At 36.9% G+C, this 243,793-nt stretch overlaps 6 protein-coding genes and 1 long non-coding RNA gene across 22 annotated transcripts; 4 read left to right on the plus strand and 3 right to left on the minus strand.

The window, feature by feature from the left end:
- Positions 1-47,495: 47,495 nt before the first annotated feature.
- FGF20 (fibroblast growth factor 20) lies at positions 47,496-54,754 on the minus strand. Its single transcript, XM_026666979.2, has 3 exons — positions 54,322-54,754; positions 51,687-51,790; positions 47,496-48,652 (listed from the first exon to the last, which is right to left on the minus strand). The coding sequence occupies exons 1-3, from the start codon at positions 54,611-54,613 to the stop codon at positions 48,407-48,409; spliced, it is 642 nt and encodes a 213-aa protein (XP_026522764.1). The 5' UTR covers positions 54,614-54,754; the 3' UTR covers positions 47,496-48,406.
- A 518-nt stretch (positions 54,755-55,272) lies between these two features.
- MICU3 (mitochondrial calcium uptake 3) lies at positions 55,273-125,221 on the plus strand. 6 transcript variants are annotated; one of them, XM_087963198.1, is made up of 15 exons: positions 55,273-55,458; positions 86,518-86,671; positions 88,430-88,461; positions 89,535-89,613; positions 90,332-90,379; positions 91,910-91,992; positions 99,315-99,386; positions 100,757-100,792; positions 103,682-103,777; positions 106,225-106,325; positions 106,916-107,087; positions 110,770-110,878; positions 117,541-117,698; positions 120,254-120,324; positions 121,271-125,221. In XM_087963198.1, coding segments are annotated over exons 1-15 (1,311 nt in total). In that variant the 5' UTR covers positions 55,273-55,359; the 3' UTR covers positions 121,272-125,221. The 6 variants fall into 6 exon arrangements, with proteins under 6 accessions (XP_087819324.1, XP_087819325.1, XP_026522877.1 ...); XM_087963199.1 differs by lacking the exon at positions 55,273-55,458 and adding an exon at positions 56,371-56,757; XM_026667092.2 differs by lacking the exon at positions 55,273-55,458 and adding an exon at positions 68,140-68,528.
- LOC148130713 (uncharacterized) lies at positions 56,764-59,311 on the plus strand. Its single transcript, XR_015749244.1, has 2 exons — positions 56,764-57,017; positions 57,316-59,311. It is a non-coding gene; the product is annotated as an uncharacterized LOC148130713 (long non-coding RNA).
- A 1,307-nt stretch (positions 125,222-126,528) lies between the features above and the next one.
- Positions 126,529-148,712, plus strand: ZDHHC2 (zDHHC palmitoyltransferase 2). Of its 2 annotated transcripts, none has more exons than XM_026667093.2 (13): positions 126,529-127,233; positions 130,230-130,256; positions 131,453-131,547; positions 133,611-133,731; positions 135,442-135,511; positions 135,988-136,020; positions 136,499-136,619; positions 140,536-140,668; positions 141,650-141,776; positions 141,919-142,008; positions 143,523-143,635; positions 146,006-146,081; positions 146,314-148,712. In XM_026667093.2, the coding sequence occupies exons 1-12, from the start codon at positions 127,059-127,061 to the stop codon at positions 146,044-146,046; spliced, it is 1,146 nt and encodes a 381-aa protein (XP_026522878.1). In that variant the 5' UTR covers positions 126,529-127,058; the 3' UTR covers positions 146,047-146,081; positions 146,314-148,712. The 2 variants fall into 2 exon arrangements, with proteins under 2 accessions (XP_026522878.1, XP_087819330.1); XM_087963204.1 differs by lacking the exon at positions 126,529-127,233 and adding an exon at positions 127,757-127,842 and having other exon boundaries at positions 146,314-146,454.
- A 4,028-nt stretch (positions 148,713-152,740) lies between these two features.
- On the minus strand, positions 152,741-176,571 carry CNOT7 (CCR4-NOT transcription complex subunit 7). Of its 5 annotated transcripts, XM_087963205.1 has the most exons (8): positions 176,434-176,571; positions 172,673-172,872; positions 172,441-172,536; positions 171,794-171,987; positions 168,479-168,640; positions 162,598-162,742; positions 159,562-159,672; positions 152,741-155,407 (listed from the first exon to the last, which is right to left on the minus strand). In XM_087963205.1, the coding sequence occupies exons 2-8, from the start codon at positions 172,787-172,789 to the stop codon at positions 155,279-155,281; spliced, it is 954 nt and encodes a 317-aa protein (XP_087819331.1). In that variant the 5' UTR covers positions 172,790-172,872; positions 176,434-176,571; the 3' UTR covers positions 152,741-155,278. The 5 variants fall into 5 exon arrangements, with proteins under 5 accessions (XP_087819331.1, XP_026522881.1, XP_026522879.1 ...); XM_026667096.2 differs by lacking the exon at positions 172,441-172,536 and having other exon boundaries at positions 171,849-171,987; XM_026667094.2 differs by lacking the exon at positions 172,441-172,536.
- Positions 176,572-176,586: 15 nt separating this feature from the next.
- On the plus strand, positions 176,587-188,048 carry VPS37A (VPS37A subunit of ESCRT-I). 3 transcript variants are annotated; one of them, XM_087963203.1, is made up of 12 exons: positions 176,587-177,127; positions 178,053-178,127; positions 179,630-179,744; positions 180,399-180,496; positions 181,356-181,569; positions 181,829-181,899; positions 183,922-184,049; positions 184,137-184,195; positions 184,276-184,344; positions 184,682-184,825; positions 185,778-185,858; positions 186,207-188,048. In XM_087963203.1, exons 1-11 carry the CDS (start codon positions 176,961-176,963, stop codon positions 185,856-185,858), a joined length of 1,221 nt encoding a protein of 406 aa, XP_087819329.1. In that variant the 5' UTR covers positions 176,587-176,960; the 3' UTR covers positions 186,207-188,048. The 3 variants fall into 3 exon arrangements, with proteins under 3 accessions (XP_087819329.1, XP_026522882.1, XP_026522884.1); XM_026667097.2 differs by having other exon boundaries at positions 186,558-188,048; XM_026667099.2 differs by having other exon boundaries at positions 176,778-177,127; positions 178,058-178,127; positions 186,558-188,048.
- A 3,257-nt stretch (positions 188,049-191,305) lies between these two features.
- On the minus strand, positions 191,306-242,646 carry MTMR7 (myotubularin related protein 7). Of its 4 annotated transcripts, XM_087963209.1 has the most exons (15): positions 242,292-242,646; positions 223,783-223,905; positions 220,837-220,999; positions 219,340-219,497; positions 215,900-216,028; positions 215,279-215,413; positions 211,263-211,395; positions 208,362-208,471; positions 207,448-207,573; positions 202,444-202,493; positions 200,446-200,646; positions 199,075-199,206; positions 194,124-194,250; positions 193,353-193,459; positions 192,574-192,654 (listed from the first exon to the last, which is right to left on the minus strand). In XM_087963209.1, exons 1-14 carry the CDS (start codon positions 242,313-242,315, stop codon positions 193,391-193,393), a joined length of 1,680 nt encoding a protein of 559 aa, XP_087819335.1. In that variant the 5' UTR covers positions 242,316-242,646; the 3' UTR covers positions 192,574-192,654; positions 193,353-193,390. The 4 variants fall into 4 exon arrangements, with proteins under 4 accessions (XP_087819334.1, XP_026522885.1, XP_087819333.1 ...); XM_087963208.1 differs by lacking the exon at positions 193,353-193,459 and having other exon boundaries at positions 191,306-192,654; positions 242,480-242,640; XM_026667100.2 differs by lacking the exon at positions 193,353-193,459 and having other exon boundaries at positions 191,306-192,654; positions 242,292-242,640.
- Positions 242,647-243,793: the final 1,147 nt, after the last annotated feature.

Genomic DNA, 243,793 nt, shown 5'->3' on the forward strand with positions numbered 1-243,793 from the left:
GCTTATGGCCATGCCCACCCCAGCTCCGCAAAGGGAAAAAATTCACAAAATGTCACATGATGGCAACATGACGCCATGAGTTTGACACCTGTGTTCTAGGATATGAAGAACTGTCTTATTGTGTAGTATACTGACACTTGGTCATTGTGCCACAAGTGAAAAATCTGGGTTAATTTGTTTGTTTTTGTGGCTAATGTACATTGTTAGCCTCCTGTAACCCATGGCAAAATTCAAAGTGTGTCTTATGCTGATGTCAACAGGATTTTGAAAACAATATCCATCATCTGAAACCTTCCCAGAAGCCTGGAAAAGGACCACTTATGCAATGCTTTGCCTGAAAAAAAACGTAATTAACTTTATCTGGAAGAGTGATGCAAACTGATCCCTAATGGTCACAGAGATTTGTCTTTGCTCCCATAAAGTAATAGTTTAGGTACAGATAGTCCTCGGTTTATAACAGTTCATTTAGTAACCATTCACAGTTACAATGGCACTGAAAATAGTGACCTGTGGCCATTTTTGATCCTTACAACCTTTGCAAAATTCACATGTTTGGCAACTGGTTCATACTTATGACCATTGCTGTATCCGAAGGTCATATGATCACCTTTTGTTAAGCAAAATCAATGGGGAAGCCAGATTCACTTAAGAACCATGGTACTAATTTATTCACTGCAGTGATTCACTTAACAATTGTAGCAAGGAATGTTGTAAAATGGGGCAAAACTCACTTAACAAATGTCTCACTTAACAACAACATTTTGGGGGTCAACTGTGGTCGTAAGTCAAGAACTATCTATATTAGTACTGGACTGGGGAGGGCCAGAATCAAGTCTTCACTCAATCACAGGCACTTCAGGTCTGTCAATCTTTCTAAACTCAACTTATCTCAGGAGGTTAGTGTATATAAAAACTTAAGAGAGATTTACATATAGATCACCTTGCACTCTCCAAACAAAGGCAATAAATAAAATAATGAGATATAAAATACTCTTGTCTATTCTAAATAGTTTTGCCACCTCTATCAAAAATGTACTTTTCTTCTATTATTGCTCTAGTTGGCTCCAACCAGTTTTGTTACCAGAAAGAATCTTAAAAACCTGACAGGATCCTTAACGGCAGGGGTCCCCAACCACCGGGCCGTGGACCGGTCCCGGTCCGTGGAGCACTCTGTACCGGGCCGCAAAGAAAAAAAAAATAAAAAAAACGGCGGCTTTCTTCTCCTTCGGTGAATGCTGCTGGGATCAGGGATCAAGGACACAAATGAAAGAATGGGAGGGAGGAAGCAACCAAAGCCTGTCCTGCTCTCCGGCTCAGCGGCTTCGGTTTCCTCCTGCCTCGTTCCTCTCTCAGTCGCTCTCTCGCTCCTCCACCAGCCCAGGAAGAAACTGCTTCAAAGAAGCCAGCAGGGTGGCTTTTCCTGTCGCCGCAGCTCCTCCGAAGCACCCGTTCACCCCCACCCCGCCCGCCCACCCGCGGTTCAATCCAGTGCTCCGTTCTGCCTGCCTGCCTGCCTTTGTTTCTGGTTGATTCGGAGCAGCTTCGGCTGAGAATAATAACTATTCGCCTCTTTTTATCAGCCGAAGCTGCTTAACGGTATAGCCAGAGAAAGAAAATTCAGGAGCTTTTAGGTTATCATGCAATCAGTTCACGCAAGCAGAAGCAGCTGATTAAGTTTCAATTTCCAGTTTAATGTCAGCCTGACTAATCAAAGGCTGATATCATGCCTGGAACAGTAACAGTTACTTAATAGAGCACATAGTGGAGCTTAAAATGGGTGTTGTTCTAATAGAGTCAAGACAAACCTGTTAATACCAAGATATTTTGTTCCCTCTGCACTATCCTGAGCCTTTCATCTTTACTTAAATCCTTCTGAATTTGCTTTAATCTGTTGTCATTTTAAAATGTTGTGGTGATACATACAAACTAGCTTACAGCACATTTTATACATAAAGGTCATATTAAAAACAATACATTCGTTGCCAAAAAATATTCTGCACTCTTTTGGAATCTAAAGCATTGTATAACAGAAAAAGAGATGGATTTACTTTTTGCCTCTTTTATAGAAGTTACCTGTTAGATCTTTTAAAAAGTATAATAATGTGTCAAACAGCATTTTGGTCAGCAGAGGGAACCATGCATACATGGTGAATAAATTCTTACTTTGTGATATCCAACTGATGTGACAGAAACGTGAAAGCCAAGATACTCTCAGGACAAATATTCTCTCTCCAAGGATCTAAAAATTTCTTACAATTAAATGTGAGATGTTTTCCCTGAGAGAGAAGAAATATGTTAATCCCGCTCCCCTTTAACCTTTAGCCATAAGATAGAAAAGAATTGGTTGAAGAAAACAAGATTCTTCCTCATTTCTGCCGGATTGGGATCTCCTATGGTATGGCTTGAGATAATGGCTTTCTATTCCTACACACCATTCTCCTCCTCCCCCCCACACTCCACCCCGTTGCTTTTGTTGAATCTTCCGTGGATCACTGCAGCAAGTCCTGAGGGAACTATCGTTCACTGAAAAGAAATATAAAAGAATGGCAATCATAAGTTTCAGATTTCTCCATTAGCTTTCTCTGAGGACTTTTTATTGCTATGATTATCAATGCATAGGAAGCCTATGAAAAGAAATGTATATACTGCAAAAAAAAAAAAAAAGGAAAATAAATAAAAGAAGAGAAGAATGTCACAACACCAAAAAGAACTGGGAGGAGGCTACAGAACACCTTGACCTACCAGAAGGCAAAACAATAGCCATGGTTCAAGCCTTTCCTTTCAAAGCTGTGGTGAATGAGAGGTCCTGTTACTCGTAAGGTTTGTTGTTTTGTTCTGACTGAAACCCTCTAAATTTCTAATTTGAATTCAGGATAGGAAAAAGCCACAAAGCAAAAGAAAAGCAAAATCCATTCATGTTAGTTCAAAGTGAAATATATGAGCCCACCCACCCAGATAAAGGCTTCAATAACAGAAAATACTTTCCAAGACATCCTTGACTTTGTCATTGATCATGGCAATCTAGCAACCTTTCAGCAAGTTCCATTGAAATTTCATGTTAAAGCCAGCAGTCAGCTTAAGGCTATACCAATGTAGCTATATAATGTGTAAGCCCAGTAGATGGACATGGAAGAATCAATTTTCCAAATGCTAATATCTTTACAAAATTATAAGTGAACAATTCACCCATAATTTTATAAAGATTTTAGCACGTGGGAAATTTGATTCTTCCATGTCCATCTAATGATCTATATCCAAATGGATTTTGCCTGTGGCTTTACAGCTCTTCCAACTAGTAAAGTCCACATACTATTTTATAATATGGTAAAAGAGAGGGATTGTTATTTAATCAGAGTATATATTTAATTTGATTTAAATAAATAAATTTTAGAGTTAGTTCTAGACCTCAGACACTTTAGAGTAAAGTCTACAACATTTCAGCTTGGAAGATATTTCATGCCCTTCACAGTGAAATGAATAAATAATAATAATAATAATAATAATAATAATAATAATAATAATAATAATAATAATAATAATAATAATAATAATAATAACAACTTCATTATCCCCATGTTATAGCACAGGGCTGTCAAATTCCTGGCCCGCGGGCTGGATGCATCACAAACTGGCCACACCCATGCCCAGTTTAGCGAAGGGGGGGAAAGTCCTGATATATCATGTGACGCCACCGTGATGACATGAGTTTGACACCCCTGCTTTAGCAAGACAGGCATTGTAATCCAAAGAATGATGAGTCTATGGATTGCCTTCAAGAAACCTAGAGAAAAATGGATGGATCATCCCCTTTCTAATTAACATTACCATTATACAGTATGTGTTTATTCATAAGACCATTTTACATTTTTTAGGCTTGACCCAAACAAGGATTTCTGTATGTGCATCAGAGACTGGTTCAATGGAGAGAGGTTTTTCCAGAGACTGGAGGGGATGTGCTTTCCTGTGCTGCAAGCACCCGGTGGATGGGGCTTTGCTTGTTTGTGTGGCCCAGTTGTTCTGAACAGAATCACGAAATAGACTCCTTGTGTCGAAAAAAAACCTTTTTTATTTGGTTACTGTGAATTCCTGGCATTCGCACCCAGAAAAGTCCTGACAATAATCCTTCCCAGGTTTAAGTGCGAGAACAGACCTTATCAGTCTTTGGATAGTTGCCAGGTCGAGAGTATCCAGTCTCAACCCTGTAAAAGGAAACACTTGGCAAGGAGTCTCTGTGAGACACAAACTCAGATAAGCAAATCTTCACAATAATAAGCAAACTAATGGTCTTCTGCAAACACCCCTCCCCTTTTGCTCCTATTTATTCCCTATGGGAGGGGCCATTCAGCATCCACTTGTGCCTTTTCTTCCAAATTGACCCCTGTTCCTTAGTTGTTCCCTTCTCCTGACAGCTCTGCAGCTCCAGCTGTTATTCTTCCCCACTTATCTCCGACTCCAAAGCCATCTGATAAATGTCTGACGGCCCTGGCCCCATCTCTGCCTCCAATGCAGAGCACCCATCAGAGCCTTCCCCAGACTCCAGGACTGGCCCAAGTTCCTCCCCAACCTCCTCATTGTCTGAGTCTTCCGCCAGTGGGCCACAACACCAGTTTCTGGTATGCCGCAGCCCTGTGCCAGTCTATAGATCGGGGGTTGGGGACCCCTGTTCTAATACATTTCCTGATTCTATGTCAGTCAATGTATGCCTCCTAGTTTGTGGACTTTATTGGCTTATAAGGATATCTCTAGAATAGGAAACCCAACATGCATAGTACTCAGGGTTCAGATATGACTATGGCATAATGATCAGAATGCATCCAAACTATTATTAGAACTGATACATCTAAGGCTGATAACCTTTTGTGTGTGACAATATGATATTAGGCCACACCTCGTAGAATCTAGCACAAGCAAATTCACATGCTAGAATGCGAGTAAATTCCTGGTGGAACCTGCTTATCAGCAAAACCAGATACCTCATCAGAAATGTACATCTATCTGCAATCCTCTGAAATAGCTCTTTTGAATTCTGCTGTATAGTGCAGTGTTGGTGTGGTGTCAGGGGTTTCCGGTTCAATGTGTGAAGGGTGAAGCATGTGTGTTTGTGTTTATTTTCATGGTCATGATGTGCACTGAAGATGGTGTTTGGTTTCGTTGTACGAGGTGCAATGACAATAAAGTAAACTAAATATCCATTTTCTTCTCTTTCATTTTTGCTAATGCTTTGAAGTAAATACAAGGCAGCAACTTGTGTGAAGACTGAAATATTTTTGACATACCTTGACCACTGAGTACGGCAAAGAGCTTTCTTTTGTTTACCCCCTCATCAGGCGGGAGCTTTGTGCACAAATGACAAAAGTGTTGAAAGATGATTGGACAGTCCAAGTTCCCTATGGAAGGTATGGAGAAAAACAACACCGGTGGGGGGCGGGGTTTACTTGCTTTTCGGGTCAAATAAATTTAACTAGTCTCTTGCTGAAGATAAGAAAAGTAAGAGTTGATTTTGTGTTTAGTTTTTTCACAAGCGGTCTTTAGCAAGAGGTTTGATTAATAAAATATCTGATCCATTTCCAACTGAATTCGTTCAACCGTACTTGACCCAACACAAAAGCTTTACAGATCCTCAGCTTACAATGGGAACAACCAACTCAATCTATATGTTTACTACAAAAAGTGGGTAAAAGTAAGTAAGCAAAAAGTCTGTAGAGATTCTCAGTCCTGCAGGTCATGGTTGTCCCAAAGGTGATTTTTCAGGAGGCAACTGGATTTTCTTGTTTTTTCTTTGAAGATGTTTCACTTCTCATCCAAGAAGCTTCTTCAGCTTGCTGGATGGTGGGGAATAGAAGGGTTTATATTTCTTGCAGACAGCTGGTCATTTGCATTCTTTTTAGAAAGTCATTGAGGCCATTTGGAGGTTTATCTGCGTCCTCAGGATCACCTGAGTATTGCTAATAGTTACCATAGTCAGCAATTTTTCTGGAAATCCAGTCATACTCCCACACCATTTGAAAGGTGTTCATCCCAAATTGCATAAGTAAAAGTCTGTAGATTCTCAGTCATCCAGGTCATGGTTGTCCCAAAGGTGATTTTTCAGGAGGCAACTGGACTTTCTTGTTTTTTCTTTGCAGACAAGAGGATCCTAAAAGGAGGAAGATGACCAGCTGTCTGCAAGGAATATAAATCTTTCTATTCCCCACCATCCAGTCAGAGCTGAAGAAGCTTCTTGGATGAGAAGCAAAACGTCCTTAAAGAAAAAACAAGAAAGTTTGGCTAAAGGATTCTCTAGGCTATTACTGGTATGATAGCATAGCCCTCTATTTAAAAAAAAATGTATGAGTAGAAAGATTTTTAAAACTAGCCTAACAAGAGCCATAATGACAACTTTGCACCAGAGATTTAGCACCAATCTTACATTTACCCATTAAGAAATAATCCTTAATGCATCCCATGAGACCAATTTCTATTGCAGTTTCTGTTCTGAGTCAATTTGGTCTGGTAGTTAATATGCTAGCCAAGAATCTAGGGAACTGTGAGTTCTAGTCCTGCCTTAGCATGAAAACCTGGGTGACTTAGAGCCAGTCACTCTTCCTCAGCCCAACTGTCCTCAAATGTTCTTATGGGGGAAAATAGGAGAAGGAAGGAGTAATATGTACAGTATATTCACTGCTTTGGATTACTTATAAAGTAATAAAGGTAATACAAATCAAATAAATAAATAATTCTTATTCAGTAGTTCTAATTCAGATTGCATCAGTAGTTTCCACTGGTCTGTTTTTGCATAGAATCTAAGTTGAAGTTCATATAAAACTGAGAATTTGATCAACAGATTGATCTACATTACAGATTTATATACACTTTCTTAAGTTTAGTTACAAGAACTTGATTCTCCCTCCCAATACAGCAGTGTCAGTGTGATTCTATCTTCTTCTGTCCTCCCACAGCCACAGCTGACCTTTGACTTGAAGTCCTTTGTTGTCTATCTAAAAACGTTTTTGAAAAACACAAGATGGAGTGAGCACATTTACTCAAGAGATTATTCAGAGCCTAAATGGACATTTGAGAAATTCAAGGACTTATCATGACTTTACCTTTAGAGACTTGTAGAATGATCAAAGATGAGGACTCTATTTTGCCCTTCAAAAACAATGGAAGCATACTGTTAAGCTTAGCTGGCAGCTGTTTTAGAGGAATAAAATTCAACTGTAGGTGGGAACAAATTACCAAACTGATGAAATTACAAAGTCCTCAACATGAAAATCTACCATGACAGTTCTAAGTCTTCCACAAATCCATATCTACCCTTCATACAGGACAAGTTGCTTATAAGGTGGTCCAAAAGTTAAAAGTTACATTGTAGCTTTGGGAATTCCTTTGCATGAAAATAGACTTTTGTTGTCCATTTAATAAAAAAAAATAAGAAATGATATCAACAATTTGCCAACTTTCTATTCTTTGGGTTGATTACATTCCCAAGGACACCTGTACATCTGGATGTCTTTTGTATCTCATAGTCCTGTGCAAAAATCAGACATACATCATTATGTGGATAGTGCAACTTTGACAAATAAATCCATGTCCACAATGTTTAAGAATATACAAATGGATTTGAAACAAATGTTTGTATGTTGAAATGCTGAAGAATTCAAGGTTCCAGACCCATATTCTCTGCCATATATTATATTCCATTTTGCTGACCTTCTAGTTTACACCTGTATCAATCTTTTATAATTGGGTAATTTGAGATTTCTTACCATCTCTAGGATTTTATCTTCTCTAAATATTGTTTGTATGTGTGTAATGTAAAAACAAACGGTGTTCCTCAAATCTGCTGACATCTTCTCTTTTAGTGCTTAGGGACACAAAAAGATCCAGACTTACATTAAACTTTGGAAATAAGGAGGATTATGCTGGCCAACCAGGATTCTCAGTTGATACCATCCAGTGTCAACCAACCTGAGCCAAATTTATAATACATCAAAGAGATATGAAGATTTGGCAACTAAATTCATGATATCTAGACAGCATCATATTTGATAATATCCTGTTCAAAGATTTATGACTGGTGGAATTAACAAAACTAGTGAACTGATGATTTAACTGCAGCATATAATAAGTCCAGAAACAAATCTAGGAACTACTATACACACACAGCAGATGAAATGAGGAGCTAAAGGAAATTTAAGAAGTGAATTCAATTCAAAAAAATTAAAAAGGTCATATACTGGGGCAAACACTACTGCAGAGGGAAATTCAAAGGCATAGTCAAGAGAGCAATTCAAACTTCTTACAGCCAAATGGCTTCCCTCTATTTCCAAGTTTGCATATGCTCAATTATCTCATCCTACCTTTGAAAGGGCTGAAGCAAAACAGGGCAGACCAGAATAAATTGGAGCGAGTTTAATTGAAAATAAAGTTCCTCAAATCAGACAAGATTCTCTAGAAAGTTAATAATTCTGTGACCAGAAATCAGGTTATTGTATGCCTCATATTGTCAGCCCCGAAACGGCCAGCCACGAGCAAGCCATCCCAGGGCTGCCATTCGGAGAGGAGAAGATCCACCATCATTGCATGAGGTGTCAGGAGCGGAACAGCCAAGCACTGGGTGAATACTCCGTTGGGCTGTGAGCTGCCGGGAATGCCTCTGGATATGCCATCAGCAGAGAAGTGGAGGCCGGACCCAGGCAAAACAGCTGAGCCTCAGCAATAGGAAGCCCGGGGGGCAGACGTGCATGCGACAATCCTGCTGGACTAAATGTGGGGGGACGCCAGGGGGTGGAGTAGATAACACAAACTTAAGGGTGAAGGGATAAACCACAGTTTGTGCTGACTTTGTTTTGCTTCTTTGCTTGTTGGTCTCTTTGTGCTGGGTTTCACGCTTTCAAGGATAAACGCTTCAAACTGAACTGTGTTCTCTGAGGTTTCTTGATGCTGAACTACAGAACATGACACATATATTTTGTCCTAGGCACCTGAATGGTAAACAATATGCTGCTTATCAGTGGAACAAAACATGAATTCATTGGACAAAGGCTGGGGAAGTAACAGCTGCAAAGTCAATCTGTATATGGAAAAGCAGCTTGCTAGAAACAATGTGGAGGCTAAAATTATTGTCTAATTACCTAATTCAAACATGTAGGATTAACTTCTCCTGAAAATAGGTATAGGTCTATTGGAAATCCTATAATATTATGTTTATTAATATTCAAATATGGTCTATATATCAATTAATTCTCTTTTTAATTAATTCTCAACTTTCTCCAATTGTTACAGAACGTAAATCTAGGAAAAAATAATCTACATTCAAAGTGACCACCATTTTCTTATTTTCACATGGAAATATTTTGACATAATTTGCTCACTAATAAGGTTTATACATTATATTAAAATGTGGTTTATTAAGTAATAAGAATAGCACAATGGCTGAGTTCATTCAATAACTAAATCAGAACTGAACAAACATGAATCAGTATGTAAACTCAGATTTTGAATATTTGCTGATTTGTTGCCTTAGAAAACTAGAAAAGGGAGCATATTATTTACAGGAAAGATAAGTATCCATGCTAAATATGAAGAGTTCACTATTTTAACATTAGAATAGTTGACAAACTATTATCAAAAATAATAATTAGATTGTCCATATATTGGCTAGTTTAACACAATATTGGATAAACTGTGAAGTATTATTGGTACATCTTGAATCTCTCTTATACAATCAGTGTATAATTGGATTAAAGATAATATTGCCTAATGCTGTTCAATTGGGTTTTAATATGATTGGTTGACATTTTTTAAGATCAAGAGGGGTTTCTGCAAAGTCAACTGCAGAAGTAACTCTTGTTTATTTTTATTATACAATATTCTGAGATTATCTTGAAGAAGTGCCTTTCCTTGCTTGACTTTTAATACAAGATCTCACTCATTTCTCCTGAAGGCTCTAGGACAGGAAGGAACTTGGGCAGGAAGGAAAGTAGGTGGCTGGACAGAGTACAGAGGGGTGGCAGCTGGGGGCTTCCCACCAGAAGAAGAGTCAGGCAGGCAGGTGAGCAGGTGGGCAGAGGACAGAGTGGCGATGGTTTGGCATGTCCCATTTTTACACTCCCACTGCCACTGCCAGCTCCAGGAGTTCCATGCAGTGGCAACAGGGTAGTGAATTGGCAGAGGTGACTTGGAGTAACAAGTTGGTGGTGGTGAATTAGCCATGCCTCCCCCACCACCCACCCTGCTCACAATTTCCACCATATATGGTGCTGCAAGCTGCAACAATGGGGAAGTTGTGAAAATGGGAAGGGCATAGCCACCACTGTCACCACTTTGCACTCTACCCCACCCTCTCACTCTCCTGCCTGCCCTCCCACTCAATTCTCCATCCAGTTGCCTGCAGCAAGTTGTCCCTGCCACAAATTGGCCATGTTGAGTTGTCCTGAGACAACTTGGTAGCAGTGAGCTGGCAGAGGCAAGCTGGCCACGGTGAGCTGCCCATTCCAAGCTCGCCACTCCAAGTTGTCCCATTCCATCTCCTGAAGGCCTGGTTCCTTTATCAACTGAGTTACCACCAAGAACCCAAAGAAAGCCATACTGCTATTTTGTATTCATAACAGGTGTCAAAAAGCATAAGAAGGGACTTTTTTTAGAAGCAAATCAAATATCCTTAACCAAACACTTTAGTCATTTTACATTTGGTTTACCTTTGGTTCCTAAATTTGGATTTCTCAAAGGCTTTGGAGGAAATGCCACATGAAGCCACATAGTAATGTTATTATGCATCAACAACCAGTAAAAGAATTGGATTAGAGGCTAAGAATAAACAAAGAGAATGTTTTTTAATTCATTCATTAATTATCTAGATGAAATGATTAATTTGTGAATGATATTAATTACTTGCTATGATGAAAATCCCAGCACAGTCAAAAATATTTATCTTTGATACAGCAGAACAACAATCACATTCTTTTAAAGGATATCATAGACTTGAAAAAGTTCAGTTAACACATCATTCTAAATCAATGTTAACTAAACACTCTCTTCTTACATTATGCCCAAGCGCATAAATTACATTGGCTTAATATGATAGCTGGGTTTAGACAATATGCTTGGTTCATATATCATGCTGAACTCCAAATTATCCTACCACATTTTAACTGATAATGTCTGCCGGCATTTACCAGCCTTTAAAAATCAAATTTGTGACCTTTACATATAAATGAATTATTATTACAGTATGACCTTTAAATATAAGAAGATAAGGCCTGAGAAGAAAGCTGTCTTCTTAAAGAATCAGCAGCAAAAATGTAAAAATATGGAAACAGACAATTATCATAGCACAAAAAATGAATTTTAAAATCACTGATCCATATGAATTTTTATCTTACTACAGGAACTTCTCATTTAGCATCATGCTGGACTTATGATCTTGCTTCCCATTTGGTCATTAAACAAGACATCATGTGACTGTGACTTGTGATTTTACTAGCAGCTTGTCCATTGACTCTGCTTATAGGAAGCCAGTTGTGAAGTCATAACACACAGCATTTGCAAAATGCCTACATTTTGACCATATGATGGTGTAGGCATGCAACAGTCATAAGATTACGTTTTCTTTGCTGTTGAAACTTTGAATGGTCTCAAAACAGAGAAGTCATTAACCAAAATCAGTATCTGCCTGTATTTTACTGGTTCAGTTTATGTTTTGAAACCAAGTCCATATTTTGTTGAAAAATCCCAACAGAATGGGTAAATTTCTGTGTCCATGGGAGAATACAAGTAGAATTGATTTTATTTGTATTCTTGCTATGAAACTATGCCATAAATCAATGAACTATTCTGTAATCATTTTAGCTAGCTGCTTAAAGGATGGGATGTGAATGTTTAGATTCTCCCTATTGTGATGGATGGTAAACTCTAAATTTAATTAGCATTACAGAATTTTGATACCAGATATCAGAAATGTCACAGAGCTGTTATTTTACAAACATTAAAATTCCACATTACTAGTTGAATCTTCAGGGAATTCAAGCTCATCTTCTTGGGATTCTTAGATTTAAGAATAACTATTAGAAGGCCTCTGTTCTCAACAAAGATAACAGTGTTCTTAACTTCTAGGACCAAATATAATTTTAATTAAAGTTCACATATGATGACTTTGTGGATATTTCTGTGCATTGATTTGCACACTATGATTTTCCTAAATCATTTTTATTCCCCAGTCTACCACTCAACCTTGAACTTCCTAAATTGATCCTCATCTAAGTACTAACCTGGACTGTTCTGCTTACCTTTCAAGATGGCTCACTGTCAATTACCTACTGTCAAAAGATTCAGCAATGATGAATGAAAAATGAATTCATTTAAGGTGAAATAGACAAGCTGGACACCCTCTAGCAAATGAATAAAAATTGAGAGTTTGCTATTACCCTACAGCAAGATATCTGAATGCTAAATTTAGACAGAATACTCTCCCAAGTAGAAAACAAAAATAATAGTTGCTTTTCTAGATTAGTATACTTTGTATATCATTTATATTTTGAAAACTGTTCCAAAATAACAAATGGAAATCTATTATATATGTTGTTCATATAAAATAGAATAGCTTCAATAAATCTCAATTTGTTTTGTTCACATTTTGTTCACAATCGCTATGAAGTGTATTCCCTGCATTTTTAAATCTGTACTGGGTCCTTATTATTTCAGCACTATTAGCAAACAAGAAATTGATATTTTAAAATATAAAAATAATGTCATCCTTTTCTTTACATTCTTGACCATACTTTACTGACTTGGTAAACAACTGGTTTCCCAGGTTAGAAGAAATTAATAAATTAAAGGGTTTTTTATTATTAAAAATAATATCCTGGTGACTTTAACAGCCAGAATATCATTTTGTTACAAATAAAGTCATATTTCTCTCTTCACTGTTTAAAGTTTTTAAATGATCTAGTATCTTCAACCAACTTGAATAAATTTGGCTTTCACTTTAGATGCATACACAAGTATATAGGTGACAAATAATTGTTAAGAGGATTCCACAGATGTTTCAAGGACAATATTTCAATTAGGCCATAAAAGCCTTAACAAGACTCTTGGGAGCAATAAGTTAAGTAAACCCAATTTATAGCCACACTTAGCCTTTAAAAGGAGGTTTTCATCTTGAGATCTTTTGCCTTTGCTCTGATTTTGTGTGCTTAATCTATGCTAACCAATCTATGCTGATGTTGAGAGTTTAGGAGGCTATTACATATATTCCATTTCTAGGTGTAAATTTTCACACATTTTGGGTCAAAAATAAGCTGAATGCAAAAAATGAAGAATCAGTTAGATGTTTTTTTGAAACTTGCATATCAAAAATATTATTGCATGGTTTTTAATATATATTTTGCATTCTGAAATGTTCAAAGGTGGAAGACAATGCTTTTCTTTCCCAGAAAAATCTAAATATTTTTCGACACTCAGATTTACTGAAATAGAAGAAAACACCATAAGATGAGTTTACTGAGAAAATCAATATCCAACAGAGGAATGGGGCAAAGATGCCTTGGTAGGAAAGGTTCCCCTAGGTTTTTCAAACTTTTTTCAGCATGGAAACTTCCCTGATAAGTTATATATACAGTTATATTATCACAGTTATATTATCAGAATGCATACACTGACAGGCCTGGTATTCATCCTATCTGTCATTCTAAAAAGACAAGATTCATATCATTAAATAATACATTGTACCACCACTGTCTCTCTCTAAATGTCCTTATACAGGTGTGATCTATCCATAATGAAACTTAAGAACTAATTTTTACATAACTGATTGTGAATTTGATTGACTTTTTGGAAAGCAATTCACACTGGAAGAAAAGAAGAACAATTTAAAAGCAGCTACAAAGGACACGCAAGGCAGTGTGGATAGCCAAGTTACTTGCAAAGGCTTGACATTGTTATATAAGACACTTGTCAGCGTAAACCCCATTGGTACAAAACACAATTGTGCTTCTCTTTTGCTAATGCTATCTGACAAGTTAAATTAAACTGCATTTTATTATTCAGCAAGAGATATTGAAAGAAGAAAAATTGCCTTTATCACTTTAAGCACAGCTGGCTTCAGTTCATTTCTTTTTGGTACTCCATCATTTATCATGTAACCAGTCAATGTAACTTTATTTTTTTCCAACACTTTTTGATTCTGTATGCTTTGATATGGACTCTAAAGACCTGGATGGAATCTGTGTCCAGTCTTCCTAAACGGAGATGGGTAAGTGAGTCTATATCCCTTTTATATGGCATTCATTGACTTTTCTGAATCACTCTCTTTAAAAAAAAACTGCACGAAATTCTGAATTTAAATGAGTACATCCAAATATATTGTCTTAAGTATTTCATTTTGAAATCTGTTTTCAAATTTGGGATAGATTTGGGGTAGTAAAAAAATGGAAAGCCAACCAAGTATGGGGAGTAAAAGGGGAAACAAAGGTTATGCATTGGACAACATCATATCATTGCAAAGTCAAGGACCGGTTTTTACCTGTTGTGCAAGGTAAGCAGTGATGGACCAAGGCAGGATTTTCCATGATAGCAAATTCCAGAATGGCTTGGGAAAATTTTGCCTTAATAGCAACCCTTAAGCTGAATAGACTCTGCCCACTGTTAGCCATCAGCCTATCTTCATTTTTTTCTCTTGAAATTGATCCAGCTGATTTAGCAACAAGGTGGTAACCATGTAGCAAAATTGTAGTGGCATATATATTTTTTAAATCCTTAAAATAACACAATGTACCAAATTCAGAAAGTAGCAATGTAAACAGTTTTTTTTTTAATTTCATTAGAATCTTTCTACATTGAAACTAAGTAATCCCTACAAATAACATAGATTTGAAGTAGAAAATTACAAATTTGCTTCTTTTATGTCTTCTCAGTTTTCTAAAATGGCATCACCAAAATTCAGGAATATAGCTCCTAATTTCACAACATCCCAATTTCATAATTATATTCAGCTGGCAATCAAGAAAACCTATGGTAAGATTCAGTGGTGGGATGCTAATGGTTCTGCCCAGTTCTAAAGTACCGGTAGCTCTGAAGAGCAGCAAACAGCGAACTGGTTCTGTGTTTGCTGCTATTTGGCCCACCCAGCCGCCTGGGCTCTTACCTGTCCTTTATTTCCTGCTTTTTCAACCTCAGCTGCACAGCTGAGGTTGAAAAAGCAGGAAAAAAGAGGCTTTTCAAATGCTATGCACCTGTGTGCAGCACTTTGCAGCTGTCCGGGAGGCACAGCTTACGGCTTTCCTACATGTGCATGCGCTAAACATAATCACCAAACCGGTAGTAACACCGGTTGAATCCCACCCCTGGTAAGATTAACAGCTATGAGAACTGAGAAGAAAGAGAACTTAGATTGAAGCCCCATGACTGCAATAATAGTATTATGCCACTGTCTTATATATGCAGCCCTAAAAAGCATTAATTAAATAAATGAAGGAATATTCAGCCAACCATTTCTAGGTTCATTAAACCATCACTGCCCATAAGAGAGACTTGCAACTTACAACCACAATTGAGCCCAAAATATATGTTGTTAAGTGAGAAATTTGTTAAGTGAATTTTGCTCTATTTTACAACTTTCCTTGCCACATTTGTTAAGTGAATCACTGCAGCTGTTATATTAGTAACACAGTTGTTAATTGAATCTGGTTTCCTCATTGACTTTGCTTGTCAGAGGGTCACAAAAGGTAACCACATGATTCCAGGACACTGCAACTGTCATAAATGTGAGTTAATTGCCAAGCATCTGAATGTAAATCAATGACCATGGGGAGCTACAACGGTCATAAGTGTGAAAAATTGCCATAAGTCACTTTTTTCAGTGCCACTGTAATTTTGAACAGTCAATGTTTTAAGTTGAGGACTACCTGTAATTGGCTGATAGGGCAAGCAGAATGATTATTTGTGTCCCTACCTACATGTTCTGTATTATTTTGCTCTTTCTAAATAAAGCATATTTTCCTGCCTGTCTCAGAATAGGGTTCTACTTGTTCTGCTGAGAAGCCTTTAAGATAAGCCCCCAAATTTTCACCTCGTGTATATAAGGCAGACGTCCCCAAACTTGGCAATTTTAAGACTTGTGGACTTCAACTCCCAGAATTCTCCAGCCAACTATGCTGATATAAGGCATTGTCATGTTCTCTGCTCATAATAGATCCATCTGGGCCTGGAAGATGATATATTATAATATCATAATTATAACATGGCAGTCACAGGCTCAGCACACAATTGAATTAGAAGATTACATCTTCATCTCTGTCAGATATAGGCTTAATTGCACTGTTAACCATATGCCACATTTTAGCCTATATATTTATCTTCAGAACAGGGTAGGAATACCTTGACTTAGACCAGCTGAAAGCATCTTTACATAATTCAGTTTCATTATTAAACTAGGTGAGCAACTAGCTATTTTGTAGAGCAAAATAATTAAAATAATATATTACTAAAAGGAAAGTCATATCTTCAGCCTGATGGATCAATTAATTAACATTGGGAATATAGCAGTAATATTTTAATCTGCCATCTTGGTCATCAGGAAAAATAGACAATTTAGGAAGGAACTTTTCAAAACAAGAATATGTGCTTAAGCACCTCTTAAAGAAATTCCATTTAATGAAACACAGGAGTTTACTGTTGTGAGAAAATGAAGTTTGGGGCAGAAATCAAAGAGAAGCTGAAAGGAATTGTGAAGTCCTTTTATAGTCTAGGATCAAGGAGGCTTCATCTTTAAGAGCAAAGAGGCCAAATAATGACCTGCTAATCTACATGGAACATTTATATGGTTTCTTTTTCATTTTTAGGAATCCAATAAAACTTGCAAATTTCAGCCTGAAGTTTTGGTGGATTTCCAGAGACAATCTGGACTGCTGTGGAATTCTTATGTGGGAGAAGAATGTAAATGCTTTTAGGGCTACCAAAAGATTAAAGACTTTAACTGCTGCTACTCACTCACTTAAATCATGTTTTAGAAACTGAGAACACATTGAGGTCAGATCAGAATTCCTTATTGAGAAATATGCTTACCATTTCTAAGACATAGCCTTCGATTACTATTCCATTACACCTTGATTATTCTTCACAGATATACTTTGTCAACAAACAACAGGGAAAGCATGCTTCTAAACAGCCCTTCTAACATTTTGCTTAACTTATGTAAAACAGGTGCATTTTCTTTGTATCCATAACTGGAAGGATCACAAAATTCCAAGCATATGATGGTAGACCACCTTGACTCCTTCATGCTCAGTGTGTCCTGGATCTTGTATCCCATTTCAACTATATCAGAAAACTCACATGCCATGGCAATTCCCACTATCTAAATTTATACCTGTAGAACTCAGTTAAGCCCATGAACCATATTCAGTTCTGCTCAGCAAACTATCTGACACATGGGAAAGGGAAGAGATTGGAAAGGGAAATACCAATCCTCTACATAGCCTATCTTTGATACTAGTTACTTCCACCTATAGCAGAAGCAATATTTATTTTATTTATTTTTATTTTATTTGGTTTGTCAATTGCTTACAAGATAATAGGTATAAGTAAAAACATAGTTATGAATACATGGATACATATAAGAAAAATAAAAGAAACAATAGGACAGGGACGGTAGGCACGTTGGTGCGCTTATATAAAGCTTTCTTCCATGCAGGACAAAACAGAGTGATAGTATAAAAATGCCATCCATGCGGGGTTAAAGCAGACATGGTCAAATGAAGACAACGAATGAGATCATCAGACTTCCTCTTGTAAAGGAAATTTCTGAAGTGGCCTTAAAAAGTTTGTGCTACTGAGTGGATTTGAAAAGCAAATCTACTCAGTAACACAAACTGTACACAAAATTCAATTTTGCAGCTAATTTCTTCCTATTCCTGTTACTCCATGAGCCATGATAAAGAGAACAAACAGAAGCAGAATGCATTCTTAATCAATATATGGACTACTAGTTTAGGACAAATATTAAAGGAAAACGTAGCTCCAAACACCCTGGGTGCAGCTGAACCAACATGAGCAGGTGTTTTATATCCTTAGGTGACAGAGTCTGCAGTCCAATTTTGAATGATAAATACATCTGCAATCTTGATGTTCAAAGAAACTATGAGTCAACTTTTCAGTCTCACAGAAAAATATCTGACAGAAACAAACTTGATAGATTTCTTTTTTCAGAATGCCTGGACTACATAATACTTTAATTCATAGAACCTGTTTCAGTGAACAGCTGGATCCCACTGACAAAACCTTTTTAATCCTCCATTTTTGTATCTCTCTTTCATTTCTTCATTACAACCTCACTAGTATTATAATAGTGTAACTTCACTTTCTTGAAAATATAAACTGAAATAGAGGGCTGGATTATATTATAAAGCTAGTCAGAGGAAAAAGACCATTTCAATTAGTAGATTATTTTCAAACATGGATAATTATTGGAATAATTGTTGATTCTCCATCCAATTTTTGCAAAAAAAACCACCCTATGTTTTTTAGTTAGAATGTTAAAAATGATTTTAAAGAATTGCGGCATACCATGTGCAATGATACACATCTCTGCTATTCATTAAAGAATGTGCAAATTTATTTAACTCTTCTATAATGCATCCATTTTTCTAGGCTGTCATAACACTCTGGTGAGGAAAAAAGATGCTTAATAAATAGAGTTTAATAAATAATGGAAAAGTACTAAGTGTACATAGAGACTGAAGCTCTATTTCCAAGTCATTTTAAAAGCATGTAGAGCCATAGAAGCTGGCCCTGGATTTACTACCCAACAGAAATATACCAATACACTAAAGTACATTAAATATTATTGAGTAAATTGTGATTATTCAGAAACAGGCATAATGTTCTACTTTGAAAGGTAAGAGCAAAATATGGCATGGATTCTGCATCTTCAATAACTTCAAAGAAGTATTTATATGACAGGTGTCAAGTGCCAGAATAGAATGTGACTCTAAAGCAGAACCAGATGCAATATAGTTTGCATATTAAAATGAGTAAATATTGAAAGAAAGAGAAATGAGCTCATGTTATTCACAGGAAAGTGTAGTACCATCAAAAGAAGAAGATGCATGTTATTAATCATTGCATAATATACTACATTATGTTCAGATCACAATTGTTACACATAGTACACATGTTGTTGCAATGTCATGTCTTTCATATTTTGGCCCCTCATAATGTAGAAATAAATGTCTCTTGCTATCCCTCCTATAACTATAGCCCTGCATAAAGTTTAATATATGAAGATTGATATATCAGTATAAAAACCAAGTTCATCCAGATTTATCAAATTCCATAAGTTTGGCAGCATTGCCAACTTTAACAATATTTAAAGGATAACATTGGCTCCATTGTTTTCATGAGCAATTCATGTCATTCTTATCATTTAGCTGACTGATTGATTCATTTTGTAGCATAATTAAGTGATCATTTAGGCATTATTATTCTATTTGAATTGTTTAAGCTGACAAGCTAGACACTTGTCTAACTGCATTCTGTACCAGCTGAAGCTTCCAAATACTTTTCAATGGCAGTCCCTTGTGGACGGTGCTTTCACTCCTATTTTCCCACAATAACATTTCTGTGAAGTAGGCTGTGGTAAGAGAGAATCACTGAGCCATTTCCACTCCTAGTGAGGCTAAAACTTATTTCTGCTGGTTTCTAGACCAGTGTCCACTACACCAAACTGGCTCATATTTAGTGTAGATGTATGTAAATTCAGGATATATGTAACCTCTATCTTTAGAATGACTAAATTCACCCTTAAGTGTAAAAAGAATCAAAATGTTAAGCATTTGTTAACTTCCTAATGCAAGCCCTCTCTCCTTGTTTAGAAATGCACACATGCAGTTCAGAGAATTACCTCAGTCCAATCTGTGTTTTGATGGGCCTGACCCAGAAACAGGTTATATCTTAAGCTATTCCAGAATGAATGGGGGGGGGGGAGGAAAGGCTTGCCAAGATGCTTAAATAACTTAACCCTTTTAGGGACTCACCTAACCTTGACTTGAACTTTGCAGCAGTTAAATTTTCACTTGGTCCCTATAAACAGAGCTAAAAAGTGCTGACATGTGCAAGGATAAAGGTTTGAAAATGTTAATAGGTTTTAGTGTCTGATACTTTTGATAATCTGGCCCCAAGTGTCTTGGGTCTTTAAGGGTAGATCCCATCTGTCCCATAAAGTTATGTATAGAAACATAATTCATCCCTTTGATCCTCTGCTCTATGTAGATGTCCTTTATTTAAAAAAGGACACAGCACATGTTCTGTTGAAGAAAGAAACCCCATGGGTTTGACTGGTACTTATCATTCGGGATGTGCTACACTTAATATGAAGTTCTTTATGTTATGATCCCATGAAATTACCATATAGTCAGCAATATTGGTATAGATTGTTCAGGTATATGGGTAACAAAAATCTAGACAATAGCAAAGAGGAACAGAATATTCTTATTCAGAGACATGTGATGCCATCTTGATATAATAGCCCTAAGACAATGTATTATTGAACCCAATGATAAATATCAAATCATGCTGCCTGGGAAATTTTGGGAATTGAAGTCCACAAGTCTTAAAGTTGCCAAGGTTAGACATTCCTGATTTAAATAAATAAAACTTCCCTTCCCTCCCTTCAAATGCTTTCTCTCTATTTTGCCATACAGTTTTTGTAATCCAATGCCTATTTTTCATCCTCAAAGCCTCCTTTGAATTGTGTTCAATATCCCCAGGTTCTTTTCTTGGTGACAATACAAAAGTACAAAAGTGTTTTATTTTTCTATGATTTTTCAACTTCACAGTTTAAACTAGACTACAGCCCTGGGATTTCCAATGGTCTCACATCCAAAAATTAATCTAGTTTATTTTGGCTTAGCTTTTTGGAATCAACCGAGTCAGGTAGGAGCTGCGCTAAGTCAGGAGTAATTTTTTCTAAGTTTAACAATAGCTTTTGTTGATGGAGCAGAATAGAGCAGCATGTATGAATTGCTGCCAATCAAGTGATAATTTTCATTAAGGACAGAATTACATTTCTTATATCTCCATCCTGCAGAGCATTCACTTTTCTGCCCTGGACTTTGTATTATTTTTATTTCTGGTCTATCTAATGTAATTTATATTTACATCCTTAGATGGCAGTGTAATCTTCAAAGACAATTCTATTGGTAATGTATATTTTTTAAAAGACTGAATTTATGCCAGTTGCTGCTATTTTCCTATTCCACTTCATTGTCTTACCTTTCATTGATTCCAGAATGAACCTGCCTCACCTAGAAATAGAATAGGAGTAAGTCATCACCCCAAAATAGTCCTTTATCATAATTCAACTCCAAAGTGGGAAAGGGGAAAGAGCAGGTGACTTCATTTTGCTGATCCTATCATGTATATAGTGGGAATGTATGATGGAAAATTCTGATAATAAAAACATGAAACAGGCACTTTGTTTCAGACTGAAAGTCAGATAGTTGCTCACATTTCTTTAACTAGTTGCCATAACTGGTAATTAATAGTTGGCTGGTAACAATGTATAAAGAGCTACATGACATGAGCCCAGTTATTTGAAGGTCTGCCTTTCCCTAATAACCTGTCTGATCAGGTCTGCTGAAGAGAATTTATTGCAGGACAGATGTACAAAAGCATCTGTCAGCCTTACTAGGTAGACTAGATAGGAAGCATGACCACATGCATTAATTTTACTTTATTGTGAAGCTACATTGACCGAATTTTGCAAGGCAGCAAACACAGTACAATTTTCTCATTGTCACCTTTATGACCAGAAAACCTAAGGAAAGTCACTCCTGAGCCACTTGTTTCACTCTCCATGCAACTGTTGTCTACTCTCTCTTTCTTATCTGATTGTCCCTAGGCAGCATTTCTTCGTGTGGTCTCCCAAGGTCTTTCCCATATGTCATTACATGGATACAAGGATGATGAAAGGTTCTGAATGTGGATCAAGAGGAAACCATGGAAAAATGGATATTAAAAAATATAAGAACTAGAAAAGGAAAAAAAGGTATAAGAACTGGAATAGAACTTCACTAAGAAAAAAAAAGTCCTCTACAAACAAATATTAGAGCACAGATAAACCCCATGGAATAAATATAAAATAAACATATAAAAAGAAGAAATCTGCTTGGGACAGAGTGAAAAAAATAATAATATAATGTGCCACAGAACTATGTGGAATTATACTAATGGACAGTATTAAAAAAGGTGCAATGATGAAATGAAAGCAGCTGGAGATATAAGAGAGATGAACAAAGAACTTCCAACAGAGAGAGTAAAAGTTGTTGTTGCTGTTTTAAAAAGGGATGAAATGATGTTGGGTTAAAACAAAGCAAAGAGAAGGCTGGAAAGGGGAACATATAGATGTGTGTATAGGAATGATACTGATACTTTGAAAGAGTGGCATTGAAATAAATGTTATCAATGTCAATAACCAAGACAAAAAGTCACAAAAGTTATGAGAATGTTGAAAAATGCTGAAGCTCCCTGTGTATCTGGTAAAAAATAAGAAATATTAAAATATGGATATATTTGCTGAGGCTTAGCACGTTCACTGGTTTATAGCCAATCAACAGATTGATGGACCCTTTCTTCTGTTGTGGCATATTTGAATGTTTCTCAGAGACAGGCTTACAAGGAATCATAAATAGAACTAATACTAAGGATATATGCAAGATAGGAACAGGTTTTGTTTTGTTTCAAGCTTACACAAAAATAGAGCCAGTGAAAAAATTTCATCTGAAGCATTGGGTATCTGCTGTTCCATCAAAACAAGGTTACATTTTGACAGCATAGAAAACAAAATTCTCCAAACATACGGGTTTTGTAAACTGTATAAATCCTCAAAAGGCAAAACCTTTCAAGTCTGTCAAAGCATGAAGCAATGAAAGAGTTCAAAAAAAAATAATAACCACATGAGATTTTTTTTTCCTGGGCTCAAAACTCTTGGAAAATTTGGCCTGTTATAAGGGAGTCAGCTGATCAAAGAGCCTGTCCCTGAGTTTGAACTATTAAGGGGATGCTACATACTCAACACCCTAAGAATGATAAATGTATTATATCAGTCCCATCATTATTTTTGTTTTGTTTGTGTTCCAAAAATTCCAACAACAAGAGCTTGAAACAAGGGTAAGAGAAACTAGGTAACTGTTATTACCACCATACTGTCATAATGATAGGAACATTTTTTACTGTTTATTAACTTTTTATAATTTCTGAATGATCATCAATATCCTATGTATACTCATTCAGAAATTCCAAAAAGAATTATCAAAACACAGTGTAATTGTATCCTTACTGTTTCTAACGTTATTGGTCTGGGAGACTGCCCTGCCTTTGGTAAAAGAGTTGCTATACTTCTATGTTGATTCACTGATTGAAATGTTTACTTAATGCTCTTTTGCTGTAAAGATAAGCTATGTAAGAAAATGATTTAAAGGGCTGAAACTTTCATTCCATCACCTACCTTTGTGCAAACAGTAGCAGTGAAAACTTCACAGATTTATAATACAATTTCGGAAATACGTTTTAGAATGGGACTTCAGTCCATGGAGGGGGGGAGTTGCAGAGAAGCCAGAAAAAGGTAATCAAGAACAAAATATGTAATCTGGAAATCACCTTCGTCGAATGAATTAACAGTGCTCTAAATGCAGGGAGGTTGGATTTTCCCCTTTTAACTGCCACCAAAACAGCATAGCTTTATATCTCCAGGTGTATGCTGTACACAACTTGTGGGTTTTGCCAGAGGCAGGCAGTTGGGAGGGTGTCACACATTTGACTCTCACGGTTGCTAATTCTGGTGGCTCAGTCTTGGCTCTTTTTATTAATTTCAGTTAGAGAGAGATGTTTCCAGGAAAAATCCAGGTAACTATATCTGTGCTACAGGGTGTAAATAAATATTTATGCCATGTATAATGTCAACCTCCAGCCAATCTCCTTCCAGAACAGAACTCTGCAAAATTCTAGTTACATCAGGCCAGAGGTGTTGGGCAGCATACACAATACACATTTAATAACTGTAATACACTACACTAAAAACCATTTAGTGCTCTCAGTTATACTGGAATGTTAAGTATTCAATACAAGCCATGATGATATCATGACCAGTGATATCCCTTGCATCCTTACAAATACATATGGCTAGGACTGCAGTTCCTAGATTATATCCATTCAGTTAATATATATTTATCATGATTTATTATATTCATTTCTTTCACCCATTAATTCATGCCCAAATTTCCTCGTGTCAGCTTTCAGTTTTCCTACTTTACCTGAAAAAAGCTTAGTGAGTTTTCATCCTGGATTATTTTCAGTCCCCTTCTGTGACCAGTATGAAGGCTTACTGTATCTACTGTTGAATTACCTTCAAAAATACTTTGGCTGTACAGGTAGATTTGTCCGTGTATAAAATGCAGAAACAGGTTCCACAACTCTGTTAATGCAGATTTTAACAGTTTTCTACAAAGAAATTAATTTGTGGAAGGGTGTTTGAGGCAGTATTCCAGGTCACTAAATAAAGGATAACTGTCTCAATTCCAACTATTAATTAATTATTCTATTAATTTTATGCACAGTTTTGGATTAGCACATGCAATGGCTAACAAAAATTTTGTTCAGCTTAGTGGTTTTAGATGCAGAATTCTATATATTTAGCAAAAAATAAAAGGCTTACTTGCAGTTTCTTTAGATAAGTATAAACGTTTGTTTATAGACCTACTTCAAAAGACTCAGAACAAGTTGCAATGATAAAATAAATGTATATCATTTCAAAGTATGTTTGTGAGAAGGACTATAAGCTGCCATTCATAATTTTCCTGTCTCCTGGGCCTTTAAGCCTTAAGAGGTCCCCAATTTGCTTAGTTACAAAGATTGGATTTGTTGATGATCAGTTCTAGAAGAACCGTGGTGGCACAGTGGTTAGAATGCAGTATTGCAGACTAATTTTGCTGACTGGTGGCTGCCAACTGTTTGGCAGTTCAATTTTCACTAGCTCAAGGTTGATTCAGCCTTCCATCCTTCCAAGGTAGGTAAAATGAGGGCCCAGATTGTTGAGGGCAATAGGCTGAGTCTGTAAACAGCTTAGAGGGGACTGTAAAGCATTGTAAAATGATATATAAGTGCTATTGCTATTGCTATTGCTATTTTAATGAAAATAGTACATTATTTTATGTGATCAGGTTATGCTTTCCTATCAAGGAACTTCACATTAACAAATGGCACTGAAATTATTGGTTTGGATGCAGTAGCAATGGTTCAATGGCCACAAGTGTGCCACCGCCTGGCTAACAAATAAGAAACTTCTCAATGTTTGTTTGCCTTTTTGTAAAGAGTTTAATGTCGTCTTTCCATGTTTAACTGTTCATTGACATTATCACACAATGTTTTATGAAGCTATTAATATATATCTTCAGTTGCATATTGCACTCCCAATATGCCTGGGGCATCAGTTAATGGCCTTTTGAAACATGTTGGCTCCTGTTTTCATGATGAAAGATCACCTGTAAGGATCTGAAAGCTGCTATTTAACAGTGCATTATATCAGCAGAAAAACACATAAGTTAACCATATAGATGTTATCTTTAAAAAAAACTTACATATTTTTAAACATAAACAAGACATTCTTCCGTACCGTTTCCTATTGTATACTTCAATATAAAAAGTGGATTTTTTTTTTTACTGATAGACAAAACTCAAAATTAGTCATATCTTCTATGTTCCATCAAAACTGAACTCAATGCTTTCAAGTGTTCCAGCCATAGGAAACCATGGGAACTTGGAATAAACCCGTTGTTAACTTCTTTTGTGCTTCTAGAACTTCAAGAGTATGGGGAATGACAAAGTAAACTATCAGACAATAAACTTGCAGAAATATTAGCAAAAGGGAGGATTTTTAAGATATTCTGGAAAACATAAAAGTCTTCATGTCATTTTATCGTACCTGGATTTCAGTTCTTTAAAAGCACTTTTTGCATCATCCTATGCATGAATACAAGAAAGAACACAGTAGTGTTGTCTACATTCATTCGGTTAATAAAACTCACAGCCTTAATCTTAAAGAACCAATTGTAGTCAGGCAAACGTCACTAAAGCAGTGCAGTGGAGTTTCCTAGTTTTAGAAAACTAAAAATAACTGTCTTCCTCAGTCTTTCTATTGTCTGGTGACAGCAGGGATTGGTAATATTTAGCAAGCTCATGCAACAGAATGTTTGCCTTTTTCCACCCCCTTCTTTCCAATGGTAGTGGCTGTAAAATAAAATAGTCAGTACTCAACTGCTAAATGTTAGGTGTCTTCAAGGAATTTTTGATTCCTAACAACTACCCACTATCTAATAACTACAGTGTTATTGGCAGGATTTTCCGAAGCAGTTTGTCATTTCTTTTTTCCTGGGGGAGAGAGAGAGGGGGGGGAGGGAGGGAGGGAGAGGGAGAGAGAGAGAGAGAGAGAGACAGAGACAGAGACAGAGACAGAGACTAAGGTCTAAGGTCAACCAGCTGGTTTTATATCTAAAGCAGGACCAGAAATCATGGTCTCCCAGTTTCTAGCCTGATGTCTTAACCACTACACCAAACTGCTCCAAATAATTCTTGCATAAATAAATAGACAAGCTATAGCACCTACAACACAAAATGTAATGCCTCCTTCATTTTCAACCATGAAACAAGTCCCTGTTTGCATTTGTTCTCTAAAATAAAAAACCCATGCACATACAAATCAATAAAATGATCATAGATGTCCATATACTGTTGCAGTCAAAATGCTTAGTATAATCAAGTAAGCAAAAATAAGACGCCTTTTATTTTCAGTGTGAACTTGGGTGCCTGCCTCTTTCTGAAACCAGCTTGTACAGTTTACAGTTGTTAGCAACTGTTTCTAGCTATTCTGGGAGAAAAAAAACCTTCACCATCATAACTGAGTGATAAATTGCTGAACTGATGTTCATTAAAAAGATTTCAGGCTATCTCAGACTGAATCCAAAACACAATGAGTTTTAACATGTTACAGTACAATCATTAATTAATAAAGTACTTGTACTTGTCTCATATGTAAACCACATTTGCATAACATATTCCACACAACTCAGCCCAGTTTCATTTCCTACATTTATATAGTCATTCTATGTATTGGATGAAGTGCTCTTGTAATTTTGAAAAGATATTAAATTTCTGAATTTTATCTTTAATAACAACACTGATCTTAGTCAAAATATACTTAAGCATTGTTTTTATTAAATCTACATCTGTTCTTTACCTGAAAAGCACACTAATATGAAATATTGTTAATATATTTTGTTGGTTTCATTATTTTATGTGGGATTGTTTTGACTTAAGTTGGAATTTTCCAAGACATTCATGATCTGAACCATAGTCAGAATGGAAAGCATCAACTAGTTATGGTTATTATTGTTGCAGGAACTGATTTCACTAGTTTTTCAATCCCTAAAAGTAATATGCATGAATATAATTGCTGATCTCTCAGATTACTAAACTGCAACAAACTTTGTGCTATGCTATAGAATATGTATTGATGGACAATGCTATTACAATAATCTATGGAAAAGCAATGCTTTATTGTAAATGTTGGGAGATTTAACTATTGAGTTGTTCATATAATTTTGCAGAAAGTGATTTATTGATTTTTCAGTCCCTAATATTGGTTCTATTGAGTTACATGTGTTGATCACTCAGACTAATAGAATTCTTCACCACAGAATGTGTTGATCCACAATGCTGGGACCAACTGGATTACTTGTGGACAAACAACCTTTCTTCACTACTAATTTATAACCTCATCAGCATGGTCCAGTCCCAATTTTATCTTGGTTTTATTTTGTTCCCAAGCTATATTTCAAGCAGCCTTATTCTCTTTTCAGTATCACAAAAGAACTAGTAGAAAAATGTCAGGGGTGGGATTCTACCAGTTCACACCTATTCACTAGAACCGGTTGTTAACATTCTAAGCAGTTCGGAGAACAGGTTGTTAGAATAAATTACTGGCCTAATCCTGTAAGGAAGGCAGAAAGGAAACATTCTGGTGTTGCTTACAGAAACTGCCTCTCCGTTAACCCTTTTTACATTCTTGGCAGGACTAGACTTCCTGTCTCAGGAATTTCTCTGGAGTTTTTTTTCCCTTCCTTTGCTGGTACTTTGCTTGTGTGGAGTGGCCATTCAAAGTTACAATGGCACTGAAAAAAGTGACTGATGACCATTTTTCACACTTATGACTGTTGCAGCATCCCCACAGTCATGAGAGACCAGGCGAGGAGATACGTGCCTCGATGTGAGTGATAATGAGTTGGCCACACCCAGCCAATAACATGATCACCAAGCCATGTCCACCCAGTCACATGACCACCAAGCCACGCCCATCAAGTAAGCCATGCCCACAGAATCAGTTGTTAAAAAATTTGAATCCCACCCCGGTCAAGAAAACAGAATTTGTTGTTGCAGCTTTTTTGGAGGGGAGGGGGAACTATGTAAGGGCTGGGTCAGTAATAAAGACAACATGGTTTATCTAAACACTTTGCTTTTGAATGGCTATCATTTTTTCTCTTTTTAACTTTTAAAAGTCCATTTATATTCCTCCTGTCCTCTAATCATGCTTAAGAACTAATATCAAATAGTAGTCTGCAGCAATCTTGTTTTATTTTTTAAATCTATATATATGCCATCCATATTATATAAAATAACCTCAGACAGCTTTATATTAAATAGCACTAGACAGCTAACAAACATACAAATAACTGAATATACTGCTAAAATGTTAAAACGCTACCAAGCAATAGTCCAACCTCCAGAACACAAATGCCCCAATTTCTTAGGGAAAATTAGGTCTTCTGAACAGCAAGGAATATATAGTAGGGGCCTTTGTATCTAAGGGGAAGACTGTTCCACAGAGTAGCAGAAGCTACTGAAAAAGCTTCATTTCCATAGGTCATAGTATTTAATAGAAGGATCTGGAGCAAACTCACCCCCATCCAATCTAGTCAAATGGGTAGAGGTTTTCAGGGACATGCTATCTGTCAAGTAATATAATGCCATGCCTTATGGGGGTTTAAGGGTGATTACCAGCAGCTTGAATTGTAGCTGGAAAGAAACTGGAAGCCCACAACAATATGGCACAGATAAATTATTAAGTGACCAGAATTCCATGTGTCACTGCATTCTGGGTCAATTGAAGTTTGTGAGTGATCTTTAAGAACATCCCCTTATACAGGGGTCCCCAACCACCAGTCCGTGGATCATTTTTTACCGGGCCGCAAAGCTTGAGCGCCGCCATCTTGTTTCGACGGCGCTTCCGGGTTTTTGGTTGCTTCCGGGTTTTCGGTTGGAAAGTGCTTCCGGGTTTTCAGTTGGAAAGCGGCATTTGGGTGCTCGCGCCTTAGTTTCATCGAAGGGGGGGCGGCTTCAAGCGAAGAGCTGTCCCGATGGCGGTGGAGTCTTGCGTTACTCAGGTACCAGTCCGTGGAAGAATAAATAATCGTGAAACCGGTCCCTGGTTCAAAAAAGGTTGGGGGCCACTGCCCTTATAGATCACATTGTAGTAATTCAAATAGGAAGGAATTGGGGCATGGCAGGGCTCCTGGTCAGAAATGGATGTCATTGGCACACAATTTTTGACATGATTGCCACCTGTTCCTTCAGTAGAAACCATAAATCCAGGAGGAACTCCAAGTTGCATAGCAAACCTATTCAGAGGAATGCTACCCCTCTGAGGGTTAAACATGGCATTATTATGGTGGGTCACAAAATCAGCTGATGTTTAGAGTGGATTTAGCATTTTAATTCACCTATCAAATCCTTCTTAAGGACCTGGGATGGGCAAAAGTTGTTCAGTAGTGTTAAAGATATGGTATCCTCATAGGATGTAAGCTATACCAAGTAAAGCTGCATTTTGCAATTGACTGATAGTGATTTTGTCAATGCTGATGTTGTTCAAGTAGTGCTCCAGATGTTTTGGAATTGCTCCCAATACACCTTTTACATTGGTACTAGGTTTGCTTTCTTTTGCCACAGTCATTTTACACCTATTTGCAAGTCTTCGAATTTTGTCATTTTTCTCCCGTTCTTTTTATGATTACAATCATACAATCACTATTGCATGCTGTTAACCTGCCTGGAGAAATCCCAGATCAATGTGATGATTGGACAGTAGAACTGTCAGTCAAAACATAGTCACCACAACCATAATAATCTCTTTTAAAACTTCCCCATATTCAACCTAGTCATATAGATCTTATCTATTTAAAGAAATAGAGGAAGAAAAAATAAAGAATTTCCAAATCAGCAAAGTTCAGGTGAGTCAGGAAGTCTGGCAACCACCAAGTAAATATGTTTTGCCTAGAACCATCACATTGCCATCACTGATTTTGTAAACTATAAGCAGAAACACAAACCATTGCATCATTGGTTTGTTCTGCTTATGATCCAATAAAACTGATAAGAGTTTACTATAAAATCTATGCAAAACTATTACATTAGATTATTTTCATGTGACCCTTTTCTCCAGATATTGTAAACAGTTTGGGAAATCTGCATCCAGGGGTGGGATGCTACCAGTTCAGCCCAGTTCTATAGAACCGGTAGCTACAAAGAGCAGCTGACACCGAACCGGTTCAGTGGATTTCTTGCTTTCTAGCTAATCTAACAGCAGAGCCAAACCTTCCTTAGGACTGATGTTTTTCAGTACAGACTCAGGTAGCTGATTGCAGATAGATAGATCTCTAAGTGAATCTGTGATTCTGTGAGAAACTCAATCTGCCTGCCTGCTTTGCTGGTTTTTGGGTAAAAATTGCTCTTTTTTATAATAAAAATCAATATTTACATACATGGTGTGTTGTGAGTTAATTTTGTGAGTTTGCTTGCAAGCAAATTTTATGTGACAGACTCAGGTAGCCAATTGCAGATAAATAGATCTCTAAGTGAATCTGTAATTCTGTGAGCAACTCAATCTAACTGCCTGCTTTGCCTGCTTTTGGGTAAAAGTTGCTCTTTTTTTATAAAAAAAAGCAATATTTACATAAATATTTATAATATTTACATACAAGCCATGCCCACCCAGTCACATGCCCACCAAGCCATGCCCAGTCAGCAAGCCATGTCCAGCCAGTCACATGACCACCAAACCACACCCACAAATTAGGCCATACCCACAGAACCGGTTGTTAAGAAATTTGAATCCCACCCCTGTCTGCATCCAATGTAGCCTTTCTCCAGGCATCTTGGCTAATATTATTCACAGATTCTTCTCATGACTGCACTCCTGTCTTGTAAGAGTTTAGCCTATCCATGTCTTTTTCTGCATTGCATACAGTAATTTTCTGTGTAACTTGATCCTTCTATACTATTGTGTCAGTTCAACCAACAGTTGGCAGGAACTCCATTTTCACTGCCATAATCAATATCACTACAACTACCATAAAATCATATAGACTTCCGGTGGTGACGTTGTGGTGCTATGGAGCAAGGAGAGCGATCTCCGCTCCCTTGTGTCTGAATTTTCACGCTTGGGAGCTCTTCAGGGCATTGTGGATCCTGGAGAGAAGCATGAATTAGAGGGGAAGCCTTAAGGGTAATGAGGAGGAAGGCAACCTTCTGCTACGACAAGAGGAAACCTCTTGAAACTGGTGTGCAAGAAACCCAGCATTGATATTGGTGCAGGATAAAAAGTTCAAAATAGCATAGAAAAGGCGAGGGTATTTTCTTATTTTTATGTAATATCAGAAGAAGATCAAGCCAATAAAGAAGAAGTTAAGAGTAGAAGCCAGGAAGAACAACAGTTGGAGGAAAGAGAAGTAGAACAAGAGGAAAAGAAACAGCAAGAAACTAAATGACCAAAAAGAGGGGGCATAAGAACAAGGCAACAAAGAGAAGCAAGAGTGAACAGACACCAATAAATAACACACCCAAAGTAGGATGGAAGAAGAAATTAAGTTAATCTCCATTAATGTCAATGGCTTAAATTCACCAATAAAAAGGGGAAAAATGTAACCAAATTACAGAAACAAAATATAGATATTATATGCCTTCAGAAAACACATATACAAAGACACTATAGTAAATTACTGGAATCAACAAAACTGGGGAAGTTACAAAAAAAAGGGGAGTGGAATAACAGTATATGTTAGAAAACAGCTACAATCAAAACAGATCTATGCAGACAAGGAGGATAGAATCCTAATGCTCAAACTATTTGTAAACCATAAGAAAAGTGTTACTAGCAGTTATATATTTGCCAAACGAGAAACAGAAGGGATTTTATCATAAATTATATAGGAAATTGATAGAGATGGAGTTTAAAAATATGTGTCTGGTAGGCAATTTTAATGCAACAGTGAACCCCCCAAAAAGATTATGTGAGTAATAGTGCAGACAAGAAAAAAAGGAAAACATTACCGAAAATATTCTATGAGATGACAAATGAACTGGGACTAAGAGATATATGGAGGGAAATGAACCCAAATAAAAAACGATATACTTTCTATTTGACACTACAAAAATCATGGTCATGATTAGATATGATATGGACGAATGTGCAAATAAAGCAAAATATAAAGGAAGTAGAAATTGAAATAAATACATGGGCAGACCACAATCCCATTAAAATAAGTTGGAAAGGATTAAAAAAGAAAAAAAGATGGATGTTGAATCAGGAAATCCTAAAAGAAAAAGAATATGTTAAGATGATAGAAAGGGAATTAGAGATTTTTTAAAGAGAACATAAAAAACAGCAAACGTCAGTTCAGAACCTATGGGACACTACAAAGGCATACCTAAGAGGTTTGACAATTCCATACACAGCACAAAGATATAAAGAAAAGAAAGAAAAACAAACTAGACTGCAAAATACACTCACGGAACTAGAAAAAATGCTACAAAAAGAACCACACAACAGAGTAATAAATGAAGAAAGAGTTATGATTAGACATAAATTGAATATGCTGATACAGGAAGAATGCATACAAAATATGAGAAGGATGAAACAAAATCACTTTGAATGTTGACTATAAGATACTTATGACCATAATGGCAGAAATACTTAAAGGAATATTAAATGAAGTTATACATACTGATGAGAATGGATTTCTGCCAAATAGACAAATTAAAAACAATACTAGAATGGTAATAAATGTACTAGAATATTTGAGATGCAGCCTGGAAAGTTAGTGGCACTGGTGTTCCTGGATGCACAAAAAGTGTTTGATAATGTTAATTGGCAGTTTATTATAAAACAACTAAAAGACATGGATTTTGGTAACAAATTTACTAGGATGATTTCAGCAATCTATTCGACTCAGATCACTAGTGTGTTATTAATTGGAGACAGAACAGAAATATTTAAGATAAATAAAGGAGTAAGACAGCGATGTCCATTGTCGATTCTACTCTTTATCCTCACCTTAGAAAATGTATTGATGAACATTAGAAGAAATAAAGAAATTAAAGGGATTACAATTAGAGGAAAGTTACATAAAGTTCAAGCATTCGCTGATGATATAGTATTTTTTTAGAAGAACCAGAGGAAACAGGAATGACCTTAATAAGAGAAATTGAAGAATTCGGTAATGTTGCGGGACTTAAAATAAATAAAAATAAAACAAAGGTATTAATTAAGAATATGGCGGATAAGCAAAAAAAAGGAATTAGAAGGAAAATTGGGAATGCAAATTGTTAAAAAAGTAAAATACCTTGGCATTTGTCTAACATCAAAGTGTTCATCAATTAAAGAAAATAACTATAATAAATTAATGACACAAATAAAAAAGGAATTGGAAATATGGGGGAAGCTTCAAATTTCATTAATGGGAAGAATTGCAGCAGTCAAAATGTCTATATTACCAAAAATACTATATCTATTCCAAACCATACTGGTAAAATTAGATATATATATTTTTTTTGGGGGGGGGGGGATTGGATAAAACAATAACTAAATTTGTCTGGGCTGAGAAAAAAGCTAGAATTAAAATGAAACTGTTGCAGGATAGGAGAGAAAGGGGTGACTTTGGACTCCCAGATTGGGAAATGTACTACCAGGCAGCAGCCATGATATGGATAAAAGATTGGATTAATTTAAAAAAATAAAAGAATATTATTAATAGAAGGACATGATTTTCAAAGAGGGCGGCATAGTTTTCTATGGGATGGAAAAAATAAACAATATGCCTACTTCCAGGGGTACCAAATTAGAGATGCATTAATTCAAATATGGAGTAAAATCAAGAAGAATCACCATATTAAAATACCATCTGGCTGTCAACAAAGGAGGCATTAATTTATCCAAATGTAATGGAATTGGCAAAAATGAGGAACTACAAAGAACTGCTAGATGAACAAGGAAGATTAAAAACTATACAGGAGTTACAACAACAAAATATAGATATAGACTGGTGGCCATATATGCAAGTACAGGCAAGCTATAAAAAAGATAAAGAAGAATATGAATTCTATTTAGATAAGTACAATTAGACAAAATCCTACAAGGAACATAAAAAAAGATGATATCTAAATTATACAACTTTCTTTTAAATTTTAAGATAAAAGAGGAGGTAGTTAAGGAAACTATGGTAGCATGGGTGAAAAATGTGGGGCATAATATAGAATTGGAACACTGGGAGAGAATGTGGGGGATAAATTATAAATTTTCCACAGTGTATAGAGAAAACATGTACAAAATGTTTTACAGGTGGCAAAAAAGGTTAGCAAAAATGTTCGCAAATCAAAACCCAGAATGCTGGAAGTGTAAGAAAGAAAGGGGCACATACTTTCATATGGGGTGCACCTGCCCAGAAGTTAAAAAAAATATTGGAATACAATTCGACTATGGCTAGAAGAAATAATAAAACAAAAGACTGAATTTCAACCAGAATTATTTTTATTAGGTATAATAAAAGGGAAATATAGTAAAAATGAGAGATATATAATGCTGCATAATAACTGCTGCTAGGATCTCATATGCACAATCTTGGAAACAGGGAAATATACCATTAGAGGGAGCAGTCATAAGAAAATACCAGACTGTGCAGAAATGGACAGGCTGACTCTAAAATTAAAAGATAAAGAGGAATCAACATACTATATAGTCTGGGATGGCTGGTATACATAACTTAAGAATAGGACAGAAAAAAATGTTGTAATTAAGTAAAGAATAGGAATATATATATATATATATATATATATATATATATATATATATATATATATATATATATATATATATATATATGTTTTCTGAGGTTCTCGGGGTATTTGTATGTGGATCTTTGGTTATTCGGGTTTTCTCCGCGTAAGATTCAAAGTATCTAGGCAACGTTTCGGCGAGGTCCCACTCGCCATCTTCAGGCTGGTGCTTTCGGCTTAGTGCCAGTGCAAGCAGTGTGTGACCGGAGCTGCCATCTCTATTATCAAGTGGTGGGGGTGGTGTGCTGGGCTGGTTGGCTGTGCTGCAGCCTCTTGATCCCTTTTGTTGTAGAGATATATCTTGTGCTGTCATCTCCTGGGTCGTTAGCCTCTTGTGTTTTAACGGCTTGGGTAATGGGTTGTGTGATGGGCTGAGTTCTTTTGTTGTGTATCCTGGGTCTTGCTGTAATCTCCTGGGTGTTTGTTTTGATCTCTTTTGATTAGCCTCCTGTTAGTAACAGCTTGGGTAATGGGTTGTGTGAATTGTAGAATATCCTTGGTCTTGTGCTGTGATATCCTGGGTCATTTGCTGTGTTTGACTTCTTGAGTTCTTGAGGTGTAATTTCTTGAGTTTTCTGATGTGATATATGGCTTTGAGTTTGGGGTCTGGGTCTGTGTTCGTTTGGCTTTGAGTTGTGTGTCCATCTTCATGTGGGTCAGTTGCCATCTCGGGAGAAACCGAATAACAAGATCCATATATATATATATATATATATATATATATATATATATATATATATATATATATATATATATATATATATATTGAATGTAGAATAAATGGAATATATGATGAAAATATGTGATATAAATATAGAATATGAATAAGAATATGTAATTGTAATGTAATAAGATATTATGTATAGAAATAAGATTAGGAAATGTAAATGATGTCTTGATGTTGATATAATTGTGTGTATAATTTTATTTTATGTTTTTTAAAAATTTTGAAAATTGAATAAAGTTTATTTTTTAAAAATCATATAAAGTTATCCACATTACCAGTTGGTACAAGCTCATTAATCAATTCCGAAATGCCCTTATATAAATAGAGTTATCCTTATAGCAATTAAAACCAGAACAAAATAATAATACTGGACTTCAGAGGGTGCCTTGTCAACTACACATATTATGGCATTCACAGAAGCTTCTTCCAGCTACTAGAAGTCTGATGCTATGGGAGCAATGAGGGGTCCTTAATGCTCTTGGAGTTTGGTTGTTTTCATGCAGACATTTCATTATCTAATGATAATTGGGTAATGAAATGTCTGCAAGAAAACAATCAAGCTCAGAGAGCGTCAAAGGCCCCCTATTTTCAACCCCGAGCTATAAATGTATTACTCCCATACCAATAAAGGAGAATAAGTCTTCTCAATGTAGTGACCAATGTCATTCCTTTATTGAGGCAAATAACATTGCGTATGCAATTTCACTGAGATGAAGTATGACTGTCTTGTATAGGCATGGAAATGCATACATCTATTACAGTGGTGGGATTCAAAAAAATTTACTACTGATTCTGTGGGTGTGGCTTGGTGGACGTGGAGGGGAAGGATACTGTAAAATTTCCAGTCAGAAGTGGTATTTGCCGGTTCTCCAGACTACCCAAAATTTCCGCTACCAGTTCTCTAGAACTGGTCAGAACCTGCTGAATACCACCTCTGATCTATTATTTATATAACAAAAAATTAGAATGATATATCAACTGAGGGGTACTTTAAAGAATTCTCATTTTGAGCATCTCCTCTTCCATGAGCATATTCTACTGCTTCAGGCATGTTCAATCTCTTAAGTTAGACCTGGACTCCTGCAACATGCAATGCACTATTTCTGAAGCAATGTATAGTTCAGGAATACCAGCCTATAACCACAGGATTGGATACTACCCTCAAATCTTCATATTGGGATGCTCAGAACTCCCTCCAATTATAATTACTAAGTAATGATATCACATGACAAAATAATGAGAAAACCATGATAAAGTCCCGGGATCTCACTGTTTAAAAAAGCAAACAATACCCTCAAACCACTTGTTATCTTGGTCTGCTTCCCATCCATTTTGAAAAGTTATTCATCCCTGAGAAAAATCCTATTTTTAAATAGTATTATTTTATTTAAATGTCAAAACAAAGCTATACATATGAAACATAAAAAATATGAAAATGTAAGTAAATATAAAGAAATGGATTGAATAAATTAAAAACTGGTTTAACTCATCACGGTTTATTCACTCTCGCCAATATCTTCCTTAAATTTAAACTTTTGTAGTTTAATCCTTTAACTCTTTTCTTCATCAGTAAATCCATTTTGCAAATCTATTTGGTTGATTTTTATAGGTTATCTTGTGTAATCTGATGTCTAAACTTACATATCTTCAGATCTCTGATAGGAAATCCCCTTTATGCTAATAAATATTGTGTCTGTGGCAGGGAATTGGCAAGCTGTCTTAATCAAGATAGTCCCTGGCTGATAATCACACAAAATGTAGAACAAGAAGTGAAGAGAACGTTTCAGCCTTCAGATTTTCCTGCTGCTTCCTTTCAAGTCCTTATGAACAACTTATGTAGGATCAAAACATGCTAATTTCATCACTGCTAGCCAAGAATACAGAAGAATTCTGTTTAAACCTCTGTACTTGTTAGGGTTTGGGGATTAACCCCTAGAAGAGTATTGCAGCAGTAGTCAAACCAGGAAGAGCCCCAGAGTATACACACACTGAACACAAACACTGTTTGTAGTTTAAATAGTTTTTAATCCAGTTAGAGTTTAAGCATTGTCATTCAGTCCATTAAGTCATTCACAATATTTCCATCCAGTAAGACTCACTAGTATAGTCCAAGTTAAGAGTCTTGCAATATCTTTATCAGCCGATAAAGATATCTTCTCCTCCTCCGGTTTCACTCTCCAGAGAAACAAACGCTGGATATTCAGTAGAATTACGCAGTAAATCAGCAAACAGTAGCAAACAATAACAGTTCAGTCACAGGCACTCACAGTTAGTCGCAGCAGCACACAGTAACAGTAAGCTTTCCAGCTTCTAATGCTTCCTTATATTGTAACTTCTAACCGCACCCTTAATCGGCTAATTGCCTGCTGCATTGTGCTTAAAGTGATAAGCACTTAAACCATGATATCTAAGTTTTATATATTTATTCACCCAAACCATATTTGGTATCAATGTTATACCTAACATACTCCCCTTTGGGTGAAATAAATATATAATACCTTTACAATCTAATCCCATATTTTTCACAACTCTCCTGGTGCTTACTGGCACCTTGGGCTTTAGTAAAATTATCAGCTAAATTGTCCTCCGACATACAGTACTCTAGCTGAATCATCTTACTTCTTACAGATTGTCTCACGTTTAGGTATCTTAGATCTGTATGCTTGCTCCTTGTTTTTACTCCAATATTTGTGGCCATTTGAATTGCTGCCTGATTATCTTCATGTATAATTATAGGATAATCTACAGTTAAACCTATATCAATTAACATTTGTTTATACATTATTAATTCTGTACATAACAATGATAAACAGGAGAATTCTGCCTCCATAGTAGACAAACTTATATGCTGTTGTCTTATTGACTTCCAGCCTATTAATGTCTTACCCAGCATTATGGCTGTTCCTGAAGTCGACTTTCTAGTGTCTCTTTCTGATGCAAAGCTAGCATCTGCATAAGCACTCAGAATTAAATCACCCTTTGGTTCTAAATACAATGAATAATTCATTGTCTTTTTAAGATATCTTAATATCCTCTTAGCTGCAATCCAGTGTCTTTCACATGGTGCAGAATTGAATCTAGCCAACTGATTCACGCAGTACGAAATATCTGGTCTAGACCAATTACTAATATAACTCAAACTACCAATTAATGATTGATAAATCACCTTATCAAACTCAGGGCTTTGTACATCAGTGTTGCTAAACTCCTGACTCATTGGAGTCTTAGCCGGCTTACAAAGCTCCATCTTGTAATCTTTTAGCAATTTGCTTATCTTATCTTCCTGAGATATCTTAAAACCTTTCCGTGTTTTCTTTATATTCAAACCGAGATACTTCTTTATCTCCCTAATTGCTTGATCTTTATTCTCTTTCCTAATGATGCTATTATTTTATTTGCTTCATCATTAGTTTCAGTTATCAATGCAATGTCATCTGTGAATAGTAATAATAATGATACTTTCCCATTTGTCTCCCTCTTAAACAGACATGGATCGGCTAAACCAGCTTTAAATCCTATATTGTCTAGTTCCTTTACAATATACTGGTTCCATTCATAGCCTGATTGTTTAAGACCATAGATACTTTTCTTTAACAACCAACAATCATTATTATCCTTATTTTCACTTTTAATACCAACAGGTTTTTTCATATAAATAATATGTTTTAATGGGGCGTGCAAGTAAGCAGTTTCCACATCTAAATGGTTAACTATATAGTTTTTACTAGCTGCCCACACTAAAGCTGCCCTCAAGGTTGCTGCCTTAAGACTAGGTGCAAACACCTCATCATAGTCATTAGCATTCTGCCTAAAACCTTGGGCTACTAACCTTGCCTTATGGATTAAATTACCATCCTTATCTGTTTTTACCTTAAATATCCATTTGCAGCCAATGGATTTCTTTCCTACAGGTAATTTGGCATTTTCATACACCTTCATATCACTTAATGAATTCAGTTCCTTATTCATTGCTGCATACCATTTTTCTTTTTCCTTAGTAGGATACTTTTTAATTTCTTCAACAGAATTAGGAACTTGATTAATCTGACACACTGTGTTAGCCTGGTACCTATCAGGCGGTCTAGATATACGTGTAGTTCTTCTGGGAATTACAGGGCTTACAGGAGGACTTTGTTGAACTACTACCTGTTCATCTTCCTCATCCTGTTCAGCTATTGAATCTGTTTCTTCCTTTATGGGCACTATTTCATCCTGTATTTGTCTCTTTACTTTATTTTTAAAATTACAGGGATAACTAATGGGATTTCTATAGGATTCAATAATTACATCTTTATTGGCATCCTGTTCTAATTTCTCCCATCCTTCATGTTCTAGAAATTGGGCACTAGCACTACATAACACTTTAGATGTGCCTTTCTCCCAAAATCTATATGCCCTATGGTTTGCCTGATAACCAACGAAGAAAAATCTTTTAGCTCTATGTTGCCCTTTTTTCTGAGTTGTGCAGGAATATGCACCCATGCTGGTGCACCAAATGTGTGCAGGTAACTTAGATCAGGTTTCCTGCCATGCCACCTGGTAAATGGAATTTCACCTGTTGTTGTATTAACAACGTTGTTCAATATGTTATTAGCACACATTGTAGCCTCCCCACAAAGAATCAGGTAACCCAGAATCATTTAACATTGTTCTAACCATTGCCTGTAGTGTTTGGCCTCTTCTTTCAATAAAAGCGTTATGTTCTGGCCTGTATGGAGCAGACTTCTTATGCTCTATTCCAGCTATCTTAAGTCTGTTCTGGAATTTGTTATTAACAAATTCCGTACCATTATCTGTCACCAGGGTTATCAGTTGACGTTTAGACTTTCTTTCAGCAAACTTAAGCCAATTGAAAAATGTTGATATGTTTCAGTTTTGCTTTTCATTAAATAGCAAAACCCATATCTAGAATAATGGTCCATAATGCTCAGTATATATCTAGCACCCCCATACTGGGTTTCTTTGGACCTATTATGTCTGCAAATACTACTTCTAAAGGTTCTTTTGTTTTGAAACCATTTAGCCTATTTGCAGGCAATACTTTGCTCTTATCTTCACAGCAAACATTACAACGCAAATATTTATCACAAGGTTTTAACCTTATTCCTTCAGATAACTCAACTGTACGTTTTAGCATTTTAAAATTTACATGCCCCAAACGCCTATGCAATAAATGGATACATTCATCATGAGGCTTTATATTATTAAATACAGTATGTGCCTCCCCTTTCTTACTATTATCTAAGACATATAATGTTCCATTTAAAGCTGCAGTTACCCTTTTGTTATCTTTTTCAATTATGCAATTATTATCTTTAAAAGTAATTACATAACCTAATTTATCTAATACCCTTACTGAAAGCAAATTAAACTTTAGTTGCGGTACATACAACATTTTATATCCTGGTTTATGTACGGACAACGTGCAAAACCTTGACCTTTCGCTTTCAGGTTCCAGCCATTGGCAAGAGATATATGTTGAGAACTTGTAGACATTTTTATAAATTTTGTCTTATCTCTTGTGATGCAGTGGGATGCGCCACTGTCAACCACCCATAGATTATTCTTCACATCAGAGTTGCTAAACGTGGCTAGTTCAAATGCTTTCTTTGGCTTTTTACATTCTGGCTTTTTCTCTTTTTGTAGAACCTTGCCAAATGTCCTCTGCCTCCACAATTAAAACACCTTTTAATTGTGTATGCCGTTGAAGATAAATTCTCTTCTTCCAGGTGCTTTACTTTGCTTTGCTGGTTTCTTTCAAGCTTTGAAGATAATTTCTCTTCTTTCTTATCTTCTCTCAGCTCGTCACGCTCACGCCTTCTTCTGGCTTCTTCTAGTAGCCTGCCTGTAATCTCGGTTAATGAGAGGCTTTCTTTGGCAATACCTCTAACGAAGTCACATAGTCATCATAGCTTTGATCTAATGAAGATAATATTATGTAGACTTGTTGCAGTTCATTAAATATAAGCTCTTTTTCTTGCAATTCTTGAAAAATGCTCTTCATACAGTTTAAATGAACTAACATATCTCCATTCCTCTGAAGATGCGTTCGAAAAAGCTTCCGTGTAAGATTTATATGTGCTCCTACACTGTCCCGAACATAAATCTTCCTGAGGTTCTCCCAGCAGTTTGCAGCATTTTCTTCTCCACGAATATGGACAAGCTGCTGATCACAGAGAGTCAGTCCTATGATGCATAAAGCCTGCTCATTCTTCAGTTTAAAGTCTTGTAACTTTTCGTTATCATCATCATTATCAGGATCCCAGCTACTCACATTTGGTGGGTTTGCTATAATGTCCCACAAACCTTCTCTGCGTAGAAGTAAACTACATTTCATTGACCATGAAACATAGTTTGTTCCATCCAGCCTGGATATCATGGACAGTTGTGACAAATTTACTTGTGCCATTACTCTTCAGATATTTTGACTATTTTAAACTAATTAAAACAGTTTGTTTTTACAGTAATGTGCAACTCACACCAACTCTCTCTGCTATATCCTGGTTAGTTAGACTATGCTGCTGGGCCCATAACCAATGTTAGGGTTTGGGGATTAACCCCTAGAAGAGTATTGCAGCAGTAGTCAAACCAGGAAGAGCCCCAGAGTATACACACACTGAACACAAACACTGTTTGTAGTTTAAATAGTTTTTAATCCAGTTAGAGTTTAAGCATTGTCATTCAGTCCATTAAGTCATTCACAATATTTCCATCCAGTAAGACTCACTAGTATAGTCACAGCAAGACACAGTTAGTCGCAGCAGCACACAGTAACAGTAAGCTTTCCAGCTTCTAATGCTTCCTTATATTGTAACTTCTAACCGCACCCTTAATCGGCTAATTGCCTGCTGCATTGTGCTTAAAGTGATAAGCACTTAAACCATGATATCTAAGTTTTATATATTTATTCACCCAAACCATATTTGGTATCAATGTTATACCTAACAGTACTGAGCACAGTCAGTGATGTTTCAGAGGAGACAATTCCATTAAAGAGATTCGTGGACTGAAACTGTCCTGTTTCACATGAATTTATATTTGTTACTATTTTGAGTTCACAACCAGGGATAGAATCATTTGCCCAAGGTATATGAACTTGGGCATCTGAATGGGGAATAGCAGGAATAATATGATTGCTTCCCAAACAGTCAGTGACAGATAGTATGAGAGAAATAAATCTGGAGGTGTTTCGTTTTTGTTTTCTATCTGGTATAAGCTCAAGGTAATTTTTCCTTATTTCTATTGTATTCTCCCTACCTCCTTCCCTCCTTGGCTTCCAATGAAGACCATGTAAAATAAAATAAAAAGTTCTGGAACATACAGATAAAACTTTGCAATATAATTGCAGTCATGCGGATTATTCTTTTTTTTTTCTTCAGGTTTGGTGACTGCTCAAAATGTGGTATATTGTTGCATCTTCCTGTTGTTCAGACAATACTGTGTTGCATAAGTTACTTTGCATTTGTAGGGAGTCACTTACTCAATGTCATATTGTCAATCATTTCTAAGATGGTTATTGATTTTTTTTCCCCTGAGGGTTGTTTGCAAAGGCATCTGTAGGAGAACCAGAAAAGTTAGAAATGGTGGTCACAAGTTCATGACAACAGAATCCTGTTCATGAGAAAGAGATTTAATTTGATGGGCATAGCCACCATATTGAATGTCTTTATACTAGAAAAATCCTGCTTGTTTATCTACATTGATTTGTCCATAAATCAAATTATCTATTTCAAGGTTTAAAAGAAGAAAAGAACTAATCCTATTGCATAATACTAAACTGTTTGGAAGTCCTGGATATTCAAACATGACTTTAATTATACCAAACAAGCATTGCTAACTCAGTGGTATAAAACAGATTCTGCACAGGGCAGACTCAGGTAACATGGCTGGAAAAGTATGTTGGCCCGCTGGCCTCTTATGCAGATTAATTTGAGGCCATGCTTGAGTGAAGATACTTGGTCCATATTATGAAAAATAGTCCAATTCTTCTGTAGTGTGAGTGAGGAAGATTTTTTAAAAAGTGCTTTTATTTATTTTTATTAGGAAGTTTAATATGGAACATTGAGAGCAAAATAATTTAGACATCACATCTTATTAGAGTCATCCAAGGCATTTGCTTATTGGTATGTGATAAAGATATGTGTGCATTAGGCTGGATATTTCAGGAGAGCAATGTTGATCTCCAATGGTAAAAAATCAGGAATCCAGAAGGTCTTTTCAAACTAGCAAATTTGATTAAAAGGCTTCTGATATTGCAGATTTCCAAAGTTATATCTTTTAATGAAATTTTAGACAGAAAAGGCATTTCTGTACCCAACCAATGACCTTTTCCCCCAAGAGAGTAATGTTTCTCCTCCTAAAGTGGCTATTCCTGGTTGTGACTCAGTGTGATTCTAAACGCACTTCACAAATTAAAGGTTTATGAAATCATTCTAATGTAATCTTCTTGAATTTTGCCAAATAATGGTACTTCTATAAAACTATGATTCTTTCCAGTTGACTTTGGGGCATAAGCCCGTCATTTGAAGGCTTTCCAGGATGTTCAAAATGGATGTGCTGTAAGAAAAATTAATTCAGAATTTGTCTATTCCTCCTTTCTTTTTTAAAGGCAAATAATTTATTTACAACATATTTCACATACCTATCTTGCTCCAATTACTTGTTAGCTACTAATATAAATGATTTCCATAATTATTTCCATTTCTCCAGGAGTATATTCTGTTAGATTCAGTACTTTTTAATATGCATACATAGGGCTTGATAACAGCAGAAACAAAAGCTGTTTCTAGAATGTTTTGCTAGAAAGAAAATTATAAATTACAGAAATCAATTTAAGATTTTGAATTTTGTAATATATAAAATACTGCAAAATATGTAGGGTATATGTCTATAAATAGTCAAATTTTGATGTTAAATATTCATAAAAATAGAATTCTTTTAAATATCAAGATCGTGTGTGATAATTGCAGCCTCTCTAAAATTCTGCATTCTTACACATACAGTGTGACTGTGCAGCTATCACTTCATGCTTCTTTCCAATGATTTTGACGTGCTTCTCTGTTTTAAGGATCTTAAGAATCATTTAAACTTATTAGCTTATCCAATGTCTGATCATCTGTCTTAGAGATCCAAATGGTATACTGTGGTGGTTAAGTTGCTGGTTAAAAACCAAGAGTCCATGAATTTTAGTCCAGAGTCAATCACTCTCTCTCAGTCCAACCCACATCATATAGTTTTTGTTATTGAGAAAGTAAAAGGTGAAAATATTACGTATGCTTGCATATTGCCTTGAATTGACCAAAAATAAAGGTAAAATAAAAATTAATAAATAAATAATGGGAGCAGAATAAATTATTAATGTAAAATAAAAGGTAAAATAAAAATTAATAAATAAATAATGGGATCAGAATAAATTATTAATGGAATAAAGCAGAATAAATCAATTGTCAATGAAAAATATGTTTGAAATAGACTGTTTTCCAATCAACATGAAATAACTTCTACTAACTTTTATGGACTCAGTTGCAGTTGAATTGCTTTTTAAAAATTCTAGTTTGTGCATTTCAAAGCTTCTTTAAAATTCTTAAACCTTTGAGGTCAAATCCAAGGGGTAGCACTAAGAATAGTAAAACCTTTAATGAACGTTACAGATGGCTGCAGTTTACTAGCCTTCCTACTCCCTTTAGGGTCTGTATGTAAAATAGCTAATGATGATGCTGGCTAGCCAAAGGGGAATATTACTGACACTGTATTTTATTCAGGGTTTGCTTCATTTTGGATACTGGGAATGATCTTCTTGAATCTCAGTAACTAAGTCATACTTATAGTACATTAAACAAAATTCAACGTTTTGTTATTTGTACATTTTCAGCAGCCTTAGGCACTACTCAGAACTGAAGACGAAAAAGGAAGTCAAACAAGCCAAGTTTCTGCTTGTTTTCTTTCTTGAAAGCTTCTTAATAAGAATCATTTCTAACCAGAACATGGGGGGAAGACCAAGAGTGCACAATCACTATCCAGTGTTTATTTTTCTGTGTATCACTCAAGATGATAACGTATACTGTTTACAATTTTTCTGCAGTTCTGCTTTACCAAGGGTATTTGTTAGAATAATTTGGGAACCTCTCAGATTATTCCAAGAGCTCTTTTGAACATTGTCTCAAATCATTTATGTGGAGTAGAAATAGCCTCATATTTCATGTGAGTGTTTCAAAAATCCTATGTATTTAAAAGCATGACTTGAGAGGACAGCAATCTTTTCATTTCACAAAGAAGAAAATCCATTCCACAAACAGAAAATCCATGATCGACTGGCAGATGATTGAACAAGATTTTACCATTTTCAATTTGAGGTAAGTGCTGAGATAAGTGTTGTCAATGGTACTATTAATGTAAACATAGCTTCTAAACTATATACTAGTTAGTACCTGTGTGAAAGCAGAGAAAACCATCTAGGCCAGGGCCAGATGTGTCATGCGCTGGCCACGCCCACACCCAGTTTAGCAAGGGGGGAAGTCCCGATACATCACGACACTGCCGTGGTGATGTGTGTTTGACACTTCTGATCTAGGCAATCAGTAACCTGATCCACGTATCATTGCCTGGCCCATTTCAGCTTTCCTTAACTTGGTACCCTCCAGATGCATTGGACTACAGCTCCCATTTCCCCAGCCAGAATGTGGATAATAAAGGTTGAAGGCTAACACACCATAAAGGCACTAAATTAGGTAAAGCTGATCAACACTCTCCTGATGATAACTCTCTACAATCACAGACAGGTTCCTTTTCTAGACTTGCCATTAAAAATGTAGTTCTAAACATGAGAGCTTTTGCACGTTATACTCTCAGTCACAGAATTAGAGTTCTTTCTTGGTGAATAAAATGTCAGCAATGGTCTGAAAGATACCAGCAATATCCATTAAAATAGAGAAATAAGAAAAGATCTAAGCTAGGGTTATAAATATAATTTTGCTAATCTAAGGAAATACATAGAGCCTTCACAAAGACCTTTTGTGGTGTCCTCAATGCCAGTGTTAAGAGTATTTAGCAGCATTAGTTATCTGGCAACCAAAATGCAAAGAGATTTATAAAGTAGAGATGAAAGGTCTAAAATGGACCTCCAAGGCTACTCTTGGATACCCATATTTAGGATTGAATTGCCAAGTGAGGAGCAAGATATATTTCAACAGCATTTAGGATTATTTTCAAGGATCTCATGATATTGATAGCAACATTGTTAATCCATCACACTTGTTTTTTTTAGTTTCTCATTTTGTGTAAATTGTTGTTGCACATCAGAAGTGTAGAACAAGGGAATGTTCAAAACCCCAATTAATTCACAGGTATCATGTGATGCAAAATATGAACCTCAAAATATATTCAATTTATATTCTGCTTTTCTTCCAGGAGCTCAAAACCATTTACATGGGGATCTCCTTCATTTTATTCCCACAGGCATTTTTCTGTGAGAGAAACTGTGCTGAGAAGAAGTGACTGGCCCAAAGTCACTTACAGAGCTTTCACAGCTGAAAATGGCCATGAAGCTAAGTCTCTCTGGAACTAATTCAACACCTTAAGCACAAAACCTTTCCCAGATTCTTTCTTCTCACAAAGTAATGACTCTGCTGGACTAGCTCCTTAAAGAACAATAGTGAAACAAACAAATAGAAGTATACCTTTAATTCCATTTAAATGTGCATCTTAAATTCAGTACAAATATAGGTAGTAGTCCCATAGTTCCTAAGGCAGTCAACATCTCTTTCGACACAAGACCATTCAACAGGAAACAGTGTATGCATAAAACAAAACACCAATCTCTTAGCTTGTAAAACAGTAACCTTTAAGAGATGCTGCTCCCTTTGTACCATCTGGGGTAGCAATGTTCCCTTTTTGCACAATGATACTACTTTGGGAGTAAATATTGGCACTGTAAAATGTAAATGATTTTTATTGTAGTATAGGGTTCAACTCTCTTCATAGACCAATAAAAATAAACTCTGTAATAAATAAATATTTAAAATAAATATATGCACTCTGAAAATATATAAATTAGGTCCATCCTGAAGGGAAAAATAAATCCAGATTTTGCTGCCCAATTACCACAGTCTTCATAAAGCTCCATATTAACCATCCATGTGGTTATCAATGATGTTAACTAGCCATTTTTTCCTAGTTATCTACAGCCAATTCCCATTCACTTTAGGTAATTATTTATGCTCCAAGTACAGGATCCAGAGCAGTTTTGTTAAGTCCAGTTAAAACATCTTCTTGACTACTGGTAACACAGAATGAGCGAACCTAAAAGAGGCTGGTCATCTAGACTTTAATATCCATTCTCCTAAATCCAGAGATTAGGCATGAAGGCTTGTCTACCACTAAACAGCTTCACTGATGCCTGCTTCCTAGATCTCAATAATTTTCAACATTTAGAAGTTTCTCTTGCTTTTGGGACTGTGGAGGCCAAGATGCTGTTTTTCCCTGTGGTTGACTTCAACTGATTGCTAACAGGTCCTTGTAGAGCTCAGGCACTCTTTCGGGATCCACTGGTCTAGGCAAGAAATGGGTGAATTTCTGATGTCTTTTGGACCTTGCCCCATCTCTGGGACTGCCATCTTTGTTAAGTGCCACAAAGTACCTCCGGCCTGAATCTCCATGTTTGTACACATTGGAGGAGTAGGTATTATACCAGTTCTCTTCAAACTGTTCTTTGAAGACACATTCAGGAGTGAGCTTTTCCTACAGGGTAAAAAAAAGAGAAGTCTCTTCAACCAAAATATACAGACATGGTGATAAGAGCGGATGGAGCTAATCCTATGTTATTACCTCAAGAACTGTGTTCCTTTGTGGTGTGATATTTTTCACAGTTTTATTTAAAATTTTATTTTAAATTTAAATTCTATTTACAAATAAAGATATTGTTTTAATAAATTATTTTATTCTGCGGAGGATTTTTTTTATTGGTAAGGAATACAGCCTGTCTTAAAGCTCTGGCTGCCTGTACAACAACTCCTACATTTCTCCATTTGTTTTACTGCATAATATCTTCTCTTTCTGCTTCCTTTTTCATTCCCACAAGCAAAAATCTATGAACCTAGGTCACAACTTGCTTTATAAGCTGATGCTTACACCGAAATATTAGCAGACATACAAATATGGACACCTTTTAGTCTTTTGAACTAGTAATGCTCATGTTCCCTTTTCCCCCTATCATCACTAATTATTTGGACCCTTAAAATCTACAACATTTTAATATGCACATAATACTTCCCAAAACAAGCTTTGTTTCAGGTTATTTGATGCACTAGAACAGGGGTGTTAAACTCAAGGCCCAGGTGCCAGATCCGGCCTGCAGGATGTTTAGATCTGACCACCCTGGAAATACCAAAGGACTGGCCCACAGTACCTTTGCCAGCAAAAATGGATTGCACATGGCCCACATTAGCTCTGTTTTCACTGGCAGAGGGTTGCAGGAGGCTGTTCCAGCCAAAAACAGAGCTTGCAAGGGCCAGGTGTGGCCCCCTCCAAGCTCCATTTTTGCTGGGAAAGGGTTGCAAGAGGCCATCACAGCTGAAAATGGAACTCAGGAGCCCGTTTTCATTGGCAGAGCACTTGGGCCCCTGACGCAAGTGACATCATGCTGGCCATGCCCACCCTGGCCACACATACCCACACCCCCAAGATCAAACACAACCCTAATGCGGCCCTCAATGAAATTGAGTTTGACACCCCTGCACTAGAGCAAACTGCACATTTTATTCTCTCCTTTTGTTTTGTTTTACAACTGCATCTCAAACCTGCCTTTTCTGTGAGAAGGAAGCTTACTTGGGAAACTCTTTTAATTTTATTTCCACAACAATGATCCTGTGAAGGAAGATGGGCCCAAAGTTATTCAACGAGGCCTTCAATTTGGGTCTCCCCTTTCCAAATTCACATCTAAGTCACTAATTACATCTGTTATCCTAGGGTTATACTAGCCTCTCTTTGCTAAGGAATTTCTACCTCCCTTCTGGGAAATCTCTGAGTATTACAGCAACTTGTAGCAGGAATATTGACTTCAAAAAAATCAAGATGGCAGCTCCTTGGTGTGACTGAAGCTTCACCTATATTTTTAGGCATCTCCACCTCAAAAACAGGCAGAATTTCATTCACACCATCATGGCCCCCATTCTGACTTTTTTTTTTTTTAACATATCCTGCACACTCCTGGCTTCTCACATTACTTTGAATTGACAGGGCACGCTACCTCAGTTAGATAGAACCATGTTGTCTCCTCTTGTATAGAATAATACGCACATCCCATATTGGATATAATGCTGCAGGAATTAAAGCAATAATTAGCAGAATTTGTCTGCCATTTTAGGAAGTGGAATAATTCAGGGGAGAACATGCTTTTCCTGCAGATGTTGTTGAGTGGCAAATGCATTCCTTTATTAAAAGGTAATGTGGGCAATGATTTTGCCTCTGAATGCCACAGTTGTGCTGATTTTCAGCTGTCTTCAGGTAATCCTCAACTTATGACCACAATGAGCTCCAAAATTCTGTTACTAAGTGAGGCAACTGTTAAGTGAAGCAGGGCAGTTGATTACTACATGATTAACATCAATGCATGTTAAGTTAGTAATATGGTTGTTAAGAAAATCTGACTTCCTCATTGACTTTGCTTGTCAAAAGATGATCATATAATCCCAGGACACTGCAACTGTCATAACTATGAGTCAGTTACCAAGTCTCTGAATTTTGATCACATGACCATGAGAATACTGCAATGGTCATAAGTGTGAAAAACTGTCATAAGTAATTTTTAGTGCCATTGTAACTTCGAATGGTCACTGAACATATGGTTGTAAATTGAGCACTGCCTTATATTGGTATTGTCTTTTCATGTCAAATATTCTCTATAAGATAATAGGATTTTTGTAAATGCTGTTTCTTCTTTGCACCACTACCTGGAATGATCAAGTGATTAAAGGCCAGTGTTTGGCCATTTTGGCATTCGAGGAAGTACTGCAAAGAAAGAACTATAAAAGAACTATAAAAACAACCCAAAGTTTTGTTTATGAAAAGAAAGAAAAAGCTAATATTCATTTTGTATGTCTTTAAATGTTCCTACATGGTTTCCCCATTGACTTTGCTTATCTGAACTTTGATCACATCACCATAGTCATAAGTCACTTTTTTCAGTACCATTGTAACTTTGAACAGTCACTAAACAAACTGTCATAAGTCGAGAGCTACTTATATTTGCTTTTGTTTCCCATCTCAGACTAGTTGAAAATTGCACCTAATTTTGACAACCAGGTTTTGGAAAACTCTCATAAACACGTAAAGATGCAAACAGAAAACTATTTTTCCTGGAACTGAGTTAAATAATCAGGTACAAAAGTATAGAAACCTCTACCCCCCCCCCCAATCCTTCTGTACCCAGACAGTTTAAAATGGGAGGATGGTTTTGAGCTAAATGGACCCAACTCTAAATGGTATAACTCTATAAGGCAGCTTCCTATTGTCTTTGCATTGATGAAACTCAGGTAAATTTCAAATGATTCACATAACATCTTAAGTTAACATGACCCTGTAGTGGTGCAATTTATTCCAGATAGTTCTCACTTTGTATTAATCCACTGAGTACCTTTTTTCTTACACTAAATGGCCACTTCAAGGCTGCGATCCCTCTTGTATTGTTACCAGTGACAAAATTCCCAGAGATTATAGAGCTTACTGCTAATGTGAGTCTGTAACATGAGCTGGATGATATGGCAATAATACTTACAGAGCCATAAAGCTCTCCTTTCTCATTCATTCCAAGGTAAAGGCCACTGTCCACTCCTCGAATACTGACTAATCCCACGGCCACACTGATGAATTCAAGAATACCTGCATTGAGAAAAGGGGAAAAATATGTTTAAGGCTAATTATGTTCGGTGCAGAAAAGCCTTTTGTTTTAAATAGAAATAGATGCTCAATTAAATATGTGATTAATTCTAAGTTGATTGATTCTACAGTATACAGAATGGGGTTATCGAAGTACTCTTCAAAGTACTATAATACTGTGATATATATTGGTGTTGACATCTTGTTAACATCTTATTGTTTTCAGTGAAAGTGTTGAGTTGTCCTTAAATCTCTCCAGCTGCAATACACAGGAGTTACAATGCAACGTTATTGGTTGTGCCATTCTGTGTTAAATAATAACAGTGTTCAAATATTTGGATTGTTATAAAGAAAAGCGTTTGATAGCTGATTATATATATATATATATATATATATATATATATATATATATATATATACACACACATATATATACACACATATATACACTCAGAAAACAAATACACACACATATATATATATACATGTATACATATTTTCCTTTGAAATAATGCCATGTGCTTTAGCTAGGGTTTTGAACGCTTATGTTTTTCAACAATGTTCTATTTTCTGAATTATTTTCTCTCTAAGGTAAGCTAATTATTTTTTCTTATAATCAGCCTTTGGAGTTTAATTGAAAAAATGTTTGAGACGGAGTGTCTTGCTGCTGTTTCAAGGCAGCCAAATCTTTTGCAAAGATCAGATATTTAGTATTTTATAAAGATTGCATACTGCATCTTTTCACTGCCAAGAAATCATCAGAGATTTTGGAGTTCCCGATATTCAAAGTTCCATTGAAAGATATGGGAGGTATTCTGTCTTTCTGATATCATTTTCAAAGACAAGTTTTTCCTCCCCAAATCATAATAAGCAGGTGATTTAACCAACAAAGAAACCACATCAGTCAAAACTACTGAGAATACTGATAGAATAAAGAAGCCCCAAGAATGTTTGATCTCAATCTCAAACATTTTTCTTTTTTCTTTTGCAATTACTACATGTTTACATGCTCTAAGAAGGTTCCCTTCTGCACATAATTTTTGGTTGAACTTGAGTTGAAACAAAACTCCTGTCTATCAGTTAAGATCTCTTAGAGCAGATTGTTAGAAGTAGAGAGAATTATCAACTGCACTTAATACTAGTAATAATATATTTTGTAAATATTTATGGACCAACCACTAAGGAGTAGTAGGTTTCTTTAGAGAAGACTTTCTCTTCATTACTCATTTGTTTGTCCTCCCTTATGCATCTATCAACCTCTTTCAGTCAGTATTTAAATCCCTTGTATTTCATAAATAAAATCCTGAGTAAACTAGTCCAATATATTGCAGAGATTTAGTTAGATCTTGGACACTATGGTATCAGAAAGGTACTTGCAGCATATACAATCTTGCACCTGCTTTACATTGGACTCACTGAGTCATATACTCTATCTTTGGACATGTGATGTTTTCTGTCTTCTATGCAGACTGTGCTAAATTCAGTTGCATGTTCTGGTGGAATCCTGCATGCATTTCCTTATGCACAATTCCCACTGGAATACCAAAGGACTAATACCCATGCAAAGAGACAGAAGTGCATTGTAAACAACTATATATAGCAAAACATGCAATTAATTTTTTTTAAAAAAAAGTACTGTAAAAGTTAGAAAGACTGAACCCAGCACACAAGTATATAAGCTCTCTGTCAGAGCAATGCATCTGAGTTTATATGGATTACAATTATACCTGTAATAGTTCTGCATGTATATAGACTCATAGGTTGCTTTTAGCACACATGACTTATACACCTTAGAGCCTGATTTTGAAAATGAAAAGTCCTGATATTAGTATCCTTTGATTAAGAAACCATTGTTTACATCAAATAATGTCATATTTCCCACATGGGAAACTCTTCCTTATGACGAATAAAATGCTATCTCTGTACACTGATGCATTAAGTGTCTTAGGAGCTGATTACATGGATGCTATGCTTGTCAGTTACGGTTGTCAAGCGACACAGGAAATAGTTTAGGCACTTGCTGCATGGGACAGCCTGTATATAATTCCAAGCATCATTACCTACATGGAAGGATTTCCCACAGTCCTGTAAGGCATTGTGTGTTAAGTAGTCCATAGGGATGTTGAAAAGGCGCTCTGTTCATGCTCAAAGACACATATCCAGGGCCTTTTCCACCAGTTTGTTGATTGTATTATTTGAAATAGGGCATTGCAAACAGGTTGGCACTTTCTTTTTCTAAGCTGATCTCTCTACCTCCTGCCTGTTTGGTGTATGGGAGAAGCTGCTGTCCCCAACATTCCGCTTAGCTCTTAGCCCTCTGCAACAATGTTAACCCAGATCAAGATGCTGCTCCTGCAAGCAGGTGTGTTTTTAATCATCCACTGCCTGAGATCCGTTGCTATACCATCTGTTGCTATAGGATGCTTCCGTCACAAGGGAAGAAGCTGCAGAAGAGAGCAGGTGGAAGGAAGAAGGAAGGGAGGAAGGAAGGAAGAGAGGAAGGGAGGAGGGAGGGAGGAAAGAGGGGGCCTTACCGAAGAGGCTGTGGTCCTGCCTAGTGCCTTGAACGCTGCCGTCGGGCAGGATCTGCAGGTGGAAGCCAGTCCTGCAATACAGCTGTCTTCGGCGTAGGATGCCCTGCAGGTGGGCTATATCCGTGGCCCCAGCCGCGACGCCCGCTCGGGATCCCCCCTCCGCTTGGGTCAGGCGGTCCCCTAGCAGGGGCGGCCTCTCCCCGGCAGGAGGCAGAAGGAAATGGGAGCCCACCTGCTGGCTCATCCCCTCCAGGCCACTTAAGAAACCCCCCACTTCGGCTAAGGGGGCCATGGAGAAGCCCAACCGGAGGGCTGCCGAGACTGGAGAGGGAGAGGGCAGGAGAGGAGCAGCGAGAGCGAGAGGGCGTCCCTTGCAGAGTCCGATCTCGGGGCTCAGAGCCGGCGAGGGAAGGGGTCTGGCAGGCAAGGCGGACTTGGCGTCAAGAGAGCAACTGCCTGTCCCGAGAATCTGTCCTCTCCCCGGACATGGGGCTGGTGGGGAGGCTGGGCTGGGCTTGGCCTCAACATCGACAGCCGCTGCAGGTGGGACGGCCGGCGATGCCCAATTTGCCGCTGCTGCCCCGCTGGTAGCGCCACCGGCTCGGGCTGTCTTTGGGGAAACCGCCGCGATCCAAGCGAGGCCGCTCGAAAGTGCCACAACAGCGCGCGTGGGGGAAATCTCTCGCTATATATACGCGCGGGGCAGGTTTTCCCCCCTGACCTATGCTAATAGCACTGAAGCTGAAGCGCGCCGGGAAACTGAGGCGTTTGAAATCTTAAACCGAGCTGCTTTTCCCCTCCTCACACCTTTTCCCTCCTGACGAAGGGGACTTCCGAAGGTGCCCCGGCCTCCCTCCCTCTTTCCCTCCTCCTCCTCTCGCGCGCGCCTCATCGGCTTCCAATTTAGCCTTGGAAACACGCCTCTCCCTCCCTCTCCCCACCACCCAACCCGGGTTGTTGTCGACGATGCGAAAAGGGATGCCGTCGCTCGTTCCTCTCCGCCAAGTTCCCTTTTGATGTTGAAGCTTCTCGCCGCGGATGAATCGCGAGCAGCAGCAGGAGCCCCGTTTGGCAAAGGTGGGGGGGGGGAGGACCCTGGAAGCTTGCCGCGTATTACGTGGACAGGTGCAGGGAAAGGTAAGAAGGAGAAAGGGCGTTACCGGAGGGTTAGGCCTGCTGAGACACACATGAAAAGAGGGAATGGGGGTGGGGGTTGAGGGAGAGAGGGGGAAGAAAGCAAAAAGATCTAACAGGTCGGCTGCTCGGTTTTTCAGAACACTCATAAAAGTGTTACATGTATTATCCTTGCCTTTTATCTTATTCGTTTTCTTCCCCTCCAAAAAGAAGGGGGGCGGGATTTTTTTCTTTTTCCCAAGCGAATTGGCATAGTCAGTCGGGGTTTCCCCTTCGCTTAAGGATAGGTTTCTCTTTGCTTGGTCTAACAGAGGCCCAATAATAGCCTCTGGGCATTGTTTGGGTGTTTAAACAGTATTAGACCTGAGCAATGCAAAGAGACCAGAAGAGAAACTGAAGAATGCTTCGAAAGCTTTCAAGACTTTGAAAGGGGCTGCAGGAAAAAATCAGAAAAGATATTGGGGTGGGGGGACCACTGTGAGTTGTGGCTAACCATAAATGTCTTCATTTTCATCAGGGACAAATAATATTCCTTTGTCTATTTTGGCATCTGGGTCTCTGCTGGGAAGCTGGTTGATAGTGGAAACATTTCTGCCCTTTTCTGCAATGTATGTGGAAGCTGGCAAAAAAAAAAAAAAAACAGTCACTAAGATTTCAGGTAGCTCCTGGACCAAATATGAATGTAGGCATCGATCTTAGTAAGGACCTAGCATTAACGAGCTGTAATATGTTAATGGATCAGATTTGACCTCTTGCTTCAGATGAAGGAGAAGAGTACAGAAACCTGATCCTACTTGAGGCTTCAATCCGGCTGAGTGACCTTGATTCTTTCTCAGCCTAGGAAGACTAGAAAGCTATGTGACCACATAGTTACCAAGAGTCAAGACTGAGTCAGACAAAAAAAAAAAAAAAAACTTAAATTTTCACCATTATCTTATTATTATTGGGAGCGGGGAGGAGCCTTGACTAAACCTAACCTTGCTGAACTCATATCCTAATTTTCTAGAAAAGGTATGAGGCGGGCATTCAGCCCATGTTGAAGAGCAGGATAAGCATCTACAACAGCATGATCACATATGATCTGAAATAGTGCAAGCTGGTTTCCTCTTCCTTCAGCTGAACATGCACATTTCTCTTACCATGCAACATAATTGGTGTGCGATTTTCTTTACTCTGCATCCACGTGAAGAGGAGAGGCAGAAGCTGGTGGTTGTTTATTTGTTTTTGCATTTATCCCTCGGGACTCAGGGCTGAATGCATACATGCTACTTAAAGGGGAATTCTGAGCTTGTTTATTTAGAGGTAAGTCTCAGTAAGCTCAAGAGCTGATTATTAAGACTCCAGCCCATTGCATTTCATGGCAAAAAGATAATGATAAAGTCTTCTTCAAATTCAACTTGACTCTTGCTGTCTTCATGCACAAAAACAGGAAGCTTTCTTGGTTAAAAGCACAGAAGTGGTCTGTCTGTCTTTGCCTCCTTTTGAATTGTGTTTTTTACTTCCCAGTCTAGCCTCATATGCACATCTGCCTAGAAATTCAGTTCAGTGAGATTAACTTCAAGGTAAGTAGTATCGGACTGCAGTCTAAGTTTCACTTTTGGTGTGATGTGTTAAATATAAACAAACCAATGAAGTATCTTCTAATATACGTTCATCAGAACTTTAAACTGCTAGTTTTTCTTTGAAAATGTGGATTTGCCATGTCATTTCAACTATCTATAATTCTTGAGCAGTAGTATTCCATCTGGGATATATATTTAGACTAAGATCTATTTTCCCCCATAAAGTACTAGAAATATGGCAAACATTGGGAGAAAATAGTTTGTGCTTCTAAAATATGCTTTCCTCTCTTATATGAAGATCTCTACTGAATTTTGGGAGGCGATATAAAACGTGCACTTCTCAGTTAGTTTGCACCTATATTGTGTGCATTCTGGATTTTAAAGATATTCTCTGTAACCATTAGCTGGATATTATGTCATGAAAGAGCTCTAATGGACTAAGAGAGAAAGAAAGAAGAATCAAGCACTGGAGGAGGAAAGACATTCTGAATATTTTTTTAAAGATCATGTTTTAACATGCATGTTTAAGTAACTCAAACAGCAGTTTGATGGAAGTGATTATGATTTATCAAGTGGGGCTGAAATAAGTGTCAGTCTTTGTTCCACAATTGGCAAAATTCCTGGCAAAAGTTACTCCAGTGAAATTTCTTTTTGCACTGGGAAGAACGCTGTATTGGTCTCTTTTAAGGAAGCATAGGCAGTGGCGATGGTTATGAAACAAGAAATTTTTTGTTAGATTGGGCTATATTCAGCACTCAGCATCACAGAGTGGCCAACTTGATTACTTTGTGAAGCTCACAAGCTTGAACTGTGCTGTTAATAGCCCTCTTTCATTGCTACTTCCAGGAGCTAAAATATTTTGCTTATGATTGGAAAATATCAAAGAATTCTGCTTTTGATTGGTGTGCAACAACTGCAGCTATCATGTTGACCTAGCTTTCTCTTCCAAAATACTTTCCATCTCTGTCTCTCTGTGTCTGTCTCTCTGAGTTCCAAATTGATATCTTGCTGGGACCTCTATGGTATCAATCACATAGTTGGACGCTTGCATCTTATAACTTTCTTCTTTGTAACCCTTTTCCTTTTCTGTGCCTCCAAAGCCTTTAAATGTGTTTTATTTATTCAAGAACCCCATGTCTACATCAGTGGAATACAAAATAATAGAGGGGATATAGATAAATATACAGTAGATATAGATATACGTTTAATATTGAAAAGTAGTTGTTTTCAAAAATATAAAAACTGATTATGAATACATCTACTTAGAAACAAGTTCTACTGAGATAACTAGATTTACTTCCAAGCAACTGTATTTTGAATTGCTGCCTTTGGCAACATTTTGGCATAAACTGAAAGCCATTGTTTGGTCATATCTTTTATATGTTAGTTGAATTTTTTCCCTGTGCTGATAATGCTGCTTATTATTCTTTTATTATTTGTTTAACTGATAATTGTTTTAACTCAAATATCAATGCACTTTGAAGATATTGTAAGTTGAAGAGCAATGTACAGGTAGTCCTCGACTTACAACAATTCATTTAATGACCAAAGTTACAATGGTACTGAAAAAAGTGTCTTATGACCATTATTCACACTTAACCCTTGCAGGTTCCCCATGGTCATGTGATCAACATTCAGATGCTTGTCAACTGATTCATATTTATGATGGTTGCAGTGTCCTGGGATCATGTGATCAACTTTTGTGACCTTCTGACAAGCAAAGTCAATGGGGAAGCCAGATTCACTTAACAATTGGGTTTCTAACTTAACAACTGCAGTCATTCACTTAACAACTCTGGCAAGAAAAGTCAAAAAATGGGGCAAAACTCACTTAACAAATATTTCACTTGGCAACATACATTTTGGGCTCAATTGTGGTCATAAGTCGAGGACTACCAGTATCAAATTACAGAAATGAGGAATCTTGGTTGTGATAGCAGTAGAACTTGAAAGCACTGTCCACTAAAAAGATGAAATTGATAAGGTTTCTAGCCTTACATATAAGCAAATGGAATTGATGGTGTAGGACAGGGGTGTCAAACTTGCACCATCACGGCAGTGTCATGTGACGTATCAGGACTTTTTCCCCCTTTGCTAAACCTGGTGTGGGCATGGCCAGCGCACGATGTTCCAGCCCATGGGCTGGGAGTTTGACATCCCGGGTGTAGGACGAAGAGTCTACTTAATAAAGAGAGGTTAGATTGCACACCATATTATGAGGCTGTATACAAGTTTATTTAGAAGATAACTATCAATTATTTTTAAGGTAGGAAGATAGGGGAATTGCTATTACTGGTTCATTTAAAAAAATACAGAAAACAATGATTTTGTCTATTGAGATTTAATTTAATCCAGTTAGTCTTGAGTTCATTGAACCATATTGACTAACACATTGCTTGACTGCATGAATGCAACACTCCAACTATATTAATATGCTGCTGTGTATTCTCTCCACAATCATGAATAGTATATTATCTAAATAAATATTCTCCCTGAAAATGATTCAGAAAGGAAAGAATTACTCAATGGGTTTAACTTTTTGTTTAAATTTCTAACTGAAAAAAAAGTTATAGAGCAATAAACTAGTACAAAGTGGTGTTTTTCTTTTTATAAGTCTTCTTCCATGTGTCACCATGTAAATCTGAGAGATCAAATGGATTTGGCTGCTCTGCTTTTATTTGCTGGAGAGAGTTTGGGGCTAATTAATTGGCAGGTGGCTTAAAGCAAGTAATGAAACACCTTTTCATCACAGCAGTCCTAAATACTGCCCTATGTGCACCTGAGTGATTTAAAAAAATCGTTGAAAGTAAGTGATTTATTATGGAAGGATTTAAAACCTCAAAATGAAAATAACAGTGAACACAATGATCAGATAAATCACTTCGAAAGGGAGAGAGAAAGCTGGCAGACTTTTTGGAAAACAATTGCAGATAGATATTATATAAGTTTAGCTTTCAAATAACAACAGCTTGTCATGTGGTGGGACCCAAAAAATCCTCCATAATCAAGCTTTCAAAGCACATCTGTGTAAACATTATCACATCAGTGTAAAACATCAACCAATGAGCTTTTGCTTTGAACCAAATCTTCTTAATTGCAGGGCTAAATCAAAGAACTAGATCAAAGTTTAGAATCTGTAGAATAACCAATTGTTCAGGTAGTTCACACATTTCTGTCTTAAAATGCCAACAATCAACTGTGTTTGAAACACATATTAAGGCTACTTTTTTAATATATGGCACAGTGGGGGAATCAAACTGTAATTAATGTAGCAGCCCAGCTCAAGACATAGGTAACATAACTTGAAGTAACAAACCTATAGCTAAGAAAGAAGTTATTATACAATCAGAACAAAAGGTAGATGTGATCCAGTATTGTCGGTTAGACATGTATCTGTGCATGAAGACAGCCAGGTGAAAACTACAGCTAGTACTAATTATTTTATTTTATTTATATATGTTCCTTTCTTCTATGGAAAACAGAATTGCCAGAAAAAGTCCCATTGAGACTCAGACAAGATCATTATCTATGTAGCTTCAGCAAGGTAGTTCTACCATACTCGATAAGCAAAGACCATGCCTTTATACCAAAATACTCCTATTGTTTGATTACATTACTATTTAAAGTGATACGTGTGCACACATGAATAAGATAGCAAATTTAATTTGGTCTGGAGATTTATTTCTAATGTACTAATATATTCGAAAAGAAGCATATAAAATGTTGTTACAAATAAGAATCCATAAAATGAATTCATCCCATCATCTTGCAAAGACAGATTCTTAAATGTTGTCAGGACAGGACCTTGAGAAGACTTAAATTATTTCTGTGAGCACATTTCTTATTTATTTCCTAGTTAGTGGGAAATGGGGAACAATATGTTGGCTTGCACGATAGTGTTTAGATTAAAAATCCTATTTGTCATTGGCATGCTTGTTGTAAAATAAGCTTTGGTTGCACTTGTAGCACACTGGCTCAAATGTGCCAATATCACTAGTATTTCTACTGTATTTTTATCTACACACACACACACACACACACACACACACACATCCATCCATCCATCCTTTTATCCAAGGTCAGGAGAATAACAGGGCTAAGATCCTGTGGACTTAGATACCGACAGACAAAGAGGGACTGGCCAATCAACCTGACATTGCAGTACTAGACAAGGACCAGAAGGCAGAGGTGATAATAGATGTAATGATGCCAAGTTACGTCAACATCAGGAAGAAAGAGAAGCTGAAGAAGAACTATAGTCTGAAGGAGGAACTAGGAAATAGAAATGATATGATCCCTAAAGGCCAAAGTGACCCCACTGATGATAGGAGCACTCAGGGCTGCTACTCCTAAGCTGGCAGAACTCAGAAACAACATCAAAATTCTCTGTCTATAAAAGTGCAGTGTTAGGAACTGCTAAGATATAGCACAGAACCCTCAAAGCCATGAAAGTCAATCTCTATGAACTCTTCTAATGATGGTTATCACATATGAAATTTGCAACTTGTAATAAAAACAGGGTAAGTGGTAAAATAATATGAATTAATAAAATGAATAAAAAATTAAGGCATATATATAGCAATAAGAGTAGATAATATATAAGGCATATAAAGATTAGTTGCAAAGAATACAGTCCAAGAGAATAAAGACCAATAACAGAAGGAAAGGAAGTGGAGAGCAATTTGAAGTATATAAAAATATGGTATAAGTAGCGGTAAGAATGCTAAACAGTGAGCCTCCAACAGCGTGAATAAAAATAATGAATGAAAGCCAAAGGAGTAAAATGCTGGAGCCAACACTTTTAAGAGATCAATGTAAGAATGATGGTGGTACGTCAAAAATTGAAACAAATGTAATAAATGCTTTGTCCAATAAGAATGTATTTAAAGAAATTATAAATAGTACCAGAGTGCTAAAACAGTAAGGCTTAAAATGTACCTGCAGAAATGTTAAAATATGGATGTCAAATATGGATGTGGCTTGCTTATAGAGTGGTTATCTTGATATGAGTGTGACAATTGCATGCATGCCTGACAACTGGAAGAATGCCATTATTGTTTCAATATTCAAATGGAATGGTAGCAAAAGTGAATGCAAAAATTCTACTTTGTTCATTGCACCTAGGAGGGCCTTTGGCAAAATTCTTCTGACAGGGTTCATGAGACGATAGTGATCAGAATTTTGGAAGTGTAATAGATTTTCTTGTCAGGCAGGGAGTTTGCCAAGTGGGTTTTTGCTGTTCAGCAAGCAATGAGGAAGTGTTACTGTGAAGAAGAAAGTTTTTTTAAGTTTGTCAATTTAAAAATAAATAAATATAAAACAGACTTAATTTATGGAAATTTTGCATGAATCTGGAGTTGAAAATTAGTTGGTGAATGGGATAAAAGTAGCATGTGTACTGAAAAGCATCCATGAAAATAAATTAAGTACTTAATGAACAGTTCAACATTGAGCAGAAAAGTACGAATGTGTAATATCCCCTTGGTTGTTTACAATATTGGTTATGTTTAGACGCAAATGTACTTACTTGTGATAATATCACAAGTTAGTCGGTTGGGGATATGGATGTGAATATACTTTTTATCTATAACTGATACTATGTTATTTGCTGAGAAACAGAATTATTTGCAGCAAATGTTATCATATAAAATTATATTACCATGTTGTAATATATAATACCATGTTATTATATGATACAACAAAGGGTATTGATATGAATATAGATGTACCATCAATACTGATATCTGTGATTACAAGAGAAAATCCAATGAACAATTTGCAAGTTATATTTAAATGCCAAAATGTTATAGCTAGCAAATGAACCTGATAGAATGTAAGAAGAGATGACAAAATATTATAGATGGAATATTCTTGAGATGTACAAGTGCTAGTTGCAAGTAGTACACTCATTTCACCAGGATTATCTGTACAGAAATTCAATGTAGAGAAAAGATTCTTATGCAAGAAAAACCAAAAGTATACATATAGACTGGGTGAACTATGAGAGGGATCTTGGAGTCTTAGTGGACAGGCAATGTAATCCTAAATTGCATTAACAGAGGGATTCAATAAAGATAAAGTAAGGTATTAATACTACTCTATAAAGCCTTAGTAAGACCACACCTAGAATACTGCATCCAGTTTGGTCTCCCCACTATAAAAAAAATTGTTGAGACTCTAGAAAAAGTGCAGAGAAGAGCAACAAAGATGGGGGCTAAAACATATGATGGACAGTGCAAAAACTCGGCATGACTAGTCTAATGAAGAGAAGGACCACAGGAGACATGATATCAGTTTTCCAATATTTGAGGGGCTGCCACAAAGAGCTATTTTCCAAAGCACTCGGAAGCCAGACAAGGAATAATGGATGGAAACTCTCAAGGAAAGATTCAACCTAGAAAAAAGGAGACACTTTCTGACAGTGATAGCAATCAACCAATGGAACAGCTTGCCTTCAGAAGTTGTGGGAGCTTCATTACTGGAAGCTTTCAAGAAGAGCCTGGACTGCCATCTGTCAGAAATAATGTAAGGTCTCCTGCTTTGGCCAGGGGTTGGACTAGATCAGTGGTCGCCAAGCAGTAGGCCGGGGACCACCGGTGGGCCGGGGACCACCGGTGGGCCTTTAGAAAATTTTGGTTGTCCGCAGAGAAATGTCACCCCCAAAGCACCCCCCAAAGCAATTAATCCTGGCTGCACGGGAATACAAGGCTGCGCCACCCACGTCCTTTTGAATTTTTGAGGATAAAGTTTTCAATTTTTAGCTCTGCTTACCTGCATTGGATTGTTGACATAATCTTAGTCTGGCATTTGTTTGTTTGCTTTTTAATACTGAATTCTCTGTTGGATTTTTCATTATCTTCTTTTATTTCCAGCAAGACACTCTTTAAGTTTTCTTTACTCCTATTAGCACAAAATCAACTGCATTTTCAAGGTTGTTGTTTCTCCCAACACTTTTAATTCCATTTGCTATTTCTTCTAGTCTAGCGTTTCTCGTCATATATTTATTGGGTTCATAAACCTCTTCATAAGGGTATTTTATAAAGGGGTTATTATTTTGTAGTGATTAAATATAGGCACTTAGTGTCTAAACTGATAGTATGACTGAGAAGATAATTTGTTAAATGGACAGATTGTGTTGGGTAAAGGTAAGGGAGCAGTTTCTTATAGAAACATTATACAATCTTGCTTATATATCAAAGTTTGAACTAGATACAAAACACAAGCACACTAATATAATAGATGCCTGCTGACAAAACAGCTGTTCTGCTCCAGCAGTTCTGGAACAGCTGAAGCTTCTCAACTGTAATCAAGATTACCACCAAATTAACGTTGAGGTCAAACAGTTAATGCATGTCGAACTCCCAAATATGTAGAAAGATTGAAAGGCCAATGTAAAAAAATGAATCCATATGGTTTATATACAAAAAAATGTGCTTTTTTTTTTAGCTTGAATCAGATGTTTGGCATATATTAGGGATTAGCAAGTCAAACTTTCTCATTGGATAGTAAACAGTTGGAAAACCATAGTCTGTTTAGCCAGTATTGGTAAAGTCTCTGAAAAACACAATTGGCAGCTACATTTATTGCAAGCTCAACATAATCTCCTTTAATCAAATATCAAGATTCTTAGAATAGCAGCGAAAGTGAAATACAAAACAAACTGACTTCTTTCAAGCGCTACCTTTCATGTTGAAGCTCGGAAGCAGTTATGCCATTTTATCAAGTACCGGGAAAAACACGATAAGGTTCTTTTTTCACCTTGCTATTTGCACTAATCATGTGACAGGAAAAGATAACACCAAAAGTTTTTTTTCTTCTTTCTGTATTGCTATTATGGAAAGTTAAATATATTCAAAGAGTGTTGTTTCAAAGTACATTATTCTACTTTTAAGTATATCCTGCAATCTAATCATTTTCTTTTTACTTCCTAGAACATTTTCAGTAGTGTTAAACAAATATATAGGTGAAACAATCTTGTTCATTTTTTAAAAAAACTCACAATGCAATTAATTATTATGCTCATATGTGCACTGGAGTTACTAGATATTGTATACAATCTCAAAGATTATATAGTTTGGTGACAGTCTTCAGTTCAGAAAGATAAGGGGCAAGAGTTCCTAATTTGAGAATGACAATTAGCAAACTTACAAACGAGTTATTATTACATCACATCAAGCTGGTATTTCAATGATAGCAGTAGTCTCAAAGGAAAATGAAGAACAGAAATTTCTAAATCAAGGGTGTCAAACTCATGTCACAGTGGTGTCACATGATATATCGTGACTTTTTCCCCCCTTCGCTAAACTGGGCAGGGGCATAGCTAGCACGTGACACATCCGGCCTGTGGGGCACGAATTTGACAGCCCTGGTCTAGATCAAAATTCTTTAGTCTTGTAAGTTCAAAGAAGAAAGGATTATAAAAATGAACATATATAAAATGATAGCTAATATATTTTGTACAACATTACAACTGTACAAAATTTTAACTTGTACAGTATTTTAACCCCAATCAACATCTAAAAAGCCACATACAACAGGCACCATATAAATACCACAGCCCAAAGCATACACTCTGCTACAGAGAAGTTCCCTGAAGATGGGCTCCAGCATGAGTCCAAAAGCTCAGAAGACTAAAACTCTGGTCCTGGTGACCGATCCAGATTGGATCCTGCAGTATTTTAACTCTATAGCAATGTATGGAAGTTCCTGTACTTCTGTAAAGCCTGATTTTATTCCCTGAAAAACCCTTATGGATTTCTAATGCACATGCAATAAAATAAAGAAACACAAATAAAGCTTATTTTTGGAATGCTCCCGCCGTTCAGGACAATTCATGTTCTACAAAAGACTTTTGGCCCACAAAAGTCGTGGGACTCCTCTATCTCCCTGAAGTTGTGTCTCCTTCAGCAAATAGCTATTTAAAGCTCTACCATTCTGTGCTCTTTTCCTGCACCTTGAAGTTTTTTGTCAGTGAAAAAATACATTCAATTAGCAAAGTCAGCTTCAAGAGAGCAACACCTGCAAAATGCTTCAAGTCCTTAAACAGCTGCTCTTTGAAAATCACTTAACATCAGTTGGTGGCTTTAACGAAGAAGGCATTCTAGTTTCTACTTACTGAGTTTACCCAATCAAGATAGGGAGAAGGTTGGACAATAAGGCATACCTTTGCTGGGATCTAATTCCCCATACTTACTGAGTGTCAACTGCCAGAAAGAAATTCAACCCAAATAGATATTTTCAATCTGTTTTGGATGCAACACATGTTATCCCATTCTTCCTAAAAACATTTGTGAATATTTCCATATAAAAACATTATATATGATAATGATCTTATATAATGATGAAGATCTACAACATTTCCACAGGTACATTTGTGGTGAGACAGAAAGCATACACGTCCATAATAGATTACCGCCTTACCATCTAAGCAGGATAGTTTTCCAGATGCTCAATATCGCCCCCTACAGTATTTTTATCCAGTCCCTATTTTTTTTAAAAAAAAATAAAGCTACTACAATGTTTATAATATCTACATATTTAACCATATTAATATTATACAAATATTTTAATATATGTTCTCAAAACTGAAAACAATACAAATATTTGCTTTGCTTTATTTCAGTCTAGAGATGTTAACTAGAATAGGGGTCTCTAACTCCTGGTCCGTGGACTGGCACCGGGCCACAACATTCCAGAAACCAGGCTGGGTAAACAAGTCAAGCCACATCTGTGGTATGCAGGCAGCACGTGCAACCATGCCCTCTCTGGTCCATGGAAAAGCCTTTCTCCACAGAACCGGTCCCTGGTGCCCCAAAGTTGAGTTAGAATGATAACTGGTATCTTCAATAAAGCTGGATTCTTGGACTTAACTATATGATTAAAATGAACTTTATTCTTCAGCAAAAATCTTAATTAAGTGGTCTTAAGAAATACTAATACATAAGTACTTGCAGATCTGCTTTCAATTAAACAAAAAAAATTAGCCTACTAGCAAGTCCTACTTAAAGTAATTAACTTCATTATGAAGACATTCAACTTGAAAGGAAAATACATCACAGTTCACTTCTTGATTCATATGTATTCAGAAGTCCAAATTTCATGTTCAAGTTAATTTTTTATATTTTTATAATTTCTTCTTGTTGCTCTTTAGTACTGCATCTAAATAGAATTTCTCCACTCAGGGACAATACTGTATACAGTAACTCTCAACAACACTTGCAGTTGGTGGCAGAATAGTCCCTACAGTTATCTTAGGAGCTTCTGACTTCTACTTTTTTGGGAAAATAGGAAGGGGCTTTCAGGCACTGTTGATTCCTGGCAAGTCTTTGGACAATTCCCTGCAGTTTTCTTGACAAGATTTTAGAATCTCTTTTCCCTTGCTTTCTTCCTAAGGCAGAGAAAGAGTAACTGGCCCAAAGCCACTCAATAGGCTTTGCACCTAAAGCAGGACTAGAACTCAATTTTAAGTTCCTGGTTTCCAGCCTGAAGCCTTAACCATTGCACCAAACTGGCTCTGTTTCTGGCTTGTACACAGCAAGAACAAAGGAGAATCATGTTTCTGCAGGTCCAGGAGAGAATTTCAAAAGATAAAGCTAAGGTGACAAGCTTCAACTGCTGTGATCACCTCTTCTACACTCCTGCCATAAGGGCAGCCCTGAGGTGTTATCCTTTTTTTCCTTAGTGAAATACTGGAATTAAATTGCATTGCAGAATTATAATAGAGAAGAGAGGGCAGTTCTCTCTTTAACTGTGCTAGACTATTCGGTGGACCTGAACCAGCCAACTCATTCTTATGCCCGTATAAGCTCAGAATATGCAGAGCGCAGGAAGACAAAATTGGTGGGAATGAGTTGTTATTCGTAGAAAGTCTCCGCAATCATCATTGCTTCCTCAGATACAATCCAGATTGCAATCGCAGGCACCTCGCGATGCCAAGCGGCAGCGGACTGCACTGCAGCCCTGGGCAATCCGGAGCTGTCACAAACAGCAACTCCCAGACAAGGAACCTGCGGAGATAACGGAAGGAGGGACACGAGGCTATCCCGGGTGGGAGGGGTAGGTGGCATTTGGAAGCAGAGTCCCTCATCTCGCGCTTGGCAGCTCGTGGCGCTCTCGCGATGTTTCCCCGCCGGGGCTGCTATTGCCGCCTCAGCACCTTCGTTCGCCCTGTCACTCCGCGGACCCAGCTCTATGGCGGCGCTGCGAAGTCTCTTGAGCTGGCGCCGTTGCCGTCTCCCCGCAGAGGCGGCCCCTCGCCGGCCACTGTGGGGCTTGAAGGCCGCCGGCTCCGGCCGCGAGGGGACTCCGAGCGGGTTGAGCATCGCGGCCGCGGGGGCTGCCGGCGGGGCGCTCGCTTGGCTCGCCTGCTATCACTACTACGACCGCCGCCCGCACCAGTCGCCCCCCGCGCTGGGGCTCGGAAGCCGGAGGGAGCGAGGAGAAGCCGGGGCGCCGAGCCAAAGCCGCGGACTTCAGCCCATCCCTGTGGCGGCCGCTGCCAAGGAGATGGTGGTAGGTGTCGAGGGACCCGGGCGCGGGCGGGGGGAGGCCACACAGAGCGCGAGCGCCTGCCTTGCCCCGCCCCTTCTCCCTTCCCGCTAGAGAGGATGGGTGGACGGTGGATCCTCCAAGGATGCTATCGGGAAGCCGGGTCAGAGATCGCCTGGGCTAGCCTTCCCTTTCTTCAGTTCTCTCCAGCACTCCTGCAAAATGGGGGAACTGCTCAAGGGGGACGACGCTCTTTGCACGTTAGCTCTCAGCTCCCTTCAAAGTCCCCTGGAGAAGAGCAGGAGTTAGGCACCCTCAGTGAAATCAGCGCGACTTACAAGTCAGGATCTGGACAGGACGCAGGGGCTGGTGTTTTATGCAGCGTTTCTTTATTCGTCTCAGAGGCGCTTTCAAGTTATAGACATGCAACTTTCAACGTTGAGCAAGTAAAATAGATATAAGATGGATATGTCTATCACTAAGTGTTGTATCTTATGATTCTTGATGAATATAGAACAGAACAGAACAGAACGGGAACAGAACGGGAATAGAATAGAATAGAATAGAATAGAAATAGAAATAGAAATAATAGAAATAGAACTAGAACTAGAACTAGAATAGAATAGAATAGAATAGAATAGAATAGAATAGAATAGAATAGAATAGAATTCTTTATTGGCCAAGTGTGATTGGACACACAAGGAATTTGTCTTGGTGTAAATACTCTCAGTATACATAAAGAAAAGGTACATTCATTAAGAATCAAGAATCATAACGTACAACACTTAATGATAGTCATAGGGTACAATCAACAATCAAATCATACTAGGAACAGTCAATATAAATCGCAAGAATACAAGCAACAAAGTTACAGTCCTACAATCACAAGTGGGAGGGGATGAGTGATAAGGAGTGATGAGAAGATTAACAGTAATAGTAGTGCACACTTTGTAAATAGTAGAACAGTTTTGAGGGAATTATTTATTTAGCAGCATGATGGCTTTATATATTTATAATAAATATATTTTATTTTTTATAAAATATATTTTATTTTTTCTTTGTTTACACTGAGAGCTTATGCACCAAAGACAAATTCTTTGTGTGTCCAATCAACACTTGGCCAATAAAGAATTCTATTCTATCATAAAAGTATAGCACCTGTAAAAAATATGTAAAATGAACAGGATTAAAAATAAATGACATTTAATGATGATGATGATGATATCCATGTGGTCATGTCTGATTCTTGATGATTCTATGAGCCAGGTGTCCATAACTTTGATCTTGCGCTACTTTGAGTTTTTCTATGCTCTGGCTGGTGTCAACTTTTATGGTGTCCAGCCACTGTATTCATTGACGGGCTGGTTTCCTTTTACAACATTTAATGTTGAATGTTCTTTAGTATGGCAAATACTTTCTGGGTTTAGTAAGTGCTGGTGCAGGGCTTACTGTTTTACTGTTTTGAGTAGCATTTTTGTCCTTTTCTTTGTTTTTGCTCAGCAATTATTCAAAATTAAAAACATAAAGAGGAGTAGTCATAACAGGCTGAAACAGCAATTCTTGCAACTTCCATTAGAATGACAAGGGATTATAGTTGAAATGATAGAGTAGCAAGAATGAATGATTGTGTGCATTATAAATACAGTGATTGAAGTGAATGGGCTAACACTGATTCATGGATGTTTCATGGAGGCTAAAACATACGATGAACAGTTGCAAAAACTCGTGAAGAGAAGGACCACAGGAAACATGATAGTAGTGTTCCAATATTTGAGGGGCTGCTACAGAGAGGAAGTGGTCAAACTATTTTCCAAAGCACCTGAAAGCCAGACAAGGAATAACAGATGAAAACTGAACAAGGAGAGATTCAACCTAGAAATAAGGAGAAATTTTCTGACAGTGAGAACTAATGGAACAGCTTGCATTCAGAAGTTGTGAGAACTTCATTATTGGAAGCTTTCAAGAAGATTCTGGACTACCATCTATCAAAAATGGTGTAGGGTTTCCTACTTGTGCGGGGGGGTTGAACTAGATGACCAACAAGGTCCCTTCCAACTCTTGTTAATCTGTGCCTCTGTGGAGGCCCTCATAAGAATTTCCCATTTGAATTATTGATTAAAAGTATGGAAGATAGTTCATTAATTCAGAAAGTCCTTGCCTATAAGTTTACTTCATCCTAGAAAAAAATAGTTTATCGTAAGATTTGTATTAATTGGGCCTCTCTGCTTAATACCTTCTAATGCTTGAAGCAGAGGCCAAATAGTCCTTTGTATTTGTAGAATGACAAATACAATATTCAAACCATTATTATGAGATCTCTTCAGCAGACCTTATTCAATATCAGCATTTAAATGAGAAAAGCTTGTTTTAGTCTAAGTATGTTAGTATGCCACATCTTGTTCTTGAGTGAGGACATCTGTGCAGTCAACTTGGCTTCAGCTGCTCTGAAATGGAAGTCTGACCTCAAATGGAGATTATATACTTTTTATTAGCAGTTTATTCTATTAAAATCTCTGTAAAATTGCCAATTTCCGTTATATTGTTCTTTGAAGATATTGGGTGTGAAGATCAAATCTGGGTCGGTCACCAGGACCAGAGTTTTAATCTTCTGAGCCTTCAGACTCCTACTGGAGCCCATCAGCACTCCTATTACTTGACAAAGGGTCTGTTTTCCAGGCTTCAGTCATTTCTTTGGCTATTTTTGTCCCTGCTCGGCCAACAACCTTAGGAGCTGCAAAATTGAATGTATGTCCTTGTTCATGAATCAATTAATGCTGATTTACCACAGGCTTATCAAGTACTTAGAAGCCAACATAGCACAAGAAAACAGCCAACAACTTTATAGCTAGCCTTCAACACCTCAATCAACAATTAAAAGCCCCACACAACCAGGTATTGCATAAATACTACACAAAAGAACAGTCCAAAGCACACATTCTGCTAGAGAGGTTTCCTGAGGATAGGATCCAGCACAACTCCAAAAGCTCAGAAGACTAAGCCTCTGGTCCTAGTGGCTGACCCATTATCCTGGGACACATACATTTGCCTTCATATTGGGTTTGAATTATATTTCTGCTTGAATAGTCTACATAATTACATCTTAGATAAAAAGTCAGCAACAATAAATGTTATCATCAATTTCTGTTCTGCTTATAAGTTTACTACTTGTGTTACTAATTTGTATGTATTAGAGTCTTCTTTTTACTTTTGAAGGTCAATAAAATAAAATATTTTTCAGCACTGAAAAATAAAAATGAAGTGTTTTGAAAGCTACATAGATGATCTTTATTAGCTATAAATTACAATATTAATAGATATTAATAAATATTGGGAACCTTTGAGTTCCTAAGTGATACAATTTTTACATTTTCTTGCAACTTAAAAATCAGAATGAATGGTTTATTTTTTGTGACATGCAGTGTCGTACTTTCACCTTTAAAATGAGTCATCAATTCCCTGAAGCAGGCCAAAAATTGCAGGGCACACCACTTCTTATCAGGATAACTCTTGGAGCCTAACTAAAGTAGAATAGGAACAAATGGGAGATTTGTAAAGTAGCTTATAAGTATAAAGTTTGATGATAAAGGAGCAGAAACTCCACAAGAATGGCAAATATGTGATCTTCAAATGTTCTTAAATTCCAGCTGTCAGCATTTCTTTCCATTGGCTACATTGGCTTTAGCTAAAAGGAATTGTGATTCATCACATTTGAAAGGGTACATTTCCTCTCTCTCTCTCTCTAGTCTCTATGTTTCCATCAAATATTTTGACAGCTGCCCAGAATTGTTAGAAAATTATGTCAGTCTATAAATGCCATAATTCTTTAAATCAATCAGATTTTTTTTCTGATTTTTCCACATATTTTATTTCAGGCATTTTGCTAGATACAGTTTCTAAAAAAAATTAATATATGTCATGAAATTATTTTTGTAACTGTAAAAATGGGTCTTTGAATACAAAAGTCCCATCATTACAATATGAATGTGAAATCTACATATTGCACACCATAAACATGATACAATTTACTTTCTGCCTGTTCTTGATTATACTTTTGCTGATAGTATTAGTGTTTGAAATTAGTTTTACATGTTGCACATTTTTTACTAACTCCTCTACTATGTCTGAGCTTCATTCCAGTCCCAGTAAAGATATAGTCAGACCAGTTAGGGTATGTAATTATTCTACTCCTTGTCTTGTTAATCAAGTCCCATGATGATTTTCAATTTCAAGTGAAGAAGGTAGTCATCTATTTCTAACCTTGTCATGTATGGTTTGTCATTGTTATGAATAAACAATTTCTGTCCTTTTGATTAAAATTGTAAAGAACCACAAATAAGACCATGGAGAAGAAATGTGGTGGTTAGCAAAATATGAGCCCAGGAAAGGAACAGAATATTGCCATGCCTTCAAGCATGGTGTTACCCCTTTGAGGTAGGTCAGGTCAAGAAGCAGATTCCAATATGAAATACTTATATATTTATATAGGTTCTGCTTATAGACTTTTGAAAGCCTGACCGTGTTTTCCGTCCTTCTTGTACCAGAGAGACTCAAGATAGGACCATTCTATTTCTTAATATTTTTTCCTGATCTTAATGTTAGAATATTTTTATTTTGAGCTTTCAAATAGCTTATGTATAATGAATAAAATTGTTCTTTTTTGTCATTTTTCAATGCTTTTTCATGTTTTTGCCATTCTAAATTGTAGATTGAAATTCAGATTTTTCTAACTTTAAATATTTATTTATTTTATTTATTTATTTATTTGATTTGCCAATTGTTTACAAGATAATAAGTATAAGTGTATACATAGTTGTGAATACATGAAATGGGTACATATAAGAAAGATAAAAGAAGAATAAGAGAAACAATAGGACAGGGACGGTAGGCAAGTTGGTGCGCTTATGCACGCCCCCTTCATAATTTTAGACCTAAACACAGATTGCTTCTTTTGAATATATTTACTTATTTACATAGCCAGCCATCTCTCATACAGCCATCTCTCATACATGACTCTGAATGGCTTTTAACGATTAAAAATGACAAGAACAATAAAAGTATAAATAGAAGCAACAAACATACAACTACATTGAAATCACTATTAAAAACTCAATTCAGCCTAAACATAATCACAGTTAGCAGGAATACATTCCATTCAGTAAAGCCACTGGAAAAGTTCACCATTACCTCTAACCCCTCCCCCCTCAAAGCACAATGATCCAGTAAGGTCTTCAGGACCTCTCTAAAGGCCAGAAGAATAGGAGCCAATCTAAATTCCTTGCGATGATGTTCCAAAAGACAGGTGCCATGGCAGAAAAGGCTGCTGGATCCTGTCAACTGTGGAATGTCAACTGACAGGATTTGTAAGATGCTTCTTCTGCCAGATCTGATGGGACAGGTAGATGTAACTGGGAAGAGGTGGTTCCTTAGTTTCAGTCAGAAATCTTAGGCTGTTTTATAGAGGTATTTTAATTATGTCTTAATTTTTTATTTACTAGTTTTTTAAGCTACAGGTAAGAATTTATAGTTGCTTATAAATAAGTTATAGTTTCAACTTATGGTTGAAAGCATTTGCACCAAGACAAATACCTTGTGTGTCCAATCACACTTGACCAATAAAGAATTCTATTCTACTCTACTCTACTCTACTCTACTCTACTCTACTCTATTATCACTTATAGACACATTTCTTATACTAGTCTTGAGACCACAAAAATGATGGATTACAGTATCTATAGATAGTGAGAAGTTCCAATTAGTTCTGGCTCCCTATCTCATTTGCATTTATGCTGCATGCAAGATTTTGCATATAGTAAGAGTTTCTTATTATATCTTCTGCATAGAAATTCACAGTGTTTTGAAGTCATCCTCCCAGTAGGATATAATGTGTGTCTTCTTGCAAATTTTAATTGCTTTTTTCCTAGCACCTGGCCATAATTTTTGTGCACAGTTAGGTAAATACTATTTTTAAAACAAATATTTTAAGAATTTGCCAACTGCAAATTACATTTGCTGGATAGATAGTTTTTTGGAAAGAAGCATCAAAGCTGGATTTGGTTTAATTTACATCCAGGGCAACTGTGTCAGTGGAGTCAGAAGTGTTTTTATTTTATAAACATCAAAATGAACATCTAAGGCAGTGATGGCGAACCTTTTTGTTGTGGTGTGCCGAAAGTGCGTGTGCGATAGCACATGCATGCCAGCACCCACAACGGAATTCCCCCCTGCACATGTGCACGCAACCCCTCCTTACCTGCATTGCATATGTGTGCGCCTCCCAGCTGATTTTCACCCCATTTGAGGCCATTTTCACCTTCCCAGGGGCTTGAGGAAAATAATCTAAGTATACATAAAAGAAAAGATACATTCGTCAAGAATCATAAGGTACAACACTTAATGATAGTCATCGGGTACAATAAGCAATCAAATCATACAAGGAAACAGTCAATATAAGTCGTAAGAATAGAACTGACAAAGTTACAGACATACAGTCACAAGTGGAAGGGAATGGGTGATAAAGAGTGATGAAAAGATTAACAGTAATAATAGTGCAGACTTTGTAATAGTTGAACAGTGTTGAGGGATTTATTTCTTTAGCAGAGTGATGGCTTTTGGGGAAAAGCTGTCCTTGTGTCTAGTTGTTCTGGTGTGCAGTGCTCTATAGTGTCATTTTGAGGGAAGGAGTTGAAACAGTTTATGTCCGGGATGTGAAGGATCTGTAAATATTTTCACAGCCCTCTTTTTGACTTGTGCAGTATACAGGTCCTCAATTGAAGGCAGGTTGGTAGTAATTATTTTTTCTGCAGTCCTACCAGACAGTTATAGAGGTGCAGATGATAGACTCAAGAATTCCTCTGTAGAACTGTAACAACAGCTCCTTGGGCAGTTTGAGCAGAAAGAACATTCTTTGTTGTGCATTTTTGATGACTTTTTTATGTTAGGTGTCCATTTTAAGTCATGTGATATAATAGAACCTAGAAAGTTGAAGGTCTCTACTGTTGATACTGTGTTGTCTAGTATTGTAAGAGGTGGTAGTATGCGAGAGTTTCTTCTAAAGTCTAGCACAATTTCTACGGTTTTGAGTGTGTTCAGTTCCTGATTGTTCCAGTTACACCATGAGGCAAGTTGTATAACCTCCTATCTGTATGTGGATTCGTCGTTGTCTCGAATGAGACCAATCACTGTTGTGTCATCAGCAAACTTCAGTATTTTAACAGGTGGATCATTTGAGATGCAGTCATTGGTATATAGGGAGAAGAGAAGTGGAGAAAGCACACAGCCTTGGGGGGGCCCTATGCTAATTGTACAGGTATCAGATGTGATTCTGCCTAGCTTCACCTGCGGCTTCCTGTCTGTTAGGAAGCTTATCCATTTACAAGTGTGTTCAGGTACCACTAGTTGGTTTAATTTACTTAGAAGAATGTCTGGAATGATGGTATTGAATGCTGAACTGAAGTCTACAAAAAGGACCCTTGCATAGGTGTTTGGAGATTCAAGGTGTTGTAGGATGTAGTACAGAGCCATATTAACAGCATCATCTGTTGATCTATTTGCTTGGTATGCAAACTTCATGGGATCTAACAGCGGATCCATGATGGTTTTCAGGTGGGACAGCACAAGCCTTTCAAAGATTTTCATAACTACAGACGTTAGAGCAACTGGTCTGTAGGCATTCAGTTTCTTGATGGAGGGCTTCTTTGGCACTGGGATGATGGTAGAGCGTTTGAAGCAGGAAGGAACATAGCACATCTGTAGTGATCTATTGAAGATTCGGGTGAAGATGAAAATGTACATTATATATGTACTGTATATAAATATTAAGGTATTTTGGTTGCTCAGAGAGCTGAATTGACAATTGTAGGTATGTTCATATTAAATAAAGTTATATCAACTCTAAATAATCATAAGCACCTTCATTGTGAGATGAAAGGTCACTATCTTCCTCTGCATGGTTCCATGGTTCTTGTCCTAAACTAATCAGTGTGGAGCACTACCTGAATCATCTTGAGAAAAGACTGAATTCTTCTCATCTTAAAACAAGATTGAATTCTTCAATTTATAAATTATTACTCAATTTGTAATAGACTATATGATCAATATAGACTACGTTTATCTGATGAAATGAACTGTGATCCATGAAAGTTTGTATAGCAAGAAACCATCCTTGCTATAAAGTTCCACCAATGGTATTTAAACTAAGTGGATATATGGATTACTATCAATCCTGATTCAGTGTGCTCCAATTTTGTTAGAAAATAGGTATTAAAAAGATGCATTCTGATGAAACATAGAAATGCTAATACAGAAGAGATTCCAATTCTAATTTTTTTCTGTAAATGATAACAGATATAATACATAAAGACAGAACAGCAAGAATAAACTCTTGTCAATAAAAAGAAAGTAATATATTTATTGTAGCATTGCTATTCCTTACATGCAAAATTAACAGGTGATTCATACTTTGTATGAAGTCATGATTTATTTACCTGTGATTTATTGAATAAATTTATAGACTATGAAATATTCATATAACACATTAGTGAAAAACAAGCAAACCACCTTGTGGCTAAAGCAATAAATGCATCAAGATTATTTAACATTTGAAGGGATATACAAGCATCATGCTAAGATAGCTAGTTGTCCTGGGAAACATTAATATCTTTCTGGGCATTGTGTGATTGGAAATTCTTGATAATGTACAAAAGCAGACAAATATTCATTTTAATTAGTCGACTTTTTAAATAAAAATACTTCCAAATGGTAAGCATTTTAAGAATGAAATATACTGTATAAAATCTGGCTCGTGGGTAAGGGAACAAGTAATACCCTCAATATTTTGGCTATTGAGCTATAGCAATGGACATAAGTTCAATGAAATGCGATAATTTTCAGGTTAACTGGCAGATATACAGTATATGAATAATTTCTGGATATATAAAAATTATATACTGTAGTTAAGAAAGATCAAATATCAGGACTATTACTATTTTCTATTCCAACATTTGTTAAGTACCTTTTTTCTGCTTGGGGATTTTCCCACACTAAAATGTGATGTTTAACCTCTTGGCCACCCAGCATGCAAACAAAATTATATCACTTTTATCTACTTGGGAGCATACTGTGATAGCCTGAGGCCAAGCAAAGTGAAACTTTTCAAACTACTTTCTTTGCTTTATATAGAATCATACTAATTTCAAACTTATTTTATATAAAGGAATGTGACAATTGCTCTAAAATCCTTTTAAAACATCCTCAGATAAAAGCTGTAACAACTTGGCTTGAAGGTTGATGATTCCATATGAAATTTTGGGAAGAATATGCTTTAATTTATTATAATTTTAATGGAATATTCAATTGGATCATCACAATTAAATTGTAATCCTGAGTCTTTATCACTTTGGGTTAATGGCAGTGGTACCTAATTTTATTATCTCATAGAATTAACTTTCTGAATATTCTGTTTTCCCTGTGGAAGTAATGTATATTAAATTAGAATGTAATGCTTAGACTACTGATAATGGATATTATTGTTGAATTACAACTCTTACCCACTCATGGCATCAGTTTCCATACAGTAGATCTTTTATCTAGTGCTTAGTTCTTTCACCGTGGGAAAATCACTTTTTTCCCCCTTTAGAGTGAACCTTTTGAATCAATGACCTTAAGGAAACATGAAACCAACTCTTGGCAATGAACCATTTGTTTCTTCTTTTCTAATCTAGGAAGAAAGATGATGTCATGCTTACCAGAGTTTAAATTCATCTGAGAACTTAATTTAGAGTTAAGGAATTCTCAGCAATATTGTAATTATTCATGGAATATGAATATGTTTTATATTTTATATACATTGGTACGACAATTTTTTTTCTGAAAAGAAATAGTAACTTCTTTATCCAATAGATGAATCACATGCATATCAACTACATTACCACTTTAGAAGAAACATTTAAAATGAAATGAAAAAGAGATGTCTCCCCCATTCTTAGGGTGTTTTTGTCACCTGTAGATTTTTTTTAAAAAAACCATGTATTAAAATAATGTTCCTAAATTTAAAAATATGTTTACAGACACAAACACTTTCTACCAAATTGAAGAAAGGAGGACAGACTATTGATTGATCAGATTTTACAATTATAAAATTATATTCTGTTTAACTAGTAAGCATATCAGCTGCTGATTAGATTGGGCAAGAATATTATTATTGTAATCTTGTTCCTTAATATGTTAAACATTGCAACATTCATTCATGGTTTTTTTTTTACATTTTGACAAATTACATAGTTACTCTGCTCATATCCCGTATGTTTTGTAATTGTTATACAAATGAGATGAAAAATAGCTAAATTATTAAATTCTAGGTTTCATATTTTTCAATATTCCACATGAATACATAGCATCCTTTATCTGTTTAATATAACAGGGAGGAAGTAAAATTATACATATACTGGGGAAAAAACCTAAACCAAGTAAATGCATTTGTTTATCTTGAACTATGTTTATAAACACATGTGAATGCTGATGAAAAGGAAGTGAGTACTGTGTGGGTAATGTGTGGCCTTTATATATAATAAAGAAACACATATCCCAAGTGAAATAACCAAGAAACTCAGAAGAGTTAACAAATGTGCCTTTGTTCCAGAAGAAAAGAAAACTGATCACCGTGTACTTCTCCAGAAAAGAAAAAGGCATATGGGTAGAAACAAGAGGAGCGTGTGTGCCTGTGTACATGTGTGTGCATGTGTATGTATATTCTCCCAGTAATAAATAGCCAAGCAAGGTTACATCATAAGCATGCATATATTTGTTGTTTGAGAAGAACACTTTCCATACTGCACATGTATTGAGAAGATGTAAGAACTGATGGGCATGCCAACTAATCATATCAACCAGAATTGAGTTGAGAATATTTCTTCAAGATTTTCTAGTTCCTGCTACTCTCTGCATGATCTGCTTACTTCATGTTTGTCCCCTTTATTATCAAAGCTTTCTCCAGGGTAGAGATGTGGATGCAAGGATAATTTGGAAGGTCAGAAAGAAATGGAGAATGAATGTAATGAATGAAGTTGATTTACTCTAGTCTTAATCATGCCATTAATTCCTTCTAGAAGTTCTGAGTGCTCCATCACGGGAGGTTTTCAAGAAGAGACTGGACAGCTATTTGTCCAAAAGAGTATAGGACGTCCTGCTTGAGTAGGGGGGAGTTGGACTCTTATTCTACTATCTACATTCTGAATAATTTTGCTTACTCTGAAAAGGAACAATGTGAACATATGTATGAATATCCCAACTATAATTTTGCAATTGCTCTGATAGGTACACATCTTTTCAGATAGATACTTACTGTACATCTAATTTTCAAGACTACTGTAGTGTATTCATGTACATACTTCTAATGCCACATTTCTATTGGTTAGTCCACATAGCTTAACGATTGCTTAATAACGACAGTTTCAGATTGGCCGCTTAAGCGGCGGGAAGTTTAAATAAATGCCATTGTTTGCGAGCCGCGAGCAGCCACTATAAAAAGGGCTGCCGCGGCTCGACTTTAGTTGAAGTTACTGGTTGCTAATAAAGAGCTGAATACAACTCCGGTCTTCGAGTCTGCTTTGTCCTGGCGATAGAACAACTACAATCTTCTGAATAGAAATATTTAGGCAAATATTCATATTATTTATGAGGCAATATAATTTTTAAAATGTTTCTGACTATTGCTTTATTGTTGTAACACACCATATAAACGTACAAATATAATGAAAGATCCTGAGAAAGAATTAGTGTATTATTGGTTCCAGTGCACTATTCCTCAAAATGCTATGCATTGGTGCCTTTTGCCAAAGTATTAAAAATATGTTTCTTGATTATCCTTGCTGAAAGGAAAGGAAAAAAGAAACAGAAGGAAAGCAGCAAAGTAGATTAAGAGAAAAACCTCAGAATAAAGCTACAATTTCAGGATTTTTATCCTTTTAAGCATTAATAATTCAATCTTTTGCTTTGCTTTCTAATCTTTAAACCTATAAATATGACGATATAATCTCAGAAATGAAAAATTGGTTGCAAATATCCCTAGCTTAATTATTGACAGTAACTCTGTTGGCTTCACATCTAAACAAACTGAATATGTTCTATGTTAGATTTTTTTAAAAAAATTAAAACTGATGTGTACTCATTTAGCTATATTGCATGAAGTGTATGAGTTCTTTGTACCACATATTAATGACTCTTGCTTGTGCCTTTATGTAATGTTTGGTTTGTTTTCTAGTTGTCTCTTGGTGCTATTCTATAGCCTCTTTCAGCATTTTTATAATTGAGGACAGTTAACACCTCATAATTATTCCCACTGAAATAAATATATAATTTGTTCCATTGATAGTTTATTTTTTAAATATAAAATAAGATGATCCAGAGAATAGGTGCTGCTATAGAGACATCCTGCTTACTTGGTCTTATCCAACTTTATGCCAGGGACAAATAAATTTATACATCTTTTACATGAAAACAGAATCCTATGTTTAAAACTAGATAGATAGATAGATAGATAGATAGATAGATAGATAGATAGATAGATAGATAGATAGATAGATAGATAGATAGATAGATAGATAGATAGATGATAGATAGAATAAGTAGGCATATTTTTCACTGTATTTGAAGTCAAACCATGCACAATAATGTTACATTTATAGAACATTAAAGAAAACCTATTTTGCATGAAAATGATTGTGATAATTCCTGATATTATAACTATATAAATCTTTTCTTCTGAAAGATATTGAAAATAATGTATTGATTATGAAAGGATCATCATACTACATTGTGTAAATATGCTTCCCTGGAGTGGTGCCCTTAAATGGCTAATTGCATGAAGAACATGTTCTATTCCATATATTATACTTCTTCATCTTAGATTAAGATACAGCTAAAAATTAGGAAAAAAAATGTTCCAAATTGAATTTACAGCCCAACTCAAATGTTCTCAATGGCCTGTAGTCTAGAGGAACAGAATATCTTGAGTAGTCTGCTTTAGAAGACAGTAGGAACTAGAAACAAACCTTTTATTTCCTTCTTTTATATTGTAGGCTGTCAAACATGTGGAGTCATGTATGATCCATGTTGATGTAATCTGCCCTTATGTACAATTCTCTCCTCAAAAACTGCAGAGAAGAGAATTTTTAAACAATGCTTTAAACATTCCCTTAACAAAAAATGGAAATACAATTGAATAGACTTTTATCAGAATGCCGAATAAATAGCAATAGCACTTAGACTTATATACCGCTTAATAGTGCTTTTACAACCCTCTCTAAGCGGTTTAAAGAGTCAGCCTCTTGCCCCAACAATTTGGGTCCTCATTTTACCCACCTTGGAAGGATGGAAGGCTGAGCCTAGTGGGATTCGATCTTGAGCCTGGTGGGATTCGATCTGCCAAATAGCCACAAAACTGAATTAAACACAGAAGTATTTAAACATATTCAGTAGGAAACTAATATAACCCCTATTTTACATTTATAAAAATTATCAGTTAATCTGTTCAAAACAAGACATTCCACTGGTGTTGGTGACCTATAATAGCACCATAGGAAAAGGGATCTTTCTGAAAGAGAAAGATATAGCAGGAGAAAACATTAGAAAAACTAATCAACTGTTGTTACAAATCAAGTTAGACCAAATACAAATTTGTTTCAGGTCAGCTTCTTTGCTTTATGTAATAAAGATGTGAACCAGCAACTAAACATTAAGGTTGAAAAACAATAAACAATATGCCTGGAACATCAATTTTCATTTAAAACACAGAAAAAAATTGACAAAGAAAATCAGTGCCCAGAATGCCATTACCTAAAAGCTACAAATTCCTATTGATGGGATTTAACAACATTTACTAATTCTACCTTAGTTCTGTTATTCCACATCTGAGCACATATATTTGATATGGGGAAAAATAGAAAAAAATCCTTTTCTGAATGATAGGTACCTTTTAAAACAAGTAGATTTTAGGGAACCCTTCTCTATAAAGCTAGAGAGCTATAGTTCATCAAAGTGAGAGAAAATAATTGATGTTTGTTTCTTTTAGGAACATAACATAGAATATAAGATCTGCTAGGAAAAATGTATGGTAGGCACAAATAAGGACCTCTGGAGACAGTGATAGAGGAATTGTTGGGGCAAGAGCAAAGGAAGAAAGGGTAATTTATAAGGTTCTAAATCAGGGGTGTCAAACTCAAGGATGTGGTCAGATCCGGTCCACAGGGCCATCCTGGAAAATGTAATGGGCCAACCCACATCGCTTTGGCCCAGTCTATCTGTGTCACTTCAGCTCAGTCTACTCAATGTGAAGAGGAAACATTGGGCCAGTGTGGCTTCAGTCCGGTCTACCCAATGCAAAGAGAAAACATGTCAGCAGTTTGGGGAGTGACATCAAGATGGCCATGCCTACCCACCCATCTGGCTATGCCCACCCAGTCAGCCATGGCCACCTCCCTCCCCCACCAAGGTCAACCACAGCCCTGATGCGGCCCTCAATGCAATTGAGTTTGACACCCCTGTTTTAAATCATATTTGTACTAACACAGTTAAATGAGGACAATATCCTTGGCCAGAAGGATAAAAGTAATTATAAGCTTTCCCTTTTTATAGGCAGATTGTTATATTCCCTCACTGTACTCATTATGGCCAACTCATGAGCACTGCAGTGTGCACTATGGCAGAAAGAAATGCATGGTGAATAGATAAGCAATAAGTACTTAGACTTATATACCACTTCACAATGCTTTACAGCCCTCTCTAAGAGGTTTACAGAGTCAGCATATTGCCCCCAACAATCTGGGTCTAATTTTACTGACCTCAGAAGGATGGAAGGCTGACTCAACCTTGAGCTGGTGAGACTCAAACTGCTGGCAGTGGGGAGAATTAGCCTGCAATATTGCGTTCTAACCACTGCGCCACCATAACTCACTAAGAAGAAGAAAATGATTTTACTGTGGAGTTCTTGGTGCTCTATGACTTTGTTTGTTAGTTTGTTTGTAGACATTTCATTCTCCAACTATATAACATCATCAAGTCTATTAGATGTACACTAAATGATGTTGACTAGTTGGTTAAATGAAATGACTACAAGTTAACAACCAAGCTCAAGGAGCACCTAGGACTCCACAGTTCAAGCAATTCTATTCTATTGGAGATGATATCTTCTCAACATAAGGGTGTTTTGCTTGCTTGAATTGGTGCCTGCATCCACCTTTAACTAACTGAACCTCCTCTTCAGGGCCAGCAATACCAGGCAGCTGCAAGCTGCACTTCATTGCCAACCACAATATGTCCTCCTGAGACTGAGAGAAACAAGTAGTAGCAGGTATACTGTTTTCAGTGTGAAATTTCAAACTTTTTCCTTCCACTTAACTTTTTTGACACATATTTTTAACTTCATTTGCCCTTTATGAATCTGTCTTTGCTCACTGTTCGGTGTTTCTCTAATTTTATTTTAACTGCAATTGTCTTTCAGCCTTGCCATTTTGGGAACACTTTTGATGAGAACTTACAATAGCAGTAAAGTTTTTCATATATATTGAAAACATAGGGCAGCATATAATTCATAAATCCATTTGACAGTCTTTTTAAGAATACATGTTTGTCATTTCATTGTGCCTTTTAGAATAAATAGTTATTAAAATGCTAAATAGGATGGAAAATATAGTTATCTTATGATATAATAGATCCACTTATTTGTAAAATCTGCAATGTAATAACAAATTCAATGGGTGTAAATTCTGTAATTAATGAGCTGCAGAGAAATGAACTGATTGTGTACATGACATTTGTCCTTTTGTTTAAAATAATCCCAAAGTTTCTTCTTCGTGTCATCCACAAGGAAATTGATTTCAATAATTTTTCCCCTGGAGTTCTAATGCAAAAGTAGTATAATATCAGGCTCTAGCTGATTCCCAGACAGGAGACAAGAATCAATATGCTTAGTGAAAATGAGAGAAGAGAATTGAATCCCTATGCCTTCACACATAATTAATGCTAGCATTTCACTGAGCGTCTGTTGATAGCCATGAGATGAACACATGGCATAACAATTATTAACAGGGTTCCACTACAATTGCTTCTTGTGAAAAAGTTTGCTTTGGTAACTAAATCTTTTATCTGTAACAAGGAGACGAGATCAATAAGCTGAGGAAAGAGAACTGGAAAGCAACTAAGAAATGGCAATTTTTTTTTTAATCAGACATTTATAAATAGTTTTGAAATGTGGAAGTCAAGGGCTACACATTGCAGATATTCATTACTGTCCTTGGGTTTTTTGGTGTTCTCACAAATAATCTTTCAACCATATTTGGAAGCTATGTAATTTGCTCATTTTCATGTGATTCAGGCAAGCGAAAACTACAAGTCTAGCAAAAATAATGAGATATTCTAATCACTTGTTGCCAGTTCTCTTATTTTGCTTAATGTCCATTCATTCAATGATTGTTCAAAGTTAAGGCAGCAGTGAATGAAAGGGTTTCGGATTGTTCCCCAAGTTATGGCTATTGCAGCTGTACAGACAGGCTGCCAAGCACCTGGATTTTGATCATGCCCCATGATCACATGATCAAAATCCAGGTGCTTGGCAGCCTGCCCATAAATACAACATTGGGGCACTTCATCTGCCCCCACTCACCAATCTGCTTCCCATTTTTGGCCCCCTGCATTCCATGGCCCCTGCCATCCTACATGGCTTTTGCTGCCTCCTTGCTGCTGATCAAGTATGCCCAGCCTGGCCCCATGGCACAGCTGATGGCTACATGGACCCCTCTTCCCCGGATCAAAAATAGTAATTTTCTCACGAGACCTGGAGAAGATGCCTTTATGTGGCCAGAAGCTGTCTTGTGAATGGCCAGGTTGGGCATGCTTTACCAGCAACAGAAGCAAGACAGCAGTTAACTGAGGTGGTAGACGCCTTGGAGTGTAAGCTGACGAGGGTATTTAGGACTGAGCTTGAGTAGCTGTGGTTTCCTAGTTCCTTCCTAGTGTGGCTTTGTGTCATACATTGCTGGGTCAGGCTGGAGCATCCCAGGGTTGCTACAGCTTCATACCACACCATACTGCTGGGTTGGGTTGCAGCTTCACAGAACAGCTGTGGCTTCACACCATACTGGTGAATCTGGCTGTGGTTTCCCAAGGTAGCTGTAACTGGTGGGCTGCTGGGCTAGGCTGCAACAGCTGGAGAGATGTATGTGACTTCATGCTGAGCTGTGGCTCAGGGCCTTCTTGCAACCTTTATATTCCATGAGTGAATGGAGGAAGAAGAGGTTTAAAATCTAAACTAAAATCTTATTCAAGTTCAACCATAGATTCATGACAGTTTGCTTGATGTAAGTGACTGTTCAGTTTTTTTAAAACTACTGAGGGTTAACTTGATTAAAAAATCACTGCAAGACACAAGTTTTTAATTTCATTTGATGGGATATGTTTTCATGAACGTTTTTGAGGTTTGCCATTAATTACAAAGATATTTTAATCAGATAATCTCCAAAAGTAAGAATAGAAACTGGACCCTTACTGACTCTTACCCATTACCTCACCAGTGCTTTTGTCTTCTCTGAGATCTCATTACATGCTGTATCAGGTGTGATTTTCATTGTGTTTCATAAAAATGTTTGAATCTGAATAATATGGGCACAGTTTGTTTCAGACCAAGATGAATTCATAACAACCTTGTGCAATGAAAGTTCTTTTCTTGTTCTTTCTTTCTTTTACAAGCAGCTTTACTTAGTATTCATTTTATAGTAAAGTAAAAACACCATTTACTTTTCCCTCAAGTTTCCTACTTGACTTCTCTGAAAAATTTAACCCATAATATTATCCCAATAGCTAACATAGCCTTGTTTTTACAATAAAACAGAATAGCTGTGATGATTACCATATAGGGCTAAAAGAAAAGAGATAAAAAATAAAGGAAAAGGTGAAACAGTGTTTGAAACACCATTTTAGAAACAATAATTGGAATAATTAATCACTTTTTAATTTTTTGCTGAAGGTCACAGAAAACAGACCAGATCATGAAGATTTAGAGCTTTATGCAACTTCCCGGGAGCGGCGGTTTCTAACATTTGCCAGTTTAAAATTTGAAGGGCAGCTATTTATGACGCCATATGATTTCATCCAGTCTGTTTCAAGTGATGAACCAAGACGTAAGTAGGAAATTTTTTAAAACTACATTCTTGCTGTAGTGAACGTAAAAAAAATAAACTCAAGAATAAATAGGTTTTAAACCTAGTGTATCTTGGTCTGGGAACCAAAATATCTGAAAAATGGCCTTTTGTTCATATTTTCTTATATTCCTGTTGAACTTAGGGAAACAAGAATAGCAACAAAATGAACAGGAAGTGAATAGCAGCAGTCTAAATCCAAGGCTGCAATGATTATTTTTTTTTTTTTTTTTAAAAAAAAAAAAAAAATAAAAAAAAAAAAAAAAAAAAAAAAAAAAAAAAAAAAAAAAAAAAAAAAAAAAAAAAAAAAAAAAAAAAAAAAAAAAAAAAAAAAAAAAAAAAAAAAAAAAAAAAAAAAAAAAAAAAAAAAAAAAAAAAGAAATTACAGGTAGCCCTTATTTAGCAACTACTTTTTAGTAACCATTTACAGTCACAGTGGTAATGAAAAAGTAACTTTGTGACCAATCCTCACATTTAGGACCTTCATAGAACTGTAAAGCAAAGAAAAACTGAAGTAAGGTCATGTAGAGTCATGGTTTCATTTAGTGACTGCTTCTCCTCATATTGACCAAATCAGTTCCAATTGTGGTTGCTGAATGAAGGTTACTTTCCAAGCTTTAGAACTTATGCTTGAGCCCATTCTCAGGAACTTCTCTTTACTGATCCAGATTGAATCCTGCAGCATTATCATGAGATATGTATGCCTTCATTCAGAAGGCTACCTATATGAAGTTTAAAGTCCCAATTACCTTAGGGGCCCAAATGTAAGATTTAATTACCTCTAATCAATGTAGCTTTGACTAAAGGGTATATTCTTATTTTTAAGGCTAATCATATTAACATCTATGAAAATATATTTACGAATGAAGGTGAATATATGTGTCCCAGGATAATATTGTAGGATCCAATCTGGATCGGTCCAATCTGATTTACTACCAGTTTATCAAGTACTTAGGAGTCATGGGTTTGGCAGCATAAACAAACATCCAACAACTTAATAGCCAGCCATCAACACTCCAATCAACATGTAAAAACCCACATATAACAGGTACCATATAAATACCACACACAGACACATCAAGCACACACTCTGCTAGAGAGAAGTTCCCTAATAATGGGCTCCAGCATGAGTTCAAAAGCTTGGAAGACAAAATTTCCCTTTTATATAATCTTATATAGTTTAATCTACTAGTTACCAGCCCAGACGTATCTTTAGGTTATTAAAGTCAGGTTGTTAATCAATCATTAAATTCATTTGGACTCAACATTATGATCTATAGAAATAAATTCTATAAATATTTATTTGTAAAATTTATTGGCCATACCTCTTACTCAGGTTAACTCTGAAATATGAATTTTGCTCTAAGGTGCAATGAAAGCTAAAATCTTTTAGTTCTAGATTAAATAGCTGTCATTTTTTATTCTAAATATTTAATTCTAAATACAACTTTAAGAAAATGTAAACTACCTCACATTATAATAGCAATTTTCTATAAGTCTTATGTATGTGTTACACCTTGGATTTAATATTAATTTACCATACATGATGTTCCCATATCAGTAAGATCATAATAATGAACAGTGCATTTTCAGATTTAAAAGATGTTTTTAAAAACATTGAGACTAGAAAGATTATTTCCTGACATGACAAGAGATAAGATGAATATTGATCATGCCAGCCATATGTAGTAGCATGTCATTAAATACTTGTTTAAGTCATTGGTTTTGTATTTGTTTTAGAGACAAAACAGTGGAAGACACCATCAAAACAGGTACGTTACAATTCTGTTCCAAGTTAGGTTTTATACATTGACGCAAGCAATAGTAGCATTAGGCAAACTGCTCATTCTCAATTTCATGTATAGAAATAATAATAGTGGTCTACGGTTGCTGAGCATATGTAGTCTTACTTACTTACTTACTTACTTACTTACTTACTTACTTACTTATTTATTTATTTATTTATTTATTTATTTATTTAATTTTTATGCTGCCCATCTCCTCTGTAAAGTACCATATTTTTCAGACTATAAGATGCTCCAAACTGTAAGATGCACCTAGCTTTGGGGGAGAAAAACAAGGTGTAAAAAAACTGCCTCTTCCTCCCAGCAGCAAACGACAACCAGCCTGGTCAGCTTCAGCACAGCCTGATTTAGCACGAGCAGCTGATTGGTAGTTGGATCGGCCTCCCGGAATACCGACCATCAGCGCTGCCACCGCCCATCAGCACTTCCACCTATTGCCACCTCCGCGCACCCCATTTTCAGCCTCCATGCGTCCCGTTTTCAGCCCATTCCAGGCGCGCGGAGGCAGCGATAGGTTGCATTAGCGATGGGCGGCAAAGGCACCCATGGGCAGTGGCGATCCCCATAGCTGATCGTCAGTATTCCAGGAGGCCAATCAGCTACTCCTGCTAAATCAGGCTTTGCTGAAGCTGACCAGGCTGATGGCTGTTTGCTGCCAGGAGGCAAATTGCTGGGAGGCAGAGGCTGAAGGGTGGGGGCTGGTGGGTGGGCAAGGCTTCAGCAACATTCACTCTATAAGATGCACAGACATTTCCACCTACTTTTGGTGGGGAAGTGCGTCTTATAGTCCAAAAAATACGGCAACTCTTGGTATCTTACTTTGCATATTTTATAATTTATCTGCATTTTTATTAGAAATGTTTTTCAAGTGTTTTTCCAGAATGTTTTCAACCTAAACATTCAAATTCCATGAGACCTGAACTTTTCTGTGACATACAATCCTATGTTGTCTAGAAATATGTTAGTCGGTATACGTTTGCAAATGCACTATTTATTATGAAGACAATGTCATCATCTTTTTTTAAAAAACTAATTTGCAGGAATTGAATCAGATACTTATTGAAACTCCACCAGTTTGGAAAGGATCATCAAAGCTCTTCAGGAATCTCCAAGAAAGGGGTACTGAAGAATATTTACTTTGTAGCATATTTGCTTTATTTTTACTATGAAATTCTTTTGATTCTCAACTAGAGATTATAGTGCATTATAATAGTATACATAGTACCAGTACTACTAGTAGTTTACTGATAATTTGAATTTAACATAAAATTCATATATCTATCTGTATCTTTTTGGAAAGAAAATGCGGTCAAAATTACCTGAGTTTGCTTTGGCATTTTTGTTTTCTCAGCATCAATATGGGCAATATTTAAAAATTGTACAATTGCTGACAACTGCAATTCAGACCAGATTTCTGGTTGTGTGTTGCTACAGTCATAAGTTGAGGCACCCACATGACTGGACTCAATTTTTTTAACCTTTTTTGTGGTGGCCATCACCCTGATCACTAAGCAAACACCACAGTTGTAAGGACAAATACAGTCTTTTAAACTGGCAAAAACCATCTCAAATCATGGTTAAGATGACCACAGGACGCTGCAACCAGTCATACAGAGGAACCAGTTGCCAAATGCCCCAAATGCACTGACATGACACGGTAGTGGTGATTCAGTTTAACAAGTTGTGAGAATAAAATTAGAGGAACCTTATTAGCCCCCATGAATTCCTTGGAGTAAAGGTGGAATGATATGCAACTAGATAAGTTTACTGTATCTTCAATCATTATTTGCTAATATTTAAGTAAAAATGATGCTAATTTGTTCATTTGCTTTTTCAGGTATAATTTCTTACACGGAATATCTCTTTTTACTATGTATATTAACAAGTAAGCATTCGAAGTAAAATGTATTTTCCACAGATGCATGTATAAATGGGTGTGATGTTAATGTTGTATGTGTTAATAAATAGCAGTTTGTTTTTGCAGTCCCCTAGGAAAAAGTTAAAATAATTGAAGATACAAGGACAATTTCTTTACATAATGTAAGATAATAGCTTAGCAGCTGTTCTGATAAAGTTATATCCTTTATTCTGCTGAAAAATACTGGCATAGCAATTACTACAGTGGAAATGTTTAAAATTCCCTATTATTGATAACAGACAGTGAAAAATAAAATTCAAATTTTACTTCTCAGTTTTAAATTGTTGGCCCCAATACTTGTGAAACAATTACCTGATCATACTTAGAAAGTATGTATGGGATTGTTTGGTTTAAAATTTTCTTTACTCAAAATTCTTTATATAGAAAATAAATTTACTCCCCAGTTCTTGGATAAAATCATCAACATCTCAGAATGGAAAGGAACTTCTCTCTAAATTCCCAGCTACTAGTGTCTTGTGGTAAGGCAACAACCCAAAACTAGTTAAATAGCTAACTGGCTGTGCAGCACAGTTAGTACTTAGAAAAGCTGGCTTTATAATATTAGTTTTTCCTTTACTTTGACAGCAATCTCAGGGTGGATAAAATATGTAAAGTATTATCTTGAAAGGAAATCAGAAGACTGATAGAGATTGGGAACAGAAGCAACATAATATGATATTGATTGGCAATGGAGACAGCAAACGTCACACTGATACTGTACATTTTTTGCCAACTCAAGAAAGTGACCTTTTTAACTCAACAGTGGAATTTTATTAAATGTAAAGTGATTAAGCATTTTTCCATATGAGAGGCTTATGCTATATCTAAATCTTTCCTGTAACTACATAGCCTACATTTAGGATGATATTCATGGTCTGTACCTTCTGGCATTTATATCACTGTACTGTTTCATTAAAAGGCATGGAACATCAGTACATTTTGAAATATTGAACAATGAATTCGAATGGAAGTTATGTATTATATTGAATGTTATAACTTTAAGGTATATATTGAAGCTTAAGTAAGAGTTAAATGGATAAAACTAAAGGATATAAAGGTGTCATACTCCAGTTAGTAACTACAGGAGAAAATTTGTTTAATGAGAAAAGATAATATGAAATTGAAACAGGACAGACAAAAAGTATAAATATAATGATTTGAATTGAGATGAGATAATCAAAATAAAATTGAGAAAATTAAAAGAGGGGAGCTATGTAGCTATGTAGAAAATGTAAAACAGCAATAAGATATGGAACAGAACATAAAAATGAGCATGAAATTGAATTTGTGTTTGTACGAAGAAGTGTAACCCGGGAGCATGCTACTTTCAAAAAAGATGTTTTATTTATATTATGTTTTTTTTGTGTGTGAAAACTCAAATAAAATTTACAAAAAAAAAAAATAGCTGCCAGAGTAGCATACAACTTGGCCTTTAGTTTCAGTATAATTCTTAAAATATTTATTTTCTCTTAACATCTTTTTTATCATTCTTGGCAGAACCACACGCTGGTTTTAGAATAGCATTCAACATGTTTGACACAGATGGAAATGAAATGGTGGACAAAAAAGAGTTCTTAGTGGTAAGTATGCTACATGTTACTTTTTAAAATTGTTACTTTCCTTTTCAAAAATATTTTTAACATGTTTTTAATTTTTTTTAAATCTTTTCAAAGGCAAAAATATTTTTGTAAATAAATGTTACTCAAATTCAAATTCTAAAGGAAAAAATCTTTCATTTAATAATATCTATCTTAACAAATTATTCTCCCAAACCTTTATGTTATATAGGGTTTTTTATTCTTTGGTTCTTTATTTGAATCTTTTCTATTTGCCTATTGTGACTCCTTCATATTTTGATGTTGTTATGGTCAGTCGTGTCTGACCTTGGAGACTCTATGGGCCAGCTCTCTTCATATCTTTCAATCTTGCACTGCTTCATTTTCTATGCTCTGCCTGATGTCAGCTTTGATAATATCCATCCACCATGTTCTTAGGTGACCAGGTTTCCCTTTACCGCTAACTCTTCCCAACATAATTACTTTCTTCAGTGAATTTCCCCATGTGAGATGGCCAAAATAAGTGAGACACAATTTTCTGATTTTCCTTCCTGTCTGGTGTTATGCACTCTAGTACTTTTTTGTTGTCATATACCTTTGCTGCCCAAAGAATATGCAGGAGTCTTCTCCAGCACCACAGCTCAAATGAGTCGATTTTCTTCCTGTCTTGCTTATTTAAGGTCCAAGTTTCACAATCATAGGTAGATACAGGGAACACAATAATCAAACCTACTTTTGGTTGTCAAGCTGATGTCCTTGCTTTTCCATATTCGACTCATGTTCAACATTGCAATCCAATGTTTTATTTCTGTGCTGCATTCACCACTCTGAGTGATTGGCAACCCTAGGAAAGTGAATTTTTCTATGCATTCTATCTGTTCACCATCAATTTCTATTTGATGTTTTCGTTCCGTGCAGTAGTCATGAATTTGGTTTTTTGATGTTTAGAAGGAGACCAAAATTCTCACTTTCTTTGATTTTCTTGATCAGATGTTTCAGACTTTCTGCATCATTAGCATATAGAAGATTGTTGATGTTTCATTCTTCAATCTATACCCCAATTTTTAATTCTTCAAAATCTATCTTCCTCATGATTTCAATATTTCAGCATACAGGTTGAATAAGAAAATGGAGAGAATGCAACTGTGCCACATTCCTTTTTCTATCTTAAACAAATCGGTGTCTCCATATGGTGTTCGCACAGTGGGTTTCTGTTTTGTGCATAGTGATTTCACCAATTTGACCAGATGTTCTGGTATCCACAGGCTTGTAGTGCTCCCCGTATCTTCTCATTATCAACACAGTTGAAGGCTTTCTTGTACTTGATGAAGCACATGTAAATGATTCACAAGATTTTTCTATGGTTCAGCCAGCACAGATTTGCAATATGGTCACAAGTGCTACAACCCTTTTGAAAGCCAGCTTGAACATCTGCTAATTCCCTTTCCACGGTTGGTGCTTGACATTGTTGTATAATTTTAAGCAGAATCTGGCTGATGTGAAGTATGAAAGCAATTGTGCGATAACTGGAACAATCTTTAGAATCATTCTTTTTTGGCAACAGAGTGAACACTGAACTTTTCCAATCATGTGGCCACTTGTTCATTTCCCACATTTTCTGGCACACACCTCTCATGACTCTGGATATACAGGTCTCAGTAATTCTGCAGGGTTATTGTCAACACCTGCAGTCTTGTTGTTTGGCAGTTGGGTCATCGCCTATATGATCTCTTTCTTCAAGACTGACCAGTTCTATTTCTCCTTCTCTTTCCTGATCATCCTGAGGCTGGGCCCCATTACTACCTGTGTACAGCTCTTCTGTATATTCTCGCCATCTGTTCTGGATGCCTTGTTGGTTGGACAATTTTTTCCCTTGCTTGTTTTTAATGATGCCTTTATGAGCAATAAATGGTGCTCAGTTTTTTTTGACTTGCATAAATGCGTTCCTGGTGCAACCCTTCCTGTAGTTCACTTCAAATTGTTTACATTGCTTATCCCAATAAACTTCATTATCCTTCCTTGTTGCCCTCTGGTAGTCTTCTTACTTCTTCCATTCGCCTGCTGCCTTGGATGCTTTTCTTTGCTCAGGTATTTTGATGGTTTCATCTGAAGCCAGCTGCTTTTTTCCTGGCTTCTTGTGCAGTATGTGTTCTTCTGCAATTCTAATAATGGCCGAGTGAATTTCCTGCCACAGTTCATCAGGTGTCTTCTCAGTGATGCCCAGTAGTTCAACCTTTTACTCTAATTATATATGTAATAGGAATTTTAGTGACATCAAACTTCTTTGGAGGAGCTGTCTTTTTGAGGGTGCATAGTTTAATCTTTGCCACCGACAATTCATGATCTGAGCCACAATCAGCACTTGGATTTGTCTTAACAGCAAGGACTGAACTGGTCCATAGTTGACTGTCTAGGACATAATCAATCACTCCAATCAGTGAGGTTCAAGCAGTGCATGTTCTGTTTGAATTTTGTATTCCTGATTCTAAATTGGTGTTCTTGGCAAAATTGAACCAAATGATCACCTACATCGTTCCTCTCACAGTGCAAAATGACCAGTAATGCCTGTCTCCATTTGTTTGCCAACTTTTGCATTGAAGTTGCCTAAAATGTAAACAATGTCATTTTTGGGCACTTGTTTCAGAGTTCCTTGGATAATGACATAAAAGCCCTCTATTTCAAGCTCTGTTGCAGAAATCATTTGGGCATAGATTTGGACACTGTAGTACTGAGGACTTGGTATAAATTCTGATGGTCATAATTTGGTCAGTGACAGTTGAGAAGCTTTCCACTGCTCTAATAAATTTCTTGCTTATAGTAAACACCACTTAATTTGCTTTCCTGGTATCATGTCCTGAATAATAGAGAGTGAAATCCTCAAACTGGAAAAAGCCATTTTCTGTCCAGTGTAGCTCTAAGGAGATCAATTTCCAACCTGATCATCTCTTGTTTGACAATATCTAATTTACCCTCTCATTCCTCTGAGATTCCATCTGATGTATCTCTATACAGCGCAGACATTTGTTTCCACCACTGGCTGCTTCAGCAACTGGGATTTCTGTTATCCTACCATTAGGCACTCTTTCTGACATTTCTTCCATACAGTTCCTTGGTGAGTTTTTGTGGAATAGTGTTCTGACCAAGGCTTCCTGAGACAGTAACTCACACGCTGTTCCCAAAAACCATTTTTTAAAATTATTTTAACAGCTGTGAATTATATGCATTCACAGCCCGTAATGAGTCCCAAACAGTTTGTGAATAGCCCAACAGAAGTCTGCCACAGACTTTCAGGATAAGGCTAATAAGCACCCACCTTTATCTCCCTTGAAATGCTGCCAATGACTAAATTGTCAGTTAGCTATACAATGCCAAAGTCAACACAGAGCTTCAGATTTTAAACCAACCAGAACGAACAAAGTTGCTTCCTGCAAAGGCTAATGTCCCTTTGCTCCTTCTTTATGTCTTATGGAAGGAGCCAATCATCTCCAAGCCTTACTCCTGAGTCTCCCCTTTTGTCTTAACTGTTCTTGCCTTCTGGCAACTCTGGGCAAGCATGCACTGGGAACAGGCTCCTGCTTTTCCTCTGCCTCACTGATATCAGATTCTGGAGGCTCCAGAGTCAGCACATAACTCTCAGATGGCCCTGGCCCCATCTCTGTGTTGGACGGAGATCCCTCGTCTGAGTCCCCCACAAGACTCCAGAACTGGCCCATGTTCCTCCCCACTGTCCGACACTGCTGCCAGCTCCACAGGCCACCGGCAGATCACAACAAGTAGGTCACCAGATCTTTCTCCAAGCCTGTAACTCACTTTTCGACAGCTGCCCAAGGACAGCAACTGCTGCAGTCCTTGTTAACCTGGGTTACAACCAATCTGGTATGGGATTTCTTTTTTTGTTGACTCATCATAGTTAATAGGTTTGTGGATACTTTTAATCTGACTCCTTCATTGAGACCTGTCTGCCTTGGGTGACCCTTCTGGTATATTTCCTGGTGGTATACCTCCAGTGTAGTTGTCAGCATTAACAGAACACACAAGCCCCTCTCCCAAAGGAGAATTCCACATGGAGGGGCTTCATATGATAAAAAGTGATTAATTAATTAAGAAACATAAGGGGTGGTTAACTGAAATGCCTATGTGATTGTGAAGCCTAAATGGGAGGGAAAGGGATGGGAGAAGAGGAAGGTGAACTGAAGAAGAAAATTGAGAAAGTAAGTAAAATATGAGACATAGGAGGGGCTTCTAGAGCTTTTAATGCATATCATTCTTCTTCATGCATTTTTCAAAGATCAGTGAAATTTCATAAGTATTGATTCATACATTTCCCTATCACTTACTTCACAGGGTGTTTTTTAATGTCTTTAGAAGCCATCAGTTTGAAGGTACCCAGAATGGTATAGCAGGGGATAAAGATGAATAAAAATTTCCTCTCCAGTTAATAGACTGAGTAACTGGAATAAGTCTAATGCTGATCTGGCATTTTGAAGGTATGAAATGATAGCTATCTAATTTGCAAACACGAAACACAGGCATTTTATAGAACACTACTGTGAAATCAAAGAGGGAGGAAGATCATTATGCAGTTTCATCTAAATAAGAATGTTTGTGGTTCATATTTAAAAGAGCCTAGATGTGAAAGGAGTGTAAATTCCTTGACCAACATTATAGAACATGGGCTTTAAGAAAAACTCCCACAGAAACATTTAATGTAAACCAAAAACTTTTCCAATACCTGCTATTTTGCCTTTGACTGTAAGATGTAAAAGATCTTGAAAGGAAACTCTGAGTGAGTTTTTATGTAAAGGAAACCAATAAAACCAAGTCTACAGTATTACTCTTCATGTTGATACTTATTAAGTCTCATTGCACAAAGAATGTGAAACATGATAATGTAGAGTTTATAACACCCAGAGGGCTTTGTATACAGCAAAACATTAAAAATTATCTAAATTAAGTCATCAATGCTTAACAGATTTTTGTCTTTTTAAAAAAACTGTTTGTTTATGTCATAGGTTTGAGGTCAGAGAACAGAGGGATTTTGTTCCCTTGATACAAGAGATGTTGTTTTGTCCTTCAGCTTTCAACAGTCAATCCCATTATTTTGTTTCAGACAATGTTCCTATGAAAAGTGCTCCTAGATTAATTCATGTTCACTGCTGTATTCTTTGGTATCCTGTAGCACTTCTTCTACACAAAAGGTTCATTTCCAGAAGATCAAATGAGCTTTACTGATGAATGCAACAAGATCTTCTTCCCTGTATCTGGTGTAAGGGAAATCAAAGCATGGAAGATTTTTTTTTTAAAGGTCTTTTTGCCTTTTCAATTACCAACACTCTCTTTACCTTTTTTTAAAGCTAACCTTACAGTTTAGTCCAATGTGAGCTGTTTCAAATGTTCAAAGAACATATGGTGTAATCTCTTGGGTCAATGGTACAGAGTGCAGGTGGCAGATTACATGATGAAGGCTTCTACATTTAAGAATGTCTTTTCCTTGGAAAGCTAATATGCCAGATGAAAGAAATGATGCTAGAACCCTTGTTATTTAATAAATAAGTTTCTATATTTGGAAATTTTCATGAGAAAATAAACAGAATATGAAGTTTCACCTTCTATTCTGAAGTGGTATATTTTCAGTGGAACTGTTATGCTTTTAATGAATACCAATATTGGTACAAAGACGCCGCTGTTTCTAAAATCACAGTGTATTTGCTAGTTATCAAAGCTAGTTATCAAAGTTATCATTAAGTTGTTGGGGTATATAGAAATATTTCAGAAGTTAATGCAGGGTGAAGTTAGGCATTAAATGTTAATATTATGATTTTATCTGTTGATCCCCATTTCCACAACTGAGTCCCTGGTTTTATATTTATTTGAAATTTAATTCCCAAGTTTAAAAACACAATTTCTTGTCTTACATTCTCCCGTACATACAAACAAAATGCAAACATTTTTTTCTCTTATGCACATGTACACATAATGATGTTGATAAGGTTGCTGTTATGGGGTTTTTATATTGCTTATGTTTTATTTTTTATTTTTATATTATTTATTGTTAAATTTGCTTGCTGTAACTCTTACAACAGTGGGAAAAAATGATAAAAAATCTAAACAAATACTAGCAAAGCAATGAAAACAATAAAAGTTAGCAATAAAAGTACAATAATGTGAATTAAAAGATGGGCGGAGGGGAAGCAGGAAGCACAAGGAGGAGGTTGTGTCAGGTAATTAGTCCAGTAGCCACCTCCAATGTGGTACTCCCCTATTGAGACCCCAGGCCAACCAGCAAAGCCAGGTCTTTAGGCCCTTGCAGAATGATAGAAAGGTAGAGACAAACCTTACCCCAGAGGGCAGGATGTTCCATAGCAGGGCTGTCAAACTCCCGGCCTGCGGGTCAGGTGTATCACATGCTGGCCATGCCCATGCCTGGTTTAGCAAAGGGGGGGAAAGTCCCGATACATCACATGACATCACCGTGATGACGTGAGTTTGACACCCTTGTTCCAGAGGGTTAGCGCTATAGCAGAGAAGGCTCTTTTGGGTCCTGCCTACCAAAGTTCCTTGACTGATGGGTAAGCCTCCAATTCTAGCATGGGTAGGGATCATTGTTTATTGTTGTTTATTTTGCATTTTTATTCACTATTGTGAGATGAGAGGCCTTACAATTCAGAGCAAATCAATTAATAAAAGAATTGGGCAAAGGAAGTTAAGGCCACAACATACCACCTGATAGACTTCATATAATATTTGGCCCAGGGGTTTTGTACTTATGCCATAATATTAAGTGTAGCATGTCAATCATGTATGTCTAGAACAGGGCTGTCAAACTCGCAGCCTGCGTGCTGGATGCATTACGTGCTGGCCATGCCCACGCCTGGTTTAGCGAAGGAGGGAAAAAAATCACAATACGTCACATGATGATGCCGTGACGACACGAGTTTGACACCCTGATCTAGAAGATTTTGATCAAGTTGAATCAGATGCATACCTTACAGAGTTGGTTCCTATTACTAATAAAAAAGATACAGATGACAGTTCTTGGAGGAAACTCTCAAAATCTATTTGCATGCATAATATCTAATGGGACTGTCAAACTTCATTTATTAATAAATTGAGATTTCAGTGTGCTGCTTAACATAATATTGAATTTGCTTTTATCTATGGGAGAATAGCAGTTAAAAGCTATCTAAAACTATTATATTAAAAATAAATATAAATGATATTATTTATATTATTCAGCTGAAGCTAAGGCTCTCTTTTAGTATACTGTATCCCAAAGTATTATGACAATGGTCCATAAACGTTACTAAAATAAATAACCATAGATTATAGAATTTATTTTTTTTCAGCTGCAAGACATATTTAGGAAGAAAAATGAGAAGAAAGAAAGAAAAGGAGATGAAGAAAAGCGTGCAATGCTGGTAAGGATTTTAAACAAATATTAAAGGATTTTTCATAATTCTTTGAATGTTGCTTTCAGTAGGATATAGGATAAGATTATTACATTTACAATAATAACAGCAATTGCACATTTTCTTTTTTGATGAATATGAGCCTTCATCATAGTCCAAACTTCAACTGAAACAGAAATTGTAGAAGAACAAAATCTGATTTAAAATCAAACAAATATATTTTCAGACTGATGGAAATAAATCATTGTTTTGCTATAGCACTGTAAGCTGCAAATATAACCGTACCTGATTTGGATTAGGGAAAATAGGTGCAGTAATTTTTAGTATTGCTCTTCTATCTTTTTTTAAAGGGAGTATGGTTTTGACATTGAAAATAATTTATTGGACAATTAAAACTATTAGAGCTGAACTCAAATTTACTTTATCAACTATAGACACAATGTTTCTCACATGACTACCCCACTAAGGATTTTTCTAAACTACAGGAAAATACTTCTGCAATTACTTTAATACTATTTGAAATACCATTTTAAAAAAACCTTTAAAATGTTTCCATCATCAGTAATAACCACCTTGCTTCCTTACATTTGTCTGTGTTAGGAAGTATTTCATACCTAATTTGAATGGTGCTTATAATGGATAATTATCTCAATTAAAATACTTTATATGTATTCTACAAAGTCTTTGAGTTTTACTTAAAAGTAATTAATAACTCAAAAGTAAATGAGAGCCTGTTGCAAATGTTACATGGGATATTTGCTCATTTGTAATGTGCTTATCTTTCCAAAAGGTTTTTGCTTGTTTCAGAACTCCATCTTTTAAAAATATAAATGAATACCATGAAGGGCACATAATAAGCCTCTGGAGATTTTTAGTGGTAACAGAAAAGATAGACACACAAGAAATAAGTAGCAGGCATAATTAGATGTTCAGAAATAGATCATTTGTACCAATGAAGAACACTTTAAATAAGAGTATTTCAGATGTTAGATCCAATCTTACCATTTTTCTTTCATCTCTTCCAGCAGCTTTATTTTTTTCTTTGGAAGAGCCAGAACCAACCAAAAAGAAAAAGATTCTAATACTTTGTGTGAATAATTGTGACTTCCTACAAAAAAAATTGAATGTATTTTGATAGGGATGTAGCTCTGTTTCTTATTAGTCTTACATAATTGTATTTTTAAGGTCAGAATGTGATCTAAAGGTAATTAAAAATCTACATATTAAAATGTGGCTTATAACCTTAGCTATAAAGAATAGTTCATAATATTTTTTAATGTAAGTTTGTATATGTTAGCTAATTGCTGATTTCTTTCCTTTTTTTTTTCTACTGGTTTTATTCTGAAATTCAACTGTTCACTAATGCTGCTTTACATCAGCAACTCCAGCTTTATGGGTATCACCGTTCTACTAATGTATGTATTGTAAACTTGTTTACTGATCTATAAACATTATATTTATGATACAAACATTATTTACAATACAGTATATTTGGCAATGATTAGATTCACATATTCGCTAAGCCAGAATGTGTTTCATTTGATTTTGGTTTAGCATTTGTTAATTCAGCAACTGAATCATATTCAACAAACTGTGGTTATATAAATTATGACTTTGCATAATGTATAGAGCAATTCACTTTTAAAGCCCCATGCTCATTATAAATCAAGAGGAATTATATGTTGTAAGCCTAACTTGGAAATTTTTTGGTTCTATAATATTGAGAGAGGAGGACAAGATAGTCATTGTGTCTTTTTATATTTGTTTATTATTTATTTATGTAAGAAAATTTATATGGATGCCCAGCTTATTTCTCAGTGACTCTGGCAAAATTAAAACCCAGTATAAAAGCAATAAAAAACAATCACTCCCACCTCAACCTCCATTCCAATAAAAACAATCGAACAAACCATTTTTATTATGTTGTTCACCAAGACAGCTCCAGATTTACTCCATAGGTGGATGAAAGGACCAAACTGATGGGAGATGCAACAGCTGTTTGTTCTTCCATTTGCTTTTGATCTTCTATAAATATACTGGAAGTTTTTATTTGCATCCTGTTTTGCTTTATGCAGAAGTCATATTTAAACTTATAATCTGATTACTGTAGATTTGTAAATTTCAATACTACTGTATTAGGTTCAATAGTTAAGCTGTGAGCTTATTTTATTTAGAAAGAGTGAAGGAATATTCAGTATTAGTGTATATTTTAATTAACCAAATAAGATGAAAGAGGTCGATAAAATTAGAACCACCCTTAGAATGAAGACTAGCTTGTGTAGTCTAGAAGAATTAGAGCAAGAGATAGGCAGACAAGAGAAATGACCAGTTCAATTATGAGTTAATTTTAAGCCATTAACTTTCTGCTGTTAGAAACACAGTCTTTTTTAGGAGCAGTAACATTCTTAAATAATGTAATAATGAACCATTAAGAACAGAGCATAAATACAACTGAACTGAGTCAGAATAGAGAAACTTACTGTCATACCTTCATATTATGTATTACTTTCCCAGATCTTTGTCTGATGGATGCAGTAAGCATGCATTGCATGTGCCTTCTGATACGCTAACAAATGTTGGATGAAAATGAAGCATGTACAGTTGAACAAATACTAATTCTGTATTGATCATATATGTATCCTGAACAATTTGCTGGATATTGAGGCAGCAATAATAATTGGTACCCACCAACTATCAGTCATTATCAAGGCACTGAGACATACAAAGACATACAGTTTTTCTCTATACAGTCAGTAGTTTAATAGGCTGACACAACTATTTGTTCTCTGAACCTGAATATTGCACCTCATATAAGAACAGGAGCAATCTTTTTTTTTATTAAATGCCAATCTGAAAAAAAGAATCTCAAGCCTGAAAAAATTAGGGCTGCTTTGATGAGTAGCAGAGAAGAACTATGTTTACATGAGGACCAAAGTTTTTTTTCTCCTACTCACTTAAAGATACATACAATGGAGCACCCCATTTTTTAAAATTTATAAATAATCAGTAATCATAAATCCTTTACACAGGAAGATCCACAGACTGAAGAGTGGACTTGCTAGTTTTTTAATATTCACTTTGTTGTCTCTTTTCCCTATATCACTACCAGTGGTGGGATTCAGCCAGTGCGCACCACTTTGAGAGAATCGGTTGTTAACTTTCTGAGCAGTTTGGTGAACTGGTTGTTGGAAGAAATCATTAGGGCAGAGAACCGGTTGTTAAATTATTTGAATCCCAACACTGATCATTTCTATCTTGTTCAATCTCAATGATTCTCACCAACCATTTGTTCAAAGACCAAAACAATGACAGGTTCCTGTATCCAAATGATCTCGTGATTGCAATCTGGGTGCTTGGCAGCTGGCTCACACTTATAATGTGAGCATCCTGCAGCCACATGATTGCCATTTGTGGCAATGCAAACTTAGTTTTAAATTGAAATGTACATTCTCTCTCTCCTTCTCTCTCCCTCCCTCTCTCCCTCCCTCCCTCTCTCTCTCCCTCCCTCTCTCTCTCCCTCCCTCTCTCTCTTTCTCTCTCTCTGTGTATGTGTGTATTGAGAGGCTATGCTGGCATCTGATGAATATTCTACCAGTATTTATTATTCAACCAAAGCTGTAATAAGAGATGTTACTAAATAAATAAAATTTAAAGTCCTTAATATAATTCTACTAGATTATTTTAATAATTTTTTAATCAGATGTATTTCACATCAGGCTCCTATCAGAAAAATGCATGGAACTTGGCAGTCATAACTGGCTGAAAGATAAGCCTGTGCAAATCCTTTCTAGGCCAGGAAGAAGTTACAAAGCTTTAATAGCCTGAACGTAGTTGTTTCAGTGATTTTAAGAAACATATTTCCTAGGTGATCCCACAGATAGCGAACTGACCATTTAAAAAATTTGCACAACCTGACAAAAGGCCAGTTGATTTTAATAAACCGTAAGGGTCCCTTTCTTTGGAATTGATACACATTACTATTTTTGCCCCTTAAACATATGGGAAAATGCATAATTTGAAATTAAAAGACAAAAAGAAAATGTTCTTTCTAATTGTGTACATCTACTTAATGCATAATAATAGTCTTTCAGACTTCCTTTTCCATCTGTATGTAATTTAAAACTGAATGGTGTAGACAATTTTAAAAAGTTATTTCTTTTTAAGAAATCATATAATTGTGAAAGTATATGATAACTGAGGAAATGGTTCTCAGACTACTGCAAAGATGTTACAGTGTACAGCTGTTCTTCCTGACTGATTTTTTTTCCTCCCTCCAACATCTATGCATTTTCAAAATTCTACAGGTGCTCAAAACAGCTGGAGACGATCTTTTTCCAAGAAGCTATTGGGACACTCTGAGACGTAGCACAAGTCAGGCTCTCTTTTCAGACCTCGCAGAGGTATAATAAAACCTCTGTACAGCCCATAAATGCCTTTCATTGTTTCCCATGCAATCTTGTTTTTCCTCATTGTAAATATTCTGTCTTTAAAAATATTTTTTGTCTCCCTTTAGGCTTTTTTTTTTCATTTGTCCCTTAGCATTTCTTTGGCACCTGCATTTATTAAGGATTTATCATTGGATTCAGAGTGTTAGTCTTTTGAGCTAGGGTATTTAATCTTCACAATGACGGGATTAATATTGTGTCTTGTACACCAGAAATATTTGATGCTTATTTAACTTGTGACATAAAAATCCATAAGCATAAATATTCTTCCCACATACTTAGAATTAGACTTTACATTTGAAGGTTCAGAAGCCCCCTCCTGAGCTTTATTAGGGCTTCAGATCCTAGGATATTGGCCTAAACTGATAATCTTCTATGGAACAGCTGGTAATAAAGCTGCATCCAAGCTAAATTCAAAAATTTTGGAAACTTTTCCACATATATAAGCAGCCAGGAGCAGCTTCTGAAGAAGCAATGCAAACCTGGGTAACAATATACCGTATTTGCCGGCGTATAAGACGACTTTTTTGCCCTGAAAAAAATGCCTCCAATTGGGGGTCGTCTTATATGCCGGGTCGTCTTATACGCCGGCAAATAGTAATTGGGAAGCACTGCGGCTGCCCGCGGCTGAGGCACTTTTGCGCACCGTGGAAGCGAATCCCGTGAAGCCGAAAGGAGCAGCCAGCCTTCTCCCAGCTCCCAAGGAAACGCAGGCTCGCACCGCCCGAGCTCCGCTGAGGTATCTGGCTGGGGCTGTCAGGAGTTGTTACCGCTGGCGCGGCTCATGCTCTCCAGTCCCGCGTTGCCTCGGGAAGGGAAAGGCAAAACCAGGAGCCGCTGCTGCCATTGCAAAGCGCCTCCGCGGCTCTTCCTTTTTGCCTTTCCCTTCCCGAGTGCACAAAAATGTGCACACACGGTGCACAAAAGTGCCTCAAAAAAAAAAAAAAGTGCAAAAGTGGAAGGCGTGCGGAAGAGAGGGCGAGTATATAACAAACTATATTTTGAGTAGAAATGTTGGGGGTCGTCTTATACGCCGGGTCGTCTTATACGCCGGCATATACGGTAGTCATTTGAAAAGAGGTTTCTCCTTCTACTGGAAACCATCTGTAGAATAGAATAGAGTAGAATAGAGTAGAATGGAATGGAATGGAATGGAATAGAATAGAATAGAATAGAATAGAATAGAATAGAATAGAATAGAATAGAATAGAATAGAATAGAATAGAATAGAATAGAATTCTTTATTGGCCAAGTGTGATTGTAGCAAATAATAATAAATTCATATTTTTAACATAGCCTTGACAATGCAAAAAATGTTCTGACAAAGGAAAAGAAGATGAGAAGAAAAAAGGAAAACTAAATAATTCAGTCCCAGTTCATAAATAAGAACCCTTACAGCTTATAGAGGTTATGAGCTGCTCAATAAGTCCTGCATGAGATAATCACCATGTATGATCTTGTTCTTACATAGCGGTTGTCTTGATGACTTCAGTCCTGAGAAATGCAAGTTCTAAGCAAGAGAAAAAATATTACTCTGCTCTCTCCCCTCTTAGAAGTAATGCAGAGTACTCTGCTACAAAGCAGAACTACTGCAGTTTGCTATCAAAAACTACATCTGGATTCTATCGCTTATGAAACTGAAAATTAATTAATCATGTATGAAAAATCCATGCCTGGTTATTCACTACCAAACTTGTAAACAGTAAATTTAAATCAGAGATTGTGAATTTATATTTTAATCTATAAAGCAGCTTCTTGTAATCCCAACTTTCATTCGTATTTGAGGCTTTTCTAGATAACATTTTCACGTATATAGATTTTTCAGAGACGCAGTTAGATTCTTAGGTCCAAAATCTGATGAACATCTAAAATAGACCTGAATAAATTTATTTCCCCAACAAATTCATTTTTCATTTTTTATATTAAATAAGCAATTAAATAAAAATCATGATTTATCTTTTTAGCATATTTCAGTTTAAAAATAAAATATCTTGTTTATTTCATTTCACATAATTTCTGTTTTTATCTATCACTGATATATCCTTACATCAGTATGTTATCTTTGTTTAATTGAGACATTAACAGATTATTTATATGATCTGTGAGCAAGATTAATTTTTATTTATTTATCAAATTTAGAAACTGTCTGTCTCACTTTCTAAATGGCTGGGCGATTTACAAATACATTGTAAAATGTATTTTGTAAACATTAATATATTAATTACTAACCATATATAATTAATGCAGTATATTAATTACTAACTGGTTTTGTAAAATATGTATTAGTTTGAAGGACATAATGATATTTTTAATAAAATTCATTGTTAATATTTTGAGTTATTTTTGTTTCTAAAATTTCTAAAATTATGCATTGAATTTATTAACTGCTAATGTGTTTGAAGCGTGCAGATGACTTTACCAGTTTACAGTCTGATACTACATTGCTGATACATTTTTTTGGAAAGAAAGGAAAGGCCGAGCTTAACTTCGAAGATTTTTACAGGTGACTTTATTTTATATTTTGAATATACATCATGTTTTTATATATGTCTTATATTTTTGGAAAGTATTTTTCTGATCTTGAATAAAAAGAAAAAAAAATCTACTTGGATGAATTTGTTCCTAATACAGAAAAAAGACATTTTAGCATGAAATGTAGAAAAGCCAAATTAAAGAGGCTATGTAATAGACATTTTTCAAAAAATAAATTCAAATAATTATAGCAGTACTAAGAGGAATATGGGCCCTAGTTTTTAGCAGAGAAATTAATTATGTGAATTATTCATAGAGAATGAAATAAATAAGTGATTACAACCTACAATATTGATTTCCTACAATATATTTACAAATTCAGATCCTTCAAGCATTCTTTAAAGGAAAATACTTTTTTTAAATATGTTGTTTATCTTTTATTTTGATGAATTGGTGTTTGAAAAATATCATAGCTGAATATATTGTTGCTAGTATTTTAGTCTCTGAATTAATGGTAGAAATTATTCTACGGCAGAATTTAAACATTAGAGATATTTGCTATTACTCCTCTGCCTACCTCATAATCTTTAAGACTTTGATATCAGTATTTTCATAAACTAGGTTTATGGACAACCTCCAAACTGAAGTTCTTGAGATAGAATTCCTTTCCTATTCTAATGGAATGAACACCATCAGTGAGGAAGACTTTGCTCATATACTATTAAGATATACAAATGTGGAAAATACATCAAGCTATCTGGAAAATGTGCGCTGCAGTATCCCAGAAGAACAAGTAAGATTTCCAACAAGAGCCCCCAGGCCTCTGCAGAATTTTCATAACCATATTCTTTTTAGCATCTCAATCTTGTTATTTATTAATTGGAAAAGTAAACTTTTCCTAACTAATTCACTTTCAGATAGATATGCTTAAATATGAAAGCTACAATTCATTCATAGTCCAAGTCTGAAGATGCATAGTGCCCATATGTTTCTGATTGACAGTAGGAAAGGAATGTGGGAGAGGAGGGAAATTAGTTTACGTTGAAAGAAAAAGTAATTGGAATCTAAATAAAAGCATTTCACCCTAGAATATGTTAAAATACTTTTTTTAATGTACAAAATTCTAGAATGCGTTTGCTTATTTCCCCATTAAATAAGTGCAGATGAATCTTTTAACATGTTGACAGAAAAAAGTTGTCTTGCTGTATTCTGCTTATTACATTATCACCAATGTCAGTGAAATGCCTTTAGGTTAAACATTGGCAATAATGTTTTCTCCCAGTCTAGCCAGCCAACTCATAACATATAATTTACATAATTCTCTATTTAATATATCAGATTTTAATGGAAGAACTCTTATTTCAGCTAATTACTCTGAATTATTTTTCTTAACAAACTATATGCAAAAACAACACATAGCCATATGTTTTATATTTTATCATTTAGCAAAATGAATTGTCAAACAATATTATAATCAAATTCAAGTTCAATCAAATTACAAAATCAAATGGAATATACATCTATAAAAGGTGTGTAGCAAAATGAAGCACTTCATCTTGCTGATTGCTGAGAGCCAGTTTGGTGTAGTGGTTATGGTGCTGGCCTAGAAATTAGAAGACGGTTGTAGGCCTGCCTGAGTCAGAAAGATGGCTGGATGACTTTGGGACGGTCGCTCTCAGCCCAACTTGCCTCATAAGGTTATTGTTGTGGGAAAAATAGGAGGCAAGAGTTTTAGACATCTTTGCTGCCTAGAGTTATATATAAAATGGTGGAATAAACATATAGTAATCAATGTTATTGAATGATACCAATAATATTTTTACCAATATTTTAAATCCCATTCAGACATGTCCATTTCTCACAGGTCCCAGCAGTTTTCTTGACAAGATTTTTCCAAAGTGGTTTGCCATTGGTTTCTTCTTAGGGCTGAGAGAAAGTGACTGGCCCAAGGTCACCCAGCTGGCTTCATGCACAAGGCAGGGTATATGGACAGTCTCCTGGTTTCTACCCTGATGCCTTAACTACTAACCAAGCTGGCTCTATTCAGCAGTTAATAGAAGCTAAAACACTGAATAGCTAACATATTTAGTTACTCTTACATAGATATTTCACTTGCAAGTAAGTTAAAGTGTACTATTTATTATTAGATTTATTTACTGCCTATTTCACCACAAGGCAAGTTAATACTAGATACAAACAATTAATGAAACATTGAAAGGAAATATAAATAAACAAGTGTTAATTATAGGAATAAAGGAGAGAGAACATTAATAGATTTTTCTACTTCCTCCAAGGAATCAGAGGGAGTAAGAAGTGGCTGGTAATGTGTCTTTGTTTTGCCTCAACAAGATAAAATTTCAGCAGTGATAACTCAGAAAACAGGAGATGCCACATGAGTAGATTGTGAAGACTTCCATTTCCCTGAAAGGCTTGTTTGCAGTATATTATTGCTGTTTAGTTTAAACCTCATATTTCTATCAAGAGATCAGTATTCCCTGCTCTGTATGTGAGATCAAATGTTTACTGGCATAGGTTAATTGTTGCTGTTTACATTATTTTTATCCTACCTTTATTATTCTTTATAAATATCTCAAGGCAACAAACGCACAGGATATATAACACTCCTTCCACTATTTTCCCCACAACAACCACCCTGTGATTGGATTAGTTTAAACCTGGTGTCTTAACCATTAAACTTACTCTGTTGTTGTGATATATATGAACTCTGTACCTGCCCCTGATTAGGCAGCCTCAGCATAGATGTTAGACAATAAGTTATCATAAAGATTATCCAACTAATTCAGAAAAGGGATGCTGGTAAGCAGAGTAGGTGATTGTCCTGGCCTGGTCAGTTTGTCCTAGCAGCATACATTCAACATCGGCATATTGTGTAAAAGAGCATGTGGCCAGCTATTTTTATCAGATCTGTACAGTTCTACATGATCAAATTTTGCTGTAATGTTTGTAAAACCAGATACACTTTGATAAACAAACAAAATAAAATAGTAGAGTTAGTTACATTTTGATGGGAATCAATAAGCTAACTAACTCTACTGTTTTATTTTGTTTCATCTACAGTTAACCTGTGGAAGAGCAATAAAGAGAAGAGCAGAGAAGAGCAATAAAGATGCTTAGGGGACTGGAGGCCAAAACATATAAAGAATGGTTGCTGGAATCGGGTATGTCTAGTTTAATGAAAAGAAGGTTTAGGGATGACATGATAGCAATGTTCCAATATCTCAGGGGCTGCCACAAAGAAGAGGGAGTCAAAAAGCACCCAAGGACAGGACAACAAGCAATGGGTGGAAACTAATCAAGGAGAGAAGCAACTTAGAACTAAGAAGAAATTTCCTGGCAGTTAGAACAATTAATCAGTGGAACCACTTGCCTCCAGAAGTTATAAATGCTCCAACACTGGAAGTTTTTAAGGAGAGATTGGATAACTATTTGTCTGAAGTGGTGTAGGGTTTCCTGCCTAAGCAGGGAGTTGGACTAGAAGACTTCCAAGGTCCCTTCCAACTCTGTTATTCTATACTATTCTAATTCTAGTAAGTCACGGGTGTCAAACTTGATTGCGTCACATGACGTATTGCGATGTATAGCACCAGTTTGACAACCCTGTAGCAGGTGAACAAAATAGGATACAGAACACATAGGCTGAAAAAATAGGGAACAATGATAAAGATGTACAGTAAATGTTTTCTCTTAATTCTGATAATCAATTGCCATCACATATCTAGGAGATAATCCCTGTCTTAGAATTGAATTGGCAGTACTAGACAGAAATTATTCTGAAAAGCCTATATCAATAATAATGCATATAGAAGTTGGGTTAATAAGTGAAAATGAGAAACACGTTTCAGTGCTTTATATGGTACAGAAATTTCTCTTCAAAATCATTTTTACAGCAGGGTATTATATATTTCCTTGTTATACTTTTATTATCTTTTAATAAATCATAGCCAGTCATAAATGCCTTGTTATTACTGCATTAAAAATAAAATTTACAGATAATAGATTTTGTTGGTGTTGATCCATGCCAATGAATAATTAGACAGCATAATAAACTTTAATTTAGCTGTATATATTATTTCTGAAATGAATAAAAACAGCAACGTAGATGCTATTAAATACATAGGCTTCCTTAACTTGCTATAAATTGTACTCTTACTGCTTGAAGGCTTTAAATATATATATATATATATATATTTATATTTGTATTATATGTAATATATATACATTATATATAATGACAGATAAACATTATTAAATATTTTAGAATGTATTTTAAAAAGACAAGAGACAGAGAAATTGTTTTATTGCTACCATAGTTTTTCCTGAGACAGCAGTGCAGCAGTGTTCTAATAAGTAAAGGAAGCTAAATTGCCTGCTTCTTTTTTATACAAAACTTTTGCAAGACAAAGAAGGCATTATAGCAACTATCATCTTGGTTCTAATATTACTTTATTTCACAGGGTATTACATTTGATGAATTTAGATCCTTTTTCCAGTTTTTGAACAATCTGGAAGATTTTGCAATTGCAATGCAAATGTACAATTTTGCAAATCGTTCAATAGGACAAGGTAAGACTGTCTAATGTCAAGATTTTATCCTTTATATTTATTTATTTATTTTTCTTATTGATCACATTCTTATTTATTACATTTGTGTTACCCAACTCCAATGACTCTTGGCAGTTCACAACTAAATTAAACTAAAAGAAGGAATATACAGAAGTACCCAATTAAAGTAAAAAGATAGTGAGAATGAAAGGATCTTCATACTTTCCCGCCAAAGACTTAGGCAAAGAACCAGGTCTTCATGATCCTTCTAAATAATACCAGAGTAGGTACCATCCAGGGCTTGGAGGAAACCTCATTCCAAAGGCAGGGGCTGGCACAGAGAAGGTGCGTTTCCCAAGTCCTGATAGATGTCAATCTTGCAAAATCAAATTGTCCAAGGAAATATTAATGGAAACAGGGAAACAGTTCCTCAAGCAACCAGGTCCTATGCCATGTAGGGCATTACAGGCAGTAACCAGTACCTTGAACTGAATAATAGAAGAGAAACTCATATTTTTTACTTAGCTGTCCACATTTCTGCATCAAATGCTTCATTAAAAATAGAGCTTGATCTAATGTATTGGGGTGGATCATTGCCTCCATGGTGGATACCCATCCCGGGATTTTTATATAATGTTTATTTTTAATTTCTTCCCATATTCATATTAGAGAGTCCCTTAGCATATGTCTATAGAAATATGTATGGGCCTCACTTCTGAAACTCCACATGAAAGCACACCACCCCGCCTGTAAATCGTATCCCTCTAGAAATACAATTCTTTCATTTCTTAAGTTTACCCATTCTTTAATCCATGTTAGGCCTGCTACTTTATAGTAAATTTCCAAATCTGGGAGTCCAAAGCTACCTCTGCTTCTATTATCCTGCAATGCACTTAATTTTATTCTTGCTCTTTTGCCCGCCCACACAAATTTTGAGATTATTTTATTTAGCTCTGCGGCTTTGCTCCGCATTTGGAAGGCTGCCCACTGGGTGGTCGAATGCATCAAGAAAGACACCAACGCAGGTTCTATCTTGGATGAGCTGCCCCGATCACAAGTTCGGGAAGCTCTTTTATTAAAAAACACACAGTGATACGTCACAAGCAGTGAATTCTATCCAATCATTAAGTTACATGAGAAGGAATATTAGTGCACACATAGTAACATCCAATTACAGTGCATGGTCAGTGTGAAAGGTACAAGGTAACAAATCAGCGCCTACAGTTATTCGCCCATGATGACGTGTTTCTTGATTGATGATCTCTGTTCCTGGTACGCTTTCAGCCTACGTGAGGCCTAGAGGCCTTGAGGCCTGGTATGTACCAAAACTATAGAAACTAATTTATTACTGCAAGCTCTAAAAAAAAATTCTTGTCTAATTTTACAGAGATCGTTTGAAACAGATAGAGTAGTTTTGGTGGAATATTAATCTTAATGGCCGCAATTCTTCCTAACAAAGATAACTGCATTTTCACCCACCCTTCTAAATCTTTTTTTATTTGTTCTAAAACTCGTGTAATTATCATATTTTATTGATGAGCATCTTGCTGTCAGCCAGATGCCCAAATATTTAACTTTCTTTGTAATCTGCAATCTGTTCCTTTCTCTAATTCCTTCTTCTGTTTATCTGTTAGATTTTTAATTATTATTTTAGTTTTCTCCTTATTAATTGTAAGGCCAGCTACTTCCCAAAATTTTTCTATCTCCTGTATTAATTTTGGTCCCGTTTCCAATGGTTCTTCTATGAAGAGTACTAGGCAAACACTTGGACCTTATATTCTTCTTGTTTTATTTTAAGCCCTTTTATCTCCCGATTCGATCTTATTCTTATTAGCAGAATCTCTAATGTCAGGATAAAGAGCAGAGGTGACAATGGGCAGCCCTGCTGTATTCCTTTCATTATTTCGAATGGATTTGTACATTCCCCATTTATTATTATACTTGCTTTCTGGGAGGAGTATATTGACTTCATGTCTTCAAATCTATCTCCAAATTTCATTCCTTTTATCTGTTGGATCATAAACTGCCAGTTGACCTTATCAAAGACCTTTTGAGCATCCAAAAAAACTAGGGCCTCCAATAGTACTAATTCAATTGCTTCACCTATGCTTTTGTAGATTTCTCCTGGTAATCCTTGGAGTTTTATTACTTTTTTGTCTCTGAATTGCTTCCCTTAATTCTTCTATTGTAATATCTCTATTTAACATTGCCCTTTCCTCTTCTGTTAATACTGATATACCTTTTCCTTTTAGGTAATGTTTTATTTTCTCGTCTGCAATCTATTCTTGTTTATAAAGCTCCTTAAAAATTATTGCGCAATCCTTTTTTTCTTATCCATATTGTTTTGTAGATTCCCCTCCTTGTAACTTCTGGATTATTCTTTTTTCTCTTTCTTTTTTTAATTTATAGGCTAGCCATCTCCCTGGTTTATTTGCATTTTCAAAATGGTTTTGTTTTATAAACTTCAAATTCCTTAGATTTTTCTCCTGTTCCAATATATATAATTTGTGCTTGGCTGGGGCTCTTTTAGTTTCAATTTGCTCATCCCCCAGTTTACCTTGTAGTTGGGCGTCTAAATGTTTAATCTCCTCATGTAAAATATTATATTATTTCTCTTTTTCTTTTTTCCTCTTCCCAGTATAGGCTATTGTTAATCCTCTTATATACACTTTCATTGTATCCCACAAATTCTGTAGTGACGTATGATGTTTCTTATTATCCTTAAAATATAATTCTAATTCTTTTATAATTCATTCAATATATTCCTTCTCTTTGAGAATTTGTGGGTTCAATGTCCATCTCCCTCTCTTCCTTAGATCTAGGAAGAATGGCCAGATATGAAATTTTGGACCCCCAAGGAACATTAAAGACTAACCAGGAAATAAAAGATCTGGGACTAAATATAGACTGGATGCCATACCTTCAATTAAAATCAAAATATAAAAAAGACCAAGAGTAATTCGGAATTGAGATAGAACAAAATCAGTTAGATAAATTAATGGCAGGTACAGATGAAAAATTGATATCAAAGATACATAACTATTTATTAGAATACGATTTAGCAGAAGAAATAGTGAAAGGACTAATGATAGCGTGGGCCAGGAATTTGTGACATAATATAGAGCTGAAGGATTGGGGAAAGGACTGGTGGGGAAATTATACGATAACAAAATCAGCGTCATATAAAGAAAATCAATATAAAATGTGCTATCGGTGGTATCTAGCCCCTTTGAGATTGGCTAAAATGTATCCTAATTTAAGCCCAAATTGTTGGAAATGTAAACAATTACAGGGTACCTTCTTTCATGTATGGTGACTATGTCCAAAAGTTAAGAAATATTGGACCAAAATACGAAAATGGTTAAAGGAAATTACGAAAGTCCAAATAGAATTTAAAGCAGAAATATTTTTCCTGGGAATCATCAAAGGAAATTCTAGGAAAGAGATAAAATATTTAATCCTGCATATAATAACAGCAGTGAGATTAGCATTCACACATTGTTGGAAAGGAGATTCTATGCCGACAGATAGTTTAATTATCAAAAAGATTTTTGACTGTGCAGAGATGGACAAACTTTCATTAGAATTAAAAGAGAAAGAAGACTCAGTTTATTATATAGTATGGGAAAATTGGTATCATTGGATAAACAATAGAAATAAACAAATAAATAAAGAATGTATAATTTAGAAAGATAGAGGTATATACATAAGAACAAATAGGAGTATTAAATTCACACTGGAATAACAGTTGAAATGTAAACGTTATCAAAATGGATTGTAATATACACAACACTTTCATTTTAAATATTTGTATTGTATTTTTTATTTTAATGTTTTAAATTTTCAATAAAGTTTTTTTGCTATTAAAAAAAATAGATCTTGAATTCTCATGTAATGTTAGAAGTAACTGTCTTCTTCTCATATCTTCCCTTTCCAAAAACATAACAAATATTGCATGTTGTCTGCTAATATTTTTATTATATTCTAATAAATATATGCAATATAAAAATGGTTGGGTCTTCTTAATTGCTTTTTCTGCATAGGAATGTTCTTTGCATAGAATTAAATAGACCTAATTCCTTTCAAGTTAAATGACCATATTGTAATGCAACAATCATGATTAAACATTCTGAGGTGGTTCACATCAAATCTTACATTTGTACATTTCCCCTTGCTTTTTGGTATGCATATAGTGAAGATTCCAATATTTTTTCCCTAGGACTATTTAGATAAGATCATATTCAATTCTATAATTAGAAATTTATGAAATTTATAGATATGAAGGCAACTTACAGTATTATTCTTTTTTATAATTTTGGACCAATTTTTATAAAATGATATACTTTATTCAAATTCAAAAGCTAGATTCTGTATCCATGAAAAAAAAATGATATCAATTTTTAAATAAGTTTTGTGTGTGAGAGTATTTGTGTGTGTGTGTGCATGTAATAATAAAATATTTGGCAAAGATTTATTTGGTGCATATTATTAATATGGTAATAGTAACCACTGATGAAAAATGTGAACAAATGGAAATGTTTAGCATCGATAAATTAGAAAGCAAAATTTAAAAATTGGAAATTTGTACAATTTAAGTAAAGGTTAAATATAAAAGTAAAATAATATGTTTTTAAATAAAAATGTGATGATAAATGGAAGTAACTATTGTGAATCTATCTCATTTAGTAAACAAATGGGAGAAATTATGCTTACTTACAGGCTGAATCTCTGTTTAAAAGCTACAAAAATCTGTTTAAAAGCTACAGAAAGGATTAGGTTCTTTCCTACTAGCACTTTGATGCCAACAATTATTAATGGGCAACATCAATTAAAATGTATTTGAGTGCTCCGCCATCAAAAATTAAAACTAAAATATTTTGCAGTTGTTAGTAACTAACTTGGAATTACAGACTAGCAGAATAACCGAGTTGGAAGGGATCTTGGAGGTCTTATAGTCCAACGCCCTGCTCAAGTAGGAAACCCTATACCAGGGGTGTCAAACTCGCAGCCTGCAGGCCAGATGCGTCATGTGCTGGCCACACCCATTCCAGTTTAGCGAAGGGGGGAAAGTTGCCATATATCACGTGACAACAATGTTGACATCGCAAATTTGACATCTGTGCCCTATACCATTTCAGACAAATTGTTGTCCAATCTCTTCTTTAAAATCTCCAGTGATGGAACACCACAACTTCTGGAGGCAAATCATTCCACTGATTAACTGTTCTATTATAATATTATAATTATATATAATATAATTCTATTATGTTATAATATTATAATTCTATTGTAATTACATTGCATAACAAATTGTTTATGCTAAATTAAACTAATTTGAAGAAAAGAATTCATCAATTTTCTTATTTAAGAAAAAAGAAAATTCCATAGCTGGTGATTCTGCAACAATTTATCTAAAACATTAATATTAATATCAAATTAATAAAACCAAAATAATACATTTAAATATCCTGATTATATCCAACGCAATCAGTGGTTAAAATGGTTGAAATGTTGCTAAATGCATTGATTTAAAGTATCACTAATATAATTACAGAATTGGGAATGAAACTACATGTCAAAATTTGAAAAGAAAAAAAAGTATTTTTGCATCAAAACTAGCTTGATTTATTCAAATTGAATTCTGTTTTTTCACTTCTATTATGGGGGGAATGACCTTGAGAGACCCTGAGAGATGTGAAGAAGAGATGTTGCCTAGGGAATGATCAGATAAAAGGGGACAGGGTAGCATGCAACTACATAACAGGCAGAGAAATGCTAACTGACCAGTCTGTAGAAAGAGACAGAAAGACATTTGTACTTTCAAATTGCAAGATTCTGTAAATGAAGCCTCATAATACTGTACAATTAACTCATCTGCTCTGTTTCATGTCCAGTCTATCTGGGAAGGCTGACAATTAGAGTGAGTAGACTGGCTGGGTTTATTCAGCAAGCTTAACCAAAATATGAGTTTGTTGCTTTGGTTTTGGCCTAATAAACTGTAACCAGATTGTTGCAATTTGTAAACCATTACATAAAACTGAAAGCTACTACAAATGTATCTATAGAGCCTGTTTGCTTTTACTCTAAGATGGCTCACTTATCAATTATTGAGTACATATTCTTGCAGCAAATTCTCCATCACAGTGGCAGCATGCTGCTGGGATAAGCAGAAACTGCATTAGAGTATTTTGGCATTCAGAATTTCTAGTTTTTAAAACAACTCTATATCACCAAGAGTGGGGACCTGGGATAAAATGACTTTGTACATGACCATATGGTCCAGTTACTGGCCTGTCCATACTTTCTGCATGAAGCCTTTGGTTGAACCCAGTGCCATGTAGTAAAAAAATGTAGAGGCCAGGAGACACTGTTTCTCAGCTACTCTTTAGACCTTGTTGAATATCAATACCTTGCTCCATCTCTTTGTCAATTATTACGTAAACTCCTATGACTCTGTATTGACTTAATAGTATACAGAAAGTTGGATAGTTTTAAAATGGGGCAAAATTTCAGGAAAAACTAGAAACAGAGGATAAGAAAAAAAGAGTTTTATTTCTCTCCAGGTCTCTGATTAACATTATCACCTTATGTACGATAAAAGTAATTTTTGTATATTTATCATGTAATGCTATCGCCAAGACATCTAGTTTACTTCAGCCCACTAATTTGCTTTGTTTCCTTAGATGAGTTCAAGCGTGCAGTATATGTGGCTACTGGTTTGAAGCTTTCACCTCATTTAGTGAACACAGTTTTCAAGATCTTTGATGTAGACAAGGATGATCAACTGAGTTATAAAGAATTTATTGGTATTATGAAAGACAGATTGCATCGAGGATTCAGAGTAAGAATCTAAATTATTGCGTAATCATTTTTATTACATCAGCAGCTTTAAAACTATATCACTGTTTCCAGAGCCATTTCAAAATTATCCTTTTGTTGAAGTTAAAGCTATTAATCATGTATGCTCTAGTTCTATCTAATTAGAGGACTGGATATTTGTTTCTTTTGCAGGCTTAAACTAGAAGCCTTACTATTAATCAAGCTGATCTTCGGCTTTTTATTTAGCAACTTTAATTTTGCTGTTATAATTTATATGTAGTACAGGAAGTCCTGCACTTACAACCACAATTGAGCCCAAAATTTCTATTGCTATTTGCTAAGTGAGGCTTGTCACATTTTATGACCTTACTTGCCACAGTTGTTAAGTGAATCACTGCAGTTTTTAAGTTAGTAACGCCATTGCTAAGTGAATCTGACTTTGTTTGTCAGAAAGTCACAAAAGGTGATCATGTTACCCCAGAGCACTGCAGCAGTCATAAATATAATCAGTTGCCAAGTGTTATAAATTATATTACAAAATTTTGAGCATGTGACTATGGGAATGCTGCAACGATCAGAAGTGTAAAAACTGTCATAAGTCACTTGTTTCAGGGTCATAACTTCTAATGGTCACTAAATGAACTGTTGTAAGTTGATGACTACCTGTGTGTACATATGAAATGCTTTTATAAAATTAAACTAGCTTACTAGGATGGGTTAATAGGACAATTAATTAATTATTAAAATTAATAATCAATTTTGTCACAAATAAATTATACAATAAATTTGCAGATCTTGTGTAATTTTTTAATATACAAGTTTAAATTAGTTAAGACTTGAACGATTTTTCAAAACATCAGTAAACTCTGTGATATTTTTTTAAAAAGACTAATACATTTTATAGTATAAACATTTTAGATTAACAAGTCAAAACCAACAACCTTTTAAATATATGGCTTAGAAATTGATTGGGCCATATACCTGTTTGAACTAAACAGCTGAAACTTTGGTCTATTTTTTTCAGAATTATTCAGTCTAATTTTCTCTTTTTTTACTGGGTCTCTCTGAATCTTTTATTCATTTGCTCCCCTACTTCTTACTAGCATTTTTCCCGAAAGGAGGGAAATATCTCTGGAAGAATGTGAAGCGATGTAACGCTCTTAAGATTAATTACAGTGTCACCCACAGAGTGTTCATATGAACTACTATTTTCATTAAAATAAGGATTATACTACTGTGACAGTATCACTCCTTTTATGTGTGTGATATGATGCTAGTACAAAAGAAGTGGAATTTGCATTAGCCCACCTCTTCTTTTGCTATTTTCCCCTCCTCTTTAACAACAAAAGATACAATTCATTGTTGTTTTTCTAATTTTTAGCTGCTACTGTTTCCTGGCCCACTTTCTGATACTTTGAAGACATTCCGCTTTTCCACATTTTGATAGCTGTTGAGTGAAGTAGAATGTAAGCTATTTTGGGTGAGGCCAACTATTAGAATCAAGGAAGTATATCAAGCAGGATACTTCACGTTTCATACTTCAACTTGATCGGAACCTGAGCTATAAGAACTTTAAAGATGGATTAACTTCACAAATAGTATTTTAGGATTTTGAATTCAAGTGGGTTATTTAGTCCAATCCACGACAATCAGTTGTTAATTTTTCCCCAAATTGGGGTGCCTCTCCCCTTGGCATTTAGAGAGATGTGGCAGACTGTGGTTAGATTGGAGAAGAGGCAGCAATGCAGACGAGTAAAAGGCATTTGGTAATGCCAGTCTAGAAGCAGTGAGGATGAAGTATAGGCTGCGCACTGTTCCCAATTATTCAGTCAAGTAAGAGGAAGGGCAATCCTCTTTTGTCATTTTTTTTAACACACAGGTCCTGCCTGACATACTTACAATTGATTGTTCAAATTTAGTTAACACTCCTTTATATATATTGATAAAATCTCATAGCCTTTGAACATGATGACAAAATTTACTTTATTACACCTTCTACCGCAAATACAATCTTGTGAAGATGCTATATTATTTGTGTTAATAACTAGTAGAAATTTAGAATATTATTGTATTATTATTCTAAATACATGCATATACACGCACCATTCTCTAATTCTGAATAAACATTGTTTTCCTTGCATATATATTAATTGCTTTATAAGTTATTTTGAAGATCACATATCTTTCATTTTGTCCAATATGTTCTACTGCCACCTTGCGTTGTATCAATGAATTGTCCAAGAATATAGTATTAAATTACATGAAACAAGTAAATACTTTCTTGCCTTAAGATAGCAATTTTATATCTTTATTTATAAAGCACAAAGATTCTGTCTTAAATGAAGACTTTAGTGTAAACATTTTGTCAAACTATCCCTTTTCTTTATATAGGAATCTCATGTTTAAGTTCCTTTATACCAGTAGCTGAATGAATATTAAATTCTACAATGAAATTTTACTGTTTTTTTCTATAACCAATAAGTAGCATTTTCTCATGCCACTGTTTTCCTAATGCTCAGTTTTGACTGCCTTTGCATGCTACCTTTCCACGCATATTTCTTTGTCTTCTGCTTTTAGGGTTACAAAAGCATACAGAAATATACCACTTTCAAATCCTGTATGAAGAAGGAACTAAACAGCAGACAATGGTATGTTTTTGTGTAGTTGTGTTCTTGGGCAGTATTTCTAAGATTGCTGACAGGAAGAGTTCACTATTCTCAACTTGCTTTTCAATTGACAACTTTATTAATTAGAGCCAGCCACTTTAGTATTATAAACTTACAATTATATTATAAACTTCAAATTATTGTCATAGTCACTGCCATTCTTTTATTGTCTTTTTGTTTGCCTATCTTAGTTTATGTTCATTACAAGAAAATACTACCTGAACCACTAATATATCAATACAAACTAGCACCTCTATTTTCTCATACTTTTTAAATATAATTATACTATGTAAAAGAACATGTTACACATTTAGTTGAGAAGCTATACAAACAACCATTGGATTTCTTGAATGGTAGAAAATAGTAGTGCCTCACAAAGAATGTATAATTATTAAATTGGCTGTGGAGGATTATATTGAGCAAAAAATGAAAAAAAAAATCATAGTAATTCGAACAAAATTTAACTGAGCTGGTTAGAGATAATCACTTTGACTTTTGCTCTGATTTTTTACAATGATGTTCATTTTTTATGAATTATTTATAACAATAGTCCCCAACCTTTGGGGTTTGGCAGCCTGGCTGGGGGGAGAGAGGGGAACTGGACCGTGTGAGCATCGGGCCACTTGACACACACTGCTTGACTCGCAAGAGCATCGGGCTGGCCCACACGTACATACACGTGCAGCTCAACTTGAGCAAGTTGAGGTGTGCACATGCCAGCCTGTTGTTCATGTAAATTGAGCTGCGCACGTGTCTGCACCAACCCAACACTCGTGTGGTCCAGTTGCAAATAACCCAGAGCCCGGGAGTGGGCCTCAGCCCAGAGGTTGGAGACCCCTGATGTATAAATCTTAATTTTTCATCCTATTTGCATATACAGTAACTGTTACGTAGTGTCACTGTTAATTATATTTTGATTCCCTAATAGAAAGACTTCGCAATGGGTTGAAGACCTACGGTGTTTGCATCATGACTGTAATAGGGAAGCACTTTGTAAAGCTTTGGAAGCACTTTCTGAACTGAAATATGCTAAAGTGAATGCCAAGTCACCACTACTTTTGATCAACATTAATGTTTTTCCTTTTTCTTTTGCAAAGTGACCTCAGACCAAACATTTTTCAGATGAAACAGTATCTCAAAATTCTGGACTATAATTCTTAAAGCACTCTACCTGTATGATTCAAAATATGACTCATCTGCTTTTCCTGGAAAGGATTCATGTGTATATTTTTTAATGTGTAATGTAGTTTTTGACTGGTCATCCGCAGATTTTCACTCACTTTCACTTTCTTCCACCAGACTAGAATTATGATTTAATGTTTTTCCCCAGTGTCATATTTCAATCATATTGAGCCTATGCTAGTAGAGAAAATGGAAATGTAAGTCATTAAATCAAAAAGTGTTTGCAGTTACATGTGAAAATGCTTTAAAAGTTTTTCAGTGCAGAAAGGGCACAGCAATCGCATGATTTGTGCATTCATTACTACATTTACCTAGGAGTATTTTTTTAGCAGGGTGAGACTGTTTCATTTAAATTCATTTAAATGGTTAGGAAGTCCATAAAATACAGATATATTTAGTATTGTATTTATAAGTGTAGTTTATTTACTCATGCCATTCCATTTTTGTAGTTTATTCCTTATGCTGATTAATGTGCCTATACTAATTATAATTATAGAAGAGAAAATATTTCTTTCTAGAGTTATCACAGGAATATATATTCAAAGTATGAAATGAGGTTCATTTTTAAACAAAATCTTAATTGTGTGGATAAAAATTGTATGAATTATTAAGACTTATAGTATAGAAAGAACCTAAGGAGTTTTTAAAGAAAATCTATAGATCATTTAATTTTGATTTTTTTAATTCAATTCTGATGTTTTTCCTTATTGACATTCAAATGAAATCAAAGTACTTTAATTTAATTGATGGTAGCTTTACTCCAGCACTTTACAATAACATTGTAGATTGATCAAAACATATTGATTTTAAATGTTATAATGATGCATAATAATAGAAAATAAATGTATATTTATTTATTTATTGTATGCTGTTCATAAAACAGCTTGGATACTAACAACTGTGAGCAAAATTCTAATTACAAGATAAATTTCTTGCCCTGTCTTCTCCCTACTGCTGCTCCTGTCTGGGCTTCTGAAACCACATATTGTGACAGTATGAGAAATCACCAAAAGCAAAAATCACTATTTAGATTCCAAACTATTTTTTTTGTGTGCTTTCTTTAGATAATCTGCTAAAGTATTTTAGAGTTGGTAAATAAAGAGAATTCGGGTAACTGACATAAAACATACAGTGGCTTTTTAAACTGCTGCTACTTATCTGGTTTTCATAACTGTAAAAGGGATGCGATACCTGTAAAAATATCTAGCCATATTCAGCCACAAAATTTTACTATTTTTTTTTACCTACAAGGTGATCTATCTATCTCATATCTTTATATAAGCAAAGGGATTATAAATATAGCTTCCATTAATACATACCATTAGCTCACTTACAGCTATATATGAGAGTGAGCGTGGTAGGGAGAGCTAGGAAGCACTGTTCATCCATAGCCTCTTTGCCTCGCAAATAAGCCCGGAAGATGGAAGGATAATATTCCTCCCTTATTCCTGCTTTTTCACAGTAGGGCTCTAGCATATCAAGGACTAAAATATTTCTTAAAAAAGCAAAATAATGATAAATCAGGAGCATAAATTATTGAAAACTGCAAGGATATAATTTTGTTTCTTTTAAATAATCAGGAGCTACAATTTTCTTATAGTTCCTGAATACATAAATGCAATGCAATAAATGTGATCCAAGAATTTGTTCAAATGCTTACCATGTCCACACTTCCACTCTTGTAATACTGGTTCCTATTAAATGAATAGAATGTACAAATAAGCAGGGTTAAATCTCATTGCTTCCTTCTGTACTGCCAGTTTTTGAAGGATGCTATAAATCTATGAACCAATCTAACAGAGTAGGGCTAGAGTTATATATTATCTGATAGCCAGCACTGGATTTATATATTATCTGATAGCTAGAAGTCAGATATTACCTATGTCCTTATGCATGTTTTAATTTTACATAGCTAATTATTTAATTAAAATAGAAACCATAATCATGGAATGAGATTTGTATTGGGCTTGATCTAAACATTTTGCTACATGAAGAGAAAATGCTTCAGTGGCTTCTCAATGTCTTAAAAATGTATAAGATAGGAGAGAGTAGTTTTTCAAACTGCACAGAGCAATATGGAAAATGATAAATTAATGATAACTTTTTTTCACCAAACAAGGATATTACCTTCTGTTAAGAACCTCTTATAGGTTAATTGGAATCAATTAAATTAGATGATGCATAACTAAGTTTATGGTGTCATACTGAATTAACAAAAATGTTTCTTAAAATGCACAAACTGAAAACAGAAAAGCCGAGACAGCCTTAAAGTAGCAAATTTTAGGAACAACATAAATGATTTAGGACAAACTGGATACTTGTCCATATTTCAAATAAAGGGATATATTGTCTTGTTTTTAGAAATAAGACTACTGTGAATAAAAACAAGAAAAATGTATTTGAATTTTTCTTCAAAATGTGCATTTTTACATGGCTGTTATTAAAACTGAACAAAGTGCAAAATTAATTCAGACATCATTTTTATTATAATCAGTCCTGTCTATTATTTTTTGTAAGTATATAATATGCTTACTGTATGTTTGATTACTTAGACAAAACATACACAACGTACATAGGCCTGAAAGATGCTCAAGGGTGATTGTTAAATTTGAGTACAGCAGTATATAATGTATATAAAGTATGTATGAAAAATAATGGACAATTCAACACTGAACAGTTAATAATAGAAATGAAGTATCCTCTTGGTTTTTTAGTATAAACATGAAAAATGGCTGCACTGATCTTAGAGGTTGTTGGTTAAGGATGTGTTTTCATGCCAATGACATGTTGTTGACTGAGAATGATTTTCAGAGAATAACAGATTCAAAATATAGTGAGAAGCATAGATCTAAAAATGAAAATAAAGATTATTTCATTTGGCATAGAGAATAAATAAAAATTGCAAAAATTAGAACAAATGTATACATTTGTGCATCTTTGCAGTATGTTTAAGAAACATGGGGAAATGGATGGAAACTTTTTTTTAAAATGAGCTTTATTAATTTTTCAAATAAAATAAAACAACACAGAACAAATTAAAATGTTTTTATAATGACAAATTGTGATTTCTCATTTGTAACATTCTATTGTGCTATATATGTAACTACTATATCATGCATATATATGTTTACTAAATCTAGTGCTTATCTTTCTTTACAAATTACTATGCAATCTATCTTCACTCAATCCATTCATACCAATGTTCCCACACCATATAATATTCTGATAATTCTTTGTCCGTTAAAGCTAGGGTTAATTTATCCATTTCTGCACAGCTCATTATCTTTTGGATTACCATTTCCTCTGATGGGGTACAAGGCTGTTTCCAACACTGGGCATATGCCAATCTGGCCGTAGTCAGTATATGTATATTTTACATTTCTAGCATATTTTTCTTTAAACAATCCTAATAAGAACAATTCTGGTTTTAATTCAGTTTGTTCCCTTGTAATTTCTTCCAACCATTTTTTATTTTCAGCCAATATAATCTCAGAAATATTGGCAGATGGAAACTTTTAATGTCAATTCTCATATAAAGATAGTAGATAATCTCTGATCTGATGTAAGTTATGTTTATTGAAAAAAATTAAACTGAGTGGATAAATGTGGGCTTTTTTCCACATCCTTTATGGAAATGAGATATATGTATAGAGAAAAATAGAAGCTGAACTTGAATAAATGGAATACTAAGAATTTACACAGAGTGTCCTATGGTTTTATGTATCATAGTAAAAATCTAGTCCTTAACAGTTCTTAATAATATTCTGATTTAAAATGGACACTAATCTCACAATCAATACAAAAACTATGAGTTGCGCAAAGACCCATGGAAAGATACATGCTCGGCATTACAAGACAAGATAGAAAGACCTGCACATGTATTAGAGAACAAGCAAAAGTATACAATATCATCAAGGGAAAAAAGGAATTGAAATGGAAATGGGCTGGTCACATAGCAAAAAGAACTGATGGCAGGTGGACCAAGGTGGTCATAGAATAGATTCCACTTGATAAAAAGCATCCACAAAAGAGAACTAAAACAATGGATCAACAACTTCAGCAAGTATTGTGGGCCCAACTGGCAAAAGAAAGCCAAGGACAGTATTGGCTAGAAATGTGGAAGAGACTTTCATCCTGCAGTGGAAAGACAATGGCTAAAATGATTATGACAACCTCAGAAGAACAATATATTACATATTAAACCATGTCATTTATTTTATAAAAAGAAAGCCAAAATGGAGAAACTATCTGAAAAACTATGTAATCCAACCAAACTAGGAAAATCAAAAAGAAATCCCGGACGAAGATACTGGTCAATCATCAAGGAAGCAATATGAATCTCTTCAAAGTAGTCAATAGGAATTTAATAGTGGGTTTTTTTTACAAATTCAAAAACAAGTTAAACTGCTGCCATGTCATAATGGCAACCAGCCATCCTTCACACAATGAATTAACCTATCAATTTAAACTGGTGGTTTTTTTTAAGGATTCAACTACTGTGATTTGCAAACCAAGTGTTGGGCATTTACAGTTCTTTCAGCATATGTATAACGTGTATGTGGATGGATGGATGGATGGCATATATAACTTAGAATAAAGTAGACTGTTACAATTTAAAAGATCAAGATGACAAGACTAAATTCACCCTATTAGTCTAAATTTCAAAGGGAGTTCATGCTGTTATTACAATAGTGTTATGTTGCCAGAATTAATTTATCAAAATGAATTTCTTCTGTGCTGGCCTATGATCATTATAAAAATTTGATTTCATTTAGATTTCTTCCTTTTGGTTGCAAGATTGCTACATCGCAGGGAAAGGTCCTCCTCCTTATCTCGTGTCATATTTATTCAAACTAGCCATTCATTCCAAACCAGTAACTTTATTCCTCAACTTCCCATCCGAAGACACAGTCCCAAACGTTGCTGTAAGGATTTGATGTAGATTAGCAAAACGCTTACTGGCGCAAAGTTTACCACCTAACCGCTGCCAAAAGGCTGAAGAGCAGACGAAGAGACAACGGGAATTAGAGCAGGTGGACACTTTCCCACGGTCCCATACTCCTTTCCAATGAGGTACCAACCCCGTCCGTCCCTAGGACCTCAGGATGGGTGGACCCCGAAAGCCCACGCCGCCGCCCCCTCCTCCGCTGGGATACTAAGCGGAGGGGGGGAGGCTCGCCTTTCCTCTCCCCGCCCTTCGCTCGCATTGACAGCTCGCAGTCTGGGGCGTTAGAGGGAGAAGCCTCCGTCGCATCCGCTTTTTCCTCGGTCCCGGTTCAGGGATGGGCAGCTGAACCCACTTCAGTGACTGACGGACGGCCGAGCGGGAGGGGGGCAGCGGTCGGTGGCCGGGGGCGACCGTGGGGGGGAGGGGCAGCCTTTGCCGACCCCGAGGAAGACAGCGCTGAAGGGGAAGGCGGCGAAGCGCTGGAACCTGCCAGCCTCTTCTGCCGCTGTCGCTGCCGCCGGGGATGTGCGGCGAGGGCCCGGGCCCTCCTGGCAGACGGAAGAGCTGATTAACCGGGGAGGGGAAGATGGCGTCTCCGGCGGGGTCGGTGGCTTCCTCCCGCAGCTGCTCTCGGATAGGAGGCGGGAGGCGACACTGCCTGTGGCGGCGTGCCGGTCCTTTCCTTTACTGGGTGCCGGTCCTCTTCATCTGCAGCATCCTGGCCTGGTCTTACTATGCCTACGTCGCCCAGCTCTGTCTGCGTGAGTCCCTTTTTTACCCTCCCTGTTGATGGATTCTGTATGGATCTGGTGTTGGGAAACAAACTGGTAATTTTAAAAGGAGCTTGATTTTAAGGCTTTAATTCATTAAGAAAGATCTCTTGAGAGTAACTATCTGTTGTACAGGAAATAATGTCTCCTGGGGTAAGTGTTAGCATGTGTTAATCAAGGCAGAGCAGTAAAAACGCCTTGTGTGCGCTTGCTGGTATTGAAATAGCAATGTTTATCAGCAATATATAAACAAACGCATGAAGTAGACACACATTCTCTGTGAAGCTGTATATCTAAGAATGGAAAGCAAAATGAGAAACTTGATTTTTAATACCTGTACATTATCATCTTCTGGGTAAATAAGCTCAGTGAAGAAATGGATAAAAATATCACAATTTAGATTCTTTGCTCTGGTCCAAAACTTGTAAACACTTTTATATTATAACCAAATTACCTGCTGGATGGTGTAATTAAAGGTATAAAATAAGGAATTGTATTTTTCAGAATCTAAGCTGACAATCTAAATTTCATGAAGGTTGGCTGCCATTAAAGTATGTTAAGAGAATAATGTCTTATTTGAATATGGTCTAACATTGTCAGGTATGTTAATTATTTGTTTTGCTTCTTTTCTGAAATGTTGATTATCAAAATACCTGAAGTGCCCACACTCTGTATTAAAGATTGCCTTTATAACCAATATCCATTTTTTCTTACCTAAAAGAAAGATGAGTCTGCATTAAGGAGCTCCTTTGGGTGACAGAGAGAGAATATTAGAAGATACTTGTTTATTTCCATTATTGTCCTCTCAGTGAACCTAAGACAATTCTATCATTTTAAAAATAAATTACACTGAGAAGCCTAATATGATAAGTATGCTGAAAATGAAATGAATAGTAGATGATATTACTGTTTCTCATGAAACCATAGCAACAGTCTCTTCAAAACCTCTTCACCATCTCAATCTGGAATAATGCTATTCATGTGATTTTGATTATATACATCCACTATTTCTTTCTTTTTTCTTTTTCACATCCTTCCCCTCAGTTTTCTTCTATTTTTCTAGAAATGTGAAAAAACAACAACAAGAAAATGGTGGATTGATTTTTGGTGCAATCTTTTTTAAAGTGAGGATGTGATCTAACTTTTATGTCACACTCCACTAATTCATAGTTTAATTATATGAATACTGTCCAATTTTGGTTTAGTTTTATCTCCATGGAGAATTTGGCAGCAATACAAAATGAGAGTAGTTGATATTTTGTTTGTCCATATTGTCTGACATTCAGTGGTAAAGTATGTTAAAATATGGAGACTAAACATCACTGTTTTGCCTCAGAATAATTATAATTTTCATTGTATGTGGAAATGAGCAAAAATATCAAGGAAATATTTACAAATGAATGTTCCTAATTTTTGTCTTTGAATTGAATAAAGAGAAAGCAAAATTTCAGTACTATAACTGTCAGATCATTATCAGTTTCCAAATCAGCTACAATTTATTCATTCTTAGTAATTAGTCATTCTGTAAAACAATTAAACAAATATAAACATTTCATTCTTTAACAATTCATATTTCATGGAATCATTGAATGTAAGGTTGGGAAAATGCTATAAAAGTAATGCAGTTAAATCTGCCGGAGTCCCTTAATACAGTTGCTGTGACAATGGTAATTCAACCTCTGTTTAAATATTTCAATAAAGGAGAAACCACCATTTCTCAGGAGGCAATCTGTTCTTCTGATGTTCATACAATTAGCATATTTTTCTGATGTCAAACTAAAATTGGCTTTCTTCTAATTTAATCCCATTGTTTCTTAATAAATGTAGAGTATATTGCTATCCATCAAAAGGAACTCTGAGCAATGAACAAAATAAAATAATATACAACTTAAAGTAACAAAATTGAGACTTCTATAAAAAAAAATACCTTACCACACAGAGTAACACTAAGATTCCAGGCAAACTCCTGTGAGAGAAGCCAAGGTTTTCATGGCCTTCAGAAAGGTCAACAAAATCTTCTCCTGCCTTGTAGAACAGCTCAGAATGAATCTGCTCCATCTTCTGGTTGATCTTAAGATACATGAAAATGGCTATCAGATCTGTCCCAGTTCATTCTTGAAAAATATATAGTGCCTTCAAACACTCCCAAGTTTTTCATTGTATTCTCCCTATCATCTTAGTTGCTGTCCTTTGGACAGACTTTAATTTGTAAAAGCCTTTCCTGAATGTATTACTCAGAACTTGTAATGGTCTGTGGGAACGTCCTTGGAAAACAGGAGGAAGAATAGACAACAGAATAGACAACTATCACAGAACAGATATCTCAGCTGAGGGAAGCAAAAGGGACATGGGAAGCATCTCTGGAAAGACCCTTTCTGGTTTTCTGGGAAGTAAAAGTAAAAGAGGGGAAGAATGCTTTTAGGCTTTCAAGATTCTGTTACTTTCAAGATTCTGTTACCTTGCAATAAGTGTTAGAATTCATGGTTAGTGCTTTTTGTATGGACTACATGGATGAGCTGACAGAACTAAACATAATATTTAAGGCATGAACTGACCAACATAAAATGGAGAAGAATGATGACCTTTTGATATTGGTACTATAGGTAGTCCCCGTTTAGCAACCGTAGTTGGGACCAGTAACTTGGTTGTTAAGCAAAATGTTTACTAAGTGAAAAATTATGTGACTGCAGCTCTGCTTACAGTACAATCTTACTTCAGCTTTCCTGTGGAGGTCATAAATGCAGATGTTGATCACAAAGTTACTTTTTATCACTATCAAAACTGCAAATGGTTGTAGTTTAAGGCAGTTTTTAAGCTAGGACTACCTGTATGCTTCTGTTGATGCAGACTAACACTACATTTGTTTTTAGCTTGGCTAAAAACCGACCTCATTAAAAGGTCGGTATATATGTACCCCAGAAACTGAGAATGCTTTTTTGGGGGGTCCAAATAATGACAAGTTTTCTAACTGAACTTTTCTCTTGCAGTAACAATATCAAATATTGGAGAAAAAAGTAAGTAATAGCTATTTTTTTCTACTTTGTATTTTATAGAGTGTAAGGCTGCTTTAGTGTATATATGTTCAGGCACTTCATAAAATTTTATTTATTTCAGCAATAAATTATTGAAGATTGCATGCCTTTTCTAACTGAATTTTAGGCTGCATTTTTATTTCTATGTCTCCCTATAGATTGATAATTAATTGGTCATCAGGTTTTCTAAGGAAAAGGGGGACAACAGGTTGATCTATCTTCTCTGTGTGTATGACCACATACAACCAAACATTCTTTATAATTTAATAGAAGAAACTGAGGAAACTTTAGTTGATACTACCAGATTCCTTCCCATTCCTATGCTTCAACTGTATTTGCTGCATTAATACCAACATTGTAGTACTTACATTATTCCTTGCCCTAGGAAATGGGGCAAAACTAATCAGGAGACTGTTAAGGATTATATAACGGTATCTATCTTGGGTATTGCTATGTATTTTGTCCTATCTCCTACTGACACTAAGATTGTTGCCAAACTAAGCACACTATTTTCTTGTTTTTCTTTGATTCTATCTTCTTTATTTCAGTAAATTATACACTTCTTGACCAGACATTTATCATCTTCTTTATTCCATCCATAGATAAATTATATTATATAGTAAAACTACATTGATGACCATCAGCTTAGATGAGTTTAAAATGCACTAGATGGATTAGTAGTTACTGATTACCTTATTTTTAACTAATCATGATGATTACCATATCTCTGAACATTAGCTACTATAGAAGAATTATTGATCTTAGTGGCAATAGGTTAGGACATAATTAAGTCTTTGATTTGATAGAATAGGGCCCTTGAGTTTCTGGTATTATTGTATAAACTGCATAACCATCTTGCTATAGACACATTAAGAAGAATTTCTTGCCCCCATTAGATCCATTCAAAGGAATATTGATAATGAAAAGGTTAAATGACAGAACATACAGAATTTTCTTCCTTACACAGTTTTCTATCTGAACACATTCTAGTAGTGCTTTGTAGCTTCTTTAACAGCCATTATTTTATAGTTCTATAGATGTTGTGATAGCATTGTTCTTTATTGTGAACCATTGGGAACATTTGGCTCTTTTCTTTTTTCTTTTTCTTTTGGTTGTCTGTATATCTCTAACAATTCCCGTCATTTGCTTAATGCCTTAATTTTATGATCTTGTTTTAGTGGTGTGCCTGATTGCGTATCATCTATTTTTCATGATGTTTTTGTGGTCTTACTGGAAAACAATCTTTACATTACCAATGAATCCTTCCAAAGAAGTAAGTTATAATTTTGTGCAAGAAAAATACTTATTTACTAATTTTCTTTCTGGTGCACAAAGGTTCTGTGTATATACAGTAAATAATATCCTACATAAATATATTCTCTCTTGTTTTCCATCTGTTCATCTGAAGACACAGGCTATCAACGTGTGTACTTTATTGATAGTGTCAAAGCTTTTACCATTTATGTGAAAAACATTAGTTTATATTGTGTGTTCTTTCATGTTCTTTTTTCCCTAATTTGCTATTATAGAAATAAGGATATCACATATAAAAGGGAAAATACCCCCAACAAGTGTATCAGTTCTTTAATACTGAATTTACTTAGTCTTGTCATCAGCCTCAACTAACTGTGGTAGTAATAATTTTAACATATTTCAAATAGCATGTTGTTAAATAAAATTGAAAATATATATTACATTACAATTTATACATGTATAAATGGAAATATATAATACTGTTGCTTAATCTTAGTAAAGGAAACAAAGAAAATCATTTTTGTCTCTATAAGCAGACCTATTATTTTTTAATTATTTAATAAATATAAAATAATGCATTATTTAAAATGTTGATTTACATCTATGTATAGCAGTCATTTTATAATGACCTGCAAAGGGCCACTTCTTTCATTAAATGATATAAAACATTGCTGATAATATTGTGATTTATTCAATAATTCCTCTTCTGAACACTGAACAAGATTGTCTTTTAACTTCATTTTCAGATAGCCTTTCAGATTTACTTCTCAAAGAGGCTAAGGGCAGATTTAGTTTTAATATCTGAAATATTCTATCAATTTTATAAGGAAGAGAGATTGATTTTCAATATTATACAATTTTAAAAAATTAAAAATGAAAACCTTAAATAGTTGTCTTTTCATTTTTTTTTAAAGAATATGAATGTACTTTCTTCCTACCAATTTCACTTAACAATATGGAAGAGGTAATTTGTTAGGTTTCCCTTTAAAAACTCTCAACGCAGTCCAGGCTTCAATAAATCAGATCTCTAATTATGTATAAAGTTATAATTTCATGTTCAAGCAAATGTGATTACAGGTAATCCTTGAGATACAACAGGCCATTTAACAAATGTTTGAAGTTACCACACATACCCCAAAAGCTAAATATGAACCCATTTCAAAGTCATGAACCCTGCAGTACCCCCATGGTCATTTTCCCTTACAACCAGCTGCAGAGACTCTTCAGCACACCCACCCACCTATTATCACCCCATCCTGCCCGGCCAGCTCCTCAAAGGCAATGGGCTTGCTTTATCCAAATACCAAGTTCCCTACACTCCTCCCCACCCCCATTTCCCAGTCACCATTTACTCACTTTTCCAGAGCTCAGGAAGTCAGGATAGAGAAGGGTGCTCCCTTGCTCTGCCACCTGGCACAATCAAGAAGAAATCCTGTCACTTTTGCTTCCATTGCAATCATTTCCTCTCCAACGAGTATATAAATTGCTACAATTTCTTCTTAGTGATAACCAGTGCTAGCTTTACACTAGTCTTATGCTGCGAAGCTAAGAAGAAATGAGCAAGGGAGAAACCTTCTCTACTCCAAGTTCCTGAGCTCTGGATATCTTCAAAAGGTAAGTGTGCAGTTGTGACATGGTGGGATAAGGAGGTGGCCCATAAGGCACTAGGGAACCCAAGGGGCAGGAGGCAAAGAATGGGATATCTCAGATATCTTCTGCATGTGCCTGTGTCTGCACTAGCGCCTCCCACAGTTTCTCACACCAGTGAGTCATCCCATTCTCTACCTAATAACAACCTGTGCATTCATTTAATGAGTGCATTGGGAAAGCAGGGACAGGGAAGTTGTTGATCATGTGCTTCATTTAACAGAGTCTATGACTTCCAACAGAAATGGGCAATCTCCATTACTGTCATAAGTTGAGGACTGTACCTGTATAGATAGCCTTTCTGAATTGAAAAAGTAGCATCCACATCAGCTTGTAAAGAATTGTCTGTTTAGTTTCAAATCTTCCAATATTTAGGTAAATGTCTAAATATGCTTACACTAAATGGTTAATAAATAATGATTTATTATTTCCTAGTTCCATCTGAGCTATTCAGATAAGGAATTGATGGAAAGAGAACCTAGAAATGAAACCCATCAAGAAGTGTTGAAGAGGGCAGCCAAGGACCTCCCTATAAGTACAAGAACAATGTCTGGAGGTAAATATTTGTCAATAATGATGTCCTCCTGATTATTTAGCAGACATAAGTTAAGAGTATCCATATAAAATCTAAAAATTTCATTATGAAATACATTAAATAAAAAGGTGGTTGGTTTCTGCCCAGTGATTTGCTTAAAATGAATTCACTTGTCAGAAAAAGAGCAAGCTAGGGAACATACTGTTTGGCTAGAGGGAAGGACAAAGAACATCTAACATTCTTCTTATCATTAGGTGTTTGGTGGATTGTCAGGTGTACTATGGCAACTAGTTTTGTGAGACTGCTCTCAAGATGCTCATCTAGAGCCATAGTGACGCAGTGGTTAGAATGCAGTACTGCAGGCTCCTTCTGTTGACTGCTGGCTACCTGCAATTTAGCAGTTTGAATCTCACCAGGCTCAAGGTTAACTCAGCCTTCCATCCTTCCAAGGTTGGTAAAATGAAGACCCAGATTGTTGGGGGCAATATGCTGACTCTGTAAACCACTTAGAGAGGGCTGTAAAGTATCATGAAGCGGTACATAAGTCTAAGTGCTATTGCTATCCAGAGTGCTGTGTGATCTCCAGCTTTGGTTCTCTGTTAAACAGCCATTCAAAATGATTCTCTGTCTATAAATTTTTGCTTAACAATCCATGAAATCACCCCTGTTGCTTCTCTAGCCTATGTCCAGCTGATGCCAGAGAGAGATAGAATCTATGCCTGCTGCTTCTTTGCACAGTGGATAGTCCCAATTTATTTACTTGAATCTTTTTGGAAAAAAATCAAAGCCAGTCATAATATGCCAAAACCAAGTGAAACAAAGTGAAATGAAATGGTCTCTCGGGAAAAATATATTCAAAATTTAGGATATGATGTTGGGTTGTTTTGCTTTTGGCTCTCTTTAACAGACTTTGTGATTATGTTCCTTTTTGGATCAATTGTATAACTATTTGAATAGGATGATTACTTTACAGCACTTCCAGTCCTATTGAATGTAGAGATTGTTTCTTAGGAGAACTCTGCATAATTTCAAATTCATGCAGCAGCAGCAGCTATTGATTACAGTTTTATCAAATAATTGTTGGTAACTTTCAGTAGTTATGGTCAGAGGTGGTATTCAGCAGATTCTGACCAGTTCTGGAAAACTGGTAGCAGAAATTTTGAGTAGTTTGGAGAACCGGCAAATACCACCTCTGACTGGTCCCGCCCCCATCTATTCTCTGCCTCCCAAGTCCCAGCTAATCTTTTGTTGTCCTGCACAGAAGAACGGAGCTGGAAAGCAGGATAGTGGGGTGGGGTGGGAATGGGTTTTCACAGTAACCTTCCCCTAGGAGTGGGGAGGGAATGGAGATTTTACAGTATTCTTCCCCTGACATGCCCACCAAGCCATGCCATGTCATGCCCACCAAGCCACGCCCACAGAACCAGTAGTAAAAATGTTTGAATCCCACCACTGGTTGTGGTGAAAAGACCTTATAGTCTCTTCAGTTGCTTTCCAAACAGCTGATTATTTGCCAGTATTTGTTAAGAGTTATTAAAACCCTCTTAGTACAAATTAACAGGGTAGAATTGTAATGTGTAACATCATTTCTTTTTTGTGTCCAAAAAGAAACATGGGATTGTTAGCAAAATGACTTTTTGTTACATACTTTTTACAATTGTCTGGAATATGCAGGAAGATATGCACAAGGCAGCAAGTAGGGTAAACATAAATCTTTTTGTGTCTTTACAGCAATCAGATATTGTGATAGATGCCAACTTATAAAACCAGATCGTTGCCATCACTGTTCTGTCTGTGATAAGTAAGAAACAAATATTAAAATATTTGCAAAGCTGAGAACTTATTTCCGTCTTGCTGGTTGAAAGTAATTTCAGAAATGTTTGTTTTATTTATTTATTTAAGCACTTATGTAGCATCTTATGTCAAACTCCAGTTGGCTCCTAATCAAAAATAAAAATAACATAGAAGCATACTTAAAACTAAAGACATAAAAACAAAAACCTGAGCTCAAATCAAGCTTCCGAATATTCAGTCACTTCATTTTATGCCAGCTAGAGGCTAGACAGCTTCTGGCTGGCATAAATAAGGTGACGACAAAATAGGGAAGTTATCATATGAATGATATCTAAGTCAACTCAAGCACAAATTAGATTACTCATTTAGATGCTGGTCCTGTCATACCGACTTGTTCTATGTGTTAAGATAAAAGTTTTGATGCAATATGATTAACTTTTCTGTAAATGCTATAAAATAATCTACATTTTTTGTCTTTTTAAGATGTATTTTGAAAATGGATCATCACTGTCCCTGGTAAGTAAATTTTTTTGTCATTATAAATATCAAGAACACCAGGAAACTGGCTGTCTTTATTAGCAAAAAAAAAGATTTTACTGTGGCTACTTTAACAATAATAGCACTGGTCAGAACTGAAGAACTATAATGAGAAGCGATACTGTTGAAACCAGTTACTTTAAGAAACTCCAGGGAAGTTTCTTAACATACCAGTAATATACCAGTTCAAAAGCTGTGTAGTTTTTGTGGAAAATATTGAAAGAAATACCTTAATAAGCCCAGTTCATCTTTCTGTGTTTAATTTTTGTGACTTTTACATGTTTATATTTGTAATATTATTATACTGTTCATTGATATAACTCCTTTATTTAAAGAATTATTCTAAAAAAACAGAAGTGTGTTTACTTATAATAACAAATGGAGTATTGTAAATGATATTTTGTGTGTGTGTCCATTTATACATATATTTTCAGCAATTTGTATTCTCTTTTCCTAGGGTGAACAACTGTGTTGGATTCTCAAATTACAAGTTTTTCCTTCTATTCTTGGCTTACTCTCTATTATACTGCCTTTTCATCTTTGCGACTGAGTTACAGCATTTTATTAGATTCTGGACAGTAGGTTTCAGTTCATTTTCTGGTTCTGGCGATTATATACACTATTGAAACTCTTGTGTCTATAAGCTTCAATTAGGTGACATTGGAAGATGTAGGGCAGGGTGTCAAACTCAAGACCTGGGGGCTAGATCTGACCCACAGGTTGCTTAGATCTGGCCTGCGGGACTGCCCTAGAAACAGCAAAGAACCAGTCTGTGGTGCCTCTGCCAGTGAAAATGGAGCTCGGGAGAGCCATGTGCGGTCCTCTTGAGCTCCATTTTCGCTGGCAGAGGTTGCAGGAGGCTGTCACTGCCAAAAGCAGAGCTCAGGAGCCTGTTTTTGCTGACAGTGCTTGGGCCACTACAGGCACCCCCGACAGGAGTGACGTCGAGCTGGCCACATCCACCCTGACCATACTTACCCTGCCCCCCCCCCTCGGGGTCAAACACAACCCTGATGCAGCCCTCAATGAAATTGAGTTTGACACCCCTGATGTAAGGGAAACATTATTGAAATGGGCTAATGTCAGGACTCATGACTTCTGTGAGAATGAAACTTGGGAAAGCTGTAGATATTTCAGCATCACTGGACCTTCTGATTATACCGTGTTTCTCCAACAATACGGCCTCCCCCAATAGGAAGTCCCAGCATGTTTTATAGGCATAAAATCAAATTAAGCCCCTCCCCCCAAATTAAGGCCTATATTAAACATGCAAAATGAGAGGGGAATGGCAGGGGGGGCCTTGCCATTAGGAAGTACTTTTGTTGCATACCTGGATATGGTGCTGCCTGCGTTGACTTTGGCGTTGATGGGGCACTTCGTATCGAGAGACCTTCTGCCACTGTTGCTTTCCCTTCTCCCCATGCTGCCGCGGCGTTTGGCGCAGCCACGTGCGGCCAACCAGGGCTCCTCCCTGCAACCGGAGCCTGGCGGAGACACTTGGCTTCTGTCGCCGCCTTCCCTTCGCCTTCGAAGGCAAAGCCAATTCTTTTAAAAACAACACCCTATTACTGGTATGACAAAGCCTCCCCTGCCCAAGAGGGCAGCCCAACCCCACATGGGGAGGCGAATCTCCTGGGGCCGCAGTGCAGGATCGGCCCACCCTGGGAGAAGCGCCCAGCCGCCATCCCTGCCTGGTGCCGGGCAGAGCGCAAAGAGCTTCACCTGGGGTGCCCAGCGCAGCTGACAGGCGGGCCCTCCTGCCTGGCGGCAGAGCTCTCTCCAAGGCAGTGAGCGCCTCCCCGCGGGACCCTCTGCTCATCCTGCCAGGGCCGTGCCAGAGCCGTGCAGGCTGGGCAGAGCCGGGAAAGTGAGCCGCGTGTGCGCGCCTGCCTGCCAAGTGAAAGAGCTGGGCTGACCCGAGCTTGGCTTCCTTCCCAAGTCCCTCCAGCCTGAACCCGAAGGGGCCACTAGGAGAGGCTTCCCAAGGCAATGATAGCGCCCACCTATCCGCGGACGGAGGTGAGGCAACGGCAGCGCTGCTTCCCTGGCCGGCGGGTCCGGAGGAGAGAGCCCGAAGCCGCCGGTCCTTTCCAGCCCTCACCCAGCCCATCCCCCATCCCCACGCATCTCCAAATGCGCTGGCAGTTCCAAATGCTGCAGCAGCATGGGAATCGGGCAGAGGCACTCACTCAGCGGGGCTCAGCTCAGAGGAGGACATGGCGCAGGCCATCGCCTTGCCTCCCTGTCCACGGATGGGTGGGCGCTATCACTGCCTCGGGTGGCCTCTCCTGGTGACCCCTTCAGGTTCGGGCTGGAGGGACTTGGGAAGGAAGCCAAGCTTGGGTCAACCCGCCTCTTTCACTTGGCAGGTGGACGCGCACCTGTGGCTCACTTTCCCGGCTGTGCCCAGCCCACATGGCTCTGGCGGATGGCGGAGGCTCAGGCGAGGCGCTTGCTGCCGGGCTCCACCACCAGCAGGAGGCCTGCCTGTCAGCTGCCCTGGGCACCCCAGGTGAAGCTCTTAACGCTCTGCCCAGCGCCAGGCAGGGATGGCGGCTGGGCCCTTCTCCCGGGGTGGGATGATCCTGCACTGCAGCCCTGGGAGATTTGCCTCCCCACATGGGGTTGGGCTGCCCTCTTGGGCAGGGGAGGCTTTGTCGTACCGGTAGTAGGGTGTCATTTTTAAAAGAATTGGCTTTGCCTTCGAAGGTGAAGGGAAGGCGGCAACAGGAGCGCCTGAAGCCGAGTGTCTCTGCCGGGCTCCGGTTGCAGGGAGGAGCCCTGGCTGGCCGCTCGTGGCTGCGCCAAATGCCACGGCGTTGCTCTAAACGCCGCGGCAGCATGGGGAAAGGGAAAGCACCGGTGGCGGAAGGTCTCCCGATACGAAGTGCCCCACCAATGCTGAGGTCAACATCAAGCCGTTGCCGCCCACCCGAGGATGCAAGGGGGGAGAATTAAGTCACCCCTGAAAAGACAGCCTAGCCGTTTTTCCGGGGGTCAAAAAAAAAAAAGGCCCGGCCTTATTTTGTGAGAAACACGGTACTTCCCAGAAACCCATAGTTGTGTGGTACAAGGGAATATAACAGGCATTGGGATTTAATTATATATTGGAATATTCATTGGAATTGGAATATTCTGAATTGTTTAGACTTTGCTTAAAATCTATTTAGCTCTATAGTTTTTCAAACAATGTTCTGCTTAAAGTTAGTCTTTAAAATTGTGTCTTCCTGACAAGACATAATGAGAATCAGGAATATGTGAATTCCCACACACACACACACACACATATTCCATGTACAGTATTAAATGTTATGGATGTTAATTACAGTAGTATTTTGGATCATTAAATTAAGATAGATAGATAGATAGATAGATGATAGATAGATAGATAGATAATAGAAAGAATGAATTCTTTATTGGCCAAGTGCCTTCAGTATTTTTAGTACTTAAAACTGGTTGGAAGTCAATTAAAGAGTACTTAAATTTTTCAAGTTTCAACTTATAAACTTAGTTCATTCATCATGTTTAGTTGTAATTTGATTAACAATTAATTAGCTATGATTTAAATACATCACAAACACCTATAATTGGATTTGAACAACCATGGTCTACAAAACACCATGTTTGAGTTTGCACACAGTCTTAAGGTACATTCAAATACTCCTCTACTTTTTTCTGTATAATAATACAAATAGTCATAGACTTATGACCACAGTTGAACCCAAAATTTCCATTGCTAAGCAACACAGTTATTAAGCATGAATCATGTGGCTGTTAAATGGATCTGGCTACCCCATTAACTTTGCTTGTTGGAAGCTGGCTGGGAAGGTAACAAATGGTGATCACATGATTCCTAATTGTCAAAAGCCCAAATTTTGATCAGGTGACCATAGTTTGAAAACCGGTCATAAGTCACTTTTTTCAGTTCCATTGTAATTTCTAATGATCACTAAACAAATGGTTTTAAGTCAGGACTACCTAGATTTATAACACTTCAATTAGGTCAAATATAGCAATAGCACTTAGACTTATATACCGCTTCATAGTGCTTTACAGCCCTTTCTAAGTGGTTTACAGAGCAGTATATTGCCCCCAATAATCTGGGTCCTCATTTTATTGACCTCAAAAGGATGGAAGGCTAAGTCAACCTTGAGCCTGGTGAGATTCGAACTGGCAAATTGCAGGTGGCCAGCAGTCAACAGAGGTAGCCTTCAGTACTGCATTCTAGCCACTGTGCCACCATTATATTATAATATAGTTATAATATAAATCAGTATTTTTTAAAGTTGACAACTTATAACATGTGAAGACTTTATTCTGTCCAGGGAATTCTGGAAGTTGAAGTTCATACATCTTAACATTGGCATGTTGGAAAAAACATTGGCATAAATAAGACAAGATTGTATGCAGTCATTATTGATCTAACTTGATTTTTAAATAGATGCATTTATGTGTCTAAAAGAACATTGAAACATTTTTTGTCTTTCTTTATAGAATGGCCTTCCTGATACTCAAGCCAAATTCCATATTATGTTTTTGTTCTTTGCAGCAGCTATGTTTTCAATTAGCTTATCTTCTCTCTTTGGTTATCATTGTTGGTTAGTCAGTAAGAATAAATCAACTTTAGGTAAGAAATTATTATTTTTTAATTTTATATATATACATATATATATACATTTGGAATATACATCCATATTTTGTGTGGACAATGTTGATTCTGGGTATCATTCACCTTAATCCAATTACAATAACAATATTGGTAATCTTTATCACATTTATTAAACTTAGGTGATCCTCATAAAATTATTTAAATAACAAGAAAAATGTCTAACATTTGTAAACCTCTAATCTTTCTATCTATTGTTTTTGTTTATTCTATAAAAATATGCGTTCTAATATTTCCTCTATCTAATTTTATTTCTGCCTCTATCAACTTACAAGTACCTTAATATTTAAAAGGCAATTCTTTCCATCCATCCATCTCTTGTTCTCATTAGTGCTTCAATTTTTATCCATTTTTTTACTTGCCTCCCACACTCCTCATCTTTATCTCTATCTTTGTCTATACAGTGGGACCTCAGATCGCGACTGTAATCAGTTCCAGAACTACAGTCGCAACCTGATTTGGTCATGACCAGAAACACAACCAACTGCGCATGCATGGACAAAATAAATGGCACAAAGGGGAAATCACTGCAGTAGGGAAAATCACCGCAGCTGTGTTCAGTCGCCACACAAAGATATGTTCACGATCAGAAGCAAAACTTTTCAGAAAATTCTGGTCATCACCCGATTTGGTTGTGGACAGAAGCATTCACGACCTGAGGTTCCACTGTATCTTTCTTGTTCAGTCAAAGCATTTCTCCCTGTACAAACTTATGCTGGCAGTTTCCCCAAATGTCTACCCATGCTTCAATCTCCTTATCAAAGATACCTTCCTGCCTATCCAACTGTTGATTTATCTGTTTTATTTTCTTTGATCTTTCTTCCTTTATTGGCTGGTTTGTCAGTCCTATTTTTTTTAGTTAGAATTTTATTTTATCAACAAACCACTCTGTCTCTTGAGCGCTATTTTGAAAATGTTAAATAATGTAACAATTTCTTATAGAGGCCTTCCGAGCGCCTGTTTTTCGACATGGAACAGATAAAAATGGGTTTAATTTGGGCTTCAGCAAAAACCTAAGGGAAGTCTTTGGAGATGAGAAAAAGTACTGGCTATTGCCAATTTTTACCAGGTGAGTTCTGCATTTAAGAGAGCATCGTTTCCACATTAAAATACGTGAGCTAAATACTTTTTAAAATTAAAACTTAAATTCAACATTAAAAAAGCTTTTGAGTGCAGTTTGCTTATTATATGTTTTTTTAATTAATTTGCAGCCTAGGAGATGGATGCTCTTTTCCTACCTGCCTTGTTAACCAAGATCTTGAACAAGCTTCCACTCCTGCAGGACACAATGCAAATAAAAAGTATGCCTATATATTATTATTACTATTTCTTTATGTACAGAATGTACTGCATGTGTGTATTTATTTATTTAAATTTCTTAGCCACCCAATACTGGTAAACTCTGAGTGTTGTACAAAGCTGGAGAAAACAAAAACAGCTAAAAACATTGAATCACAGACACAGAACAATCTAATAGACAGCAGAAATAACAAAGCAAAGTTGAACAATTGAACAAATAATAAATATCAATCCCAGGTTTGGGACCAAAGCAGATTTTCACAACTTTCCAGAACTCCAGGAGAGAGAGAACCAACCTTATTTCTGTGGGGATGTTGTTCTGGGAGCAGTGGGGGTAGGCACACTTCCTAGACCCCACAATATTTAATGGAGGGGACCTAGAGCGCATCCACTTTGCTTCAACATAATGGGCAGGCAGAAACAATTGGAAATAAGTGGTGTCTCAGTTACCCAGGCTCAATGTAAGTTTATATATTATAGTGTGTGTTGTTGTTTGGTATAGAAATAATCATCTTATACTTCAGGCAGTGGTGAGATACAAATAATTTAACAACTGGTTCTTCCTAATGACCGGCTGGGTGGCCGTGGATGGGGGGGGGATATCATATGACTGAGTGGGCATGGCCAACTCTACGTCATTCACGTGGGTGGTGCCTGTATGGGCCAGGGGTTGGGGAGGGAATCCAGGGGTCTCCAATAAGTGGGGTGGGAGGAGGGCAGGAGGAAAGAAAGAAAGCTCCAACCTCTGTGTGTGTGTGGGGGGGGGGAAGAGAGGGAGGATTCTGATCCAACCTTGGAGAGTTATCCAGGGCTGGTGGTGATGTTCTCTCTCTCTCTCTCTCTCTCTCTCTCTCTCCTCCCTCCCTCCCTCTCTCCTCCCTCCCTCCCCCTCCCCTCCCTCCCTCTCCCTCCTCTCTCTCTCTCCTCCCTCCCTCCCTCTCTCCCTCCCTCTCTCTCTCTCTCTCTCTCTCTCTCACACACACACACACACACACAATCACACACACAGAGGTCCCTCATCCCCCCACCCTTCAAGGCAGCCACATCCCAAAAAAGTAGTCTGTAGGACGACAGTAAAAAAAAACGTTCAGACCTTCCAATTTTGCGAGATTTTTTTTTTCCATGAGAAGTTGGAAGGTCTGAACAATTTTTTTTTTCCGTCGTCCCACAGACTACTTTTCTTGCCTTGCATGCGCAGTGGACAACGGAGCCAGAAAGCAGGTTATTATTTGTGTATGTGCCTGTGTATTCGTGTGTGTTTGTGTGTGTGTAGGTAAAAACAAAGGAATGGCTGATTGGAATGGTAGTCAGATTTCAGATTTCAACTGTGCCAGGTGAGCAGACCCCTTTCCTTACCAGCAAACTATCTCTCCCTTATCAGCAAGAAAATAACATAGGTGTTCCCCTGCTGTTATTAGGAGTCAGGCGCAACTCAAGCTATAAGCACCCTGATAGATAATTCAGTTCATGGAATTGCTTCTCATTCAACTTTTGGAAACCCTTTTTTTTTTTACAGTGAGAATAGTCATCATTTTCCGGCTAAGACATTGCGAGATTCTCAGAGCCACCTTCTTACTGATCCTCAATCTTGGACAGAAACCAGTGCAGATACTGAAAAGAACAAACTGGGTAAGAAATTGTTAACAGTATTTTTATAGTACATTTTAAAAGTGTCTTGTTAGACTGAGGCATCAAATCGGATCATTTCAGCCAAAGACAAAATGAGAACATTTTAGGCTGACAAGCTGAAAGTTTGGACTGGGCACATATCTTGGTACAGATAGACCTCAGCTTACAACCATTATTTTAGTAACCATTTGAAGTTACAACAGCACTGAAAAAACTGACTTACAACTGTTTTTAACACTTACAACCGTTACTGCATCCTAATGGTCATATGATCAAAATTCAGATGTTGGCAACTGATTCTTCCCAGGGTCATGTTACTGCCTTTTGTGACCTTCTGACCAGCAAAATCAATGGGGAAGACAAATTCAGTTAACAACCATATTACTAACTTAACAACTGCAGTGATTCACTTAACAACTGTGGCAAGAAAGGTTGTAAAATGGGGCAAAACTCATTTAACAACTGTGTCACTTGACAATAGAAATGTTGGACTCGATGGTGGCTGTAAGTTGAGGAGTACCTATATAAGAGGTTCAGAATGTTGGCATTTCCCTTCCTTTGAAGAAATCCCTTCATAATGAACAAATCAGTGAAAATGATTTCATTTTTTCTTCTAATGAAACTTGTTTTTCATTTATTGACTGTAAATGGTAGAAATAAATAAGGATAGATGAACTCAGTGTAGAATTGTGAGAACTGAAGTCTTTGTTCTACTAATACCACTCTTGGTGGTATATCCCGTCCCAAGCAACCATCACTGAACCCAATATACTAGATTTATTTATTTAGCGGATGACAAATACATGGACTTATAGTAGTTCAAATGTTAATGTCCAGTCCACCCAGCCATTCAAGGACAGGGTGGTCTATGTTGAAAAAAATCAGGCATTGGGCCAATAAAAACTCTTGATGGACATCAGACACAATGTGATAGGTATTTTGTCGAGGAGCACCACAGCCACATTGAGGGATAGAGACAAGATCCCACTTAAACAGTCTTGGCAGACACCATGTTGGGTATGGATCCTATTCAGTTGACCAATGCTGGCAAGGAAGATCAAAACCTGGCACCTTTTGTGTAGGGTCATCTACGTAACTGCATGTATCTGGGCGTTCAGCAGTCCTTTTGGTTTTCCACTGTGTGTTGATGTCAAAGTTGTTAGCTGTTGAGTGAGCTGTAATTTTGCTGTACTCCTTCACTAAGGCTTCCTGCCTTGGTAGAACTGGTGGTGCAATGTGGCTTAGGACAGGAGAGCCATTTTGTTTATCCGTTGCCATGTATTTAGAGAGCCAGGAGTTCTACAAAGATGTCTGACTGCCAACTGTCATTAACTGCCAATTCTTCAATGTAGTCTGTCTGCCAATTGTTGCTAGTCGCTTGGTTCACACTTCTGTGCTATCCAGGGTGCACCACGAGGAGGCGAACTAGCATCACACTGCAAATACTAGAATTACTGTTCTACTAGCCCTGCCCTATAAATGAAAACCTGCTGGGTGCCTTTGGGCCAGTGACTGTCTCAACCCAATCCTCCTCACAGGGCTGTTGTGTGGAAAATAAGAGGAGTCTTAGGTACGTTCACTAACGAGTTATTTATAAAAATAATCAAGGCAGTGTTTAAAAAATGGACAATTTTTGTTCAGTTTACACATACCTTCCCTTTTTTAGGGAAGGATTTTAATAGGGCAGTTGGCTACAGCTTCAGAGAACCCTCGAGAAAGGGTGAGAATGATCTTCTTTTCCAGTCAGGTTTCAGGCTGAGATATATTGTAGTATTTGAAAGAGCATTGATAGCACTTGTGAGTGACAGCTGGCAGGACAAGAATGATGTAACTTTCCTGATTCTTCTGACCTATCAAGCAGTCTTCCATTCCATTGATTGTGTTTTCCTTCTGGGCTCATTCCAGGGTTTGCAAGGTGGAGACACTGATTTATATACTGTACATATAATATTTTTTTTGAGCCTGACTGGCCAAGTGATATAAAGCTTCTGTCTTAACATATGGATGCTGTTAGAGTCAAGGTGGGGAGAAACAAGAGTCAAGTTCAAACCTAGTGAGACAGCGTGGCAGGGATTTTGGCTATCCCATTTGTGAGGACTTTTCAACTTGCACTTCCCCAAATGGCAATCACAGCCAGGAATGTCTACATAGATCTGCATAGTGCACAATGATGTTCTTTCCTTAGTTGTTTTTATTTTTATGTCACTGTGCAGTTGAACTATTGCCACACACTCTACATGGGAGGTTATGAGTGCACTTTGGTTTATCCAGACAATACTTCTGCTCTAGTTGTCAGTAAGCTTCAAGGTGTAATTTATTTAAAACAAAATTAAAAATAATTGCTCAAAGATAATCTTTTCTTTTTTAAAGGTATGAGCAATCCTGCATTATCTATGGAAAATGAAACCTAGTCTTGCAAGGAAAGAAAACAACATTGGGTCTTATAGTAAGTTATTTTTTAAAACTTTGCTGGCTCTTTCATATTTAATGAAATTATTCAATGTTTCTCAGCTTTGTGGCAACTTACAGATGCCTGCTGGCTGGGGAATTCAGGGAGGTAAATCCACACATCTTCAGGCTGCCATGGTTGAGAAACATTGCTTTACTTTGTAATTTCTGTAGTTGTGTAGAATGAAAGCCATTAACCAAATTATTTTTCAAATCATACTTTTTTGTAGAACAGCACAGTTGATGAAAGGATGAAGAATTCATCCACTACATCATCATTCATCAAGCAGATATTCAGTCCACTGCTACATGGATGTGCTCAGAAAAATTTCAAGGCCTAATTAGCTGCCTCTGCATCACTTGAAATATCTGTTGACACCTCTTGAATATCATAAAAAATAATGGTTTGGCTAACATAGAATATGGTTACAATGCAAAATGTAAGTCTTGAAAATGACACATTGGGAATGTGGAAAATCTTAATTTATACAGGACAACTGTATAATCTATTAGAGATTATAGGCGTGGTTTTTGCATTGACATTTATAGCTCAAGTGAGCATAAACTTTATATATAATCTAAACATGCTCTTGGAAGCAGTTTTTGAATCTTTAAATGGAAATCTTGCTTGTGATTTCCACCTGCAAACTACCTTTATTCCTTGGACTATAAAGAAAGATTTGTCAGTTCATTGAATGGCTTGTTTGTTGATTGGATATAATGAGCAGAAGATATTTTGATTGCTTCAGTTGAAACGGCAAGACTGTTTTAATTATAAACTAGCCTCAGGTTGGACAATCATGCTCACGCATCCCTTTATATAAGGGCTAGATTATAATTTCTCTTATTTCATAACTGAGAGACCAAAATGAACTTCACATTTATTTGTATATGTAATAATAAGAAGGGTAGTTAAAACCATGGTCAGAGCAAGGCTTTTTGAAACTTTGTGATGGCGAATTCAGTTACTCAACCTTATTTGAAATGATTTGAGAATGGTCAACTTAAAACCTTGACCTATGTTTGTATCAATAAGAGGCTTTATTGTAACTGAGCATCTTTCAAATTGCTGCGTTCCTTGCTATTACCCTGGTGATTTACATATGAAGAGATGTATAATATCATGTAACACTCATTTCCATACTTTTACTGTGGTTTAAATTATATTCTTAATAAGATAACTGGATCTAGCAGAGACACTTTAAATGAAATTAATTATCTGGGGCTTTTATGAACTTTTATATGATCTAAGAACCGAATTTAAGATTTACAAAATTTTGGAAGCCAAGGAACTTAACAGTTTCATAGAACTGGTTTTATCAGTGCCTTTGCATGTACAGTGGAAGATGAAATTAATACATTTAAGCTGCACATAATGCAGTATGCTGTTTACATAAAATAGGTTAAAATCAATTTCAAAATGGTCCATAAACAGTTTGGTTAAGGAAGAATGTGAGAAAATTGTACATCTTACTGGAAAGTATTTCAGAAACAAAAAAATTGTTTTCAGAATCACTTTGGCAGTCACTTTAGACTTCTAAATAGGCACTACACATAGATCTGACTGAATGACATTCCCTAGCTGCAGTGGTCTCAAATATTTTTTTAAAAGCAACACATTATTTTCTGTAGCTGTATACATTTTAAATATTTCAGAATGGCCTTGTGGAGAATAAATGAGATAGCATGATGATATTGTGATGATATTATTACAACTGTAATAGTATAGATTTGGATTTTTCCCTGATATTTTAATGTATTTCAAAAATCTCAGTAGGATCTAATCACCAAAAGTGCCAGAATATGACCCATAAAATTTGGGATATTTGAAAAGGTTGTGTACTTCTAGTTTATAGTTTTACACAACATATATTAGCATTGACAATTCATTTTCATAGCAGTGTTCTAATTATTTATATTTAGATATGAGAAAATCAGAGGAATAAAATGAGAATACTCCTTATACTGCTTAATCATCATATACTGTATATTGTGAAATGTTTTGCTCTGTTGGGTTGTCTTTAAAATATGTGTAAATTGAAGGGGAAAAGTTGTGATTCAGTTCTCATACACTTGTTAGATATAACACCTTACAGTATTTTTCAGTAAAATTCAAATAATGGAACAGACATGTCTCTCTCAGCATATCTTCATGAAAACGGAGACTGTCAGTTGTCCAATGCCAAAATTTTGCAGGGAAGGGAGACTTGAACATATTCAGGTAATAAGAGCCATGTAAACTAGAAAGGAGCTGATGGTAGACATGGGACTTTAAAACAATGTACTTTCTTTTGATATATTGGGCATGAAATGTATTCATTCAAATTGTTTTTTCACATTACAACCATCACTATTTTGCTCTGGAAGTACATTCTGTTGACTTTTACAAGCAGATTTCCAATAAAAGATTTGGGATTAGGGTAAGTAGTGGTATAGCAGTGACAATAAAGAAAAAACAGGCATCTCTGCAACATGGTATTCTAATCAGTCTTGTTCTAATTCCCGTTGTAACTGTTTGAGAAAAAGGATTCTTTGCATTATCTGCTATATACACTTGCATTTGGGAAACAACTTTGATGAACTGAAAACTAGGCTTCTTGCCTGATTAAAGACAATTAATTATAATCAACTATATGATTTTTTGATTGGTTTATTGCTAGGGAGGGCAATCTTTGTGTTTGTATGTGTGCCAGGAAAGAGCCTTGTCATTTTCTAACATGTTTCACTTGTTTTAGAATTCCCACTATAGTTTTATCAGATTCCTGTGTTACATGTACACAAAGAAACTTGGTAATGGGTAAGTGGGTATATTGTGATTTGGGATGAACGTAAGTTCTGAAGGGGAAAAATACTTGCATTGCCTTCATGCAAGAGAAAAAAATGCTTCTATAGAAGCTGAATACAGCAAAAAGAAACTTGAATATTTGTGTTAGAAATTTATTGACGTATTGAGCAAGGAACTTCTTAAATGCCTGTAGCACAAACCTATGTATACATTGGTAGATTTATTGTTTTTCATATTTTTTTCTAAATGTAGGAAGCAAAATATTTAATTATAGCAAAATCTGAACAAATTGATTTGAATGTTTCAGTGTTATTCATCAGATTTTAAACATTCCTTCCGCACTTGGAAAATGTAGCTACTATCCCGTCCTATTAACTGGAATCCAGAATATTTGGGTGAAATTAAGCTGCCACAAAAATGGTATAGATCCGTGATGGCGAACCTATGGCACGCGTTCTACAGGTGGCACGCAGAGCCATTTGTGCAGGCACACAAGCCCCAGGCAAACTTACCTCATTGCGCTTGCGCGTGCCTCCCAGCTGATTTTCGGGCCTTTTTCGGCCTCCCAGAAGCTCAAGGGAAGCCTCTGCAGCCTTTGGAGGCCGAAAAACAGGCCCATTTCGTCACTTCTGGTATTTCTAGAAGTACCAGAAATGACGAAACAGGCCCATTTTTCAGCCTCCAAAGGCTGCAGCATCCCATGGTCACATGATGTTTTACAACAGTTTTGCTGAAGAACATGCCCGCAGTGAACTATATGCTCCCTTAACAAATGTGTTTGCTCCACAAGCACTGTGTTCACTTAATGACTGCCACAAAATGGGTGTAAAATTGGGTTGATAAATGATTGATCCATTTAACATCACAACTTACAACCATAGTGGGCAGGCTACATTACATTCCTAAGTCAAGGACTACCTGAATAATTATGTTCCAACTGCATTTTCTTTCACTCTTCCTGCACCTTTCATATCAATATTCAAACACTGAATACTGTTAATTATCAACAGTATGTTTTGGTGAAACCATAGCAAGTACAAAATTTCACAGCAAAACTGTAGCTAGATGACAGTACTATTGACTGAAAATAATGTTTTAATCATAATTTTGGTTGATTTCTAAATAGGACTCCCCGTGCACTGTACAAATGCATAAAAATTCATAAATGTAGACTTTAGTTAACTGCACGGTCAAAACTAACCTATTTTTGTGAAATGGGTTAGTAGCCAACGCTACAGTTGAAAAAAAATTGTCATCTCTAAAAATGCAAATTGCTACCTTATTCCTATAACAAATCACACCAGTCTATACAAGATCAGTGATAGATACCACCTAGTAGTTTTGTCATATAAACAGATTGAACAATAAAAGCTGTGTTAAACTAGAATTTGGAAAGTTGCAAATCATATATATAAAATACAAATATATAGTATACATCTAATAGGCAATTCAGTTCAGGTTGTATGCCCATTAGAACATGTACATGAGCATAGCAATATATATTGCACAATTTCTTAAAATATTAATTTTTCTTTTATTTTCAGGAAAAATTGAATTATCATTCCCAAATAGATTTTCTATTATCTGAAATAGAAACGTCTTTGAAAGTAAATTATGGGCATTATAGATCTATCCACTAGCCCAATAATTACTTTTCTACTTAAATTTTTGCAGACTTAATATCCATGATATTATTTCACCTGTAAATGATGGCAACTTTATCCAGAATAGCTCAGAACACTTGAGTAAATTTTATTTTTGAGAAAAATATGTATTCCTATATCAGGATTTAGAAACAGCAACGTTCTTCAGTTTGTCTTTCTGGATAATTTTCAAATGTTGCTGTACCATTTAAAAAACAAAAGAACAGAACACAGTTGAGTGAACTGTCCGTTTAATTACATGGAATCAACATGGAAAACCCCAGTTTTATATAACATGGAATATTCCAGTTTTATATAAAAGGTTTTGAAGTCGTAGTTTTTAAAAATTCTTACATTGCTTATAGAGTAATGCAAGTAGAATTCCACCTAGAGTTTGTAAAACAAAACCCAACTTCTTTAAATGGAACTAGCTGTTTCATTCAAGATTGAACACTTTTCTAAAATCAAATAATTTCTGGAACCCTCTGGGGATGGAATCTTCCATGGTGGAATGAGGTACACCCAATTCTCATGCTTGTTATGACTGTCAAGACCATCATTTTGTTAATACTTCAGAAACAGTAATTATCATGGCTCTCAAAAAATGTGCACAAAAAAGACATTGAAACAGTATAGAAAGGGATAAAGAGTGACACTTATCTCCAAAATCTAATTAAACACTTTTTATTAGTACTGAGCCAAATGTAGTGCTGTATGAAGATAACCTTGATGAAATTAAAGGAAAGTGTCATAAACATCAAATTAGCCTTGAAATGGAGGAATATGAGAAACTTGTGTCATCTTAATTCTTTTGGACACCTAAACAAGCCCAATTTGTGCATCCTAAAAATCAAATCAATTGCAGGAAGTTGATGAAAATAAAAAAAAATGTCCATTTGCTGCATACCAAGCTAAATTTAGTAACCTAATTATTATATAGTGCATTATTTTACATGACTATCAAATAAAGATCAATTATGTAACAGTTACTGTATGTGGAGACAATTACTGTAATCACTGCAAAACTTAGCCTTTTCAAATCCTTAGGGTACTCTGATTAGACCAATTTCATCTACAGTATAAGGAATCAGTATTAAAACATAGATTTAACTGTTGTTATTTATGCCCTGTATGGCTTTTATGTTTGTGTATGATTTCCTATTTTGTTTAATGTTTATTTATGTTTAATAATGGCAAGATTTTCAAATCCAAATAACTTTTTTTTAATTTAACATTCCCATGCTGAAAATATTCTCAAGTATTGGCCTAATGCCAAATTGTACATAAATGCCAAACTCTACATAAAAGTGCAGGTCTTACGAAGTGCTTCTGTTTTGCTTTCTTTTGTATTCAGCAAAAACATACTATGTATTTTTGTATTATGTTAACTTCTGGGAAAAAATTAAACTCTTTCAAGCAAACCAGTCATGGTTTAAATGCCAAATTCGAAAAGTGCATCAGCAACAAAGCATTGAATTTGTTGATTTATGTAAGTCAGCTTTTCTGCTGGTTTAGAGGCTATACAGCCAGTGATACATCTGCAAATTTTCTCCGCACATGTAACTTAAAGGGAGCAATAACTGAAAGCCCCACTGCAGAATCTACCCCACTTCAATCCCAGAGCAAAAAGTATTCAAGTAGAGGAGTGAGGAGGAGTGAGGAAGCTTAATGTACAGTATATTCCAGAACACAAAGGTTATGACTCCTCCCAAAGTAAGTTTCAATGTAACATAATTGGAAGTAAAAGTTGGAGCCATGACATACCACATTACAGAGCTTCCAGAGGAAAAGGTTTATACAACCCATGGCCCAAATTGGACCAGCATTTTGAGAAGAGTGGCGGCTTGGCAAGAACCAGAAGTTGCAAGCTTGTACATTCATGCTAAGTAGTAACCACATTATGGCCATTATGCAAACATGGCTAAATTGTACTGTTTCAGATTATGAAGGAACAATAAGAGTGGCACAAAGAGTAGGTAGGATTCAATCTCAATCAGCCAACATGCTCATTTTCTGATCTGTTCTTGTGATGAACACTTTTTAAAAATACACTCCTTAATCTGAAAGGATCCCATTGTGGCCCATAATGAATGGAGGTATGATAGTCTCACAATGCATAAACAAAAAAGCCAGAGCCCTCTATAAGTGAAAATTCTGTAAGAGCAATAAGAAGCAAATTTTAACACATTGTGGTTCCTGAAAGGGATGAAACTGAAGGATGCTCTTTGAGGCAGCTTTCTTCTCATTTTATTCAACAGCCTTGTGAAATATTTGCATCAAAATTCCATTGTATGAATTAGGAATTTATTTCATTTTCTCCTTGCTTTCGTACAAAACATCAGTAAATTATTCCATTGCCAACATCATAAAAGGTATGCTCAGTGAAGAAAATCCACTACTATTTACTTCATGATGAAATAAGTCCAACATACTATAGTTCAGATATCGATTTGTGTGGAATTCAGTGAGTTTTTTTCAACAGTGTGATGGATAAGAGGCATTTATGATTAGTACTTCATCAAGGCACAATCTATTGTCAACCTGGTATAAAATAGTCCAGTCATTACCTGAACTTAAATATACAAATCTCTCATCAGCAGGAACACTAACTACAGAACTGCTATGTTTACAGCATAATCGATTTTTTTGTCACTTGGCAAATCACAAGCAGCAAATATTAGGGTCTGTAGCTGCCAACAAGTTACATGAAAAACAACATTTAGTCTTCAAAACTATCTGATGGCATGTTAACCTTCTCACCTAGTTGCTGGACTGCATAAATTCAAGTAAGCTTAGTAAGGCAGGTTATTGCTATTGAATGAGAAATTACACCCAAGCACAACATTTGACTTTCAGGTCCTTCCCACTTCACTGATGAACAGCAAAATTTTTATAGCCAGTTCTTAACAAGCATGGAAATCAAAGATTTGCTCTTGCTATGTTCAATCACATTTTGAGTACTCTAAAGTGACTATAGCGATGATACCTGGAGTAGCCAATGTATGACTAACAGACCACTCTGAATTCAGATGACAAAAATGTTAAGAGGCTAGATAGGTAAACAAACATGCCAGTGGGGTTTTAAATCAAAACCACAAGTCTCTTAAATATGTAAGAAAACATTATTGAAGCCTTTATTTACAAAAGCTTTAAAAACAAATACCCTCTTATGCAAATGTCTTTGCAGTTTTTCCTTAAAAGAAAAAGGACCGCCCAGTTACATTGTTGTAACTTTATGAGGATAAAGGAAAACATATTAAAGTACATGGTAGGTATATCAATTTGTACATTAAGATTTACTCCCATTGATTTTCAGTGTAGATGACATGCCAAATACTGCCATCAGCACTCCATCATTTCAGGATAAGATTTAGCTATTCCATACTAATAAAAGTCTTCCTTCATAATTGCTTTTTATGAGCCTGCTCTGCATGGTCAGGAAAGTACTTCGTGGTTCTTTAATAAAACACCTATAAAATATACTGCTAAGATAGACTCAAAAAATAAACTAGTCTTACAAGCCTTAGGTAACTTTATTAGGTAGAAATAAATTTGTTGTTTTACAACAAATGTGTTGCAGCTCCCAAAAAGGACTTATCTTCCTATTTATCTTTGGATCTCTTACTTATATTGTGTTTATCCATTTATGTAGACAATAAATTAATATTTTAAAATAGAAAAGTATTTAGGCTATAACTTATTGAAATGGGAATAAGGAAATGGATCGACAATTTTCAATTGTTATTTTAACTGCAGCATTCCATCTTTCAATTATTCCTTTCAGACACAAGCACAAAAGGACACACATACCTTCCATAAGGCTGCAAAGCAGCACCCTTTTCCATCCCACGTCAGTGCCCTTTAAATATTTGGCTATCAACTTCTATATATTCCACACATTTTAGAAGTTATAGTCCAATAAACCTGAAGGTTGCAACACAGAGGAGAAGGCTGCTATAAAGCTTGCTTCAAATGGAGGAGAAGTTCTCCTAATCACACCTCATAAAAACTGCCCAGCAAATTTAGGCCCCATGAAAGAGACTCTCAATTCAAGAACGTATCCTCGAGAGATTCCTCATGATTCCACCTAGTTGCTTCCATCAGAGAGCTGGTGGGAATATTTGGAAGACAAAACGCCAGTTTTATAGTAGCTGCTAAGATACCTGTAGGTTTGAAGAGATTAGGCAATGAATGTGGCTTTGTTCAATGTATTTGAGACCTGGAAGAAGCAATGCTGGCAGATGAACTCTTTTTCTATGTCAGGGAAGAATATTCAAAACTTCAGATAAAACAGAGGATCTGACTCAGAGTCACTCTCCTAAAGTGCAAATGTGATGGTCCACAATTATGAATAACTAAAATCCCTGTACATCAGAAGGGATTAACATCCAATGGGGAAATTGATTACAATCAGCACTTGCCCAGGTTTGAGGGGAAAGGGCCAGGATAATAAACCAATACAAAAGCCAATTAAAGTTTACTAGAAATGTCATTATCATTTTAGCTTCCCTCTTCTATCTACCACACTGTTCCTACACGTGCTTCTGTACAGATGGGCAAGGTACATGGCAACATTTAATCCAGAAATGCCTGTATATCAAGGTCAAAGGCCTGGAACAGGAACAGTCAGGTTTAGTACATACAAAGGCAAGAGAAAAGTGTGCTGATAAAGAGGAAAAGAATGCCTTATTGTCCAAGGAATTCAACCAGAGATAAAACCTATGTACAACCATATCGAACTTAGAAAAAGTGCCTTCTCATTTCATGTCATGATTGTTTGTTGGCTTCTTCTTCATATGCATTTCCTGTTCCATTCTGTACATAAGATGAACCAGAACCAAGACCATACAAATGACCACAGTACTTGGCATCATCAATGTGATCTTCAAAGAACATCTGAAGAAAATTTAAAGGACAAATTATTATTCCCCTATTTTTGGAGGCACTACTCAACATATCTGTATCAAAAAAAAATCTTTTCAGATCAAATATAGAATTTAAATAAAATATATCTCCCACAGTTTATATTTCTTGAAGTGTATTGAGAAAAGAATAAGCCACAATCATCACTCTGCCACATAAATCAGATCTTAACGATAGTAACATAATGGATATGAAACAAAAAACAAAAGAGGCAAAGACACATCTGTATGGTTTTCTTGCAACAATACAAATTGCTTGTCATTTTATTTCAAGTTTCTTTTTAAAACTTAAAACTTCTCGGTCTTGCCAAGAGCAGCTTAGATGCTGTATTTTGGTATCTCTCCTACTAATGAAGTTATCTCTTGCTTAGCTTTTCAAGATCAATCAAAGATGGAATGTCATTTAGCTGAATAGAAAAATGTAAAAGATCTTATAAATGAGAACTGTCAAAAGCAAGTAGGTTTTATGAATGAATAGCCTTCTAGAATAACATGTCAGTGGTTTCTATGAAAGCACTTAGTGACAAGATTCTTCAGTGATCTCTCAACTTCAACTATCTCAGAATAGTCCCTACTTCTCATGCTCATGTGCCAAATTGCCGAGAGTTTTCTGTCATCAGGTTTAATCCTCAAATAGTCTGCTATGAAGCAATGTAGTACTAAGCCCATTAAGGCTTTAAAGCTTAGAAGCAACACTTCAAGTTGACCTTGGATGGACCTTGGATAATTTAATTTACTATTAATTATAATTTAATTTATTATAGTTAATTATAATAGTAAATTATAATTTATAATAGTAAATTATAATTTAATTTACCATTATTATTAATCTAATAATTTGGTAGTCCTCAATAATGGTAACTGGGACCAACAAGAGTACTGCTGAGCAATGTGTTACAAAATGCAATTATTACCTGGCCTTGCTGATTTAGGCAGACAGATGCATCAAGTTCTAGTTGCTGTCATAAGGCGTATCTCACACAACTGAAGCATTTTATAGTCACATGATCATCATTTGCAACCTCCAACCAGTTTCCCCATTGATTTCACTTATCAGAAGTCAATAGTATGAGACACTACAATGTCATAATTGCAAGCAGTTGCCAAGTACCCAAATTGCAATCACATGACTGCTGTGACAGCTGTAACTATGAGGACCCGTCTCCTCCTTCAGCACCATCAATATTATCACACACACACACACATACACACGCACACATTTCCCTGAAAATAAGACTGGGTCTTATTTTCTTATTTTCTTTTGACCTCTGGAAAACTGGGTAGGGCTTATTTTCGGAGGGTGGTGTCTTAATTCCCTCCCTCCCCCCGCCCAAATGTGCCGGTATGAGGCAGGGGGACTGAGCTATCCACACGGAACAGCCTCGTAGCAGCCACTCTAGCAACCCTGGCCACCGGGCCGCTTCCGTTGTGGAATTGCGGCCACAGAAAGGCTGGGAGGCCGAGGGATGCAAACCACATGCCGGCTTACGTATGGTAAGTCGCGCCATCCATCCACATGGAAAAGCCTTGCTGCAGCTGCTCCAACAACCCTAGCCACTGGGCCACTTCTGCTATGGCACTGCAGCTGCAGAAAGGCCGGGAGGCCAAAGGATGCACCCGACACACCTCATGTTGACTAAACAAACGGTTGCACCAGCCATCCACATTTTTTTTTTACCAGTGTTTATTTTGTCCCAACCCATGTGGCTAGGTGCAGCAAAGAAGAGCTGCCTTTTCTTTGCAAAAAAAGTCCCTCGTTGCAATAAGTGTTGGATTGGCAAGAAAATGGGGAGGGGGATTTTCCTGCCTGTCTTCCTTTTCTCAAGTTCAGCACAAAGGAGGCCAGGCAAGAAAATCCTCCTCCCCATTTTCCCGCCGATCGTCAAAAAGGCTCCAGCGTATCGCATGATTAAAATGGGCACGAGTCACTTTTGTTTCAGTGTGATATTTGGAAAGAGGAGCTTGCAAATATCCCAGGCAAGAGCACAGAATCCAAAACCACCTGCAACAAGAGACTTTTTTGCAAAGAAAAGACAGCTGTTTTTTGCTGCACCAGGCCATGTGGGTCAGGACAATATAAACACCAGTTAAAAAAATTGTGGATGGCTGGTGTGACTGTTCAGCCGGTGCAAGGCATGTGCGGTGTCGCTCGGCCTCCCAGCCTTTCTGCGGCACAGCAGACACAGCCCGTTAGCTAAGGTTGCTGGAGCAACTGCTGCGAGGCTGTTCCGCATGGATGGATGGATGAATGGTGTTAGGTAAGCCAGCATGCAGGGAAGCTCACTCCCACCCACCCCGCCTCATACCGGTACATGGGTATCCTGAAGGACTCTGTATCTATCTGGAGCTCTGTTATCAGCTGCAGAGGCCTTCAGGAAAGCCTAGCTGGCCGCAGTAGTGGTTCCTGAAGGCCTCTGACAGTGAAAAGGAGGCCAGGGGCAATGCGCACCAGTGAGGTTAGTCAGTGGATGACATCCCCCTGGTGCCTTTTCTTTGGGGTGGCAAAAAAACACACTGCTCAAAAAAATAAAGGGAACACTTAAACAACACAATGTAACTCCAAGTCAATCACACTTCTGTGAAATCAAACTGTCCACTTAGGTAGCAACACTGATTGACAATCAATTTCACATGCTGTTGTGCAAATGGAATAGACAAGAGGTGGAAAGCATAGGCAGTTAGCAAGACATCCCCAATAAAGGAGTGGTGACCACAGACCACTTCTCAGTTCCTATGCTTTCTGGCTGATGGTTTGGTCATTTTTGAATGCTGGCGGTGCTTTCACTCTAGTGGTAGCATGACACAGAGTCTACAACCCACACAAGTGGCTCAGGTAGTGCAGCTCATCCAGGATGGCACATCAATGCGAGCTGTGGCAAGAAGGTTTGCTATGTCTGTCAGCGTAGTGTCCAGAGCATGGAGGCGCTACCAGGAGACAGGCCAGTACATCAGGAGACGTGGAGGAGGCCGTAGGAGGGCAACAACCCAGCATCAGGACCGCTACCTCCGCCTTTGTGCAAGGAGGGACAGGAGGAGCATTGCCAGAGCCCTGCAAAATGACCTCTAACGGGCCACAAATGTGCATGTGGCTGCTCAAACGGTCAGAAAAAGACTCCATGAGGGTGGTGTGAGGGCCCGACATCCACAGGTGGGGGTTGTGCTTACAGCCCAACACCGTGCAGGACGTTTGGCATTTGCCAGAGAACACCAAGATTGGCAAATTCGCCACTGGCGCCCTGTGCTCTTCACAGATGAAAGCAGGTTCACACTGAGCACATGTGACAGACGTGACAGGGTCTGGAGACATCGTGGAGAACGTTCTGCTGCCTGCAACATCCTCCAGCATGACCGGTTTGGCAGTGAGTCAGTAATGGTGTGGGGTGGCATTTCTTTAGGGGGCCGCACAGCCCTCCATGTGGCTACCCCTACCAGCCAGAGGTAGCCTGACTGCCATTAGGTACCGAGATGAGATCCTCAGACCCCTTGTGAGACCATATGCTGGTGCGGTTGGCCCTGGGTTCCTCCTAATGCATGACAATGTTAGACCTCATGTGGCTGGAGTGTGTCAGCAGTTCCTGCAAGACGAAGGCATTGATGCTATGGACTGGCCCGCCCGTACCCCAGACCTGAATCCAATTGAGCACATCTGGGACATCATGTCTCACTGATGGGGGATGAGGAGTTGGGGGATGCTTTAGTCCAGGTGTGGGAGGAGATCCCTCAGGAGACCATCTGCCACCTCATCAGGAGCATGCCCAGGCGTTGTAGGGAGGTCATACAGGCACGTGGAGGCCACACACACTACTGAGCCTCATTTTGACTTGTTTTAAGGACATTACATCAAAGTTGGATCAGCCTGTAGTGTTTTTTTCCACTTTAATTTTGAGTGTAACTCCAAATCCAGACCTCCATGGGTTGCTAAATTTGATTTCCACTGATAATTTTTGTGTGATTTTGATGTCAGCACATTCAACTATGTAATGAACAACGTATTTAATAAGAATATTTCATTCATTCAGATCTAGGGTGTCTTATTTTTGTGTTCCCTTTATTTTTTTGAGCAGTGTATATAAGACGGTCTTATTTTCAGGAAAACACTTGTGTGTTTATACACACACACACATTTACCTCTCTCATTTTGAAGAAAGCCATGCCTGTTAGTAGAGAATCAGATCCTGCTTGATGCTGAGGACCTATCCTTTCCAACTCTAATTGCTCAGCAACTTCTTGTAATCCACCCTGAAAAGGAAGATTGTGGTATAATTGGAACAGTTGAAAATATGACAGCAGGCAATGAGAAAACAATTTGAAGATCTACACTTTTAGTTTCAGTCCTAGTCCTAGTCACATGTTCTTTAACACTATAGCAAATTATGACCGCAAAGGCCTTCAGAACTCTTGTTTATTATCATTCAAGCCTTTCCACCAGGGAAAGGCACTTTTTTCAGTTCTGTTATAATTTTGAATGGTCACTAAACAAGCTGTTATAAGTTGAAGATTGCCTGTATACAACAAGCATTTTCAAACCAAAATCCCACCCATCTTCCCACTTTGCTTACAGTTATTCACCAAGACAGGAGATGGGGGGGGGGGATCAAATGTTAAAATATATGCACATCTGCATATAAGGGTGAGCAATGGCTGCAATGGCTAAGAGCAGCACTTAATATTTTACTTAATATTTTACTATGGGGTGCCGTAAGGTGTGCACGCGGCAGTGGATATTTAAATTTATATTCCGCCCATCTCACTGTCAAATAACTGGACAGTTTAAACATTATCAAAACAACTTTGGAAACTTGACTTAAAATATTCCTGATTTTCCAATTTCATGCTAAATGTGTACAAGTATCTGCAACTTATACTCCTGCTTGCAGAAGTTTGGCTGAATTTTGGACTGTCGAAGCATTGCCCTTAAGAGGGTGAAAACCTGAGGCAGGCGGTGCTTGTGAAAAATGAAAATTCTTCAAGCTCTTGAAAAACCCTGGAAAAAAACTGTGAAAAGATTTCCATATCCATGTTTCCCACTTGGAAGATGTAAGGGTACCATATTTTGGGCTGTCTGTTTATAGCAATTAGTAATGGAATTCATTATTCAAACTAATCCCTTTAAAAAAGGATCCCTAATAAAACTGATTAAGTGAAATAATCTAATTAATAGAAAAATAGAATACCTTACACTAAGAAAGGTTTACCTAGGTTAACCTTATTACAAATACTTATTACATACTAGGTTAGACTATGACAGTCTAATCTTCATGTTGTATATGCATAGTAAAATTAAGCCAGATAAACTTTTCTCAGTGCTTTCTTTCTTTACAACTGTGGCTTATTATAAAAGTTCAAATAATTTATTATCTAGTATGAGCTTTGCATGTAAACACTGGACAAAACTGACAGAAGTCCCTGGTCTTTTGTTTAAACCTTTTACATTTGATGTGGCCAACTTGAGAAACTCCTACTCCCTTCTTCGCATAGCCAGAATTTCAAAATGCCAGCAAGCTGTTAACAGAAAACTGCTTCGTATTTCTCGTTTTAAAAAAATCCACTACCTTTTTCAAAATATATTTAGATCAAGTACTATATGGTTCAAAATTAAACAAATGATGTGTGAATCTTTAATGATGGGAGCTGTCAAAACATTTTGAAGGATGAGTAAAATTCAGCAAGGCAAACAAAGGAGTTTTCTAAAAAAATATTTTCAATCCTTATGCTAAACAGTAAGACTTTACCAATGAACAATCCTTGCTTGTATAATGTTGCCCTATTTTATTACACATACGTTCATGTTTTTCCACCATGTTTGAACACCAGTGGTGGGAATTAAGAAAGACAATTTTAAATTGAAACAGAAGAACACAGAATATAGGATAAATCAGGGCTGATGGAGCTGAAAAGAAACTGTATGTATGTGATGGGCTGAAGAGGAGATAGAATTCAAGGGGTCTGGAACCCAAAGGCACTGAATAGACCCAGGTATAAATCTACCCTCAAATTTTTTTAAATTAATATCCACTGTCTCCAAACAACACAAAGCAATAACTATAGATTCACTGAATAATTATGTTTATATCTGGCTCATCAATATTATCACTGGTGACCAGTTATTTATTAAACCAGGATTTAGCTACATCATAGTCAAAAGTCAATTTATCTCTGACTTCTTTGCTTATAAAAATATGTTAATTCTTTTTATATTAAACCAGCTTTGCTTCAAGTCATCTCAACAGCAGTCGGTATGCAGGACTTTTTCTTTCCTTATGTTTGTAAAAACCACAGCAACAATCATAATACACTTGGCTGTTTGTCCTTCATGTCTCCATTCCAACGTGTACTTATCCTTTAGATGCCTTGCCTCTAGATACCAAGCTAACAGAACAAGCCAGTTAGTAGCCCAACTGACTTCTATATGGAGAAATGTGACATTAACTTTGTCCTCTATGTTTCAATATGTTTAACACTTCTGAACATACACTGTTAACTGACAACTTGATAAACTACATGCATACTCAATTGTAGAATTGCTAAAGAAATGAAATTCAATCAGTGAAGGAGCGTTGGATAAAACCTTGAGATGAAAAGGCTACTGCATGACTCATTTCCCTTGGAAATGAGAAACAACTGCTATTACTATCTTTTCTCATCTTTTTCTCATCAGTGCTATTTAGCCTCGTCTTGTCATAATAAATAACAAAGAGCTGCAACCTTTTATTTGCCTCTGCTGGTATCTAAGAGAATGCAAGGGCAGAAATGAGACTTGCTAATGGCTGCATCAAAAGTTTCACACTGATATTTCCATACAGCTGTTGTGTGAATTGATTTCATACTTAAATTACAGCCACCTCAAAAGTGTCTCACAAGTCTGAATGCATGGGTCTATAGTATATTTTTATAGATCAGAAGCTGGTTCTATGATTTCTTTCTTAATGTACAAAACCTATAGCTTAGTTATTGGATCCACATAACTATTAGTTTTATTAAAAATTACTGAGATACATTAATATCCTTCTCATGGGCATATTTTTAAGAGGTTCCCATTGCATGGATTTCTCTACAAGAACAGGTTCTAAAGATAACTATTTACAACTGCACATGAGTAAAACAGACAAAATTAATTTGTATATTATTTCCCTATAAAACTCTAAATATAGCAGAAGGAATTACCTTGAGATTTTTGCAACTCTTCATGAGGTACTTCACATCATAAATGACAGGGAAAAATAGTCTCAGTATTTCAAAGAAGTCTAGCTCTTCTTCTGGTAAATTGGAATTTGTCAAGATCTTGATCAGATATCCAAAGTCATAGCCACTGCAAATGATCATAAACAGCAATAAACAGACTTAAGATTAGGAAGGCAAAACATTCCAGATCAACAGAAATTTAACAACCATTTTATATATGCTTTCTCTTCACATGCATTCCTTGTAACATTAAAATCATGGCAATCTACTATTTTATAAGTAGAATTGTGTATATATTATGGATTCATTTGAATATAATTCTGAAGTTACAGAAAACTCTGGTGCTTAAATGTTGCATTGAGCCTGGAAAGAACTCCAAATCTATGCATTAATTCTATTCCTATGCACAAAGAATTTGGGTTTACAGAAAATCATTATCATTATCTCCAAATTGGCAAAACATAATTTCTACTTGCTATCCAAATCAGGTTTGCATACTATAAAATTAAGTTGTTTATTAAATATCCCTCATACATATCTTTACACAAAGCGGGGTCATTCCCACATACATAACTATCAAATATTTATTTTACATCAATGAATATCAATTGTTTAAAGAAATATTTTATAGTGCAGTATTTGTAAATGTGATTCACAGCAAAATTACAAATATAGAGAAAAACTTAACATACTAAAGTATACCTTTACCAAGTGACTATTTCATTTAATCTGATAAATAACAGTTAATGCTTTCATGGGGAAAATATTTTTTTTAAGATGCTATACCTTATATAGTATGCAAAGATAATACAGTATTTTCCTTGATAGTGATTAAAAGTTAACAATAGATTTCTACATACATCCTAAAGAGGATTCAAACTGTTGTAGACAGCTGCCTAGAAAGATTGTAAAATGTAGTCTTTGGAATTGATAGTAATGTATGCAGTTGCAAAATGTATTTGCTCTGATATACGCCTTCGAAGGACATGTCAGAGTTATCATTAAAATAAATATTGTATATTTAATGGTTCTTAATAATGCTTACATTAACTTCTATAGTTTATCTTAAAAAGTGAATAAGTAATCTTTATATGAAAAAACACTAAAACAATGTTAAGAACTTTGACTATAACCAGCAAGTAAAAATAAGCCTATTTCTATTCTTGTTCTGCCTCCTACAAATAGCAGGATGCTTGAAATCAAGATTGACTCAAAATTCCAGCAAACTGAGTAACATTCAGTTCAGTAATTCTGCTTTGATATTAAGCACTGAACTAACTCTAATATTAAAAAGTAGAAGTTGCTTAGCATATCATACTAATTAAAAAAAAAGAAAACTAAAAATCCCTAATAAAGAAGAAATCATTATACCAAATGTTGCTACAAACTGTAAGGACACTTTGACTTTCTGGAGGTTAGTAAATAGTGGCTTATATACAGAGAAATCCCATCTGCTCATCCATGCATCCCAAATACAAGGGAATCCAAGTCAAAGAGGGAGCAATATTTGCACTTCTTACATGCTTCCTTACATGAGTGTACTAATACCAATTTAATCTGAGAGCTTGAGTGATACACAATCATAGCCTCCAGTCATCTGGAAAAAAGATCTAACCACTGATAAAAGCTTTCCCGTACAACAAAACTCCAGGTGAATATTACCTTCCTAGAGACTTATTTAAGGATAATCCAAAATAACGGGATCCTATCTTAGTTAGATTCTCAATCATAAATTTCACAGATCATCAGCCCAAAGGCTATAATAGAAGCATTATTACAGATAGTGATCAAAATTCAGATGCTTAGCAACTGGTTCATATTTATGACCAAGGTCATGTGATTGCTTTTTGTGACCTTTTGACAAGTAAAGTCAATGGGGAAAACCAGATTCACTTAACAACCAGATTGCTAACTGATCAACTGCAGTGACTCACTTAACAACTGTGGCAAGAAAAGTTGTAAAATGGTGCAAAATTCACTTAACAAACATCTCATTTAACAAGAGAAATTTTGGCCTCCATTGTGGTTGTAAGTCGAGGATTACCTGTATTCCACTCTTTAAGAAAGGTAACTAAAACTCTCCCACTAATTATAGGGCAATTAATCTCATGACTTCGTAACCTAGTTCTATGACAAGCATGTCCTGCACAAACTGGAAGATTGAGTTGTTAGTACCAATATTCTTGTTGAGAAATAGTTCTAACCCAGTTATTCTACCCTAGATCACTGCTTTATATTGCCCTGTTTGATAAACAAACATGTCAACATTGTAAAGAAATAGTATGTGGCTTTTGAAGTCCTTCCTTCAGTTTTTGGTTCTATTAACTGAAATAAGTTATAGCTAAAATTGAAAGCTCTGAACTATAGCAGACTGCCGGGTTTAGTAATATAGAGACAGGGCCACAGCCTTCAAGCAAATATTTAAAAACGTATATAAACAAAGATAAGTACTCTTTATCTCCTGAGGAGGAATCTAAGAAGAAACTCAGGAGAAGTACAATCACACTTGAAAAATTCTATTACTACAACAGATCCGACTGCACATGCGTGCGTATCTCCCGCCAGCCAGCTGATTATCGGATATCTGCTGTGCATGCATGGGGGGGGAGACATGCGTGGGTGGGAGACACTAACATGTGCAAGGGGTGGGGTGCATGCAGGGGGGGTCGCATGCATATAGGCACATGGTGTAGGGTCGCACGTGCATTGCATTATGGGTGCAGACACACATGCACGTGCACAGGCACACTTTTTGCACACGATGATGAAAAGGTAAGCCATCACTGCCCTAGAAAAACATCTGGTTCCTTTGCTATCAGAATTCAAGCCTAAGTATTAAGGTTGATGACTCTGGGAATAATGTACTTCTTTTGGTCTTCTTAGACCTCTCAGCAATCTTTGATACCACCAAACATGGTATCTTACTGGATCATTTGAAAGGTCAGAGACTGGAGGCATGATTTACAGTTCCTTATAACTCTATTTGGGTTTATTAACTGCTGAAATTACCAAATCCAAAGCTTTACATAGTTTTACATTAAAGGAAACATGTATTAGTTTAATATATTCAGTAAAGAGATGACAAAGTTTTATTGTTTTATTCAACCAGAAACTTTTTAAAATTTAGAAGTGGAGATCACAACACTGCAGGATTAGAAAGAATTCTAAAGGATTCATAAATTGTTCCTCATCGCTTTATTTGTTGTATGGACACCCAGCTTGTTACATCTAGCTCCCAAAGTATTTTTATTTTGGGGTTGCTAATTTCACCTAACAATGTTGCCTTTCATCTTATCACAATAATGAATTTTATTCACACCAAATCATCTCCAACTAGAAAAACAATTATTCACATATAGTAACAGTGGCAGCAGTAGATATACCTACTTCTTCCTGCCATCTAGGTTTTAGATGAAAGCAATAAAAGCACATCCATTTTCCAGCAAGACAGAAAATGAATCAAACTACAAAAAAGTAGTATAATTTTTAAGTGTTTAAAAATTGTCATAAGAGGAGGAGCCAGGATAGCAAAGAGGCAGCAGCCACTGTGAAGAGCTCCTTCAAAAGAGGCTTTTTAATTACCTTATCCTTAATCTATTGTTTTAAATACTAGCCTTTTGTTGCCTTATTAGAATTAGAATTCTTTTATTGGCCAAGTGTGATTGGACACACAAGGAATTTGTCTTGGTGCAAATGCTCTCAGTATACATAAAAGATACATTCATCAAGAATCATAAGGTACTAATAGTCATAGGGTACAATAAGTACTTATTGCAACACTCAACATATAGAAAGAACAAAGAAAACTCTGAGACTTTAGTAATCGTCAAAGGAAAAAGAAGGAAGAGACATTGTACATTTCCTGCAACAAAGCTACAGCCAAGCCTAGAAAATAGCTGAAAGTTGAAGTTATCTAACAAGCAGGGAACCAACTCCTATAAGCAAATCTATTCTCCCAAACCCTTCCAATGGAAATGATGCTTTAGAGTGGAATTAACAAGCAGAGATTGAAAGCCATTAGCTTACACGTCTCTCCTCTTTTATGGAAGAGGACTCTCCCAGCTCCAAACATACTGCTGCAATTTGCCTGGCAGCTAGAGAGTTATTCCAGAAGAAGGGTGTGAATATTAACTAATCTGATAAACCTGAAGAACAAAAACATAATTGACTTCCTACCCATACAAAGCCTGCTAACCCACTAAGACAGGGGTCCCCAAACTTGGCAACTTTAAGACTTGTGGACTTAGCTGGCTGAGGAATTTCAGGAGTTGAAGTCCACAAGTCTTAAAGTTGCCAAGTTTGGAGACCTTTGAACTAAGAATTCCATTTTTTAGTTGTACACAGTTAAAATCAAAGTGGAGACTTTAGAAGACATCTTCGCAAAACGTATTGAAAACCAGTCAAATGGCAACACAGGTCTATCTCCTGTACAATGTATATTTTCTATCTGTGAAGATTCTCAGTCATCCAGGTCATAGATGTCTCAAAAGTGCTTTTTTCTTCAAAAGGCAACTGAACTGTTTTTCCTGGAGAAGGAGGAGGAGGAGGAGGAGGAGGAGGAGGAGGAGGAGGAGGAGGAGGAGGAGGAGGAGGAGGAGGAGGAGGAGGAGGAGGAGGAGGAGGAGGAGAGAAAAGTCCAATTACCCCTTGAAGAAAAAAACACCTTTGAGAAAAATTTTCTATCATTTCTCTAACAGTATTTTGAACCCCACACAATAACAATCCTCCATCAACAGCTATATGATCAACATTTTAAAAATCAATCGAATTCCAATTGTTCAAAACAGAATTTAAACTCAACTAATGGTGGTGAAGCACTCTTCCCTCACTGGAATACTGTATTAAAGACAAATTGCACAATACATATTTTGGGCACTCCCAGATAAGAACATTTGCTACAAACCATTTTCATTTCAAAGCACCTGGATTCCTGAAATGTTCAAACCTGTGTATCAGAATGGCTTGATAGCCCATCTACACTATCATGAACAAGATGATTCATTTTAAGGCAAATCTCTGCTATTGATCTGTTCCAGAAAACATTCCAATATTTGTGCCTGCCAAAACCAACCTTTAGCAGCTTTCTTCTCAACAACCCAACTAATGTAATAATTAACATATTTATAATCTACTATTCATTTTTCCTAGTTAAGAATTGTGAAGTGGATCTTACAATATGCGACACAAGATTGTTCTCAATGACTCAGATCTTGAGTGTATGCCTACACTATCCTCTAAGCTTCAAATCATATAATTCAAACATCAGTCTCAATCATTTTAAGGGACCATGCCTCTATTGATGGGGAGAGGGACCCTAGGAGGTTGAAAAAAACAACAAAAGAACTAGAATATTGGAACCAGATAAGAAAATAGGTTCATGCAGCAAAGTTTAATTTTCCAATATTTGGCATTACAATTAAGATAAAAGTTTCATATTTTCCCTACCAGCATTATCAAAGAGTCTTCAGAGCTGTACTGAATTTGGACTTTCCAACGATGTTAATCAACTAATTCCAGTTTCCATTTACCTGCTAACCGTACACACACAAGGGCAGATATATGTGGCTGTTCCTTCCTCTGACCTGGGAAACTGTCAAAGCAAAATAGAAAAATACAGTGCTCCCTCTCTACATGACTGACACTTTAGTACCTCAAGTTAAGATACAGATTATTTGTTGCCACTGGAGCCAAAGCGTAAACTGAAGAGGTAAGTTTAAAGCAGCAAAGTCTTTACAAAATGATCTAGAATTCATCCAGCCTAATACTTCAGGTTATTAAACAGAAACCATTATTGGGTCTTAAAGTTTCATTAAAAGAAAAAGAAAACAAGAAAGCAAGCGATAGTTCTGTATGCTGTGGTTACCTATGAAATGAAAGCCACTTGACTCCTTCACAGAGCACAACACCCGAAGTCATAAGAAGTTCAGCGAAGTACTGAGTTTCAATTCCTTCCTCCTCATGTTTTTTGAACTGGATTCCAGATGTTGTTAATAGCTCTATAGAATCCTGGGCATACATGTCCTCTCTAGAAGAAGCATTATTAAAAAATAATCACTATTGTTAATAGAGTTGTCAAAAGAATTTTAAATGAATTACCAGCACAAAGCCTATATTATTGATAATAAATCATCCTTGTAAAAGAGTTTTGCAGAGAGAGAGAGAGAGAGAGCTCTCCCCCCAAGTAGCAGAACTGTTAAACAAGACATATTGTGATACATGCTATTCATTAAAGAAAATTCCTGTCTACACAACACTAATAATTTTACTGCAAACGCCCATTCACTTCCTACAACTATTTACTCCTAATGTCGCAGGAAGCAAATTTGGGCTTTGAGTATAACATTGCTCTAACAGAACTTATGTCATCATGAAAGATGATTCTTTAACCAGTAACAGGGATCTTTGTTCATTACTATTTTATAGCCTTCATGTAGACTGTGGGCTTGTTGGAAATAATCATGCAGGTGAGCACATATTTGGCCTGATCTTTACTTTGAAGCAGATGAGATATGAATATGTGTGATAGTGATATTTGTTACTACTCTGATCAGACCACTTCCATGTCAAACTGCACATCTCATAGATGCCCCAGGCTTCTGTAAAGAGCAGCAGGACTCTTTGGCAGGCAGGTTTCATGACAACCTGGCTGATCACCAGAACATGGAGACAACTGAAGTGTAGTGTGAACTTATTTCTGTGAGGCCTTTGCCCAACTGCAAATCACAAGCAGCTCCTTGACTGATTGAAGAGCTGAGGGAAATGAAGCTATTGATAGAATGCCACTGTGAAAAGCCAGAAGACAATGTGAGCACTGATAAAGAGTTCAGATTCAAACCAACACAAAATCTATTTTGTTCACAAATCACTCTCCCAAACACACTGCCTATTAATTAAACAAATACATTTATTTTATTTATAATTTCTATGCCAGGCATCTTGCCAAGACATCTAATAAGAATACAAGTAGCCCTAAACATACAACCACAATTGAGCCCAAAATTTCTGTTGAGACATTTGTTAAATGAATTTTGCCCCATTTTACGACCTTTCTTGCCCCAGTTGTTAAGTGAATCACTGCAGTTTAGTGGCACAGTTGACATGTGAACCTGGTTTCTCCATTGACTTTGCTTGTCTGAAGGTCACAAAAGGGGATCACATGACCCCAGGACACTGTAACTATAAGAACCAGTAGCTAAGTGTCCGAATTTTGATCACCTGACCTCAGGGATGCTACAACGGTTATAAATGGTTATAAATATATGTCACTTTTTTCAATGCTGTTATAACTTTCAACGGTCGCTAAATGAACTGTTGTAAATTGAGGACTACCTGTAGTCCTCTTAAAGAGTAATTCCGAACCTTCTGGAAAAAGATGGGTGGGACAATGTGGCATTATAAAGTCACTCATATCCACTCTAAGAAGGTTCCCAGACAGATAAAATTCAGAATGATGAACGAAGCAAAGACTTGAGATATTAGCTGTAATCAGCTTTAGCTTGTAAACTCCAAGGAAATGATCAGAATTCCCCATGGTATGAATCCTGCTATCTGTGGATTAGATCCACATACTTCCTGTTTCCTTTGGGTGGTAGGGGAAGGCAAGGAGGCATAAACAGTTAGATCTGTGAGACCAATGACTCTTTAGGGAGGAAGTAATGTCACCTGCCTTAAAGGAGACAGTAGTGTGCCCTACTAAAGAAGTCCTGACTGAATCCAGCTGTTTTTAACAACTTTTCCCCAGCTTCCAACCTACTATTTAAAACAAACATTTTGAGAAAGTGGTGAGGAACTACCAGCAGAGGATCTTGTGCATAATCCACATTATTTGTACTCATGGAATTTAGGAATATTCATGGAATAGAAACAACAGTGATCACTCTTGTCAATTACATTTGTCAAGATTTGGAGGAGAGGACTGCAGCCCTCTCAATAGAATTTAGTACCATGACCCATAGTGAGTGAATGCTTCTACTTTATAACTGTGGGGGAGCAGCACTGAAATCCCTTGTTGCTCCAATGTGCCACAGAGCTTAGAGTTCTTACCTATATTAATTAACATCAGGATGAGGCATCAGCAGCATACCACCTCTGCTAAGTGACATAGAAAAAGCCTGACCTGCCTAAAAGCTTTCATGGTCTGAATGGGGCAAAGTAAGTTCAGATTAAATCCTATGAAGTATTCATCTCACTGAACAAAATATTACGGCAATTCGGTATCATCAGTTATAGCAGTTACTCTCTATAGTTGCTGTAGGAGTTGGTTCATAAGCAGGAAGTGGACTACACTTAGCCAGCAAACATAAACCATGGAGGAATATGTGTTACAACTCCAACTATGCGCCACTTGCAGTCTACCTTGACAAGGAGAGCCTGATGATGGAACTCAGGCCTTGATCACTCTACAGCTGGATCGCTAAACTTCTGAAACACATTTTTTTTTTTGTAAGATAGCCTTTGGTGATGACCCAAAAGATGCAGTTGACCAGAATGTAGCAATCAGACTGCTAGTGGGACAATCCACTTTTGAAGCTGGATTAGCTAGTAACAATTGTCTGGGTTCAATTCAAAGAGCTGTTGATAAACTAAATTTAAACTAAATTCAGCTAATATCAGTAACTTTCATCTAGAACTGCACAAATTAACTTATGAGGCAAACTTTTCTTATTGCTTCCTCCTTCCTGGAAATCCTAACACCCATAAGAAACCAAATTAAAATGATCCATAAAATCTTATAAAGAACAAAAAAACTGGAGAATACAAACTTTGGCCACACGAGGAGGAAGTCAGCTAACCTTGGGCAAAGGCTCCAATTTTGGCCGATTTCCTTCTGACCTCAGCTCATTCTAGAGACAATAAAGCTAGTGGATGACAAAACCTCAATATGTGGGCATTCTTACATTCATACTTGATATAAACCAATCAATTGAAAGTTAAAGAATGTAGACAAAGGACTTAACCCTAACTATCTCAACTAGGCTTACAACAGAGGTTTTTAAAATAATATTAATAATAAATCTGACTTTGAACATTATATGAGTTTTAAGAACTTGAACAAGTTTAATTTATATAGGTATAATTTATCATACTTCCTGTACTTTCTGCAGAAAAACTAGTTAAATTATTCAATTTTAAAATACTCTACACACTTAAAGACACACAACCAAGTTCCAGAACTTACGTTAAATTAAATTTAAAATTAAATTGCCATGTTGAAGTTCCTGGAGGGTATTCACCTTGCTCATTCATGAATGTCAACCCTAACTGGATTATTTTAAGTAAATCTACATTACAGCGGAGTAGCTGATATTGATAGTCCGCATTGCTTCTGAATTCTCCAATAGGTCGTGCAACTACACCAGGGAATTCTGTGTCCTGAAAAGCATAAATGTGAAAGACAAAATGGAAAGTATTAGAAGAGCAATGCAACTCACCACTTTTTATAGCTAGATGCTTTAAATGTTCTGTATACTTTCCTTGATATAAAAGACTAAACATGGAACTGAATTACTGTCTTGCAGTTAACTCAGGCATTATGGGTAAACCCATGAGCTATCCAAAGAAGCCTATTTATTAATCTAATTATTCAATATTAGTTTTATTAACATACCAAATAGAGCTAGGAACTGTATAGACAATATATGTCCATGTTCCTATTCAGAACTATTTTTTATTAATTACTTTCATTTTTTTCCAATGAAATCAGTAATGGGAGACAGTTTGTTCTAGTGGTTAAGGCATCCAGCTAGAAAGTGGGAGACTGTGAATTCTAGTCTACCACCTTAGCCGGGTGACTTGGGTCAGTCACTCACTCTCAGCCCAACTCACCTCACAAGGTTGTTGTTGTGGGAAAATAAGGAGGAAGGTGTGCTGGATATATTCACAGCCTTGAGTTCTTTGTAAAAATAATAAAGGGAGGATATACTGTATATAAATAAATAAAATGGAAATCTTTTGTTATTTTTGAAGAAATGCATTATTTCCTTTATGTTTTTCTTTTACAAATCATTTACACTGCCTCTGTAACCAAGGAAGAATACAGATAATCCCAATATCTTACCATGGCAACATAGTTAAACTTCCGTATAACCTGACGAATTTTCTTCATCTCTTCATCCAGGTTACAAGCCCACACTTCACAGATTCTTTGGCTGTGATCTACTGTGGCTGCTGGCATAATTAGGAGGTTTCAGATACCAGGTATCAAAAAGGTACACTTGATGAAAAGTTGATTTCATAAAACAAGTTTTAATTTTATACCTAAAACAGCAAGACCAGAAATGAATAATTTTAATGAATTTATAAACATAAACAAAATTATCAAAAAGTACATGACCACTCAGCACACTATAGCACAACCAGCACAGGTGATGAAAAGGATAACACTGCCACACCTCAAGAACATCTTAAAAACAATTCCATAATTTCACAACACATTGGCCGATTTAACCATAGCTAAATCCCAAAACACTAGACAATTCCTAAATTCAGACAAATCAACCAACAGGTGCAAAAAGATAAGCAATATTTACATACCATTCAAAAGACACAATAAAAAAGCTAAAGAGCAAATAACAAAAATACTCCAACCTCCCCAACAGCACACCAAAGCAAGATGTAAACAATATCCTATTCAAGAAACTACCATCTCAGATAAACAATCAAGCTGTGAACAAAAGCCTAATCAAGGAACTACTAAGAAGAAAAAAAACATCTCTACCAACACACACAGTAGCTACTGCATATAAACTAAGAGCAAACCAAAATCCATTCTAAACACTTAAGATATTATTTACTCTAGTAAAAAAACAACCACAAGCAAACAACTAATCTCAAACAGCAGCAAAGACTCCACAAAATTCAAGTACAGTATATATACAAGAAATATAGAGAGAGATGGAGTGGAATATATAAAGGCAGAGGAAAAAATATACATAAATTAGCTTATACAATTCCGTTAACTAAGACTATCTCATTTGCAATCTTCAGAAGTTAAAAAAAAAAAAACTTAAGATGAACTATTTGTTAGATGAATATCCAGCTTGCAAATCTATACAGTAGAAACTTCTTCAATAAATAACTTCCACTGAGCTTAATAAAACCTAATAGGATATATAGAACAATATTATGATTCTTCACAGACTCCATAATGAAATAACAGTACTTTAGTATATTATACACACCATTTATTCATATTAATTTTGAAGTAAATCATTTTATTTCAATTAATAGTCATGCTAATATGCAGATATAAATTTACTTTCAACTGTTATTTCTGTGGGATTTGTTTAGCATATTTTGGATGGCAACTTTGAATAACTTCAATTAAATTCAATAAAACAAACATTATTTGCAGTCTTAAGACATTTTAGTTTAGCTACATTTTTGTAATCAGCAGTAATAAAGTTTAGTATTTATACTGACTACTAATGTAAAACAAAAGATGTCAATTGATCAAGAACAAATAAGCAATTAATGTAAAAATAAGAGCTCTATATCCTGCTGCCAAAAATATGCTTATTTCTTGGGTATGCCTGAAGAAAATTATAAATAATTATAAATGTATAAGTATTGTTCCACACTCACTTCTCCTGCAATCTAGGAATGTTTTTTATTGCTAAAGACTAAGAATTTAAACATTGTTCTTTATAGTGTCCTCCATTTGAAGCAGAAAGCAATCTGACATGAAACACTTACAGTTCTAGACTGTAATACCCCCTAAATGTTTACAGCACTTAGTAATTCACCAATTGATTTGGACCTTAAAATTCTTGTCCTCTGACACAGCTTGCTAGGAAATGGAAGCTCTAATTCAGATCATTTGGAGAATGCCCGACTGCTATGCCCTGTTTTAAGGCATAGAACATCATCATCATCATCATCATTATTATTATTATTATTATTATTATTATTATTATTATTATTATTATTATTCATCAAAGCATTGAACAAATATGTAGAGCTAAGCATTCCTAGGTGAACTAAATTGGCCTGGTTTAGAGTGTAGCCACAGAAAATGTTAAGAAAATTAGATAAATATCTTATCATGTTAGTTATGTAAACCTAGATAGTCCTTGACCAACGACCACAATGGAGCCTGCCCATTATGGTAAAACATCATGATTGACGTGAAGTGCCCACATGATCACCTCACTTAAGATGACCCATTCCTGCTCTTCCTGATATGGTTAAGTGGAGCACGGGTTGTCTCAGAGACCATCGGAAAGGCCCTGGGATGCCTAGCACAGGTTCCTGCACCAGGAATCCCTCACACTTTTCTTCAGGCCTGCAGGGACAAGGCAGTGGGGACAACTCCCTATGGTCAGTCATAAGGGCAAGCAACTGTGGAAGTGCTGCAGTGGCCATAACTTTGGAACTTTGGAACTGGATTATAAGTAGTTTATGGAGGGGAGGTTGCCGTAAATCGAGGACTACCTGTATAACAATCTGATCAGATACAACTGTAACACTGTTGATATGTCACCAATGCCCATATGTCACAGAAGTAACCTAGATTATCCATTGTCATTATAAAGAGTTTTTAAGTTTAATTATCTGTATCAAATTAATCATCCATTCCTAACGTTATACTCTGCAGATTAGGCTATTTCACAACTAATGGTTGCAGATAACAAGAAATCATCTTAAAGACAGCAACAAGCATAAAACATAAAATGACTTGTTGCACAATCAGCGAGATGTTCAGACTGGATTTGGGATTTTTATCTACCTATCAAGTCCTTTCTAAGGACCTGAAATAGGCAGACGTGGATGCTTGATGATGTTACAGGTATTGTCGCAGGATGTAAGCTGTTGTTATTAGAGTAGAATAAATCATCTGGAAGACTTATGGTTGGAAAAAGCTTGATACAACATTTCTTGGCCAAATCCAACAGTGAATAATAGTTTTAGCTGTTCTTTTCAATACCTTCCCTTCTATTCTCATCCTTTCACTGAAAAGGTAAAAATCCAGCAGCCTCACTTTGCTCTTCATGCTTATGTGAGGGGTCTCCAAGACACATTGATCCTTGCATGTTTCAAATAGCCATTGCTTCCCATAATAGTAATAGAACAAGTGATAACAACCTGAACCTCTGATAGTCCCATATAGTCCCATCCACTTGGGGAATCCCGACTTAAGAACAAACTCCCTATCAGCACTGATGATGTTACCTAGTTTGGGTAATGAAAGTTCTGTTAAGAAAACAATCAAGCTCAGAGAGCACCAAGGACCCCTCAATCGTGTCTTGGACAGAAGCATGTATTCAGCTCTGTATACCAGAACGCACACCTTGGCTATTGCTGAAAGATAATAAAGATATGTCTTTGCAATGACCAGAAACAAAAGACAAGTCAATGGCATCTAACTGTTATATCTTCCCGCACCACTTTTTTTTTTTAAAAAAAATATATTTGGGGGGGGGGGTTAGGAGGGAACTTCGGAAAAGGGAGCGGCAGACGTTGCCATAGGCAGATCTGTTCAAGGTGAGGCAAGAGACACCTCTAGCTTTACTGTCTCCGAAAAGGAAGGAAGGAAGGCTTGGATCGCACAGGGTGAAGCTAAAGCAAAGGTGAGAAAGGAGACTTCCCAGAGCCAGCCTCGGTTCCTTCTCTTCTGACTCCTCCTCTCCCCTCCTCCCACCCCACATATGACGGAAAGAAAAGTTCGCCCGTCGAATCGCGCGCGCTTCCACTTTACTCTCCCGACCGCCTGCGTCTCCACACCCCATACACGCCCACCCACCTACCTACCCACAGGAGAAGCGCTGTCGCCGCTGCTCCTCACGAGCTTTCCTAATGAAAGAGGAAGCGGTTACTCACGCCAGGGGTGGAGAAAGGGTCGAGCGGGGACCTGGCGGCGGAGGCAGCCCCGACGCGGCGAGGGAGAGACAGAAAGCGCGGAAAACCACTCGCGCGGCTTCCCCACAACCTCCCAGCGCACAAAGCCATTACATCATCAGCGCGCGCCGCGCTCTTGACCTTTCAACCCTCGATTCTCTCGCTCGCTTCCCCCCCTTCACGCTCCTTTCCAGGCCGCGGAGACCCGGCAGAGCCTGACCAATCGGGCTCTCGAGCTGGCCCCTCCCAGCCCTTTCCAACCAATGGAAGGCAACGGCCGGTGATGACGCGCCCAGCGGATCGAGCGCAGGCGTATTTTGTCGCCCGGGTCCGGAACGGTTGTGTCTCTTGTGCTCGTTGTCTCGGTGCTTCGCGTTCTGCTGGGGCAGGAGGAGAGACCCGCGGAGGGAGGCGGTGGCGGCGGCGGCGGCGCGGACGGAGAAGCCAAGGGAAGGCCGCGCATCGTCTGTTTTTTTTCTGGCTTGGGAAGGGTGGGGGGCTAGAAGAGGATGAGCTGGCTCTTCCACTACTCCAAAGCGGGTAGCGGTGGCGGGGCCGCCGCCGCCACCACCTCTTCCTCCTCTTCCGCCGGCGGAGTAGCGTTGCCTTCGACTCTCACCAGCCTCCAGCAACAGCGGCAGCGCCAGATCGAGTCCCTGCGCAGCGCCCATGCAGCGTGAGTGACACCCCCTTTAGGGAGCGAGGAAATCGCCGGCCAGCTCTTTTTCATAAAACGGGTGGAAGTCAGTCCAGAGGAGGGCGAGAATATGAGGATCTCCCTGGGTGATCTCTCCATTGCTGTCGGCAAACATGGCTTTTTTTTTTTTCTTCAATAGAGCGGCATGACTCGCTCCTCAGCGAAAAACTCAAGTCATCATACCAGAGCAAATGAGGGGCCATTTAATTTCTTTAAAGGCATGCCTAATGTACGGACCTGGGCCGCCAATAATTTTTAAATAAATAATAGCAGTAGTCGTAGTATATTTAAGGCGTGCCTTGATATTGCAACTTCAAAGGGTTGGTAGGCAAAAGTAGACGCCAGGGGAAGCAAAAAGTGCAAGAAAAAAATATCCTTACAAAAGTCACAAGATCCTAGTTGAAAAGAGCAGCTGATGTACAGAGGTCAATGCCTACCACTCTTTCAAAGTGAAAACAGTTTGAGTGCAATGCAAAAACTACTACCATGTACAGTTAAGGGGATTTGGCCTTCCCTGTATTAAGAAACAGGAAGTGAATAAAATGCTGGTTCACCAATAGCCTCAGCTTCCTTCAGCAAAACAAGTTGCTGCCCACACATGCTCCTGTCAACTTGTTCTTGTAAACAAGTTACTGTTTTGTCTACAAAGACCAATCTGCCTTCAAAGGCCAGTTCTTATATTTCTGGGGTCCTCAGAACTTTTATTCAAAATTAAGCTGATTAAAATAGGAAGGAGGGAATCAAGCTTTTAAAGGAATCGGTTCTAGTTTAGTAATAATTTAGAGTTTCTAAGAGAAGAAATTATACTTTCATTTGACCTTTGAAATTAGGGCTTTTTAAGATGCTTAATTGGGTCATTTGTGTTTGATTTGACTATTTCATTAATAAATGTTTCTCTTTTTAGTATAGCTGAAATACAAAAAGATGTGGAATATCGGTTGCCCTTCACTGTAAATAACCTGACAATTAATATAAATATGTGAGTATCTTTTGATTTGACTGTATGTCAATCAGTGTGGACTGTTAATTTTCTGTCACACCACATTAGGACTAGAGTGAGTTTTCTCTTGTTTTCTTCTGTTTCAGTCTGGATAAATTTTAAGGAGAGAATGTTTTTTTGTGTGTGTGACTTTCAAGGAGCACATTGCCTACATCAGGGGTGTCCTACTCAAGGCCTGTGGGCCAGATCCAGCTTGTGGGGTGGTTAAATCTGGCCCATGGGACCAGCCTGGAAATATCAGAGGACCAGCCTGTAGCCCATTTTTGGCCTCCCCGGCTTCCAGCAGCACTCTGCCAGCCAAAAACAGGCTGCAGGGCCTCATTGGAGAATTTGATTTATGATACACTCGGCGGGAGGGGGGCACAGCCTGTTTTCATCCAGCAGAGTGCTGCAGGAGAACTGGATTACAATTATGTGGCCTCAAGTAAGTGTCCTGATCTGGATAGAAAATAAGGAACATCCTATGTTAATACTACAGTTTAATGCCAGATTTTACATACTGTAGGTCCATTTAATCTACAGTCAACAATTTATAATTTCTATTTACTATCCTGGAAATCTACCTCTGCTGTTAGATCTTGTATTATCATATTTATGCTATTGTATTTTTATTATTAAGTGAATAATAAAAATACAATAATATAAATAGCTTTTCTGCCTGGAAAAGCAATTTACTATTTAACAATGGGGCATAAATTTAGAAATAAAAAGTTTAGTGGAGTATGAAGAATAAGTAATAAATGTTTGCCAGTAATATCTGGTAGAAGAGATAGGAAAATGGTTATAGTAAAGAACTGTGGAAAGAAAAAAAGGGGGGGATGTATCTTGAGCCCGTGTCAAATGCCCACCATGGCCACGCCCATCCCACCTCCAAACGCATACACACACGACCCTCTGAGGTCAAACATATCCCTGATGCGGCCCTCAGTGAAATTGAGTTTGACACCCCTGGCCTACATCTATGTGGCAAAATTGTCAACAGTTGTATTTATCAGCATTTTTTCTTAAACAACTAAATGATAATCATTCAGTTTTATGAAGTTTTGCTTCATCAAACTAAGTTGACTTATTTTTATTTTAACTTATTTTCTTGGAGTGCACCTAAAATTACTTCGATATAAAAAATTCACATTTCTTCTAGGAGATTTCAATAAAAAGGCCTTTGTTCATTATCTGCAAACACCTGGTTCAGAAAATTACCTAAATAGAGATTGAGTAGGGTACTTATTTCAGTTGTTATCTGACAGTGAGAGTACATCAGCTGTTTGTTGTTTGTGTTGTAAATGCTAGAATTCAAATTGATGAACTATATTTTTAGCTATATTGTGATTGTACAGAAATTGTTAGGAAGAACTGTACTTTCACTCCCAGTTGTTCACATTCTCCAGAAAGATGAATTTTATATTTTGAAAGATGATGTAGTAGAGAGCTAAATCATACATGGAAGTTATGATAATAATAAAATATTTTGGTGTTTGCAGCTTGCTTCCTCCTCAGTTTCCTCAGGACAAGCCAGTCATCAGTGTTTTCCCCCCAATACGGCATCATATAATTGACAAACAAGGAGCCTATGTGACTTCTCCATTAATTAATAGTGTAGGTATAAATGAATCATTTTCTAGAATAATCAATGGTAAAAATGCATGTCTCTTTCAAAATGTGCAACTGGCAACAGTTACAGTATATTTTATTGTAGAATTGTTAACGTTTACACCTACTAACCTCTTGGTACCTGTAGATAGTTTTCCCATGAACTTTCTTGAACAAAACCCCACATTTTTAGAGTGGTTTTTCTCAACTAATTGTAAAAAAAATTAAAGTATATTTTTTACAGAGTTCCTGATGTTTTTTTAAGGTTATTTGTCAGCTCTGTTTCTGCATACAGAGAACAAAAATGGGCCTCACTGATACTTACATCCATCATCTAAGAGAGGCCACATGATTGTTATTAGATTTATATTCTGTCTTTTCATCTGTGTATCTAATTTATCCCAAGGCAGTAAACATAAGTAATACTCACAACGATCCTGTGAGAAGGGGTGGGCTGAGGGAGAATAACTGATTCAAAGCCATCCAACTGGTTTTCATGTCTAAGAGAGCATAGAAATCACAGTCTCCTGATTTCTAGCCTTACCCACTAACCTTACCCACTACAGCAAGCTGACTTTTTTCATTTAAATCAATGATAAATTGACTTTGTTGTATGGCACATCATTTTTAACCATGCTAATTTTTTAAATACTTTAACAGTTTACAATGCACTCTGACCTTGGCAAAATTGTTCAAAGTATACTTGATGAATTTTGGAAAAATCCTCCGGTCTTGGCTCCCAGCACAACATTCCCATAGTAAGTAAGCACATTAAAATATGGGTAATAATTTCAAGCATCACTATGTGTAAACTTATGGAGCAAACTCGGATCAAACATAATTCAATCAAGATGTGGCTGTCAACCTTATATTGCAATTTGGTTTCCTTCATCTTATGCATTCAGTTATTGCATTAAAAAGTTAGATTTGAATAAAATCTTAAACTATGTTTTATTTTGGGTTGAGTTGCTCTGTTGGGCCTAAGGCCAATACAGGTAGATAAAAATTGAGTATTTATCTTACAGTATTGCAGACTTAGTTCTAAACAGCTTTCTTTCCCTTATCTATCTCAATTTATGAATATAAATGCTTATTTATAATTGATCAATTATATGTGACACAAAAAGAGAGAGTTTATACCAAGTATCAGTAAAATATAAAGATCCATTGGCCTATGTATAGTAGCATCAGATGCATCATTCCATCACGTACAGGTTTGTTTTCACTAAAAACCAAAGATTTTCTAAATTTCAGCATTTAGTTACTTAGTGCATGCCTTATCCTTTGGATTATACTAGGACTGAAAAGACCCCTTAGTTCTGACATAACTGACTCATAATAAAACATTGCTGAAGTTAGCCCCTCAATTTTAATTACTTGGATTAAAAGAACTGTCATGTCTAAATTCCTCAAGAGATGGTGAATCATTGCTATGTGATCACTATGGCATTGATAAGATTAATAATATGGCTTGTCACGCGTTCAGTTAGAATTAATTACAGCTATTGTCAACTGTGTTTAACCAGAAACCTATTTAATGCTTAATACAATTTCATTTTGAGAAGCCTGAAAGTACTATAAAATAATTTGCTGATAATAGATTGGTTTTCCCCTTAGCCTTTACAGCAAGCCAACTGGAATTCCTACATATGGTCAGAATTTTCCATTTCTTTCTGCATATCTGCCACAAGAAACAAATAGGCCTGTAGCATCTGTACCCCTTGCAGAATCACTTTCTTCAGGTTATAGTACAGACAGACCTGCAGCTCCTTCCTTTGGCATGATAACTGACTTGCCGTTACCTGTTCCAACAACAGAAGCACTATCACAGGTATGTATTGGTAGTGTACCTTACAAAATAAGCTGTTCATTTCCCAAAAGATACCATTCAAATATCAAATATTAACATTTAGAGAAATTGAATTTGCCAGCAATATGTGAACATACTTTTAAGAAAATGATATTCTGAGCTCCAAAATCTTTAGAGATTTCATAGAACTTGAGTATAAGAAAAATTGTGTCATTTAGCTTAGTGTTTTGTTGTATAGCTGGATTGTTATTTAAAGACATATATTGTTTAATGTTTTTAGGGAAATCAAAATGGATTTGGGTACAAAATGCCTGATGTTCCAGATGTATTTCCAGAACTATCAGAACTAAGGTAAGAAGATTTAAAAGGGTGTGTCTGTGTTCCAAATATGGGTCAAAGTTGTTCCTTGATGTTGAAAACCATAGACTTAATCTTATATCTATATCTCAGTAAAGCCAGAAAGTTCCTAGTAATGTAAAATAAGTCATCGGCAAAATAACTCTTTAGTTAGATCTGAGTAAAAGGTAAAAACTTCAGTATTGTACCAGTTTCACTTTTATTTTTGTAAATACAGTGTGTGCACAATTATTAGGCAAGTGAGTATTTTTATGGATATTTTCCACCTCAGCTGTATAAATGTGAATGTTTAATGGATATAAGCATATCAGGTGATGTGTATTTGTGTAATGAGGGAGGGTATGGCCTAAGGAAATCAACACCCTATATCAAGGTGTGCATAACTATAAGACAGCTTTTTTTTCTCAAGCAACATGGGTCAAAAAAAAAGATTTAACTGACTCTGAAAAGTCAAAAATTGTAAGAAGTCTTTCAGAGGGATGCAGCACTCTTTAAATTGCTAAGATATTAGCGCGTGATCACAGAACCATCAAATATTTTGTTGCAAATAGTCAACAGGGTTGCAAGAAACATGTTGAGAAAAAAAGATGCACATTAACTGCCAAAGATGTGAGAAGAATCAAACTTGAAGCTAACAGGAACCCATTATCCTCCAGTTCTGTCATATTCCAGAACTGCAACCTACCTGGAGTGCCCAGAAGGTGTTCAGTGCTCAGAGACATGGCCAAGGTAAGGAAGGCCAAAATCTGACCACCACTGAACAAGACATAGAAGTTGAAATGGCAAGACTGGGTCAAGAAATATCTGAAGACAGATTTTTCAAAGGTTTTATGGACTGATGAGATGAAAGTGACACTTGATGGACCAGATGGATGGGCCAATGGCTGGATCAGTAACGGGCACAAACCTCCACTTCGATTCAAAAACCAGAAAGTTGAAGGTGGGGTGCTGATATGGGGTGCATTATTGAAGATGAGCTAGTTGGACCTTTTTGGGTTGAAGATGGATTCAGAATCAACTCCCAAACCTACTGCCAGTTTTTAGAAGACCCTTTCTTCAAGCAGTGGTACAGGAAAAATTCTGCATCTTTCAAGAAGACCATGATTTTTATGCAGGACAATGCTCCATCTCATGCATTGAAGTACTACTCTACTGTGTGGCTAGCCAGTAAAGGCCTTAAAGATAAATGGATAATGACATGGCACCCTTCCTCACCTGATCTAAACCCTACTGAGAACTTGTGGGCCCTTCTTAAATGGGAGATTTACGGTGAAGGAAAACAGTACGCTCTGAACAGTGTCTGGGAGGCTGTGGTTGCCTCTAGTAGATCATCAACAGATCAAGAAAACAACAGACTCCATGAATGGAAGGCTTATGACTGTTATTGAAAAGAATGGTAGCTATATTGATTTTTTTTTGTTTGAAATGTCAGAAATATTTATTTGTACATTTTGAGTTTGTTTATTATTCTCACTTTAACAGATGCAAATAAACAAGTGAGATGAGAAAATCTTCATTTTTCATTTAGTTGCATAATAATTCTGCACACTAATAGTTGCTCAATAATGGTGCACACATAGATATTCTAAGAAACCCAAAACCTCACTTTTACTTTCATAAATATTCAGGTTTGAAGTTTATCAACATTTTGGATTTACCAAGAGCACTATTGCTGTTCAGTAATAAAATTAATCTTCCAAAATACAACTTGCCTAATAATTGTGCACACAGTGTATTTGATTATGTTCCTGCTTTGTTCATTTGTTTAGTAATTGCCATGAGCTGTTTTTGCCTGAGCATTGGTAATTAATCAGGATTCATTCTCTAACAGTTCTGGCATTCTCAGAAAAGAAGCAGTGAAGTGAGTTCAAGTTTTGGAAGTAATTAGCATTATATCATATGCACCAGAGTGAAATGGCACATTATCAAGAAACTCAGTATATACAGTTGTCAAAATAATACAGTGTATATTTTGCCTGGTTGCTAAATACTTTTTTTATTGTCTTTGCAATTCAGCATATCACAGCTGACAGACATGAATGAACAAGAAGATATTCTGCTAGAACAATTTGTTAATCTGCCCCAATTAAAGCATATAATTAATGATAAAGATGATTTAGTGAAAAGTATTGAAGAACTAGCAAGTAAGACTTCCAAATATTTCTAATTAGAATAACATTTTATCAAACAATGATATTCTTCTAAAATTCAACAGTGGGTTTACCTTGCAGAAAAAAATTTATTATTGGAACCAAGCTTGGAATCAAAAAGACAAACAATACTAGATAAAGTAAGTACGAGAAAAAATACTTTCTGCAATTTGGGAATTGATTTCTGACCCAGTTTAATAAAAATGTATTTTCATTCTAGTACGAACAACTGATTCATTTCAAAACCACATTTGAAAAGAAAGTACAAAGGCAGCATGAACTTAGTGAGGTGAGATTTTCCTTTTTGCAAGAGGAAACAAAGCATTATTCACTTATTTGTACAGAGGTTGTTAAGACAGGATTCTAGTTGCAATCCCATCCTGTTTTGGAGGCTAACCTCTTTTAATATTTTTTTTCTTTGGAGTTAAAAGTATGATTTTTTTTGTCCTTTTTTTAGCTGCCCCAATCTGACAGTTCTAAGTGGCATATAACAAATATATAAAAAGTAACTCATAGTACAAGCTGTTGTAACTACTTTGCAAAATGCTGGGGGTGGGGGGACGACACTGTGGACCTCCTGGGAAATGGACTGAACATTTCCAAGTTACACACTATTCTTTTCACAGAGTTGCAGTGCAAGTGCCCTGCAGGCAAGATTGAAAGTGGCTGCCCATGAAGCTGAAGAGGAATCTGACACTATTGCAGAAAACTTTCTGGAAGGGAAAACAGAAATAGACGAATTTGTTAGTAGTTTCATGGAGAAAAGAACAGTATGTAGATTTTTCAGATTTCAAAACCTAATGTTTAAAATATTTGAAAGCTTAAATAAAATTATAATTAATCCAATTGAAAACTATTGAATAAGTAAAATTCAGGTTTATTTTGCTGTTTTAAAAACAGACACAATTGACTATATAGAGGCAAATTCTTGTATTTAGCAGAGAAGTACCAATACTTAAGCCTTCCTATGTCCGAACAGCTTTTATTTGCCAAATTGCCTAACATTTCTGGCAAGCTATGCATTAAAATTATTGCTTTGTGAAGCATGCGCTAGTGATAGAAATACAACTGTCCTATCACTTTCCTGCTATCTGCAATGCACAGAATAGAGAAATAGCAGTGGTATAGTTTGTTGTTTAAATTGCTTAAGTAGGAGGGGTTAAAAACAAACATCAATATTACCCCATCCACCCTTATGGTACTGGGCTAAAGAGCCAAAGAGTAAGAGGCCTGTTCCCCACTTTTGTATGAAAGAACGCCCTAATGTGTTGAGTTTTTTCTTCCATTGGGGCACAGAATCCTTTTGAATTTTGTTCCATTGGAATAATTCGAGTATATATGTCTTATTTAATAACTTCATTGTTAATGGCAAAATCCAAGGAGAACGTACCCAAGAAAGAATGTACCTTGATATTATTATTGATAGCCTTTAAATAATGTATATTGTAATGTGTGCTATTAACTAATTATTTAAACTGTTAGAAGAATATTTGTTCAGCCTTAAATCAGTAATTCCTTGTTCTAGCTTAAGTATCCTTAGAATGCAGTCTAAGCATATGAATCATCTTCAACTATTGTACTCAAAGCCTGTTTATGAAGCTTACTAGCTGAGATGAACACAAATTTAGTCAAAGTTTGACTTCTTTATTTTGATTGTTTTAGAAACATTATTTTCCACCAAAGTAAATTTGAAATATATGATGTTAAATTGTTCTTCCTTAGATTTGCCACTGTAGAAGAGCCAAAGAAGAAAAACTACAACAGGCAATAGCAATGCATGGCCAATTTCATGCTCCATTATAGGTACGTTACAAATATGAGGCAAATTCTAATTGTCCTGCCTGCCACAAATTAATTTATCAGGATACATTCATGTAAATAATGTCCAACAGTTCTGAATGGCTAATAGGACACGTTCCTATCATGTGTATTATATAAGTGTATAGTTATGTATGTATGTCCACTGATAAGTGTTACATAGAACAAAAACCACACATACAAGAACTTAAGCTTTTGATTATGTAATTGGGAAAGTTTTACATTGCTTCATGTAAAAACATCACAATTATAAATAATGTCAACTGCTTGTGAAGAAATGCGCCCCAAAAATGGAATTAGCCAAACCTAACATAGTCATATTTCATTCTCCAGTAGTTCCCACAATCATCCAAAATGGCTTTTGGGACATGGACATGGAGAGTCCTGGACAATGTGGATTATGTCATGCAATACTGCAAATGGGGTGGAGCGGGCAGGGGGAATCATTAAAGATAATTACTTTATGACTCTGATACAATATGTTGTATGGCAACTTTCAATAATATATACAGTTTTACTTTGTCTTTTGAGTTTAGCCTTTTATGAAAGAGATCCGTGCAATCAGGGATTAAAGGATATGTATAAATTTCTGCCTTAAATTAATCTGAATTTAAGAAAATGTAAAGTTTTGTATGTATGCATTGAGAACTTTGACTAATGGTAGATACTTTTTTCTGTTCACAGAATTTTTTTCCAGCTAATTAGAATTTAAGGCAACAAATCCAGCAAAGCACATTTTCATAGATCTATTATTTTGCAAATACGCATTTCATTATGGTTGTATTTATAGAAAAAACTGTATATAGAGCTGGGGGTGATTTTTTGTACAAATTAGAGTGTCTTTCTATTCTTATTTTATTCAAAATGTACTTCTACTGCAATTTTTGCACTAATATTTCTTGTTATTGATACCCTTATCATATTTGATTTCATGCTGCTGTCTCTACCACCTTTATAGATTAAATATTTAAACATGTAATTTTGACTAGATTTTTAAATTTTATACAGCATAATCCATAACTTTCTTATTAAATACTGACTGGTTTGTTTGAGAGGCATAGAAATGTTGGTTGGTTAAAGTAAGTTACAAGTAAAATAAGGTAGATTTTTTCATCTGGCTTTATCAGAATGCACCAGAATTCAATTTCTTGAAATCAGGTTTTCACCCATTTTTGTATCATGTCACTAAATAGAGTTCAAGTACTTAACTATACAGTATAGCAATCAGACTTGAATAGCTAAGAAACTGAAGAGCTAAAAGTTTTAAACACCCCTTCAAACTTTTCGAGAAAATCAATATGATTTATGTAGAATCCTTTCTTTTAATTTTGCCACTCATTGCTTTGGGAAGTATCCTACCTCAAGCCTCAAATGGAGATAGGCATAATTCTCTCCAATTCTTGTATCTTATTTTCTTATTTGTGTTGAAGCAAATGAATGGGTATATTGTATAAGTTCTTGGTATTCCTACATTTGCTTTATTTCTGATCTCTGTACTCTTTTGCCTGAGTGTGTCCATGTGTTCATATAAGCACTTTTGAAACCACAAAGCAAAGAATTACTATCTAGTATATATATATTACCAACAATTATATTATTTAGTTCCAATAGAATTAACTCAAACCCTCATCTCTCATTCCCCGCATCAGACATAAAATAAGCAAGTTTATTCACCTGTTCAGTATTATGTTGGCAAAATGTAGTGAAATAACTGCAGTCCTAAATCACTCTTCTACAGAGGTAAAATTGAAGTTATCCTACACTAAAAATACAACCAAAGAATTTTATTTTCATATAAAAATGGTTTAATTTTATGTCTTGCATGTTTATAAGAACTCAAAATGTTTTTAGGATAATTCTTTTTTTTTTTTTCTTTAGATAATTGGCAAAAATCTATAAATGACAATATTGCAGAAAACTAAGTCTTAGGAGTATACATTCATGACTTGTTTTTTTTTTTCCTTTCATTGCTTTCTTAAGAAATAAATTTCATTTTCTTGAACAATTTATAGGGCTTCTCTCCAAAAAGGTTCAGTATTGATATTTGCATTTTTAAAGCAGAATATTCAATTCTGCATGTGGAAAAGTATCTGTAGAGTTCAACTTTATATACTTTGGGACGTACTGATAACTTTTGAGACTTAAACTGGAAATAAATACATTTGGTGGAACAAATACTATTGCTTATATGTATCATTTAGGTTATCAGTTCTTCAAGAATCCTTGTTTTCTGATCTCAGCTTCTCACCCTCTGGCAGTATTTAGATTTAAATTACCCTGTTTCTCCAACAATACAGCCTCCCCCAATAGGAAGTCCCAGCATGTTTTATAGGCATGAAATGAAATTAAGTCCCTCCTCCCAAATTAAGGCCTATATTAAAACATGCGAAATGGGGGGGAATGGTGGGGGGGCTTGCCGTTAGGAAATACTTTTGTTGCACACCCGGATATGGTGCTGCCTGCGTTGACCCCGATACGAAGTGCCCCACCAACACCGAGGTCAACATCCAAGCTGTCGCTGCCCGCCCGCCCGAAGATGCAAGGGGGGGGGATTAAGTCACCCCCGAAAAGACGGCCTAGCCATTTTTTCGGGGCTCAAAAAAAAAAAAAGACCCGGCCTTATATGAGAAACACAGTAGCAATATGTGTTTGAAAGTTATTTAATTGTACATATCTCTTACCATTGCTGCATAGTCTTTTTACGTAAATGAAACAGTGTAGTTATGACTATACAGGTTTTTTTATTGTAAATGTCAAGCTTGAACCATTTCTCCATCACTTAGAAATGTTGAGGGAAATTACTGCTTAGAAATTTAATTTAAAATTTAATTCAAGTTAAGCCACAACATAGTTTGTTAATATTTAATGTGAACTCGGCTACTGTGTAGTGAATCATAGTTTATGATAACCGCATTACATGAACCCAACCAAGTGCGATTTATAAAGACAGTGTTCTTAATCTGGTGCTTGAAATCAACCAAAGGGTAGAGTTTCAAAATATATCAAGTCCTCTTCCAAGTGAAGTGTGCTTATCAGTGGGTTGTGAATTGTATACTCTTGCTTTGTTGCTGTCAAGGTCTTCCTGAATCAGCATGGGTTTATACGAATAATGAAAAAAGCTGTGTTATCTGTAGCACTACCTACATTTCAAGCCCCTTCCTTCTTTCCATACAGGAATAGTGCCATGCTGTGTGTGTACTTGTATTGACTCTATCCTGAAATGCTTTGCGTGGATTGGGGTAACTGAGGAATTAGAAATTACCTTTCTCATATTAATTGCTGATTATATAGTTATAAAAACTCTGCATCATATCATAGTATTGATAACAATACTCCAACACAGGTAATGATGGAATCAACCAAGAGAAAATCAGGGAAGCAAGCACAAACTCGCGATTTGAATATGTCGTCAAGTTCAATTTAATTTTGTTTATCAATGGTAACAAAAATATAATCAAAAGGACACTTTTGCTAACGTATTATTTTGAGGCCTCTGTACAATGGTGATCCCATAGAGGAAAGGGAGCCAATTTATTATGATGTGAAAACAGTGGATGAGAAATCATTCCATTCCCTGTAACAGTATATTTAGATGATGGACTACCAAGACAAATGGCACTAAAAACCAGTGGGAAGTTAGGAGGCTATCAACATGCATGAATGAACCGTGGATTGTGTTTTTTAAAGGGTAAGGACTACAAGTCACCTTTCTTCCTGAAAACAAAAACATAGGTCAATGTGGATTTATTTTCTAACCATTAGCAGAAGTGGACATGAGTATGATATGAAACCAGAATCCTAAAGTAGCTGGCTGAAACCAATGACCAATGTCTCCTGCATGTATGTGTCCCCCTGTGCATGCATGGCAGATACCCGACAATCGGCTGGCAGGCGTGCGCGCATGTGCAGTGGGTCTGTTCTGGGCGACCTCTTGCATGCCGGCAGAAATGGCTTTGTGTGCCACTTACGGCATGCATGCCATAGGTTCTCCATCATGGTTCTAGTGTAACACTAAAAAAAAGACAATTGGACAACCGAACATTACTGTTTATAACGTTCTAAATTATACTCCTAATGCCAACAGTATACAGTGCATACTATATCTTTAGTTTTGCAATACTTTTAGTAATAATAATGTAGCATTGGCACTATACAAGACAACCTATTAAATTAAAGATCTCTGGACTCCAAGTAAACCAGGAGCTAAATAGGAATAGCTGCAGGTGTAAAATACACTACACAAAATTTCTAGAAGACACAATATGGTATATTCTACAGTATTTCCATAACGTAGATTTTTATGGCAAATTTGACCCTCATCCATTCATACTTTACAGAGTAGCCATTTTACAGAAGAGTACATTTGTATTTTAGTTCAGCACTACCTGTTGTACATCACACTTTGTGTCAAAGTAAGATAAGATACTAAAATCTGGTTATAAATGTATAAACATGTAACTTTTTTTAAAAAAAATAACCACATTATTACATGCAAAACAGCTATCTCATGGTGGGAGTTCAGTGCAAGATGCATTGCACCAAAGGATCCTGCTTTATTTCACCAAAAGAGCAGAGTTCTTACATTTGCCTGATTTGAACGGTCTGGTGAGGTGTAATTGAATTGCTGTCTGCTCTGTTTATCACATTTTGGAGAGGTGAGATAAGTCATTAAAACATGTAGACATGATAGCTTTATCTTCCCTGGATATATCTAATTTTCTTTTAAAACCATTAATGTCCATTACCATATCTAATAATACAAATCTCGTAGTTTTCATTAGGTCTTCTACAAAGAACACATCCTTTTACTGGCCAGCTTGGTCCCAGGTTCCTCTTTTAGCTTTAATGTGCCCCCTGAAACTCTTGTATCTACTCCCCTGTTTAAGGATACCTCGTAACAAAATAAGAACTTTTAGCTGGGGGGAGGGAGAGATGGAGTAAGAAGGGCATTAAATATGTAACTGGTGAGTAAATCAATTACATTTAATTTTGTTTGGAGAAAACTCTTCAATGTTTCAAAAACCTGATAGGTGGTATAGGTTACAGAAATGGTAAAAAACAACTTAGTTATCAATACTCATGTTTATGACCTTCACAGCCTCTGTCTGCTCTTATTCTCACTTATTTACCTCATACCAAGATAACCTCAAAGAGAAAGGAAAAAAAGCCCAGGTCAGTTGAAGGAAGTAGCCAAAGCAAAGGAAAACTGGAGTAAAATTGTAAGTGTTATTGTGGTTATGTGATTTTCATTTGTTTCACTTAACCAGGTTGCCCATCCCAGTTGGGGTCAATAAACAAGGACTACCTATATTTGTGAAAGGACCAGTGATTTATTGTAAACTGATGAGGATGACTATGAAAGAGAATTTGGAAAGATAGTTTTTTTCTTTACAATTTCCTAACTTTCTTTGAATGGCATATAAAGTATTTTAATCTACTAGATGCCCTAGTCACCATCTTCCAATAGTCCACTCCAAAAAATGTACACAGGAATAAGTGTGCCCATGTCCACCCTCCTTTGTCATGATCTCGATCCTATTCCACAATTCAGAAGATGAAAAGTATACAGTCCCCGCTACGTTAACCTGAACTTATAAAGTGGGTAAAGGGCATGATTTAAGTATAGGTAGAGCTAATCTCTTGCTGACCCACCTTCTGTCCTATAATTTAACATCAGCCAAATGTGAAAAGGCAATATAGAATTAGTCCTGATTAATATTTGGGAGGGAAGAGAGATCCCCATAATCCCAGATTGGGGAGAAAAGAGAGGACATTCTGGGAGAAGACAATGGCAGACCATTCTGTCAGGAAAACATGAATGTGTCCATACAAGTCACCAAGAACTGTTCCATTGAAGACAAGCTACTTGAAGAGAAAAATGGGGAGAAACAGCATTTGCAGAGGCATCAACAGAAAGTGTTATTACTACGAATCAAGTCAGAACTAATCTAGAAAATCTGATTTGGTTATTTCAATCTTAGTTTTCCAAATTTCTTCAGCAATGTTCTTCAATAAGCAGGTATCTCTGACAATATTTTAAGTCCATACGTGGCCATCTTCTTCAACATATTTTTTTTCAAGATTGTAAAAACGAAACCAAACAGGAGATCTATTTGCTTTTTTCATTTGAGTATTTTTTGGGTGTCAAGGTAAGATAACATTATATATTGGTTTGGTCTGGATTGGATTGACTTTGGCATTGCTTAGACATTATTTCTTGTCACTTTTTTGGAGTGATCTTAGTATACATAGTTATCCTATTGATAATAGTTATGTAAAACAAAATGTTCACTCTTATATGGCTCTGTAAATGAATAACGGAAGATAATAAATGCAAAAACGTTCTAGCTTATTACTTTGTCATATACGGACTCTAAGTGCATAAATCCCTTTCTTTGGAAGTTTTGATAGGCAGTCTTTCATAATCTACTAATTAAGTTACCACTCAGAGAGTGAGAAAAACAGCTTCATCTGAATCATGGTCTCTAGTGCTATCTTCACTGGGTAAGCCGCCTCCACCTGGGGACCGACAACTCATATCCTCCACACCAGATTCCTGATCGCTGTTGGCTGACAGATCGGGGTCAGAACTTTTCAGGTTGTCCTGTGTAAGGATGAGTGCTGAGTCTTCATCTCCCTGTGAAGAACTCCGAGAGGGGAATGATTTCAGATTGGAGGTGTAATCTTGGAGTGATTTGGCCATGCAGCCACTGGATCTTCCATTTTCCTTTTTTATCTTTGCCTCATTATTTAATTGCCCGTTTGTAAGTTTTGCCAGTCTCTGCAAGACAAGAAACAAGAATCCATTGGCCTGCTAAAATATATCCAAACTAAAGCAAACAAGCCTAGGAAATTGCAGATTTATATACCTGCAGTTTTCTAAAGTGTCTCTTTGACATAGAAGGTTATTCTTGATTTCTTTAGGGGAGAAATTGTAGGTGGGAGATTGTAGAACAGGAAGAAAGCAAGTTTCTAGGCATTTTTCCATGTTCATGGAGCATTTTGTGCCATTTATCATCTCACTACTCAACAAAATCGCATAATAATGAAAACAAGTAGGAGAAACAAGAAAGAAAACAGATGAACAAGAATGTAGCCCTGTGGTCAGTAGGCAATTAAAAACTATAAGGTTTTGTTTAAAAAAATCTAGAAAATAAATCTTCCCAAGTATGCATGTACAGAAAGGGGGACTGATTCTCATTCAGTCCTAGGCGATCATCAAATGCAAATGAATCATCCGTGACAGCTAGTATAGATACCTGACAGAGAAGCATTATAGCAATCATCTCTATCCTTCTGAGTTAAGGAATATTCAGGGGATAGATAAGGATATTTTAACAACCTTAAGACGGGCAAAAAAGGAAGAGGTTACATATGGACAGAATAGTGATTACCTAGAAATCTAACTAAGGTTGGGCTGATTTCAGTGGTTCTATTGCAAAATACTAAAACTTCCTTCCAGCATGTTCTATTAAATACCTGTTTCGTTAAAAGAAAAGCATAATTAGATCTAAGTTTTATTGGTAAGAATCCCAGCAACAAGTAAGTTGCCTATCAGAAAAGAGCCAGAATAAGCTTGAGGTGACCTGTAAGAAAAGATGAGAAATAATTGCTTTGAAAATAGCTCACCCAATTGAGGCCCAAATTTTACTGTGATGCGAAAGACTAACAAGATTGAGAAATCAGTAATTAATTAGAAATTGAGTATAATTCTGGAATTCCTATTACTCATTTTAACTAAGGAAGTCTTCCACAGATTGTAAATCATAGGACAGAAAACACAGGAGAAAATTGATTTTGAAATTGTACCAGAACTAAGAAATTCACTCATTAGCAGCTGTTATCATGGTAAAAGAAATAAATATCTATTTCAAAAGTATACCGTAGAGCAGTGCTTCTCAACCTTGGCAATTTTAAGATGTGAGGACTTCAAGTTCTAGAATTCCTCAGCCAGCAAGCCTCACTGGGGAATTCTGGCAGTTGGTCCACATATCTTAAAATTGCCAAGGTTGAGAAATACTGCTGTAGAGCACTCTTATTGCCAAATATGGGGTGGAAGAAATATAATCCTCTACTCAATGCTTCAGCTAGAAAACCTTCCAAAATTACATCTATCTATAAATAATACCCTGATCAACTGCATTGATGTTGAAATATACTTGAATTGATGCATATGCCAATGGCCAATCACATGCTCAAAAGATGGGGTGAAACTAAATTTTATAGTTATAGAAAACCAATTATACATACCTCTTCTAATACCACCAACTCCTCCTCCAACTGTTGTGTTTCTTCTTTCACGGCCATCAGATATTCTGTAACAGATTGCCTTGGATGCAGTCCCTTTTCAAAACGGTTGTACATTCCACTCCAAAACCTGAAAAATAAAGAAGATTTAAAATCCTACAGAAATCGTTCAACCCATAGAACTTGCTCCTAGAGAAGTTAACAGAGAATTCCATTGTGCAATGTAAAACAAATTAACACAGGCCTCTGTTTGGGGAAGAGTTTAATGGGGAAGAGTTCTCTCAGCTTTTAAAATTATCACATAAAAATTGTTCAGATTCTCATATTTATAGACTATTTTACAGCACAGAAGTGTGAAAACACAGATCTTTATTTCTCAGAATATTCTGACTAAAAGATTTTTCACTTTGGCAAAGTGAATCACATCATGTTCAGATTTTTAAAGATGAAGATAGTGCAATTTTGTAGGATTAAAGTGTCAAATGCTATCTGTGTAACTTTAACATTAAATGTAGAATCTCACATATTGAGATATGAGAACTCTGATAAACAGAAAGCTACTCTGAATGCAAGAGTTACACCAATTATTGAAATGACAAACCCAATGGATTAGCATTTTCCCATAATTGATGCAATGCTTATATACGCAGAATGATTTTGAGACCTGTGGGGGGTCAATAGAAATCCTGCATCAAAATTAATAAAATAGTGCCTATCTTATTTGTTTCCTGATACAAATATTTGGTTGAAAGATTAAATATTTCCAAGAAATACATATGTGAAGCCTTTCTCCCTGAACTTCCAGCATTAAGTAATCCAGCTTGCTGGATATTTTAAGTGCAGCTTTATTGCTGTAATCGACTTTAGGAAGCAAATTCTCATTCGATTGTTCAGGATGTGAAACTGCCAAATGTTTTTGATGTTAGTGTCATGTATGTCATTTTTAATAGGCACTTTATAAGCCACAAATTCATTTCTTTTTATTCTCGATATAAATGACCTTTGCGATCACCTTATAAGCAACTGTGTCCTCTTCGCGGATGACAACAGACAATGCTACTGCTCTTCAAAGTGGCCTTGATTATGTGTCTGAATGGTCAAACAATTGGCAACTCCAAATCTCAACCAACAAATGCTCTGTCCTACACATTGGTTAAAAAAATCAGCACACCAAATACAAACTAGGCGGATATGACCTCATTGATGACCCTCACTCTGTCAAGGACCTAGGAGTACTCATATCTAATGACCTAAGCGCCAGAGCTCACTGTAACAGCATTGCCAAAAAGGCATTAAGAGTTGTAAATCTCATCTTAAGAAGCTTTTCTGGAAATATTGAATTGCTAACTAGGGCATACAAAACCTTCGCTAGACCAATACTCGAATACAGCTTATCTGTCTGGAATCCGCACTGTTTATCAGACATTAATACAATTGAGTGAGTCCAGAAGTATTTCACGAGAAGAGTACTACACTCCTCTGCTTGCAACAGAATACCCTATATCACCAGGCTTGAGATTTTGGGCTTGGACAATCTTGAACGACGCTGCTTATGGTTGGACTTAAGCGTAGTACACAAAATTATCTGCTACAATGTCCTACCAGTCAATGATTACTTCAGCTTCAACCGCAACAATACAAGAACACACAACAGATACAAACTCAATGTTAACCGCTTCAAACTTGATTGCAGAAAGTACTTCAGCAACACAGTGGTCAATGCCTGGAATGCACTACCTGATTCTGTAGTTACATCCTCAAACCCCCACTCCTTTAACCACAAACTATCCACTATTGATCTCACCCCATTCTTAAGAGGTCTGTAAGGGGTGTGCATAAGTGCACCATCATGCCTCCCTATTGTCGTATTGTCCCCCTTTAATCGTACCTATTTTCTGTATTCTTACTCATGTTTATACTTATACTTATTATTTTGTAAGTGATTGACAAATCAAATAAATCAAATAAAAAAATGCAAGCTAGTCATCAGTCTTCAGCTGATGAATTTCAGATAATGCTTACACTATAGCAAACATACGAAAATAAATTTGCAAGAATTTATTCATATCAATGTAGGTTTTACCTAAAAGAGTCAAAAGAAAATGTTAGAAATGTGTTGGACATTTCAGAACATTTTCAACAACACAATAAAAACAAGCCACATTGATTTCCTAAGAAACAGACAATTTGAAGTGGGCTTTCTGATTCAAGGTTTTGGAAGATATGGATTTTAGAAATTTTTATAATATCGGGAACATTTATACGTCACAGAAAGCACAAATAATTGTTAATGGAAATCTAAACAAAACTTTGTGAGATATTTAAAGAAGGAATAAAACAGTGATGCCACTATTCCCACTTCTGCTTTTTTTGGTTCTTTAAATACTTATAGGACAATTTGAAACAGAAGAACAAGTGAATGAATGTATGATGAGGCGGCTAAAAATTGGTTATAATATACAGATGGAACAACAGGAAAACATGTGCCTCAAAGGATTGAAATTTACAATGATCATAATCTTAAAAAGGATTTTATATAAGATAATGTACTCTACTATCAGTGTATATCTGGGGTGTCAAACTCAAGGTCTGGGGGCCAGATCTGGCCCACAGGGTGCTTAGATCTGGCCCGCAGGTCTACCCTGGAAACAGCAAAGGACCGGCCCGCAGTGCCTGTACCAGAGAAAACAGAACTAGGGAGGGCTGCGTGTGGCCGTCCCAAGCTCCGTTTTAGCTGGTAGAGGGTTGCAGGAGGCCATTGCAGCCGAAACAGAGCTTCGGAGACAGTTTTCGCTGGCAGAGTGCTCAGACTGCCACAGGCGCCCCCAACACGAGTGACACTGAGCTGGCCATGCCCACCCTGGCCACGCCCATCCCGGCCCCCCAAGGTCAAACACAACCCTGATGCAGCCCGCAATGAAATCGAGTTTGACACCTCTGGTATAAATCATCAGAGAAAATGTCTGGAGTGGGTATGTATACTTCACATTTATGTTGGAAATGTGAATTTTGTATCTCTTTTTTTTTTTTTGAGTATTTTTTTCCTTTCTTGAACTTTTAACTTTCTCTTTGACTTTTTTCCTTTTCTTTTTCTTACTTTATACTACGTTTATACTAGCTTTAATCTTTCTTTTAATTTTTTTTCATAAAATTCTATTTTAAAAAGTCTTTTGAAAGTCTAGCAAGCCTTGGAGAAGAAGCTATATTACAACAGACATGTTATAGACAACCTAAGTGAGGCTGAGCTATCATGTTACCTAATTCCTCTGATTATTCATAGATTACATCAGTATAAGTAGATCTGTGGCAGGGTTAACTAGAAGTCATACTTGGATAAAGAGCAGAGCTGTCCGGGAAAAAACGTGAGAAACTATTTTAAGAGGCTCTGTAACACTGTAAGGTCTAATGATAATGCCAAACCTATAGTTCTCCAGTTTCATTCTTGAAAAAAATGGATGGCTTGATGTTAATTTTAAAAAGCAGATTTCTTTCCATAAGTTACAAAGAAATAAAAATCACAATATTTTGCACGCATATTTTTAACCTCATTTTTTTTTATTTAGCAGAATCCCAGCTTCCACATCAATGATAATATATATCACTAATTTTGAACTAAGAGAGAAAACAGACCTATATATACTGTGTGTGTGTGTGTATGTGTATGTCTGGTATTCAGCTTTGTTCGGGTATTTTCCCACGTCATTATAGTTGTGCTTTTAAAGTTGTAGCAACGTTTCGGCAGAATCTCATCTGCCATCATCAGGCTTCTGTATTGTGTTCGAACAAAGCTGAATACCAGACATGTAAGTACCCGCGAAAACTTAAGAAAACATATGTGTGTGTGTGTGTGTGTGTGTGTGTATGTTAAGTTTTCGTGGGTATCTATATTTATAGTATTCAGCTTTGTTCGGGTATTTTCCCACATCATTATAGTTGTGCTTTTAAAGTTGTAGTGATGTTTCGGTAGAATCTCATCTGCCATCATCAGGCTTCTGTATTGTATTGTATACAGAAGCCTGATGATGGCAGATGAGATTCTGCCGAAACGTCACTACAACTTTAAAAGCACAACTATAATGACATGGGAAAATACCCGAACAAAGCTGAATACCATACATACATACATACATACATACATACATACATACATACATACATACATACCGTGTTTCTCATATAATAAGGCCGGGTCTTATTTTTTTTTGAGCCCCCAAAAAATGGCTAGGCCGTCTTTTCGGGGGTGACTTAATTCCCCCCCTGGCATCTTCGGGCGGGCGGCGACGGCTTGGATGTTGACCTCAGCGTTGGTGGGGCACTTCGTATCGGGGTCAACGCAGGCAGCACCATATCCGGGTATGCAACAAAAGTACTTCCTAACGGCAAGCCCCCCCACCATTCCCCCCATTTCGCATGTTTTAATATAGGCCTTAATTTGGGGGGAGGGGCTTAATTTCATTTCATGCCTATAAAACATGCTGGGACTTCCTATTGGGGGAGGCCGTATTGTTGGAGAAACAGGGTACATACATACATACATACATACATACACACACACACACACACACACACACACACACATATACACACCAAGCTTGAACATCTAAAGCTTTTATCTGGGCATTATTTCAAATTTATAAATCACTTTTCAAGGATGATGGATTATCTTCAAAAGGTTGTTTACAAAATTCCATAGCAAATGACTGAAAGTGAACAAATGAAACAATTTTTACAACATCTGGTCCTAATTAAAAGTATCTATCTTATATATTAATATAATTATATTTTATTCTACACAGCAATGTGTTACACTTTCACAGCAAAGAAGAAGGAATTGGGGAAGGTTGGTGACAGTTTACCATCAATCTCACAGCTATTTGCAATAAATTTGCACATTCTTGAAGTCAGGGACAATTGTTAGCTCATTCAGATGCCACTTACTTCAGATGCCACTTACTTGTAGATAAAATGGGAGGGAGCTGATTGTGGATGAAGGGTCCTGTTGTTGTCTTCCCGATACAGAGGGTTCAGATAATCGGCATGATTCTTCCATAAGTGAGCCCAAAGTGAATAAGTCCGTTCCTGAATTCTGAGGGACAATTTATAATAAAATTCTATAAACTGCATTTGCTATTTCTCTCATCCCGATATTGAAAGATTCCATGAGCATGCCAAAAGAGTAGATACACATTTAAAAAGGGTAGAATTCAACTATTTGGAATTAGGTGCCCTTTGTAATAAAAAAAATTTAAAGGCTAAGCTCTCCAGATATTTCAGAACCACAACCCCAGTGGATATGGCCAATGGTTAGGGAAAATCTCAACCTACAGAATTTAATTTCCTAATACTGCATAGAAACTATGACATCCTATGCACATATGTGGCCTGAGTAATTTTCTGTTTTGTTTTAACCTATCTTATAATATTTGCAATCATCCACCAAGAATAATTATGAAGAGATTCAAAATTAATAAAAAGAAGCATTTTGTTGTGTGACACAAGAAAAATAAGGAATGGGATTTACTGCCATAAGATATGATGCTGGTCAGAGTGCTTGTGCTCTGATCTGGGTAGGTGCTAACATTAATCTCATTCTGTAACTGATCCTATGAATTAAATAGCCAAAGAACCACAGTCTACTGTTCTGTGTAAATCAATAGGTGGTAGTGTTGGGTTATTCTGGGCAATAGCAGGGGAGCCATGGTCAGCAGACTAGCTAAGGAACTAATCAGGCTTTATTTAATTCCAATTTTCTTGGCTTTTATCATTATAACATTCTATATTTTTTGATGATAACTTTCTGACAATAGCAATTGAGATTTCATTTAATTAATTTAAAAGACAACTAAGATGAAAAAATTAGAAACCCTCACAGAAAAACTCTGAGCCTATTATCAGACAATCATAGCTATCCAACTGAAACCATTTTCTCAGGCTCTCTACAGTTATGTTTTATATTTACCTAAAAGGAAGGGTCTTCTCCGATCTTCCAATTTACTTTTAAAATGAGAATATCATCTTATGTTCAGGAGAATTCAGGAGATAGATTATGTTTCAGACATCTTCCTTTCAAGTAAAGCAGTTTTTGGATAATTCTTTTGGTTGCAATAAGTATTCAAGGAGATGGATCTTTTATTATTTAGCAATATTTTCAAACTTTTACTGATTTTATTTTATTATTATATTGGGGTTTTAATATATAATCAGTTTGAAAGGATTAAACAATTTTCTCTAATGTCTTGGTTAAGATTCCACATTGAAGTGTCATGTTTATCAGAATAAAGAATCATTCTGGTATACTGTGCAAACATTTTAAAAAGTATCTTACTTGAGCTCCTGTCTTTCCTTCTGATTGTTACACAAGAAGTTTCCAAACTGGCAGGAATATATATGATGCTGTATGTGGATCAAGAATCTTTCGTTGAATTCAAAGGCACAAGGAAACTGTTCCATAAGTTGCCAAACACACTCAATAAATTGATCGATAACTGGTGATATCTCCTTTGGGTCTCCATCTAAATTGCCATACCTACATCAATGCCAGGGGAAAATATTCACAACTGTTAACTTTCTGAAATTCTGGGTGTTGGCACAACATCTTCCATCCTAATTGTCAGTTCTACTACTATTTGCTGAATAAAATTTGCCAGAGCACACGTATCCATGTCGGTTGGATTGTAACCACAAGGATGCAAAACGAGCAACTCCACAGCTTAGCTTACCATCCCGCAACCGCCCGGCCCCGCCGGCCCCCCCCCGCCGCCACCCGCGCCCGAGAGGAGCCGTTGCTGGGGCTCGGGGCCGGGGGCCGCCGGGCGGGGCGCGCACCGCCCGGCCGCCCGCCACTTTCGCCCCCCCCCCCCCCCCCCCCCCCCCCTTCCCCTCCTGGGGCCCAACCCGCCCGCCCCCCTGGGAGGAGCCCAAGACCTGACCCCCCCCCCCCCCCCCTGCCTGTTGCAAACCACCCCCCCCCCCCGCACCTCCTTTGCCTCCTCCCGAGACGCGGCCGCGAGCCGCGCGGCCCGCCGGGGCCCCAGCCCCCAACAAAAAAAAAAAAAAAAAAAAAAAAAAAAAAAAAAAAAAAACACAAACCCCCCCCCCCCTGCCTGTCAAATTTTAAAAGTCAAGAGGCCCCAGCCTGCCCACCTCTGCGCTATATGATATCATCATGCAACTATTACAACTGCATTCCTGTGCCCAATGAGTGATAAAAGTACAAAATATTGGCCCTTATGTGATGCCATATGTCATTTCCTTTCTTTGCCTGCCCCCTTTCCGCCAGAAGTCCCCATAGCCAGCTAAAACCTGAATAGCATAATGGATTTTACTCATGTATTGATTAGTCCAGTAATAAAGAAGATTGGGCTCATGTATCACCACAAGTGGCATAATATGATTTGTGTGGTTTTCACATAGGCTAATGTATGAACCTGGCCACTGTACTTTATAAACCAGTTTATGCTTAAGAGTTATGTGTGAACCAGGCTGATACGGTTTTTTTAAACAAACAGCAGGGATAGGATTTTACCAGTTTGGACCAGTTTGGTTGAACCAGTAGTTCCGGTGATCATTAGGTCCCACCCACCAGCCCTTGCCCTTTTCCTTTGCTTTATTTCCTTGTTTTTGAGCACAGCTGATTTGCGTGGCAGACTGGTTTGCTGTGCATCAGCTGTTTTACTCACCGGGGCTGCAGCGGAAGGTAAGTATTATAGCTAAAATTGTCTTTTCTAAATTCTGGGTGCGTGCATTCACTGAACCAGTTGTTACATCGGTTGAATTGCACCACTGACAAACAGTAATTAAAATCTTGATTTAGCGCAGTGTATAAACCCAGCCAATAAGCCTAGAAATACTTTTCAAAAGTTAAATAATCAAAGGAAAGGTGATTAAGAAAAGTTCCAGTTATACTCAATCAAATTTGGACATGCTTAAAAATGAAAAAAAAAACAATTTTCATTTCACTATACTCATGATTAGATAGTTAGTCTAATGATTAAAGCACATGGATAAGAGTGGGGAGACCCAAGATCTAATCCTCTCTTACACCCAATATCAAAAAATTTTGGTAACTCTGGGTCAATCATTATCTCTCAGTCTGAGATAGGTGGTACTGGCCAATCACTTCCAAAATGTCACTAAGAAAACTGCATAGGCCTGTCAATGTATTTACAAAGAGTCAAAAATGACTCAAGTGACCACAACAAGAACATGATGCCATCAGAAATGTTCTATATTATATTGAATATTAGATGTTTATCTGATGTTCTCTGGCAGCAAAGTACCTGGTTGCCACTTCACAGAGCCCACACTATACAATCATGCTTACCTGTGATTAAATTTATGACCAAACGAAACCCAATCTTTATCAATTAATACCTGAAATAAAAAAGTAGCATCAAAGGAGATTGTAGAGGTTTTATCAAGAAGCAGTAAATTATGTTTCTTATTCTAATTAATTGGATTATTAAAAATCCTGGTATTTCACAATCAGAAAAAACAGAATGGGGCAACTCACTGTGGCAAGCTTGCCACAGCCAGCTCACCACAGCCAACTCGCCACCTCCAAGGTGCTACAGGACAACTCCACATGACCAACTCGAGCTGACCATGATGAGTTGGCCACACTGAGCTGTCCTAGACCCCAGAAAAAAGGGTAAGAGTTTTATCAGGGACAGTGATCATACTGTTATGAATTTTAGAAACCGATTGGCACTCTACTTAGATGGCAAAATACAATTTTGTTATGCTGGAAATTTGCTATCCTTTTATAGAATAATTCTTAACATGTTGATATTCAAATTATAATGTTATATGGTTTTTACTCTATGCTTAATGCTACAAGGTTAACATTAATTGGCTATAAATCAATTTATAACATATTTCTTAAAGTTATCTCCCAGAATACATGAACACTGAACACATGAACAACGACAGAGAATCTAAATTTGATGGATTTGAGTCATTATAGCCCTTTAGAGAAGTCAGTTGTTTATGCCATCAGCATGGGAAAATGTGGGGGAAATGTATACCTGTATTCCCAAACTAGGTTTTCAGAGAAAAGTGATAATTTATGTTTTATATTAGAAAAAGAGAAAAGATGCTTCCCATTTTTATTTGAAAAAGAATTATGGGTTAGAGGACAAAATAGGAAACACATCAAAATAGGCAGGAAAATTAGCAAAATAATATTCATCTCCTTTGGATGAGTTCAGATTGACAGGACCAGATGGTTTACATCCCAAGGCTCTGAAGGAACTGGCATATGTGATCTCAGAACCACTAAACAAATTTTTCAGAGCTGCTGGAACATGGGGGAAGTGCCAGAGCACTTGAAAAGAGCTGATCTGAGTCCAACATTCAAAAAATGGAAAAAAAGGGTGGGGGGAACCAGGAAACTACAGACCAATCAGCCTGACATCAATACCTCGTAAATCCTAGAAAAGATAATTACACAGTGGATTTGTGAGCACCTAGAAATGAACAAGATGATTAATAAAAGTCAGCATGGATTTGTTAAAAACCTTCATTGATAAAGTGATTAAATTAGTGGACCAGGAAAAAGCTGTGGATATAGTATACTGGGATTTCAGGAAGGTATTCAATAAAATAGCCCATAGTCTGCTTTTTGATAATATAAAGCAATATGAGACAGACCACCAGATGGATTTGCAATTGACTGACCAACTACACTCAGCGTTCAGCCTCAATAGATCTACATCTTGATACATGCAGTGGAGATGCATGCAGTGGAATTCCTCAATATTCTGTCTTCAGTACAGTGCTCAACATCTTCATAAATTATCTAAATGAGGGGATAGAAGTGCAGCTCATCCAGTTTGCAGATCACACCTAGCTGAGGGCGGGGGGATTGCTAATACTCTGAAAGATAGACTCAAGGTTCAGAAGGATTTTGTCAGACTAGAGCAATGAGCCCTATCCAATAAGGAATCAGTTCTCAACAAATGAACCAGCAAACATGTGGAAAACTCTTAAAAACATCACTGGCTACAGCAAACCTCCTTCCCAGACAGAAGGAAATCAACAACTAGCAGATCACCTGAATGTGTTTTACTGCAGGTTTGAAAGGAAACTACAGCCACCTATCTCCACAACCCCCATTTCAAACACACCAACAACAGTCGAGCCTCCTACAACCGACCCCAACCCATTGGGTTCACAACTCTGGTGATCACAGAAAAAGATCACAGAAAAATCTATTTCACAAAAGCCAGGAAAAGCACCAAGGCCAGACAAAATAACTCCTTTTTAAAAGTCTGTGCTGACCAATTGGCCCCCATCTTCACCTGAATCTTCAGTAAATCACTACAGATGTGTTATGTTCTTTCTTGCTTTAAACGCTCTACTATCATCCCAGTGCCAAAGAAGCCCTCCATCAGGGAACTGAATGACTACAGACCAGTTGCTCTAACATCTGTAGTTATGAAAACCTCTGAAAGGCTAGTGCTGTCCCACCTCAAAACCATCACGGATCCACTGTTAGATCCCATGCAGTTTGCATACCGAGCAAATAGATCAACAGATGATGCTGTTAATATGGCTCTGCACTACATCCTACAACACCTTGAACCCTACGCAAGGGTCCTCTTTGTAGATTTCAATTAATCATTCAATACCATCGTTCCAGACATTCTTCTAACTAAACTAAACCAGCTAGTGGTACCTGAACAAACTTGTAAATGGATCATAAGCTTCTTAACAGACAGTTAGCAGCAGGTGAAGCTAGACAGAATCACATCTGATACCTGTACAATTAGCACAAGAGCCCCCAAGGCTGTGTGCTTTCTTCACTTCTCCCTATATACCAATGACTGCATCTCAAACAATAAAGTACTGAAGTTTGCAGATGATACAACAGTGATTGGTCTCATTCGAGACAACGATGAATCTGCACATAGACAGGAGGTTGTACAACTTGCCTCGTGGTGTAACCGGAACAATCTGGAACTGAACACACTCAAAACGGTAGAAATGGTGGTAGACTTTAGAAAAAACCCTCCCATTCTACCACCTCTTACAATACTAGACAACACCATATCAACAGTAGAGACTTTCAAATTTCTAGGTTCTATCATATCACAAGACCTAAAATGGACACCTAACATCAAAAATATCATCAAAAAAGAACGACAAAGAATATTCTTTCTGTGCCAACTCAGAAAGCTCAAACTGCCCAAGAAGCTGCTGATCCAGTTCTACAGAGGAATTATTGAGTCTATCATCTGCACCTGTATAACTGTCTGGTTTGGTTCTGCAACCCAACAGGGCAGACACAGACTTCAGATGATAATTAGGACTGCAGAAAAAAACAATTACTACCAACCTGTCTTTAATCAAGGACCTGTATACTGCACAAGTCAAAAAGAGGGCTGTGAAAATATTTACACATCCGGACAGAAACTGTTTCAACTGCTACCCTCAAAACGAGACTATAGAGCACTGCACATCAGAACAACTAGACACAAGGACAGTTTTTTCTCAAACACCATCACTCTGCTAAACAAATAATTCCCTCAACACTGTCCAACTATTTACAAAGTCTGCACTACTATTACTACTAATCTTCTCATCACTCCTTATCACCCATCCCCTCCCACTTGTGACTGTATGACTGTAACTTTGTCACTTGTATCCTTAAGATTTATATTGACTGTTTCCCAGTATGGTTTGATTGCTTATTGTATCTTATGACTATTATTAAGTGTTGTACCTTATGATTGTTGACTCTTGACGAATGTATCTTTTCTTTTATGTACACTGAGAACATTTGCAACAAGACAAATTCCTTGTGTGTCCAATCACACTTGGCCAATAAAGAATTCTATTCTATTTTATAAGATATAGTTCATTGGTGAGAAAAATAAGGTCCTGAACTTAGGCAAGAAAAACCAAATGCACAGGTATAGAACAGGCAGTAACTGTGAGAGAGATCTACGTGTCTTAGTGAAGCACCACTTAAGTATGAGTCAGCAGTGTGCTGCAGCTGCCAAAAAAGCCAATGCAGTCCTAGGCTGCATCAACAGAGAGTTAGCATTAAAATAATGAGAAGTGATAATAATGTTCTACCTTGCACAAGTGAGACCACACTTGGAATACTCCAATTCTGGTAATCATGATACAAAAAAGATGCTGAGATCCTAGAAAGTGTGTAGAGGTCAGTAACAAAGACGATAAGAGGCTGTATTGTGTGATGAATGATTAAGGGAACTAGGTATGTCTAGCCTAATGGAAAAAGGGTTTGGGGTAACATGACAGCTTGCCTCTCGAAGTTGTGGGTGCTTCATTGCTGGAGGTTTTCAAGAAAATATTGGGCATCCATTTGTCAAGGATCGTATAAAGACTTCTGCTTTGGGCAGTGGGGATGGACTGGAAGACCTACAAAGTCCCCTCTAGCTCTATAATTCTAATATTCTAAATACATCCTAGTCCTTTGCATCCACTTTGGCCTTACATAAAAAACTCAAAGTTAAAATTAAATTGAAGATTAAATTAAAATTTGCAAGCTTCAGAGCTTGCAAATGGAACAGCAACTAACTAGCCTGTCTCTTCAATGCAGTTCCTTCCTATCTATTTCATACAAAGGCTAGCATCCAAGTTTCCCATTCAAGATTTACAAAAGAATGCAGAATGTTTTAAAACTCCAAGATCTCTTCATAAACAAGATAATGGGAGGTGGTGGAGGAAATAATGATTAGTATTTAAGATGCATTTACTACACTAAAACATGATAGAAATTGAGGGGGGAATGATAGTCTATCCAATTACTTGGGGTGATAATAAGTTATGCCAAGTGCACAAGTGTCAGTTTCTCATTTTTAAAAATATGTATCCCATCTATTGAAGCTAAACCTGCATCCATTCTTGGACCAGATCTTTTTTCTTGTAGTCCACAAAACTGCTCTTGCTTTTGATCTGTTCACCATGAATTTGTGTATTCCAAGACAGTGAACTGGTTCCACTTCCTTGCCTTTCACCAGAGCTTAAGCAAGAGTGCCAGAAGTGCTTTTATGTAGTGACAACGAGAGGCACAACTGCTAACTACTACACAATAAGTCATGATTGCTGAACTGAATCTACAGTTGAAGATGGACCTCAAATATGGACTTCCAAAAATGTGGTGCATCATCTCCCAAAATGTGAAAGATAAATCTTCTGGAAATTCACTAGTTTGATGTTATTAAAAAAAAACTTATTTCATTTTAATTCTATTAAAATGAATTCACAACTTATCCCTTTTCATGCTAATTAAAACTGTTGTCAGGGTTCCGACCAGTGCCCTAACGCAATTAAGAGTCTCAAGCCTCTGACTTACCATAAATCCTTTTATAGTTCTGTAATATGGATCTAATAGAAGGCTTGCTACAGAGCAGACCTGGGCAGTCCGGTCCCATCCATCTGAACAGTGAACAAGAACACTGACTCCCTCTTCAGCAACAGCCTAAAACAGAAAGAAAGGAGGAATGTAGCTTTGATTCCTATAGAAGGAAAAATTATTAATAGAGAAGGCACAATCTTAAGTATGTGGAATGTCAACTCTTAGCATCTCAAGGTAAAGTTGTAAATATCTCTGCTAGAAACCTTGGGTAGCCATTGTCAAATGTGAACAATACTCAACTGGATGGATCAATGGTCTGAGTCAGTAGGAAGCTCTATTCACAATGTTGCAGCCAATGTAATACACTGTGAAAGGCTTTTGTACATAGTGAATAACCGTATTTTGCTGGGTGGAAATATACCATAAAATATTTTCCTTTCATCATCTCTGTCCTTGGAGAAGCCACCAATGGGTCACTATAATTTGCCTTTTATTCCACTGATATTCTCTACTATTTCTTTGCACTGAGTTTGCCTTGAGTTTTCTTTTGTAATACTAATTATGAATGTGCTTCATGTCCAGTTGTAGCATTTCATTCTGACAGTGCAATACATACTTATCCAAGCATACATGTGACATTTAAGAAAGAATGGCAAATATCAGGAAATTGGCATCACCAGTTATGCTAGACAAAAATAGGTTCACGAGCTTATGCCACAATTTGGGCAACACTTCTCTGTGTAGTATCTAGCATCACGTCCAGCACTGTGTTATTTTCTAGGACAGAGGCACAGATATGGACCATATTAATTTTATTCCATAACACATCCTTGCAAGTGGAAGAAAATAAAAGATTTTCCATTACCTGAAATGGCACATCCCCATTTTCATTTACAAATCATATATTGTACCTTTGCAATAAAGATGCCCGCATCCATAATGGCTTTGATGTGCTTCAACCAGCCTGAATTCTCTAGCCCCCAGAGGAAATCACTCATTGAAGGAGATGTCAGCTCGCAGACTGCAAAATAAGCCCATTTCAGCAGGCTAGAATTTTTAAGTTGCTAATTTTACATGGTAAGTCTAGTATAAAAGGGAGGGATTGATTTTCACATCCATGTTGGTCACTTGTTCGTTGTACGACTGATTTGCAAACATGATCAGCCATTATATACCAGTTTGACTTCTTGCACTGCTGCAAGCCATATGCTTTTAAATTCTGGGGAAAATATGCATAATAAGTTTTTTTTCCTGAACACCATCACTCTGCTAAACAAATAATTCCCTCAGCACTGTCCAACTATTTACAAAGTCTGCACTACTATTACTATTAATCTTCTCATCACTCCTGATCACCCATCCCCTCTCACTTGTGGCTGTATGACTGTAACTTTGTCGCTTGTATCCTTACAATTTATATTGATTGTTTCCTAGTATGATTTGATTGCTTATTGTACCCTATGACTATTATTAAGTGTTGTACCTTATGATTCTTGACTCGACGAATGAGAATTCTATTCTATTCTAAAGTCCCCAAAATGAAAAGGCTATGTTGACAGATACTGAATTAAGAACTGCTGTATCCAAGGTATCTTCATATTTTAATCCAGTAGGTGTGTTTGTCCTCAAAATAGCAAGACTAAGTTTATCTTCTGCAGGGCTTCAGTTCACTCATATCTTTTTTAAGAATGCAACTAAAAGACCAATGTTGGAAGAAAAGGTTCAATTAAACTTCCCCTCTCTGCTACTTCCTTCTTCAAAAATCACAGTCTCTTAAACTGGCATTTCATCTTAAAAATGGAAGACGAAAAGGAGCTGTACAATTGTGTAAGCTTGGCCATTCCCCAGCTGCTGACATGAATAAAAAAAAAATTCTTGGCATATAGGAGGAATATAGCCATTAAGCTCTTTCACGTCAAGCAGAATGCTGATCCATTCAAATTGGTGAGAAATTGCCTACATACACATCTGAAGTTGTGGCAGATCGCTTTCCTATAGGCTGCAGAAGGGTTCCAAAACGCAACCTCTATATCCAGATCTGGTAACCTCAGATTGAGCCAATCCAGATACACCGAACCTGATGTCCTACATATATGCTGTACTTATCCCCTGTGGGTTAGAAATTAGTAGTGTTGGAGCTCTAACACCTGGGAAGACCAATCTCATCATTCAGTGAAAAGAGTGATTCTTGGCAGTTGATCACAAAAGGTATGTTCAAAATAGCATCTCAGAGAACTACCCTTATGATAGTGTACTGCTGACAGCAAGAAGTCTGTCAAATGATTAATGCATCTACGCAGATGGGAACACAAGCCATTAGCAGCCGGATTTACTCTGGGATTGCTTACCTCCTGTTTGCAAAGCCTAAATAGAGTCAAAATAGAGGTTTGTTCCTGATAGAGTTAATATTTGTTTTCCACTTGACTGAGCAAAGACCACAAAGTCCTAAACTGCAGTCCTAAACGTCAGATCTAAATCAGCCAGGTCTGATAGCAATAGCTGACCTGGAGTTCAAAAGTGAACTAACTAATTTAGTGAGGAATTCTGTTACTAAGCAATGTCTCCATTAAAAGCCATTGGCCTTGCAATTCTTATTTGCAGAAATTTCCATAAAGAGGCATAAGATGTCCTAGATTTGAAATGGTAATATTACAATGTCTTTTTTTCCTCTTATATTCAATTGCTTTTTTATCTTATACAATTTCTATTTTATTTTTGTTTTATATTGTTTTACTGTCTCTTTAGTCAATTTTTATTTGGTTTTAAGTCTTCATTTTTAGGTTTTATATGGCTATTGCATTGTCTTTGTTATAGTTGGTCATTGTCCCTGTGCTTTTAACCCTGGTAATTAAATAAATTGGAAAAATGCATTTGATTTGACACATTGCCATTCTAGATCTGCCTTTCACCATTAATTGTACAGAAAGGATAGGCAGAAACAAGAATGTGGGCTGATCAGACAACAAGCATAGTAAACAATACGTCAGATGTGGAGGAAATAAACCAAACCTTCTGTAAGCTAAGCTACATACCATATAACTTTAATTTCTTTTTCCAAAGTAGGACAAGAAGAGTAAAAGAAAAGAGTAATGCATATATAGTAGATTAGCAGAAACTGACCATCATAGTAATTATTAGAACATGCTGTTCTAATAAGGAAAAAAGAATACCAGCATGTAAATATTCAGCATTAAGGTACACATACTTTTGAAATTATGGAAGAAATGCTTCCAGATGCAAGCCCAGAATTGCTTAAATGCATTATGTCTTTTTTCAGGATTCCAAGCATATATGAAAACATTAGAAAGTTGCATTAAAGCCACATCTGCTTTAATAAGTCAGATCGCCACATTTGGTTCAATGAATCAGATCTTTAAAACAGCTACTAATTTTTCAAACTCATGAGAAGAATTTCTCCTGAAACATTTTCAAAACATACAGAGAGCCAATCTGAAATTATATAGAAGTTTCTTTCATGTCACAAGAGAAAGGATTCATAAGATGAATCGTCTATTGAAGAGATCTCCTATAAAGTTGCTAAACTCTCCAACTGAACAATATCAGATAGCAAGGCTGAAAAATATCTACAGGCAAAGTTGTAATAGCCACTGAAGCAGAGGGTGAATTTACGGCAACTACTTCACTTTAGAAAATTTGTTTCATTTTAATGGGCTTAAGAGCTAAAACTGCAATGCTCTTTGCAGTATTAATGAAGCAAATCCCCTCATTTCAATTTTGGTCCTAATATACATCCAGCTCAGATCCTTAAGAAAAGAATCTCAAGCTGTCCCCAGCATCTACAAAGATGTTACCTTCAAGCATTTTTTGGAGACTGCTTCGCATAACATGGATATTCTCAATACCTATGAATTGAAACTTGATGTTGGAATAATTGTCTTCATTTTCATACCCTTTCCCAACTGCTCGGTTTGCCATTGCATTGAGCTGCAAAGATCAAGGAAAAAAGAATACCCTTCAGACCTCTTGACAAAATGTTCTTTCCTTTATAATGAAGAAGAAATAAAAACATTAAAAGTAAAGGTTCTCCTCACACATACATGCTAGTCATTTCTGGCTCTAGGGAGCAGTGCTCATTTCCGTTACAAAGCCGAAGAGCCATCGCTGTCTGAAGATGTCTTCGTGGTCATGTGGCCAGCATGTCTAAATGCCGAAGGCGCATAGAACACTGTTACCTTCCCACCAAAGTGGTCCTTATTTTTCTACTTGCATTTTTACATGCTTTTGAACTGCTAGGTTGGCAGAAGCTAGGACAAGTAATGGGAGCTCACTCCTGTTACGTGGTGCTAGGGATTTGAACAACTGAACTGCCGACCCTTCTGACCCTTCTGATCGACAAGCTCAGCGTCTTAGCCACTGAGCCACTGCAAACATTACAATTTGCCAAAAGAAAGGAGGAAAGAGCCCTCCACAATATTGGATTCTGAGTTTTATTAGTGAAAATATGGGCTGAATTCTTTATTTTTTAAAAAGCTATGAAATAAAAATAAGATCTGCTGTCACCTTTGCCTTTGACTACTTTGGAGTTTTTACATTCAACAGTGATTTCAATTGTACAATTCATCCAGAAGATGGCAACCTCTCTTCAGAGCCACAGAACACAGAACTGATCCGATCTGTTTTCAGATGGCAAGTTATTGTTGACCTGAACTGACTTGCCTTTGGGTTAACAATGAGTGCTTTTTAAAGGAGGGAGAATAGGAAATGCTAGTATGCTCTGGACGCAGAACTACCTGTGTGCATATACATGTGTGTGTGTGCCTTCAAGTCCCTACAGTTTTCAGAAGTGGTTTTACAAGCAGAAGATTGTCTGCTTCCGCCAGTTGAGAGAAAGTGACCGGCCCAAAGTCACTCAGCTTTGTGTCTAAGCCAGGACTTGGGCTCAAGGTCTCCCAGTTTCTAGCCTATGGTCTTAATCAATACACCAGACTGTCTCTCTCACCTTACCTGCCGACAATATAATCAAATATATGTTGAAGCATAAAAACCCTTTTGGATGTTGTTGCACTCAACAAAAAGGCAAAGGTCAAGAAGTTGTTATATGGCCTGTAGTACAGGTCTGCTGGATTGAATATGCATTTCCTAGAATCTAGCAAATTCTGTTACACGCTCTGGAAAATTTCCTTGAGAAGCCACGCTGTGTTTGCACAAAAGTTATCTGCCCAGTAGGGAATGTTGACCATATTACAAGTAGGTCTTTGGACATATGCTCTAGTCTTGTAAAGATGGAGAACCCTCTACTACTTGTCACAAAATGCAAATAAAAGTTATATTTATTATTACTTTATGACTGCAAAAAGAAAATATCCTAATAATAAAAGTTATTTCACAATGGAGGAGGTAGCCTTGAGGAGAAGCAGACTCTCCTTTTTCGGAGGCATTTAGGTAGATACAGGGTGGCCATCTGTTAGACATGATAGAGTAATTGTAACTTCCGGTTTGCTAGCCTTCGGCGGCAGCAGGGATTTGCAACCGCGCGATTCCTGCAGCGTTCGCCGCCAAGGTTCCCCCGATCCATTTGGATCTGGGGGATATAGCTGCCCCGTAGAGGCAGCTGAAGACAGGAGGGATCCGGCAAGGGGTTTGGGAGTGCCGCAAACCCCCTCCCCAGCCGGCTAAACTCCCTTTTCCCGAGGCGGAAAAACGGCGGTCAGTAATGGCCGCCACGAAGAAAGCTGCAGCCGGGTAAGCAAGTGCAGGAGGGAGAAAGCTGGAGAAAGTGAAAGGTGCTTTTAACCGGGACAAGACGGGAGAAAGTGATTTGGAACCTTGAAAGCTGTTAAGGATATATTGTTCCTTGTGAGAGCCACAAGCTGCGAATACCCTAAAGGGGAAAGTTTTTTTTTCTTTGTTCTACTCTCCTTCCTAAAGTGAAAGCGGGGAAAAAAAATCTTTTTGGCTGTGAGTGGGAAGGGAGAGTAAAAAAAAATCAGAGCAAAATTTGAAAATAAGGAGAAGATTGCCTAGAATTGCAAAGAGTTTAAAAACTTCCAAAAAATATATTTGAAAAGGATTTGTGATTACTTTAACCTCAGAAAGAAAAAGTGAAGAAGAAGAAGGTATTTAAAAGAAACAGTCTGTTTGGATTGTTTGGTGATTTTGGAACCTTTGGAAATTATTTCTGATTAAATCATCTGGGTGGTTGTTTGGAAAAACTTTTCTCTACACAATGGCATCACCTGTGGATGGATTGGAACTTATATATCAAAAAATATGAAAGAGAAAAACAAGGAGGGGAAGATGGACTTGGCACTATTTTTCAATACTTAGAAATGGCGGTTTATATTTATGCGAAGCAGAATGAGGATGATGGGGACAAAGAAGAAGAAGAAGCCATCTTTGATGAAAAAAGGACTTTGATTGGAGACGGGAAAAAGTAAGAGAAAAAGGAAAAGAGGTCTTTAAGATCTGAAAAAACAGCCCAAAAAGAGAAGAATAAGGTGAAAAAGGGACATTATGTTAAGAAACAACAGAAAGGGGGAAAGCAGAATAAAAGGGAGGTGGAGAGACAAGGGGTTAAAGAGGACAAGGAGAAGAAGAAGCAAGGGAGAAAGGAAGGGATGAGAAGCTCTAATGGTGGGGAGCAGGATATTAAGAATCAAAAGTTTTTCAGAGATAATGGATATATCTTATTGTTAATGGGATTCTAGAAAGGTACATAAGATTGCATTTTTATATCTGTATTTAGAAGTAATTATAGAAAATTAGAAATAATATGTAGCTTAAAATGTGATAAAATATCTAACATAAATAAGTGAAATTTTTGTTAAGAAAAAGAGAGTACTGTAATGAAATATGATTCAAGATTGTGATGTGGGGGGTAATAATTGTGGAAAGCATAAGTGTTCCCACAAAGGCATAATATTCAATTGAAATGGATAAAATGTTTAAGATATAAATGATTGTTAAAATTAATGATTAGAACATGGTATACTAGCAAAAAAAATTGTGAAATGAGATTTGAAGTAGAAGAAGGAGGAACATTTCAATGAAATATTGAGCTATAATATGTGATGTGGGGGGGGATAATTATGGAAAATAGGGCTCTCATAAAAGTATGTGATTTAATTGAAAAGTAATGAGTTAAACGTCTAAGATATGAATGAATATCAATACTAATGAATAGATTTGTATTATTTTTGATAATATAGTATAATTTTAGAATGTACCAGACAGAATCCCAATGTATGTTATGTATTTTATATTAGGTACTATAAATATAAGGGAAAAAGATAAAGGCATCATCTCCATATAGTGTACAGGAGAAGTATTTCTTCTTTTTTTTAAAGAAGAAAAATAAATGATTGGCTGGAATAGAACAGACAAAGAATAATAAATATTAGGATATGAATTGAGAGGAGGAAAAAAAATTGAGAAAATTTAAAGGAGAGGAGAAGTTATATAGAAAATTGAAAATGTTAATAAGATATGAAATGGTATGTAAAATGAATATGAAACTGAACTTGTGTCTGTACCAAGAGTTTTAACCCGGGACTAAGCAACTTTCAGAAAAGAGATTTTTTATGCTTTTATGTTTTGTGTTTATGTGTATTTATGTATTGTTTGTCTTGAAAATAAAACTTGTTTAAAAAAAAAAAAAGACATGATAGAGTAATTGAGTTTGGCATTAGGGAGAGGACTATGCAGGGGTGGAATTCTACCAGTTCTGACCGGTTCAGGTGAACCGGATGTTAAATTTGCATCTGGTTTGCTGAACTGGTATTTGAACCGACTGACAATTCTAGAACTTCTGGGTCATTTCAGCCAATATTTGGCATAAAAAAAGACAACAGAATTTGAAGCCTCTTACTTTGGGACGTGTATCAACAACATAGATAAAATCACTTCCAGGGTTTGCCTTTCGGATCAACTGTAGCATTTGTTCATCCTCCAGGCATCGAGCGCTGAAGCCTGCTAGTGGTTGGCTACTCCGACATATGGAAGCCTAGGAGATAACAAGAGAGAGAGAGAAGAACATATGCTTTATTGTGAAAATATTTAGTATACTCAAGCTTGGTTATAACACTTTGGTTGTGGTTTAGTTTCTTTTGTGTTCTCACAGCAAACTGACTTTTATGACTTATTTGTCACAAGCTGCATTTTGAATTTTCCAGATGATACAATGCCCATCAAATGTGTTTCCTGAATTACATAGTAAAGATTAAAATAAGATTAATGCAATTAAAATCTGATCAATTAATAAATGTAAAATCTCTGATAATTTGGCCAACAAATTTATGAATTTTTCTTATTTATAACAGAACTATAGTAACCTCCATCTTTAAAAAGAAGTCAAGCCAGATATGGTATGTCCCATCCTTCGACTGGGAGATATTTTTTGTAATCTTGTTGACACAAATTCAAAATTATTTCAATACTCAAAATCAGAATATATTAAATAAATTATTTAATGCTTTAATCTCATGCTTACATTATTCTGCTTATAGTAATAGGAAAGTGCCGGAAAACGCCTCCTGCTACGAAATTTAGAGCTTCCCACAATGATATGAGCAGTGGCTGATTTGGGTACGTAGATGTCGGTAGGATATGAATCACACACCTGTCCCAAAATAGAAGAAAGCAAAACTGAAGATTTTTTACTGGTTTGTTCAAGTAGTCTATACTGTATAGCAATGTTTCTCAACAGTGCCAATTTTAAGATGTATGGACTTCAGTTCCCAGAATTCTCCAACCAGTCATACAGGGTGGACAATTCTGGTAGCTGACAAAGTTGGGAAATACTGTTATATATATTTATTTTTTCAAACACTCCTCAATGAATTATTCCAAACTGCTTCACAAATAGTTATTTTATACACTTGCAGTAAGCAAAATGAATGAATGATGATTTGGAGAAAATGTTAAAAAGCACATACTTTCTGGTACTCCTATATATTACCGTAATCAATATTCAAATAGTCTAAATAGTATGACACACCTTTTATAACTGAAGGCCTATTGGGAAATTCTGACAAGTTTAGACCTTGTCTATCTGGAGTTCACCAACAGAAAAACTGCAAAAGGTTATTTTAGAACAAGATTTTTTGCAAGAATGACCAAATTACAGGTTTTTTTCCTCTGCAACACCTCTCAGCAATATTGTGTTTAAAGATGAAACATGGTATCATGAAACATGATATCAATCATCAATTCCTCAAAAACAGTTCAGATGTTGGATGTAGTTTCTGGAATCTATAGTCCAACACAAGATAAAACTACTAGATAACCAATTACATAAGGAGGAAGGGAGTAAAGAGAAAGAATAAATAAAAAAAGAAAAACATAATGAAGGAGAGAGTGATGGAAAGGATGGAAATCCCAGTTACCAAGTAGTAAATATAAGAAACATACTCAAGATCCATAAAGGATTCAAATGCCTATACACTATGCTCAAAGTTTAGGGAACAAACATAGTGAACTTGATGTATTAGTACATGAAGGTAGATATGATATAGTTGCCATTACTGAAACTTGGTGACTTGAAACTCACAACTGGAATGTACTGATAGGATACAAACTATTCAAAAGAAACAGACCTAAAAAAGAGGAGATGGAGCTGCATTATATATATAAAAATCTCTACAGAAATACACAAAACCAAGGATGAAAACCTCCTAGAATCCATATGGGTCAACATAAAAGGAAAAACAATGACATTGCTATAGGCATATACTATAGGCCATCCAACCAAGCAAAAGAAATAGATGAACTCTTTGCTAACCAATTAACAAATGTATGTAAGAAATTAGCCAGAGCAGTAATGGGATACTTTAACCATCTTGATATCAGCTGGGAGACAAACACTGTAGCAAGTGGGAGATTGAACAGATTCCTAACCAACTTAGCTGACAACTTTGTCATCCAAAAGGTAGAGGAGGGAACTAAAGGAAAAACTATACTGGACCTTATTCTTACTAATAGAGAAGAAGTGATACAGGGAGTTGAAGTTGCTGGAACCTTGGCCAAGAGTGACCATGTCATACTGTAATTCAATATAATGCAAACACAAGCAATAGAATATAATCCAACCAGTCCAACACAATGCTACTGAAAAAAAAGATACAAGAAATCCAAGAAGAAACTAGCATAGTTGCACAAAGATCTCTCTGATAAACTGAAAGACAAAAAAGGATGAGCACAAAAAATGGAAAGAGGGACACATAACTAAGGCAGAATATCATCAGATAGCCCGAATCTGCAAAGATGAAGTCAGGAAAGCAAAGGCTCAGAATGAACAAAGACGTGCAACAAAAGTCAAAGATAATTTTTAAAAAGTTTCTTTCAATATGTAAATAACAAGAAAAAAGTCAAGGAAACAGTTGGTCCACTAAAGAGAGAAGATGGCAAGGAAGTAACAGGGTATAGAGAGAAAGCAGAGCTTCTTAACTCATTCTTTGCATCCATCTTCACACAAAAAGTTCAAAAACATAACTGTAAAAGAAAGATTAGAAATAAAAATTAAAATAAGAAAATGGTCTGAGAACACCTGTCTAACATCAATGAATATAAATCACCTGGACCTGATGGATTACATCCCAGAGTTCTGAAGCAGCTGGTAGATATTATCTCAGATCCATTGTCTCACATCTTTTTTAAATTAAATTTAAAAATGTATTTACAATTAAATTAGTAGACCAGAGAAATGCTGTGGACATAGTATATGTAGACTTCAGCAAGGAATTTGACAAAGTAGATTACAACCTACTTCTTGGTAAATAGAAAAATGTGGGATAGAAAGTATCACCACCAGATGGATTTGTAACTGGCTGACAAACTGTACTCAATAAGTAGTCCTTAACATTATTACATCTACATAGAGGGAAGTAAGCAGTGGGGTACTACAAGGTTCTGTTTTAGGGCAGTGCTCTTCAGTATCAATATTAATGCCGCTTTATAAATCCTTATTAAGGCCACACCTGGAATACTGCATCCAGTTTTAGTCACCACATTACAAAAAGATACTGAGACTTAGGGGAAAAAAGCAAAGAGCACTTCATCAACTAAGATGATTAAAGGCCTGGACACTAAAACATATGAAGAATGGTTGCAGGATTTGGGTTTGGCTAGTCTAGATAAAAGAAGGAGTAAGGGGACAGGATAGCAGTATTATAGTATTTAAGAGGTTGCCACAAAGAGGAGTGGGTCGATTTATTTTCCAAAGCACCAGAGGACAGAACAAGAAACAATGGATGGAACCTAATCAAGGAGAGAAACAACTTGGAATTAACTTGGAGAAACTTCCTAACAGTGAGGACAATCAACCAGTGGAACAGAAGTTGCCTTCAGAAGTTGTGGGTGCTTCATCACTGGAAGTTTTTAAGAAGACAATGGACAGTCACTTGTCTGAAATGATATAGGGTTTCCTGTTTGAGTAGGGGACTGGACTAGAAGACCTCTAAGGTCCCTTCCACTCTTTTCTGATTCTGATACTTCTGGAAGATACCAAGTTGAGAACTCTACTTTATCAATCCAAGAATACATAAGGTACTACAAGTGTCTTTCTTCCTTTACATTCCCTTTCCATAAGTTGATTTAACAGTTGTCAATTATCTATAATTTATGTGCCAGGATATTGTTTTTATGAATGCAACCCAATTTCTGAAGTTAACCTCAGAAGCTAATTGTGTTTAAAATCTCAATTTCTCAGGATGGCAGGAAAACACCAATTTTATAAATCAACAAAGTAAATTTTATACAGAAGACTACAAAGGCACATATCTTAAGTCAATATTTACTGGTTCAAGTATTTCATAATGAATTGGGCCACTGAGTTATTTGGAAGGTGATGGAAACAGAAGTATTTCACACACTAGTATTTTGAATCACAATATTTAGACCTCAGACCATTTGTTTTCATGAGCAGCAACTCACACGATAATCTCTATTGACATCACTGATCTGCCAGTAATTATTTGGAATTCCCATACGATTGTATTCTTTCATTAAGTTTGTCAGATTCCAGCCTTGCTCTCGTTCTTCTTTGTTTAATTTCGGATTGAAAGAAAAACAATACAGTTCTTCGTATTTCACTGAAAACAAGAAAATGAGACAGCTGCTGTTTCTTCACTAGAATTACTGCTATTATTATTAATGCAAAATGGTAAACACCAACATTTATTTGCTTGATTTATTTACTTAATTGTTCCAGCAATCCAGGGGATAAAGCCAACTTTCTTAGAAAGTTATCATTGCAGAAATGGCAAACAACAATTACAGAGTGGACGTCAGGTCAGTGCATTTTCTTTGTCTGGACACTTTTAAGATAACAGTTAGGAGACAGCCAATACAGAATTCTCCTTGAGGTTATTTGGTAATTTAATTTTTACCAGGAAGACAAAGCAGATGAACAAACCAGAAACATTATTTTCCTCTCTGTGTTTTATTAATTTTGCTATATTAGATGGGATTTGATTCATGCTTACATTATCTAGTGTAATCAATACTGGAAACAGCCACTTTAATGTAGTTGAAATTATTTTTCACATTCTGACATAACATGGTTTGAGCCTTTAGACAATTAGAAATACTAGGAGGCAATGAAGGGGCAAATGATGGCACAGAAATGGCTGTCATATTGATTACAGCTATTGGCAAAGCATATAGTTGAAGGCAAAGAAACATTGGTTTGTGTCAGTCATAGTTTATTTTTACAGAATGCTTCTGTGGACTCCATAGGCCCAAAAGATAGTTAGAAATATAAATTATACTTAAGTTTGGCACTTTGCTTCAGAACAAACTATCTTCCCAATCATGTTTATAAATAAATGAATCTAATGAATTAGGAAGGCTTGGGAACTTAGGGGGGCCATGCCAACAAATACATCATCCATGTAAAATCACCCCAGGGAATTATATTGGAGACATAGTTTCTACAATGAAAGGACATTTGCATAAAACACTCTTGTCCCATGTCAGAGATTAATACTAAAAATAACAGAGGAAAAAATAAAATTCTAAACATAAAAGAATGATAAATCTGGATGGAATTAGCTAAAAAATAAATGGAGAGTCCCAATTGTTTGGTACCAGAGCAGAAAAGAACAGTCTTTAAGGAAAAGACCAAGAAAACAGCCAGAGAATTAGCAAAGGAATAAGAAGAACATGAGCATGAGTAGTTAAACAAAATACAATTGAATACAACAACCAACCATATCAAATGCAGAAAACAGATTTATGAATTGCCTTTTCATGACTGTACATTCAGATCAGTAGAACCTTTTGTTGAAATAGAATCCAAACAACTCAGCCTCCTAAGAGTGAGATTTATAAACAAAACAGAGGAGTCACCCACGCCTACAAGGAAATAATTTTACTCAGGCCAACTGCCAGCACAGATGCTTGGATACCTCCTAAACTTCCAATCTATACCTGGGCGCGCCAGACGTATCAGAGAAATGTAAACATCATGGCAGTCTCTTTCCTGAGACATGATGAACTGAATGTTCTGGAAGTTCTTACAACGAATCAGCATTGGGCAACCAGAAGCTGATGTAGCAAGTTTCTCAATTGAGGAGATCTGGCTGTGAAGGATCTGATAAAGAAAAATAAGAAGTCAATCTAAAGAGAAGCTAAAAATATTCCATTTTATAAATTAACACAATCAAAACTGTATGATGTGCCCTAAACAACATAATTCTCACTGTAGCATGGTGAACAAAGTTTCAGCATTATACAAGATCACAGAGAACAAGAGAAACTGAATCTTGAATCAGTAAGGGGAGCACAGGATCACTTAGTAGAGTAGGAGATCACTTAGCTACATTTGCTGGAAAGAATGCATACAAACCCATCTCTCGTTGAGTGAGGAAGCGATCATTAACTTGTTAAGTGAGATCCCAAAATTAGAACTTAGAATAACTTTATTGTCACATTGAATGTACACTGATCTGCATACATTAAGTTGAAATTTTGTTGCATACAGCTCTCAAAGGGTCTCCACCTCTCATATACACTACATAAACATGACAAAATAAAAAGCCTTTGATGTATTTTATAGCTCATGTTCCCTTAACACTTGAGACAATATATTGTGGAATTTCCCCCACAAAAATAACTTTGCAAGGTATGACAGGCTAAGGGGGAAAAGTAAGTTAACAAAAATGTCTAAGTTTTGGTGTTTCATTTTATGACATTGTTTGAATGTATTTTTTAGATATCATTTACTTTCAATATCTTTTTTTAATGAGAACAATCACAGAATGTGTTTCACTTTTATGCCTGGCACCCTGAAATTCAAGTATTATTAGAGGTTGTGAATTTTACCTCTGTTCAAAAGTCAAGCAGACTTTCAAACAGAAAAGATTATAAATCCAGAACTTTGGTTTCAGGTTCTTTAAAGCAGGGGTCTCCAACCTTGGCAACTTTAAGACTTGTGGACTTCAACTCCCAGAAGCTTTCCTGGCTGAGGTATTCTGGGGGTTGAAATCCACAAGTCTTAAAGTTTCCAAGGTTGGAGACCTCTGCTTTAAAGCAGGGGTGGGCTGCTGGAGGTTTGCAGGGGTTCGGGAGAGCTCCAAGCTAAGATTATGTGCAGTTCGGAGAACCCTCAAATCCCACTCCTGGGCTGGCCCTGCCCACCCCGCCCCATCCCTCCTAGGAGGCTCCACGTGGCCCATTCAGGAAGCTGGAAATGGGTCTATTTCTGGCCTCCAAGTAACCTCCGGAGTCCAGGGAGGCCATTTTCGCCTCCCTGGGAGCCTGCGGAGGGCAAGCCCCACTCCCACCATGGTGCAGGAGGCCGACTAGGCCATGCCCACCCAGCAACCGGGCAGAGAACCCTTTGCTAAAAAATTTGAAGCCCACACCTCCTTTAAAGGGTTTTGAAATGCTAATTGTGGTCACTTGAAACTACCAACTTAGAAATTCCAGGATGAAAACAGAGCTTTCAACATGGTAGAATGCTACAAGGAAGACATTAGAGCAATTATTTCAAAACTGACATATGCAGGGAATCTAAATGTGAGGAGCATTCAAAAGGTGGGGATAATCAGTGGGAAGGAAAAAAAGAGTTTTGTCCTTTCCATAACCAAGAGTTCCAATATTCTGTTCTTATTGGTAACCGTTTTGGGAATGGTACTCTAAATCAGGGGTTGCCAACCTTTTGGACCTCAGGGACCATCAAACTCATAATTTTATATCCCGCAGACTACGGACCCTGGGAAAATCTCCCAAAAAATCTGCAGGAAAATTCCCCATACTGTTTTCCTACCGATCGACCATTCTTTATTTGGGATCGCAGGATACCATCTCCAGCTCCACCCTTTCCCCCCTCTCCTCACAACCTCGTGTTGTTCGCAATGCAAGTGATATAAGCCTTGTGTTCCCGCAGCCATGTGGGGGGAGCAGCCTTATGTTCCCACACAGCCTAGATTAATTGCTTTGGGGTGACATTTCTCTGCGGACCACCAAAATTTTCTTGCGGACCACCAGTGGTCCCAGGCCCACTGGTTGGCGACCACCGCTCTAAATGATGGACATTAGTTGGAGAATGCTGCCCCAGGCCCAGTGAAATTACTGGAATTCACCTCACAGCTCCAATCTCCAGCTTATCTTCTTCACCTTATTTTCTGCCTGAGTAGAACTTGCTATGCATCTTTGTGAGGATATTGAGAGAATGCCATTTGTTTTGTAATCTCTGGAAGCAAAATATTTTGATCTGGCCCTTCCCTTGAAGGCAATGAGGTTGCTTTTTAGAATTTCAAGAGCAGGCAGGTTTTCTATTCAATGAGATGCGTTGGATAGGAAGTCTGTTCTTTCTGGATGAAGGGACTATTCTTCTGATTATGATAGTTCATGACCCGTTATTATAGAAACAAAAAAAATATTTTGCCCTCCAGATATTTTTGAATTCTAATTGCACTCTGGACAATGTTCAAGACAGATAGCATCAGTAATTCCGGAGGTTAAGAACTGTTGGTTACTGTGTTTGGTGGACTTAAGAATTATTGAAGTTCTTTCTACTTGCTCTTTCAATGATTTAAACTCTTTTGCTTACTCAAAACATGTTCAAGCAGAAATTGGACCTCTGAATTCCATGAGCTGCTAGTGTTTGGATGCTGGCACTGATGGAGGAGTTGGACTCGGTGCTGTAAATGGCCTCTCTACTCTGTGAGTCAAGGATCCAGAGGGTCCTTGAGGGCTAGGAATTTTTATGACTACAGATACAGATAGAAGTGAACAGTCCCCAAATATTCACAAAGTGTTTTAATAGACCTAATTGCCTTTGTGTTTGTAGAACATTTTATGGTTCTAAATGTACGTCACAGCCTGCGCAGGTCATTGGATTTATCAAGATATAATGGTAACTTGTCATACCCAGGTCTCCTTACGATTGTCTGGTTCATTCTCTACAAAGATGACATGAGTGGCTGTTAGATACAGAGTCCCTAATGCAGTTCTTTTGGAAGATATTCCGTCAATAAAGTGCACATTTTCCACCTACAAACAGAGAAAGGCACAAAATGACCAACACAAAACTTCTTAGAAAGAGTTTTAGAGCCATATTTTTTTCTTTTTAAAATGTGTTATATTCTGTAATGCTTTGATATTGTGCTAAAAGATGCAACACTATTTTACCAAAGTCACCCCTCTTCAGTGTTTACATTTCAAAGTGATTACATCTGATTATGTAAAAGCTATGATTGTAATTCAGCAAATGCTGTGAATCAATCTGACAATAATGAGTACTGCTCATAGCACTGCTCACAGGCATTTCTTTTTAAAATAAATATGTTTTATGAATCCAATAAATCTATTGATAGCAAATCTGATCCCTATCTTATCTGGGATATATGAAGATTGGAGCTAGACAAAAGAGGAAAAAAACCAGAATATATCTAGAACACCTAGAAATACATTGCATTCAAACCCCTTATTATAAAAAACAAACCAATTGGGAAGTCAAAATTTAGTCATCTCTTGCCCATAATGACAGTTGAATTATCAAGTTTAAACATTTTTCCTATGGTTAAAGATGTTAATGATGGCAACCTTTATTACCTTAATCAAAATTAGCATTTCCATGTGATCTGGGATTTTTCTAAACCAAATTCTCATGGTCTATATTTAGATTCATTGCTACTTTCCATATGTCTTCTGAGAATTTAGTTTGGTGAAAGTAATTTAAGACTAAAATTCCAGAACTTAAAACATTAGTGGAAAAAAAATGGATTATGAGTTACTGATTTCTTGGCTGGATCTTACATGACTCTATCTTGGCTACTTTTAAAATGACCTATGTCAAAAGCTGGTCACATCAGCCGAAAGCCAAACTACTTTCATGGCATATTCTTCTAGCAAACAGATCCATTGGGAACTATTTTTGTGCGTCTCACATTCTTCCCAGTGGATAAGTGAACTTTGTTATATTAAATCTAAATTTAGGCAGTTTACAGCCAGATCAAAGTACTTAGGCCCATAAAAAACTTCAGTGAGTTAGTTTGTAGAAATGGCATATTTCTGAGAATGGAGGATAACTCTGCAACTGATACAATCCCCCTTTTGATAAAATAAATATAGAATGCAAGAAAACCCTATATAGAGATGCCAACCCCCTGAAGTTCTCTTTTTCCTCACTCTAATGAATGTACGTATGAGTTGGACTTCTGTGCATGTGTATATATGTGTATATATGTGTATATACATGTGTATATATGATTACAGCTGAAACTGGTAAAGCAAGAAGACACACACAGCCCGGTCTAGAAAAAAAACATTATGTAAAGATCTGCCTCTCAATCCCATCAAGAAAATGGCCAGTTCTGTATGTCTATACATACATATATACACATAAACAATTTCTTTGCACCGCAGTGGGCCATATCATCCCAAGGCTTCATTCCTATCTACAATAAAGATTCCTGTCTAGATATGTCTGCAAATGTTCTGCCAAGATCAGCCTAGTGCTGAATAAGGCGTATTGTAATTTATTGTGAGGCCAGGTATAAAATCTGGCAGCATACCTGCCAGGAGCCACATTCCTCCACCTTCCCAAAAGGAAGAACTGGGCCAAAAAGAAATAAAATTTAACATAAAATGTACAGTATCATTATTAAATGTCGTTATTGATAAAACAAGACATCCCGTTTATGACATTGATCCCCTATCTATAAACAGTTCCCTTGTTCATGGAGAACACACAAGTACAGATAAGAATGCACATACACTGCCTCTCTTTCCAACAGAAGAAGGAAGAAAAGTGATGAGATGGGGAAGAGATCCCTGAACTGGGAAGGGAAACAAAAGCCAAGAGAAAGCAGAGCACAAAACTGGATGGCAATGAATTGAGAAGAGGAAATTGGACAGAACAGAAAGAAAACAGAAGAAGTGTTTAGGTGCTGTTTAATACATTCATCAGACAAGCATGCAACTCAACTAATGAAACTGTGTTCTTCCTCATTAAAAAATACTTTACTAATTAATTACAGTAACCTGATTAAGCCTGCCAACTTTTATTCACTTACCAGGGAACAAGCTCTATTAAATTAAATAGAAAGTATTAATGCACAAGGTTAAGGTTTCATTATAAGTCTGGGAATCCTCAAAAGAAGGAAGAAGAGGGCAAAAAGCCCCACATATGTAATGACATTACATTACAGTAATGAAGGAAGTTAAATATCTGTGTCAAACATCTTGTTGTATGCATAATCTGTGCAATTGTGTCATGATATGTCATCATGTTGATGTTATCATGATAAAAAGTGCCACTCCATCAAGAGAGAACCCTGGAATAAACAAAGAAACCAGATGTAAAAATAGTGATTCCTTTTACCAGGACTCAATTTTAAGCTTGTTCTCTCTCCCACTCAAAATCTCAAAGTCTCCAAGCATCTATACAGGACTTTGACAGCATCATTCATCTGATTTAAGACTAGTGAGGTAAAAACTGGGTAACATCAGCATATTTATAGAACCTCAGCCAAAAATACCATTTTTGACACAACGCAGCAAGAGGAGTGATGACAAAAAATAGATACTGAAAGGAATGTAAATGACAAACAGATGTCAGGGGCTTTCAGAGGAAAAATGCCAACATTGATCTCAGCAAGATTACTGGGAAGCCGTTCAAAAAAAAAGGATGCTACACTGGTAAAAAAAAAAAAACTTTATTCAGGCTGACTTCAGAAGAAAGGACAGCTGTATAGCAACATTTGCAGTAGATTTATCCTAAGGCACAATTTGCCTTGCACAATATAAGTGCAGATTTGAATGAACCAGCCTAATTGTAAAATCCTATTGGCCAAATTTTATAAGACTTTTCAAACTGAACCAACAAGAACAAGATACTCTAGGTAAATTTGAAATGTATTTGAATGTGGATAGAAACATAGCAAGTAATGAGAAGGATACAGAAAAGGATGTATTGGGCTTTCAAATGAAATCAAATGATGCCTGAAAATCTGCTTTAGGCATCATACGATTTCATTTGAAAGGTAGTCCTTGACTTACAACTGTTTATTCAGTGACCATTTGAAGTTACAGCCCTGAAAAAAATGACATGACCATTTTTCACACTTACAACTGTTGCAGCATCCCCATGGACACATGATCAAAATTCAGCAACTGGCATGTATTTATGATGGTATCCCAGGGCCATGTGATCATCTTTTGTGAACTTCTTACAAGTCAGATTCACTGAACAACTTATTAACTTAACGGCAGTGATTCACTTAACAAGTGTGGCAAGAAAGGTGTAAGATGAGGCAAAACTCACTTCTCAACTGTCTTACTTAGCAAAGAAAATTTTGAATTCAGTTGTGGTCATAAGTCAAGGACTGTTATAACTATCATACGAGAAAAGAGATATGAATGATATATATATATATATATATATATATATATATATATATATATATATATATATATATATATATATATATATATATATATATGGATCTTTGGTTATTCGGGTTTTCTCCCGCGTAAGATTCAAAGTATCTAGGCAACGTTTGGCGAGGTCCCACTCGCCATCTTCAGGCTGGTGCTTTCGGCTTAGTGCCAGTGCAAGCAGTGTGTGACCGGAGCTGCCATCTCTATATATACAAGTGGTGGGGGATGGTGTGTGGGCTGGTTGGCTGTGCTGCAGCCTCTTGATTGGTTGATGGAGTTGATGTTGGTATAATGGGCTGTGTAATGGCCTTTTGTTGTAGAGATATCCTGGATCTTGTGCTGTCATCTCCTGGGTCGTTAGCCTCTTGTGTTTTAACGGCTTGGGTAATGGGTTGTGTGATGGGCTTGTGAGTTCTTTTGTTGTGGTATCCTGGGTCTTGCGCTGTAATCTCCTGGGTCGCTTTGTGTTTTGATCTCTTTTCGATTAGCCTCCTGTGTAGTAACAGCTTGGGTAATGGGTTGTGTGATGACCTTGTGAGATTTATTGCTGTGGTATCCTTGGTCTTGTGCTGTGATATCCTGGGTCATTTGCTGTGTTGTGACTTCTTGAGTTCTTGAGGTGTAATTTCTTGAGTTTTCTGATGTGATGTCCTGAGCGGGTGGCTGTGATGTAGCATTTTGGGTTTTAATATGGCTTTGAGTTTGGGGTCTGGGTCTGTGTTCGCTTGGCTTCGAGTTCGTGGTCGCGCCACATCTTTATGGTGGGGGTCAGTTCGCTTCATGTATGGTTCAGAGGAGTTTGAAGTGGGTAGTGATGCAGCTGCAGTGCGGCTTCTGGTCTGTGGTCGTGTCTCATCTTCTGTGTGGGTGTGAGTCTGATTTTACGTGGAAGTGTGGTGGTGGCATCTTGTGTGGCCTCATGGGTGTGGGGTCTGGTGTCATTTATCATGTTGGGTACTGCCTGTTCATGAGGGCGGGTTTCCAAATGGCTGGTAAGCGGGAGGTGTCATCTCTTTTGTTCATGCTGTGTGGGCGCTTTTTCTATCTCTATGGCTTCTCTGATTATTCTGCTGCTGTGGTGTTCAGTTTTGGCGATAGTTCTGGTATTTTTAAAGTCAATCTCATGTCCTGTGGCTTTGAGGTGTTGGACCAGGGAAGAGGTTGGTTCTTTTTTTGATTGAGTTCTTATGTTCTTCAACGTGCACTTATTCTTCTGTTAGTTTGTCCAATGTATGTGGTGAGGCAGGCAGTGCAGGGATTTCATATACTCCTTGGTTTTCTAACTCGATTTTGTCTTTAGGGTTTCTAGGATGGTGGATATTTTTCTGTTTGTGCAGAATGCTGTTTTAATGTTGTGTTTTTGGAGGATCTTGCTGATTTTGTCTGTAGTGCCTTTATATATGGGAGGAGGGCTTTGCCGCTCTCTTGTTCTCTGTCTTGGATTTTGGTTGGGGTTTCTTTTGGATTAGGTGGGTGATCTTCTTTCTTTGAAACCATTGGCTGTTAGTACGTTGGTGAGAGTGTTTAGTTCGGTTTTTAGGTGTTGTTCATCAGCTGCCTTTGTTCTGGAGATGAGTGTCTCAGCTACGGAATTGATCTGTGCTGGGTGGTGGTGTGAGAGTGCGTGTAGATAGCGGTTTGTATGTGTTTTCTTTTGGTAGATGGTGTGTCCTAGGGAGCCGTTGGGTTTTTGTATACCAAGACATCTAGGAAGGGAAGTTGATTGTTAGCTTCTGTTTCCATGGTGAATTGTATTTTGGGGTGTAGGCTGTTGAGGTGTGTGAGGAAGTTGTTCAGTTTTTCTTTCCCGTGTGGCCAGATTATGAAGGTGTCATCTACGTATCTGAGCCAGAGTTTGGGTTTGTGATCATATTTTTCTAGAGCTTGTGTTTCAAAGTGTTCCATGTAGAGGTTTGCGATGACAGGTGAGAGGGGTGATCCCATGGGTGCTCCTTCTATTTGTTTGTATTTTTGTCCATTGTAGGTGAAGTATGTATTGGATAGACAGTGGTTGGTCTGACTACCAAACCAAGTTAACCAACCTACTCCTAGACCCCACATACAAACCCCTAAAGACAGACCCCACCACCTACCTAGAAAAACCACCAGATCCAAAATAAAAGCCTCCCCCATCAGTGAAGAAATCCAGCAAAGAATCATACCCAGAGAGAAATCATCCAGATGCCCTAAGCTTTATGGTCTCCCAAGATACACAAAGAAGGAACTCCACTTAGACCAATAGTCAGCTCCATAGGCTCACCTCTACAAAACCTAGCCAAATTTCTCGCCAAACAACTACAGCCCTATGCAGAATCCATCAACTCACATGTAAGAAACTCATTCCAGTTCATCGAGATCATAAAGAAACAAAACTTACAACCCAGCGACCTACTAGTTAGCTTCGATATCATATCCCTCTTCACCCAAGTGCCAATAAAAGAAGCCTTGACAGCCATCCAAAACAAATACAACCCCCCAAGCACATCCTAGATCTGACCAACCACTGTCTATCCAATACATACTTCACCTACAATGGACAAAAATACAAACAAATAGAAGGAGCACCCATGGGATCACCCTCTCACCTGTCATCGCAAACCTCTACATGGAACACTTTGAAACACAAGCTCTAGAAAAATATGATCACAAACCCAAACTCTGGCTCAGATACGTAGATGACACCTTCATAATCTGGCCACACGGGAAAGAAAAACTGAACAACTTCCTCACACACCTCAACAGCCTACACCCCAAAATACAATTCACCATGGAAACAGAAGCTAACAATCAACTTCCTTCCTAGATGTCTTGGTATACAAAAACCCAATGGCTCCCTAGGACACACCATCTACCAAAAGAAAACACATACAAACCGCTATCTACACGCACTCTCACACCACCACCCAGCACAGATCAATTCCGTAGCTGAGACACTCATCTCCAGAACAAAAGGCTTAGCTGATGAACAACACCTAAAAACCGAACTAAACACTCTCACCAACGTACTAACAGCCAATGGATTTCAAAGAAAGAAGATCACCCACCTAATCCAAAAAGAAACCCCAACCAAAATCCAAGACAGAGAACAAGAGAACGGCAAAGCCCTCCTCCCATATATAAAAGGCACTACAGACAAAATCAGCAAGATCCTCCAAAAACACAACATTAAAACAGCATTCTGCACAAACAGAAAAATATCCACCATCCTAAGAAACCCTAAAGACAAAATCGAGTTAGAAAACCAAGGAGTATATGAAATCCCCTGCACTGCCTGCCTCACCACATACATTGGACAAACTAACAGAAGAATAAGTGCACGCGTTGAAGAACATAAGAACTCAATCAAAAAAGAAGAACCAACCTCTTCCCTGGTCCAACACCTCAAAGCCACAGGACATGAGATTGACTTTAAAAATACCAGAACTATCGCCAAAACTGAACACCACAGCAGCAGAATAATCAGAGAAGCCATAGAGATAGAAAAACGCCCACACAGCATGAATAAAAGAGATGACACCTCCCGCTTACCAGCCATTTGGAAACCCGCCTCATGAACAGACAAGTACCCAACATGATAAATGACACCAGACCCACACCCATGAGGGCCACACAAGATGCCACCACCACACTTCCACGTAAAAATCAGACTCACACCCACACAGAAGATGAGACACTCACCACAGACCAGAAGCCGCACTGCAGCTGCATCACTACCCACTTCAAACTCCTCTGAACCATACATGAAGCGAACTGACCCCACCATGAAGATGTGGCACGACCACGAACTCAAGCCAAACGAACACAGACCCAGACCCCAAACTCAAAGCCATATTAAAACCCAAAATGCTACATCACAGCCACCCGCTCAGGACATCACATCAGAAAACTCAAGAAATTACACCTCAAGAACTCAAGAAGTCACAACACAGCAAATGACCCAGGATATCACAGCACAAGACCAAGGATACCACAGCAATAAATCTCACAAGGTCATCACACAACCCATTACCCAAGCTGTTACTACACAGGAGGCTAATCGAAAAGAGATCAAAACACAAACGACCCAGGAGATTACAACGCAAGACCCAGGATACCACAACAAAAGAACTCACAAGCCCATCACACAACCCATTACCCAAGCCGTTAAAACACAAGAGGCTAACGACCCAGGAGATGACAGCACAAGATCCAGGATATCTCTACAACAAAAGGCCATTACACAGCCCATTATACCAACATCAACTCCATCAACCAATCAAGAGGCTGCAGCACAGCCAACCAGCCCAGCACACCATCCCCCACCACTTGTATATAGAGAGATGGCAGCTCCGGTCACACACTGCTTGCACTGGCACTAAGCCGAAAGCACCAGCCTGAAGATGGCGAGTGGGACCTCGCCAAACGCTGCCTAGATACTTTGAATCTTACGCTGGAGAAAAACCCGAATAACCAAAGATCCACATATAAATACCCGCGAGAACCTCAGAAAATATATATATATATATATATATATATATATATATATATATATATATATATATATATATATATATATATATATTATATATAATTTTCAGGTACTTTGTATGGTGTTCGGCTTGGTTCGGTATTTTCCCACGCCATTGTAGTTCTTTTAAAGTTGTAGCAACGTTTCAGCAGAATCTCATCTGCCATCATCAGGCTTCTGTATTGTGTCCGTCTGTGAGTCAGACTTTTACAGTAGTTTCAGATTTGAATTTGGGGCAGCCTATTGCTGTGCCAGAATGGTTTTTTCTTCATCCTGATTGGTTGGGAGTCTTGGTCTGTGTTTATTGGTCTCGGAGTTTGCTGTGTTCTGCTTGATTGGTGTCTCTAATATCTTCTGTCTGTTTTTTGGCTCTTTTTATCTTGATTGGCTGGCAGCATTGTGTTGCTTTAATGGAGGCCTTTAGTGCAGCTTGGCTTCGGGTAAATGGACGGCTATCATTAGTTAGGAAGCTGGGTTTCATCTGGGTGCCTGGTTGGGGTGTGTTTGAGCTGGAGGTATCAGGGGGATCTGTTTGTGCCCAGGTGTTTGCCTGGCTTGTGGTGTGGAGATTTTTTTGTTTGTGAGTGCAGGCTTCCAAATGATTGACAGCCTGGTGGAATCATCTCTTCTGTTCATGCTTTCTGGTCTTTTTCAATCTCTATGGCTTCTCTGATGATTCTGTGATTAGGGTTTTCTATAGTGGCCAGGGTTTTGGTGCCATTGAAGTTGATGCTATGACCTGTGGCTTCCATGTGTTGGACTAGTGAGGAAGTGTGTTCCAGCTTTTTGACTGCATTTTTGTGTTCATCCAGGCGGGTGCTTATTCTTCTATTGGTCTGTCCAATGTATGTGGCCGGGCATGATGCACAGGGGACTTCGTATATGCCTTGGTTTTCCAGGTCAATTTTATCTTTGGGGTTGCTAAGGATGGCTGCTATTTTTCTGTCTGTTTTGAAGGCAGTCCTGATGTGATGTCTGTGTAGTACCTTACTAATTTTGTCTGTAGTACCTCTTATGTAGGGCAGGACAGCTGTTCCATAGGTCTGTTCATCTTCTGGGTCTCTATTATGTTTCAGTGTGTTTTTGTGGATCAAGCTGGTGATTTTGCTTTTGTGGAAGCCGTTGGCTGTCAGTACTTTAGTCAGGGTGCATAGTTCAGTCTTAATGTGTGTCTTGTCTGCCAGGCGTTTGGTTCTGGTAATTAGTGTTTTAGCCACGGAGTTTATCTGTGCTGGGTGGTGGTGGGATTGGGCGTTGAGGTAGCGGTTGGTGTGGGTTTTCTTCTGGTATATGGTGTGTCCTAGTGTGCCATCTGTTTTTTTGTAGATTAGTACATCTAGGAATGGTAGTTGTTTGTTTGTTTCTGTTTCCATGGTGAACTTGATTTTGGGGTGTGCGCTGTTTAGGTGTGTTAGGAAATTGTTTAGGTTTTCTTGTCCATGGGGCCAAATCACGAATGTGTCATCGATGTATCTTAACCATAGTTTGGGTTTGAGGGTGGCATTGGCCAGGGCTCTGGATTCGAATTCTTCCATGAACAGGTTTGCAATGACAGGTGACAGTGGTGATCCCATGGGAGCTCCTTCTATTTGTTTGTATCTTTGTCCTTTGTATATGAAATATGTGTTGGTTAAGCAGTGTTCTGTTAGTTCCATGAGGTGTTTAGCTGGTTGGTATTTATTTTTGATGATTTCAAGGGTCTCTTTTATCGGGACTTGAGTGAATAGTGAAACCACGTCAAAACTTACAAGCAGATCTTCTTGCTCCACGTGTAGATCTTTGATCATTTCCAAGAAGTGGTATGAGTTTTTACATGAGAAGCTGCTGTTTCAGCATGGGGCTGTAGCTCTTTGCTAGGTGTTTAGCTAGGTTTTGTAGTGGTGCTCCTCTGGAGCTGACTATGGGTCTGAGAGGTATGCCTTCTTTGTGTATTTTTGGGAGGCCGTATAGTTTGGGGCATCTGGAAGATTTCTCTCTGGGTATGATCATGTGTTGGATCTCTTTGCTTATGTGGCTGGTTATAATTTTCTTCTTGGTTAATTTTTCCAGATATGTGGTTGGGTCAGTGTTTATGGGTTTGTATGTGGAGTCTTGGAGTAGGTCTGTCAATTTTGTTTCGTAGTCTTTTCTGTCCATTACTACAGTGGCATTCCCTTTGTCTGCTGGGAGGATGATTATGCTGCTATCTCTTTTCAGGGTTTGTAGTGCTTTGATTTCATTTTTCTGTAAGTTGCTTTTTGGTGGTTTGCTTGTGCATAAGATGTTGGTAACTTGGTGTCTTATTTTATCAGCTTCATCTGTATTTAATTTAGTTAGGCTGGATTCTACTGCACATATGATGGATTCTGTGGGGATTTTTGGGGTGCTATAGCATAATTGAATCCTTTGGTTAGGACATCTGTTTCTGTTTTGGTGAGTTCTCTGTTGGAAACGTTGTGCACTAATTGTTTCAGGTGTTGTTGTGAGTTGTTGGGGTTTTCTTGTCATGTTCTAATTTCTTTAATTTTTTCAATAATTTTTCCTGTTTGTAAATACCTTCAGAATCAGCTCTCCAAGTTGTAAGTTGTTTTATCTTGTCCCAAAGTAGAGGGTGGATTTTGCTGCTCAGTTCCAGGTGTAGTGCTAGCAAATCTTTGTTTAACTGATCTAATCGGAATCTCTTACTGTGGAGCTCGCTCCGTAGTAAAGCCATTTCAGTTCTTTTCAGGATACGTTTAGTGGCTGCTGTGCTTTGATGAAATGTTAATTTGAAGCAGGTTGGTGTAGTATTGTTGTCTCCTGCAGCTGCGTAGGAATTGGAGGTCACATAGTATTCCTGCTCTTTAATTTCCAGTTTCTCGTAGGTTTTGATCTGGCTGTTTATTTCCTCCCGTAGAGGTTTGATATTTGTTTTCTTAAGTTTTCAAGGGTACTTACATGTATGGTGTTCGGCTTGGTTCGGTATTTTCCCACGTCATTGTAGTTCTTTAAAGTTGTAGCAACGTTTCAGCAGAATCTCATCTGCCATCATCAGGCTTCTGTATTGTGTCCGTCTGTGAGTCAGACTTTTACAGTAGTTTCAGATTTGAATTTGGGGCAGCCTATTGCTGTGCCAGAATGGTTTTTTCTTCATCCTGATTGGTTGGGAGTCTTGGTCTGTGTTTATTGGTCTCGGAGTTTGCTGTGTTCTGCTTGATTGGTGTCTCTAATATCTTCTGTCTGTTTTTTGGCTCTTTTTGTATCTTGATTGGCTGGCAGCATTGTGTTGCTTTAATGGAGGCCTTTAGTGCAGCTTGGCTTCCGGGTAAATGGACGGCTATCATTAGTTAGGAAGCTGGGTTTCATCTGGGTGCCTGGTTGGGGTGTGTTTGAGCAACCCCAAAGATAAAATTGACCTGGAAAACCAAGGCATATACGAAGTCCCCAGCATCATGCCCGGACACATACATTGGACAGACCAATAGAAGAATAAGCACCCGCCTGGATGAACACAAAAATGCAGTCAAAAAGCTGGAACACACTTCCTCACTAGTCCAACACATGGAAGCCACAGGTCATAGCATCAACTTCAATGGCACCAAAACCCTGGCCACTATAGAAAACCCTAATCACAGAATCATCAGAGAAGCCATAGAGATTGAAAAAGACCAGAAAGCATGAACAGAAGAGATGATTCCACCAGGCTGTCAATCATTTGGAAGCCTGCACTCACAAACAAAAAATCTCCACACCACAAGCCAGGCAAACACCTGGGCACAAACAGATCCCCCTGATACCTCCAGCTCAAACACACCCCAACCAGGCACCCAGATGAAACCCAGCTTCCTAACTAATGATAGCCGTCCATTTACCCGGCCAAGCTGCACTAAAGGCCTCCATAAAGCAACACAATGCTGCCAGCCAATCAAGATACAAAAAGAGCCAAAAAACAGACAGAAGATATTAGAGACACCAATCAAGAACACAGCAAACTCCGAGACCAATAAACACAGACCAAGACTCCCAACCAATCAGGATGAAGAAAAACCATTCTGGCACAGCAATAGGCTGCCCCAAATTCAAATCTGAAACTACTGTAAAAGTCTGACTCACAGACGGACACAATACAGAAGCCTGATGATGGCAGATGAGATTCTGCTGAAACGTTGCTACAACTTTAAAAGAACTACAATGGCGTGGGAAAATACTCAACCAAGCCGAACACCATATATATATATATATATATATATATATATATATATATATATATATATATATATATATATATATATATATATATATATATATATATATATATATATATATAATTTCTTAAGTTTTCAAGGGGTACTTACATGTATGGTATTCAGCTTTGTTCGGGTATTTTCCCATGTCATTATAGTTGTGTTTTTAAACGTTTCGGCAGAATCTCATCTGCCATCATCAGGCTTCTGTATTGTGTTCGTCTGTGAGTCTGTGAGCTGAATACCATACATGTAAGTACCCGCGAAAACTTAAGAAAACATATATACATACATACATACATACATACATACATACATACATACATACATATTCGTAGATTTTCACGGGTACAGGTATGTACATCTAGGTGTGTTCGGGTCTTTTCCCGTGTCAGATTAAGAGTATCTTGGCGACGTTTTGGTGAGGTCCCACTCGCCATCCTCAGGCTGGTGCTTTCGGCTTTGTGCCAGTGAAAGCAGTGTGTGATCGGAGCTGCCGTTTCTCTATAAATACTGGTGGGGATGGCTGGTGTGCTGGGCTGGTTGGCTGCGCTGCTGACTCTTGATTGATTGATGGAGTTGATGTTGGTATAGTGTGATGGCCTTGTGAGTTTTGTTGTGGAGATATCCTGGATCTTGTAGTGTAATCTCCTGGGTCATTTGTTTTGTAGTGATCTTTTTTCCATTAGCCTCCCGTGTTTTAACGGCTTGGGTAATGGGTTGTGTGATGGGCTTGCGAGTTCTTTTGTTGTGGTATCCTGGGTTGTAATCTCCTGGGTCGTTTGTGTTTTGATCACTTTTCCATTACCCTCCCATGTTGTAACGGCTTGGGTAATGGGTTGTGTGATGGGCTTGCGAGTTCTTTTGTTGTGGTGTCCTGGGTCCTGGGTTGTAATCTCCTGGGTCATTTGTGTTTTGATCACTTTTCCATTACCCTCCCGTGTTGTAATGGCTTGGGTAATGGGTTGTGTGATGGGCTTGCGAGTTCTTTTGTTGTGGTATCCTGGGTCCTGGGTTGTAATCTCCTGGGTCGTTTGTGTTTTGATCACTTTTCCATTAGCCTCCTGTGTTGTAATGGCTTGGGTAATGGGTTGTGTGATGACCTTGTGAGTTTTATTGCTGTGGTATCCTTGGTCTTGTGCTGTGATTTCCTGGGTCGTTTGCTGTGTTGCAACTTCTTGAGTTCTTGTGGTGTAATTTCCTGAGTTTTCTGATGTGATATCCTGAGCAGGTGGCTGTGATGTAGCATTCTGGGTTTTGGTCTGGCTTCGAGTTTGGGGTCTGGGTCTGTGTTCTTGGCATGTGTCAGCTTGTTTGGTTTTGGGGTCGGGGGTGCGACAGCTGGCGAAGCAGCCATGGTCTGGTTTCTGGATGGTGGTTGTCCTTTGTTTATAGGATGGGTTTGGGCCTGGGTCTGATGAGGGGGATTGGCGGTGGTGTCCTGTGTTGTTTTGGGTCTGGTGTTGGTTTTCATGGCTGGGACTCGTTTGTTGGTGAGGGCTAGTTTCCAGATGTCTGGTAGGTGGGAGGTATCGTCCCGTTTATTCATGTTATGGGGGTGTTTCTCTATTTCGATGGCTTCCCTGATTATTCTCTTGCTGGAGTGTTCAGTGTTGGATATTAATTTGGTTCCTTCAAAATTAATTTCATGTCCTGTGGCTTTAAGGTGCTGGGAGAGGAAGGAAGTATTTTCTTCTTTTCTGACTGCGTTTTTGTGTTTTGCGATGCGTGCATTTATTCTCCTGTGGGTTTGTCCAATGTATGTGGCTGGGCAATTGTTGCATGGTATTTTATAAACTCATATACATATACATACATACATACATATTTATTTTTTTATTTATTTTACTGGATGTACAAAAGAGTTTTATTAAGATTTTGAATAAGGCTCTTTGTGAAGGGATTAAGAATTAAAAGTATAAGGAAGGAATGCAACGTCAACTTATTCAACCAAGGTTAAGTAGTCCTCAACTTATAAGAGTTAGTTTAGCGACTGTTCAAAGTTACAATAGCATTGAAAAAGTGACTTATGACTGATTTTAACATGTACAGCCATTGTTGCATCCCCTGGTCATGTGATCAATATTCAGCTGCTTGGCAACTGACTCATATTTATTAGGGTTGCAGTATCCTGGGGTCATATAACCATCTTTTATGACCTTCTGATAAGCAAAGTCAATGGGAAAGCAGGATACATTTAAGAACTTGTCACTAACTTAACAACTGAGTGATTCATGCAAGAACTGTTGCAAGAAAGTTGTAAAATGGGGCAGAATTCACTTAACAACTGTCTTGCTTAACCATAGAAATTTGGGGCTCAATTGTCATAAGTTGAGGACTACTGTAGTTATATCCAATAACTCTTACTGGACTTTTGCTTATGAGGAATGAATGATAAGGATTTTTCCATTTTTATTTTTAGCTAAGAGATATGGGGTGAAAAGATTAGATGTTGTACAGTAACTTAAGAGATGGCACTAAGTTTACATCAATTTGGGTATTTGTTGGAATGAAGGGAGAAGTCCCTTTTTTCTTTTTCACACTATTTTTGTCTTTTCTTATTCATTTTCGTAGTTTGCTTAGTTTTTATTCTTCTCTATTGTAATTTCTAATACAATTTTAAAAAATAAGAATGTCCAGCCATCAATCCATTTTCAGCCCATTGCAATGTACAATTAAGACAAAAAAATTACAAGATTTTAAACTTAGATCTGCTGCATTTATATGGCTTGAGATTTCTAGTTTGTAACAGCTGCTTTACTTTATTGTTAGTAGTTTCTCTACTATCTCTCATAGCCCTCTTATCAAGAGCTGGGTCCTTGAAACTTTATGTGCAAGTCTTCTAGTGAACAAAGTCTCACAGTCACCTAAAGCAGAATTCAAGAGGAATATTCATCCACTCACTTTCCCTAGACATAAAAAAATCCCCTTAAAACATAGTCAATTGGTAACTTCATGGATGTGTTTATATAAGGGTTGTTGGATTATTATTATTTTGTTAGACAACAATACAGAAGTGGTTTGGCAATCTTTTGTCTTTTATAAAACAGTTTTCTCCAATCTATCAGCTATATACAAAGTGGCATTTTGTAAGCCCAAGACATCTGAAGGGAATCAGATTGAAGGAACCTATCTATCATGGTGCTGGTCAGAATGCACAAACCAAAAGTAGTCACAAAACACTGATGCTTCTCTCTTTTTACTTTATTTTCTCTTTGGAGTAAACTATGAACAATCAGAGGCTGCCAAAATTTTTGACTTCCTATGATTTTTCTCTATAAGAGAAAGAAGCTTCATTTTTAATGCCTACCTTTCATTCTCCAAAACTGTCTTTGAAAGGTAATCTTCAGAAATATTACAACTATGAACTTCCACTTTACAGTTTCCCACAAATATTTTGAAAAAGCAACTTGGTCATTTCTAAATGCTCTAAAATCATACTTCATGACATGTATCAGATTGGCTGACCTAAAGGCTTATTTTAAGAAAGGCACTCCAATTTTCTTCACCACTATAAATGTAAATATTTATGATGCTCTATATACTTTCCCCAAAGTCATCCTATTGTGGCACTTTTAAAATATTCAGGATTCCATTTACAATCTAAATTATTACCAGCATCTGAAAATAACTAAGATGAGGAAGATATTTACTGTCCTAAATATCTAGTAAGAAATAGCAAGGGGTAGGTAGAAAACTTGGAACTGCATGAATTTGACCACACAGGATGGGATATTAAATAAACAGATCAACAAATAAACTCTTAATGTTATTATTCCTGCACTCTACAACACATTAGAGGCATTTAGACTGCTTTGTAGAAATCATGTTAAATAGCTGTGTTCTCTTATCCGCACAAAGAATCTTCAACACAGGCTGATCAGGAATGTCCAAACTGCATGGAACAGCTATTTTAGATGGCTTTCTCCAGACTAAAATATGTAGATCATATTTGTTTGGTTCAGGCATAGACACAAACCTAAGTGGTTAAGAATGTGCAGAACATAATAAAAGGCAACACTATTGGTGGCAATGTGTGCTGATGGCAACTAAGGAGAAGAAAAGGAATGTAACAGGTAGAAAGGATGTGCGTAGAGATGACAGGGCAGGAGAGATAGCTATGCCATGCCAGATTTCATAGTGATTAAGGTGCTGGGAAGGTCAATAGACCAAGTCAGGGTCTGCCCTCAACAGTTTGGTTGAACTTCAGAGCCACAGTATTCTTCAGTTCAAACTGATCAGTCCTAAAGATCAACCCTGACTGCTCTTTAGAAAGCCAGATCCTGAAGATGAAACTCAAATACTTTGGCCACCTAATGAGAAGGAAGGACTCACTGGAGAAGAGTCTAATGCTGGGAACGATTGAGGGCAATAGAAGAATGGGATGACAGAGAATGAGGTGGCTGGATGGAGTCACTGAAGCAGTCGGCGTGAGCTTAAATGGACTCTGGGGGATAGTAGAGGACAGGAAGGCCTGGAAGAACATTGTCCATTGGATCACGATGGGTCAGACACGACTTCGTGACTAACAACAATTCTTCAGTTCGAAACAAATTATAGCCTGCATCTCAGGCAGAGCCACATGGCAGATATTGTATACAATTTGTTACTTGTTCCTCAATTTTGCTGTCATTTAAAGTTGAGCTACCATGGGGTTTATCATACTGGGGCTACCAGAATGAATGAATTAGTTTCCTGTGCCACTTTGCTGTTATTTAGTGCTGAGTCTTTCAAAGTATGTTCCACAAAATCCTACCATTCTGCAGGAACTTAATGAAATTCCATGAAGGACTAAGGACAACAAAGAATCATTCAAATACAGCCCATTTTCTATCACTAGAGATTTTCGTTTTCATCATGGGTTCTATATTTTGTTTAAAAAAAGTTTTGCAGCTAAAAGGATAAAACCATGATCCACAGATCATTTGAATTTTTGCAGTCCTACAGCTAGTGGTTGATTACATCTATCAATAGGTGTTTTAGTATCTTGCTGTTGTTCCGAAGGCTTTTACCTTCTAAATTATTTTAGTGATTCAAAATCTGTATTTGTTTCTCTACATTACATTACGTCATAAATAATCTAAGCCGATAGCATGGAAGCAGGGTAGGCCATAGCAAAAATGAAAATAGTCAATGGAAGATGGATACTTTGCTTTTAAAATCTTGTATTTTCAATTCATTGATTCATTTACAGTATTGACATATCCACCCATCCTAAAAAGAACTATTTTATAGCACAATATAAAACAGTAAGTCTCAGAAAGATCCTAAGTACAGTAAGTGTTCCCAAATTAGTGTCCCAATTTTAAGAAATGCTTGATTTTTATTAATCCAAAATATTTTCTATGCTATATGGGATTGTCTTCTGATTATCTTATGGGTGTGGGATGTTACTGAGTTTATTCAAATGGAACATAATGGTGGAAAATAATCAGTTTAAAGTTATGCCTGTGTGGCATAAGCTACAGAAAGAGATAAAAAATGTCAGGATGATGCTTTTAAATGCAAACCACTGTATTCTTCTATGTTCAATTCACATTTCACATATAGAAGCCAGAGACCTAGTGTCATAACCCCAAAGACAAGAAACCATTATTCAAACCTATGTTCTGCTAGGATTTATCATATATAATCAGTTGTAAAACAAGAATTTAAAATCCTAGAGTTTAAAACATTTTATGGATGCTCAGCACAATTAAATCAAATGTCATGAAAATAAATTCTATCGCTCATCAGATTCAGGGATACTCCACCAGGGATCCATTTTTATTCTATTGACCTAGAATCAGGACCTACTTTGAAATCTCATAATAATGTAATGCCATTTTCACCTATCATTTCTCCCTGGAAAGCAAGGGAGAAGGGGAGAGGGTTTTCTATTTGAATTTCAAATAAGAGTGAGATCAAAGCAGGGGAAATCATTTCCTGGCTTGCAGGCTGATGCTGCATTATTATAGGCAAGGGATGAGTAAGCGCAATTCTGTTTCCAACTGTGTGAAGAATATGATCTGATTGGAATGCACCTCCGAATTAAAAGGCCCTTCTCTTAAGCAGCAGTCTTACCTGAATGGGGGCAAAAGGATTCTTTAAACATGCAACTTTCCCACCATTTTTCGTTTCATAGGTGAGGATTAATTCATCCCCATCCTGGAACCCCACTCGCAGGGGGAGGGGTAATTGATCCTTCCCCCCCCCCCGTTCCCCCCCCTCGCCAGATCCTGAACCCCACAGCTTCTTCAAGACGAGCCTCTATCCCTTCTGCTCCGTCTTTCCGGCACCGTACTAACCTTGGGCATTCTGATGTACTCCATGGCGACCAAATCTCGGTGCGTGGGATCCTCACGCACCTTACACAACCAAGGGAGAGCGATGCACCATCAAATACCCGTGCACCAGAAGGCAGAGGCAAAGAGGGGCAGGGGCGGAAGTGTTAGAGAATCGGGGAAAAAGTAAAGAGGAGTTGGAAAATCTTCACCTCTCAGATCGGATGTGGGGGGGGCGGTTTGTTGTGATGCTCGCAGGTCAGGGCCGGGCTCCGCCTTCTGCAGCGGCTGCCATGCTGCTCTTTTCAGGTTCGGGCATCAGTCAGAGCCGCCGGTCGCCCGGTTCGACAGACCTCCAGGCCCTAAAGACTGACGTGTTTAAGCGCAAATGCTGCGCAGGAGCTACTTTTTATATCATCATCATTTGCCATCTTGGTTCCCAAGTTGCTCATTCCTTGTCTGCCTCAGGCTGATAGATCTAATATTCCTTTTTCTGTCGCTCTCCCTCTCCTGGAGAAATGCAACCAGACATTTACCTGCTTGAACTTTACCTGACCTGCATTTCAGACTAGCATGTTGGGGGAAAGTAGACCACTAGGAGGTAATTCAGCAGGTGGAATGAATGCAGAAAATAGGCCTAATTAAAAAGCCATAGTTAGGTAAACCAAGTGCCTGCATGCCAAAGCAGCCAATATTTTCTTTTTATAGTTCCAAAGAAAACAAAAGATGTCTTCTAGAAATAGAAGACAACAGGATATTTTAAAAACAGGTAGAGCAAACTAACATAATAGACGACACATACAATTGTTTGTGGTATAATATACAAAATATAATAATACAAGTACAATTGATTGATTATGTGACATCAGGTCAGTGTTGACTCAGAGAGACCTCATAGATACAATTTTCTCTATGATGATGTCCTTAGCCTGGTCTCCCAATGGAGGACCCATCACCACCATAACTGACTCCATCCTCCTTGTTGCTGGTTGTCCTGTTCTTCTCTTTCCTTCCATCTTTCCCAGTATTACAGCCTTCTCAAAACAAAAAACAAAAAAACCGAGTCTTCACATAATGTATCTGAAACAAGGACAAAATAAATATTTTTAAAAATCAAATAGAACAATAGCAATGCAACAATAGGTTTGTCACTATAAAAATTGCTACACGGCCATTTTTAAATAATAGGTTGAAACTTGACACATGGAATATATTGTCCAGGCCAAGCATTCACAAAATCCACCAGAGTTTACTCTCAAAAAAAGTAAAAATAGTGGCTGCATGACTGAAGCTCCACAACCTTTTTATATGAGCCACAATGCATGTAAAAAGAAGCAGGATTTTATATATTGGTGGATATAATCTGGATTTTTCTTTTATCCCATTGCCTATGCCAATAAAGATCATAGCTGACCCATTTCATCAAATTGTCCTTTGCTATCTGGTACTTACAGTGTTTCTGGGGAAAACATAAAGCCTTTGGGGCAACAACCCATGATAAATCCAACGTTCTTCAGAAATACATT

Source organism: Notechis scutatus, chromosome 4, assembly GCF_049901735.1.
Source record: "Notechis scutatus isolate UNSWTSFEM ecotype Mainland chromosome 4, rNotScu1.2, whole genome shotgun sequence".
Classification (NCBI taxonomy): Eukaryota; Metazoa; Chordata; class Lepidosauria; order Squamata; family Elapidae; genus Notechis; species Notechis scutatus.

Excerpts from the sequence above, each read along its gene's own strand:
- VPS37A (XM_087963203.1), top strand. The coding sequence starts at position 176,961 with ATGAGCTGGCTCTTCCACTACTCCAAAGCGGGTAGCGGTGGCGGGGCC. Across the intron at positions 177,128-178,052 it reads CTGCGCAGCGCCCATGCAGC|TATAGCTGAAATACAAAAAG; the intron begins GTGAGTGACACC and ends TTCTCTTTTTAG. Across the intron at positions 178,128-179,629 it reads CTGACAATTAATATAAATAT|CTTGCTTCCTCCTCAGTTTC; the intron begins GTGAGTATCTTT and ends TGGTGTTTGCAG.
- FGF20 (XM_026666979.2), bottom strand. The coding sequence starts at position 54,613 with ATGGCCCCCTTAGCCGAAGTGGGGGGTTTCTTAAGTGGCCTGGAGGGG. Across the intron at positions 51,791-54,321 it reads GCAGGACCACAGCCTCTTCG|GTATTCTTGAATTCATCAGT; the intron begins GTAAGGCCCCCT and ends TTCTCAATGCAG. Across the intron at positions 48,653-51,686 it reads AAGGAGAGCTTTATGGCTCT|GAAAAGCTCACTCCTGAATG; the intron begins GTAAGTATTATT and ends TTTACCCTGTAG.
- MTMR7 (XM_026667100.2), bottom strand. The coding sequence starts at position 242,315 with ATGGAGTACATCAGAATGCCCAAG. Across the intron at positions 223,906-242,291 it reads AGTACATCAGAATGCCCAAG|GTGGAAAATGTGCACTTTAT; the intron begins GTTAGTACGGTG and ends CTCTGTTTGTAG. Across the intron at positions 211,396-215,278 it reads TTGTTGATACACGTCCCAAA|CTCAATGCAATGGCAAACCG; the intron begins GTAAGAGGCTTC and ends TGATCTTTGCAG.
- CNOT7 (XM_087963205.1), bottom strand. The coding sequence starts at position 172,789 with ATGCCAGCAGCCACAGTAGATCACAGCCAAAGAATCTGTGAAGTGTGG. Across the intron at positions 168,641-171,793 it reads AATTTTAAATTTAATTTAAC|AGAGGACATGTATGCCCAGG; the intron begins GTAAGTTCTGGA and ends TGCTTCTTCTAG. Across the intron at positions 162,743-168,478 it reads AAGTGGCTTTCATTTCATAG|TGGCTATGACTTTGGATATC; the intron begins GTAACCACAGCA and ends GATCATTTGCAG.
- MICU3 (XM_026667092.2), top strand. The coding sequence starts at position 68,208 with ATGGCGGCGCTGCGAAGTCTCTTGAGCTGGCGCCGTTGCCGTCTCCCC. Across the intron at positions 86,672-88,429 it reads TTCAAGTGATGAACCAAGAC|AGACAAAACAGTGGAAGACA; the intron begins GTAAGTAGGAAA and ends TATTTGTTTTAG. Across the intron at positions 100,793-103,681 it reads GGTATCACCGTTCTACTAAT|GTGCTCAAAACAGCTGGAGA; the intron begins GTATGTATTGTA and ends AAAATTCTACAG.
- ZDHHC2 (XM_026667093.2), top strand. The coding sequence starts at position 127,059 with ATGGCGTCTCCGGCGGGGTCGGTGGCTTCCTCCCGCAGCTGCTCTCGG. Across the intron at positions 135,512-135,987 it reads CACTGTTCTGTCTGTGATAA|ATGTATTTTGAAAATGGATC; the intron begins GTAAGAAACAAA and ends TGTCTTTTTAAG. Across the intron at positions 141,777-141,918 it reads CTATTGCCAATTTTTACCAG|CCTAGGAGATGGATGCTCTT; the intron begins GTGAGTTCTGCA and ends ATTAATTTGCAG.